The sequence below is a fragment of the Bos javanicus genome, chromosome 8, assembly GCF_032452875.1.
Source record: "Bos javanicus breed banteng chromosome 8, ARS-OSU_banteng_1.0, whole genome shotgun sequence".
Taxonomy (NCBI): domain Eukaryota; kingdom Metazoa; phylum Chordata; class Mammalia; order Artiodactyla; family Bovidae; genus Bos; species Bos javanicus.
The window spans coordinates 73,802,543-74,075,776 of record NC_083875.1 but is presented as its reverse complement, the minus strand read 5'-3'; the positions used below and the strand labels follow the sequence as shown (position 1 = coordinate 74,075,776).

Sequence of the window (273,234 nt, the reverse complement as noted above, 5' to 3'; positions counted from 1 at the left end):
CCCCCCCCCCCGCACCTGCTCCCCTGGCTGGGACTTATTCTGTAGATCAGTGCATCAGGCACTTAAAGGAGCACCCTGGGTGGGGTCCTGCTTTGTAGTTCAGTGTATCAGGTGTTTGATGGGCCAGCGTCTCTATTGTTCAGCTGCCTGATGCTGGCTTGTGGGGAGAGAGAGGCTATGGTGATGGCTCCACCCCCTCCATGTGACTCAGCAATATTGCCTTGCTTCCAGAGCTGCCTGGCTTTCCCCCACAGGCATCTCCCACCATGACTTCAGATTTTGATAGTGGATTTTGGGTGACAATTTTTTCAAAAAGTAGCCTTATTTTCTGATTAGTGCAAGTTCAGAGAGAGATATCTTGGGACTTCCCTAGTGGTCCAGTGGTTCAGATTTCACCTTGCAATGAAGGGGGTTTGGGTTCCGTCCCTGGTTGGGGAGCTAAGATCTCTCCTCTGGGCCAAAACACCAAAACATTGAACAGAAGCAATATTGTAACAAATTCAATAAAGACTTTAAAAATGGTCCATATCAAAAATATTTAAAAAAAATACCTGTATCTACAGAGACACAGAAAAAAATCAAAACTTGCTAATCATCATAAACCAGTGCAATCAACCCAATGTCTGCATTTGGAAGAAGCATCTAATAAGATCAGGGGCAAGGGAATCAGGTTGAAAGTAAATGAATGTGCAGGCTGCTCCGCCTACTGCCAGCTTCAGTGAGATTAGGGCATGTGCCTCTTTATTCCTCAACCTGGATCAGAAACTCAAGATTTAACCCAGCCAGTGAAAGGTGAAGTCATTTCTGTAAGGCTGTTTTTGGAGGCAGCTACAACATGAGGACCATTCCATTCTCTCAGGCTTTGCTGGGTATCACTGTAGTTCAGAGCACATCCATACTGTGCCTGCAGCTTCCAGAGATGAACAGGAAGAGAGAGGGACAGAGAGATAGAGAGATGATGCTGAGAACCTACCTTGCATTCTGATGCATCATGGAAAGAACAATCGATCAGTTCCTTCAAGGAAATACCATTAGCAAAGTCAGAGACAGGAAGTCCTGCAGGCAGGTCTCCATGATTACATCTTTTCATGAATTTCAATGGGTAATTAAATCAAAGAAATAGGCATTGGAGGTGGGAGAGGATTCGAGTTAAGTCCAACAGAGACAGAGTAGATGATGACTTCTAAGATGAGGAAGGTAATCAGAGCAACACTGGAACCATCATCTGAAGCTGCAAAGAATAGAGCTGACATACTGAATAAGCTAAATCAATAACATGAGAAACAAACCTGAAAAGATGTAGGGAAACAGAAAAAAAAATACAGGTGTGGGGGATTATTAAAATAATAGATATGTTGCACTGCATGGTATCTGCATTCAGCAGTTTGTTCCTGCTGGCTATTCAAAAGACAGTGCGATATAAATTCAGTATCTGGCATCGTTGGTTTTTTTGCTTTGTGCATGTTAGACCTGGTATTTCTACTGATACAAGTATCCTTTTAGTTTCTTATACTGGTCAGTTTGACAGAATCTTCAAAAGTAACTAATACTTTTTTTTCTTATGGTTGTCATTAAGAACTAGACAGATCCCATCTCCTGACCCTAAACAGGATCCTATAGTAAACTGCTTGAGGAAATTGGGTCTTTGAAGATTACAGGTGGCAAACTTAGAAGTGAACTCCACTGAAGATCTAAGAGGCCCAACTAAAACAACGTGGCAGGCATCACAGCTGTGGATTGAGCAGAACTTCTTGAACGGGCTACCTTGAAGATGACAACCTCGGAGGAGCTATGGTGATTGGCAGTGGAAAGAATCAGGACGTGTGAAAAATCCTTAAAAATTTATTGACTTAAATAACTTTGCCTATGTTAATGAATAAAAAGAAACCTTTTGTGCAGAAAGTCAGCATATAAAAAAAAATAATAAAATAATAGATATGGATGAGAGAATTTGATACAGCTCAAGGTTGACAAGGGCTCTTTAAGAAACAGAACCAAAGATCAAGGATGACACTGAGAAAATATTTTCTGAAAAAAAAGCGCTGTTTGTAAATAGAAAAGAATCACCGTGTTTCAAATTGACGCTCTGAAAACAGCATCTCACTTCCTGGAAAAACTGAACGAGAAGGGTAAAAGGGTAAAGAAGAATATATTCTATAATAATTTGGGCTTCAAAACTGGTGTCCTCAGGTACACCTATGGCTGATTCATGTGAATGTATGGCAGAAACCACTACAATATTGTAAAGTAATTAGCTTCCAATTAAAATAAATAATTTATTTTAAAAATAGAAAAATTAAATTGGTGTTCTGGAAAAGAACAAAACCAGACTTTTCTTTTGCAAAACTGTCAGAAAAATACAGTGTCAGCAATTACATTAATAGTATTCTTCTGAGAATTTTTAATGTAGTAAAGTTCATTTCAAGTGAGAAAGTCACACTAGATATTCTTTGCTATGTAGAGCTCATACAATATATCTATGCATTCTTCTTGAGAAAAATCGCTTCATATTGTCAATTTAAAGGTAAATCAAAATTAAGAATTCAAGCACAGGTGAATCATCATAAAAAGAACTCCAGGTGAAGAAACTTCTTGGTTTGGGCCCAAACTCAGAAATCCTTAGAGACTGCAAGCTTTCAGGGCAACGTGCAGCCTGAGGATAAAACTCAATATGCCGCATCTTCACTCAGCTACTCTTCCTTCACTTCAAAAATTCCTTCCCAGACCCAGGAAATGGGGTTGTTGCTTCCTGTTCTCCTACCCATGGTTAATCTGTTTTATTTTGTTATTGCTGGTATGGAGATAAAACCAGTCGATCCTAAAGGAAATCGACCTGGAATATTTATTGGAAGGTCTGATGCTGAAGCTGAAGCTCTAATACTTTGGCCACCTGATGCGAAGAGCCAACTCATTGGAAAAGACCCTGATGCTGGGAAAGACTGAGAGCTGGAGGAGAAGGGGATCATGGAGGATGAGATGGTTAGATAGCATCATTGACTCAATGGACATGAATGTGAGCAAACTCTGGGAGATAGTGAAGGACAGGAAACCTTGGTGTGCTGTAGTCCATGGGTCTGCAACTTAGCAACTGAATAACAACAATTGTTATGATCACTTAATAACCAATACTGATACATTGTAGCTAAAATAGGCTTTATTTTACATGTTTGGAACTCTGAGCTAAGGTAATTAGGGAAAAAAAGCATTTTTTCTATATCCTCTAGGGCATGCATGCATGCTAAGTTGCTTCAGTCATGTCCAACTCTTTGCTACCCAATGGGCTATACGCCTCCAGGCTCCTCTGTTCATGGGATTCTCTGGGCAAGAATACTGGAGTGGGTTGCCATGCCCTCCTCCAGGGGATCTTCTGGACCTAGGGATCGAACCTGTGTCTCTTTCATTAGCAGGTGGGTTCTTTACCACTAGGGCCACCTGAGAAGCCCATCCTCTAGGGCAGCAGTCCCCAACCTTTTGGGTCAGGGGGAAAGGTTTCGTGCAAGACAGTTTTTCCACTAATCAGGAGGGAGATGGTTTCAGGATGATTCATGTACATTACACTCATTATGCACTTTATTTCTATTATTATTTCATCAGTTCCACTTCAGATCATCAGGCATTAGATCCTAGAAGGTGGGGACCCTGCTCTAGGGAGAGGTGCATAGTCCAAGAAAATAGACATTTTCATAGTTTTGGAACCCCAGTCGTGATTTCTACATCTAAAAGGTTTGCATTATGGGAGTTATTCATCTTTATTTTAATTAGTTTATTATGTTTAAAGGCTTGATTTTTATTTTATCTTATTGAAGTGTAGTTGATTTATACTACTGTGCTGATCTCTGCTGTACAACAAAGTGATTCAGTTATACACATGTATACATTCTTTTTTTATATTCTTTTAAAGAATCTGCCTGCAATATAGGAGACCTTGGTTAAATCCCTGGGTCAGGAAGATCCCCTTTAGAAGGGAATGGCTACCCACTCCAGTATTCTTGCCTGGAACCAGTCAATCCTTAAGGAAATCAATCCTGAGTATTAATTGGAAGCATTGATACTGAAGCTGAAGAGCAAATTCATTGAAAAAGACCCTGATGCTGGGAAAGATTGATGGTAAAAGGAAAAGAGGGTGACAGAGGATGAGATGCTTGGATGGCATCACCAACTCAATGGACATGAGTTTGAGCAAACTCTGGCAGCTAGTGAAGGACAGGGGAGGCTGGCGCGCTGTAGCCCATGGGGTTGCAAACACTGGGACGTGACAGAGTGACTGAACAACAACAAGATAGCAGGCGAGTAGCAAGTCTTCCTGTGTCTCTGTTTCCCAGTGGGGTATTGAATCTAGAACCTTATTTCTGACACCCAGGGTGAGTTACCAGCCTCTCAGTGGGCTCAGGCCTTGAATTGTTTGTATCACCAGGTATGATGACTGCCGAGAGCTATTACATGTGACTCATCTGGGGTTACTAGCTTTTGAAGCATTAAGATGACATTTGAATATACATAATTTCATTATTCATTAATGATTCAGAAGGGAGGGTGGCATCTTACAGTGTCATAAATTATGTCTCTGGACCTGTTAAGACACCATGTGGATTAGGATCACTTAGTTAAAAATGCAGATTTAGGTGCCCCAATCCAGACCAGTGAATCAGTCACTGGCATTTACAAACCAGAAGTTTAGACTTTTTGTCCGCACTGCACAGCATGTGGGATCTTAGATTCCTGACCAGGGATTTAATCTGTGCCCTCTGCATTGGAAGTGTGGAATTTTAACTGCTGGATCGCCAGGGAAGTTGTCCCAGAAATTTGGATTTTAAAACAAAATCCCCCTGTAAGAAATAAAAACTTAAAGTGGTCCATTTTCAAGGACAACTAGCCTAGAATCTGCTGGTGTAATAGCTGTTAGGATACTTGCAAGGGAAAGGGAGAGAAATCCAGGTGACTTTTTGGGGAGATTGTTAACCCCATAGTGCTTAGCCAATGGGGAAATGGGGTAAAAACCCCATTGTAATGACTCTGGGTGTGTCTGCCCACCAGACACCCGTTCTTGTGAGACTGTCATTACAGCCTGGCTTCTAGTTGGACCTTGTGTCTTCAAGTCCATTCCTTGGGTTTCGGCCGGTGGGCTTTATTCCCCACAACCCCATGCTAAAAAATGTGGCTTTTATATATGTTACTTGAGAACCACTGCTTTAGTGCCATCAGTATGAACATTAACACTTACTGTTCGGAAGGTTTAGAAAGTAGGAGGTTGAGTCTAAATTGTTCTGATTCTCTGATATATTGGACATAACTTCTTTCAGTAAAAAGCTATTATAAACTTTAACTTGTTTGCATATCTGCCTAAAAATAGAAAAATATAAAGTTCAATTATATAATATCCTAAAAATGTATACAGTTTTCCACCTGAAAATATATTCATATATTCATTCTGAAAAGGTACCAAAATAGCTTTACTGGAATGATTTTGTATCTTTAAGAGATTTTCCTTCTTTCCTGTTTTGAACCGAGTGATTTGTCCTTATGGGGTTCCAAACATCTCCAACGTCAATCATTTGCTGTTGTTCAGTCGCTAAGTTGTGTCCCACTCTTTGTGATCCCATGTACTGTAACCCCTCAGGCTCCTCTATCCATGGGATCTTCTAGGCAAGAATACTCGAGTGGGTTGCCATTTCCCTCTCCAGGGGATCTTCCTGACCCGAGGATCAAACTCGAGTCTCCTACGTTGTTGGCAGGCGAATTCTTTACCGCTGAGCCACCTGGGAAGCCCAGTGTCAATCATAGGTTATCATTTTATTTTAGCTCCATTTTTTGGCACCTTCATGAGAGGCAGCTTATTTCCCCACCAGGTGGCGCTCTCTAGCTAATGCACTGGGCTTAGTTGCCTTTAAGAGTGCATCCATCTTAAAAAAACAACCTCACAGCTCTATCAATTGCATTTATTACTCTAAGGGTAATTTTTATCCTCAGAAATGACTACAAAACTGGAAAGAATATACATTTTTTGTTTGTTTTCAGGAAGACCATTTATCTGAGTATAATCCTTGTACTATCATAAGTTGAATGAGGTCCAGAACAAAGGTTCTAGAACGTGGAGGCCAGAGGGCAGAGGTGGAGGTGAGCTTGTACTGATGATGCTCCATTTCCTCAGGTATAGGTTATCATTCGGGTAGGAGCACCAGCCCAATTGTAGAGGTCATTGCATCAAGCACAGACACACGGTATAAGGTAGAACGTCCCAGATGCATGGGTAGCTCAGGCTTGATTCTGCTAAGAATCAAAGCTTGGATGTCCAATTCGGCGAGTGTTGTATGACAGCTAGAGATTCTAGACGTTAGGCAACCACGTAGCTTCAGCTAGAGAAATACATGTGCATTTATGACAATACTCCACCCTTTCCCACTCCCGCCCCCAAGCACTGAAAAGGCTGGGGAGGGGAAGAAATAGGCTGTGGACTTTGGCACCCAGGGGAATTCGTGAGAGCTGACAGAAGCGATGGGAACACAGCCATGCAGGCTAGGTTCAGTGCAGGACGTGGGCCCTGGAGCAAATGAGTTAAAAGGCATGGGAACTTAGAATTGAGGCAGAAACCCAAGCAAATGGGCCAGGCAGACATCCTCTTTCAGGACCGCTGTGGGTCAGAGTACCTACTATCATACTTTTTAAAAAATTAATAAATTTTTTGGCTGCATTGCATCTTCGTTGCTGCGTGTGGGCTTTCTCTAGTTGCAGTGAGCCGGGGGCTGCTCTTCACTGTGGTGCGTGGGCTTCTCATCGCTGTGGCTTCTCTTGCTGTGGAGCATGGGCTCTAGGCTCACAGGCTTCAGGAGTTGCTGCGCAGAGGCTCCACTGTTCTCTGGCATGTGAGATCTTTATGGATCAGGGATTGAACCCATGGTCCCCTGCACTGGCAGACGGATTCTTAATCACTGGACCACCAGGGAAGTCCCTATCACACTTTTCTTGACCAGATCTCCTAGCCAGAAACCTGGGAACACATTGCACTCAGTACCTGGGTACACACCTTACAAGTAGTAGTGCTAGGTGCTTAGGAAGGAATTATTTTGAAAGAGAAGAACATCAACAAATCACAGCTTCATAATACTATGAAATGCCATGTTGAATTGTGCCCAAACCAATATGGCCCCAGGAAAGGGAGATGTTTAGAGTCTAAGAGAGCTCCTTGGTCTTGCTCAGTGTATACACATACACATGTGTGTGTGTGTGTGTGTATATATATATATATATATATATATATATATATATATGCCAAGTCATTGGAAAAGACCCTGATGCTGGGAAAGACTGAAGGCAGGAGAAGGGGATGACAAAGGATGAAATGGTTGGATGGCATCATTGACTCAGTGGACATGAGTTTGAGCAAACTCCAAGAGATAGTGAAGTTCAGGGAAGCCTGGCGTGCTGCAGTTCATGTGGTAGCAAAGAGCTGGACACAATTTAGAGACTGAACAATGACAATATGTCTGAAACGAACACCCTCAGGCAAGGGAGTCAGAGAGATGTAGTTTTCACCCTTCTGGTCTCTGTAATGCAGGAGGACACAGAGGAGGTGGTGTTCATGCTGGGTGAGTGAAGATTCCATGTCTGCTTCACATGGACATCTTTGCTTGATTGTCTATTCTACATATACATGCTTTGATATATTATTTGATATAATATGCTTTTATATAAAAAACAAGAATTTTTTTCGTATTTTTATGCAGAAAGTCCCTTCCCACTTAAAAATCAGGGATACAGACAGATCCTGACTGGCTTCCCTGGTGGCTTAGAAGTTAAAGCATCTGCCTCCAATGTGAGAGACCTGGGCTCGATCCCTGGGTTGGGAAGAACCCCTGGAGAAGGAAATGGCAACTCACTCCAGTACTCTTGCCTAGGGAATCCCATGGACAGAGGAGCCTGGTAGTCCACGCGGTCGCCAAGAGTCAGACACGACTGAGCGACTTCACTTTCACTTTCATGATGGTTCTATTTAAGATTTTTCAGCTTCACAATGGTACAAAAGTGATATACACTTGGTAGAAACTACACTTCAGATTTTTAATTTTGATCTTTTTTTCAGGCTAGTTTTATATGGCACAATCCTCTCTTCTGGTGTGCGGCAGCAGCAGTAGGCTGGGGCTCCCACTCAGCCACGTGATAAGAAAGGTAAACAGCTAATTCACTTACTACTGTTCTGCACCCAGACAACCACTTGGTTTTTCACTTTCAGTGTAATAGTCAGTCTATTACATGAGATTTTCAGCACATTATTATAAAGTAGGCTTTGTGTAATGTCATTTGCCCAACTGTCAGATCAGATCAGATCAGATCAGTCGCTCAGTTGTGTCCGACTCTTTGTGACCCCATGAATCACAGCATGCCAGGCCTCCCTGTCCAACACCAACTCCCAGAGTTCACTGAGACTCATGTCCATCGAGTCAGTGATGCCCAACTGTAAGCTCATGTAAATGTTCTAAGTGCGTTTAAGTGAGGCTGGGCTAAGCTAGGATGTTTGATGTGTATACATGCTTAAGTCGCTTCAGTCGTGTCCGACTGTTTTCTATCCCACGGACTGCAGCCCACCAGGCTCCTCTGTCCATGGAATTCTCCAGGCAAGAATACTGGAGCAGGTTGTCATTCCCTCCTCCAGGGTTTCTTCCTGACCCAGGGATTGAACCTGCATCTCTTGTGTCTCCTGCATTGGTAAGCAGGTTCTTTATCACTAGCACTGCCTGGGAAGCCCAGGATGTTTGGTAGGTTAGGTGTATTAAATACATTTCTTAAATTGAAGTATAGTTGATTTACGATGTGCCAATCACCACTGTACAACAAAGTGACTCAGTTATACACAGATATACATTCTTTTAAATACTCTTTTCCATTATGGCTTATCACAGGGTATTAAATATAGTTACCTATTCTGTACATTAGGACCTTGTGGTTTATCCATCCTAAACGTAACAATTTTTTTGAAAAATTTGTTTTATAAATGTGATAGCTTGCATCTACCAACCCCAAACTCTGTCTAATCCTCTTCCTGCCCCCACCTCCACCCTGCCCAGTGGATCCACTGGTAAAGAATCTGCCAGTAATGTAGGAGACCTGGATTTGATCCCTGGGTTGGGAAGATCCCCTGGAGAAGGGAACGGCTACCCACTCCAATATTCTACCTGGAGAATTCCATGGACAGTCCATGGGGTCGCAAAGAGTTGGACAAGACGGAGTGACTTCACTTTCACTTTTTCTCTGGATATATGCCCAGGAGTGGGATTTCAGGATCATATGGTAGCTTTCTTTTTAGTGTTTTTAAGGATCCTCCATACTCTTCTCCATAGTGACTGGATGAATTTATTAATACAGTCCCATAAACAGTATAGGAGGGCTGCTGAGCATTCTTTAATATGTGTACTGGCCATCTGTATGTTTTCTTTGGAGAAACTGTCTATTAAGGTCTTCTGCCCATCTTTCAATTGGGTTGTTTGCTTTTTTGTTGTTGATAAATGCGTTTTTGCCTTATGATATTTTTAGTCGACAAAGGATTTATCAGGACACAACTCCATTGTAAGCTGAGGAGGATCTGTATTCATTTCTATCTTTTTTTTTTAACTCCTTCCCTTCCTTCCATCTTCCCACCCTTTTTTAAAACATTTAACTCTTGAATTCTTCTAGAATTGGTTTTGACTCATGATATGAAAAAAGAATTGATGTTTACATTCCTTTTGTTAACCAAACATCTCCGGGACTTCTATTGAACAACTGAAATTCTTAAAACAGGAAGAGTTTTTTCAAAGACAGCAGATTCTGAGGTTTTAGCCTGTGGCTCTTGGCAATTGATGTCCTCAGGTTAAACAGAGAGTTCAGAGATTAGTTTTAGTATTTCAAAAGGCCTATCAGAAATCAGTTTATCCTTTAGTTTATCCTTGATAAAACTCTAACCATGTTTACACTTTTCTTTGGCCTTGCTGAGTAACTTGTGGGATCTCAGTTCCCCAACCACGGACTGAACTCAGGCCATGATAGTGAGGAAATGTTCTATTTCTTAAAAAGTCCTGGCTTGTGTGCATTGTCAGAATACTCAGCACCCAGACCCAGTGCCTGGCAACCTGGCAAGCCCTCTAGTGATCGACTGAATTAAGTTGAATCCAAAAGATACTCTGGATGCTGAAAAGGCCATGAACCGCTGCATTATATAATCCCTTTCTCTAATGATGGAATTGTTTCTGTTTTGTTTTAGCAGTGAAGCAGCATGTGAGATCTTAGTTCCCAACCAGGGATCGAACCTGTGCTGGTTGCATTGGAAGGGCAGAGTCTTAACCACTGGACTGCCAGGGAAGTCCCTCTACAGATGAAGTTTTAAGGCCTTTTTGGAGGCAGTGAATCACAATGTTGTATATGGGAGTATATTTTTCTAGAGAGGGAGGATTCATATTTTTTTTAATCAGAAAATAAAAGGAAGATTCTGAGACTATTATAACTGCCTTACCTATGCAATTAAGAAACTTCGTCCTTACCAAGATATACTCCTGTGAATAGGATTTTGGAGAAAAAAAAATCCTTATTTTATTTATGCAATCACTCCTTAAGATCTAGATTTTTTTTAAAAGAGGAAAATAAATGATCACTCGGTTCCTTGAGGACTTTAAAAAAGTGCTTCTCCCTTCCCAAGGTTATAGGTACAAAAAGAAGCCCAGATGGAGGATACTACTACTACTAAGTCGCTTCAATCGTGTCCAACTCTGTGTGACCCCACAGACCGCAGCCCACCAGGCTCCGCCGTCCCTGGGATTCTCCAGGCAAGAACACTGGAGTGGGTTGCCATTTCCTTCTCCAATGCAGGAAAGTGAAAAGTGAAAGTGAAGTCGCTCAGTCGTGTCTGACTCTTAGCGACCCCAGGGACTGCAGCCTTAGCAGGCTCCTCCATCCAGGGGATTTTCCAGGCAAGAGTACTGGAGTAGGGTGTCACTGCCTTCTCCAATATATACAGTGCTGCTGCTGCTAAGTCACTTCAGTCGTGTCCGACTCTGTGTGACCCCATAGACGGCAGCCCACCAGGCTCCTCCGTCCCAGGGATTTTCCAGGCAAGAACCCTGGAGTGGGTTGCCATTTCCTTCTCCAATGCATGAAAGTGAAAAGTGAAAGTGAAGTCTCAAAGTCTCTAGTTAGTACTATGTCTTGTGCGCCTGCTCAGTCTTGTCTGACTCTTTGCGACCCCATGGACTATAGCCTACCAGGCTCCTCTGTCCATGGGATTTTCCAGGCAAGAGTACTGGAGTGGGTTCCCATTGCCTTCTCCCAGATGGATAAGAGCTAATAAAATTCGCCAAAGTGATGGACGAGCTGGAAGCATCATCTATCCTCCCTGTTCCTAGTGACAGGAAAGTAGGTCCTATTAAGCAGCCGCCGTAGGCTGGAGGTGTCCAGGAAACCTCCCTCCCAGATCACACATCTCTGGGGTAACAGTCCCGGAAGTGATCCAGGCGCCGCGGGGGATGCTGAACCTCTGGAAAAGATCAAGCTGGGTAAGTATGCGTTGGGCTTGGCTTGAAAAGTCTTCTTCATCACAGCATCACAGCCCACATGCTCCGTGTGCTCACCTGCCTCCTGGGGGGCCGTCTCGGGGTGGTCCGCTTTGCACTAGCAGCCCTGGGTGTGTAAACTCCCCATCACACTGCATCACTAATCTGTGTGTGTGTGTGCGCGCGCGCGGACACACACACACACACACACACACACACACAGAGGCTTGCCTGGCGACTGTTGTACCAGGGATTTTGTATGAAAAAACAGAAAACGCAAGAATCAGAACTTACAATCGAAATTTTGAGAAAAGACAAGACAAATAGTCAATGATATGCAGATGCATCTTCGAAATAGAGAAAAGAAGTACTGGAATAGGTTTTTCCTTTTAAAATCCGTTTTTCACCCCAAAGGCCCTGCGCAGGGAAACTTGGCGAGACCGAGCAGGCCATCTTGCGTTCAGTGTGGGACTAGACTCAGTACCAAGGCGGATGTGGAAACGTCCACTAGATGGCGCCCCAGGCCTGGTAAATGGTCCCCAGATTTTTGGGAAGGAGTCAGATTCTGGTATTAATGATGATATCCTGGAGGCAAAATAACACAATGCCTATTGATTCTTCACCTAGACAATTCCATTTCCACTCGAATAATTCCGTTCTGTCTGCCACCCCATACTCAGCCTTTTTTTTTTTTTTTAAACAGGAAGCAAAAAAGAAATACTGACGTTCCCTTGCTTGTTTAACAAGTGTTAAACACTTGTTTAACTTGTGTTCCTGACAAGACGTGTACAAACTCATTCATTGCATTACACACTTAAGGAAATGATTCTTAAATTATTGGCAGTGATTCCCACTATTGGCAGTACATCAGCTGTGTGCTAGAAAAGCCTGGATGGGGAGTTGGAAGAGGCAGTTTGGTGACCTGGTTCGTTCAGAGATGTGACATTTGCCAGGGCTTGAGCTCTTAGTGTCTTCACTGAGGATAACAATACTTACTTTACTGGTCATTTAAAAGACAAAAACAAGAGTGACAACCAAGAACTTCTTTATTCGCTGGTGATGCAGGTGAATATTTGCTGGTGAAGTCAGATGCGGAATTCATTTTCAATTATTCCAGGGGAGGGACTTCCCTGGTGGTCCAGTGGTTAAGACTTGGAGCTCCCAATGCAGGAGACCCAGGTTTGATCCCTGGTTGGGGAACTAGATGTCACATGCTGCAAACTACGACCTGGTGTGGCTAAATGAATAAATAAATAATTAAAATATTTAAAAAATACAATCCAGGTGGAATAGGGGGGGATGGATGAAAGACGACCTACGCAACAGTTTTGAAGAAGAGTGAGCGTTCATTATGCTATTGTGCCTAGTTTTGTGTATGTTGAAACTGTTTTGTAGTACATGATTGGAGCTAAGTCTTCTAGTACAAGGCCGGCATAAGGATAGTGTGAGAGGCTATAAGTGCTAAACACTGATGTTTATCTTTTCTAGACTTCAATTGTCTATAAAATGAGGGGTTTGGAGCAGCTGAACCTTAAGATCCTTTCACCGTCCATTCACTGCCTTTCTTCATCACCCCATCTAAACCCCAGCCCCATGACTGCATTCTCATTCTTTTTATTTTAGTTTTTGGCTGTGCCACCTGGCATGCAAGATCTTAGTTCCCTGATCAGGGATCGAACCCGTGTCCCTTGCAGTGGAAGTGAGGAGTCCTAACCACTAGACTGCTAGGGAATCCCCACTCTCATTCTTACATTTATTTTTCTCGTGTTTATCACCACTAGTGTTTTGGACTGACTGTCGCCCCCACCCCACACATACAGGTGGGGAGGGGAGAGAGGGTGGGTCTGTGTTAGACCATCTGCAACACGAGTATCGGGTTTCTGCGTTATCACTGGATGGTGTTCTCTTTCCCAGGCTCTGACATGGTGAAGGGATGTGGGACGCCAGCCCGTGTGACCCTCAGACCTTGGCCATGGCAGTGGCAGTGTGGTCATGGGGGTGGAGTTATATGTGCTAGTCACTCAGTCGTGTCTGACTCTTTGTGACCCCATGGACTATAGCCTGCCAGGCTCCTCTGTCTATGGAGTTCTTCGGGCAAGAATACCAGAGTGGGTTGCCATGCCCTTCTCCAGGGTATCTTCCCAACCCAGGGATTGAACCTGGGTCTCCAGCACTGTGGGCAGAGTCTTTACCATCTGAGCCACTTGGGAAGCCCAGAAGTTGGGGGAAGGGTGAAAGGTGGATGGAGGGGTGAGCCAAAAGGATGGTCTATAGAGTCCAGGTGAGCCACACTTTTAGGGAAATATCAGAATAATTTGACTCTCAAATAGTCTAGAATTCCCAGTAAGGTTGAATCCAGAGAAAATGGTCTTTAAAGATTCCATTTGCAGCTATTTTTCCCTCTATGCTTGTGGGCCTGAGAAATACAGCTGTAACTACCTAGTCGGACTGTTATGGTGGTCCACTGGTTAAGAATCCGCCCTGCAATGCAGGGGACTTGGGTTCAATCCCTAATCAGGGAACTAAGATCCCACATGCTGCAGAGCAACTCACCACAACTACGGAAACCTGCGAGCTCTGGACATGTCTATTGTCATTATCATTCGTATTATCATCACTCTGACTATTAAATATTAACACACTCAAGATACACTGAAATCAATTCTATCTTGACCCATTCTATTAATATTTTTCTAGCCACAACTGAGTCCACATGCTGCAACTACTGAGCCCACTTGCATCATAACAAAAGATCCCATAGGCTGCAACTCAGACCCGATGCAACCAAATAAATACATAAATAGGGTTTCGTTTTTTTTTAAAAAGTTCAATGCGGTAATGCAGGTAAAGCATTCTCAGGGTATCTGGTGGAGTCTCTGATGAATATCAGCTCTCCTCACTGAAGCACTCAGCATCATGCAAGCTCTTGTAGAGAAACAAAACACCTGGGCTGTACTTGCAGGAAACTTACATTCTAGTTGGGAAGAGAAAGCAAAGCTTTGACACGCAGGCCTGCCCTCCATAGTGGGGAAGACTGTGTTGTATCCAACTGTCCAACTGTATAAACAGCCCCTGTTGACACAATTACATCACAGTTATACATGACAACGAGCTTCCCAGGTGGCACAGTGGTAAAGAATTGACCTGCTAATACAGGAGACACAGGAGATGTGAGTTCGATCCCTGGGTCTGGAAGATCCCCTGGAGGAGGGCATGGCAACCCACTCCAGTATTCTTGCCTGGAGAATCCCATGGACAGAGGAGCCTGGCGGGCTATAGTTCGTGGGGTCACAAAGAGTCAGGCATGACTGAGCCACTGAGTACAGGACAGTAAGCACATATACCAAATCAGGAAAGATGAAGGCATGTAAATATATATGATGGGAATTCAGTGAAGAGGCTGGGAAATACTCTAATTAAGGGCTTCCGAAGAGATTCCTTTTGAGAAGAACCTTGAAATAGGAAGGTGGGAAAAAAAAAAAGGAATGGGAAGGGGGGATTTAGAAAACTAAAGCACACAGTAGTGTGTGTTCACGGCTGGAAAAATAGAATGGGTCAAGATAGAGTTGGTTTGAGTGCATCTGGAATGTATTTAATAATCAGAGTGATAGAATATGAATGATAATGACGATAGACATATTCTGAGTGCTTCCAGGGTATCAGACATTGTGTGTAATCTCACCTCATAGCAATCCTAGGAGGTAAATTATCAGGATTCTTTTGGCTGCAGGTCACAGAAAACTTACTTAAATCAGCTGGAAAATAAGGCATTTTCTTGGCTCATGGAACTGGATATTTGGAAGTAGGGTGGGTTGTGTAGAGTTTCGTCACTGGCTCCATTTCTCATCTCTCAGTGCACCTCCCAGGACTGCCCTGGCCATGTATCAGCTTCAGCCTCCCTCCTGACTGCATCTTATTCCTCTACAGTCCTGGGGAAGAGGAAGAAGGGGGATCCTGGTTTTCTCCTAAGACTCAAGAAGCTTGTTTTCGCGTAGCTGCAGCAACTATTTCCAGTCTTGTTGGCATTAGTCTTGGCTTTTTTTTTTTTTTCTAATTGATTCTATTTTTGGCTGTGCTGGGTCTTCATTGCTGCACGCAGGCTTCCTCTAGATATGGTGGCAAGCAGGGGCTACTCTCTAATTGTGGAGAATGGGCTTCTCATTGCAGTGGCTTCTATTGTTTCAGAGCGTGGACTCTAGAGCACAGGCTCAGTAGTTGCGGTGCATGGGCTTAGTTGCCCTGCAACATCTGGGATCTTCCTAGACCAGGGATCAAACCCGCATCCCCTGCACTGGCAGGCAGATTTTTAATCACTGAACCACCAGGGAAGTCCAGTCTTGGCTCTTCTTAAAGATCTGATGGCACTGAGGCTGGAACCAGTAGTAGCTGAGAGCAGTGGTGCTTACACAAGCTACATCAGAACCCCCAAGATGGCTTGTTAAACAGAATACTGGGCTCTGCCCCCAGAGCGTCTGATGCTGCAGGTCTGGGATGGCATTTCTGTTATAACAAAATCCCAGGTGATGCTGTTGCTGCTGGTCCTTGAGACTTGCTTGAGTCAGAGTCATCTCCTGGCTTAGAGTTGGTAAGAGGCCAATCAAAATGCCTTCCATGGACCATCACCATCTCTGCTGTACACACAAGGAAACAGAGCCTAAGAGATTTCAAATATCCATGTTCACATTTCCAGAAGGCGGCCCCGGGGTGGATTCAAACTCAAGCAGTCTGATGAGAAAACCTGTGTCCTTCCCCACTAAGCAGGAGGCTGTTCTGACTGCAGAAGACCTCAGCAGTAGGGCATAGGAGGGGCCAGACAGGCTGTAATTATGTTATGGGGTTTCTTAAAAGCCAGACAAAGGAGCTCAACTTGAAACTGTTGACGCTAGGGAGCCATCATCAGTTCTTGAGGGAGAGTGTTTTATGGGATTGGTCTGGAGGTAAAACTTCTATTGTTTTATGTAATTCAACGAATAGTTATGTCGAAAGTCTTTTTTCGTTTTTTATTATTCCTGAATTGCATGAAAGTTGATTCTCTTGTTTATTTGAAGTCAGATGGAGATCTGACTCAAAAGTGAAAAGTTTTTCCTCTATAGGAGTTGCTAAGTCGCTTCAGTTGTGTCCTACTCTCTGCGACCCTATGGACTGCAGCCCTCCAGGCTCCACTATCCATGGGATTCTCTAGGCAAGAACACTGGAGTGGGTTGCCATTTCCTTCTCCAGGGGATCTTCCAGACCCAGGGATCAAACCTGGGTCTCTTAACGTCTACCTGCATTGACAGGCGGGTTCTTTACCACTAGCGCCACCTGGGAAGGCTCTATAGGAGTTAGGATTCTACATCACAAGCAACAGAATCCGGTTGCTAGTTGCTTTAAGCATAAAGGAAACTTACTAGAAAGCATATTAGGCAGCTCACAGAATCACAGAGAAACCTGGAGGACCAGAGTTTGAAGCTAAGCAGTCAGGAACCGTGCCCTAAACAATTCTGCGGAAACTGGAAACCTGCTTTGCCGAGTCGAGCTCCGGGTACCGCTGTGCCCTCCAGGGCTGTGTTCTGGGCCAGAAGCACAGACTGTTCTTCGGCTCCAGGAACACGGTCTGTGCTGCTCCTGCGCCAAAGGGAGACAGCGCCCTCTATGTTCCTGCGCCTGCCTCACCTTCTCCAGATCCAGTGCCCAGGGTCCGGACATCCTTCCACTGAGTCTCACGCTTGGCCCAACAGCAGGGAGAGTGGCAAACCCGGCGAGGGGGACCTCTGCGGCTTCCATTGGGGAAATCAGACTGTCTCCCATTCAGACTCCTAGGAAGTTGCTATGGACTGAGATGTGCCCCACCCTTTCAATTCTTAGGGCTTCCCTGGTGGCTCAGTGGTAAAGAATCTACCTGCCGATGTAGGAGATGTGGGTTTGATCCCTGGGTCGGGAAGATGCCCTGGAGGAGGGCATGGCAACCCACTCCGTATCCTTGCCTGGAGAATTCCATGGATAGAGGAGCCTGGCGGGCTACAGTCCATGGGGTTGCAAAGAGTCGGACAAGAGGATGCAACACAAGGGAAAAGAATCTGAAGAAGTATATATATATATATGACTGAATCACCTTGCTGCACACCTGAAACTAACACAACATTGTAAATCAACTGTACCTCAATTTAAAAAAGAGTGGGTGAAGCTTTGCTGATGCAGGATCTTCAGGAAGAAAGCCTGGAGGATGAGGAAGAACAAGGGCTCCCTGTGGAGGGTCTCTCCATCCACAATGAGAAGCCAGGGTGTGCAGGGTCTGAATAGTCTCAGGAACCTCCAATCCCGACTGGCAGGGCCAAGCTGGATCTAGCAAATGTGTGGGCTTCTGGCAGCTGGAATTCACAAGCTCAGCAGCGCACTCCGAGGGTCTGGGCTCTGTCCCAGGACTCACCCGCTACCAGCACGCTGGCTGCCTTGCCAGTAGGAAAGCTCCCAGGGTGAGCCAGGCATAAACAAAGGCTTTGGCTGAGGGCACCTGCTTTCTGTGCTGAGGTTTGTAGCCTTTGGTTTTTGTGTTTTTCCAGTTTGCACTTCTGTCATTCTCCACCTTGCCTTCTTCATTTCCTTTTCACAAGTAGGTACCCAGCTCTTGTTTATGTCCAGCCACGTGCTAAGTGCTGGGGGATTAGGGGGCAGAGGGCGGGCAAGGCTACCCCCCCACCCCTTGCTGTAAGGACCAGGGATGCGGCTGGCGGGAGTGAGCATTTCAGTATCAGTGAGAAGATCCAACCAGTCCATCCTAAAGGAAATCAGTCCTGAGTATTCATTGGAAGGACTGATGCTGAAGCTGAAACTCCAATACTTTGGCCACCTGATGCGAAGAACTGATTAATTTGAAAAGACCCTGATGCTGGGAAAGATTGAAGGTGGGAGGAGAAGGGGACAACAGAGGATGAGATGGTTGGATGGCATCACCGACTCAATGGACATGAGGTTGAGTAAACTCCAGGAGTTGGTGTTGGAAAGGGAGGCCTGGCGTGCTGCAGTCCATGGGGTCTCAAAGAGTCAGACTCAACTGAGCCACTGAACTGAACTGAGAAGAGAAATCAAGGCAATCTATAATCCAGTGTCTTTCTGTTCTCCCTTGGGATCTGCCTGATGATGCCACAAGGTCCTGTAGCTATTGAAGTTCTTTAAAAGCCATTACCTAGCTATGTCTGGGCAAGTGGAACATTTTATCCAGCTAGAGAAACAAAAGGAAGGTGGGAGCTGGTGGTGGGAGGTGGGGCAGATGGGGAGTGGGGGTGGGGCAGCGTTACCCAGAAGTGAAGATTTTGGAGGTTGCCCCTGTGTCCGTCTCTGGCCTCCTGAGGTCTGAGTTCCAGGACCTTCAGTGTGAAGTCCCTAGAACCTGCATCATGAATCCTTGTGTCTTGGCCCAATAGACAGTCTGCAGCTAATTGTCCCACTGCTGCCTCACACAGTATGTGGGTGACCTTGAGAGAAGAATTTGCCCTCTCTGGATCTATTTCCCGTCCCTGTAAAACGAGGTTAATAGCAGTGACTTATCCCAGAGAGTGTGCACAGGAGGTATCATTAATAAAACTTGTCATAAAAGTCTTTGCTTCCTCAAGGTTTAGGGGTTCAGGAAAGAGAGGGTTTGGGGGTTGTGGATGGAGCCCAGGGAAGGAGGGGGCTGCTTACAGAGTGGAGGCAGGCTCTAGGGGCAGGGTAGCAGAGAACAGAGTCCTCGGCACGGGCTCTGGCCTCTGAGGTCTGGCCCTTTCTGTTGACCTGCTCAGGCCGCCTGCAGCAACTCATAGAAGTGACATCAGCTTCTTCCGCTTTGCCTGTCAGGTTCAAGAGTCTTTCCAACAGAGCTCAGATGGAAGTTGCATGCAAGTCACAAAAGAAAGTCAAACTTGGCTGGGAGTTTGTTTTTGTACAGAGAACAACAGTCAATGAAAGAGTGCTGTGTTCTGCCTGGGTCAGGCTGAGCAGACTGCAGGAAAGACTGCCTGTCCCAGATCTGTGTGTGCCTGTGTATATACAAGGGCATAGGTGTACTGTGTACATGTGTCTCTGTATACAGGTGTGTGAATGGAAACATGCACGTGAGGACTGTATACATGTGCACGTGTGTCTCTGTGTACACACATGTGTATGTGTGGATGCATGTGCATGTGTTCATTGTAGTGCACGTGCGTGTACATGGATGTGGACATGCATGTGTGCACAGCTTACAGCACACATGAACTCACATGCACATGAGCATATAGGGATGTATGACGTGTACCCATGTGTATGTGTACACACCTGTGTATACATGGATAAGTGTGTGTGTACACGTGTATACATACATGGACACACATGCATACAGGTGTGTTAGTCACTCACCCATGTCTGATTGTTTGTGATCCCATGGAGTGTAGCCTGCCAGGTTCCTCTGTCCATGGGATTCTCCAGGCAAGAATACTAGAGCGAGTTGCCATCCCTTCTCCAGGGGATCTTCCTGACCTAGAGATCAAACCTGGGTCTCCTGCATTGCAGGCAGATTCTTTGCCATCTGAGCACCCAGGGAAGCCTGTACACAAGGCGTGTGTGTGCACACTCACATAGTCATGGCTGGAGGGCAGGTTCATGTCCACATGCCTTGTGCCTTGAAAGGGTTTTGGCCAAGTCAATCAAGCCACCAAGCTTGTGTCTGGCAGACCTATGCCAGTGCTGAGGGCTGGCGGTGGGTGACAGCGTGTGTGCCCTGGGTTAGATGTGAAGGGGGGTTGCCCTATGTGGGTCAGAGACCTGCAGTCACTTCCTTGGAAGGTTACCGAGCCAGCATTTCCATGCTCATAAACCTAAAATTGTCCAAGTTACTCATTATTTTTACGGTTGAAAATCTCAGAGATACTTGAATGTGTCAGACCCAATCCTAGTTTTGTATTTTATATTTGTGACAATTGGGAAAGTCTTTTTGAGTTTCATCCTATCAAGGTGGCTTTTAAAAATATACTTGTCAGAGCAGCCCCCTGAATCTTTTCTTCCACTGTTCTCTTTGGTGCTTTTTTTGACTATTAATAGTTGAGATTCAATGGATGAAGCCCAGGACTAAAAATTGGCAGACTCAGAGATTCAGTCTCTGAGCCAGACAGTTGTATGTGGATAGAGCTGTTCCCTGGAGCTGCCTGGCCTTTGAGCGGTCACTTAGCCATCTTAAATCTTAATTTTCTCATCTCTAAAATGGGGATGCTAGGCGGTCCAGTGGTTAGGACTTGGTGCTTTCACTGCCATGGGACTGGGTTCAATCCCTGGCCAGGGAACAAAGATCCCTCAAGCTATGTGGCTCAGCCATAAAAATAAGTGGGGATGCTAATAGTAATGGCCTCATTGTTGTTGTTCTGTTGCTAAGTCATGTCCGACTCCTTGTGACCCCATGGACTGCAGCACATTTGGCTTCCCCGTCCTTCACTACCTCCCAGAGTTTGCTCAGACTCATGTTCATTGAGTCAGTGATGCCATCCAACCATCTCATCCTCTGTCATCCCCTTCTTCTCTTGCCCTCAACCCTTCCCAGCATCAGGGTCTTTTCCAATGAGTTGGCTCTTCGCATCAGGTGGGCCAAAGTAGGATTGCTGTAAAAATTAAATTAGATATTGCCAAACTTTCCAATTGTGCCTGTGTACACTTTCCTGTGAGATTCTGAAGTCCTCCAAGGAGCAGGGGGTCTCCTGCTGGGTCATGAGCAGTGCCAGAGCTCTGGTAGTATGATGATGGGTTCCAGCGTGAAAAGAAAATGCAGGATCTCCTGTTAAAAAATTATTACGTCCCCGGCATCTCCACCAAAAAAAGATTAGTAAGAATTTCAAAGCGCTGACAGCAGAGCATTAAACCAAGTGTGAAGTCCTTCAAGCAAGTGGTCCTGAGTGCCGGCACTGGCTACATGGACGTGAAGCTGGTCCTGCCTGTAGGTACTGAGCACGGTGAGTGACATTAAGTTTAAGTGACATCGGCACCTGTCCCACTGCAAGGTACTGAGGATGGTGTTTTGCAGAAAGTTTTCACTTTCGTCTCAGGTTCAAAGGATTTGTTAACAAAACAAGCCACTCGTTCTATCCAAATAAATAATACCAATATTTATTAGAGAATTATCTAGCTTACTTTCAATATACTAACATTAAAAGAAAAGAGAAATAGGAAAAAGCAGAGGCTACATCACCAAATTGGGTTTTGACCAACAACTAGACTCAAACAGCGCTGGGAAGTTCCATGTCACAGCACATCTGGTGTCCCAGTTGGGAAAAGGTACCAGGCAGCACGTCCACTCCGTGGATGAGACTTCAGAGAGTGCAGTTCGGTTCCACTTACAATCCCAGGATACAAAAGGATAGCATCATCAATCTGTGAGCAAATACTAGCTCTGGTTTCATGTTAATGCTGTTTGCTTTGTTGTGTAAAACTTGGAATGTTGTTAAGCCTGGGGCTTAGTTGGCCAGGGCCCCTCCTGGGGCTCAACAATTTCAAGATTCATCCCTCATCTACCTACGGTGCCACAAGGCTTGCACTCACAGCAGGCGGTCAGGGCATTCACAGGACAGGGCAGCGTCCAGGCAAGTTAGAAGCAAGGTCAGAGGCCTGCTCTGCTTTGTCTCGGAAGCCTAAGCAAGACAAAGTACTGAATTTTCCTAACAGATGGTCACGTGCTCAGAACCCCTGAGATCCAAATTCATGGTAGCAGCGGGTCACTGAATGTTCCTCTGGCAAGGGGCCCCCAGGGCCATGGTGGTGTCCACTGTGCTGGTGGGAGGTGTCTTGGGAGGGGACACAGGTGCTCTCGGTGTGCCCAGCTTCAGGTGAGGATCAAAATTTCATCTTTATCAAAGTGAGATGCTTCTATCTCTCTGTGGCTGACGTGTTTGTCCCTCCCTATTCAGAACCATCTAAGCAGAGTGATTGCTCTTAAAAAGCACATGCCTCCTACACACTGAAATTTTATCATGATTTTGAAAAAGTTTGACTGGATTCAAAGTACTGATATTATTATAAGCAATATCAATGTTACATTTGTCATTCAAAAAGTTGGACATGACTGAACGACTGAACTGAACTGAACTGACAGCATGTGGGATCTTAGTTACCCCACCAGAGATTGAACCTGTGCTCCCTGCATTGAGAGCGAAGAGTCTCAACCACTGGATCACCAGGGAAGTTTAAAGATTGAATGTTTTCATGACGTACTTGTGTGAACAAAATGTCTCTTCGTCTCTTCAACGGTGAACATCAAGAATTCAAGAAATCATCTTTAAAAAGTTTGGGTCAGGAATTGAGCATAGCCAGTTCAGTTCAGGTCAGTCGCTCAGTTGTGTCCGACTTTTTGCAACCCCACGAACTGCAGCACGCTAGGCTTCCCTGTCCATCACCAACTTCTGAAGCTTACTCAAACTCTTGTCCATCAAGTCGGTGATGCTATCAAACCATCTCATCCTCTGTTGTCCCCTTCTCCTCCCGCCTTCAGTCTTTCCCAGCATCAGGGTCTTTTCCAGTGAGTCAGTTCTTCGCATCAGGTGGCCAAAGTATTGGAGTTTCAGCTTCAACATCAGTCCTTCCAATGAATATTCAGGACTGATTTCCTTTAGGATTGGCTGGTTGGATCTCCTTGCAGTCCAAGGGACTCTCAAAAGTCTTCTCCATCACCACAGTTCAAAAGCATCAATTCTTCAGCACTCAGCTGTCTTTATAGTCCAACTCTCACACCCGTACATGACTACTGGAAAAACCATAGCTTTGACTAGATAAACCTTTGTCAGCAAAGTAAGGTCTCTGCTTTTTAATATGCTGTCTAGGTTGGTCATACCTTTTCTTCCAAGGAGCAAGCATCTTTTAATTTCATGGCTGCGGTCACCACCATCTGCAGTGATTTTGGAGCACCCCCAAAATAAAGTCTCTCACTGTTTCCATTGTTTCCCCATCTATTTGTCATGATCTTGGTTTTATGAATGTTGAGTTTCAAGCCAACTTTTTCACTCTCCTCTTTCACTTTAATTAGGAGACTCTAGTTCTTCTTTGCTTTCTGCCATAAGGGTGGTGTCATCCACATATCTAAGGTTTTTGATATTTTTCCTGGTAATCTTGATTCCAGCTTGTGCTTCATCCAGCCCAGCATTTCTCATGATGTACTCGGCATAGAAGTTAAATAAGAAGGGTGACAATATACAGCCTTGACATACTCTTTTCCTGATTTTGAACCAGTCTGTTGTTCCATGTCCAGTTCTAACTGTTGCTTCTTGACCTGCATACAGATTTCTCAGGAGGCAGATCAGGTGGTCTGGTATTCCCATCTCTTTAAGAATTTTCCACAGTTTGTTGTGATCCACATAATCAAAGGCTTTTGCATAGTCAATAAAACAGAAGTAGATGTTTTTCTGGAACTCTCTTGCTTTTTTGATGATTCAACAGATGTTGGCAATTTGATCTCTGGTTCCTCTGCCTTTTCTAAATCCAGCTTGAACATCTGAAAGTTTTTGGTTCACGTACTGTTGAAGCCTGACTTGGAGAATTTTGAGCATTACTTTGCTAGTGTGTGAGATGAGTGCAATTGTGTGGTAGTTTGAGCATTCTTTGGCATTGCCTTTCTTTGAGATTGGGATGAAAACTGACCTTTTCCAATCCTGTGGCCACTGCTGAGTTTTGCAAATTTGTTGGCACACTGAGTGCAGCACTTTCACAGCATCATCTGTTAGGATTTGAAATAGCTCAACTGGTATTCCATCACCTCCACTAGCTCTGTTCATAGTGATGCTTCCTAAGGCACACATGCCTTCGCATTCCAGGATGTCTGGCTCTAGATGAGTGATAACAGCATCGTGGTTATCTGGGTCATGAAGATCTTTTTTGTATAGTTCTTCTGTGTATTCTTGCCATCTCTTCTTAATATCTTCTGCTTCTGTTAGGTCCATACCATTTCTGTCCTTTATTGAGCCCATCTTTGCATGAAATGTTCTCTTGGTGTTTACTTTTCTTGAAGAGATCTCTAGTCTTTCCCATTCTATTGTTTTCCTCTATTTCTTTACATTGATCAATGAGGAAGGCTTTCTTATCTCCTTGCTGTTCTTTGGAATTCTGCATTCAAATGGGTATATCTTTCCTTTTCTCCTTTGCCTTTAGCTTCTCTTCTTTTCTCAGCAATTTGAAATGAGCTTAGCCATTTCAAGCCTGAATATTAAAAAGAAATGATCAAGGAGGCAGGCTCAAGTTTCTCATGACATATTTGGAAGTTGGATACAAAATCAACATTTCATGTCTAGCCTTTTACTTTGCATTTTATTTTTAATCTTAATTATAAAATGGAAATTGAGTGTAATGGATTGTTTCAGATAGCACGCTGGAGGGGTATAGTTTATCCTGGTGTACCCCCCCAGAGTGCTATATCTGCATGATCATTTTCTTCGAGTGCTATGTTGTTTAACTGTTGGGAAGCACATGTTAAGAGCTTCCTGGCACACAGCGAGCAGTCCATAATATTAGTTATGTTGTTAATGTATTATTGTCATCATTCTACAGATACCAAGGATAAAGCTCTGGGCTAGTCATTAGAAATTTTAAGAGGCACGCTTCTATTATAAACTACCTGATGACTCTAAATGAGTCCGTTTATCTTTTTTATGTCTGCTTAAAATGCAGATAATATTACCTGCACATCCTGCCCGATGGGCAATGTTATGGGACTCAAATGAGAAACTCAACATCCAAGATTGCTGAGAAATAGGAATTATTTTGCTGGTTCTGTTATTTTTCTTCCTCTAACTCTGTGCTCTCCCCCCACATGTGGCTATTTAAATGTAAATTAATTAAAATGAAATATCATTGAAGATCCAGTTTCTCAGCCATGCTAGCAACACTTCCACATGTGGCTGATGACTGCCGTATTGGACTGCACAGCTTACTCTTTACTCCTTAATACACGTGTTTGCCCTCTCTGTTCTGCTTCTAGTCCCCCTTGTGGATTAGGTAGGGAAGATTTAAAATAGAGTTTTAAAATAGAGACTCTATTGTAAAATAGAGTCTTTATCCATAATAGCTATAAAATATGAAAAACTCTGAGCTTTGCTCTCTTTGGTATGGGATGGTACCATTTCCAATGGGAAATGGACCCTGATGGTTTGTCTTGACCTCTCTGCAGCCTCTTGTCCAGACCCTTGGGCATTTTCAGACAACTGGAAGGGCTGGGGTATTGTAAGAAATAATGAAAGGAAAGAAAGCTAATAGGGGTAACAAAGGTTAAATCCACATGTCTTCATGAGTGTGATATTCTTACCATCCTGGCATTGTGATATTTATTATCATCAAATGTAATCACCCAACTCTAAATTAATTAATTTTTAATGATTATTTTTTGTATTGCTTTTTTCTCCCAGTTTTGAGATATAATTGGCATACATCCCTGAATAAGTTTAAGGTATAAAGATTTGATTTAAATATTTTATGACGTGATTATTGCAATAAATTTAGTGAACAACGTCCATCATCTCATATAAGTACCAAATTAAAGAAACAGAAAAATATTTTTTTTCCCCTGTGATGAGAACTCTTAGGACTCACTCTCTTAACTTTCATGTATAACATACAATAATGTTAGTTATATTTATCATCCAAGTACTAGGGGCTCATTATGCCCCTAGTACTTATTTATCTTGTAACTGGAAGTTTGTACCTTTTGACCATGTTCATCCAATCCTGCTCCCCTGACTCTCTTGAGCTTTTAATTTATATTACTCCCAAGGACCTTCAGATTCTTTCATACTTGTTAAACAAATTTTGAGTGGCAGCAGCCTGAAATTATTACCACCCCCTTATCCACACCAATAATTGGGCATCTGTTACCCTTACCATAGGTGAGGAAGGGTTTGCTGAAGGTTCTGAACATAGTGTCGCTGACTAGTGAATATCAGTAGTCTGCTGGAGTCATTACTATAGCTACCAGGACACTTTGGTGAAAAAATACATGACTAGTACTGTGTAGCGGAGAAGGCGATGCACCCAACTCCAGTATTCTTGCCTGGAAAATCCCATGGACAGAGGAGCCTGGTGGGCTGCAGTCCATGGGGTCGCGAAGAGTCAGACACGACTGAGCGACTTCCCTTTGACTTTTCACTTTCATGCATTGGAGAAGGAAATGGCAATTGACTTTTCACTTTCATACATTGGAGAAGGAAATGGCAACCCACTCCAGTGTTCTTGCCAGGAGAATCCCAGGGACGGGGGAGCCTGGTGGGCTTCCGTCTATGGGGTCGCACAGATTTGGACACGACTGAAGCGACTTAGCAGCAGCAGCAGCAGCAGCACTGTCTAGTGTTTCAATTGTGGTTAAACTACATCCATGCCACTTCTTGATTTCATCCAGCACATAAAATTGTGTGCTAGGGTTTATTTGTGTGGTTGCCATGAGGGGAATCATCTCTGTGATTCCTTCTGGATCGAAGGAGTATTTCTCTTGTTGTTCAGTCGCTCAGTCGTGTCTGACTCTTTGTGACTTCAAGGACTCCCTGTCCTTCATCAACTCCCAGAGCTTGCTCAAATTCATGTCCATCGAGTCAGTGATGCCATCCAGCCATCTCATCCTCTGTCGTCCCCTTCTCCTCCTGCCTTCAATCTTTCCCAGCATCAGGATCTTTTCCAATAACTCAGCTCTTTGCATCAGGAAGGCAAAGTATTGGAGCTTCAGCTTCAACATCAGTTCATATTCCTCTTGGCTGTTTGTTATTATTTAGTCAAGTCAGCTGGGGCAGTTTGAGGAAATGCTGGTTTTCTTCATTACCTTTGGAAAAGGCTCAAAATAGATTTGTATACTCTGTGAAGTCCCAATGACCACATTTTTCTTTTATTTACAGGAAGGAGTTGCAAGGAAAAAGCTAACACAGTTCAGTTAACCACATGACCAACATCATGGTGTAAGCAAAATTTGTTATAGACATAAATCTTATGCATAAGGTTATTAAAGGCTTATTAATATTTAGGAATTAAAAACTGACTTGGGTATACCTTTTCTTTTCCATTGATGGTTTTCCCAAGATATTGAGTATGATTCCCTGTGCTAGACAGTACGAACTTTTTGTTTATTCATTCTATGCTCAACAGTCTGCGTCTGCTAGTTCCAAATTCCCAATCCCAAGTACTTGGGATATATCTTTGCCAATATATATAGCCAATACTTGGCTATATCTTTTATTTTTAAAATTTATTTATTTTTGGCTGCACTGGGTCTTTGTTGCTACATGCAGTCTTTCTCTGGTTGCAGCAGCGGGGGCCACTCTTTGTTGCGATGCATGGGCTTCTCAATGTGGTGGCTTTTCTTGTTGCAGCACAAAGGCTCAGTAGTTGTGCTGCACAGGCTTAGTTGCTCCATGACATGTGGGATCTTCCTGGACCAGGGATTGAACCTGTGTCCTCTGCATTTTCAGATAGATTCTTATCCACTGGACCAGCAGGGAAGTCCCAAGTATGTTTTTTAGACAGCAAATACACTTTTGGTGAATAACTGATTTAGAAAAACTACCAGCTGTCCTCTTACTTTCCTATCTGACATTTATTAGGAAAGGACAGACATTTTAACATAATTCCTGGCAGCCTCTGCTTCCTAAAACAACATTTCTGACCCACTGTTGGTCTATAGTATCCTTGATCTTAAAAAACTCCAACTTTTTAAGCCTTGTTTTTGCTAGTTGTTTGGCTTTGACATAACCATACTCATTATAACCCAGTTTTTCATTTGCTAGAAGGGAATAATCCTCCTTCCTGTTCTTACACGGATGTTGTAAGGTCAAATATGCGATAATATTGGGTTGGCCAAAAAGTTAATTTGGGGTTTTGGTAACATCTGACAGAAAAGCCTGAACAAACGTTTGGGCCAACCCTATAGATGAGAAAGCACTTTGAAAACATTAAAAGATGCAACACAAATATCAATGCAACTTGAGAGAACTTCCCTGGTGGTCCAATGGCCAAGCCTCTAAGCTCCCAATGGCCTAGGCCTGGGTTCGATCCTTGGTTGGGGAACTATATTCTACATGTCACAACGAAAAGATCCTGCATGCTGCAACTAAGACCCGCTGCAGCCAAATAAATAAGTCAGTTCAGTTCAGTCGCTCAGTCGTGTCCCACCCTTTGCGACCCCATGAATCACAGCATGCCAGGCCTCCCTGTCCATCACCAACTCCCGGAGTTCAGTCAGACTCACGTCCATCGAGTCAGTGATGCCATCCAGCCATCTCATCCTCTGTCGTCCCCTTCTCCTCCTGCCCCCAATCCCTCCCAGCATCAGTCTTTTCCAATGAGTCAACTCTTCGCATGAGGTGGCCAAAGTACTGGAGTTTCAGCTTCAGCATCATTCCCTCCAAAGAAATCCCAGGGTTGATCTCCTTCAGAATGGACTGGTTGGATCTCCTTGGAGTCCAAGGGACTCTCAAGAGTCTTCTCCAACACCACAGTTCAAAAGCATCAATTCTTCAGTACTCAGCCTTCTTCACAGTCCAACTCTCACATCCATACAAGACCACAGGAAAAACCATAGCCTTGACTAGACGGACCTTTGTTGGCAAAGTGATGTCTCTGCTTTTCAATATGCTATCTAGGTTGGTCATAACTTTCCTTCCAAGGAGTAAGCGTCTTTTAATTTCATGACTGCAGTCACCATCTGCAGTGATTTTGGAGCCCAAAAAAATAAAGTCTGACACTGTTTCCACTGTTTCCCCATCTATTTCCCATCAAGTGATGGGACCGGATGCCATGATCTTCGTTTTCTGAATGTTGAGCTTTAAGCCAACTTTTTCACTCTCCTCTTTCACTTTCATCAAGAGGCTTTTGAGTTCCTCTTCACTTTCTGCCATAAGGGTGGTGTCATTTGCATATCTGAGGTTATCGATATTTCTCCTGGCAATCTTGATTCCAGCTTGTGCTTCTTCCAGTCCAGCGTTTCTCATGATGTCCTCTGCATATAAGTTAAATAAGCAGGGTGACAATATACAGCCTTGACATACTCCTTTTCCTATTTGGAACCAGTCTTTTGTTCCATATCCAGTTCTAACTGCTACTTCCTGACCTGCATACAGGTTTCTCAAGAGGCAGGTCAGGTGGTCTGGTATTCCCATCTCTTTCAGAATTTTCCACAGTTTATTGTGATCCACACAGTCAAAGGCTTTGGCATAGTCAATAAAGCAGAAATAGATGTTTTTCTGGAACTCTCTTGCTTAACACATTAAAAAAGAAAAAAACAAAAAACAAAAACCCCATAGCTCCAGAAGTCAAGGGTTCTTTTCAGGGAGAATAGCACTCTGAGAGGTTGGATAGTGCCATCTACACTTGACCATCTTGAATTCCAGAGGCCCTTGAACATCCTGGGCCAATAGAAGTGGCCACTCCTCCTTGTTAAGGGCTGGTACTTTGCATTTGCTTAAGACAATGCACAGGTCTGAGTCCTTCGAGGCAGCAGTCACACCCCTCTCAGGACGGAGCCCCACTTCCAGTTCTGGCCAGCAGGCAAATAAGTAAGGTCAGGTCCCAACAGAATTTGGTCAGGGAAGAGCTGGGTCTGCTAAGAGAGGAAAAGGACTGTGCCTGGAAGGAGCGGCAAGACCCAGATACTGTGTACTAGGAAGAGCCCGACAGTTTATATGAGGACGGAGTCTGAGGACACTGGATCAAGGTGGGGAGAACATGAAGTAGGGTAAAGGAGAGTGTCTGAATTGGGAGGCACACTGCAATATTAATACCTTGGCAAAGACCCAGGAATCCTGGGACTTGGGGATCATCAGAGATACCGCTAACACACTTAGGGTGGTTTGGGGGAAGTTTGCATAAGACAATGGAAGACAGAATCAAAAGCTTCAGTGAAGGCCTTCCCTGGTAGTCCAGTGGTTGAGAATCTGCCTGCCAATGTAGGGACACAGATTTGATCCCTGGTGCAGGAAGATCTCACATGCCTCTGCACCCTGGAACCTGTGTTCTGTGACAAGAGAAGCTACCACAATGAGAAGCCCATGCGCTGCAACTAGAGAGTAGCCCCCACTCATGGCAACTAGAGAAAGCCTGCAGGCAGCAATGAAGACCCAGTGCAGCCAAAAGTTAATATATAAATAACTAAATTTAATAAATGTTTATAAAAAGCTTCAGTGAAGAGGGCATGCTACATAAGACTGGAAGACTCCCCAACCCATCATGTGCCCTGGGAGGACCTGGAAGGCATGCTGTTTAACCAAGGCAATGAGAAATGAGCTGGCTGAGCTGGTGCGAGGGCTGCCAACATCACTGAGACATTCAGGAGGACTTTTGTCTATTGGTCAGGGCAAATGGCAGGAGATGCTGTTAGGTGACTGGGCTTCCATAGCAACCGGGATGCAAAGATCCTTCAAGGGTAGGGGCCAAATGGAGATAGGCAGCCATCAGAGGCATCATCAGCGATGCTGGAGGTGAGATCACCCAGGGGGCCAGACCCAGGGGAGCAACAGAGATAATGAAGAGAGCGTTTTTTGGGCTCTCTTCAGTGAGCAGAGGGCCCCCGCATATTGTCACAAAGTTGTTCACGTCTTCATAACACGCTGAGACCATTAGCTCCAAAGCCCATCAAACTCAAAATTCTAAATTGAAAGCATCCAATTGCTTTCAATAGAGCCCCAGTAGATTTTTAGCTACATAGAGCCTGCTCACTTGGCATACCCTGCAAAATATCCCAAGTCCACATCTGCCAGCCACAGACAAGACGAATCCTGGAACTGCAACACTCCAGCACAGTTGCCCTTTGGAGCTCTGCTGACCCAGAGACCCCCTGCCGTGCTGCCGAGTGACATCTTCCACACATCTAAGCCCCCTCTGGGTCCCCTCTTCCCTGCGAGTTCTCTTGCCTTTCTCCCCTCTCCCTGGCTCCGGGAGGTCTGTGCGAGACACCCCCGACTCCCTGCCTATCAAAGCACTGCCCAAAGCAAGCGCGTTGTGTGCTACCGCCCCCTGGTGGCCACATATTTTCCTGTGTTAGTCGCTTCAGGCCTGTTGACTGCGACCCCATGGACTGTAGCCCACCAGGCTCCTCTGTCCATGGGGTTTTCCATCTGAAGTGGGTTGCCATGCCCTCCTCCAAGGTATCTTCCTGACCCGGGGATCGAACCAGAGTGTCCTGCATTGCAGGCAGATTCTTTATTGTCTGAGCCATTATGGAAGCCTTTTTTCTTGCTTAGCCCTCCCATCCTTCAACTGGGTACAGGCATCCAGAGGGACAAGACAGATGAGCAGCCAGCAGGGGTATCACTCAGTCTGTGGAATAACTAGGAAGCAAGGAGCGGTGGTCAGGAGGCTGAGGGCAGCCCTCTGGATAAAGGTCATGATCCTGTGCCCTTCCAGACCTGAGCAGCTTTCAGACCTGGAACCCACTGAATAAAGCAGAGGAAGAGTCCTCAGAAGAATGGGCCCTATGATGCTGCGGCAAGTCTGTGATCATTGCCAGTGTCCTTCTCAAAAGAGATCTAGGGCCATTTATTTCAGTAGTTATTCCCAGGGGAATGGTGACAATTCGGACATTTGAAGGACTATTGGATACATATTCTAAGTTGATACCTGGGAACCCAAAGAGTCATCATGCCCCCATCCTGATAGAGGGGGGCATAGGGGAGCCTGGTAATGTGTGGAGTTCTGTCCTGGGTCACTGGACCCATTGGAATGGGTTTGAAGAGTGAAGATCTCTGTTACATGTTAACACACACCAGAGAGCATCTACCAGGGAAGAGGTGTTTAATAACCAAGTGAACACAATGACTCAGCCAGTTGTCATCAGCCAACTTCTGACACTACAGTGCTGACCCAAGCATAGCCATGGTGACAGAGAGGCAGAGGCCCAAAGCATGAGTGTCTATTCATAAAGACCGACCACTGCTACTGCCCAGGGTCCAGCCTGCCAGCCGTAGATCAATGCTGAGTCTCTAGACACACACACATACTGAAAGTAGATCAACATACCCCTTGGTGTAAAGTGACCAGTGACTCATCCTGACTAGGATGGACTCATCACTGGGATATATGTTTGCCTTTCCTGTTTGGAATACTGAAGCCAACACAACTCTGTTTACACAGTATTACCCTGGCAACATGGGATCCTGCAAAACATCATATGAGACCACAGGACTGACCAGGGCACATGGGTACATGAGCAGGGCACCCATTGGCACAATCATATATTCCACCACCCAGAAACTGCTGCCCTGCAAGAATGATTGAGGTGCCGGCTCCCAGATGATCTCGTATGAGGCTGGGGTACCATCTCCAGGATTCAGCAAAGCTATTCTGTGGCACGGTGCTCCCAATGGACAGAACACAGAAGGTTGCGAAACATGGTATGGAAGTTGAAGTGGCTCCGTGTGTGTTTTTTTTTTATTACCAGCGACCCACTTAGTGAACTAAGGTTTCTTTTCCTTGACACTCTAAGTGCCTAGAGGTCCTTGTTTCCAGAAAGGGAATGCTTTCACAACAGAACTCTATTTTAAATTAATTTATTTTTGGCTGCACCGAGTCTTCATCGCTGCCCATGGGCTTTCTCTAGTTGCAGTGAGCAGGGGCTACTCTCTCCAGTTGCAGTGTGTGGGTTTCTCATTGTGGTGTCTTCTCTTGTTGCAGAGGACAAGCTCTAGAGCTTGAGCTCAGAAGTTGTGGTGCACCAGCCCAGTGGCTTCACAGCATGTGGGATCTTCTCAGACCAGGGCTGTAACCTGTGTCTCCTGCATTGGCAGGCAGACTCGTAACCACTGGACCACCAGGGAAGTCCTCACTATGGAACTTTAAACTTTAAGCTGAGGCTACTGCTTGGCCATTTGGAGATCCCTGTGCTAAGAGACTAGCCAACCAAAGAAAGGGGTCACCATCCTGCCTAGTGGGTAATTGACCCTGATCACTGGGAGAAGGGAGGCTGCTGTTACTTAAGGGGAGCAGAGGGGAATGGATCTTTCTCACAAGTGATCCAGTAGCAGAATCTCTTGGTACCCTAACCCTAACCCTAATTCTGATGGCAAATGGAAACATCCAACAGCCATAGCCTGAGAGGGGTATGGTTGCCAGAGACTCGAAGTTCTCATGGATGAGGTTCACCCTGACCAGAGGAAGTGCTACTTGAGGGTGAGGGGAATCTTGAATGGGTAGTAGAGGAAGATGATGAGTATCAGCTATGGCCTTGAGTCCAGCTGCAGTGTGTCCCAATGAGTCCCCTCAGAACTTTCCAGATGGGATTGAACTTACTCTATGAAGGAGGGGATGGAGCAGCACCATGGGTAGACAGCAGCAGCCACTGTGGCAAGCCACCGGGACCCCACCCTAGGCACACCCTAACTATTGGCCTTGCTGGCTGGTGAAGATCCACAGCGACATCTCTGGGAGGAATTCGACCTTTATGGAAGGAAGTCGCCTCATCCAAGGTCATACTATCTTCACATGGCCAGCATACATTCTGTGAGCAGAGTATGCTGCAGTGAAAAGGCACAAGCTCCTTTCTTTGTTCTGGGACATCTTTGCAGGGCCATCCCAGCTTCAAAGTTCCCTGTGGCCCATCAACTTTTCCCTCTGCCCAATCTTACTTCTCCCACTCAACCCCATCTACTATTTTTTAAAAAATATTTATTCATTTATTTGGCTGCGTCAGGTCTCAGTTGCATCATATGGGATCTTTTGTTGCAGTGTGCAGGCTCAGTAGCAGTGGCATGTGGGCTTAGTTGCTCCAAGGCATGTGGGATCTTAGTTCCCAGATCAAGGATCGAACCCATGTCCCCTGCGTTGCAAGGGAGACTCTTAAACACTGGACCAACTCATCTGAAGTCCCGCTCATTTACTGTTGACAAGATTCTTAAATCAGTTTCCTGCATCCCACTCTCCATCTGTGCGAATCCAAGCACAATATTTTTTCTCTCATTCTTTAATCCTACTTTTTCCTCTTTCTTCCCCATTTCCCTTATGCATAGAGTGGCCATATCTCCTTGTTTGCTGGGAAGAGTCCCATTTCACTCCTACTGATCTGGTGTCTCACCTGCTCAGTGTCTCCTTTAATTCTCAAAAGGGTCCTGATTTAGACTGTACATGATGTGATCAAAATTCACTGAATTCATCTCTTATTCATCACACACACATTCTTTACGCTTATTATATTTTACTAGGTGCTGGGAATACAGACCTGAGTAAGAGATTCCAGTCGTCTGAGCACCAGACTCCAAATTCCTATTGAAATTGCCAAAAGAATATTATAATAAAAAGACACATTATAGCTGGAAACCAGAAAAAGGTGCCATTCTCATACAATAAACTTCAAGGAATTTCTCCAAGATACATTACAGGTGAGACTGGATTGAGGGGAGGGGCTGCCTAGACAGGTGTTTCCTCTGCATTCGTCTCACACATTTTCTTCAGATGAAGAACTACCCAGGGACCAGTGGAAGTCACCCCACTGGCGTGTCCTAATTCAGAGCAGTGGGAGACTGGAGATGATGTGGGGGAACTCCCAGTTCTACCTGCGTGCCAGCACCATGCACTGGGCACAGCAAGATTTTCAGGGGCACCACTCCAGCGCTCATCTGTTTGGGGTTGTATCCTAAACACGGTGTGGGCATCTGAGAATGGGAGAGGAGACTCTATATTAAAGGTCGCCGCCCCAGTTAACATGAATTGTCATAAGAAACATGAAAAAACTCTCAGACGTAAGGATGAAGCTCTTTAGTATAGCAGCCTCTAGACGCAGCTGCCTGCCTATTCTCCATAGACCCCTGGAGCTTAAATCTAGAAAAGTTAAACGTACAATTGTTCTCAGTGTTTCACTCCTTTCATCACTGAGTCCTGGAGGAGCTGAGGTCCAGACAGGACTCCACTTTGGACTTCCTTAGCGGTACAGTGGATAAGGATCCATCTGCCAGTGCAAAGGACACGGGTTCAATCCCTGGTCCAGAAAGATCCCGCATGCCATGAGCAACTAAGCCCCTGAGCCACAACTACTGAGTCCAAGTGCTGCAACTACTGAAGCCCATGTGCCTAGAGCCTGTGCTCCCCAGAAAGAGAAGCCATTGCCATGAGAAATCCGTGCACCACACTGAAGAGTAGCTCACCACAATTAGAGAAAGACCAGCACAGCAATGAAGACCCAGTGCAGCCAAAATAATAATAAATAAATTATAAACGCCTATTACCTGAACACATACCAAAAATGGCTGAAATGTATCACTATCACATCTAAAAGATGGAGAAACTAAAGCACAGAAACCTGAAGAGGCTTGTCCAGAATCCTTGAATCTACTGCCCTTTGTCAGAAGAGTGATTACTGGCTATGCAAGTCTTTAGACATTTAAAGAGAACTTGTAGTTAAAGAGAAAGAGAGAAATTGGATGAACCAGTGTAAAGACACTGGGAAAATGACACTCTTAAACAACTGTCATCACAATGGGAGTAGAGAATGTACTGGAAGTCAACACTTAATATCAACATTGTGTGAAAGGATTCTAAACAACACTTGGGATTATTATCAAACTGAACTGTAATGGTGCCAGTGATATTACTACAAAAATGATAAAATCCACATATCATTTCTCCCCCAAAAAATTGCTCAAAGATATAGGTTGGTCAACTGAGAAATGTATCTAAATGAAGATCTGAAGATGGTATCAACTGTTTTCCTTGAGCGGGGACCATGTTAATTTTCTTTGTATCATTCCAATTTTAGTGCATGTGCTACTGAAGTGAGTACTGTATCAACTATTGCCAAAGAAACTTTACTGGTAAAAAATTATTACCAGCCTATGTCGAAGTTGTATTTCAAATCTGCCATGAGGGAATAGTGTCCTGAGCCAGTCACTTCAAAAGCTTGTCTCTTGGCAGAGAAATGGATAGAAAATGGTGGGTACTGTAATAAAGGGGTGCCAGTTAATATTACCAGATTCCTCTCAAGGTCCACAAGTTAGAAGGTGCTCCTGACCTCCAGTAAAAGTTCTCCAAAAATTGCTCAAGAGTGCTAATTATTTCCTGGAAGGAATTGTAAATTACATCACATACAAAAAGGAAGCTCTGTCCCAAATAATTTGGGACACTTTTCTTTCTTACCATGTTACAATATAACCGTCACATTTTCATGGCTCACTTAAACAGAGAGAACAAAATCTAGACTGTGTTCAGTTCAGCTCAGTTCAGTTGCTCAGTGGTGTCTGGCTCTTTGCAACCCCACGGACTGCAGCATGCCAAGCTTCCCTGTCCATCACCAACTCCCGGCGCTTGCTCAAACTCATGTCCATCAAGCTGGAGATGCCATCCAACAATCTTATCCTCATCATCCCCTTCTCCTCCTGCCTTCAATCTTTCCCAGCATCAGGGACTTTTCCAGTGAGTCAGTTCTTCACATCAGGTGGCCAAAGTGTTGGAACTTCAGCTTCAGTAATAGTCCTTCCAATGAATATTCAGTGACCCCACAAGAGACTGAGCCAAAAAAAAAAAAAAAAAAAAAGAGACTGAGCCAGACTTGCCTGTGAATGTCCAGGAGTCTCTGGCGGAGGTGTGGATAGACAGTGGCCTCCCGCAGAGTCAGGGGCACTGAATACAACAGTTCTGGGAGCCGTGGTGTGCTGGCATAAGTCCTTTTGAAGAAGGTCATCATTACCACCATTACCCCTACCATAGTTTGGCCTCAGGCCAAACTTCAGGGAGGGGACACAGCCCCACCCACCAACAGAAAATTGGATTAAAGGTTTATTGAGCATGGCTCTGCCTATCAAAGCAAGACCCAGATTCCCCCATGGCTAGTCCCTCTCATCAGGAAGCTTCCACAAGCCACTTATCCTTACCCACAGAGGGCAGACAGAATGAAAACCACAATCACAGAAAACTAACCAAACTGATCACATGGATCACTACCTTACATAACTCAATGAAACGATGACCGTGCCATGTAGGCATGACGGACCCACTCAAGACGGATGGGTCATGGTGGAGAGTTCTGACAAAACGTGGTCCACTGGAGAAGGGAATGGTAAATCACTTCAGCATTCTTGCCTTGAGAACCCCATGAACAGTATGAAAAGGCAAAAAGACCCTATTAAAGCATGTAAATAGGAAAGCAAAAGCTCTAATCAAAATGTAGGAGTATGTCTTTGTGAACTTAAGGGCCAGAAAGAGCTCTTGAATAAGACCCTAAAACACAAAATGGACACATTCCTATTTAAAACAGGACAACAGTGACAATAATGACCAGTGACAGATTCAGAGTTAATATTTGTTGACATCTAAAACTGACGATGGATAACATCTTGGCAGACAAGGTATTCCTGCAAATCATCCACAGCAACAATAGCAGCAGCAAGAAGTATTAGCAACGACAATCAACAAGGCTGAGAATCCAGTGGGAAAATGAGCCACTGGAGCAGACCCAGATGGTTAAAAAGTATCTGAAAAGATGCTCGCCACAGGAGCAATCAAAGAAATGCATATTACAACAACAGTGAGGTGAAACTTCATAGCCAACATTAGAGAATTAGATAATACCAAGTTTTTGGTGCACTGCTGACGTAAGCTGAAATAGTTGTGAGGAATAAAAACAAACTGGAACACAAAATTCAACTATGCAAAGAGAACTGAGAAAGTAAAATATGCATTCCTAGTTTCTAGATATATCAATCTACATTTCCATTCCAATTTAAAAGTCTCAATATTTATTTAAAAATATAGTGACGTTTCACATTTTGGGAAAAATACGGATTATGTAATAAATGCTACTGGTACACCTAACCATTTGGTTACACAAGTTTAACTTCCCCCTCATAATGTACACCAAAATAAATTCCAGATGGCATATAGTTGATATATAAATAGCAAATATGTTTTGAATAAAATGAGTGAATTAAAATTTAAATATATCTACAACTAAACTTATATTCAAATTCATCTTCTAAGATTTTGGTCCTTATTGTTGAAAGTGGAACCAAGACCACAACAAACACATCTACTTATTTAGGGAAATTTTTAATGGGAAAAGAAATTATATAAAAATATAGGTCAATATTTAAATTATCTTAGAATGGGAAAGATTACCTGGCAATGAGAAAAGGAGGATATTATAATGGAAAAAAAAGGATGGATGTAACTACATGCAATTTATTTACTTAGGCCATGGCCTGGGGTAGGCAGAGCAGATTGAACCTGTGCCCCTGGCAGTGGAAGCTCAGAGTCTTAACCACTGGGCCACCACGTAAGTCCCAAACTACATATAATCTAAAGACACTTTTATTTGTAGTGGGCTCAACTGATTGCCTAATCCGACTGCCATTTTCAACTCCCATCTCTGAGGCCTGTCACATAGAGGATGGAAAAGTGGATACTTGCTTTCTCAGCTACCTATCTGACCATGGATATCATTTAACTTAATTCTAATACAGGAGACATAAAGGGTGTTTCTGGAAAAGCTTTTAAGGGGACAGAAACTTGTGGTACCTCTGTTCCTCTTGCTTCCTGCCTTGAATTTTTGCTATGGAAGTCTGCTACTGTATGAACCATCTCATTACCAAAAAGCAGTAAACATGAGACTGAAAACTCAACATGCAAACGACAGCGAGATAAGGAGCAAAAACATCAGGTAGTTAATGGCGTTAGTGAGTGGTACCCCAGGTGGCTCAGTGGTAAAGAATACACTTGCAATGCAGGGGACATGGCTTTCATCCCTGGGTCAGAAAGATTCTCTGGAGAAGGAAATGGCAACCCACTCCAGTATTCTTGCCTGGGAAATTCCATGGACAGAGGAGCCTGGTGGGCTACAGTCCATGGAGTCGCAGAGGGTTGGACACGATTTAGTGACTAAGCAACACTACCCCCTAACTTTGGGGCCATCTACCCTCAGATTTCTTGTTATGTCAGATATTTAAGTGTCTTTATAACTTAGGTTACTGCTATTTTATTACTTGCACATTAAAAAATTTTAACTACATCTGTATCTGCCACCAAAAAATTACCATAAACACAATGAAGGGCAAACAAAGACTGGGGGAAATATTTGCAACATACATGATGAATTAGAATGCAACATCCTAATAAAATAGGAAATTGCAACACCCCAAAATGCAGTGGCCAAAAAAAATGAATGAAATTTAATTTCTCCTTATTGGAAATTCATGAAATATAAATAAATCTCAAATAAAAGAACCAAAAGACATTTGCAATCTATCAAATTAACAAATTTTTAAAATAAGAAAATAACTTCCAGGATTGAGCAAGACTGAATGTGGGGGCAGGGAGAGAGTAAATATTGTCTTTCAAGAAGACAATTTATCACTCTGTATCAAGGTTTAAGAAAAATGCATAACCCTTGATCTTGCAGTTTTACTTCTAGGACTTTATCTCACATAGTATGTGAAAAGCAAAATCTACAAAGATGTTCATCACAGTGTTATTTATAATGGTGAAAAATCAGAAATAACAAATGTTCAACAATAGCAATTGGTTGAACAATTAATAGTGTAACTTTTCTGGAAAATGAAATAGTACGACAATATTACTAGGAAAATATTACTGTAGGAAAATATTTAGTTGTATGGAAAATATACTATATTAAATGAGCAGAAAAGTTACAAATCAGTATATAGAAATCAGAAAGAAAGGTGAGAGAAAACCCACCCAAATATGAACAACCAGTCTTTGTTAGTTTGATTAGGCGAGGTTTTGAATTTCTTTTGTTGTTTTTGTTTCTATGCATATTTTTTTCTGCATTAAACATGCATTGCTTTTGCATAAAAGGTGCAGTTAATAAGGAGCTTCTAGGAGGCTTTAGTACTATGGGATATAAAATTTCCAGAACCTCTTTCCTCCCCCGGACCCCCTCCTTTTCTGCTCTCTGCGTCTGGTTTCTTTAGCCTCTTGTCTTCCCTGGTCAGCTTCGCTGAACGCGGATTATAGGAAGCGCTATTCGGGAGTTCAGTTCCACGGAGACCGAGACCAGCACACAGCGTTTGGAGAGCCGCGTCCCCTGCGGAGCGCGCAGCGCGCGGAGGGGCTCCCGGCTCCCCATCAATCAGCTGGTGATGGCCACCCCGACGGAAGGACCTTTCCAGAACTCCTTGCATTTTCCTTCAATTCTCTGGAGGTTTTCGCGATTCCAGCACGCCTGCCCTCTTGCAATGGCCCCATAGCCAACCGCGCTCGCGTTAGGGGTGCGACCTGCCCACTGCTGCGGAAATGGCAGCGCTGGGTCTCCATCGCAGACTCCTAGGAAGTCCCAGCCCCTCCCCCGGGAAAGGCCCCATCGAGCCTTCCAGGCCCTCTGACACCCGGAGGCACCAGATAGGTTCCAAAGCACTTTGCTAGAGATAATTCCGTGTTAAACAAACAAACGAACAGCAACAAAAATAGTGCCCACTGTAGGGAACAGCCGGCGCGAGCCAAGGAACTAAGAAAAGCAAGTCCGAAATCCTGCTCAAGGAGCTCACAGGAAGGGTGGGGTCAGGAGGGGTGGTGGGTGAAAACCACGCTCACAGGAGACTCACAGGCCCTAGTGACGTACAATGAGCCAATATCATCCTGCGCATTTTACCGATGAAGTTGGCAAAGGGAAAAAGGCATTTATTGAACACCTACTACGAGCCAGCTACTTTCACCTAAGCTACCTTTTAGTCCATAAGGCAAGTGAAGCCCTGGGGAAAGAAATAGGTCCATTTTACCAATAAAGAAATTGAGGGTCAAAGGAATAACACTCCCATTTTACGGATTAGGAAACTGAGGCCCCTAGGAGAAGGATCAAATGCCCAAGACCTCACTAGCAAATGCGAGGCTCTAATCTGGGTCTGAGGACACCAAAGCCAGAAGGGTTTCTCCTTTTTCATCCTGCTTCCCCCATAGGGACCACTTTGAGACCCCATAGGCTGTAGCTCGCTAGGCTCCTCTGTCCATGGAATTCTCCAGGTCGGAATACTGGAGTGGGTAGCCATTCCCTTCTCCAGGGGATCTTCCCAACCCAGGGGTCGAACCCAGGTCTCCCGCAATGCAGGCAAGTTCTTTACCAGCTGAGCCACCAGGGAAGCCATAGAAAACACTGCTGCTGCTGCTGCTCAGTCGCTTCAGTCGTGTTCGACTCTGTGCGACCCCATAGAGGGCAGCCTACCAGGCTCCCCGGTCCCTGGGAGCGCCCCAACTAGCCCCGCGTCAGAGCTGCAGAAAGTGCGGCACTCGAGAGGGTTTTACTGCCTTTAGTCCAGCGCCCCCTATCGGGCGCAGCTGCCATTGCTCATAATACTGTTCAGGCGCTTCCCGGCCCTCGAGACAGTCCCCGCTGCTCACCCTCTAAGCAACTTGACCCCTGCTCGATTTCCTCCGTGAAACCAGAGTAAGTGGAAATTCTGTCGCCCTTTCGAGGGTGGGACGAGCCGCCCGGCCCGGTCTGCTCGCTGTTTTCCCAGCCTGTTCTGAAGTTTCCTAACCCTGAACCCCGCCGCCCTGAAATGCGTGGGAGATGCGGAGGGGTTCGCATTAGCCAGAAATGGGAATTTCTAGCCCTCGGACAGCATTTGAGGAGATCCTAGAGCTAGAAGTCCTATTTACACCGTTAAAGACAACGTGAAAGCATGCCTTGTACCCAACTGCCTTTTCCCGATTTTGTCTCTTGCCACGGAGGTGTGTGGTGTGGGTGGAGGTGACGCTGAGGTATGTGTGTGAGAGGAGATCGCCTGGTGCCGACTGGAATGATATTCTGACTGGTGACATGTTTGTAGCTGTACCCACTCCCCCTCTCCTCACACGCAATCCGGGGCGGGGGTAGGGATGGGGAGTTGGGAAGACAAGCGTATTATGGCGAAGAAAGTTGGATCCGGAAGCCAAGTGTGCGTTTCGGAGGTTGGAGGAAGAGGTGACTTGCGCAGAGTGGGGAGTGGGAGCCTTTTGCTCACCCCTCCCCTTCCCAGGTGGCTCTGACCCCAATGCGGGAGACTCCGGTTCGATCCCTGGGTCGGGAAGGTGCCCTGGAGAAGAAAATGGTTACCCATTCCACAGCTCTTGCCGGGAGAATCCCATGGACAGAGGAGCCTGGTGGGTTACTGTCCATGGGATCGCAAAGAGTAGGACACGACTGAGCGACTAACACACACACACACACACACACACACCAGATCGAGGAGGGGGTCCCTGGAGTGGGGGTCGCGATGCCCGCGGGCGCAGAGCACAGGGCGAGGTCAGGGCCGCGGAGCGCGTGTGTACAAGTGTGTACGTGAGTGTACGTGTGAAAAGCGGCCCGGCGGCCGCGGTGGAGGGTAAGCTCGGCAAAAATATGAATAATCAACACATCGCTCACACCTCCGCGGCGAGCGGAGAGGGAGCTGGCGGGTCTCGAGGGCTTTACCCTGCCGGCTGGCAGAGGGGGGCGGTGCTGGGACCATTAGGAAAAGACGCGGGTGGGGGGTGGGGAGCGAGGGTCGCTTCGGAGGAGCACATGTTATCTTTCTCCCTCAACTAAATCGAGAAGCCGAAAAAAAAGGGCCGGAAAGAGTCCCACTGAACTTTTTCTGTGTTAAGGCCTTAAGTTGCTCACCATTGTGTTGCCTTAGAAGTGGGACATCAGTAGGGGTCTTTGTTCCCTACTTATCAGCTGAGATGTCACTTGTCACCTCCCATCCTCATTTCATTCAACTGTAAAGTGGGGGCAAATAGGTCCGTCTTAAAGTGTGGCTGTCAAGTTTAAAGGTGAGAAAGTGCCTGGCTTCGCAGAAGTGCTGGGTAAACGTCCCCCTTGCGTTCGTTTGTATCTTCCTTTCAGCCCTATTCTGCGGGAGACTTGCTCGATTGGGTCTCTTAATGCGGGTCAATTCGCCTTAATTCCGAGGTGACGGAGACGCCACCGCCTTGGTGCGCAGCTTCCTCCTAAAGGGGTTGCAAACGGCTGGCTTACCCCAGCACAGCCTCAAACCCGGGCTTGACGCAAACGCCACCCTATCCACCCAGGAAATCGGGTCCCCAGGTGCGCGTGGAGGCCGCAACAGGCACTTCTTTCTCTGTGGATCACCTGTTCCCCAACACACACACACACCGTGGACCCTGCTCCGACGCCTGCGCTCCAAACGTCCAAACGCGTCTTCTGCTTCGAAAATTTGTTCTGCTGACCTTTCCGCGTCTCTGACTCCGCTCCATCGCTCGCTCGGCACGGCCGGAACAAGAGAACGAGAGGGAAGGGTATTTCTGAGAGGGTGAAAGAGCAGGAGAGAAAAGAAGAGGAAGAAAAAGAAGAGGAGAGAATGAGGAAGTGACTTTCTGGAGTTGTCGAATGTTAGGATAAAGCCCTCTGACTCCTTCAGTCCGTTTTCACTGGCCTGGGTGTCACATCGTGTGTCTAAAAAGTGTTTTTCGTCGCCTCAGTATTTCTGCAGCTGTTCCCGCTGGAATCCCTTTCACTCTGAAAAAATAAATCAAGAAGAGAATCTAAATTTTTACCAAATTGTCTTTAAAGGGCTCTGTTTGGTATTATGATGGAGTCCTGAAATATTTGTAGCACATTCGTGAATACAGTAGTTCCTGCCCCTCCCCCCACCCCGGGGAATTCTCATTTACGAAGCGTTCAAGTCCAATTTCAAAAAGAAATTTGGAGTGGAGTTGGTGGATTTGGATATTTAACTGATGCAGAGTTGAAATCTGAACTGGGGAGGGGGAAGTGGAGTTGGGTATTTAAAAAAATTATTTTACGAAGCATTGTGAGCTAAATATTGTCAGGGTTCAGAGTGAGCCAATCTATTTCTACTGAGACAAATAAAAATCAAAGGTGTTAACTAAAGCAAACAAATTGGAAAATTCACGTCCGAAGAGAGGTTTTCGGAGAGTGCTGCTTTTTTACATTTATAAAACCCAGACTGACCCTGCTGATCGAATTCCCTGGGAACTAGTCAGGCTCAGTTCGTCCGGTTGCTAGACCTAAGCGCCCCGTGTGTGTCTAGGGGTGGGGGTGAAGATCGGGCTCTGTGTGTGTGTGTGGGGTGGGGATGGCGGGGGTGGGGATGGCGGGGGGGGGGGCGGGGGGGTGTTCTCACACCTTCAATTTCATCTTTGGGCCATGCTGGACTAGAACTAGGCCCAGAGAGCAATTTTCTAAGAAAAATCTCGGAACCTCTGACCCGGAGGAGAGACGCGGCGCCCAGGAGACTGGACCGAGAAAGAGACGGGGGAAACCGGCCTTAAAACCAATCGGGAGGAAATTGAACGTATCGCACCAAGATGCAGATGTGAAATTTGAACGCGGGGGAGGGAAACACCCGGGGGTTTCTTGGGAAGAGTAAACAAAGGAGGGGACAAGGGGAAAGACGGAATACCACGACCCCGACCTTGGTTTTGTGTAACTAGATGGTCAGGAAGAATTTTAATAATGTTCATCTTGGATTTTTCTCGACCCCGGCAAGGGGCGGAACGAAGCTGGCTGGCCCAAGCCCCGGAGGCGCGCGTGGGCTCCGCACCCCCGCCGGGCCGGGCTTCCCCGGGCCGCAGCTGCGCCTGTCGGGCCTCCGTGCGGCTCAGGGCGGATTTTTTGTGGCGTGTTCGAAAAGGTGGTTTGTTCGGGGGTAGCCGGAGGCCATCGAGATGCGAGAGACCCTCCGGGCGCAGCCACCGCGCGGCTCACTCCATCGTTAACCAGCGCTCCTCCTCGGCGCGGGTGGCCGACTCTGCGCCAACCCCTTCCCCAAACCCACACAGACCTAATTAAACGGCAACTCGGGTGGCAGAAATGCTCCTTGCTTCCCGAAGGCTGAAGCGCCGCCTTTCTGGGCCCAAGGCTGCTCTCCCAGTTCCGTGCCCCCTCTACCACTCTCCTTGCGCTAGCCAGGGAACTCGGTCCCAGCCTAGAGGGAACTTGGTTGTCCGTGGCTCGAAGCCCACAGGGCCGGCAGCATCGTGACTACCGTTCGCCCCGAAAGTCCCGCGCCGCGGTGACGGGGAGGGCACCTCTAACGCAGCCGGAGAGGAGCGGAGCGGCTCCCCGCTACACCCAGGTCAGGGTTCCGGGGCCACGATTTTAAAAACTGCCTCCTGGCTGGGGACTGAGGCCCCTGAACTTGTCTCTGGGAGGTGAGGTGGGGGCGCCCGCCTTGCAGGGTCGTCTGGTTTGGGGCGGGCAGCAGGGACCTGGGAGAATGAACCAATTCATTCGCTTCCTGAGGGGCATAATCTGGGTAGCAGCTGGTGCGGGAGAGAAGAGCCAGTGTCCTCGACCCTGGGTCTGCCCTTTAACCCCAGCCAACACGGGCCTCAGGGGCAGACGGTCCGGGCCAGGTCCGGGCCAGGTCCGGGCCCTCTGCTGCCTCGGGGTCCCTAGAGGCTGCGCTCCGTACCTTTTCTGGTACTCTGCAGGTCAGAGACCCCCTGGGGATAAAAAAAAAAAAAAAATCGCCGGCCTCCTCCAAAAGTCTTGAGGGCCTCACGTTCTGTTCAACAGTCTCTGCCAAGGAGCTCGTTGGCTCCTCTGGGCACGAACCGAGGATGAAGATGGGGGGGGGTGGGTGGTTACTTGAGGTTCTGAGAAATTTACAAAGAGAGTGGGGCCGGGGTAGAAGATTCCAGGTGTTTAGTTTTTGCAGGGATGAAATCACCCATAAAATCTGCATAAAACAGCTGAAACAAGAAGTAAGTTTCATCCTACAAAATTTTCCGCCCACCCTCCTTTCTTCTTTGGACATCTTACTTGGCTTTTACAACAGTCCAGTTCCATAGTTCCATATTTTTATGCCCAATCGCCCTTCACCCCTGCCCTTCTCGTCCAAGGACACCAATCCAGAGCCCTGGGGTGGAGGTGCCACAGTCGACAAAAACCAGAGGTGGGGATTTCACAAGCTTTATGGTCCCCCTACCCACACCATCAACCACCCCAATCCCGGGATCCGGGTTTGTGTAATGAGGTTCCGCGCACCCTCTCCCCCTCCGCGTCGGTTTTCAAGCGAATCTTCGCAGTAGAGTCCCTTGCGCTTCCAGAGTGCGTTCGGTCCACTCAGTCAGGTCGCTGTTTGCTCTGGGCGTAGCGTGGAGGCGCAGATCCATAGCTTTCTCAGGAGAGCGGCTTTTCTGAAAAGTGCGAGCTTCCTGTCCTCCCAGGCAAACGAGTTGCAAAGGTGCTGTGTCCTCTAGCGGCAAACTCTCGCAGTTCAACTGTGAGCGATCAGCTACACCTAAGGGATCTCGTCGGGAGTCAAGGCGCACTCAGATTTGCGTCCTAAGTGTGTGTTGAGGGGTGGGGTGGGGAAGTCTCCAGAATGAAACCCAGGCTTTAGCCCGGGCCCTCTCGGTAATGAGGCTGGGAGGCCCGGGCACAGCCGCTCGAACTGTGCGGAACAGCTGATTTGTCTCCTCCACGGCAGATGGTCTTTGAGCACAGATTTGCATTCATTGTCTTCAAATCTGTTTTCGCGCTGGTGTTCTAGATTTCAGCAGCAGATCTATGCACAGATCAGAATACAAAAGGAGAAGCCAGAAAATAACACCCAGCCAGGAAGATTTTTTTTTTTTTAATAGGCACCGCGAGCTGCCCGGCGTAGTTAAAAAGCCTTCTACGGTTTCAGCTGTTTGGCGGAGCTTGCCGCCGCCTCCCGGCCCTCAGCCCGCGCGGCCAGCACCGTGGCGACCGCGAGCTTTGGGCAAAGTTTCCGCAACTGCCCCGCTGCCTCCCCGCAGCTCCTCTGCTGGCCCCCGGGGGCTTCGGGAACTGGGGGTGGGGGTGGCGGCGGGAGGGAATGGGGACTGGAGGGAGCTCCCGGGACAAACGCCGGGCAGCTCTCGCACTCAGCCTGCCACGATCTGTCAGCAATCTCTCATCTGCACCGGGTGCAACTCCGGCTCGCGTCCGCCGGGGGGTATTTTCCTTAGCGCTCAGACCATTTCCCCCGACATCCTATTTATTTGAATAGCACTTGAGCCTTGTTCGTCCCCCTCCCACCACCCCCGACCCCGCTCCGCTTTCATTCATATATCCTTGTCTTTTAACGTGTAAACCGCTCACAAAATGAGTGTCACCAAGTAACTCCAGGAGACTCGAGAGAGCCCGTCCGGGGAACTGGGTTGCTCTCGGGAACGTTTGCACAAAACATTAAGTACATGTGGTCACATTCCGCTTCTTCATAGACCTGCACACAGAACCCAAGCAGCCCTGGGAATGAATACGCCTCCCGCAGGCTACGAAAGTCCGCATTTAGAGGCAGGCTCGCTGAAGCTTCCAGCTGCCGTGACCAGACTTATCCGGCGCGCACCAGCCGGCAGGGCCAGGCTACCCGACTTCAGGGCAAGACTTGCGGGCCCCCATCTCATGCACACACACACACACACGGGGTTCGGTCTAAGACTCAGCGCCCGCAGCTTTCTGTCCCCTTTCACCTCCCGGACTACAGGCAACGCCGAGCGCGGCGCGCGCCGCCTAAGGACGTCGACCAGGCCTGCCCAGCGCCGGCCAATCCCGAGCGTCCATGCAAATGAGGCTCCTAATCGGGCCTCGGCTCCGCCTCCCGCGGCCTGGGGCCGTAGTAACCCATTCATGGGGCAGGCGCGCGGTTGTAACCCGGCTCCGCAGTGTTCGCAGCCACCGCCTCCTCTCGACTCCGGGTCTTCCCCTTTCTTATACTACTGATCCTGTTGGGGATTTTTTTTTTAATTTTTTTAAATTGGAGCGGTGGGGAGGAGCTGGGAGGGGGGGTGGGGGACCAGGAGGAAGGGGAGAGATTAGGCAGCCATCAATCTCCTCCTGTTTCTCCCAGAACAGGTGATGCTTCAAAATTGTGATCACTTTCTGGAGGCAGCGCTGCCACTGGAAGGATGCGAGCGACCTAAGGCGGAGGGCCTGAGGCGGCAGATCTGAACTTGCGAAGGATATAACTCAAACTTTAGCTACATCAGCCCGCACCTCACGCGTGGAAGCAAAGGACAGGTTATCTTTTTTTATTTTCCCCCAAGAGAGACTCAAACTTGAGCACTTGATCCCGTTTCTTGGATTGCTTTTGGAGGAGACGGCTTGGTGGCAACGTTGGGAAAAAGCAAGGACAGCGTTGTAACTCATTTTTTTAAAGCGACAGTAGATAAGACTTTTTAAATGTTTGGGATCCAAGATACTTTAGGAAGAGGACCAGCTCTAAAAGAGAAATCGCTGGGCGCCGAGATGGATTCGGTCAGGTCCTGGGTCCGAAACGTCGGCGTGGTGGACGCCAATGTCGCGGCGCAGAGGTAATGGGACGGCCGCAGAGTGATTCTGCTCGCGATCTCTCGCCTGTTCCCTCTCTCGCTCTCACTGTCTGTCTCCGTGTGTCATCCCCATCGCTGGTCTCGCTCTCGCTCGTTCTCTCTCCTCCTCATCTGTCGCCCTGGCCCCGCGCGCTAGGGCTCACCCTCCGGCCGGCAGGTCGCTGCTGTTAGGGGAACACTTACCCCTCCGCCAACACTCGAGTTTCTGAACTGCCTGGGTTCCCCCACTCCTTCTCCGCAGACTACTCTTTGGGAGGAAAAATAACAAAGTAGTATCTGATACTTCTCAGCTTGGTCCCCAGTCCTGGCAGGCGGGCCGGGCCAGGAAAGGAGAGTAAGGAACCAGACCGGCGGCCGCCGGAGGAGAGCCGGCTTCCCGGCTACTCTCGGGTTTCGTCTCGCTCCTTGAGAGCGCCTCTCCTCCCGCATCTTGTCGGGCGATTCCTGGAGGCCCGGAGCCCACGGCCAGATGGCGGCGGCGGCTGGAGGAGCCGGAGAAGCCGGAGCGCGCCTGCCGGGGAAGGCAGATCCCCCGGGCGCCCAGGGAGGGGGCAGGCTGGAGGGTCAGGGCGCAGAAATAAAAGAGTGGACCATACGCACAGAGGCGGGGGTGAGGAGGGGAGAAGAGACTAAGCAGAAAAGACCGGGAGTAACAGTAGAAGGAACCACAGAGGGAAGAAAGGAGGAAAGGAGACGTGAGGCAAGCTCAGGGATCACAAGCCTCTAGTTATACGACTCCCTGAAGTTGACTTTGTTTTGAGCATCCTTGTGCAGGGGTAGGAAACGCCTTGTCTAGGCTGCCACCCCGTGAAGACATTCTGGTTCCCCTCCTGCATCACCACTATGGAGCTGAGATGTGTGGTCTCCACGACCTTGTCTGCGGGAGACAGCTCTTTAACGCCCTGGAGTCCACGAACTTCTTCCCATGACTGCAGCCTCTCTGTCGGCTCTCCTGGCCAACCCTCTCTAAGTCCCGACACCGCGCGGAGAAATGACTCCTGTCCAGGCCAGGACTCCAGGTGTCCCGGTTAGAGCGAAGCGGGCCGCCACCCTTGGAGGAGAGGAAGCCAAAGTCGCTTCGCTCGGGAGACCCGGACGGGAGGCAGCTCCCTCCCTTCTGCTTCAGCCCGGGGGCGCCAGTGTCCTGGAGCAGATGGCTCGCCACCGCAGCGGCGGCTTTCTTAGCCGTCTGGGGGACTCGCTGGGCTGCGGGCCGAGGGAAAACAGGCAGGACCGCAGAGCGGGTGCCTCGGCGCAGTCCCTTAGCCGACCTCTCAAAAGACACCTCCTCTACTTTCCTCCTTTCCCCGATCCAGTAATTGTTAAAGTTGAAGCAGGCAGTCCGATGGGGGATTCTAGTCAAAATCCTACACTCTTCAAAAGAGTGAAAGTACTCTCGCGCCCTAGGGACAGACGCCCGGCGACCCCAGCGCCCCGAGCAGCTACATCCATCTGCTTGCTCTCCTGGGCGCCGGGTCTCCCGTTAAATGTGATCTGGCGGCCAGTTTGTCTCCGGCCGCGACAGGTCGGCGGGGAGGCGTGTGCACAGACTCAATAGGCTCCAGGGTATCTCCCGGTTCCGCCAACGCGGCTTTCGCGGTCAGCGGGTTTGGCCGGCGACGCCCAGAGATGCGGCTTGAGCCGGGAGACTGTCGGCTCCAGGCGAGGACGCGCTCTGACTCTTAATAACATTTCGGCTTCTCGCAAGTTCAGCAGTTCCAGGGGCGGGGTCCTCAGGATCACGTCGTCCGTGGTGGGCCTCGATCCCTAGTACTGGTCAAAGGGGCTTGCGCCCTGCCCCTAGCCCGCGCGCAACTTTTCGGAAGAGCGAGGGAAGCAGGAGGTGAGGCCTCCCCGCAGGACTTGGCCTTGGCCTCTGCGCTTCCCGTCCGGCCCCCTCAGGGTTCTCGCCCACCGCCTTTCTGAGTGGTTTGGGAGGCATTGTGGGCAATAGTGCCAGGACAGGTAACTCCAATGAAGATGAAGGAAAAGGGTCACTTCTTTCAAAGTGATGAGGCTCTTAGCCCTTATGCTCCGGGCCCAGCTCCGAATACTGACCCAGTCAGGGTAACTACTTGAGGAACAAGATGGGGGCGGCCCGAGGGGACAAGACTTGGGCCGCTGGGGGTGGGGAGGACCCTCCGGGCTTTGGTCTGCAGTCGGGGTTCCTTGGTCTGTACTAAAGGCTGGAGATTGAGCTCCCGGGAGTGAGATGCCCGCAGGCTGGAACAGCTGTGACTCCTCTAAGGAGTCCCTGCTTCTTAATCGTAATAGAAGAAAAAGGCCAGAAGGGTCCAGAAATCTGGACCGGGGCCACGGACCCTTAACTCTCTGCTATGTTGCCTGGGCCTGTTTGGTAACTTCGTGTCTTTCTCTCTTTCCTCGTGTCCTGTGTCCCCACCGTATATCTTCATGCACAGCGGCGTAGCCCTGTCCCGGGCCCACTTTGAGAAACAGCCTCCTTCCAACTTGAGGAAATCCAACTTCTTTCACTTCGTCCTGGCGCTCTACGACAGGCAGGGGCAGCCGGTGGAGATCGAGCGCACCGCCTTCGTAGACTTTGTGGAGAACGACAAAGTAAGCGCAGGTCCTCTCTTCCCCTCGCGGGTCTCATAACTACCTCCTTGCAAAGCACTAAAGATCCCATCTGTCACTCCGGAGACTTTTCCGCTCCCATCAGGAAGGATGATAAATCGAGGCTTCTCACCCCCAGCCTCCTAAATCAGTAGGATTTCCCCGCACCTTCTCCCGCCTGCACCTCCCGCAGGGGCGCTGGTGGCTGCTTACCCGACTCCTGGATCATTAGCAGAGCCTGGTCACGGACTGACCGCGGAGCAGATATCCTTCCGACAAGAGCATACATAATTTAAACATATAGCCAAGGCTGCCGCTGCCCTTCTCCGGGTTATTTATTATTATTATTTTGCACCTGCGATCGCGTCAGGGTGGGTAAGATAGATACAAGGTAGAAACGCACAAAAACCAGTCTTGGCTTGCCGGACTACCCGCCCCAACCCTAGCCTTCTCTTCTACTCTGGTTCCCACAGCAGTGCCAGCCCCCAACCCAGGCCAAGGTGTGGGCGCTGAATTGGAGCTCAGATGAATAGAATGTGGGAGGAAGGGAACATCTCTTGCCTTCTCTGGGCCTCAGTCCTCAGCTTCCTCAGCTGTACAATTCAAGTTTGGGAGCAGGCTCCTCCTAGGGTTCTTCTTGAACCTGGGCCTGGGTCCCTGAGTTCATTGCCCCAAGCCTCCGGTCCTGGTGGGACATGGCCAAATGCTGCTCTCCCAAGTGACAGGTCCTTTCCTTTCTGCAGCATCCGATGGGTTAGGTGGGGTCTGTTTAAACGCAGCATGGATATGGTGTCTGGTGGTCCCCAGTCTGGGGGTCGCCTTTCTGAGGACATTTTTAAGGGGCAGGGACAGACTGTTGGAGAGGATCAAATGCCTGGGAGCCTTGGAAAGTTTTGGAGCGTGGCCAGTGTCCAATGTTCCTGCCCTTTGACCCGGGCCTGGGCAGGGGTCTGTTCAAAGCTGCTGAGTGACCAAGAGAAAGGCTGTGGGAGTTGGGCTAGGGAAGTCCCTTTGCTCTTTTTATAATTTTGAGGGGATGGAAAGCAAGGGTCTCTGTCTTTTCAGGAACAAGGCAACGAGAAGACCAATAACGGCACCCACTACAAGTTACAGCTTCTCTACAGCAACGGTGAGCTCCTTGCACCCCCTGAGGCGCCCTCGCCGGCCTCTTTTAAGGAAGGCAGTTGACTTTGTCCTGGTCTTTGGCAGGCATCCTCCAGGACCAGGGAGAGCAGGGCTTTGGGAAGCTGTCTCCGAGCCAGGGGCAAGGGCTGGTGGTCTCTGACCCCAGGACGGCTCAGCTTGCACTCCGCCCTGGTCCCCCGGCGTCGGGACAGGTTTGGGGTGCTCGGGAGGGGCTCCCCAGCGCTCACCTCATGCCCGCCCCATCTCCCTGGCAGGTGTCCGCACGGAGCAGGACCTGTACGTCAGACTCATTGACTCAGTCACCAAGCAGGTGAGCCTGGCAGTTCACTCCCCTCCTCCCCGCTCCTCGGCTTGTGGGCCCTCTATTCTCCTTCCTCCCCACCGTCCCTGTCTGTCTTTGAGATTTCCTGGGTCACTCTTCACAGCCCCTCCACATCAACTGATACTTTGTCTTCTCTGGAAAAAGATTTTTCCCCCTCTCTCTCCCTAATTGTCCAGTTTCTTTCTGGTTGGGGAGGCTCTGGGGATGGGAGTAGGCAAACAGAGGGATGAAGAGGGGAAGGACTTATTGGGAGATTCAGCACCCCCCACCCCCACCACACACAAACATTCCCTTTTGCAACAATTATGTCCTCACTAGGGCAAACTTTTCTCTTGGTATATTGCTGGAGTTAACCAGGCACAACTCAGGTTCAGTGCGAGCAGCGGGGACTCCTGAAGAAGTGGTGGTTAGAGAGAAGAAACCCGATTCTGTTCTCGCTCTAACGTCCCCTTTTCTTTGTCCCTCCCTGCCGGCGCCTCCTTCTCAGCCCATAGCTTACGAGGGACAAAATAAGAATCCGGAAATGTGCCGAGTTCTCCTGACACACGAAGTGATGTGCAGGTAAGGGCCGTGTTTTCCCGCGGGCTTGGCTGGAACGCGGGGCAGGTGAGCAGCTCCGGGCGCGCTGACTTGCCTGCGTCCCCGGTGATGACCTTGGCGAGTGGTGGCGTGCTTGGGCGGGCGGCCTCGCTGGGACTTGCTCTTAGGGCCGGTTGGCTGGATTTCCTCCTTAAAACTCAGATTCTAGGAAAAAATTGATCAGGAGTCGAAAAGGCAGCCCAGAAGCACCCAGGATTCCACCCCTATGCATGGCACGAGTTTGCTCCGTGGAAGACCTGCCGTCCAGCGGTCCGCAGAACGCGGGGAGGGGCTGGGCAGGCGCGGGTCGAGTTTGGGATGGGGACTTTCCCTGAGCCTGTCGCCGTCCAAGGTCCGCAGGGCTCGGTTCCCGCCGGTCCCGCGCATTCTAGGGGTAGATGTCCATGAGGGGCCACTTGTAGAGTTACCGAGTCAAGGTTTTGGAACGACTCAGTCTGGACAGGCGAGAGAATCGAGCGGCCCATTTTGGGGGTGCTACCCCCTTGTCCCCCAGATGAGGCACCTGCCTGTGATGCAGGAGCGTTTTCTTCTTCCGGGGACGTTTCTTTCCCTAGATTTCCTGCGCCAGGGGAGTTTCTTAGGTCAGGATGAACTACCGGGCAATGGATGGGAGGAACTAGGAGAGAACCTCACCGGGTAGATCCGGGGTCTGGAGCAACAGCTGGATTTTGACGACCGAGTTGTAAAAGGTGCAATCTACCCGGATTCCTATACCATTTCCCATTTTCTTTTCTGAGATCAATTCATTTCATTTTGGGTCCTTTCTTCTCCTGGACCAGAAGAAAAAAAAATTTTTAATAGAAGAAATTCATCTGTACATTTATTCATTCTTTCAACAAATGTATATTGAGTGTCTAATATGTGCTAGTTATGGGGGATCCCACAGCAAAGGAGAAAGGATATAGAAAGAAAACTCTGGGAAGAAGTGGTTATTTTACTATAAACATTTCAATGTTTATATCCACACAGGGTTTTCTTCCTCCAAAATCTCTGATTGGAGAGAAAGCCTCAATTCTTTCATACTCTGCTACTGCTTCAGTGAATGTCTTCCAACATCAGCCTTGCTAGCTTTGGGTAATTGCAAGCCATCTGATTTAGTTTGAATTGTTTTATGGGCAGCTCCTGGCGGTCTCGTCTCCCTCCTCACCCAGTCAGGAAGAAACCATTACAATCAGACGTGTTTGTTTTGGTTTTGACCAAGTATTAGGAAAACAAACTTTGCCAACTGCAAAGTTCAGCTCTGTCAGTGGCCTCAGCTGAGGGATTGAGGGTTCCCTGCCTGAGTAGTTGGGTGAGGTGTGGGTAAGCAGATCGGTACTCCGTTATCCCAGGGTTCCTTGATAGGTACATTCAGAAAGAAAATACAATTCCAAGGTGAACTTGCATGTGATACCTAGGTTAAATAGTCAGAACGTTTTGATTTGGTTGGCTAATTGAAGGGTGGGTTTTTCTCTTTTAAATTCTTTTTTCTACTTTCAAACATCTTTGTCAGGAGAGATTATCTTCTTACAAAAAAAGAAAACAAAACCCAAGTCTGGCCCATTGTCTGACGAATTATACCTATCACTTTAAATAATACTTGCACACCCCATCCAGCTGTAGTTCAGGCTGACATTTTTATTTTTAAGCCCAATCAAATCCACCTCATTTTATGCTGTTTAAGTAGCAGCATCAATTTTTAAAGCCTCTAGTTTAGTCTGCATTAGTAACACAATATAAAAATTTAATGTACTGTAACTTCTCTTCATTTGAGACCTGGGAAGATGCTCTGCTATTTTCTTCCCAAACTAGAATTTAAAACACATATTAATTATGGGTAAATAAATGATCCATGGAATGGGTATTGTGTCTGTATTTGTGTGTGTGTATGTGTGTATATGTGCGAGCGTGCGTGCGCGCTGGGAGATGAGCTGGAGTGATAGATTTGGATATATCTGAAAGGGAGGATCCCATTCAATCTGTCAGTCAGAGCTGGTTGACTCTGCAACCAGAAAAAAAAGTTCCCTCTCCCATGTTTTGAGTCAGTTATCACAGTCAGTGATTAAGGAAGGAGTCAGATGAGCCCCATTTCTCAGTGGGTACTCCACATACAGAGTTTCGTTTGCATGGTATTTGTGGCATACCTGCAAATCTTCCTGAATGCTTTTGTTCTGTCACCTTTGCTTAACAACAAAAACAAACAAACAAACAAACAAAAACTCATGAAGCAATGTTTTGCTTTTGGGGGGGGCAATAAAATAAATCTCTTTTAGGTATAACTTTTCTCTCCCTTCCCCAGTTGTCTCCACTCCTCTCTTCCCTGCTTCAGTTCATTTTGCCAATTATTAGCAAGGAGAAATCTAGTTGTTATGTCGCTGCCAGCCACCCCTGTGCCCTCAATGCTCAGAGGGTTAAAAGATATTATAATTTGAACAGAAGTCGTCTCAAGGCCTACAGCTGGCTAATAACAGAGTTGTATTGAGCCGGAGCAAACCCCACAGCTGTGACTTTTCGCCACAAGGCGCAGGCTAGACGGGGCCCTAATCAGATGGGCCAGCCGGGCAGTGGGGCCAGTGTCTTTATCGGCCAGATGGTGTGAATTTAGACACTTTTGTTATGCAATCGCAGGGAGGAGTTGGGGAGAAGAAAACAAAACAAAAGCTACCATGCTGTGCGCTTATTTGAGTTTGAAATTAGAGACAGATTTTTGAAAGTTGAGGGTTGAATTTTAAAAACGATTTTGGAGGGGAAAGGGCACACTGGCTAAGAGTTTGGCTGGCTGGACACTCTATGCCCAAGACTGGCGCTTTTTCCCCTTTGCTTATCCCCTATCTTGATCCCTTTCTGAAAAATGCAGGTAAGATTCAGCCTTGGGATAAAATTTTTCCTATTCCCCACCTCTCATCCCCAACTGGTTTGATTTTTTTTTCCTCTTTCCTTCTCCAAAGGTCCCACAAGGAGATAGGGAAGGTAGACGAGGCCTGTGAGCAGGCTGAGAGTATTTCAGGTAAAAGGTTCTCCAAATAAGGACTAGAGTAAAATAAGCCAAACCATGCCGAGTGAGGAGCGGAGGAAGAGCTTTCATTTTCATTCATTAGGGGAAAAAAAGTACTTTAGAGCTTCCCCGTGGAGTTTAGAGACACAGCCTTAACCTAGTGCAAGTTCAGTTTCCTCTTTGTTTCCCATCTTTTCTTATTTTTCAGTCTTGTTCAGTTTTTTAATAATACTTTTGGACTTACAGTGACTGGCTTGTTAGAAAATATCCCTAAGAAACCTTTTAATAACAGTAAGTGAACCTGAAGTTGGTCACACAGGCTTTGTGTCTACACCGAAAAGAAAGGAGATTTGAGCTGGTTATCTGAGTAATTCAGGGACCTGGTCCTTCATGTCAACGCCCCATGTCCCTGATCTCAGAGTGATTGTTTGGGGAATGTGAGTTCATGGAAGTCTTATATTCTCTACTTCCCTTTGCTTATGTTACTGTTGCTGGTTTGAGGACTGAATGTCATTTAAGAAACCAAATAAAGAAAAACCAGGACATCTTGATGAGCCGTTTTCTTTAAAAAAAAAAAAAAAAGACTTAGCTTTGGCTAACCCAGAGAAATTTGATGAAGGTCTCAGATGGGGTGAATATAGTCCACTCCTATAATTTTTTTACCTTCACTATTATAGTCCAACAGCTGAGTGCTTGTTGCATCTTTTCTGAGTGTTAACATTAGAGATTGTCCTTAAATATGTTACTGTTGGAAAGTGGAAGATTGGACCGTAAAGTTTCTCTGCATTTTTCTTGGAATATCATTTCCTTCCCTGAGTGGATTCCCCACATTGTATTTCGCTGGCACCAGGCTTACATTTTTATCTATTTTTCTTTTCCTCCAGAGAAAGTCCCCACGGAGAGCAGCTGAATTCAGCTGAGCAATTTTGCAAACTTACTTGGCTTCCTCAGAATCACTCCTTCTCAAACTAAATAGATTGGCACATTCTGAATGTGTTCTCTTGTAATTAGATTGTACTTAGACTCACACACAGATTCAGGTTGGGTTGACCTGCTGGTGATGTCAAAGAAGAGTCTCGTTAGAAGGTCTTCAGATACCTAGCGTGGATAGGATTTTTGAAATTGTCTTGCTAAGAAAAAAGGGTTTGTTTAGGCCGCAAAGGTATTATTCTGATGATGTAAGCAATAGAAATAATAGAGGTGGGGGATAGGAATTGGGAGGGAGGTGGGGAACAATGATGGGATGGGTAAGGAGTTGGGAAAAGAGACAAGGGTTTTGGGAAATGGGAGAGCAGCTGGCCAGCATTTTTATTGGTGTTAATCTTGGGATGGGCTTCCCTTGTGGCTCAGCTGGTAAAGAATCCGCCTGCAATGCAGGAGACCTGGGTTCGATCTCTGGGTTGGGAAGATCCCCTGGAGAAGGGAAAGGCTACTGGGTTGGAATTTTCAAAGTTAATACTTAATATAATTTCAAAGGCAAAATATTATTTCAGAAAGTTTCAGCGGCAAATGCTAGCATCTAAGAAAGTTGAAACAAGCTTTCTTTTACTTCCTACTAATTTGATTAAATTTCTCCAAGCCTTATCATGCCCATTGGGTGAAAGTTTTTTAAAGCATATCTCACGTATTTTTAACTTTTGGAGAATGGTAGAATTGTTCACTGAAGAATCCACACATCCCTACATATGACATATGAACTTGAAATGTCTTTTTAAAAGTATCTGTTTGTTTATTGATAGTTCTTTAGAGGATCAGAGAGTGCACTGTGGAGAATCAGAAAGCAAATCTAAGACTGGGCTGGTGTTGGGCCTTTGGGTCTTTGCTACCACATGGCTTCATCCTTTTCCTTAATCTGTTGCCACTTTTGAATTGAAGGAATTTCATAGCCTCGTGGACTTCTTAAACCTAGAAGGGACTGTAGATAATCTAGTCCAACACTTTAATTTCATGTATCAGGAAGGCCAAGCCCAGAAGGGTTAAAGAGATTTGACTACACTCATGCAGCTGACTAATGACAAAGTTGGGTTAGATGTCAGAGCTCCAGTTCCCACTTAGCCAATCCTTCTATTGTGCTGCATCATCTTAAACCATAGAGAGGCTATCACAAGAAGGGCAACACTTACACAAATTTGGTTATTGCTGGTGTTTATGAGATGTATTCTCCAAGTGGTATGGATGATAGTGCTGCTTTTATAAGCCACGTCAAGACTATGTCCTTTACCAACTACTGTGATGGTGGACCATGTGCTTGGATGAGCTGAGAGAGGTATTTACAAGTCTGTGGTCCTCTAGAGTCTGTCATACAGAGTGAAGTCAGAAAGAGAAAAACAAATATCGTAGATTAACGGATATGTGGAATCCAGGAAAATGGTTCAGGTGAGCCTATTTCTAAGGCACGAATAGAGACACAGACGTAGAGAATGGGCATGTGGACGCAGCGGGGAAGGGGAGGGTGGGATGGACTCGGAAAGTAGCGTTGACATATGCACACTCCATGTGTAAAATAGATAGCTGGTGGGAAGCTGCCGTGCAGCGCAGGGAGCTCAGCTAGGCACTTTGTGAAGACCTAGAGGGGTGGGATGAGGAAGTGGGGTGGGAGGGAGGGCCAAGAAGGAGGGGATATATGTATACCTATGACTGATTCACATTGTTGTACAGCAGAAACTAACACAACATTATAAAGTTATTATATTCCAATACAAATGATTTAAGAAAAGATTTAAAAAATTGAAGTCTGTGGTCCTGACAAGGAGCAGACAGGCAGTATGGGGATGTGATTTTCCTGTGCTTCTGGCCACCCAGCCTCCCTTGCTCTTTTCATATTTGTTTAGGTCTTCCATGCCTTTTGGAGGGGAGTGTTTTGTTCTCTTTAGGTCCTACTGAGTCCTTCCCATCTCCATCTGTTGTATTTGCTTAGGGCCCCTTCTTTCTCTTTTCATCTCAGATGATCCCACAAGCATTTCTCCAGTGGTACCCAGTACTTTGCCAGATGGTAGAAAGGAAGTCTCGGGAGGCAGAATTTTCAGGATGGGACCTACCACATGCTAAGTTCCATTTCTGTTCCAGACCTGGTGAAAATGATTAGAGATATCTTTTTACAGTTCCCTGCTTAATTTTTTCCCCCCATTTGACAATGCACACCATAGTTCTGATAATCTTCCTTCACCTTTAGAAAATGATGAAAATGAATGAATAAATGGATGAATGAATGATTATAAAGTACAGTGAGTTCTGTGAAGAAAGTTGTTATGTAATTAAGGTTTATAATAATTCAGGCAGCTACTTGGGGTCTTTTTTTTTTTTTTTAATAGCTCTTCCTTTCCCTTATTCCTTCAAGTATTTATTAAGACACAAAGATCTAAAATATATATATAATAATAAAATCATTCAACATGGAGCTGGAGGTGACCTTCTAGATCTTAAAGTCCAAGTATCCATCATTCAGGTTACAAATAAAGCTCTGGGGAAAGTTGTGATTTGCTGAGAATTACCAGTTTATAAGTCATAAATGGAGAATTTGGATGAATAGTCTTGGGCTTCATGTTTAGTGTTTTTGAACATAGCCATACATTCATGCTCAAGCAGCTGATAGTTAAGCAGCTACCAAGAATGTACTCAATTTTGTGAATGTTCTTAACATTGTATGCTCACCGTACTTTCTGGATTTTAACACGTTTCATTTACTCTTTTCATTCCTTCCCAACCTACAGTCGGTGTTGCGAAAAGAAAAGTTGTGGCAACCGAAATGAGACTCCTTCAGACCCTGTCATCATCGACAGGTAGGGGGAAAAAGTGATTTTTTTATTTTAAGCATTTCTGGTTTTTCTCTTTTAGAATCTCAGCTCTGAGTACTGATCACTGGGCTTTGCCATAAGGTTGGTTACATGTTACCTTCAAGGCATGGAGCTAGTCTGACATGTGTTTTCTTGTTTTGGTTGGCGTTTCTTGGAAGAAACCAGAACCTTCCTTTTTGAACAGATGTCTCTATCTTTTCCAGGTTCTCTGACTTCAGCCTAATGGGAAACGGTGGTGAAGAATGCCATTTCTCCCACTGGGCAGAAATAGGGTCTCATTTAGTTTTCTAGAAGAGGCAGTGCAGTTTCCTAGAAGAGGCAGTGCACCCGAAGTTACTCGGTCACTTCCTCATCACTCTCTGTGATTGCTGTTGGGCTTGAAGACTGTCAAATTAAATTATAGTTTGGGGATGATGACAAGCTTTCCATTGCACAGGGGGAGGTTCCTTTCTACCACAGAGGGTTGCATTCCAGGTCCTATGTTATGTTCAGAGTGGAAAAGATTCTTTGGGACAAGATGCTAATTCATTGAAATGTGATTTCGGCCTCCTCGGCTGTATGTTTTTGTGATTGGAACCAGAACTTACAAACCAGTAAAGAAATACCAAATTAACTTCCAGCAATCATGTAATTTTTAAGAAATCCCATATTCCCACCCCTAATTTTTTCTCTTTCGTTAAAAAACGGAAGAATTCCCTCTTGCTTCTTTCTTTGGGTTTTTGTGTTTCTAGACAGGTCCTGAAATGGATTGGAGCGGCCGCAGTCTCTAAAGTTGTTATTCCAATATTCCAACAAATTCTCAGTTGGGAGAATGGAACCTCTGGCATTCTTCCCAGAAAGCCAGCTTGCTTTCTTTGTGGAAAGTATAGCATAGCCCTAGGAATGAGGAGGCTGGAATTCTGATCCTATCCTAGCTTCTGACCTTGGACACAGCACTCAACATCTCTGCTCAATGATGTCACAGAGGGTATAGAGTTGGAGGGTATGGCTTGCTGTTGGATGTTGCAGAAGGTTGCTAAAATATACATGGCAGTTTTGCAATATTCCCTGAGATGCTTGGAGGAAGAAGACAGTCAAGTAGGAAATGTTTGCTGGATGTATAGAGCGCCTTCACCATCTTAGGAGGTTTAAGTGAGACCCATTTGAGGGAGTTCTTTGGAATTCCTTTAGTTTTTCTGAAAGCAAATAGAAGCTTAAAATTAATAAGTTGTAGGAACTCTGTGGGACCAGCTGTCTTCCTCGTTTGATCGGTGAAAAGGCTGAACTCAGGAATGGTGATATGACTTGCCCACGGTTACACATCTGGTTGGAGTGAAGCTGGTGCTGGGACACAGCTGTCCTCACTTCTGGCCTGTGATGCTCTTATTGCCACAATCCTTTCCTCCCAGCACTCTCTGTCCCAGTTTATACGATCACACGTAATATAATTTCCCAGGCTTCCCTGGTGGCTCAGTGATAAAGAACCCACCTGCTAATGCAGAAGACTCAGGTTTGATCCCTGGGTTGGGAAGATTCTCTGGAGAAGGAAATGGAAACCTATGCAACCTGCTTCAGTATTCTTGGAATCTTCATTAGAATCTTGTCTAATTGCTCTTGACTGTCTTCTGGGCTTCCCTTTGCCTTCTTCTCTTCATTTGTGGAAGGGAGAAGGTATGAAGGCAGAAATCCCATGGAAAGAGGAGCCTGGGGGGCTACAGTCCATAGAGTTGAATAAGAGTCAGACACGACTTAGTGACTAACAACACAACATTTCCCAGCTTCCTAGTATACCCTGGGGTGCTCTGGAGGATATGAAGCCTATGAGAGCAGTGTAGACAAGGATCTAGTCCTTTCCAGCATGTTCACTGAGTTCACTTACCTTTGTCTAGTCCTTTTTTTAAAACCAACTTTAGCTCCTCTTTCAGGAGGTATTCTAACCTCATGGTTGTGATATCTTTTCTTCTAATAAACACCCCATAAACCAGCTTTAGAAATGTTTGCAAACCCATAAATGCCTACCTGCACCTTACATCTCATAAGCACACATTCTAAAGACTCTGCATTTAGTAGCAGTCCTTTCTCTAAGAAACTATGTATAGCCCGAATGCAAGGAGAAAGAAATACGCTATGTTTTCTTCCCATGTAATACACATGTTAATGTACATAGGCTTTTGACATCTATGGAGAGAAAAAATTTTCAGGTTATGTGCCTTCACTGTTTGTGCTAGAACACTTTAAATTCTTCTGAGAAGGTGGAAATTGTATTTTAGCTGTGTCTTAAGGAGCTTTATGTGACGCTGGCATTTATTTTTATTAGCTGGTGCACAATTAAACAGCCTGACAATGTCTCTGCGTCGCTTGTAATATGTGTTACTCCTGAAATGTTGTGCATCTGCATGGGGAAACATGCATACCAAAGGGTGCTATAAATTGACCAGGGATCAGGTTTTTTTTAAAGAACTCATCTTGTTATAAACAGATGCATTTGTTCGGCTTCCTCATCAGAGAGCTTTTGTTTGAAGATACTGCTTGTTCCTCTATTGGAATCTTGTCTTTTTGTTCCTGACTGTCTTTGGGGCTTGCCTCTGCCTCCTTCCTTTCATTTGTGGACGGGGGAAGAGGATTGAAGGCAGGCTTCCCTTTGCCAGAGGTGGGATGGGTGGCTTGTGTTACCAAGCAGTGCCTCTGGTCTCTGGGTTCAACACCTGCCACCTTAGAGATGTTTAGATAACCCAGGAGCTAAGGGGTTGAGATAACCCAACAGGTGCTAAGTAGTCTATTTTGGATTTCCTCTGAGTAAATATAGAACTCTCTTCTTTGCCCTCGTTCCTATACACTGACTAATTATCTCTTCCTCCTTCTCACTCCATCTAACCAGACGCAGTTAATTTACACTATCTTTGAATTTCTCACACAACAGCCACGTTCCACTCTGACTCTAGGGAAGCTGGTTTATTCCCTTGAAATTGTGCAAGTTGGCGAGGGGGAAGGGACCCTTCAAGACTGGTTCCCAAACTTTTCACCGCCAGGGACCCCTTTTATTGTTTTCTTTGCAGAACCAGGTTCTGCAAGATTTTGCCTGTCAAGCTGCAATGAACAAGTCATAATCCAGCTGTAATTTAATTTTTATTACTTGAAGATGTACAACAGAATGGGAAGGAAAAATCTCATCCCAGAAATGCCCTTGATCTTGGGACTTTCCTGGCAGTTCAGTGGTTAAGACTCCATGCTTCCACTGCAGTGGGTAGGCGTTTGATCTGTGGTCAGAGACTAAGATCCTGCAAGCCTAGTGATACAGCCAAAAGTAAAGAAATAATTTTTTTAAATGTCCTTAATCTCATCAATGGAGAAGGCGATGGCACCCCACTCCAGTACTCTTGCCTGGAAAATCCCATGGACAGAGGAGCCTGGTAGGTGGCAGTCCATGGAGTCGAGAAGAGTCGGACATGACTGAGCGACTTCACTTTCACTTTTCACTTTCATACATTGGAGAAGGAAATGGCAACCCGCTCCAGTGTTCTTGCCTGGAGAATCCCAGGAATAGGGGAGCCTGGTGGGCTGCCGTCTATGGGGTCACACTGAGTTGGACACGACTGAAGCGACTTAGCAGCAGCAGCAGCAGCAGCAGCAATCTCATCAATAGCCAATCAGAGTTTCTGATTGGGACGAGAACTGCTAATATTACCACGCTAACTTGATAGACTGCCAGCTCAAACATGAAACAACCTGACTTTTCACTTAGCCCCACTTGACCACGTCCTGGGCATTTCTAATAGGCTATTTGAAATACGACAGATAGCTTCCTCAACCTCATGGCTCCTTAACTGAAAATTGTTGGATTTTTACAATGGGGCATCCCCATCAGAGACTGTGTTCTCCGTTTCCTAAGACCTGGGAATTTTTTTTCCCCTGCCTATGTGACTGCCATCCTTTATCTCTCTAGAAACATAAATTTAGTTCTTATTTTCAGTTGTCTTTGAAGCATGCTTTTGTGAATTCTTGGGCAGCCACACCCCTTTTCAAAAAGCCAGGCCAACACACAGCCTAGTAGGACTTGCTGCTAAATCACAGGTCCCCAGCAGAGCCTTCCTTCTGTGTTGAAACATGTGCACAGCGTGGCAGTAGCGTTTATTCATTTTGAATATAAAAATCTAAAGTTTCTATCTGAAAGAAAAAAAAAAAAAAACCTCAACAGAACAAAACAAAACAAAGTCAACAATGAAAACATATTCCCTACTGAGGTCTTCAGGGTACACCTTGTCCATAAAGATCTCTGTGTGGTAAATAAAAATAAAAAGACTCACACTGATTTACATTTTGGGGTTTCAGATGGTGGAGGTGGTTTAGTTGCTAAGTCATGTTTGACTCTTGTGACCCCATGGACTGTAGCCCATGAGGCTCCTCTGTCCATGGAATTCTCCAGGCAAGAATACTGGAGTGGGTAGCCATTCCCTTCTCCAGGGGATCTTCCCGACCCATGGATCGAACCCGGATCTCTGGTGTTGTAGGTGGATTCTTTACTGTCTGAGCCACAGGGAAGATCGAACCCTGGTCTCCTGTGTTGTAGGCGGATTCTTTACTGTCTGAGCCATGGGGAAGCCCTTGGTGGTCCATGGAAAGAGGATTTTAGGCACGTTCTCACTGACTTGGGAGAAGGATAAAGAGTGTTTACTGTTCTTGTTCTTGTAGCCTCATGAAAAGTCAGATGAGAGGAGAGGACAAGCGTTCTTTTTGGATATTTGTCGGCTGCCTCTGCCCATGATATTTTCTGTTAAAAGTGCAGCTCCAACCTATTTCTCACATGATAAATATCCCAATGTTTTGTCTTTGTATCTTGGTCTTCTATATTTATGAACTCTGCTTCTGCTTCCAGAAGGACCATTGTAAATTTTGATGGTTTTTGTTTATTTTATTTTTCAAGAAGCCAAGCAAACATCAGAATAACCTTCATTCAAAACGTTTATGCAAAAGGATCTGGTATTTATTTGCTCATGAGCGGTTTTTCTGATATTATCTCCCTTTAAAAATTAAAAAAAATTATGGTAAAATATATATAACATAAAATTGACTATCTTAACCATTTAAAAATGTATAGTCTAGAGGTATTAAGTGCATTCACCTTGCTGTGTAACCATCACCACCATACATTTACAGAATTCTTTTCATCTTCCCAAATGGAAACTCTGTACTGATTAAATCCTGATTCTGCCTCTCCCCTCTCCCACTGACTCCCATAGGTACTTCATATAATATTTTATTTATCCTTTTCTGACTGGCTTATTTCACAGAATCGTATCCTCCTTAGGCTTCCTTCATGTTGTGACTTATGTCAAAATTTCTTTCTTTTTAAAGACTGAGTAATATTCCATTGTGTGCTGATGCTACATTTTATTTATCTGTCCGTGGACACATGGCTTGCTTAAGCCTTTTGGCTCTTGTGAGTAATATTGCCATGAACATGCTTGTACAAATATCTCTGTGAGTCTCTGTTTTTAATTCTTTTGGAAACATATCCAAAAGTTCAACTGGTACATCATGTGATAAAGAACTGTCATGCCAGGTCCATATTGGTTACTTCATTTTACATTCCCAGACGCAATGCACAAAGGTTTCCATTTCTGCCACATCCCCACATCACTTGTTATTTGCTCCTTTAGTTTTGTTTTGTGTTTTGATAGTTGCCATCCTAATGGCTATTAATTTTGTTTTCTTTTTCTTTCTAAGTGATCCTTTCTCCTGCCACCATCTTGGTAGCCACCTTCATCTGCTGCTCTCCCTATGGTCCAGGCTTCTCGTTTGCCTTTTCCTTGCCAACTGGTACATGCTCTTCCTGCTTCTCTATGCCTCACCGACTACCTCATTCACTGGAGAAGTGTCTGGATCCTCTTTCCTCTGGGCTGTATTTGTTATTCCTCTATCCACGTATCACTGAACTCTGCAAAGTGTTATTGGTGGAAGGGGAGCTCTCAGAGCATACCTTTTGGAAGTAAAGCCCTTATTGACTCTCCATGCATGCTAGAGGGTGTTGCCTTAATTCTGAACACTGGAGTTTTTCTTTCAGTTAATTTATCAAATGAAACTCCATACTCATCTATTCTTGATTTGTGATATAGATTCTACTTTTAACCTCACTGTCCCTTTCAGCATAGCAACAGTACTTTAAAAAAAATTATTAAAAAATTAATAGTTGCTCTACAATGTTGTGTTAGTTTCTATTGTTAGTTTCTACTTCCTGGCAGGCTCCTCTGTCCATGGAATTCTCCAGGCAAGAATACTGGAGTGGGTAGCCATTCCCTTCTCCAGGGGATCTTCCTGACCCAGGGATTGAACCCACGTCTCCTGCATTAGCAGGCAGATTCTTTACTGCTGAGCCACCAGAGAAGCCCAGATCACTGGCCTCTGAAGTATCATTGAACTTTGAGACTGTACAAGTCACATTGAATGGTGTGACAGGTTTGATGGACTATCGGTCCTCAGAGAGACAGCATGGTTTAGCAGGAATGGTCCAGGACTAGGATCAGAACACCTGCTCTGACCCCAGATCATTTAGTAACTTAGCTGTCTAATGTCACAGAGGTCATGAGCTGCCTCCCGAAGCCTCAGTTTCCCTATCTGTAAAATGAAGTGCTATGGATTAATGGATGACCTTTACATTACCTTCCAGCTCTAAACCCTCTGCTTCTAGCCAAGGCCCAGATTTGGGTGTCAGACATGCTAATTCGTCCTCCTCACTCATCAGTAATTTACAGGAGCTCTTCACATGTGCCATCTCTGCACAGACTCCTCATTGCCAGGGTAGTGGAGTCCAGTGCTGTGAAGAGTCTACGAAATCGTGGCCCTTAGCTCTTTTTTTTAACAGTGAAAATTCCATTCTCTCCGAGAGGTTTAGATTTTCTCACTAAAAAACACAGATTATTTAACCAAAGTGAAACATCATTCTCTTATATTCTTCCTTTGTTTTCTAGTAAAACCTTTGCTAGTTTCTTGGCCGTTTTGGGGAGATGCAGGTAGGAGAAGGACTCCCTTACTTTCTGGTGTAGAAAAATGTCCCTTTGGGTTGAAACACTTAACTAGATGACAACCTGAGCCAAGTGGTAAACAAGAAACAGGGTTTCCTTTGAGAAAGTCATTCTCCTCCTCCTGATTAAAGAGCTGAAAAGTTATGATATTCATTTCTGTAGTTGGGTTAGTGTTTTGTTTTTTTTTTTAATTAATTTTATTTAAAATTTTCCTCCCTAAACTCCCCTCTCCTCGAGGCTGCCACATAACACTAAGCAGAGTTCCCTGTGCTGTTCAGTAGGACCATGTTGGTTATCCACTTTAAATATAGCAGTGTGTATATGTCCATCCAAAACTCCCTATCCCTTCCCCTCATCCTTCCCCACTAGTAACCATGAGCTCATTCTTCAAGTCCATGAGTCTGTTTCTGCTTTGTAAGTAAAGTCATTTGTATCATTTCTTTTTATATTCTACATATAAAGAATGTCATACAGTATTTCTCTTTCTCTGTCTGACTTACTTCACTCAGTATGACAGTCTCCAAGTTCATCCATGTTGCTGCAAATGGCATCGGTTCATTCTTTTTAATGGCTGAGTACTGTTCCACTGTTTATCTGTACCACATCCTTTTTTATTCATTCCTCTGGGTTTTTAAGAATTATACTGACTCCACTTGACTGACCAGTCTTCCTAGACTTCAGAACTTCAGCATTTGACACAAACTAGGCTAGACGTCTATACGCTGATTCACTCCCTTGTTCATTCATTTACTGACTTTTTTTCTGTAGTTCAGTTATTAAGCAAATATTTGTGAATCCCTGGCTCTAAGACACCATCAGGGAATACGACAGGCATGATTCTACTCTAATGGAGCTGACAGTTTAAATAATCACACAGAGAGAAATATATTTACAAACTGTAAAACTGCTCTAAACACTAGGTGAGTGGGTGCAGGAGAGGTTTCAACTTTTCAGTCCCATCATTTATTTCTCCAAAAATCAACGTGAAATCAAGATCTTTGTTCCATCACACAGGCTTGAATATGCCCCATCGTCTCCCTTTGCACACATCTGTCCTGGCTGGAACCCCCACCCCCAACTTTCTCCCAATATAAATCTGATCCCCTTTTTAAGACCTCGTTCAGATTCTACATTTCCAAAGATATCAATTCTTGTAGTCAAAGTCTTTTCCCTTGATATGTGTCACATAACCTCGCTCTTGTTAGGATGTATGATATTGTTCTCTCTTTCCCTGTGTGGGCTTGCCTTACATTTCCAACTATATTGTAATTCTTGGATGTCAGACACCATACGTCTCTTAAGCCTTGACTCTAATATCATTAGCTCTGTGATAGTGTTAATAGTATTACCTCTCTCGTTGAGTTGTTTGTTGTGTTAAATCATGAATGTGTGTATGGTGCCCATATAGTGCATGATGGAAGAGAATCTTTTAAAAAAAGTCAAAATAATTATTAGCCTTGGTCTCTCAGTGTTTGACCAGTGGTTCAGATACTATAGACACTCAGTAAATATTCGTTGGCAGATTAATCTCTGACTGCCGGACATCAGAGAGTTGAATCACTGAGTCTTTTGCCAGTTTCTATAGGACCTTTCGTGTAAGCACTTGTATTTGACAATCACTTAGCAATCTCCCCCTTCAATGACCGAGTGGTACAAAACAATGCCAAGAACAGATCACTCAGGTTGTAAGGCAGAATGAATCATTCAGTAAATATTTATCGAGGGCCTGTCATGCCATGGACTTTGCAGGGTGCTCTTAGGGAATACTCAGATTGAATAGACACACAGCTTTACTGTCAGGAGCTTACAGTTCAGAATGAAAAATAAAAGATGTACAGAAATAACCATGATACAATGTGAGATGTGAAAAGTGCCATGGAAGAGGGAGAGATAAAACTCTAGAAGATCCAAAGTGGGGAAATGAATTTCATCTAGGCAGTGGTAGAGGGGCTAAGAGTTGTAACTTGGACATATGCAGTTGAGGTCAAAAGGGATTCTAGGAGAAGGAAAGTACATAGGAAAAGGCATGTAGAAAGGAAAGAATTTCTTAAATCTGCTTATAGTTTTAGAGGTGCATAGATATGAGTAGAAGGAGGTAGGAGGGGCAGTTGGAAATATTATTTGGGTCCAGATCGCCGAAGACCTTACATGCCTTTACACAAGCACTTTGACATTGTTGTGTTGGTAGCAGGAGGATAGCAAAGGATTCTGACTAGTGCAGTGTCATGGTCAGGTGGGTATTTTGGAGAGAGAACTTAGAGGATTCATTGAGAGTGCATGGAGAGTGAATGTAGAGGAAACTGTGAGAAAGACGTTAACAGTAGTTTACAAATGCGTTTCTTCTTGTGGCTCTTTGGGAATTTATATGTTTACCTGCTAAAGCCTGGGCAATATTTCCATCACCCTAACTCAGGGATGGAGGTCCTGGGACTTGCAAGTTCAATGCTCTAGGCCTGGCATGAGGAACTAGCCAAGTTGGAAGAGTATGCATGTTTTTAGTCCCAGGAATAAAGATGTGTTTGCCTCTCTGCTCCCCAAAAGATTTCCATCAGGAATTGGGAAGATGGGCACAAGCTTCAGATTTTGTGAAATAAAACATCCCGGTTCCTGCTTTGTTTCTTTCAACTTCTTCTGGGCATGTATTCCTTCTTCCACCCGCAGCAGCAGTTGGGAGTCAGTTTTTCTCTACCAGATACCAGGCACGGAGGCGAAAGGCCCATTTTTCTCACCTCCCTACAACCCGCTTCCCCCCCCAGTACACCCACCACTGCAGAGCTTTTGCTGATGTTGCCACTTGTCCCCATGAGTACGCGTCCTTTGTTCACTGGGAAGCTCAGAGCCTTTGCAAAGAACTGCTGTTGTACCATCTGGCAATCTGTGAATTTTTTAGTAGTCTGGATGCTTGTAAGAAAGCAGAATTTCGGAAGGCCAGACTTGAACCATTTATAAGTAACGCAGAGGCCCAGCTGGGTGTATGGCGTTATTCAGAACAGATAGTGGTATATTTCAGCTTCCAGCTTCTTCTTCAGAAAATCATGTGAGGTGATTAAATAGCAGATTTGGCAGGAAGGAGGTGAGTCCGGGAATGGAAAAATAGTACTCTGAAATTGTGCTATGTTGGAAATAAGAAATAGACGTTTGTTTGTAAGAAAGATATCTTTCCCCAAAGTTGTCTGGCTGGCTTTGAGGAGAACAAAGGACCCGGAATTTAGGAAAGATGGAGAGGACTACATGTTCACTTAGAGAGAACTCTCTAGAACTTCTAGTTATTTGCTTTCTCTTCGAGCAAACAGGTCTGGGTAAGCTTTTCTGGGTCTCTTTTTTGACCCAGCCAAGGGGTTACCAGACCCAGTGTCTGGAAAATAAGACACATATCCCAAGGAGATGAAAAGGTTATTGTCCACAGATGATTTTAAGATTTAAATCTTGTATGTGTGTGCTTAGTTGTGTCTGACTAAGCAACCCCATGGACCTGCCAGACTTCTCTGTCTGTGGGATTTCCCAGGTAAGAATACTGGAGTGGGTTGCCATTTCCTTCTCCAGGGGATCTTCCTGACTCAGGGATCAAACCCAGGTCTCCTGCATTTCAGGAGGTTGTTTACCATGTTAGGGTTCTACTTACTAGGGCTTGACCAGATTCTTTGTTGATTGAAATCTTGTAAGATTTTTTTCTTTGTGGCTCTGTTCTGTTCTGTGCAGTGACCTAGAGTTGCTCTGGAGGAGCCACTTGATCTAAAAGGAAAGTGGTTGAGTGACGAGATGCCCCAAACCCATTAGGCAGCCTAGACTCAAGTCTATAGGGAGTCAGCCTCTTATCAGTCTGGACCAGGTAATTAATGGAGTGATTGTTCTCCAGAAAGTTTCTCCTCTAAACTTAACTTGTCCTAGCCCCTCAAGACTACCAGGGAACCAGAGCTGGTGAGAAACATGGCAGCTGCTTCCATCTAAGAGGAGCTTTCTAGAAGGAAGTAAGGGAGAAATTCCTACTCTCACTGAAATCGTGGCAGGAATGGAGGAATTTGGAAGGATGGAACCATTGGATTCAGGCCAGGACTGTGGGGTTAACACCTCCTTTTTCCCCCCAACGCTGTACAGCATGTGAGCAGCTTCCCTGGTGGCTCAGATGGTAAAGAATCTGCCTGCAATGTGGGATACCCAGGTTCGATCCCTGGGTTAGGAAGATCCCCTGGAGAAGGGCGTGGCTACTCACTCCAGTATTCTTGCCTGGAGAATCCCATGGACAGAAGAGCCTGGCAGGCTACAGTCCATGGGGTGGCAAAGAATTGGACAGGACTGAGTGACTCTCACTGCTACTGTCATTGTGCACTACATGGGATCTTAGTTCCCTGACCAGGGATGGAAACTTCTCCCCCTGCTCAGAAAGCACAGAATCTTAACCACTGGACCACCAGGGAAGTCCCAACACCTCCATTTTTTAAGGCCCATAAGATGCTGGGATATTTTAAAAAGAGAACTCACAAAATGACAGGACGCTTAGGGTCACTGTTCCGCTGTTATGCACACATACCTCCAATAAAGCCCTCGAGGTGGGTCTCTATGGAGGCCAAGGATAAGCCTTTTGCTTTTTATTTTTGGCTTTGGGTCCAATTTGCACAGGTTATTTTCATGATTGATTTAAAGGTATGCACATGACTCATTATAGCTACATTAGGAAGATATCTTGGAGAAGGGAATGGCTATCCACTCCAGTATTCTTGCCTGGAGAATCCCATGAACAGAAGAGCCTGGCCGGCTATAGGTCTGTGGGGTCACAAAGAGTCAGACAGAACTGAGCAACTAAAACTTTCACTGGCTCTGTCATCCCACATTTCGGATGAGAAGACCCAATTGAAGAGCAACTGTTCCAGGGGCTGTGTAACAAGCGGGTCAGAGACTCAGCTGGGATTAGAGACAAGATCTCTAGCTCCCAAGACAAAGCAGGAATGGTCTGTGAATGCTGAGGGAAGGAAAAGAAGAAACTGTGGTGTTCAGGTTGATAAATTTCTGCTGTATTGCAGAGCTTCTCACCCGCCTGAGCTTTGAAGGACTCATCACCTTCTAAACCAGAGACCAGATTGATGGCATTAAAAAAAAAACAAAACTTAAACTGCATAAAACATATATATTTTTTTAACTTTCATTTTTGTTTATTTAAAAAACTATTTTTGGGGGGCCATGCTGAGAGAGACATGGGAATCTTAGTTCCCTGACCAGGGATCGAACTCAAGCTCCCTGCATTGGAAGCACAGAGTCTCAACCGCTGGGACCACCAGGGAACCCTAGACTGCTGGCATTTTACTTGACTAGATAGTTTATCTGTAGCCAGTTTCTTCTGTGCAAAAAGGCTTTTTCTTATTGCAGAAGAGGTAAGGTTGTATGTAGGACATAGATTTATAACCTGTGGGTGGAGTGCTTGAAGTGACTGTTATTCCTGCCATATGACGACTGTGCTATAATAATCTCAGATTTGGGTTTTCTACTTCTCTGCCATTCAGGCATTCACCCATTCACTCATTTCTCCCTCTTATTGTAGCTGCAGTTGCCAGATTTAGCGCATAAAACTGTAAGATGCCTAGTTAAATTTAAATATCAGATAAACACGAATGATTTTTTTTTTTTTTTAGTATAAATGTGTGTTAGTTGCTCAGTTGTGTCCATGGACTGTAGCACACCAGGCTCCTCTGTCCATCAAATTCTCCAGGCAAGAATGCTGGAGTGGGTTGCCATTTCCTTCTCCAGGGGATCTTCCCCACCCCCCAAGGATCAAACCCGGGTCACTTGCATTGCAGGCAGATTCTTTACTGTCTGAGCCACCGGGGAAGCCCTTTGTATAAATACGTCCCACTTAAATTTGAATTTCAGATAAACAACAAATACATTTGTAGTAGGAGTCTTTCCCATGCAATATACTTTATGAAGTGAAGTGGCAGTGTTAGTCACTCAGTTGTATCCCACTCTTTGCGACCCTATGGTCTATAGCCTGCCAGGCTTCTCAGTCCATGGGATTTTCCAGGCAGAATACTGGAGTGGGTTGCCATGCCCTTCTCTAGGGAGTTAAACCCGGGTCTCCTGCATTATGGGCAGATTCTTTACTGTTTGAGCCACCAGGGAAGCCTGAAAAAGTATTCATTGTTTGGCTGAAATTCAGAATCAACTGGCATCATGTACTTTATCTGGCAACCCTACCTGAATCCCAATTTCTTTTTTTTTTTTTAATTTAAAAAAATTGCAATATAATTGCTTTACAATGTTGGGTTAGTTTCTTCATTGTAATGAAGTGAAATCATATACACGAATATCCCAGGTGGCATAGCAGTAAAGAATCTGCCTGGCAGTGCAGGAGATGCAGGAAGACATGGATTTGATCCCTGGGTGGGGAAGATCCTTTGTGGTAGGAAACTGCAACCCACTCCAGTATTCTTGCCTGGAAAATTGCACGGGCAGAGTAGCCTGGCAGGCTACAGTACATGGGGTCACAAAGAGTCAGGCAATACTGAGCACACCCTCCACCCCATCCTCTCTTGGACCTTCCTCCCACCACCACCCGATCCCACCCCTCCAGGTCACCACAGCACCAAGCTGAGATCCCTGTGCTTTATAGCAGCTTCCCACTAGTGATCTGTTTTACACATGGTAGTGTCTATATGTCAGTGCTGCTGCTGCTGCTAAGTCACTTCAGTCGTGTCCGACTCTGTGCGACCCCATAGACGGAAGCCCACCAGGCTCCCCTGTCCCTGGGATTCTCCAGGCAAGAACACTGGAGTGGGTTGCCATTTCCTTCTCCAATGCATGAAAGTGAAAAGTGAAAGTGAAGTCGCTCAGCTACTGTCTCAATTCGTCCCCCGCACCTTCCCCGCCGTGTGCACAAGTCCATTCTCTGTGTCTGCATCTTGATCCTGTCCTGCAAATAGTTTCATCAGTACCATTTTTCTAGATTCCACATGTATGCATTAATCTACGATATTTGTTTTCCTCTTTCTGACTCACTTCACTGTATCTGAATCCCAGTTTGTCATCTGAAAAAGAGGGAAGTCAGGGCTGCCTTACAGCCTGGGGTAAGCGGGGAGAGATGCCTGAAGGACCTCTGAGCGCTGACTGGTCCCAGAGCCCATCAGCATATGTGCAGTCCTTCCTTGTCGTGCTTTTTCTGTCTTCTCGTGGGGTTCATCATCTTTGTCCTCATGTCTGTGTGGAAGTTGATTCACACTTAGGCTGAAAGGTGAGCAGGAAACTTTGGTGGCATTACTGATTCAATGGACAAGAGTTTGAGCAAACTCGAGCAGATAGTGACGGACAGGGAAGCCGGGTGTGCTGCAGTCCATGGGGTCACAGAGTCGGACACCACCGAGAGACTGAACAACAATTGGCATTTGGGGGGCTCATCTTTTCCAGTTTCTACACCCACTGTGCGTCCCTCCCCCTCACCATCCCGTCTCTTCTTTCTCTTTTGTCACCTCTGGGGGCCTTGGGCTCCTGCTGTCTAGACCCTGTTTTATGGACTTGTCGCCTCCTAGGCATTGCTTTTACTCCAAGTCCACTGTCTGTCTCCTGTTCACTCTCTGCCTTTCCTGAAAGTCTTTGTTTGGGCTTCCCCGAGTCTCTGACTCCAGTGCTTCACACATGTGGGATTATTTAGGCTCAAGTGATAAATTGCATGAAGTTAAAGGTAAAGGGGAAGCTCCTCTCTCCCCACTTGGTCTTGGCTGACGTTTGAACAAGAGCCAGACTTTCCTTCGAGTGAGTGCGAGCAGTCCACTTGGTGCTTGCTCAAGTCAGTTGAGAGTGGCGTATGAATTTTATCATCCAGATGTTGAATCACAAGATGAAGGATAACAGCATGTAGACATCTATCTGAGTAATTTAGTGAACTTCAGAAAAAAAAAAAAAAAAACGAACAAACTACACTTCGTTGTGCAGTGGAAGCTAATACAACATTGTAAAGCAATTACATTCCAATTAAAAAAAAATCTAGCTTCAAAAATTTGATGTCATGTCGAGTCAGCCTGTGTGAAAAAAGGGGCAGCAGATTTAAAAATTCCCCTTCTACTTCTCTCATGCTCCACTGTTGTCCCCATCTCTTTCTTTCATCTTTGTTCATCATTGTTTTCCTTCCTGCCTTCACCTTTAGGGTCTCCCTACTTTCCTTCCCACTGCCTTGCACCCTCTTTTTTTTTTGCTGAGCCTTGAAGCTTGTAGGATCTTAGTTCCCCAACCAAGGATTGAACCCAAGTCCTTGGCAATGAAAGCTCAGAGTCCTAATCTCCAGACCACCAGGGAAGTCCCTGCCTTGTGTTTCTAGTGATGAATCTGACCTTGAACAATGCAGGTGGTCAGAGCCATTGCCATGAGCCGCTTGCCCCTAAAGCCTTACCCCCCAGTCCTTCCTTTCACCTTTTCCTTCCCTGATGAGGAGTGAGATGGTGGTTTCACTGTAGGTGTTCCGTTTACAACTGCAGCTTGGCGGTTTTCACTTCAAGTGGAGTCCATTGAGCTTGTAAATTGTATTGGATCAGTGAGCCTGTAATGAGACCTCCAAACCCAAACAGTGCAAGTCTGCTGGGATTTTATTGTTCATAAAGTTCCTCCCCTGGGGAGGCATAGAGTCATTAGGTGTGCACTGTGTTTAATATTTGGTCATGAAAGGAAGCAATAATTTTCTATTTTTACGGTGCCTTCTGAGTTTTTAAAGCAATTGTCTAATTCCCGTCACCGAGACTGGAAGCAAATGAAGCAGGCATTAACGTGAGCCTCTCCTGTGTATGGTTTGGGTTGGGACAGCTCGTTTAGCATCTTTCTCTTCCCTGTGCCTGACCTTGCCTTCTTTGATGGCGGGGACCTGCCTGCACATGAGTGTGCTTTATGTGGAGGTCCCTGAACTCTTCCTTGTCAGGTAGAAACAGTCCTTAGCTAAAGGGGACAAGGAGCTGTGGGTTGCTCTTTGAGAAACCCTCTCACTGTCCTTTAAAACACTCCCCTCTTTAGATGAGAAATGTGCTTGACGTTTTTCAAAATTGACTTGTCCCTGAAAACTTTCACCTCCTTTTTTTTTTTGCTTTTTAAAACTTTGTTTCAATGTAATGATGCTTACAGAAATACACTCATATGGGTTAATAGGATGCAATTTAATTTATCCTACACAATTGGGACCAAAACCCTGGTACATGGTTTGCTTCAAAAGAAGAAAAAAAAGGATTTGCAATCTGGTTTCTCATCTGTCTCCTCCTTTCTTAACCCCTGATTGGGTAGGTGGTTTTGAGTGTCCTTGCTTTGTGAGGAGGGGAATGGTGTAGCTTAGAAACTTCTGGAACAGACCTCAGGTTCTGCAGTAAACCTAAGTACTGGCAGAGCTAATAGAGCGATTTGCTAAGTTTGCATAGATTTTTTTTTTCTCTCTTTTTAATTACAAAAGTATGATAGCACGTTTGTAGGAGACTTGGAAAATACAGAACAAAGTTACATATAGTTCCACTATATATTACAATTATATTTTTAAGTAGATAAATTAAGAATTTGTAGTTGGAGCTTCAATATCAAACTCTCAAAAATTAATAGAATGAATAGACAGGAAGTAGAAGGATAGAGTAGACCTGAAAAGCACCGTGAACCAATTCAACATAATTAAGATTTATACAATTCTCACACAGCAGTGGGATACAAATTCTATTCAAGTTTCCGTAGACTAGAAACTGGGAGACACTGGAACATACCCAGGGACATAAAACAAGTGAGTTTGCACAAGTTTTATCAGTTGGGGAAGGCTAACATGTAATGCTGGAATACTAGGTGGGAATTTCCAAGTGCATGCGCTCAGCTGCTCCCTACCCACATCTCTAGGGGCCATCACTTGTCGATTACCCTAGAGGTCATGGGGCCAATGGTCCACTGACTTCTGGATGCTAACCTTTCTGATAGCAGGATTTATGGGTCCATGGAACTGGGTTTCTGTGATGTCATTCTGAGGATAAGGAAGAATGAGCAGAAGGCAAGTTGTTTTTGAGACCCATTCCATTTGTAGAATCTCTTTAGCAGTTTTTTTCTCTAGTAGGAAACTAAAAATGAGGCGTCAGTGACATACTTCTTTGGGAGGTCACAGCCTATCATTTTTTTCAAGTTTTACAGAGCTTAGTGGGGACCAGCTGGGCAAAATTGTGTCAGAAAAAAAAAAACCTGTCATGTTGGACCTTACCTGCAAAAACTATGGAACTCACTCTCAGCTGTTACTCAGATCGGGTGACCTTGAGAAGAACTTTCTGAAAGCTCCCTGGCATCTGAAACCTAAACTTGTTGCACATTAGAGAATTCCAGAGAAGGTTAGCAGACCTTGGCCTAAAGGCAGAAAAAGCCAGACCCAGGGTGGTAAATGAAACAATCTCCTTTCCAAACTGAAAATTACATGTACTTCTCTGAAATATGCCTGCAAATGGGGAATATGCCTTATACCTGCCTAGGATTCTGGAGTTCTGTAACCCCCACTTTTTTTTTTTTTTTTTTACCGTGGGCCACACTGATAATCCAGGGAATTCTGTGAATCTCTAATACTACTGGGGCTTATTGTCTACATTTTAAATGGGAGGAAATGCTAAATTGAGGTTGAGGGCAGTGAAAATGAAGATCTAATGTTTATTACCCCAAGTTCATGCATCTTTTTCATCTCCAAACACATGGGAAGTGCCGCCCATGGCATAGTCTGTCCTTTCTTTTTTAATTTTAATTAATTATTAAAAAAAATTTTTTGCATACCGCACAGATTTCAAGATCTTAATTCCCTGACCAGGGATCAAACCCATGCCCTCTGCAGTGGAAGCTCAGAGCCTTAATCACTGGACTGCTGGGGAAGTCCCAATTTCTCTTTTCTCTCATCTCATCGCCACCCTCTCTGATCTCTTTTCTGCCTCTTCACTTTCAGCTTGCTCTTATTCTTTCCTCCTTTTCTCTTTTTCCTTTCCTTTCATTTTGTGTCTTTTTTCCATCCCTCCTTCCTTTCACCAACTGTCTCCCTCCCTAAGTTACTTCCTTGGGTGCTGGCTGCCAGTGTGTTTGTCAGTAACTTCGTCTTAGCAGGTCTGTTGCTCTCAATGGCCATTTGTTTGCTCCTGCGAAGGAAAAAAAAAAAAAAAACTTTTCCAACCTACGAGTTCCGTTGTCTCCCTAGGGATCCTTGTTTGAATCTTTGCTGTAAGATTTTTTTTTCCCCCTATGAAGTACCAAAGAAATAATTGCCTTATCGTTAACAAACAGAACCTGGCTCTTATCACCCCATACCCCAGAGCCTTTGGTGCAAAAGTTGGGCCGTGCCAAGTGCATGCATTAACCTGATACGCAAAACCCCTTTTCAAAGCTGGTCCTTGGAGGATGCTCATTGAGGGCGTTTTTGTCGGGAGGTGGCACAGTGAAGCACTTCTTACAGTATTGGGTGCCAAAAGAGATTGGCTGGCGTTTACACCCCTGTTATAACAAAAAAGAGTGTATTTTTCTGGGAGGAACATTTTCAGATTGTTCTAATTGTCACTGGCAACGAGCAAACCCTTGGAACTTACATCTTGTGGGGGGCCTCGCTGGAGTTTTAAAGCATCCCTTGGCACAGAGACGTTTTGGTTCCGACAGTGAGCCTGTAGTCTGTAAAAAGAAATGGATCATAAAAAGCCTGGCTGCCCGGTTCGCCCAGTGAGAGGACGTAACATAGCCGGGAATCCCGGCTGCACTAGCGGTGTGGATTCTGAGTTTGTTTTCGGAGCCGCGGAGGTCTCCCATGAGAGCTCGTCTGCATCTCCTAACAGTCTCTTAGCTTCGACCTGCTCCTGCTCTGCTTTATAAAGAGCAGAGATCTTCCTTTGGAACCTGGATAAATGTGGTATCTTCTCCTCCCTTCAATCGATGGTATCATTTTCAGAAAAGCTGAGTGTGTAGCTGGCCTCTTTCTATTCCAATCCAGTATCGGATTAATATAACTTCAGTGTCTTTCGGATCTTTAGACTAGGCGGATACGCAAGGGACCTTGGGAGATGCTTGCTTTGGGGTCAACTTGAATTGCCATCCTTTAAAAAAAAAGTTTTCCCTATTGTGTCTTCTCTGTTCGAATAAAATAAATAAATAAGAAAACCCCACAGCAAAACACCAAAAAGATATACGATGTTGCACCGACATCAGATACTGACAGCAAGTCTCAAAAGATCCTTAGGGAAGCTTTTGTTTGGGGTGGGAGAAATTTTTCTCTTAAGCGTTTCCCAGCATTCCTTCAGGACATCTGGTTCTCTCATTTTCTCTGCCTTCTGTGCCTTTTTTTTTTTTTTTAAAGATAACTCCACTACTGTCATTATTTTTATTATTTTTAACCATTTAACTAAATGTGCTGAATGGTGATCACACATGACATCTTGTCTCAAACTCGTTTGACCTGTAGAAGTGATGACCTTAACCAATTTTTACTGGCGAGTGTCTTGACTTTATTACTCAGGAGACAGTTTATTTTTGTTCCTTAAAGAGAGAGTGAACAAGAGAGAGAGAGAGCTTTTCTTTATATCAAAGACAAGGAGCAAGTAAGGAGGCTATACCCACCCGTCTCTATGCTGGAGCAAAATTTTTCTCTTTCCCATCCTGTTTTATTATTATTCTCAGTGTTCTTATAAAAGCATAAATAAACAAGGAAAAATCTCACTCATGCCTCCTGTAGCCACATTTCCTTCTTAAAGCATTTGGGAATCTCCTCTGCATTGGAAATTGGGTTGCTGAAGTCGAAGCATTGTCTGATGTAACCGCCATATTATTTTCTTTTGCCCAATATAAGTAGAGGTCAAATCAGTTAAACACACACACACAGGAAGCAAAATGAGTTAATTGGCTCTATGTCCTACCTTTAGTAGTCATAGGTCTTACTTAAAAGAACTAACTTTGTCGCCATCTGTCCCCTGCTACTCTTAGCCTGTGAGGGCTTCCCAGGTGGCTCAGTGGTAAAGAACCCACCTGCCAATACAGGAGATGCAGGTTTGGTCCCTGGGTCAGGAAGATCCCCTGGAGAAAGAAACGGGTAACCCACCCAGTATTCTTGCCTAGAAAATTCCATGGACAGAGATGCCTAGCGGGCTTTAGTCCACGCGGTCGCAAAGAGTCTGACATGTTTGAGTGCACACATAGTCACCTTTAACTTGTATCATTAAAACCAAATTTATGGAGGCAGAATGGTAAAAGGGCCCCTAAGTGGAAGGGGCACAGTAAATGAATTGCTCTTCTCCTGGGGACAGGGTGGAGTGAGAAATATCAGGCTAGAGTGAGACCAGCTGCTTCACCCGCCCAGCACCAAAGAGCCCATGTAGGTTTCAGGGATCATACATCTCAAAGCCCAACAAAATATTTGGAGAAAGGAATATTTAAGCTGTGGCATGTTACCTGGAAGCGGAACAATTCCCTTCTAGATTATTTATGGCAGTCAATTGGAAAAAATATTAGGTCCTTGAAGTAGAGCATTCCTTTGGTGGGAAGAAAAGGGCTTCTTTGAGGTGGTGGGGCCGTGGAGACCATGATGGTTTGGGAAAGGGGTCTTATCAAGTTGGAGCTTAGGGGCTGCTATCTGCTGTCACCAGCACCCACCTATAGTCACTGCCTCAAGGATCTCTTCTCTCTCGAAGGACTCAGCATGAGGTGCCCTTGGTCCAGGCTTTACCACATATCAGAAAATTTCACGACAGTTGTCCAAGAGCTTTGACCGCACTGGGAGTTTGTCCAGAAAACATCTTCACTGATACACTGGGCTAGGGAAGAAATCGACTTTACAGATGTAGTTTGAAAACTAGGATTTCTAAAGCATCGTGAATACCATTGACAATAAGAACAAATGGTTTCGGGCATTCCCCAGCTGTCTATTGGTTATTACTCTGCTTTCATATGTTGCATCCCTGGTTAGGAAACTAAGGTCCCACAAGCTATGCAGTACCCCCCACTTTTTTGGAGAGGTAGATCTCAGGTTAAGTGTTCTTACCATAATAAAAAAAAGTTTTTTTAAAAGAATGAATGACTTCTAGCAGTTGGAACCTCTGATGTGTTATCCACATCAAGTCACCCCACCCCAAAGCCATGGCTCTCAAACTGTCTTAACGTATGGAAGGCAAGCAGTGCTATTGATTTAGCCAATTAATCAAGCACTTGGTCAACCCACACATGTGTAGTGAGTCCCTCATAACACTCAGCACTGTGATTATGCTATGGGGGAGTAAGGGGATTTCTGGTTCAAGGGAGAAGGGCATGAGCCTGTAGCCGGGGAAAGGTAAGTATTTATACATTCCTGATTCTCTCAGCTTTTGCTTGTACCTAAGAACTTCTGAAATACACTGTGTCTCCAGGGCTCAAACTTAAGCAGTGGATTCTAGAAATCATGTTGATATTGTTGCTATATTGTTTTTTTTTTTTCTTTTCCTTCTGTGGTTACTCTTATTTTCTTGGTCCACCCATCACAGAATAGAGGTCACCACATCGTGACCTTTTCCTGGTGGAATGGATCGCTGGAAAAGTCACATGGCCAAGTTTGTATCGAGGGTCCACATTTGCTTCCTCTACTCTTTTAATCAGAATGCTCATTTAATTCTATTCCAGCACCTGTTCAGCAATTAACACCCTACGATTTGCATCTTACCCTGACATTTGCTATCTTTCCAATTAGTTTTTATATCAGTATAATTAGGTAGGGTTATTACAGTGCATCAAGCAGGGTCATGGTTATTCCCAAGCCTTTAAGCGCTTTCCCAGATTTGTTTAGGGAAGCCACTAAGGGCAAATGGTTGATTAGGATCACTGTTTTTCTTCTTCATTCAGATCAGGAGAAAACTATTTCCCCATGTGGCTCGTGAAAGATCAGCGAAATATGTCAACCTATAAGAATTAGTATTATGTAGTTCATGACTTTTGGGTGAATTTACAGAGGATTATAAATAAGATCCATAAGGTGGATGTATTGTGGGCGTTTTCTGTGTAGGGGCCGAGGGGAGATAGTCACTTTACATGCTTGGGTTATCAGTTGCAGGGACAAAGGGGAGCCGTTAAGGGAAACCCAAACCCTTTCAAAGTCAACTTTTTAGTCTGAGTTTGGAGAGACGAGAGGGGGGCGTGTAAAGAAAAGGCAGTTTTAAAGTTTAGCCAGTTTCTATACTAAAGCTTAAGCTTGGTGTTGTAATTTTTACCCCTGTTGAGAGTTATCCAATGAACCAAAACTCCAAAAATTTCTCCTGAAAAAAATAGTCCATTTAGAAGGCAAGGCTTTGTTGGATCCATTAGTATAACTATCTGTTATATCCTTGACACTTGGAATGCTGCCCAGATACTAGCTATAGGTGATCCATAATAAGGGCTGGAGGGAATTATTGCCTGTAGTTAAATGGAATGTCCAGAATAGGACATCTCATTTAATTTAATTTAACTAATCTTTGATAAGGCGTGCACGCATGCTCAGTCAATTCAGCCGTGTCCAACTCTTTGCGACCCCATGGACTGTAGCCCCCCACCATGAGATTCTCCAGGCAAGAATACTAGAGTGAGTTGCCATACCCTCTTCCAGGGGATCTTCCGACCTGGGAATTGAACCCCAGTCTCCTGCATTGCAGGTGAATTCTTTATCCACTGAGCCAATCTTTAATAAGTTAAGATTTAAAGTGTATGTCATCTAATAATAGGTTACCATATTATATTATAATGTGTATATAGCATTTCTTCATACATGCCTAGGTCAGATTCATAGTTTTTCATAAATGTAGATGTATAGATCATACATTAATGTTTAGGTCAAATTCCATTACACCCAGTGCTAAAGTCCTAGAATTTGGAGAGTTGATCATGGTTGGAAACCAACGAGGACTTTGAAATCTCCTGCAAGTGTTTCGATTTTGGTGGGCCTAGAATTGTTTGTAATGGTATTTGACTTCCAGGCTGAATTGGTCGGATGACATAGCAATATCCGGATGCCGAGTCTGATACAGTTGTTGGAGAAACAATACCATGATTGATGGGGGATGTAATAATGCCGGGTTCCTCTGGGAGAGAATTTTACACTGTCTGATTTCATATCGACAAGGCTTTCTTTTACCTGTGATACAAAATTGCATGGAGTCATCTTGTTGTAGCTTCCCTTTTTTAATAGTGAGTAGAAATGCGATTTAAGGGAGTATGTATCAGGAAACCAGGGAATCTGAATTGTTATCACCGAAGCTCATCTATTTCTAGAATTAATTTAATTCTATGTTTAGAATTAAAAATCCCAAGTACTGATAGTGCTATAGTTAAAATAGATAACCAACAAGGACCTACTGTACAGCACAAGGAACTCTGCTCAACATTATGTGACAGGCTAAATGGGAAGGGAGTTTAGGGGACAATGGATACATGTATATGGATGGCTGAGTCCCTTCACTGTTCACCTGAAAATGTTCACAACATTGTTAATTGGCTAAACTCCAATAAAAAAGAAAAAGTTAAAAAATTATATTAAAAATCCCAAGTACTGAATGAGGATCCCTGAATTTTTCTTCCTTAAGAAGGAAAAGGGTCAGTAGCATGGGTGGGAGCTGGTGGGGAGAGAGAGGATTAAGGGATTAGAGTCAGGGAGGGAGTTGTGGGTGATGTCATAGACACTACCTCTCACCATCGTGATATTTCTTCCTCAAAACGTTGACACAGAGTAGACACTCAGCAAATATCACTTAAAGGAATGAGGGAACCTACTGTTAAAACAGCAGGAACCAAATGGTACAAGTTTAGTGGGGAAAAGCAGCAGAAAAGAGTGCGGGAAATCACAGTCTGGTCCTTGGAAGGACAGTGGGGAGGAATACAGCTGTTTACCATTGACTGTGATTGGAATGATAAAAACGTATGGTGAAATCACTGTCATCAGATAATTCACGTCTACTTTTTAACTGGGACTCTAGGTTTCAGCGTGAAGTTTTTGCTCAGGTGTCCTTTGGGTCTTTGTTTAAATGTCATCTCACGGGACACCTCCTTTTCAATCCCACAGTTCCAAACCCTCTTCCTGTTTGATTTTTCTTGCTGTCCTGTTTATCAATTAACATACTGTGTACGTTGCTCATTTATTTGTCAATTGTCCGTATTGCCCTGTCTGACTTCAACAGCTAAGCTATAGAAAGGCAGAGATTTTTGTTTTTCTGTTTAGTGGGTTTTCCCTAACATCTAGAATAATACCTAACACATAGTTGGTATCATGAATGTTTGTTTACAGAGTAAATAACAGAAGACTGCCTCTTAGAAGACTTTGTTTAATCTTTCAGAGAAAAATCAGAGGTATTGGGATTGCTTTGAGTATACATACCACATACTAAGCAAGAGACAAGGCCATGTCCTTTTACTTAGATGGTTCACTAATAATACCTGTTTGAAATCTGCAAATACCACAAATAGGAATAATGTCTCAAAGGCAGAATATATGCATCCAAGTCCAGAAGAAAGCATGTCACTATGTTCATAGGATGGAACTATTCAGAGCCTTATCTGCCCATCCTGGCTCACACTTCATCTTTGTCCTAATAGATTTCATCTCTGAAGGCAAGCACAGAAATGAAAGGGCCTGTTTAACCTACTAGATATATACTTCCCACTCTCAGAAGAGAACAAGAGGGAGAATGAGAGAGAGGGAACAGGCTTGGTACAGAGAGGGGACAAGCTTAGTACATATCAGGCATCATGTAGGTGATTCTCAGTTTGGGGTTAAGGCACATTTCTGTATGTAAAGTTATTTTTTTATTGCATTTTTCTTTGTGTGGTCTTCCCATTAAGCATTCAGTTCAGTTCAGTTCAGTTGCTCAGGTATGTCCGACTTTTTGTGACCCCATGAACTGTAGCACACCAGGCCTCCCTGTCCATTACCAACTCCCGGAATTCACCCAAACCCACATCCATTGAGTAGGTGATGCCACCCAACCATCACATCCTCTGTTGTCCCCTTCTCCTCCTGTCTTCAATCTTTCCCAGCATTAGGGTCTTTTCAAATGAGTCAGCTTTTCGCATCAGGTGGCCAAAGTATTGGAGTTTCAGCTTCAACATCAGTCCTTCCAATGAACACCCAGGACTGATCTCGTTTAGGATGGACTGGTTGGATATCCTTGCAGTCTAAGGGACTCTCAAGAGTCTTCTCCAACACCACAGTTCAAAAGCATCAATTCTTTGGCACTCAGCTTTCTTCACAGTCTAACTCTCACATCCATACATGACCGCTGGAAAAACCATAGCCTTGACTAGATGGACCTTTGTTGGCAAAGTAATGTCTCTGCTTTTGAATATACCGTCTAGGTTGGTCATAACTTTCCTTCCAAGGAGTAAGCGTCTTTGAATTTCATGGCTGCAATCACCATCTATAGTGATTTTGGAGTCCAGAAAAATAAAGTCAGCCACTGTTTCCACTGTTTGCCCATCTATTTGCCATGAAGTGATGGGACCAAATGCCATGATCTTCGTTTTCTGAATGTTGAGCTTTAAGCCAACTTTTTCACTCTTCTTTTTCACTTTCATTGAGAGGCTTTTTAGTTCTTCTTCACTTTCTGCCATAAGGGTTGTGTCTTCTGCATATCTGAGGTTATTGATATTTCTCCCAGCAATCTTGATTCCAGCTTGTGCTTGCTCCAGCCCAGCGTTTCTCATGATGTACTCTGCATATAAGTTAAATAAGCAGGGTGACAATATACAGCCTTGACGTACTCCTTTTCCTATTTGGAACCAGTCTGTTGTTCCATGTCCAGTTCTAACTGTTGCTTCCTGACCTGTATACAGGTTTCTCAAGAGACTGGTCAGGTGGTCTGGTATTCCCATCTCTTTCAGAATTTTCCACAGTTTATTGTGATCCACACAGTCAAAGGCTTTGGCATAATCAATAAAGCAGAAATAGATGTTTTTCTGGAACTCTCTTGCTTTTTCGATGATCCAACGGATGTTGGCAATTTGATCTCTGGTTCCTCTGCCTTTTCTAGAACCAGCTTGAACATTTGGAAGTTCATGGTTCACATATTGCTGAAGCCTGGCTTGGAGAATTTTGAGCATTACTTTACTAGTGTGTGAGACAAGTGCAATTGTGTGGTAGTTTGAGCATTCTTTGGCATTGCCTTTCTTTGGGATTGGGATGAAAACTGACCTTTTCCAGTCCTGTGGTCACTGCTGAGTTTTCCAAACTTGCTGGCATATTGAGTGCAGCACTTTCCCAGCATCATCCTTTAGGATTTGAAATAGCTCAACTGGTATTCCATCACCTCCACTAGCTTTGTTCATAGTGATACTTCCTAAGGCCCACTTGACTTCACATTCCAGGATGTCTGGCTCTAGATGAGTGATCACATCAGCATGGTTATCTGGGTCATAAAGATCTTTTTTGTATAGTTCGTCTGTGTATTCTTGCCACCTCTTCTTATTTTCATATACATGAAAATCTACTCATCTTAATGTGTCCTATGTAAGTATGGTATGAAATTCACACCCACGGCTTTATATCTCCTGGCAGAGGCCACCTTCCCCAGGGAGTCCATCCAACACATCTTCCCTAATCCCTGTGACTTCCTTGCCTCCTTCCATACACCCCCTTTGACTATAAAAACACAAATAAAAATCTTGTTCCTCTAACTAAAACCTATGATACAAGATCTCTAGGAAAACGATACACCTGCAAAGAAATGGGAGAAGTAGAGAAATAAACAGGGCATCATTTTTTCTTCCCTGTCTTGGGATGGGAGTCAACGCATATGGCTCCCCAAGATGATTAGGTTTCGTTCCTCAGTTCAGTTTTCTGAGCCTCAGCTTCTTTCAAGGCTCCCTTTGTAAGTTACCACAGTGAGGTGAAAAAAGATTACCTGCTCCAGAGAAGGAGCTCCAAGAGGGGGCATTTGCCTAGGGATCAGTTGTTTTTTGTTTTTTAATTAAGACCACACGCCCTTTGACTATGCATGTTCCCAGAAATTTGATAACATGTTGGTTTAAAAACAAAGTCCAAATAATTCTGCTCTAAGAATGCTGCTTGCTTGCTAAGTTGCTTCAGTCATGTCTGACTCTTTGTGACCCTATGGACCATAGCCTGCCTGTATCTATGGGATTCTCTAGGCAAGACTGCTGGAGTGGGTTGCCATACAGGATGGTAAAACACACCTGGGACGTTGCCACTGAGTAGTAGCTGTGATACAGACATGGACTTGATTCTGCAAAAATGCAGTGAAGCTTCTTGGGCAGCAGAGCCCTTTCAGTTGATGGTGCCATCCCATGGCTAAACTTCTGTGTCATTGATTGAAGATCTTCTGGCTTGTGGACTGCTCTTTGAACTGATGTGTGTCTGCCTTTGGCATTGTGTGTGCTGTGCTCAGTTGAGTCTGACTCTTTGCAACCCCAAATGGACTGTAGCCCACCAGGTTCCCCTGTCCATGGAATTCTCCAGGCAAGAATACTGGAGTGAGTTGCCATTTCCTCCTCTAGGGGCTCTTTCCAATTCAGGGATCATGCATGGGAACAAAATCAGACTGAGGGAATATCTGGTTATTATTTATCCATTGGCAAACTTTAGGTGGGGAGAGAGAGAAGTGAAGACCTGAAGAGACCTGAAGACGGAGGTTTATTGGGAATATAATGGTGGGGGACAGCATTTAAAGCCACTGAAAATGGAATTTAAAATACGAGAACTAGGAACTTGTTTGCAGCACAGAAAATAAGCAAGGAAAATATTTCTCCTCCTATTCCTCCTTCTTTTTCTCTCTCCTTCTTTTACCAGAACAAGTGGGTTGTTTCAGAAACACAACCTAAAAAGAAGAAAACCAGAGTGTGTGAGCGAGAGTGAGATTAGCAAAATAATATTAACAATACCACCAATGGTACGCAATTTCCTTAGGAACAACCCATGGCTACCAGGGTGCAATTTCAGTTGCTTTAATAAATGTAGTTTGCCTTCATCCCTAAATAGCTCAGCTGATCAACTGCTAAGTACTTGTTTAGTGTGGGCAGTGATGGGGAGAGAGTTGGTAACTTTTGTTACAAATTTGAAGGTGACAGTGACCTTGGAGACATATATGCATGTGCATATGTATATCTCTTAGAGTGTATATATTCATCAGATTGTATATGTGTATGCATGTGTGTATATATATGTATGTATGTGTGTGTGTATGTACATATATATATAGTTGTTTAGTTGCTGTGTTGTGTCTGACTCTTTTGCAACCCCATGGATGGTAGCCCACCAGGCTCCTCTGTCCATGGAATTTCCCAGGCAAGAATATTGGAGTGGGTTGCCATTTCCTTCTCTAGGGAGTCTTCCTGACTCAAGGATTGAACCTGTGTCTTCTGCATTGGCAGGCAGATTCTTCACCACTGAGCCACCTGGGGAACCCTATATATATATTTTTTTTTTTTTTCACACACACACCCAAATACATATATATGCACACACATAGACGCATAAAACAAAGTCAGTGTGCTTATTTTATGCAGGCAGCACTATGTTATGGACTTGCTGAGTGCAGGGAGGTAAACGTCTATGTATGAATGCCTCTGAGCCCCGTATCCCTGGAAAGTGTGTTAAAGAGGGCTGGTGAGAACCAGCACCCTCGGGGTCTGATGCCTTGGCAAGCCTCAGGGAGTTGAGCAGGCATTCTGAGATGTCATAAATAAATAAATAACATTTGCCGTTGTTTAGAAATCAATTAATTTGTAAGTTGAAAGGTCAGGCAAAATATTTCGCGATTTCCGAGGCAGCGCTCAAGCTGTGGCGGGCACTGGAGCAGCAGCTGTCAAGATGGGGCGCCCAGCTCAGTGCTCAGCCGCTCCGCGCCCAGAATTTTCTGCTGGGGAGACGGGTGACCGCTTGATTAGTCGCTACTGGGTTTTGTTCAAGGGAGAGCTCTGCATGGTTGCATTTTAACACCTTCTCCACGAAGCAGGAGGCCAGCACAGGGTGCTAAATTCCTGTCTGTGGCTGTCTGTGAAATAAATCTGTGTGTTGTGCCGTTCCAAGCTGTCAGCAGTGGTTCACCCTGATGGGCCTCTGAAAGGAGTTTCCTTTCTGTCTGTGGAACAGTGAGCAGCCACTAGGGAGCTGTCTTTAGCTCAGATTTCAGAGTTAGCTCATTAGACCAATAACAGCAGACACTCTCTTCAACATATTCACCAAGTTATATTATGAGAAGGGGGAAAAATCGCCTGGGCCAGACAATGCTAAGATTTGGTTTCCCCTGCCTCCTGGACCAGCTGAGATGGGAGACGAGAAGGCTCCATCACTTCGTGCCCCTCCTCCACCCCCACTGTCCAGGTTCCCACTCCCCACCCCCATCATCTTTTCTTTCTAATGTGTGGCCTATCTCCATGAGAAGTTTATTTATCAAAGTTTCTTCCCTTTCTGGCCCTGCAGCATCTCTCATCCATTTTCTTGCTCCTTCTTACCAGGAGTCTCAGGCAGTAGTATCTGAAGTGGAGGGCAGCCAGTGAAATGATTATTCCATGTTCTGGCTCCGCTGGCTCCTCTGGCTCGTTCCCTCAATGCATGTTTTTCTTCTTGGCTCTGGGATGTCGGCAATCTCCTCAGATATTTATGTGAGATTCATGACATGAAGCCAGAAACGACATTTCTGAGTGGGGTGTTTCCCTGCAGAATGGTTTTGGCCCTGGTCCTCCCCTGAGCTGTTCATCTCTTCTCCAAGAAACATCGCAGGATGGCTGTACCCCTCTGGCGCACGATTGCTAGGCTCCACGAGATACCACAACGGAGGCCGTTTGCAGAGATTCTCGGAAGCTTTCAATTTGGGGGCAGTATTTCTTAGAGTCACTGCTAGAAGACGAAAAACCCCATCAATATCCAGCTGCCAGAGGCTTTTGACCGTGTTTGCCTTTCAGTCAATGGTTGCCTCCTTGTCGGTGATGATTTCTGTATTAGGCGCTTTAAAATAATTTTAAAAGTTGAATGCGTTTGGGGATGATGGATCCCAAGTCCATGCTGGCTTTACTATTCCTGCAGTTATTTATCATTATGATGTGTGATCTGATTTGTGTCTGGTAATGCTCGTTTTACGGTTACATGTAGATCTGCCTTGAGAATTCCCTGGTGCGCGCTGGTGGAGAATGCGCAGAATATGTTCATACTTGGCTTCGACACAAAGGCGATTTTCTTCTTTCTAAAAAACAAAAAAAGCTCAGGCAAAGTATTGTCAGGGAACTCAAAGGAAGGGAAAGAAAGAACAAAATAACTTTTTTCTTCCTTTAGGACAAATTCAAATTCCCACTCCATGTACTGTTTTTTTTTTCCCCCCTTTTCACTCATGGATAACTTAAAAATGGCTCAACTTGAAATTTTCCATGTGTCCAGAAAATCTCCTGGGATTTCTGAGGATATGTAGGCAGGAAACACTTCGGAGTATATAAGCAATCAAAAATTTGTTTTTAGTTTGAGCGTGCTGAATAAAATGTCACAAACTCTCTGGCTTAATTACATTTGCCACAGTTTTACACACACGGAGTGTGTTGTTTTTGTTTTTGTTTTAGTTTAGATTATTTTTTTAAATGAGAGATTGATAAATAGGGTTGAAAGTAGTTTGTTGATTCTGAGATGGACAGTTCACTATGTATTTCTATATAGAGTAGCTTCCCCCCTCCCCCGTTTAGTTTCTAAGGGAATAAATTACTGGCGTATGAAAAGCAAAAGTGATAAAATGCTGCTAATTTAATATGAATATTAGAATTTCAGGCAAAAGAAAAAAGTAAAACATGAAGTGGTAATTTTTATGCTAATTGCAGTCCCCTCCCCGTTTTTTTCTTTTTTGTCTGTGGCATGTGGCTTGTGGGATCTCAGTTCCCCAAACGGGTCAAAGCTGGACCCTCAGCAGTGAAATCTCAGAGTCCTGATCAATGGACCGCCAGGGAATTCCCCTCACTGCATTTTTTAATAGAGGATTCCCCTCCCCCTAAACTCCCCATTAATTACAGTTATCTCAGTGAGTATTTTAGGAAAGCCCAGGTGGCTCAGTGGTAAAGAATCTGCCTGCCAATGCAGGAGACTTGGTTTCCATCTCTGGGTCGGAAAGATCCCCTGGAGAAGGAAATGGCAATCCACTCCAGTATTCTTGCCTGGGAAATCCCATAGACAGAGAAGCCTGGCGGGCTACAGTCCATGGGGTCCCAAAGAGTTGGACACGACTGAGCAACTAAAATAGTAACAATAGTGAGTATTTGGGTGGTTAACTGAGGAGGGTGAGCACTGAATATCTTGTCTGCCACAGTCTGTCTTTCTGTGGCACCAGAAGGCTGCCTCTTGAACAGTGGCTTAGACATCAATTTAACAGGCCTAGAACATGACCTCACTGGGTCCTTCTCAACTGAGGCTTCTCAGGGTGATAAAGGAAGACTGTGTTTTGTGATGTTATTAGTCACATGCCAAATAGGAAGGGTGTGCAGAGAAGTGTAAGAAACGAAGGAGAAAATGTATGAATGCAGCCATCATAAATATTGTTATTTTCTGTATTTTTCTGGAGAATGGGGCATTAGAAAACATTCCTGCCTCTCACCACATGCTGTAAATACCACTTTGTACAAAGAGACCCTGGGCTTCCCAAGTGGCTCAGTGGTAAAGAATCTGCCGGCCAATGCAGGAGACTCCAGTTTGATCCCTGGGTGGGGAAGATCCCTTGGAGTAGGAAATGGCAACCCATTCTAGTATTCTTGCTTGAAAAATCCCATGGACAGAGGAGCCTAGTGGGCTATAATCTGTGGGGTCGCAAAGAGTTGAACATAACTGAGAGACTGCGTACACACATACACACAGACCCACATCCGTGTTTCACTCAAGTTTGTCTTGTACACAATTTGTGAAAACGCAATATTGACCTCGAAGATGTCCCAGGCCCTGCTGGTCATGATGATTGCATTGGAATTGGGGACACAGTCTCCCAAGTGAATTCAAATATTAGCCTCTGCGAATAGCCCAAATGTAGGACATTTAAAACTATTTCACTTGGAAACTATGCAGCGATATCTTCTTTTTTTCAGGGAAAAATGCTGAGATATCTAGTGAAATTATTTTTAAGGGAAACCTGTGTGCAATATTTTTAAGTTATGATAGGCTAGGCTGAGGTGTAGAATTGGGAGCTGCTTTCTCTGTGGTGTATGTGTGCATGTGCAAAAAGTTGTAAGCATATGGGAAAGTCATGGTTCTTTTTAAAAATTTTTAAAATTATATTATTGAAATATAGTTGCTTTACAACATTGTGTTAATCCTGCTGTACAACAGTGTGAATCAGCTATGAAAGTGAAAGTGAAGTCACTTAGTCGAGTCCGACTCTGCGACCCCATGGACGGTAGCCTACCAGGCTCCTCGGTCCATGGAATTTTCCAGGCAAGAATATCCCATATTCTTGGATATTGGAGTGGGCTATAAAAAAAAAAAAAAAACACAGTCACTCAGTCATGTCTGACTCTTTGCGACCCCATGAATCACAGCACACCAGGCCTCCCTGTCCATCACCAACTCCTGGAGTTCACCCAGACTCACGTCCATCGAGTCAGTGGTGCCATCCAGCCATCTCATTCTCTGTCGTCCCCTTCTCCTCCTGCCCCCAATCCCTCCCGGCATCAGAGTCTTTTCCAATGAGTCAACTTTTTGCATGAGGTGGCCAAAGTACTGGAGTTTCAGCTTTAGCATCATTCCTTCCAAAGATATCCCAGGGCTGATCTTCAGAATGGACTGGTTGGATCTCCTTGCAGTCCAAGGGACTCTCAAGAGTCTTCTCCAACACCACAGTTCAAAAGCATCAATTCTTCGGCATATGTATAATATATCCCCTCTCTCTTGAGCCTCCCTCCCACCTACCCCATCCACGCATCCCACCATCCCACCCCTTTAGGTCAACACAGAGGACCAAGCTGAACTCCCTGTGCTATACATCACCTTCCCACTAGCTATCTGTTTTACACATTGTATATATATCAATGTTACTGCCCCAATTTGTCCCATCCTCTCTGTCCCCCCACCCCACCCTGCGTCCACATGTCTGTCTCTATGTCTGCGACTCTAATCCTATCCTGAAAATCAGTACCATTTTTCCAGATTCCACATATATGCATTAACACATGATATTGTTTTTCTCTTACTGACTCATTTCACTTTCTACAACAGACTTTAAGTCCATCCACATCAAAGTGATGGTTCTTCAGGGGGTCAAGATCTGAGTCTGACCCAGGAATCCAAGACCATCCCAATCTTGCAGCTCAGCCTCTGTTCTATTATTTGGAAGCCCAGGGTGAGCCTGGGTCCTCCATGCAGGATTTAAAAGTCTCAGTGCCTTTTAGACTTCTCCATATTCTCAGCATGACCCATCCTGGCAAGCCTCCACTTGTGCTCTTGTTTTCTAAAAGGAACTAATTTGGTATTTATTTCTCTGCATATCTGTCTTGGTGTCTGTGTTTACACATTGACCCCAGATTAAATAATCTTTGGAAACAGGACTCAAGTGAAATACAGGAGAACAAATAGTAAATGACAATATTGGCAGGAAAACACGATGGGGCAAACTGCATCTCTACTTTCCCAAAGGAAACTGATACCCAAAAGGAATCACCAGAGTGATTCACATTTTGTGAATGGAGAATGTCAGAGGCCACAAGGACTGCTCAGGGACTCATTCAAGGTCATGGAGTGAATCAGTGAGGAAGGCGTGTCTCAAAGCTTGGCATCCTGACAGTTCACCCAAAGGCCACCCTTTCTCCCTGTTGACCCAGCCATTTAAAACATGGTAATGTGAAATGATCAGATTAGTGAAATGATCACATCACAGAAGCCATCTCTGCAGAGAGCAAGGATAAACCACTGTTTTCTTTAGATTATGCTTCATGTCTCATTGAGAATATTTCTTAAGGCTTCTGTATATTAACTTGAATTTCTTTGCTTCTACTATGGCTTTCTTGAAAGGCCTGCTCCTTCAATAACAGAAAAAAATTATTTAGCTCTTCTGGTAAGAAAGACCTCTCATCTTGAGCCACAAGAAGGTGACAATGTGAAGATGGCCAAAGGAGAACTTTCTGATGGTAATTACATTGGATTGTGGGCTGCAAAGTGTGTACTGAGTGGGTATCGCTGTGTTCGTATTGCCAAGTCCCATGACCTCTAAAGGGAAAAAGGAATTACTCTGGTTCTAAAGAGACACAACTCAGAAGTTAACAGACTATTTCCAGTCTCTTAGGAATAGAGGGATGAGGCCTTGGTGGGATACCATGTCCCACTAAAGCCAACTTCAGCCTTGCTAGGGGGCTTCTGAGTTTTGTTTTGAGAATATCCCTCCTAGGTACTGGCAAAGAGATGGTGTCAAGAAAATGTAAGTAACTGGACAATGTGGTTTTCTCACCAGGAAGTATATTTGAGATTGTTTATTTAAAAACAGACTCACTGGGGGACTTCCCTGGAGGTCCAGAGGTTAAGACTTTACCTACTAATGCAGGTGGTGTAGTTCGATCCCTGGTCAGAGAGCCAGAATCCTGCATGCCTCGGGGCCAAAAAACCAAAACATAAGACAGGAATGATATTGTAACGAATTCAATAAAGACTTTAAAAGTGATCTACGTCAAAAATTAAAAAAAAAATAGACTCATTGGGGATCATATAACAGGACAGTTCAGTTCAGTTCAGTTGCTCAGTCATGTCCGACTCTTTGCGACCCCATGAACTGCAACACGCCAGGCCTCCCAGTCCATCACCAACTCCTGGAGTCCACCCAAACCCATGTCCATTGAGTTGGTGATGCCATCCAACCATCTCATCCTCTGTAGTCCCCTTCTCCGCCTGCCCTCAATCTTTCCCAGCATCAGTAACAGGACGAGAACCCCTCTATCCACAAGGATGTTCATTACATCGTTTGTTATCTACAATCACAAAGACCTGAGAAACCTGAACTGTTTCACAAAAGAGGAGAATGACTCGGCAGAGGATGACACAGCAGTTTGATGCCCTAGACATAGCCCAGAATCATCTGTCTAGTAGTGTGGGAAAACGTGTAGTAAAATATAGAATATGTACTGTAGGTGCACCGACTCTCTGTAAAATGTGCCTATAGAAAGCAGAGACAGTGGTTAGAGTGGTATAATGATGACTCTGGATCTAGTTTTTTTTTTTTTTCTCCTTCAATTCTCCTTCCTAATATAATGTCAATGTTCCTAAGAAGGGTCGCCTGGACCAGCCCTTTGATGATTTGATTCAGAGTATGTTTTAACTTTTTGTTTCCACTCGGGATTCATTTAGGTTTAATGATGCTTATTCATTTGTAGAAATGAGTCTTTATCCTGCAGGAAGCACTTTTTGTGCTGAAGAGGAAGCAGGGTGCCAACAGAGACACAATAAATGGATACCCCGACCATTCTAAAGTGGCAAATTAAGTTGTAGGTACTTAAGGGAAGACTCATGCTTTGATGTCAGTGTTTATCAGATGGTCGTGTTCCTAGTAACTTTTAAACTCTTCGTATTAAAAACACACAAAGGATGCTCTGTCTCATAATAGACTTGTTGCTGTGGATGTCAATATAGAAAATGCCTCTTAGAAAAAAATAGCCCAGCTGTTTTCTAAGTAACTTCTTAGCAACAGTCTGTAAGCTTTTCGTGACCAGGTAGAAAGCATAAGGGCTTCCCTGATGGCTCAGTGATAAAGAATCTGCCTGCAATGCAGGAGTCCTGGGTTCGATCCCTGAGTGGGGAAGATCCCCTGGAGAAGGAAATGGCAACCCACTCCAGTATTCTAGGCTGGAAAATCCTGTGGACAGAGGAGCCTGGTGGGCTACAGTCCTTGGGGTCACAAAAGAGTTGGATACAACCTAGCAGCTAAACAACAATAACAGAAAGCATGATAGATAAGGAAACCCTGTACTTTAATTTGATTTTTGCCATTAAAGTTGTGTTTCTGGGCAGATGGTTCTTCCTCTCTGTGCCTAAATTATCTTTCTTGTGTCTCCTGTCTGCCTCAGAGGAATACCAGTGGCCCTATGGGATGGTTGTGTATGATCTTGTTGTTCAAGGTAAATGAGGAAATTAAAGACAATTCCATTTTCGTCTTTATAACCAGGTTCTATTTTACGGGGTGTGGTGGGCTCAGTCATCTCTCAGCCTTGGTTATAAAGATCCTATTTGGAAAGTTGAGAGGCTCAAATGCCTTTTAGGGGATGGTTATGCGGAGAAGGCAATGGCACCCCACTCCAGTACTCTTGCCTGGAAAATCCCATGGACAGAGGAGCCTGGTAGGCTGCAGTCCATGGGGTCGCTAAGAGTCGGACACAATTGATCGACTTCACTTTCACTTTTCACTTTCATGCATTGGAGAAGGAAATGGCAACCCGCTCCAGTGTTCTTGCCTGGAGAATCCCAGGGACGGGGAGCCTGGTAGGCTGCCGTCTATGGGGTCACACAGAGTTGGACACGACTGAATCGACTTAGCAGCAGCAGCAGCAGCAGCAGCATGCTTAAAAAAAGGATGATTTTTATTTTGGTGAAATCATTTTTATGGGTAGCATTATATAAGGGATCACTTTGATTTTAGCCTTATGTTGAGAGTTGAAGTGATTTGCACTTGAAGTACAATTTGGAAGTTAGATATCAATACAAATCGTGAAAAAATTCTACCTCATTCATTTTTCTCGCAAGTGTTGTAAGTGAAAATGTTAGTCACTCAGCTGTGTCTGACTCTTTGTGATGCCATGGACTGTAGCCTACCAGGCTCCTCTGTCCTTGGGATTCTCCAGGCAAGAATACTGGAGTGGGTTGCCATGGCCTGCTCCAGGGGATCTTCCCCACCCAGGGATCAAACCTGAATCTCCTGCATTGCAGGTGTTCTCTGTACTGTCTGAGCCACCAGGGAAGCCCCTTTCTTGCAATAATTTTTATCAAATATACACCAGTTTACAGACACTGTTTTTTTTTTTTTAAGCCAATGTGTAAAGGATTTATAAATATCAAAACCAATAGTAACAATAAACTCCACATGTTGATTTTATCTTGAGTAGCTAATCCCCTCCTCTCACTATTGTCCTAATGGCTTTGGACATGGCAAAAACACTCATTCAGCAATTAAATGCCACCTAGAAGCAAAAGTCTTCTTGTAGGGGAAGGAAAACGCCTCTCTAACGAGATGGAAAACAAAGAGGAGGGAGTTGCAGAGACAAAGAGCTTCAGAATGAACTGCCCCTGGTCCCCGGAGAGGCCAAACTCTTGCTGGCAAGAGAGAACACTTTGGTTAATCCCTAATTGTTCTCTTGGTGTTTTGCCAGGGAGATGATTTTTTTTTTTCAGGAGAAGATGTAAAGGTTCAGATCAGAGGTTGCAAGAATTCGGTGGTGGGGAGGGTCAGTGTTAGCCTTCTCAGGACAGGGCTGGAAACAAACCATCTATCACCTTTTCCTGGGGGTCATGTCCACAGTAGAGGCTGGAATATCACTTACCAACCTATACTAATGGCCCAGGATCCTAAGACCTGCTCGTTCTCCACCTGTAGGCTCCTTGCAGGAAGAGTTGCGTGTCTAAACACGCAACTATTATTATTATTGCTGTTATTATTGCTTCTAAGAGTGCTTCAGATTTCAGCCTGAGCTTTCCCAGGACCAGGAAGAGATCCCCACCTTGATCTCTTTTGCCAACAGGCTCAGTGCCCGAGGATAAGCTTCCCCACTTAAGGATCCATCGCTTAGCACTCCAACCCTCCCAGCCCCATTTTTATTCAAAGTTCTGAGACACTCCCAGAGTGGGCGTAAAAAGCAGCAACCCAGTAGAGTCTTTTGAGTACACACGAGGACCAGATTCCTTCCCTCCAAACAATCAGGGGCTTCCTTTGTCCTCTGGGCAAAATGAGGCCGGAAACAGGGAAGATGCTCCCCAGATGAAAGCTGCCTGGGGCCTGTCCTGGGCATGGCTTCTACTAGCCACTCTCTCTCTGGGCCAAGGGTGGCCGTTCCTTCTGGCATCAAGATGGAATCTGCTGGAGTCACCAGCAGCCACACCCGAACTTTAGAAGATGCTCCGCACCCAGGGGGAGAGGCGCAGCCGGGAAGAACTGGGCCCATTATTACCCTCATTATTTATTTCTCACCCAGCACTCCACAGTCTGCGAGGGGAAGAAGGATAATTCCCTGCACATTTCAATCCTGCAATATTTACTTCAAGCTGGAGCCTCGGCCTGTTAATGTTTTCTCTGAGGAGCTCCGCTGGCTTTGAGGCAAGAGCCGTGGGGACGGAGAACACAGGAGGGAGACAGAGGCAGAGATGTCCTCAGTCCTGGGCCTTCGCCCGAGAATTTAGTCCGTCATAATTTACACACCTTGCCTAATGCTCTGCACGTGTCTCGGCTACAAAAGGCATTGGGTAGACGGGCGCTGTCTGCCTCGCAGTGGGCCTGCTGGGAGTGTGTCAGTGATATTCTTAACGATGACAAAGTAGTTCATCAATATTTTTCTCCCTAACACCCTTCTCTAGGAACCAAATGACAAAATAAAATGCATCTCACCTGAAGCCCACTGTTGTGCACTATCTTAACCACCCCTGTCCCCAGCAGACTTCTCGATGTGGTCTCAGGTTCGAAGGCCCCAGGCTTGGATGTGGGCTCCCAGAGTTGGCGGGGACCCTGTTAGTTGCTCAGTCCTGTTCAACTCTTTGTGACCCCATGGACTGTAGCCCAGCAGACTCCTCTGTCCATGGAATTCTCCAGGCAAGAATACTGGAGTTGGTTGCCATTCTTTTCTCCAAGGGATCTTCCTGACCCAGGGATCGAACCCAAGTCTCTTGCACCTCCTGCATTGGCAGATGGAATCTTTACCACTGAGCCACCTGGGAAGCCTAACCCCAATAATGGGTAAATATCCTTCTGGGCTTCCCTGGTGGCTCAGTGGTAGAGAATCCTGCCCTTGCAGCAGACATGGGGTTTGATCTCTGGGTCAGGAAGATTCTCTGGAGGAGGGCGTGGCAATGCCCTACAGTATTCTTGCCTGGAGAATACCATGAACAGGGGAGTCCGGCAGGCGACAGTCCATGGGGTCGAAAAGAGTTGGACACGACTAAATGACTGAACAACAATAACAGATATCCTTCCAGATATCTATTATGCAATGACTGAACAACATTTTTTGATCACCCTATTTTCCTTTTTCCCTGTATTCCTTCCTCCCTCTTTTCTTCTCAATACATGTACATTTAAAAAAATTAAAATACTTATTTATATTTATTTGACTGCTCCAAGTCTTAGTTGTGGCACGTGGGATCTTTATTTGTGGCAGGTGGGATCCAGCTCCCTAATCAGGTATTGAAACTGGGCCCCCTGCATTGGGAGCATGGAGTCTGAGCCACTGGACCACAGGGGAAATCCCAATATATGTACATTTAAAAAATTGTTTATTTTTAATTGGAGAACAATTGCTTTACAATATCATGTGGGAATGCATGTACATTTTTTTTAAGGATGTGTGTGTTAGTCGCTCAGTTGTATCTGACTCTTTGTGACTCCATGGACTGTAGTCCACCAGGCTTCTCTATTCATGGGATTCTCCAGGCAAGAATACTGGAGTGGGGTGCTATAGGATCCAATATTAGAAGACCTCAACCTATGTCTCCCTTTGCTTCTGGTTTTGGGTGGACAGCTTGGCGGGATTTGACTCTCTGAGGAACCAGCAAGTCTTTGTCAGGCACAGTGCCTGACACTTGCTATGCACTTAGTGCCCATTGAGTTGTGCTTTATTACAATTTGTTAGGGACCCAAGTTGCCATATGGTTGTTTTGCATGCCAGAAATCGGGTGCTTAATAAAAGCATTAAATCTGAACTTCATGTGTGTGGTCAGGGCCCCTCCCTGAGGTGGGTCTCACCTTGCCTCCCACTCTTATTCAAATTCACTGCTCACTTTTCACGCACTGCGTGACCACTGGCCGCCTCGCCAGAATACAAGGATTTTTCTTTATTTATTGGATTAGCTCCTCCGCTGGCATTTTTATGGTTATGTTGCGCCTGTTGATTGTTGTTGGCTAAAGAACAAACGCCTGGCTAATGTCCACTGGGACGAACAATTTGCACATTTTTTTTATCCTTTTGTTGATATTTCAGTTCCAAAAGCTCAAGGTTAGTTTGCTTAACTAATGCGTTATCCCTTGATCCCAGGTGCTTCCACATGACAGTGTTGTCTGGGCTTGACTCCCTGGTGTGACATTCAAGACTGCTAGAATGTACACATCCTGATGAAATACTAACAATTCCACTTATTCAGGGTTACAGAACCAAGGTACAACCAGTTGATTAAAGGAGCAAATGAATAGTGCATTTATTTATGTGTCAACAGGGGCTAGCTATTGAATTTGACTCTGTGATTTGTCTCATGCAGTATGGCCTCAGCACTAGTGAGCATTGCTGGTAGTATTGGTTTCCAGGCTGGAACTACTGACACAATGTGGACCACATCTTTCCATCTCTCCCAGAGCTTGGCACGCAATGCAAAATTTATTTGTGCTGCATAAATGTGACTTGATGTTGAGGATGGTGGCATAGGTAGCGTGTGTGTTGCTTTGTCAACTGGGCACACCAAAACGGTGGTTGTTGTGGTGTAGTTGTTCAGTCGTGTCTGACTCTTTAGGACTCCATGGAATGTAGCCTGCCAGGCTCCTTTGTCCATGGGATTTCCCAAGCACGAGTACTGGAGTGGGTTGCCATTTCCTTCTCCAGGGGATCTTTCCAACCCAGGGATCAAACCCACGTTTCCTGCATTGACAAGCAGATTCTTTACCATTGAGTCACCTGGGAAGCCCGAAGTTGGGGTGCCTGATGGCGAACTATACACATCACTCCTTGTTTCTTTCCCTTGATGATGTAAAGCCAAACGAAAAAAGGACTCATCTTCATGCCCTAGTGGTAGCATGATTTGGGAATAAGGAATTAAAAAAACCACAAAAAACTAGGCTCTCCCTTGACTATAATTTAGGAGGTTCCGGGACTGTAAAAATATGCCAGGACAATGACATCGTGATTTCTGCAGTTTTATTGGTCCGGCTTTGAGTTTCCAGCTACTCAGGAATTTTTGGTCATGGTGAACAGACCCATTGTTTTTGGGTTGCTGCTGCTATTAGTTCTGAAGTCAAGAGGGTGGGGGAATGTCTGACTTTGAAGACTTTGTGTAGATATCTTGGTCCAAATGAAGAAGGGTTCGAGCCATGTAGCTGGGGATAGAAAAGTTTGGTGGGAGGTGGGAAGTGATGAAAAAGGTGAGGAAATTGAGAACTGCTGAAGAATGAGGTGGTAGAGAAAATAGAGAACTTGGTGAAAAGACTGAACATGACAGGTAGGAGGAGGGGACAGACAGCAGGAACCCTCACCAAAGAGAAAATCCAATCTCATGGGAGAAGGTTTGAGAAATGAGAGGCCAAGAATCAGAAAGGAAAGATGAGGTCCAGAGTGAGAATATGAGAGAAAGCTGAAGATGTGGAGAGACATGAAAGAGGAAATTAAAAACCCAGATGGGGAGAAATCAAGACTGCAGAGGAAAGAGAAAGCAAAGGATGGAAAATGAATCTAGGGGAAAAAAAATGGATGTCCTCTCTGAGGGATATAAATAGGGCATTAGGCAGATGAGGCATGCTGCATTTGTTAGCTGACTCCAGAAGGATAGGACTGAGAAACACAGATACATCTCTATCTGATGAGTTTTTAAATCTAATATTTCATTATATTTTTATTGGCACCCGAACCTGGGGACTGGAGACCAAGTCAACATGGAAAGGTGTTTTGGGGAGAAGGAGAGAGACAAAAATGCTTGTTGGAATAGATTGTTTTTCATTTTCCATTTCAGAGACAATTTAATAACGATTTGGCTTTGACGTTTTATTTATTTTGCTTCCTCTTCTTAAGGGCCTATTGGATGCCTGTCTATTTTGCTTGCTCGTTAGCATCATTTGTTTACAACTCAGAGGGAACCTAATCTTTTGCTTGAGTAACATCAACCTCATTTTCTCCAGGAGACCAGGTTTCTTTCTTTCTCCTCCAGCTCTTCTACAAGAAATTGGCTGCAATTTCTTCTACAAGAAATTGACATCTTCCCTTTTCTTGAAAAGTGTTTTCTTCCCCTCCTGGTTACTCAGTGGTGCTGAGCAGGACGCGCTATTTGTTTATGCAAAGAGAGCTGGCAGTGAGGAGTGTAATTCCCGTATTGTGAAATCGGAACTCATCTGTACTCTTGTAACGAGATATCAATCTTTTGTGTAATGCCAGGTACTGTGTTTAATTGCCCCCTTGTAATGCCTTATCCCTGAGATGATCATTTGAGTTATTTCTTTGTTAACCTTTACACAGCCAATAACAAATTAAACATCATTATCTGAGTTTAAAATAGGCTGTAAATCTCGAAGCCCTGGTAATACGCAGACACTTACAACCAGGGAGTCATAAAATGACATTAAATGACACTTGGAAACACAACCCAGAAAGTACTCTGAATGAATGGGAAGGAAGGAGAACGTCACTGAAAGGAGAGTAGGTGGGCTCATCCCTCTGTGTGTGATGCAAGGATTCTTCAAGTCACAGCATTTTGCTCTAACATGGCCACTTAAAATGCACTTTCTTCATCTCTCTTCACGTTGCCTGTGTCTCCTTCAAGACTAGACAATTCCTTCTTTGAGTATTGCTTGAAATACTGCAAGGAAGCTCGAGTTCTGCCTCTGCTGTGGACTTAGCCTCACTCACTTCTCTGAACCTCCCGTTTGATCACCTAGTTCTCTCTCTCTCTTTTTTCTGCTCCTGTTTGACACTGGCAGTCATCTCTCCCTCCTGACACTGTGAACCTCTGGGGAAGCAGAGTTAGAGCTTGCCTTATTTTGCACGGAAAGTGTCCCATGATTTTCCACATGGAAGTTTCTAGGTTCTGCCCAGTATTTCTGGTGATGGTGGTGGAGGATGAGGAGCGTGAGGAGGGGTTGGGGAGGAAGGTATAAATCTGTGTACTTCCAGCCTTAGGCTTCTGGCCTCCTGTTTGAATGCTCTTTACACTACACTCTTAAGTCCCACGGAGATGGAAACAGTTGGCCTGATAAATTAAAATAATTAAAAATGTTTTTATTGAAGTATAGTTGATTGACAATGTTGTGTTAATTCCTACTGTACAGCAAAGTCGGAGAAGGCAGTGGCACCCTACTCCAGTACTCCTGCCTGGAAAATCCCATGGACGGAGGAGCCTGGTAGCCTGTAGTCCATGGGGTCGCCAAGAGTAGGACACGACTGAGTGACTTCACTTTCACTTTTCACTTTCATGCATTGGAGAAGGAAATGGCAACCCGCTCCAGTGTTCTTGCCTGGAGAATCCCAGGGACGGGGAGCCTGGTGGGCTTCCGTCTATGGGGTCACACAGAGTTGGACATGACTGAAGTGACTTAGCAGTACAGCAAAGTGACTCAGTTATATATATGTGTGTGTGTGTATACATATTCTTTTTCATATTCTTTCTCATTGTGGTTTATCAGAGAATATTGAATATAGTTCCCTGTGCTATAGAGTAGGACCTTGTTGTTTATCCAACTATATATACTGGTTTGCATCTGCTAATCCCAAACTCCCAATCCTTCCCTCCGGTATCCTACTCCCCCTTGGCAGTCACAAGTCTGCTCTCTATGACTATGAATATGTTTCTGTTTCATAAGTTTCATTTGTGTCATATTTTAGATTCCACACATAAGGGATAGCATATGGTATTTGTCTTTCTCTTTCTGACTTACTTCACTTAGTGTGATAATCTTTAGATCCACCCACAGTTGGTGTAAATGGCATTATTTCATCCTATTTTATGGCTGAATAATATTCCATTGTATATATGTACCACCTCTTCTTTATCCATTCACATGTCAATGAATATCTAGGTGTTTCCATATCCTGGCTATTATAAATAGTGCTTTTAAGAACACTGGGGTGCATGTATCCTTTTGAATTGGAGTGTTGTCTGGATATATGCCCAGGAATGGGATTGTTGGATCCTATGACAACTCTATTTTTAGTTTTTTTGAGGAACCTCCATACTGTTTTTCCTAATGGCTGCACTAATTTACATTCCCACCATCAGTATGAGAGGGTTCCCTTTTTCTCCACACCCTCTCCATCATTTGCCATTTGTAGACTTTTTAATCATGGCCATTTTGAGTGGTATGAGGTGGTACCTCATGGTAGTTTTGATTTGCATTTCTCTAATAATTAGCAGTGATGAACATCTTTTCATGTGCCTATTGGCAGTGGCCATCTGCATGTCTTCTTTGGATAAATGTCTGTTTAGGTCTTCTGCACATTTTCTGATTGGGTTGTTTTTTTATTATTGAGTTGTATGAGCTGTTTTACATTTTGGAAACAAAGCCAAGTAGTTCTCATAGTGTTCTACAGTCTTAAAAATCTTCACGTTATCTGTGTTTAAATCCCCAACATCCTATTTCTGATGAAGTGGGTGCATTTGTGTCTTTTTCTGTCTCACTCCCTCACCCTCTCTTTTTCTTAGTCTCCTTGGAAGAAGTTTTTCTAAATTATACTGAAATTATTTATTTAAATTTGTCTGTTCTACTTGCTGGAGTCTACTTTCATCTCTGTTAAGTCCATCTTTAGTCTTTATGGGGTTATTTCACTTTCAAGTTTCCTTAACTGAATTTTTAGCTTATTTATTTTTTAGTGTTTCTTTTCTTTTTCACCAAAAGAAAGTATTTGGGGCCATGTATTTTTCTCTGTGTACAGTTTGGACATCAGGTTACATATTTTTTTCAGTCATTTATTTATAAGTACTCAAACTGCAATTTTGATTTCTAAGTAAATTATTTTTGTTAACATTAAAGAGATTACCTTGAATTACTGTATTTTGATTAGACAATGTGTTTGGACTGTTTCTATTTTTCAAAATGTTATTCATGTCTTCTCCAACCTTGTTTATTTTTTTAGACTGTTTTATATGCCAGAGCAAGAGGGTTATGTTAAAACCTTTAGCTATAGTGATATTTCTGCAAAGTTATCCTTGGACTTCTAATATTTAAAGATTTATCTATTTTTGGTATAGTGTATTTATTGTTTTATTATTTGTTGTTGTTGCTTCCCAGATGGCTCAGTGGTAAAGAATCCACCTGCCAGTTCAGGAGACTTGAGTTCAGTCCCTGAGTTGGGAAGATCCTCTGGAGAAGGGGATGGCTACCCACTCCAGTATTCTTGCCTGAAGAATTCCATGGACAGAGGAGCCAGGCAAGCTACAGTCCATGAGGTTGCAAAGAGTCAGACACGACTGATTGACTAACACTTTCATTTTTACTTTTTATGTTGCACAAATATCCTTGTAGCTTATTTTATACAAAATAGTTTGTACCTCCTAATCCCCTACCCCTATAATGCCTATTCCCTGCCCACGCCAATGATAACCACTAGTTTGTTCTCTATAATTGTGAGTTTGTTTCTTTTTTGTTATATTCATTAGCTTATTGTATTTTTTAGTTGCCACATATAAGTGATATTATACAGTATTTGTCTTTTTCTGGCTTATTTCACTTAGCATAATATCCTCTAAGTCCATCCATGTTGTGGCAAACAGTAAAATTTCACTTTTTTTTTTTTATGACTGAGTAGTATATTGTATACATACCATATCTTCTTTATCCATTCATCTGCTGATGGATCCTTAGGTTACTTCTATGCTTTGACAATTGAAAATAGTGTTGCTATAGACATAGGGGTGCATGTATCTTTTCATCATTCAAACCCACTTTAATAATAAATTTTAAATTATTCACATTTATTATTATAGCTGATAATTTTGGCCATTATCAGTCATCTTGTTCCTTTTTAAATTTCCTTACTCTTTCCAATGTCTATCTCTTTTTGTGCACAGAACTTGTCCTCTTTGCTTTTAATCTTGACTATTTTTGAATAAGCATATCTTTTAAAATTTTACTATTGATTAAATTCTTTTCAAAAGCTTTTTTAGTTTATATTTTTCTTACTGTCATCCATGAGTAAAATGCATCTTTCTATTTAATACAAGTAATTTAGCACAATTTTTTCTTTACATTATCCCTTTAATCCTTTTCATGCTATTTCTTAGCCTTTTAAAATAATAAATTTGGCCTTTATAACCAGATTAGTGTGAATTATTTCAAAATTTAAAATTTTCCTTTGAATAACTATTTTTGGCATCTGTATTTAAGTTTCGTAGCAATATTGGTTATCAGGCTCACCTCTATTTTAATTGGTCCCAGTATTTCCAGCAATTTCTTCATATTATAATATCTATCCTTTTGAACTTTTTATTTTGATTTGATTTTCAGAAGCTGGATTGGATCTTCAATAATCTTCTTAGGAAGGGTGCATAGGTGCTTTATATTTTTTAAACTTTGCACTTCTAAGAGTCTTTTTCTGAGGACTTCACTCTTAAAATATTGGCTGTGAAACTCTTAGGTCATACCCTTTTCCACTTAAAACTACTTAGTCTTTGCCTAGTGTATTCTAGCATTTAATGTTGAAATGGGGAAGTCTCGTGATGCCTTGATTTTCATTGATTATTCCTGGAATATAATGTGCTTTAAAAATCTACATACATTTCTTCAATTTAGAAAAACATGCCTCTATTATGTTTTTTATGTGTCTTCCATTGCATTTCTTTGTCCTTTCCCTCTGTTTTTGGAGAGAGGGTCTTGTGGGTCTCAGACTTGTGCTCTACATAGTCATTTCCATTTTCTCCTTGGCTACATTCTCCATGAAGAATGGATTGGAAGGTAGTTGGGAAAGGAAGAACCTGGGAGAGCAGTTCAGGTGACTCTTTAAACTCAGACCAAGATGGTGGCAGTAGATTTAGAAAGAAGCAACTGAATTTGAGATACATTTTAGAAGAAACTTTCCATGTTTTGTGTGCTTTCTTCTGCTGTGTTGTCTCTCTGGTTCTTACAGTAAGAAGATAGAGATGACCCTTAGCTGGAGAACATTTAGAACCAGAGGCTGGCTCACAGACTCTCGATGTGTGTATGCAGCAAATTTATAGGGAAGAGGAGTCCTAATTGTTGAGCATCCATGAGAGGCTTTAAAATTTATATAGTAGTGTCTTAATTGAGCCTCTTGCCCTGGAGTAGTTGGCAGTGAAGATGGAAACAATAAAACTAAGATGCTGGGTCATTCAATGACTTGCTTGAAGTCACCACTTGTGACAGAATCATGACATCTTCTGTTTTAATGCCATGGGCTTTCTTCTTAGCTAGTATATTCAGGGCCTTGGGGATCTGAAGAGACTCTGGGGTTGTCACTGGGGTGGGATGAGGGGCAGTGAAGATGGTGGGTCAACTGAGCACACAGGGTTTAGCCCCCATGCCTCCACGCTGACCAGAGCATTGCCCCTTTTGCCTATCATATTCTTACAATTTATAAACATGAAATTTTTATCTAAAGGCTTTCTTGCATGGGCTTCTCATTGCACTGGCTTCTCTTGTTGCAGAGCTTGGGCTCTAGAGTGTGGGCTCAGTAGTTGTGACGCTCAGGCTTAGCCACTCTGAGGCATGTGGAATCTCCCTGGAGAAGGGATCAAACTAATGTCTCTTACATTGGCAGGCAAATTCTTAACCACTGGACCACCAGGGTAGCTTTTTTTTCTTTTTTTTTTACTGGTTTATAATTGATTTCCAGTGTTGTGTTAGTTTCACGTGGATAGCAAAGTGAATCTATTATGTCTTTCTCTGTTCTTGCCTGGTTCTTTCACCTTGTTTGCCCTTCGTTTCTTATTATTGCTACATACATGGTCCCCTTTCTTCTTATTTATTTTTCCCTTTCTTGTATATTTTCCTCACATGATTTCTGTTGGTATTTTCTGGTGTCTTTCAACTTGACTTCTTTCACTTTTCCTTTCCCATCCTTCTCTTTTCTAATCCTTTCCTTCATTTTCCTTCCTAGTCTTTTATCCCTATCCTTGTGCTGTTTTCCATTTTATTATGAAAATTTTAAAATACACAGTATTGAAAGAATTTTACATCCAGAGTTCATTATTAAACATTTTATGAAGCTTGCCTTATCACATATCTATTTATCTCTCTACCCAACCAGCAATCTCTATATTTTCTGGATGATCTCAAAGTAAATTTGAGTTGTCAGTCATCAGTAGATCCTCCCTAAGTACTTTAGTTGGCATATCATTAAGTGGAATTCAGTATTTGTTTACTGTTCCTGTTTTTCTCTAATGGGGAAAATGTACACACCATAAGCAGCACAGATCCTAAGTATACCATTGGATGAGTTGTGACAGATGAATACACTTGAGTAACCCAAAGCCCTGTCAAGACAGGGAAACTTCCAATCACCTAAGACAGTTCCTGTTTTTTTTTTTTAATTAATTTTTTTGTTTGACTGCATGAGGTCTTAATTGCAGTATTTGGGATCTTTAGTTATGGCATGTGGGATCTAGTTCCCCAGCCAGGGATCACACCTGGGCCCCCTGCATTGAGAGTCTGAGTCTTAGCCACTGGACCCAGGTAAGTCCCAGAGACAGTTCCTTGATGTCTCTTCTCAGTCAATTTCTGTCCCTACTCATCCCTTGAGAGACAACTAGCGTTGTGAGAATTTACCACTATGGGTCAGCCTGTTCTAGAACTTCCTAAAAAAAAAAAGGAACTCACCAGTGTGTACTATTTTTTAGAAGGCTTCTTTCAGGGCAGCAAAATATTTCTAAGATTTGCCCAGCTGTCAATAGTTGTTCCTTCTTTATTGCCAAGTAGTACTCTGTTGTGAAGGAAATGGCAACCCACTGCAGTGTTCTTGCCTGGAGAATCTGAGGGACGGGGGAACCTGGTGGGCTGTCGTCTCTGGGGTCGCACAGAGTCGGACACGACTGAAGCGACTTAGCAGCAGCAGCAGTACTCTGTTGTAGGAAGAATCAGCTCTTCTCTTGCTTGCCATCGTGAATGAAGTTGTTACGAAATCTCCCTTTTGTTTTTGCTACCCTTCCATTTTCTGGCCTGTTACTCCTGCCCTCTTTTTGGGCTCCAGAGTTCAGTGAGGATGCATGAGCAAAATGAAGAAAATAATTCCTGTCTCTAGGTTTACCCCAGGCACACAGTAGATACTCACTAATTGCTTTCTTCTTTCACAATGCAGGGAGTGCGGGTTCAATCCTTGGTCAGGAAGCTGAGATCCCACATGCCTTGTGGCCAAAAACACCAAAACACAAACAATCTTGTAACAAATTCAGTAAAGTCTTTAAAAATGGTCCACATTAAAAAAATTCTTTTTAAAAGAAATGCTGATTATGATTAAACAAGGTAGCAACACAGGCTTCTCTTTGGAAGACTTTTTATGATCAGATTTTTGCCTCGTTTTCTAGCTCTCCAATTTTGCCAACTTACATACATCACCTTGATCTGCTTTCATTTATTTCTCTAAAATCTTTTCCTTTCCCCATGAGTTACATAACGATAAAAATATAAACCTTCGCAGTATTATAGAAAGGGGATGATGAAGAAAAATGATGGCAAAGGAGTTTGCAAGAGAAATCGTATCTACTTTTTTTTTTTTTTCACACTACACAAGTTTTGCAAGAAATTGCCTCGAGATCCTTGGATGAGAAAACCTAATTCAAAAGCCAAGAGCTACAGTTTGAGGGCTCTCCTTTTCCCAGACCCATTAGCTGCCATTCAGTTAAGACTTAGCAGTTTCCACTGGAGCATAAAGAAGTTTATTTTACCGTTTTAATTTGGTGCTGCTTTATTTACCCTGTTTGTGCTAACCCAAATTTGGCACCCACTCTGTACTCCAAGTGCTAATTTAAGTGACATATTTCCGTTCTGCCTGGGAAGAATACACAGAAGAGCTGAAAGACGTGTGTTTATAATTATAAGGTACCCAGTTGGCTCAAACAACCTCTCATAGCATATGGGAACTATGTGGGCTAGTTAGCAAAAGTTTATGCTGAAGCCTGATGCTGTTTGGCTGAGTTTTGTAAACTCAGAGTTGTTAAGCTGTGTCTAATAAAACATGGGTTGAGTCAATTTAATATTTCCAGGCTAGTGTGTTGTTGTGGTGACAGCCCTTTCCCTTTTCTTGGCCTGAAAATTTAGAAGATTTGAATTCAGTTCTGGGGATGGCAGATTTTGTTGGAATAAGAAGGACCGGCTATTTTTTCCCAACACTGTCTGCAAGAATCTGAACAGGAGGGCTTGTTCCCAAGCTGACTGAATCAAACTTTTTCTTTTTCATTACAGGTTGACATGGGGAAGGTTCTTAGATTATTCTCAGCATTGTGTATCTTAAGCTTTCTGTTTAATACAGTATGCTATTGGACGTCCCTCGTGGTCCAGTGGTTAAGACTCCATGTTTCCACTGCTGGGGGCACAGGTTCGATTGCCAGGCACAGCCAAAAAGCCAAAATAAAAACAAAAAAGAAACCCTGTGCTAAAGACAGTTTGCTCTCTGATCTTGTGAAGTTTCTATTTCTAGACCTTTTTATTATTGATATCATGATGCATATTTATTTTATTTTCCCTTGATTTTGTTAATTTATTTTTCTTTATTTTTGCAGTACAGTTGATTTGAAATGTGGTGTTAGTTTCTGGTGTGCAGCAAAGTGATTCAACGCATATTTAAATATGGGTCTTTTAAACTCAGCAGAAAGATGTGCCGTTGTAGCAATGGATCTAACGAGTAGGTGTGTGTGGACATCCAGAGCACTGTGTTATATGCACGTTTGTGTATCTTGTTTGTTGTTTAGTAGCTAAGTCATGTCTGACTCTTTTGCCACCCCATGGACTGTAGCCTTTGAGGCTCCTCTGTCCATGGGATTTTCTAGGCAAGAATACTGGAGTGGGTTGCCATTCCCATCTCCTGAGGATCTTCCTGATTCAGGGATCAAACTTGTGTCTCCTGCATTGCAGGAAGATTCTTTACCACCAAGCCACCAGGGAAGCCCAAACAAAGATTGTGTGTATGTGTGTGTATGTGTGTGTGTGTGTGTGTGTGTGTGTGTAGGAATGAATGGATAACATGGTTTTCATTTATTTATTTCTTTGGCTGCATCAGTTCTTAATTGTGGGACATGGGATCTTCATTGCGGAGCATGGGCTTAGTTGTTTTGTGGCATGTGGGATCCTAGTTCCCCGACCAAGGATCCAACACCATCCCCTGTAATGCAAGGCAGATTCTTACCCACTGGACCACCAGGGAAGTCCCTGGATAACATGTTAATGTTATGGCAGAATCTAGGTGATGAGCGTTTGGACACTGACTTTTAAATTCTTGAAACTGTGTTATGTCTTAAATAAATTTCCAAAATGAAATATTGGGAAAGATGTAAATGGATAAGCATCGTGAGAAGTCATAGCTGAGGGCATCAGCTGCCATGGGTCTTCAAACGTAGGAATCTCTCAGGAGGACAGACTCACACGTATGTATAGAGATGCTTATTTCCATAATAGGACTGATTATGTAAAGCCGTGGTTTAGATGAGATATGATTGTGCACTTACTGTGTACAGACAAATGCAGACCTTCCTTCTTGACCTGGGGCTTCCTTTTCTATCTGCAACTGGGGCTGGGAAGAGGAGGTGACAGGACAGAGGCCCTTGCGGCTGAATTTCCTAAGAGTAATATAGCTCAAGGCTCTAACAGTTGACCCCGAGGCCAAGGGCACCGGCAGAGAGGGAAACCATTAACCCTCAGTGGAAGGCTTCCTGGCAAGTGCGTGCCTGCGGATCACGTGGACTTACTGGTAAGCGAAGGAATAGGGCAGCCCACCAGCCCTTTAATCCAGAAACCAAGTCAACCAGACATGTGAAAAGGAGCCCTTCTGGCCCTTCTCATTATTCATAAGGACACGTTGGTTCTTTCTATTGCAGGAGTAGTGTAAAAAGACTGACTCAGACATGTAGGGAGAGTTCTCTGCAAAAATCTGCATTGTCATATGTCAGAATCATTTTTACTCCCAAGTGCTTCCGACATACGAGGCTGAGCGGTACAATGCCTATGCTCTCTGAAGCCCCTGGTTAGATGGTTATTTCTTTAAAGAATCTTAGTTTCCTATGCCAAATAATGTGCTTTGCAAATTGTGTTATATTTTCATCTTCTAGAGTGATTCAGAAGAGGTCTTGCTCTTCCACAAGTTTGCTACAACGTAGATCTTTAGAACCCAGATTTGAATGCACTGGGAGCCATGCACCTGGCCCGGGGATGTGAACTGGGAGAGACCTGCTTGAAGGTGGCACTGGCCCAGGCATCGTTATCTGCCAGCCTCCGCAGCTGAGGGGACCCTTCCTGCTACGCCATCACCCATACCTAACAAGTTATACTCCTTTGGTCCTCTTCTGTCTGTAGAGCATCTTCACACATATTATTTCTCTTATTCCTGACAACAGCCCTCTGGAATGGCTGCTGTTATCACCATTCTAGAGAAAACTGGGACTCAGATTGGCTAAAGAGTTTGCACGATGCCGTCATATTGGGTTGGCCAAAAAGTTTGCTCGTGTTTTTCCATATGATGTTAGATGTGTTAGGTTTCACCAGCAAGTGACGGAGGCTCAGTGGTCTGCCTCTAAGTCCAGTGTTGCTTCCTCTTTATCAGCCCCTGTCTCTCATAGTCAGATCTCATTCATTAATATAATTAGATCATGCTGCTGCTGCTGCTGCTAAGTCGATTCAGTCGTGTCCAACTCTGTGTGACCCCATAGATGGCAGCCCACCAGCCTCCGCTGTCCCTGGGATTCTCCAGGCAAGAACGCTGGAGTGGGTTGCCATTTCCTTCTTCAATGCATGAAAGTGAAAAGTGAAAGTGAAGTCGCTCAGTTGTGTCTGACCCTCAGTGACCCCATGGACTGCAGCCTTCCAGGCTCCTCTGTCCATGGGATTTTCCAGGCAAGAGTACTGGAGTGGGCTGCCATTGCCTTCTCCGGTGCTGCTACGTCAGTTTTCGTGGATTCATCTTGCTTTGCAAAGCCAGCATGTTTCTTTGGATAGAGACATGGATTTGGAGTTTGAAGAACTGAGTCAAAGTTCTTGCTCTTTCATACTTTAGTTACACAATTTGGGGCAAATGAGTTTTGAGCCTGTTTTCTCATCGGCAAAATGGGGCTGGTAGTAGATGTGAAGCATGGGGGACAGTGTTTGAAAAAGCATTTTGTAAAACAGAAATGACTATGCAAAAGACAAAGGTTATTATTACAGTTCTTTCTCCAACTAAACCATACATTCCTTGCTGGACTACATCACATTACTTTTCTATTTCTAGAATGTAGCATAGGGACAGCTACATAGAAGTTACTCAATAGATATAAACTGATTGATTTGTTGATTGATTGAAGCTGAGATCATGCCTTCCTGTTCTTTTCTTTTCTCCAGTGCATCATATGTCTCCGTTCAAATAGTGACACCCAAGAGATAATTTTTGGCAGATTGAAAAATGATCCCTGATACATATATGTATGTCAACATTCCTATGTGTGTACAGGCGCTTATAAAATTCATTTAAATGTGTGTGTGTATGATCATGTAGACTTCCCTGGTGGCTCAGATAGTAAAGAATCTACCTGCAATGTGGGAGACCCGAGTTTAATCCCTGGGTCAGGAAGATCCCTTGGAGAAGGGAATGGCAACTCACTCTAGTGTTCTTGCCTGGAGAATCCCATGGACAGAGGAGCCTGGTGGGCTACAGTCCATGGGATCGAAAAGAGTCAGACATGACTGAGTGACTAACAAGCAAATAAAATAAACAATGATCATGTAGAACATATTTGCATGTGTGGGGAGTTCACCATTAGCCGAGGGTCACTAACAGCTGATGCATAGGGGCTAATGGAGCCTTTGCTGGATCAAAGGTTGTCTGATGGTCTCTGCTTATTGCAGCTCCGAGTGCACCTCTCTGATGTGTCCAGGGCCCCCAGAGCATGTCAGGGGACCTCAGGGTGGGAGTATATGCTCCAGCCTCCTATTTTCCCACCTACCTGCACTCCCAGCCTTCCATCCAATGGCTGGCCAAATGGATCTACAGATAAGAAATGCCAGGCTGGGAGGGGCAGGCAGTGCTGGGTTAAGAGCAATTACATACCCTAATTTGGCAGTTCATGGGGTGTACCTGTGAAGGAAGCCAGTGAATTGTAAGATTCTCTGAAAAAGGAAAAGCCCTGGCAAATTAGCAAATGTCCTCAAATTTTTTTTAAGTATTATTTTTTGTGTATTATTATAGCAAATACTTGAGAGGTTGGTGATGTGTGAGTAGACACCAGCCCATGTTAGTAGGTGGAACCCCTGGGAAGAGGGGCTTCTGGGGAAAGTTTTAGAGGCTTTTAGAGGGGCATTGGGCTTCCCAGGTGGTGCTAGTGGTAAAGGATCCACCTGCGAATGCAGGAAACGTGAGTTTGATCCCTGGGTTGAGAAGATCCCCCGGAGTAGGAAATGGCATCCCACTCCAGTATCCTGGCCTGGGAAATTCCATGCACAGAGGAGCTACAGACCATGGGGTTGAAAAGAGTTGGACACGACAGAGTGACTGAGCATGTATGCAGGGCCATTAACTGGGTGTGGGATCCTGGTGAAGTTTAATTTAGGGAAGAGTCATCTGATGTAGATGCACTGAACTTAGGGGTCAGGAGACCTGGGCCTTGGTTTGGCTGTGTTATCTGGATCAAACTGAACCTTTGTGAGCCTCAGTGCGCCCAGCTAAAGAATTGAAGCGATTATCCTCATAAATAACAGTTGAATGGCTCAGACTAGATACCATGCCTAGAAGTTCTTAGAAAACTCTAACGTGTAGAGCAAATAAAAGGTGGTTTGATGGTTGGTTTTTGAAGAATTGAATGACCTGTGGAGACAACTGCAGTGGAGTGATTAAGAGGGCTCTTGGGACTATGTGGGATCAACTCCCAGCTTTACTGACTGCCTATTGTATGACCTTGGGCAAGTTACTGAACCCCTCTGTGCCTCAGTCTCCTCATCTGTAAAGTGGGGGCAAATGATACACACAGTTGAAGACACAATTAAAGTCTCAATCTATGTTGTATTTCATATGAAACACACACATGATGTACTTATACATGTCATATTATGATATATATCATTTAGATTGTTACCAATGAATATGAACCTTTAGTAAATCAGATGCTCACATCATTTCTATATCCTTGCCCCCTCAGACCACTTTCACCTTATTCTCCTCTTCTGCTTTAATGAGAAAGATGAAAATTATTATGGATTTTTAAAAATTGGGGGTAAAGTCTAGAGTTGGGGTTTTGGGGTCCCACTTAGTAGAACATCAAGAGTCCAAGAGAAGTGCCACAGAGCTGATGGGGATGAGCACAGGCTGGCCAGGCAAGGACGTGGGCTTCCCATTTTGGCTTCGGCAGAGCCATAAATATGTATACGTATATATACTATATCTTCTTTAACCATTCCTCTGCTGATGGACATTTAAGTGGCTTGCATGTCCTGGCTCCTGTAAATAGTGCTGCGGCGAACATTTGGGTGCATGAGTCTTTTTGAATTATGGTTTTCTCTGACCCACACTTTGTTTTTTGATAGCAAGATTCCCATGACTTCCTGCCCTCCTTAACTGCTCTCCTTCTGGACCTTTCCCTGAACATCAGGGACTTGAAAATGACCTTTAGCATGTACCTTTACAGAGGAGGAAACCAAAGCCCAGAGCAGTTATGTGACTTACCCAGGGTCACACAGCTAGTTAGGGGTAGCCCTAGAGTATTGTTTTCTGTTCAGAAGTCTGGCGTCTCAAGTGAGTGCCTGGCTTTCTCATTAGGGCCACGTTGACTCCAGGAAACTTCTCCAGTCCCCTGGACCCTGTATCCTGCCTTGCCCTCCAGAGGCCCACCACCTGGGTTTACTGATGGAGTAGGCTGGAATTTTATGTGCATGTCAAGTGTGAAGAAACCTGCTGGGGCACCATGTATTTTATATACAGCCACTGCGTATTCCAGAGAAGACAGCAACTAAGTCCCAGCCAATTTAAAGGGTATGTCTTTTTACGGTGTTGGCAGAAAAGAGGGGGCCTGCCGCACAGAGCCCTGGAGCACTCATCGGTGGCTTGAATGGTACTGGTGAATTCCCATCTTGGTAATTTTCCTCCCAATGGCAGCCCATGCTTTGCTTAGTTCTGTTTCATTGCTTTTCAAATATTAAACAGTTCTCTCCCTTAAGAGGAGAATTGACTGTTCCTGAGATCTGGAGGCAGAAGAAAGATACCTTTTCCTTTGCCTTTTGTTGAGGCGTGGGCTTTTTGGCAGAAGTCTCATTTCTTGAGACGTTTCTCAGTTTTAGGGAGTGGGCGGATAATCTTTGAGAACACCCAGGATGGATAGCTCCAGATCTGAGCTTTGCACACCTCATTCTATAAACATCTAACAGCCTCTACCCGAAGAGAGAACCCTGGGCTGCTCCCAAAAATCTAGGCATCAAGGAACATTGGGCGGATGTCATCGCCTGGAAGCTGGGGATGTTCTGAGGTGCGAGCAGTCTTGGTGGAGCCCACTGAGTTTTCCCAGGCTCTGTGCCTTCCTTGCTTGTAAATGTCGGCAAACCTGGATTTTGGAGTCTATTTACATACGCTTTTAATTATATGGTTAATGCAACTGTGTGTGAATCTGACACTCAAATTTAGTCGGCCAAGATTGTTCCATCAAAACAGACTTAAAAAAAAACAGACTTTTTTTGGTACTGTTCTGTGAAATGCTCAAGCTCTTATAGTCTTCAAAAATTTGAAGACCTAGCTCCTTGGTTTCACATTTCAGAAACAGATCTTTTTTGGGGGGATTCCAGTTTGCATCCAAGTACTTAAATAATCCCACAAAGTAACCCCACACCTCTCCTTGACCTTGGTACCCATCACCATGTGCTACTGGAGGAGAGAGCCCAGCATATGGCAGCGTGGCAGAGGTGGAGGTAAAAAAGGAATTCACATTGAAAAATTGCTTGGATTTTATTCTATATTTTTAAAGCAATCATTGGACAGTTATCCTTAAGTATCTTTTAAACAACACTCCACCAACGGGGAAGGATAAAGTTCACAAAGCCAAGTTTTTGGTTTTTAAATTGACATTGATACCAAGCAGGGGAGAATCCTTTGTTATGTCTCCAGCCCTGGGGTCTCAGCTGATCCATATGCACCAGTGGGCACACCCAGAGAGCTTTCATAATTCATAAGCCCAGAGGCCCCTGATGAACAGCTTATACATAGCCAGAGCTGAGCACAGGACTGGGGAAGCAGGGGCAGAGGGGGTGACCCTGGAAACTGGAACTTCAGAGTCCTGGCTGTTCCTTGCTTTCAGCTTCTCGGATAGTGTTCGGAGCCCAAAGCCCAGTTCCCCAATGGGGTGCCTCTGGGCAGCTAGGGGAGAAGATAGAGGAGTGAAAGACATCTTTCCATTGGAGGCAGCACCAAGCTTGGATAAGTCTTCTTTTCAATTAGCAAATCAAAATAGAAGTCTGGAAAAGAAAAAGAAAAGGAAGTCACTTTAACTCTCTGTTACTTGAGCATAATGATTTTACTTTTGTGTGTTCCCGTCAGTCTTTTTTTAGGGGTGTACTGGACTTCCCTGGGGCTCAGATGGTAAAGAATCTGCCTGCAGTACAGGAGACCTGGGTCAACTCTTGGGTTGGAAAGGTTTCCTGAGAAAGGGAGTGGCTTTCCACTCCAGTATTCTTGCCTGGAGAGAATTCCATGAACAGAATTCCTGCCAGGTTACAGTTACAGTTCCTAACACTTTCTTGATGCCTGCTAGAATGCACATAATTTTGTATTCTGTTATTACAACTTTCACATTAAGTGAAATGTTTTCCAACCTTGGACATAGTCTCTGTGCTTTTTCTAGTGAGTATATATTCTTCCATTGAATGGATGAATATGACATGACATACTTAACCCTTTCAGTGTTATTTTTGAGATCTAGAAGTTCTAAATTTTTTACTTCTAAAAAGTCTGGCATGAATATATTCATGCATATGGAGGAGATGAGGGCATGAATCCTTGTTCTGCTACGTATTAGCTGGGTGATTTATAAGGAGCCATTGGACTACTTTGAGTCTCAATTTTTTTTTTTTACCATAGAATCAAGATTATTAGATCTATCTTATAGAAATGTATAAATATAACATTTGGATAGCATCACCGACTAAATGGACATGAGTTGGAGCAAACTCCAAGGAGATAGTAAAGGACAGGGAAGGCTGGTGTGCTGCAGTCCATTGGTGCAAAGAGCTGGACACAACTTAGTGACTGAACAACAACAAATATAACATTAATAATATATAAATGCAATGTATGGATATATAATGATACATTTGTTTATATATATAATATATATATTATATATATATAAAAAATATATATTTTTATGTTTTTTATGTGTTTTTTATGTTTTTTATGTGTTTTATATATATAATAACATGATATACAGTAACGAATATTTTGGTGCATATGTCACCCTTGTATGTTTCTGTCTAATTTAATCACTGGTTCCATATTCTGAAAACCAAAATAATTTAAACCAACATTAACTTAAAAATTCCTGTAAGAACAGAACACTGTTTCCCTCCATAGAAGTGGAGGTGAAAGGAGAGTGACTGGTAAAATCTGACAACACTAGGGGGTTACCATTCTCAAGAGATTAGGAGCCACCAAGCGGACTCTTAATGGTCTTTGAGGGCAGTGTGAACAGAGATCAGTGAAATCCATACACACGTCTCCAGCCTCCGTTTAGATGCTAGTCTCAGGCTCCTCCCCCACGGTTGTTGTTCAGTCAGTCGTTTCTGACTCTTTGTGACCCCATGAACTGCAGCCTGCCAGGCTTCCCTGTCCTTCCCTATCTCCTGGAGTTTGCTCAAACTCAAGTCCATTGAGTCGATGATGCCATCCAACCATCTCATCCTCTGCCACTCCTTCTTCTCCTGCCCTCAATCTTTCCCAGCATCAGAGTCTTTTCCACTGAGTTGGCTCTTTGTATCAGGTGGCCAAATTATTGGTGCTTCAGCTTCAGCATCAATCCTTGCAATGAATATTTAGGGTTGATTTCCTTTAGGATTGACTGGTTTGATCTCCTTGTAGTCCAGGGGACTCTCAAGAGTCTTCTCCAGGACCGCAGTTCAAAAACATCAATTCTTCAGCGCTCAGCCCTCTTTATGGAGCCTGGCACTAAAACCCTTCCCCAGGTACTGATCTGAGTTTCACTTTGTACTACTCATATCCACTTTTGTGGAGCATTAGATGCATGGAGGGCTTCCCGGATGGTTCAGTGGATAAAGACTCTTCCTGCAATGCAGTAGACTTAGGTTTGATCTCTGGGCTGGGAAGATCTCCTGGAGGAGGAAATGGCAACCCACTTGTTTTCTTGCCTGGAGAATCCATGGACAGAGGAGCCTGGCGGGCTACAGTCCAAAGGGTTGCAAAGAATTGGATACAACTGACTAAGCACACCCAGGTGCACTGGGGAAGGGGCCAGGAGCGAGGATGAGGATAAAGATGGGGACTCACCAGCTAACTGGGTGGGGACTTTTGCTATGGAGTCCAGCTGAAGATGGCTTAGGCTCTGTGCCACCCAGCCTGTGTTCTGGGAACAGGGAGAAAGAACAGTTGTGTGTGGGTGTTCCGTGCAGTTTTCTCACCACTGACCATTTAGCAGATGTCTGCAGCACTAGCTCACGGAACTGGCTGTTGAGTTCAGAAAGCATAGGATTTGAAGAAGAGCTTTAACTGTTTTTGAAGCATAAATGGGAACTTCAGCTCAGGTCTCTGAGAGCAGGAGCTAAAATTGCCCATCCGACTCCCAGCTCTAATTGGGTCAGCTTGATATATTAATATGAGGGGTTGGAGCTGCTGAGAATGCCCTCTGGGACTGGTGCAGCCAAGTGCTTTTTATTTATTTAGTTGAGTTTGTGAGCTTGAGTCAAGTGTTAGACTACTTGAAAGTGTCCTGGTTCATGCTGCTGCTAAGTCGCTTCAGTCGTGTCCGACTCTGTGCGACCCCATAGACAGCGGCCCACCAGGCTCTGCCGTCCCTGGGATTCTCCAGGCAAGAACACTGGAGTGGGTTGCCATTTCCTTCTCCATTGCATGAAAGTGAAAAGTGAAAGTGAAGTTGCTCAGTCGAGACCAATCCCATGGAATGCAGCCCACCAGGCTCCTCCATCCATGGGATTTTCCAGGCAAGAGTACTGGAGTGGCTTGCCATTGCCTTCTCCGGTCCTGGTTCATAGAAACTTGTATTAACCAGTCGTGCGACTCCTAACTTGCATTTAGTTGTGAGATTATCTTGAAAATCTAGATCTTTTAATTTAAGGCAGGGAGGACTGGTTACCTGTTCTGTATGTGTGCACGCATGTGTGTGTGCTCAGTCATGTCTGGCTCTTTGAGACCCCATGGACTGTAGCCCACCAGGCTCCTCTGTCCAAGGGATTTTCCAGGCAAGAGTACTGAAGTGGGTTGCCATTTCCTACTTGAGGTGATCTTCCTGACCCAGGGATTGAGTCTCTTGCATCTCCTGCATTGGCAGATGGGGTCTCTACCAGCCGATCCACTGGGGAAGCACCCTCCCTGTTCCATGTATGGGTACCTGTTCCATATACTGTTTATTGAATGGATAACTGCTCACATTTTTAAACTGGGAAGATGCAGAAAGGTACTCTCTGCACACTCTTGTTTATGCTTCTCCTCCAACCCCAATTTCGTTGCCCTGTACATTTCACTGTGGAACCTAGACTCTTGCTTTTGCTTTGCAGCAATCGACATGGGTGACAGGGCATCAACTGGGCATCCATGATGGTGTGAGGTGGAGGGGTTGGGGTGGGTGGCTGATGACTTGGGGGCTGGAATCTCCTGCTGGTTGGGAGACAGAAATAGGGAGATGATGCACATGCAGAGGGACCTGTGCTGGACCACTGAGCACTGAGGCCGTGTGTGTGCCTGCACACAGGAAGGTGGCAGCTGGAAGCCAGGGTCAACAGGGCGGGCTGAGAAAACAAGCTCTGAGAGCATCATAAGCAGAGGGGAGGGCTCTGCTGCGGGCAAGGCCTGGAAGTGGAACGAACGAGGAATGTTCTTGAAGTTTCAGGCAGAAGACGAGCCATTCCTGGCTCTGGGAACCCCAAGTAGTTGGGACCTAAATGAAATTCTCCGCTCTGAACGTGCTACCACTCAGCTAGACGAATCCTCCCAAAGACAAATCATAGTTAACAAGGGGGCCCGGGGATCACACCCTCCAATGCAATGCTGTTGTTGCAGTGTTCTTATGGCCCCCAATGCACCCCTCCCCCAACATCTTTCCTCCGAGGCATTTGCCATCTTTTTCTTCTTTATTTTTTAGTAGTGGCCTCCCAGTGTCATTAAGCAGGTCAGAGGTCACTGGTCTAGAAATTGACACACTTGACCCATTTCCTTTCTGCCCTGGACCTTGAGTCTGGACCCTGCTCCCCCAGGGACCATGTGGAGGGCTTGAAGCCGAGTCTTCAGTCCTTTCTTCCCATGAGGTATATAATTCGATATTTATTGCCTCTCTCCCCAACAAGGTCTATGGTGCCACTGGGATCCATTCGGTAAAGAATGCTGATCCCCTTTATGAATTTTTGATGGTGGAGGAGGAGCGTTTGAGGCCACTGGGGGACCTTGTGAAATGGAAATGTTTTTTCTTTTTGATCTCTCTCTCCCTTACTTACTCTCTTTCTTTTCTTAATTTAAAGACACACATACCACGGTGGCAGGGCCTGAACTTCCCTGAATGTAATAAGTGTGTAGGATCTTTGTAAGAAAGCAGAATCACAGCGCTTTAAAGCCACAGCCCCAGACACCCCCTCTTCTATATCTATCTAACTCTGTTTATGAAACTTCATTCAAGAAAAGTGTGAGCCAAAAACACAAAAAATTAAAAATAAAACAAAGCAACAAACGAGAGTCACTCTGGAGTGGGAGGGGATAAATGATGCCCCCCAAGCCTGCCCCCAAGCCCAGTTGTTCCTTTTTTGGTGGTCTGAGGGGGTAGGGCTCCAGGGACAGGGAGAGTCAGGGTCTGTATTTCATTGCTGAGAATTTGACAGCTACAGTGCAAAGCGATACAGTCCTGCTTTTTATTAGCCTGTGTGAGTCCAACACAGAACGAAGTTTTTTTTTTTTTTTTCTTTTTCATTTTTTTAGAGGTAGAAGTTTTTGCCAAACTATGAGATGATTTAACCACAATTTCCTTCCTGGATTTTTTTTTTTCCAGAGGGGGAGGGAATGCTTGGGTGGGTGTTATTGTTTAATAAGATTTACACAGGGTCTCTGTTTTGTGGCCGGAACAGCCTTTCATGCCCTTTATCTGTACTGGGATTTCAGCTGGGTTTTTATTTTGGTGGCATATGGCCCATCGTATCATAAAAAGAGACGAACCATTCAGATTTAATTTAAGCGGCTAAGGACGTCAGAAGGGCTTCGAGGGGAGCCTGTACCTGAGCTTTCATTTATTTAAAAAAAAAAAAATTGTGCAGAGAAGTTGAGAAGGTGACTTTTGGAATTAGTTTGGTTTGGAGGCATTAAGTCCCAGATCAAGGGAGAAGGTCAATTTGAAAGTTTGGGATATATGCCAGCTTTGCTCGCTCTTTTATTGGAGAATTGCCTGTGGGGCCTTTCAAAGTATCTGCCCTTCAGGGGTTCTGCTTTCCACCTGCTTCCCCCTTGAACAGGGAGACGGGGCTTTTAGAAATATGACGCAGCACGCCACGGCCATCTCCTGATCCAGGCACCACGTGGCAGGACACAGTGTGGCTTGGGGGCTAAGGGAGAGGCTGGGTCTGCAGCTGGCACCCGGAGCCTGTCCGGCCCGGGGACTGCTCCTTAGTCTAGCACGCCTTTCCCTCCTAGGACATGGCCCACCTGGCCTCCAACCCCCGCCACCAGCAGCTTTCCCAAATCATTTACTCTCATTTTACTCTGAATCGCTGTCATGGAGAAGATGACTTGTGCCTCTGAGGGATAGAGGCAGACAGTGGCTGGTCAGGGTTTTGTGGGATGTGGGTGTGAAACTCACAGGACGAGCAGAGAGAGGTTTGTGCCACGACCCAGGGAACTCACCATCACTCTCTCGGTGGATCCTTGGTGGTGGCACTTATGTATCCACACAAAGACAGGTTCAGAACAGATACTCCAAGAATCATTCACGGCACAAAATCAAAGGTGCTGTAGGGTTTGAGCAGCCTGTTTCCCAGCCGGAAGCTACCGCAAGTGTTAGAGTGAAATCCGCCTCCTGGCCTCAGACCTGGTATCTACCTTCTAAGTGTCTAAGTGTCTAAGAAGCATCCTCAGCATCGTCTTCTAAAAGCTTTCGTTACTACATGAATTGTGTCCACTGTGCACTGGATCGCCCCCTTGGTATTGCTGCTAATTAACTGTAATGACAGCATTCGCTGCTACACCATGTGTAGAAGGGAGGTGCCCTGGCTGTGTGTCCTTGGGCAAAGCCTTGCCATGGGAAGGGGTGGGGTTCAAGTTCACCGGTTCTGAACTTCCAGTGTACGTTTCTCTTTGACCCACTTGGGCCTCAGGAGGCTGCTGCCCTCTTTTCTTTAGCTACAAGATACGGCTCAGCTCCTACCATGGCTGTGTTGCCCCTCACCTCCATCATGGAGTGACCAGGAGGATCCCGGCCACTCTCGGTGACAGCTGCCAATAGCGTTCTTGATTTATTTGCAGCAACTTGAAGATCCGCTTGCTGCTAACAGCCATCTTGATGGGAAACAGCGCTGTAATTGCTTGGGGAGAAAGGCAGGCGTTTAGCAGTCATAAAAGAAAAGCTGCCTTTCACAAAGACCAAATGCCGCCGCTCGCCTTCCATGTGGCCGTCTCATTTTCCTCTTGCGAGGCCTCCCCGCCAACCACCAAGGTGGGTTGGAGGGTGTCCCCCAACTTTTTAATCCTCTCCATGCTTAAACTGGGGGTTTGAGTGCTTTTCTTCCCCTCCTCTTGAGGGAGGCTGAGCGCGTGGGCTGGAGGCTGCAGCATTCAGTGCGTGTTTTCTGGGGCTTCCAATGTGACGAGAGTCCGGTGACAGGAGCTCCTGATGGGCTCGGGGGCTGCCCAGTGGCCTGTGACCACAGTTGATCAGCTGGGGGCTCCCAGTACTCTCTCTCTACCTCTTCAAAGTGACAAAGCAACCCAAGACAGGAAAGGCCAAACCAAACCAAAAACCTAGCTGGAGGGGAAATTTAAAAAAAAATTATCTTTAATTTCATTCCCTCCTGTGAGTATCACAGAGGTAGCATCCTCCCCACATGGTCTCCATTATCTTCCATCTCTGTCCACCATCCCCATCTCACCTTATATTTCTGGAGCCCCGAAACATGTGTCTTTGACATGTGTCATGAAGGAAGCTGTCGGCCAATAGCGTTTGCAGTTCTGCACTTTGGGTAAAGAAGGGAAAAATGGACTCAAATCGAAGGACCCTGTCTGTGCCAGAGGTGGGGAAGGGCTGTGACTCCCTTGTGCATGAACAAAGGCATAACCAGCGAGGTGGAGTTAGGTGCTTTCTCCAGGCCCCTGACCTCCTTTCTGTTTCCTTCTTTCCCCTTTTCTGTTGTGGTCCAAACATAGCTGGTGGCCAGAGAGAGAACTGAAGGCTTGGAGACCTGGCAAATCCATCATCACTCATTCTGCATTGACTGAGTGCCCTTCTGCATGTGGGTGCTACCCCAGACAATGTACAGAATCACACGCCCTGCCCTTTTATTGGGGGGAGGAAGCTTGTGTTGGAGTGAGAAATTAGCCAGGCTGAGATGTCGGTGCTCTGTCCAGGATTAAGTAAGATAGCCTCGTGGAAGGCCTTGGCATGGGCCACGTGTCTAAGAATGTTAGACCTGAGTGTGCACCCTCTCCCGAGCCATCACCTCGGGTGCTTTCTGCCTTGTGCAGAGGGGCCTGATGGTCAGAGATTCGTGCCAGCGAGCCAGGGCAGGCTCTGGGTTTGGAAATGCCTCTTTGCTGTATTCCCTAATCAGATCTCAGTCAGATAACAGCTCAGACCTGGGAACATGAGATTTTAATGTGAAATGAATAAGTACCCTGAGACTGAAGCTTGTCACTGCAGCGCATCTGGAATCACTTACAGCTGGGTAAATTCACTGGGAGCTGCAACTCAAGTGAACATGGGGTTTAAAAGGAGGCACACAGCGCGTTCCTTTTAATGTCTAAACAATCTGATGTTGACAAGCCTTTCACATTAACCCCAAAGTGGCAAAGTTTAAACCCTTTATTATCCGATTCAGTCTGGCAAATCATTTAGAGGCTTAAGAGTCCATATTTACAGGGAAAAGGCCAATCTTCTTTTTTTTTTTTTGGTCTTTTCTCTCTTTTTTTTTTTTCAAAGCAAGCACCACTAATGTATGCACAGTTATGTTTACTTGAAAGGTTTAAAAGACCTTCAGCATGAAGTGAGACTCAGGCTAAAAGTTGACTTTCTTTCCTTTTTTTTTGTCCAGGAAGCCCCTAATCTCTTTTTAGCACACAAAAGGCATGAACATTCCAAACCCTGGAAACTGTATCAGATTAACAAATAAGTAGAGAAGAAATAGAGGAAATCGTTTCCAAATATTATTAGTCTTCAGTAGAAATATATTGTATCTTGGCAGCTAACTCTAACTCTGTGTCATTTTCCTAAGGTTTTGCCCAGAACATTACAAATTATTCTAAAGATGGTGAATGGTAGTTTGCGTTCTATAGGGGACTCACAAAATATTATGAAAGTTAGAAAGCTTAACAGTTGAGCACTGCTTAATAACCATCTATGGGACCTCGTGCCAAATTGGCAAAATTGCAGGAATCTCCATTATAACATGAAAAAGAACATGGGAAAAAAGTTGCAAGTGGTTTTTGAGAACTAGATTTTAATAATAATTTAATAATTTTAACCACATCCTTTAAAAGCACTGAAGACATTTTAATTCATTTTCATAAAAATCATGATGCAACAGGGTTGCAGTTTTAATTTTCATCTGAGGAGAGTTTTCATGTAATTGAATTTACTATTGTTTTATTTGCAAGAAGACCCAAACCTAAGAACATGGTAACTCTGACTCATTCTGTGGAAGGAATTCTCTGGATAATTTTGGCATTGGTTTCAATCCTATCGAAGGAGCTCATAAAGATTAACACTGCAGCATAATTTTGACCACAGCTGTTCATCCTTTAGATGTAATTTTTAACTTTCCTTTGGCAGCTGTGCAAATTCAGGACTGAAATCACCAGTCACCAGCTCCTCTCAAACAGAATTTTCAGATTCTGTGATTACTTTCTGCCTATTAACCCTCTTCGATCATTGTGTATACAATGACAGTTTTCACGAATCAAGAGAAGTCTGAATTACTGTGGAAATGAAAAGAAAACTTTTTTTTTTCTTTAAATGATGCTTGGAAATGTAAACGCTCTACTCGCTGAACCTAATCCTGTAATTTTGGCTTAGGTAAGAAAAAAATGAAGGCATCTTAGAATCTTGCTGATATAAAAAATATATACAAATATATAACACATACAAAATATATGTCTTGTTTACATAAAAATATAGAGCACAATTTTAAAAAATGAAATAAAAACCAGACTGTGTATTTCAAATATTTCATTTAATAAAGCCAGTGTGTATGATTGCCTATTAATACTCTGTAGGGCATATTACTTAACTTATGAATGCTTGGGTGTCTATTATAACCCTGTCACATTATTGAACCAGTAAAATATTTGCATCTGAATTTTATCATAAAGAAGCAGTGGGAAAGCCATCTGATATTGCTTCCATGTTTGCCTACATAACCTTATACGCCCGTGGAGTGTTTTCTGGGACCTAACTGAGTCTGTACCAACTCTACTTCAGTGAGAAGGAAACCTCTAAGGCCCTTTCAGTTTTGCATGATGTAAACTGCTGTAAAATTTGAAACATGTATCGTTTCTTTCATTTTCCCCTGTAGTCCCTGCTTGCGGAGTTGAGCAGAAGATGTAAATTTCAGTTCAGCCCAGTAGTTCCTGTGTTAACAGAAGCTTCCGAGACCATGATGTAAAGTTTCATTTTTATGTTTTCTAACCTGGGCACGTGGTGTTTAAGGCAGAGAGGACTTAGAGCAGAGTTTAGGACTGCTGTCACTTGGTCGTGTCTCTGATTAATCTTCGGGCTTTGTGTGTCTGATAGAAAACAACAACAGAAAGGTATCGCTTCCTTGAGAAATGGATGTCGGCTAGTAACGAGCAGGGCAGAGCGCCCGGTAGCATGATTGCTCAGAGATCTTTGGGGAATACTGGTGCCGTGACCCTGCTGGCCCTCAGAGTGCTGAGTGTGGAAAATGGGAAGTCTCCCTGGACCTCAAAATGCACAAGATGTCAGAAAAATGTAGCTCTTGGAAAACTGTAGTTTTTGGCTGGGGTGGGAGCGGAGAGTGGAGGGGTGGAGAGAGAGACGCAGGGGCTTATAATATTTTACAGCTCAGGTCCTGCTTACTTTACTGTTCAGATACATGTGTGTTGTTAGATATGTATTTCTAAAATATTAATTAGAATGCATATTTAAAGGTGTTCCATTGCATAGCAGATTTCTAAGCCAGTTGTTTGTTTAGTTCACACAACCTTCAGAGGTCAAACTAAGACCTCACTCCGTTTTTGGCTCTAGCCACTAGCTATTCTCCAAATCAGAGATCTTCCCCAACAGGGATAAGGGTGGAGGTGTTCACTTTGATAACCAGGGTATTTTTCCTAGTTATCTCAGCTTGAAGCAAGTACAAGGGGATGCACCGGGCTTTGATCACATTTCTTATGTACTCTTGTTTTCTGGGGATGGTCAGGCTTGCAAAATGAAGTCTCTGGTTGCTCAGACCACAAGTGGGGTGATGGACAATGAGTGGGAGGTGCTGGCAAGAGCACTCGATGAGGAATTCAGGTAACGGGTCTTGCCCATTCCATCTGGGGCCTGTGCCAGTTTACCTGGGCATTCAGTGAGCTTATCTGCAAAATCGGAGTCGAACAACATGATCTCACCTGCCTTTTCCTTCTCTGAAGTTCTCATCTCTAGCAAGAATTTAGAATCTCTCATTTCTCTTTGGAACTCTCATAAAGAGACAGAGATAAGGTACTCAGACCTTTACCTTCCTGGGAAAGGAATAGAGCTCTGTCCATCTCCTAATGCAAGTGAGAAACTTCTGTGAGCTTCTAGGAGGTAAAACGATCTAACCACACAGACAGATATGAAGATGGAAATGGAGAGATTTGAGAGTTTTTTTTTTTTTTTTTTAATCTGCTTGAATGGAAATAGAGCTCCCACTTTTTTTTTTAAGTTAAACTTGTTTCCTCAGTGATTTTACATACCGTTGGAAATATCACCTTCTCCTAAGTAAATTTTCAAAGGGAAGTCAAAACACTGCTTAACAGAAACAGGATCTGCTATGCAGTCAAGCCCGCCGAATGTGGAAGGAAACAAGATTCAGCCGGTAAATATGGTCTAAATTAGAACACCGTCAAAAAGCACTGAAATGGCATAAATAATATTCTGTTTGGAGGACCCAAGTGGGGTAGGGGAGAGAAAAGTACTTAACCAAAAAGAATGGAATCAGCATTTAAAACTCCTTAAATACCTATTTTAGTGTTTACTTTTTTTTTTTTTCCAAGTCTGCCCAGGTTCATATTTACCTGAGAGACCAACTGGCACCAAAGCATGGCCTCAGTCTCCCAGGTAAATAACAAACACTTTGCAAATTGCCCGCCTAATTGTGTTTCATATTCTGGAAACGGCAGGCCTCTGGGTAGAAGCTCACAGAAGAAAGGAGCATGAAGACGTGCCTCCAAGTTAGAGCGCAGGGTGGAGCGTGCAGAGGAGAGGGTACCAGAAACCCCTACTCTTGGAGCTGCGGGCACAGGGGGCAGATTTTGAAGTGTAAGGCAAGCTCAGACATGATTTATGAAAAAGGTGATGTGAAAAACAAGACTCAAACTGCATTCTATTACGTACTGTATATGTTTATTTTTTATAAGACGGTGTGTGTGTGTGTGCTCAGTCATGTTGGACTCTTTGCAACTCCATGGACTGTAGCCCACCAGGCTCCTCTGTCCATGGGATTTTCCAGGCAAGAGTATTGGAGTGGGTTGCCATTTCCTTCTCCAGGGGATCTTCTGGACCCAGGGATTGAACCTATGTCTCCTGCATTGGCGGGCAGATTCTTTACCTCTGAGTCACCCGGGAATAGCCTCTCCTAATCATTGTTTAAAACTCGAACACCTTGTGGATTCTGTGATTTTGCACATCCCTTGCACCCTTGGCCCCCTCCCCTGCCACATATCCTGTTGGTGGTAGCCCAAGAGGTGCCAAAGAAGGCTGGACCCTGGTGCCGGATCCACCCCCTCCCTTGTGTGACCTTGAGCCTCGAGTGCATCTCTTTTCCTCTCTGGCCTTTTTTTGTCCATATGTAAAGTGAGAGGTGGGTTGTATGGAGGAAGTTTCCGTAGTTTCTTAAATCTTTTCTAGCTCTGATATCCTATGAAGTAATCCATGAATTCTGTGTCCAGGTTGAAAATCTTATGCACTCATCAGCTGCTCGCCTGGATTCCAAAGTTTTATTCCACTCATGACAGATGTGGGTATCTGACCCTCCCAGACTGTGCTCCCCCAACTCCACAGATACCACCCCATCACCTCACAAAGGAATGCACTGCTTATTGGGGAAAGTCAAGTTGGAGTGGGATGTTGGGGGAGCTCTTTTGACCTCAGACTGATGGAGAGCGATTGCCCCTCCCTCTGACTGTGGTCGTGGGTGGATCAAGTTTATATTTTTCAGCTCATCCTCAGGCCCCAAGAAGGAAGGGACTCGAGACCCATGACTCTCCCCTCTTTATTGTGCAGCCAAATTTTTCCCTTTGCATTCCCTTTCGAGGGAACAACCTCTGCCTCCTCACTACTCAGCATCCTTGGCCCTTGTCAGCTGCAGCCAGCTCGGCCACTCTCTTGCAGAGCACTAACCTTTTGATTTAACTTTATTTGCCACAGCAGGACGATCACCAAAAAGGGAACAATACGCACTCGCCATCTGGCCTGGCCGCCCGAGGCGCCTCAAATAGCCAAGGGTCCTCTGAGGGGCCGCTGTGAGCGGCGACTGCCTTCCCACCAGCTTCCCTAGATGGGTGCCCTGTTTTTGTTTTTTTGCAAATCAACCTTTTAAAATCCAGATACAGGCTACAGTCAGTGACTCAGAAAACCATAAATAATACAGCAGGCTTTGCTCAAGAAAAAAAAAAAAACAACAAAAACAAACCGCAAAACCAGAAAAAGGTGTATCTACATTATACTTAGCTGGTAACAAGTCGAAGATAAGTTTTTTTTTTTCTTTTTTTCTGGTGACCCTTAAGCAAGTGTGACAGGCATTAACCTATCAATATTAGTGAGTGATTTAAAATACCAACCAACATTTGCCTGCAATAATTTCTGTTGTAAACGACTCCTTCTGGGCCCTCCTACCAATAATTCAGTGCTCATAAATCAGAACCCAGAGTGCGTTGCTTCTCTCTCTCTTGCCCTGGGCTATTCTTGACGTCTTTTTTTCTAGGGGGGAATCTGGAATCCATTCACATCGCATTTCCCTCCTTCTCTGCGGCCGTCTTCGTATGGGGCATTAAGAGGGAGCTCACGTCTGCAAAATGAGACGAACCTCACGCCCCACACTGCCTTGTTCTGGTGACAGGAGGCTCCGGTTTTCTTTTTCATCGCGCTTTCTGGACTCATGATCCAAGAGTCAGACTAGCTCCTAGTGGAAAGGATTCTTTCCAGATCCTTCCACATTAGATGGCAGCAGGGAAGGTCCACACCAAGATGGAGATTTTACTTATGTTAAGAACAGTGGAAGGTAAAGGTTTTTAATTTTAGGAGAGGTATGAGGTGGGGGGACCCCTGACGGTGGTCAGGAAACACAGGGAAGTGATCAGTAATAGAAAGTTCTGGATGAAAATACCAACCCAAGTACCAACCCAGCCTGAACCCCCAGGCTTCAGTTTTGCAGCCTGCTTGGGTAACTCCTGACCCACATTTCGGCCCACAGAGGCAGCTTGGGTCCACACAGGCAACCAAATAAAATACCCGCTTCCAGCAAGGTAATTTCTTCAGAGTTAAAAGATTTATTAGGGGAGCCTGAAGAGTAGGGAGGGGGGTGTTGGGGAGGGACCAAGACCCATCTGGTTTGTTGTGGGTCTTTTTTTATTAGAAGGGAGAAAAAAAAACCCTGCTCTGTGGGTTCATATGTCTAAGGAGAGCTCAATTAAAGTTATTTGCTGGAGCTTAAAATATGCCCGCACCTGCTTCAGCGCCAGGCTGGGAGAGCCACACTCGCTCCCAGAGGCGGAGCAGATGAAGGCTCCTGTGTTGGGTGGGGGGAGGATGGAAGAGCTGGGTACTGCATTTCACTTATGCGTTGGCTCCACTTCAGGATGGGAGAGTCAGAGACCAACCTGGAGGCAGCTTCCTGCTTTACCTGGAAACCTGGGCCTCTGGCCTGGTCTGACCAGGGACCCAAAGGGATCTTCTCTTTGGAAAGCTGGCCAGAAAGGATGGAACCAGAAGAGAGAGTGATCTGGAAGGGATGTCTTACCCATGTCACTTGCCTCTGTGTGGCCACTTCCTTCTTGATAATGGGAAGAGAATAAAGTCTGTTTCAAAGGCTTGTTGTGAGGATAATAAATAATAATCGCCCACATTCATTGAGCATTTGCTACATATTAGGCACCAGACTAAGCCTGTTTTACACATCACCCTGTTGGATTTTTACCGCAACCCTAAGTAAGAGGTAATGTCGTCATGCACGTTTTATAGATGAGCGAAGTGGTGCCAGGAGAGATGAAATTCCTTGCCCATGGTTACTCAGCAACCCAGATTTGTCTGACTCTGAAGCCTGAGCTTTTAAGTGTGTGCTGTGCTCAGTCATGTCCGACTCTTTGCGACCCTACTGACTATAGCTCTCCAGGCTTCCCTGTCCATGGGATTTCTCAGGCAAGAACACTGGAGTGGGTTGCCATGCCCTCCTCCAAAATATTTTCCCCACCCAGGGATCAAACCTGCGTCTCTTGCATCTCCTGCACTGGCAGGCAGGTTCTTTACAACTCACGCCACCTGGGAAGCCCCCATACTACACTTGATCTTAGCCAAAAGGCCAAGAAGTGATGAGATTCGTGGGTAAAAACGATCTTCCAAATAACATGGCAGTGACACACATTTGCTGTGTCCTGAGACGTTCTCTGGTTCTCATTTAAGGTGTCCTCTTCTCCTGACAGTCTCTGTTTAGAAACTGTCTTCCCAGAATGGGGGCTCCACACAATTGATACCATATTTCCTGCCAGTCATAAATGAGCTCCAGGCCTGGTGGGATTGAGAGGGGTCCATAGCCCCTCACCTGCCTTCAGAAGCACAGGTGATTGGTTTCAGAGTCTCCTTCCTAGCTCACATGGTTGATGTTTTCTGTTTTTTTAAAGATCATTTCTGATTCCTAGGATGCCCAGCAGAAACAGAGCTACTTTTAGACACCAAGGAAGCCATTCATATATGAGACAGAGAAGAATTTGTTAACTTTCAGTGACAAATTTTGTTGTTAATCAGACTTGAACCTACATCTTTTTAGACAATTCTTTATTGTTGAAGGTTTGATTTTAGGATAACCTCAGGCAGAATCCAGGGGCCAGTGACCATAATCTCTATTGAAAGGGGACATTTGGGATCATGTGACTTACTGAGATTCATAAGTAGCTCTCAGGCACCCTTTCACTAAATAGCCCACCAGTGTCCAGAAGAATTACCATCTGTAGCCTACATATTGTGTTGGCCAAAAAATTCATTTGAGTTTTTCCTCTAAGGGTGGTACACGAAAACCTGAATTAACTTTTTGGCCAAACCATATATATATTTATCCCAGGTGATGCTAGTGCTAGAGAACCCACCTGCCAATGCTGGTAGACGTGAGACTGGAGTTCGAGTCCTGGGTCGGGAAGGTCCCCTGGAGGAGGGCATGGCAACCCACCAGTATTCTTGTCTGGAGAATCCCCATGCAGTCCCTAGGGTTACACAGAGTCTGACACAACTGAGCGACTAAGCACACACCCATCTATGTAGCTATCCATTGCAGCTTGTCCATGATCACTTCTCCCATCCGCTGTTGATATTGACTTAAGAAACTGTATATATGCAGGGGTGGTATCTGGGAAGGTTATCTATTGACAGATCACAGGAAAACATCTCTGGCCAACCACGTGCCGGGAATGGCCTCAGGCTCCTGGTAGCTTCACTGTCTTCTCCTGGAAAACTCCTCTTTGTCTTCTTGTGCACTGCAGCATGCTGACTGTCTGGGTTGGCCTTGCTTTATCAACTTTCTCATCACTCAAGAGTCAAGAAGGGTGAAGCCACAGGAAGGAGGGGAATAGGATAGGTCTTTTCTCATGCACAGAGGGAGGAGATGGGCCAAGGCAATTTCTCATCCAAATGTGGAGAAAGGAGACTTGCCTGGTGATTCAGTGGTTAAGAATCTGCCTTCCAATGCAGGGGACACAAGTTTGATCCTTGGTCAGGAAAGTAAATCCCACATGCCTCGGGCAATGAAGCCCACACACTGCAACTAAAGAAAGCCTGAATGCTGCAGTGAAGACCTAGCTCTGCCTAAAAAAAAGATGATGAGAAAGAATTCTGTTTGTTCACAAGGACAGCTCGGAAATCTCCACATAACGGAATATAGCCCTCATGTAGTTTGCAGCAAAACTCTCAGACTGCAGTTACTCTCTTGAAGTCCCTGTTCTCTTTCTTTTTACCTAGATTGATGTTTTGTTGTTTGGTAAATGGGTGGGTGGGGACAAAGTCCAGGAAGTGCTTCCCTCAGGGTCCCAGGGTCTCCTGGAAACAGGCTTGGGCTGGGAAGAGAGTGGAGGGAAAACAGTGCCTACACCACAGTGCTACACTTGGCTTTCTCCATTTGTTTTCAGTTTATTTGAATGGGAAAAAAATGGCAGTTTTCAGTCCCTTATGTCAGATATACCCGTTCTCATCTTGCCAGGCTATGCATAAAACCCTCCAGAATCCTCATTGCAAAGATGTTGCTGCCCCTCAGGCCTCAGTCTTTGAGCAAAAGCCCTCTTTCCCTTTGAGAAGGAGCCAGCCCAACTTGGAGTGGGGTAGAATGGGTACCCATGTCTGGGTTGTAGGAGTTCCCCACCCTTATTTCCCTTTGGCTTCTTTCGCCTTGCACAGTTTCAACCTCCTCCCCAAATGGTCAGTTAGGGAGGTGGCAGGGCTCCTCCACAATTAGTCATTCATTTCTTTGGCCACACCTCGTGGCTTGTGGGATCTTAGTTCCCTGACCAGAGATCAAACCTGAGTCCCCTGTATTGGAAGCTCAGAGTCTGTTTTTTTGAGTCTTGTTTGTCCTGGGTCTTATTTGCTGCATGGGCTTTTCTCCAGTTGTGGTAAGCAGGGGCTACTCTCTAGCTGTGGTGCGCGGGCTTCTCATTTCTGTGCTTTCCCTCGTTGCAGAGCATGGGCTTAATAGTTGTGGCTCCCAGGCTTAGTTGCTCTGTGGCATGTGGGATCTTCCCGGACCAGGGATCGCACCTGTGTCTCCTGCATTGGCAGGCGGGTTCTTCACCAGTGAGCCACTGGGGAAGTCCCTGGGAAGCTCAGAGTCTTAACCACTGGACCGCCAGGGAAGTCCCCACAATTAGTCACTTTCGAATGAGTCTTGCTGTGTCCGTTGCAGTCAGTGTAGCTAAGGACAGGGGACCCTTCGCTAAAGCCTGTCAGAGGGCATCACAGCCATGCCGCTGTCCATCTGGGATAGACCTCTGGGGTTCCCTCTGCTTTGTCTGATCTGATTCGTCTGTTTGCCATTCAGATAAATTTCAAGTAAATGCCCTCCCATCCCCACCTGCTGAGGTGGGATGGTGGACAGAAGAAGTGACTTTTAAGCCCTACAGTGAGTTTATGGATGGGATGGGGAGGGAAGTGTATCCCTTTCAGCAGAGGACTCTAATGTCCTCTGGTGGCCTTAATAGCAGTTCTCTGTCCTGTGTTTTTAGTTAGAATGGTAAGAATCAAACTACCGACACTTTTTGAGTTGGTACACTCGCTGATGTCTGTCCTCTTGTGACAAATAGGATTTCTCCCCCAGTGTAGGCTCAGCTTTGAGGCATTTTCTTTTCACTCCATATATTACTTTTGGCAACTGAGGAAAATAAATAGAACTCTCAGTCTCCAAAGACGTACACCTTTCCACATACCCTGGAGCTGTTTTCAGTGTTGTCCTTGCTGGGTGGAGAGAGAGGCAAGATGAGATGGAAACTATGCAGAATCTTCATCGACACAAAGCCATTGAAGATGGGGTCTATCGGTGTGTGCTTTTAATGTTGCTGAACCAAATATGTTACACTGGGTCTTTATAGACTGAGTAAGTACTCCGACTTCCAACAAAGTAAACCAAAGTAAACGTCACTCTTATCGGAAATAAAATTCCATGTGGTTAGGGGCAGGGCTGTGATTAATTCAGTGGCAATGAAAAGACCATGAAAATAGAGTAAGATTTTTGACTCTGTCTGCAAAACAATGTGATATCTGCCATAGATACACACATGTATATAATGTGTGTGTGTGTATAGATTTATATATAGTGAAAGTGAAAGCGTTAGTCATTTGGTTGTGTCCAACTCTTTGCAACCCCATGGACTATAGCCCGCCAGGCTTCTCTGTCCTTGAGTTTTCCCAGGCAACGATACTAGAATGGTTGCCATTTCCTCCTCCAGGGGATCTTTCCAACCCAGGAATCAAACACAGGTCTCCTGCATTGCAGAAGGATTCTTTACCATCTGAGCTACCAGGGAAGCCCATATAATTTAATTCCAAATGATGGGTGGTGGGAAAGGAATTAGTGCTTCTCATATTTAATTATAAATTAATGTACTGATGCTCTAGGTATCATTTCTCCATCAATTATTAATACTGACCTCACTACAGAAATCAGTAAGGAAAAGAGAGTGAGAAAAATCAGCATTGCAGAGCTAAGGACCAAGCTTCTGTGTGTGTGTGTGTGTACAACTCAGTTTACCTTTACAACCATTATCTACTGAACTGGAGATTTCTCAGAGCTCTCTTGGACTGCAGCCTTGCCCAGAGTGCATGCTTTCCTAATGTGCATTTTAACGTTAAATGATTTTTAATATTCTACATATGGTTTCATGGTTTCCAGTCTCTTCTCTGGGAATGAACAGGACTGTGGTATTATGATGAATAGTGGACTGTGTCCAGGACACCCACTTACTTCCCTGCATATCAAACATGTGCTGCTCCCATTAAACACAGGGCTGTCTCTTGAGATTACAGTTGTCCTATCTAATCCAGTCCTGTTTTGTTCCCTCGACCCGATTGAGAAGGATACATTGTTCTCATACATTCTCCCTTTAATTAAATGCAGTAGATATGTCACGTCTATGAAATAATCCAGGTCTGTTTTCACATCTGCGGACATTTTCTCCTCCTCTCCTTCCATTTGGCTTCTTGGAAAGAAAACCAAATTTAAATGTATACTTGGATTAATTGATGGGTGCTATGCAATTTTCCAGGACAGTTTAGATAGGATCTTAATTTTTTTTTTTGGTTTCTAATTGCAACAGAATGTTCTCTGTCACTGCTCTTTGCAGACACTCACCAAAGCCTTCATCACCCATGTCCAGCGATTGGTTTGAACACAGCAATATTCTCATTCAGGTTGGTTCATCCAAGTTCACCTCTACCTCTGTGGGTGCTGGGGTTTACAAGAGAACTTTTGAGTGTGGAGGTCTGCTGGTCTGTGCTCTAAGTTTTAATTGCTGGGGGAGTGATTTGTTAATTGATCCTCTTGATATAAAGTACTGGCAGGACTTTTCTAGGTATGTAGCACTTGCTTTCTTCATCATCAGCAAGGAAACCTGATATCTGGGAAAATTCTCCATTCAATTATAATTTTAAAATACTGGAGTAAACTCCTAGCAATTCACAAGAGGCTAAACTAGAGCCCCATTAGAAGGGTACTACAAGTAAACATTATTAATTATAAAAAATTGCCTAAATTAGATTTTTTTCACACCTGCTTCTTGCTTAATTAGCTAGCAATCCACATATTCCATTCAGTTGAACTCTTACTATTTATTCAAGCATACTTGACATTAACATACTGTTTGATGTTTGATATACTCAGTTTTAATTTAACCACATGACAACAAATGGTGTTTATGAAACACCAGTGAGCTGGAAAAATACCCTGTATTGGAGATGCACATGGGACTGAATAGAGGATTTTTCTCTAGGAAGATCTGGAAGGCAGTAAGAAAATGAGAGTCTCATTTTAAAAAATTTTCCTTTTTTTGTTCCTATTTTCTATTATACCCCTCTGTGGAGCTTTGGAAGAACCTAAAAGACACTACCAGTCTGTGTATGATGCAATATATCCTTGATAACATTGATGATAGAAGAAGTATTGTCCACATATTGGTACTTGGGGATGATCTTACAGACCTGCTCTCATATTAAATGGCCACACCCTGGCCATTCTTTAGGGATTTAGGAAGACAGCAGGAACATGAAGATCTTACAGGTAAATGGGGCTATCTAGTGTCAAGGAGGAGAAAGTCTTGACCTTCAGTAGCGAGTCATTTTCCTAGGTCTTGGTTAAGCCAAGGTGACCATGTGATTTCTCCCAGGGGAACCTGGAACTGAGCATCTCCCCCCATACTGATCTTACACTGGAGAGTCCAAAGTCATGCCCTTTAAAGTTGTATAAACAACAGGAATGGGTTAGACAAGTTTAACATCGACCTGCCAACAAAGACCTTGAATTAGTCTGTTTCCCACATATAATTGGGTTTAATCCTTCAACTTTCCCCCTGCTCCTCCCACGAGCCCCAAACAGTGACGGAGTCCTGGTTGTGATTCCTATCAGCCACTTTGTAACACGAGTGCCTTGCAATCTAGTGATGAAATGCAACTCAGAAAACCCCTGGGGGCCGAGAGACAAAAGAGAAAATCGTCTCCATAATGTATCGATTCTGACTAATGACATCACTTGTTGTAGGGGATTCAGATTGATAGCCCCTGGCCTGTCTCCAGTGAGACACCATTTTACATCTGACTCTGATCAAACCGTCTGTAAATCATTTTGAACTTGGGTTCTGTAGATTTTGTGTTCACACCATGGAACGAGGGCTTGGGTTTGACATCATTATTCTTCGTGGGGCTGTCTTTGTTTAAGAGTCACTTAAAGTTTTTGGCTCCTGGAGAATAGAGAAGCTTGTTAGCTGAGGAAAACATGTTGATGTCACACACTTGCAGATGTTTCTTTTTTTTTGGTCAGGCTGTGTGGATCCAGGAAAGTGCATGGCGTTCCCTGTGATAGATGGATGGCTTTGGGTTCAGAGGCCAGCTTCAGATATGTCAGGAGAATAGAAGCAGTCCAAAGGGGTTGCCATCTCTTGGGACTTGGCATATTTACATGAGGGTCAATGCTTCTTGCTTCTGAAGGGGCCTGTAATCTTGAGACTGACTTGATATCTGAGGCAACTGGGTACCTGGATACTGGCTGCATCAGAGGCCACCACCCCCAGCACCCTGTACTCATATTGCTCCCAACCGTCAAAGAGAGTGGATCTTGGGTAGGATTTGGAATAAAAAATTCACCCCTCCTCTCATTTTTCTGTTTTACCTTCATGTGTGGGGATACACTAATTCACAATATGGTTTGAATGGAGCAAGAAACAAATAGGATTTGTATTTGACATTCAAAAATGTGCATCCTTTCCCACCTTTGTTAATTATTTGTATTTAAATGTTGACTATTCCTTATGTCCAAACCATTTAGGCAGTGGATGGAAGGACTTTTTTTGTGTGGGGGAGGGGGCAGCATAGCCTGTGAGTTCTTAGTTCCCTGACCAGGAATTGAACTTGTGCCCCCTGCAGTTTAAGTGCAGAGTCTTAACCACTGGACCACCAGGGCGGTCCCTGGAAGGACATTTTAGAATTACACAAAACGTGGTTGGCTTATACATTTTCTGAAGACAGTTTGGAGAAAGCAATGGCACCCCACTCCAGTACTCTTGCCTGGAAAATCCTATGGACGGAGGAACCCGGTAGGCTGTAGTCCATGGGGTCGCTAAGAGTCGGACACGACTGAGTGACTTCACTTTCACTTTTCACTTTCATGCATTGGAGAAGGAAATGGCAACCCACTCTAGTGTTCTTGCCTGGAGAATCCCAGGGATGGGGGAGACTGGTGGGCTGCCGTCTATGGGGTCGCACAGAGTCGGACACGACTGAAGTGACTTAGCAGCAGCAAAGACAGTTTGGATAGATTGTAATCTATAGAAAGTTAACAAAACGAGAGCTTTCAACTCGATAGGGGTAATGGTGAGTGTATTATCCATCTCAGGGAGCACATACGCTACCATTTGGTTTACCTTCAACCCATTCCCAACTGTGGGCTCCCCTGGTGCATGGAGCCCTTCTGAAAGGACTCATTATTATTTTCTGTTCAGAGTTTAGAGCAATTTAGGAAAGCCAGAGAAATGAGAAAGAGTGTCCATGTTGTTGATGACTCAAAATGTCTGATAAATAACAAATTATAAAATTCATTTAAATTGCTGCAGGGAAGTCGAATTCCTAACTTTTGATAACTTTGCATTGTAAACTTTCTCTTATAGAAAATTTCAAACACACCTAAAAGTGGGGAGAATAATATAATGAATCTTCATATATCCTGTCACCCAAGCTTATTTCATATATAGTCTAATGTTCTTTTTGAATTTTAGTTGTAACTTTCTGCTGTTTCTCTTTTTTCATCTGTACAACACAACACAGTATTCATCTTTTGCCTCTTTTCCCACCACATGCAGAGAAGGCCATGCACCCCACTCCAGTACTCTGGCCTGAAAATCCCATGGATGGAGGAGCCTGCTGGGCTGCAGTCCATGAGGTCGCTAAGAGTCGGACACGACTGAGCGACTTCACTTTCACTTTTCACTTTCATGTGTTGGAGAAGGAAATGGCAACCCACTCCAGTGTTCTTGCCTGGAGAATCCCAGGGACTGAGGAGCCTGGTGGGCTGCCGTCTATGGGGTCACACAGAGTCGGACATGACTGAAGTGACTTAGCAGTAGCAGCAGCAGTAAAAGATACCTTTTTGTTTTTGTTGTTTAGTTGCTAAGTTGTGTCCCACTTTTTGTGACCTCATGAACTGTTGCCCTGCAGGCTCCTCTGTCCGTAGGATTTCCCAGGCAACAATACTGGAGTGGGTTGGCATTTCCTTCTCCAGAGGATCTTCCTGACCCAGGGATCGAACCCACGTCCCCTGCTGGGCAGGTGGATTCCTTACCACTGAGCTACCTGAGAAGCCAAAGATATCTTTAAGTGGATTTAATTAATTGTATATTATATTCTGGCCTTCTGAAGAGTCTACCAGTGATTCTTTACTGGTATAAAGAATCCTGACCAACCCAACAACACCAGCTCTCAGGAGATCTTTAAATGATGCTTTAGAGAATGGACAATGTCAAAGAGCAAACGCTCTTGACTATGTAGAGTATTTCAGAGGACCATTTCTTCTTTTATGGAGTCATCTCATGTGAGAAAGATCTATAGATATCCCTAACAAAGCAGAAAACTTGAAGTAAATTGAACCTTTCCAGTGGGGTTCATCCTGATTGTTGATAACCCCATAATTTTAACCCCTCATTCATTGATGACACTGGTGAAATCTGATGACTGTTTATTCTGACCATCAGTTTGTATATTTGTATGTGAAGTTAGTTTTCAGAGGCAGTGGTTTTGCTCTGTCTTTCATTGTTGGAACAACTGGCATCACTGCCTATTGTACAAGCTGGTTTTAGGGCCCCTCTGCCAAGCTGTGTGCAGAGAGCCCTAGCTGGCCATGCGGTATGGACCTACTCCTTTCAGCGGGACTCCCACTTCTTTATTTGTGTTTGGCTGCACTGGGTCTTCATTGCTATGCATGGGTTTTCTCTAGTTGTGGCCATCAGGGGCTACTTTCCAGTTGTGGTGGACTGGCTTAGCCACCCCATGGCATGTGGGATCTTCCCAGACCAGGGACTGAACTGGTGTCCCCTGCGTAGCAAGGCAGATTCTTAACTACTGGACTGCCAGTGAAGCACTCCCACTTCTTTTACTTATTTTTTGTTTGTTTCAAATACTTTTAAATATAAATTTATTTATTTTAATTGGAGGCTAATTACTTTACAATATTGTATTGGTTTTGCCATACATCAACATGAATCCACCACAGGTGTATATGTGTTCCCCATCCTGAACCTCTTCCCACCTCCCTCCCATACCATCCCTCTGGGTCATCCCAGTGCACCAGCCCCGAGCATCCTGTATCATGCATTGAACCTGGACTGGTGATTCGTTCATGTTTCAATGCCATTCTCCCAAATCTCCTTGCCCTCTCCCACAGAGTCCAAAAGACTGTTCTATACATCTGTGTCTCTTTTGCTGTCTCGCATACAGGGTTATCGTTACCATCTTTCTAAATTCTATATATATGTGTTATACATACTGTATTGGCATACTTCTGGCTTACTTCACTCTGTATAATAGGCTCCAGCTTCATCCACCTCATTGGAACTGATTCAAATGTATTCTTTTTAATGGCTGAGTAATACTCCATTGTGTATATGTACCACAGCTTTCTTATCCATTCATCTGCTGATGGACATCTAGGTTCCTTCCATGTCCTGGCTATTGTAAACAGTGTTGTGATGAACATTGGGGTACACGTGTCTCTTTCAATTCTGGTTTCCTCGGTGTGCATGCCCAGAAGTCCCACTTCTTTTAGATAGGCTATCTAGGGACTTCCCTGGCGGTCCAGTGGTCAAGACTCCATGCTTCTGCAGGGGGCTCAGGTTCAATCCTTGCTTGGGGGAACTAGCATCCCATGTGGCACAGCCAAAAACACAGTGATAAAGTAAAATCATTAAAAAAAATAGGCTATCCATCTGAGACTTTCCTTCACTCAGAAACTCAAATGAGGTCATGATACTGAGTATTCTTACATCACTGAGCAAGGGCTGAATCTGCCCTCATGGTGCTGAGACCTCCAGGGTAGAGGAACAAAGTAAGGGTGGGGTGTTCATACTCTTGAGTTGGCAGTGAAGTTCTCCTTGATCCTCCCACCTTAAATGCTTGAAGATCATTGCTTCAGGGTAACAGATGAGTTGTGTATGTGCTCAGTCACTTAAGTCATGTCTGACTCTTTGTGACCGCATGGACTGTAGCACGCCAGTGTCCTCTGTCCATCGAATTTTCCAGGCAAGAATGCTGGAATGGGTTTCCATTTCCATCTCCAGGGGATCTTCCTGAACCCAGGATTGAACCTGGGTTTCTTGTGTCTTCTATATTGGCAGGCAGATTCTTTACCACTAGTGCCACCTGGGAAGCCCTTTTGGAGACACATTTGCATCATAAAACCATGCAAGAAGGCCCCTTCCCTTTGCTCTCCTGAGAAGGGATATTATTACTATGCAAGTGGGAGAAAGAAAGTGTCCGAGAACAGTTGAGACTCTGTCAGATGAAAGTTTCCTCTTGGACACAACATGTTTTAAGTACAGCTTCAGAGAAGGAACACAGAGGAGGAGAATCTGATATCAGGAGACCAGATAGCAGATGGACAAAGAAACCTGGATGCAACAAGATTTTAGGAGGAGCTGCTCTGGAGTTTAGGGACTGCCTCTGGAACAGATGGGAGGAGAGATGACCAAGAACATTTGTGATGATGCATGGTCTTCTTTCCTCACTCCCTGATGACATTTGCTTCTGAGGCATCCCCACTCCTGACTTTCAACCCTTCTATTTTGGATACCATGTTTTAGATGGGACTGCAGAGATGGACTGCAGAGGATGAGTTGGTTGGTTAGCATCACCAATTCAATGAACATGAGTTTGAGCAAATTCCAAGAGATAGGGAGGGACAGGGAGGCCTGGTGCTACAGTCCATGGTGTTGCAAAGAGTCGGACATTACTGAGTGACTGAACAATTGACAAGCAGAGATGGAATTCTTGGTGATGAAAGCCAGAGGGAAAGGAAGAGGGGCAGAACTTGGAGGTAGAGGTATTTGGAGGGATGGTGAATGGCTGTGGTGTGAAGGACCGAGATGGCAGCAAGCTGTGGCTTTTTAGGAAGAACAAAATAAAAAAACAAAACAAACTTCCCCAAACAACAGACTAGAATCTGTCCCACTGTGGGAAGAAAAATCTTGGTTAACTTTTCATACCACAACTCATTTGCTTGTAAAAACACATTTAAAACATGGGTTGTTCCCCTCCCCACCACCCTCCACCCTGCCCTGGAAGCCAAAAAACCAACCCTATGTTACTCCAATCTTTGCAGGACATTCTTACCAAATCTAAGACATCTTTTAACTTTTTATTTTGCAGTGGGGTAGAAGGCAATGGCACCCCACTCCAGTACTCTTGCCTGGAAAAGCCCATGGATGGAGGAGCCTGGTAGGCTGCAGTCCATGGGGTCGCTAAGAGTCGGACATGACTGAGCGACTTCACTTTCACTTTTCACTTTCATGCATTGGAGAAGGAAATGGCAACCCACTCCAGTGTTCTTACTTGGAGAATCCCAGGGACAGGGGAGCCTGATGGGCTGCCGTCTATGGGGTCGCACAGAGTCGGACACGACTGAAGCGACTTAGCATAGGCAGTTAATAAATTATGTTGTGATAGTTTCAGGTGAACAGTGAAGGGACTCAGCCATACATATACATGTATCCATTCTCCCACAAACTCCCCTCCCATCCAGGCTGCCACATAACATGGAGCAGAGTTCCCTATGCTAGACAGCAGGTCCTTGTTGGTTAGCCATTTAAAATATAGCAGTGTATACATGTCCATCCCAAATTCCCTAACTATCCCTTCCCCCCATCCTTTCTCCCCTGGTAAAGTTTGTTCTCTATGTCTGTGAGTTTTTTTCTGTTTTAAAAATGAGTTTAACCCATCTAAGACATCCTTGAGCCCAAGAACTCCTGAGTGGTCATTCCCCTACCTCTCTATAAGCTTGGCCTCAATTTATCCTCCCCCAGTGCCTTTCTCCTTGTCCTTTCACTGTGCTAACTTGATGAAGTGCCCAGTCCTTAGAGCAGTTGAGCAAGGGCTGAGGCTGACTGTGGGCTTCCAAGGTGGCTCCATGGTAAAGAACCCACACATCTGTCAATGCAGGAGACATGGGTCTGATCCCTGAGTCAGGAAGATGCCCTGGAGAAGGAAATGGCAACCCACTCCAGTATTCTAGCCTGGGAAATCCCATGGACAGAGGTGCCTGGTGGGTTATGGTCCATGGGATTGCAAAGAGTTGGATACGACTGAGCACATATGTGACTCGGGATGCATGTATACATGAGGCTGATCTTGCCACTAAGAGCAAGGTTAGGATAAACAAAGCATCCAGTCTCAATTTTCTTTTCTTTTTTCTCTGGAAAAAGAGATGGAAAGAGGCTACTTCAGATTCTACTGAAGTCATAATAAAACCAAGCCCAGTGGGTCACCATATGCTGGAGGGGGGAGTTAGTTCTCTGGAGCCTTAGTGTACACACTCAGGGAGAGAAACAAAGAGAAGGAAAGGAGCAGTCCTATTGGCAACTGTTGTTAGGTAGTATAAACAATGGCCAGTCACTGGCATGGAGCGAAGGCTCAGATTCCAATAGCACTCGATGGGGAGCCTTCCTTAAAAAATTAGAAGAAGCTGGGTTGGAGCTGGTCCATGCTGGGAATGGCAGAAGAAGCAAAAACAAGAGTAAATGAATGGAAATTAAGCAGCAGGAAATGGGGATTTGGCACAAAGTTGGAATTTGAAACTGCAGAGAGGTGTCAGTGATAAGGTTGTATAGAGTTTCTGGCCAAAAAAAAAAAAAAAAAGAGAGAGAGAGAGAGAGAGAAGGAATGCAGATGTGTTCATTGAATAAAGTACAGATGGGGAAAGGGGTAGGAAGGGGAAAAAAAAAATGCCCGGGAAATCGTAATGAGTGGAAGTGCATTTCTGTTTTGCAAAGCTCTAAAAATTATTCTCCCCGTGTGTCTGGATGAAATTACAGGTTGGTTCAGATTGTTCCAATCTACGAGAGAGATTAAGGCAGCGTTTATTTACTTTTACCTTTTCCTGCTCTGGGCTGACTGGGCTGTTTCTGTCAGGAGGCTCCCAGTGGGGCTGGGCAGGCTGGATCCAGGTGTGAGTGGCTGTTTGGGGTCGGCTCAGAAACTCTATCCATCAGCATCTTTTTAGTTAGAAATGGGAGGGACATCTCTGCAGAGCTTGCATCATTGTGCGGGTTCCTTGTCTGTGTGGGGGAGCTCACAGGGGTCTGACCTTCTCTAAGCAGGCACCCACTCGGTTGGTTGTGGAGGGGAGCACGATTGTTTTGGTTCTGCCCCTCCCCACTCCTCCATCTCACCCCCATCTGGAGGTGCCAGGTTGAACTCTCTGGCAGAGTTACAGATCAGTCCTTGAGTTTAAACATTGTCTTATTTGGCTTAATGAACAGGAGGACTGATGTTGGCCTCTGTATTGTACTCTGGTCCTTTCTCTTTCTTGACTGTTACTGGGCAGAATTAAATAATGTAAAGCAAACTGAAAATCTCTCAGTCGTGTCCAACTCTGTGACCCCATGGCCTGTCCTTGGATTTCTCTAGACAGGAATACTGGAGTGGGTAGCCATTCCCTTCTCCAGGGGATCAGGAGATCTTCCCAATCCAGGGATCGAACCAGGATCTCCTGCATTGCAGGCAGATTCTTTTACTGTCTGAGCTACCAGAGAAGCCCCAAAATTGTAAAGGATCTTGCTAAATACTAGTGCTGCTCAGGCAGTGGGGCTGGAAGGCAATGCGTGTGGTGGAGGCAGCCCATGGAGTGGGGGCGGGCAGGTAGAAACATCTCAGGTTCTGAACTAGGAGGGTGATACGGGATGAAATCATTTTGCCATCCTTTTTATTTTTTGATTTACTAATTTTTAGTTGAAGGATGATTACTGTACAATATTGAGTTGATTTCTGCCATACATCAACATAAATCAGCCATAGGTATACCTATGTCCCTCCCTCTTGAACCTCCCTCTCACCTCCCACTCCACTTTGCCATCCATAGGTATCCATTTCTCAATTTCCCAACAGGACTAACTGTAACTACCCAATGTATTTTAGAGCATTTGTTTGTTCAGTGAGATACTTGTGAGCATGTCTGTATGAAAGAGTCCTGAAGAATATCCTATATTTTCTTATGCAAGGTGCCATCATCTTCATCATCTGTGGGCGGAATGGTCTGCTGGCAGTTTTAGCCAAGAGGTGAGGTGTCACGAGGCAGAGGTCAGTCTGGACACATGGATCCCATAGCCATCTTTCTTCCAAAGAGTGAAAACAAGTGCTTTGGGGTATACCCAGTGGCCTCTCTGGCTCGTGTTTTTAAGAGCAGTGGAAGATGTAGCAATAAATGTGGTCCTGGCCAAGATTTCCAATCTATCAATATGGATACTGGCAAAGACACAGTGGTGGGTAATATATCAATCTGGACTTCCTGCTTTCCTCCACTTGATGAGCAGCGTTTCCTTGGGGATAAGCACAAATGTCATGTGTTCTATATCAGTCCTGCTGACACAATCGTCTGGATCACATTCAATTCGGATTGTGTATCAAGTTGGGAAAGCATACTGTTTAAATTTTAGCATTTAAAAATGAAAATTGGACAAAAAGTGAAGGGTGGGTGACCATGAAGACTTTGCTGTCTCAGCAGTGCCACCTGCCCCCCTGGAGGGCTCCATCCTTGACTTTCCACTTTCTCTGATATTCCGGGAGCAGAAGTCATGGTCTCCCTTCCCCACTCATCTGCAGACCTACCTGTATATCCTACCATGCTTTTTTGAGGGATTAGAAAATGTATATTAAAACTTTGCTTTCTTATCTATTCTCACTTATCTGTTCAGAAGGTAGCACATAGCCAAAATGAGAGCCTTCAAAGGTTTGCAACCTGGATGGGAGCGGTTGGTGAAAGTGCCCTTGAAGGTGGTGTATGAATACAAGGTATAAGAGTATAAACAGTAGACTCTCCAAAGGCACTCTCCCTTCTTCCTTCCTTCATGCCCTTTATTTCTTCTCCTTTAAAAAACATCTATAGCCTACCTAAAAATATAGAAAAGTTGTCAAAAAACAATATTTAAAATATGCCTCTAAAAACCTTGTTTTTGTTTTTATATATGTTCTTAAACACAGGAGTGTATATATTGTACAGGTTGGCAAGTATTTATTAAATCTCTATTATGCCTTTAACTTTTTAAGCCCTCCAAATGTGTAAGAGTCTCATAATATAAATAATAATCCTACCCATAAAATATCTCTGGAGCTTTTCCCTCCTCTCTGTTCCCATGGCCCCCACCTTAATTTAGCCCCTTATCTTTCACCATGGCAAACATAATGGCCTCACAGCTGATTTCCTGTCTCCAGGCACTTCTTCTAGCCCAGAATGAACTTCCTAGAGCACAAGCTTGATAGCATTTGCACCTCTGCGTGAGGACCTGGTGGCATTCTAGCGCCTGCAAGAGAAGCCCACACACCAGTCCTTGGTGTCCGGCTCGGCCAGGCTAGGACCGAGTGGAGGCTCTCTGATCACAGTGATGTACGTGGTTGCTGGACTCTGCTGCATCCCCAAGCTGTTTTCAGGGATATGCACTCTTCTCTGATCCTCCCAGCATAGGGCAGTTCTTGGGGCGCCTTGTTTACAGCTGTGTCCCAAGCTGGAACGCGGCATCTACATCCTCAGAGCGAAGACCCTAGACCCCAGAGCCCGCACAGAAATCACCATGGTGCACAAATTAGGCACAGCTTCCACTTTTGCAGGGGTAGCAATCCATATGGGGAAGACAGACACGGCATAATTAAAAGTGCAATGAATATAAGTATCATCCAGAACTGCAGGGTGCTATAGCAGCAAATAACCAGGGGACCCAAACTGTAGGGAGCGGGAAAGGCTTCCTGTGGGGAGGGATATGGGGACAGGAGGCCCGAAGAAGCGTGGGAGTTCCCCAGGGCGGGGCGGGTGAAACTGGCAGTGTGTCCGGGCGAAGTTGGCAGTGGGTCTGGGAGAGAAGGGAGATCTGAGTAGGGCCTTGAACCGTGTGGGTAACATTTAAATGAGCAGAGACAAAGGGACAGCTGAAACTATGTATGTAAACTATATATATATATTTGTTGTTGTTTAGTCACTAGGTTGTATCTGATTCGTTTGTGACCTTGTGTACTTGGGCTTCCCAGCTGCCACAGTGGTAAAGAATCTGGCTGCCAACTCAGGAGACATACGAGAGGCGCCAGGTTTGATCACTGGGTCTGGAGGAGGGCATGGGAACCCACTCCAGTGTTCTTGCCTGGAGAATCCCATGGACAGAGGAGCCTGGAGGGCTGGTGTCCATGGGATTGCAAAGAGTCGGACAAGACTGAAGCGATTTAGCATGCACACAGGGACTGTAGCCCACCAGGCTTCTCTCTCCATGGGATTTCCCAAGCAAGACTGCTGGAGTGGGTTGCCATTTCCTTCTCCATGGGATCTTCCTAACCTAGGGATCTAACCTACGTCCCCTGCATTAGCAGGCAGACTCTTTACCACTGAGCCACCAGGGAAGCCTATAAGTATACATACACACACACACACACACACACATATATACACCACACACATATAAACACACACACGTATACACAAATATGTACACACACATCCACATATACACATTCACACACATATAAATACACACACACAGACATATATATATACACACACACACACACATATATATACACACACACATATAAACACACATACATATACACAAATATGTACACACACATACACATATACACATGCACACACATATAAATACACACATACATATATATATATATATATACACACACACACACACACACACACACACACACATACATATAGACCCAATTGGCTCCCTTGATGAAGACTGTTCAAATATTTGGATATTTCTTCTTTAGTGCCTGGTAGCATACAGTGTGTGGGAGAATCAAGTCCCGTTATTTGCCCTTGTCTCTTGGAACTCTGTCTCCCTGAACTTGTGATGTCTCTACACCTGGCAGAGAGTGACTGGGTGAAACAGAATACTGCCTTCTTAGCCAGTGCACTTGGGTGGGGTCATCGAGCAGCAAGATGCCAGCTGTAGTTCCAGACCCGGGTGACTGCCTTTCACAGCTGGCAGCCACCTAGGGCCGTCCTTTGGGCCCTAGGGGATGCGGGGGCTGCAGCACCCCTGGGGATGCTGGCATGGAGGCTCCGGGAGAGTGGTGTGGACTCCCCTGCAGCCCAGTCTCACTCTTCCTCTGTGGGAACTATTTTGAGACTCTCCTGCCATCCTTCTCTCTCCCCCACACACCCTTAATATGACTAGAATATAGCTGGTTCGAGCTAACATATGTTCTTATAATTATGTTGCTAGCATGATAGATTATTTATTCCACTGATTTTTTTTTTTTTGAGTCCCAGCTCTGTGTACCAAGACTAAGGAAGCTGTTTAAATAAAGAGATATGAATACACCTTGACAGCAGCTTATGGAAAAAGAAAAAAAAAAGAAAAACCCCAACCTTTAAGAGATCTGAAATCTGTGTCCCATCTGTTTAATATGTAACCTAATGTGCTACCGTGAAGCTCACTTTCCCACCGGGAAGCAGCTGAAGGGAGAATCAGAGGCTCTGCCTGTTAAACTGTCAACCCCTGACTGCCGAGAGCAGGAGCCCTAGTACATCCAGCCCCGAGGGGGTGTGTCGCCTGGACCAGAGACCCTCATTCACCTGCAGGAGTGTTCTGTGAGTTGAGGTTTAGTGCAGTAAGCACTGGCATTGAAAGGGCCTCTCCGGTCCTTGGGACCAGGGTTCCTCTATTTCTGATGGAAAATCTGAAGCCCAAAGCAGCGTCTGTGCTTCCCTGGTGGCTCAGTCAGTAAAGAATCTGCCTACAATGCAGGTGATCTGGGTTTGATCCCAGGAAGATCCCTGGGAGAAGGAAATGGCAACCCACTCCAGTGTTCTTGCCTGGAGAATCCCATGGACAGAGGAGCCTGGCAGGCTAAGGTGCGTGGGGTCGCCAGAGTTGGACACGTCTGAGCGAGGAAACCATTAAAGCAGTGTCTTGCTGGTGGTTGTATAAACCCAGTGGAGGTCAAGCCCTAGGGCACTTGCTCTGACTTTGAATTCAGTGTGTTTTCTGCTACATGGCAGGGAGCTGGAAGTCAGTGCCAATGGAAAGTCAGTGCCAGCCAGTCTAGAAAGCAAGCAGAAGCCTGAAATCAGCTTCCTCAGGCTGCTTTCTGTGACTTGTCTAGGGAAGAGAAGATTCCTTCTTACCTCTCCTGCCTAAATTTTAGTAACTGGATTAACTCCAGTTAGTGCCTGTATTATTGTGCTAAGTTGCTCGGTTGTGTCCCACTCTTTGCCACCCCATAGACTGTAGCCTGCCAGGATCCAGAGGAGGCAAGACTTTCCAGGCAGGACTATTGGAGTGGGTTGCCATTTCTTTCTCCAGGGGATCTTCCCAACCCAGGGATTAAACCAACATCTCCTGAATGTCCTGCTTGTAGGCAGATTCTTTACCACTGAAACATCAGGGAAGCCTGTGCCTGTATTATTACCTTAAGGAAAACTAAGTGTTCATTCATTCCTTCAATCAGTCATTCAACCAAATTTACCAAAGGTCTATTATGTATATGTATTTTGAGGATGTAATAACCAATCCAATAGAATTCCTGCCCTCCAGAGCTTTCCAAAAGTAAACAAGTGATGGTGGTGGTTTAGTTGCTAAGTCACGTCCAATTCATGCAACCCCATGGACTATATAGCCCGGCAGGCTCCACTGTCCATACAATTGTTCAGGCAAGAATACAGGAGTGGGTTGCCATTTCCTTCTCCAGGAGATCTTCCCAACCCAGGGATCAAACCCAGGTCTCCTGCATTGCACATAGATTCTATACCATCTGAGCCATCAGGGAAGCCAAACAAGTCATTATGGTTCACTTATTATGGTAAAGAACTCCTGCAGTGGTATGTGCCATTCAGTGAAGTACACAAGCCCCCTGGAGGCATGGAGCAAGGAACCCAGGCTGTTTTAGAGCTGGGGGGTCTTGGGGAAGGCTGCTTTTCTCTGGCCTCAAGTTCTTGATCTGCAGCTCGACTAGGTGGTCTCTGTGAGGTTGGTGTGCTTGTTTGTTTTCCTATCTGAACATCTTGAATAAGGTGTGAGGTTGTCCTGTGAAGGATGCAAGAGAAGCATAAGACAGATCCCAGGCCTCCAGGGGCTTACAACCTAATTGGGAAAAGAACTTCATACTCACACAACAAATAGGAAAAATTCCAAAGCATTCTGTAGGTCAGGGCTGTGCTATATGATACACATAATAAATACTAAGAGAAAAAAATCCGAAAGGGGAAAGAATAGAATGAGTTGGAGGAGGCAAAAAGAGCGGCGGGGGACGAGACGGACATTCATTTGGGTTTTAGCTAAACTGTAGGATTTGCCTAGATGAAGGGCAAGGTTTAGGAAGGGTGCTTTGGTGTGAGGGTTGTGAGAAATTAACAAAGTCTTCAAGGAGTGAACATGACATGTTGGGGACGAGCCAGAAGGCTGAAATGATTTGTAATAGGTCTTCACCTAATGATTGCCCAGGTGGTTTGTAAATTCTAACATACACAGGGTGAGCATATGCCCCAGGTAGCCCCAGACGGTCCTGGTTTACATGCCTGTTTTCCTGGAATAATTATTAACAGAGCCTCCTTTGATCACTCCTCGAAGTGTTCGTATTAAAAATGATTAGACAAAGTATCATTGTTAACAAAGCCTGAATGTTCATCTTGACCTTGCCTTTTTGTCTTAGGGTGCATGCTTGAAGCCATTCCTCCTTCTTTCTGTGCCTTTGTTCATGCAGGAAACACTTGGTACTTTCATTTCTTCCTAGGAACCTATGGAGGCCAAAGAAATCTCCAACCTCGTTCTCCCCGTAGTAGAACATAGCAGTATATCCTTAGAAGCTGCAGAGAGGCAAAAACTCCGTAATCTCTGCTCCAGCAAAGTGTGTGTGTCCTCTCTCCTCCCAAGTGAATTTGCAGGCTTTCAAAGATCCGTCTTTGTCTAAAAGGTTTGGAGAACTGAGTTGGATGACTTGGAAAGTGTTTAAAAATTCTTTGGACAGAGGCATCATAGAAATACCAGGTGGCCATTGAGAAGTGAGGGGGTGGACTCCATCCAGTGGTGGCGCCATTTATCATGTTCAATTGGATGGATTCTGGAGCGGAGAATAAAGAGCTGTACGATGTGGGATTTGATCTTGTTCTCACAGCTGGTAAACCCAGCCTGCATGGGCCTGGGCTCCAGTTATTGTAACTGCAGCTCAGGCTTGCTCCCAGCCAGCACGGAAGAGTCTAGCTGCTGGCACTGTCAATCCAACACCTTTTTATGAGTACTAAATTTGTAAAAATAATAAATGAAAATGAGGTTGTGTGCCATTTCAGCATGTGTTCTATATAATGAAATAAGATGGTGATATCAAATTACTGGCTAATTTAATTGACTGGAAAAATCAATTTCTAAAAATGCCAAATAATTTCCAAATCAGATAGATTAGAGAAGCAGCATCTATTTTTGGTTTTCATTTGGGGAGAGAGACATACAGCATTTTTTTCCTTTGAAAATCTATGAAAACTACTTTGTCCCAGGCTGGGGTATCAGCTCAGGGAAAGGATGGTGGCAGAAAAGAAAACAAAACAAAACACCATTTTACTTTCATTTCTAAGTTGCAGTTATTTTTAGTCTGGATTCTTTATATCTATTCGTGTTAAAATTGTGGAGGATTAGCCTCATTTGTTAACTGGCCTGTGATTTATGCATTTCTGCTATAATTTGGAGCACTGAGGCATGAAAAAATATTTGCTCAAAAGTGGCCCAGATCTGAAGACTGTGGTTCTATGCCTGAGGCAGATGATGAACAATTCTGGTGACACCTTTGACCCTGGGTTAATGGTTTAAGAGACTAACGCATTCCTCCCCAAAGAAGGCCCAATCTTTTTGTTCTTCATTGAGCTGTAATAAGTTTAACTCTCGAGCATCAATACTCAAATGCAGCAATGGATAAGGTGAGGGTTTTTTTCCCCCTTTTTGGCTGCATCCTGTGGCATGCACAACTTCCCCAACCAGGAATCGAACCCCTGCCCTCTGCAGTGGAAGTGTGGAGTCTTAACAATTGGACTCTCAGGGAAATCCAATAAGGTGTTTTTTTAAATTTATTTTTTATTGGAATATAATTGCTTTACAGTCCTGTGTTAGTTTCTGCCGTACAACAGTGTGAATCAGCCAGAAGTATACATGTATCTCCTCCCTCTTGAGCCTCCCTCACCCCCATCCCACCCCTCCAGATCATCACAGAGCACCGAGCTGAGCTCCCTGTGCTGTACAGCAGCTTCCACCAGCCATCTATTTCACACACGGTAGAGTATATGTGTCAGTGCTACTCTCTCAATTCACCTCTCCCTCCCCTATTGTCTCTCTTTGACCAAATGGAATGAGATATTCAGAGCAGTGGCCAAAGGTGGTTTGACTACCTGCCTCAGCCCTCAGGAGCCTTCTGGAACACAGGAGCATGTAGATTCTGAGGACCTGTGTGTTGCAAATACATCTGTATGCAGAGGCTCTGCCTGAGTTTTCCAGCCTTTTATAGTAATTAAAAAACGAGATCAAGTTTACTACTGTTGTTGTTTTTCAGCCCCCAAGTCTTGTCTGACGCTTTGTGACCCCATGGACTGCAGCACGCCAGGCCTCTCTGTCCCTACCATCTCCCGGAGTTTGCCCAAGTTCATATCCATTGAATCATTTCTATTATTCTCTTTATTATAAGTGTGCAAATCTGTTATGCGGTGGGCATTGATGGTGGCAGCCATCTTGTTTCAGCAAGCTATGGAATTTGAGAGGCCATTGTCTGAGCTTAATGGAAAAGGGTTCTTTGCAAAAGTAAAGGAACCTGACTTTCCATGATTCATTGGTGATAAAAGGGGAAAACAGCCAGCTGAGCGGGACAGCATGTTTCAGCTGCTCTGATTAAGGAGGCTGTCCTTTATCAAAGTTGTTCATCAGACGATGTACATTAATCCATTTCTAGACTGAGAAGTTAGGCCCTGTTGTCTTCCTCAAGTAACAGCTCAGATCTGTTTTACCTTCTGCATATTGCTTCACTTTTTATTTCAGAAGGTGATGAGGTTAATAGTTCTAGAAATAATGATTTTAGCCCTTCACTGATTTTAAAACATGTCACCAAAAATGTCATCCTGTGTGGTACTGATGAATACCCTGAGGCCACCTCTAGGCAAAACTGTGAAGTAGGCTGAGTTTATTCTAGACTTTCCTGGCTGCTTCTGCTTTCAGGACCATTTCCCTTTTTTCCTTTTCCCCTACTCCCAAGCTCCCCTTCCTCAACTTCCCATAATATCCTTCCAATGTCCTGGATTTTTTTTCTCTTTCCTGCTAATGAAGAAATGATCCAGAAACCTCACTCAGGCTAAGGTACTAGTGACTTCTCTTATCACTCTTGTTAAGGTGCTTGTGTCTTGTAAGGACATGAAGAGGGTCCCCTTAAACCCCAAGGAAGGGATCTCTGATGGCCAATTTCAGGTGTTAGGAGGAATATTTTATCAGGGGCTTCCTTGGTGGCTCAGTGGTAAAGAATCTGCCTGCAAATGCAGGAGACTCGGGTTCAATCCCAGGTTCAGGAAGATCCCCTGGAGAAGGAAACGGCAACCCACTCCAGTATTCTTGCCTAGGAAATCCCATAGAAAAGAGAAGCCTGGTGGGCTACAGTCCATGGGGTTGCGGAGAGTCGGACTCAACTTAGTGACTAAACAGCAGCAACAACAAAGCTTTTACAATATTTTAATGTAGCCCACTCAGTGGTTCCAAATTATGTGAGGACCCTTGTTAAACATAAAAAATATAAATGCATCATCAGATTCCCAACATGCTTATAAGCATAGTTTTAATAACCATTAGTTGAGAAATAGAGGAGGTAGCATAGTATAGTAATAGTATAGTAATTATAAGGCATGCTGGAACCAGCTTATCTGGCTTGAATTGCATCTCCACTTTTTAGCTGTGTGACCATGGGGAAGTTACTTGACCTCTCTGTACTTCCATTTTCTCATCTGTGAAAGAGGAACAATAATGCTAATGAATCTCACTGGGTGGTTGTATCCCTTGGAGTAGGAAACCAAGTCCAGAATTCCTGCCTGGAAAATTCCGTGCACAGAGGAGCCTCGTAGGCTACAGTCCAGGGAGTCGAAAAGTCGGATGCAACTGTGCAACTGAGCACGCATGAGGATTCAGTTAACGTTCAGAGAGTATTGGAAGGTATTGGGCATGTCGTAAGCCCTCAATAAATGGTAACAATGATGACGATAATGAGGGTGACTGAAAACACTTGAAAATAGAAACATATATCTGTACAAGACCTATTTTTTATTTAGTTGTGATGTCTGACACCCGTTTGGATTCCGAGAACACTTGCAGTAACCCCCAGATGCCCAGAAGTTTGTACCCATAGTCAGAGTCTGTATTAAAGGCACACCCTGGCTTGCCTCCTCTAAAGAGATAAGAAGAGGCCGAGGCAGTGAATACAGATGCAAGTTTAGACTTTGAAACTCCCCTAGTTCCCAGACTCAGGAGTTCAATGAGATGTGCTCATCTTTCACTTAAGGCTCTCTTTATTTCCCTTGTGTTCAGGGCTCCAGGTGGGAACTACTATTTCCTCTGCTTTATGAGTCATGGTTCTGTTCTGTGATTTTGGGAAGGTCCTCCGGCCCCTATTGAGGGTTACCTCGGTACAATTATCTCGAATGAAGGCACACTGCATAGAGCATTTCCTTTTTAATGTAGTTATAAATGTCGCGTCAGTCTGAGATTTAGAAGTGTGATCAGGAGCTTCGTCTCCTAGTCAAACAGGGTATAATTAGAGTGGGACTCTGGGCCCATCCCTCACAAGACACTGCAACTGGGGAAGGGAAAGCAGTGAGCTGGTTTGCTTCCTCTGGAAGAAAGCAGATGGGTATCTGGAACAGGAGTGACTTTCATCCATCTTCTTCTAGGCTGATCATGTAGATCATCTACATGATTGCTTGCTCACAGTCTTAGAATTGGTTTGTTTCCCCAGAGTAGCATGCCTGCTCTCTAGAGAAATGACATGTTGCGAGTTTTCTTTCGTCCACAGAACCCCTGAGCTGGGGCAAACGTGTATAGCAGGGGAGACGCTGCACATTGTCGTTTTGGTCTTTTCAAGACAGGGGCAGGGAGAAGTCAAATCTCTGAGAAAACCAGTTCCCTTAGGATTAACCTCCAATCAGATTCTACCTCCATAGTAGAGGAGGCTTGAGGAATGACTCTATGAAAGAAAGAAATAAGGAAAGGAAGGAAGGAAAGAAAGAAGCAAGCAAGGAAGAAAGAGGGAGGGAAGAAGGATGGAAGGAAAAAAAAGAATGCTTGACCAACTAAGCTTTTTGGAAGAACTTTCTGGCATGATTCATGCCCTTAAGAAACATTTATTACGCATCTTTCATGAAACAGACTTTCTGCTCTGTGGGTTGAGTTGAGTGTCATAGTTCCTGTTCTCCAGAGGGACTCAGTGCAGCTAGGGAAACAGATGAGGAAGCCAAGAATGACAGAAGAGCATGTAAGTGTTTGGGTCTGTGCCAAATTGATAGGAAGGGTACCTACTACCTCTGCCTTGGAAAAGAGTAGAATCATGGATAATTTCCCAAGTGGGTGATGCTCAGATTGGGTGAGGAAAGATGAAGGGTTACTAGGGCAGGGAAGGAGGGAAAAGCATCCAGGGAGAAGGGACAGCTGCATGTGCAGAACAGGCTGGGCGGTGTGTACACTGCACAACTTCCAGTAGGGCTCATGGTAAAGCTGGGCAGGAAGGGAAGGGTCAGTTATCAAAGGACTCTTAGGCCAAGGGTGGACTCTGATCTAAATGCAGGGGGCGGGTGTGGGGCACAGCTGGAAAAGAATTAAAAAATTTTGAAGGGGGGAGGTGAGAGGTATGACCTGATTGAATTTGCCTTTGACTGGAGGTGGAGTGTGGAGCCAGGATTGTGTATGGGGGGAAGAGAGTCCTGAAAACAAGACAACCAACTAGGGGACTACTGGCTAATTCAGTTAGGAAGTGACGGAGGCTTGAATGAAGGCATAGCCATGGGTACGGAGAGTGGGGGACACGCTTGAAAGCTATTACTGGAAGCAGAAGCAGCAGGATTTGATCAGATGTGAAAGTGAGTCAGACAGGAAGTCTGGGCTGCTTTGGGTTTGTCCCTTTTGTTGACAGGCTGGGTAAAGAGGAAACTGTCATCCTGAGGATTGTCTGGGAGTAGGTGCTGATTTAGGTGGTGGAGATGGAGTGGCTGGAGGCCACAGAAGGGTGAAAATGATGCTATCTCTGTAGAATCCAGAAGAAGAAATCTTTCCCATTAGTGGCAGTGGCCCCTCACCACTAGCTCAGATGACTGGAGAACTGGGAGGTCTTTGGTACTTTTCCATTTTCTTTTCACTCACTTCTCTCTCAGCAGGCATATTTATATATGACATAAGATACTGTGTTAGGCCTTGGAGATACAGTCATGAATAAGGCACCAGTCCTTTTCCCAAGGTGTTTACACATTGGTCTCTTTTGTATCCATTCTCCTTGGCCTGCCCTCCAGTTGATGCTTGAATGCACTGTGTCCCATTCCCAGTGGGAATTTGTTCTCAGTTAGCTATTGTGCATGCATGCTAAGTCATTTCAGTTGTGTCTGACTCTTTTGCCACCCCATGGACTGCAGCCCACCAGGCTCTTCTGTCCATGGGATTCTCCAGGTAAGAATACTGGAGTGGCTTGCCATGCCCTCCTCCAGAGGATCTTCTTGACCCAGGGATCGAACTCATGTCTCTTATATCTCCTGCGTTGGCAGGCAGGTTCTTTACCACTATCACAACCATTCCAAATACACTGCTGAAAAAGGCTTAGGAGGAGATTTGGCTGTTCTAAAGGGTGCACTTTGATACGAGATTCTGGAAATGGAAGAACTCCTTATCAGAAATGGTTCACTCTCTTGGTAGCATTTAGACAGTGGGAGAGATGCTTTTGGTCTGGGAGGACTTCCTGGTGCTTTGGCAGGCAAACCACAAAGATGGTGGCTTCTCTGGTGTCACCTTGGACCGACCTTCCAGTTCTATCCCCTTGCTCATTCTGAGACCACACAACAATATTCTTTACTAATAGTAAAAAGCTCTCCTGCCTTTGGTATAAAAGAAAGACCATTTTAGAAGGTTTAGGAGTCCTGAATTCTTATATAACACCAGGATTATAAATTCCCTTTCCCCCAATCAATTTAGTTACCCTCCATCACCATTAAAAATTTAACAGAGCTGGAATCAGAACCACCTTCCTTCCAACTCTCTGTATTTTTCCCCCATAATCTGAGTTATAGACCCATTATTCAGGGGCTCTCAAAGGATTGCATTATCAGAAACAAACTCCACAAGCTTTCATTATACCCCAGAAGCCAAACATAGCTTAAGTTGGAAAAGACATAATGCAGGAGAAGAAAAAAAATTATTGATTCTCTGTAAATGACACCACTCTCCCTATATCTTGATTTTTGGGACAACAGACCCTGAGTTGTGTGAACCTGGGCAGATTCTTTCTGCTCCTCTAACCAAGGGATGCAAGAAGATTCATTCAGAGCAGAAGCTTGAATAAAATGAGAATAAAATGCAGAAAAGTCACGTGTACCAGGGTTCCCTTGGCATACCTGCCCCTGAAGTTAGCAACACACAGGATTATAGAGGGGAAGTCTCTGTCCTTGTGTGTGTGCTCATTCGTGTCCGACTCTTTGTGACCCCAGGCTCCTCTGTCCATGAGATTTCCCAGGCAAGACAAGAGGCCTAAAGAGAGATGGGGTTGTAGGTGTTCTTAGGAGTTCAGAGATGAGAAACAGGACTTCATCCGGGTTACAGAGTTATCTATAAATGCTAAGTTGTAAGCTTCTTGCTAGCTCTTTCAATCTGCGTCTTCCTCACATTAGCTTGTGGCTGCTTGAAGAGCTGGAACCCTGCTTATGTTTTCCTCTTATCCCCATAGGGCATTTGATATGAGCTGAGCAAATAAAAAGTGGAATTTTAAGGAGATGAATTTTTTTATGCAGAGGTCTTCTTTTTTTTTTGAAGCCCTGTGTGCATCTTCTTTTGAAAAAATTAATTTATTTTTAATTGGAGGATAATTATTTTACCATTTTGTGTTGGTTTCTTCTGTATATCACATGAATCAGCCATAAGTATACATATGTCCCTGCCCTCTAGAACCTCTCTCCCACCTCTCTCCCCATCCCACCCCTCTAGGTTGTCACAGAGCACCTGGCTTGAGCTCATTGCATCAGACAGCAAATTCCCACTGGCTATCTGTTTTGCACATGGTAATGCATATGTTTCAGTGCTACTGTCTCCATTCATCCCACCCTCCCCTTCCCCACTGTGTCCATAAGTCTGTTCTTTATGTCTGCATTTCCATTGCTGTCCTAATAATAGGTTCATCGGTACCATCTTTCTAGATTCCATATCTGTGCCTTAATATATGATATTTCTCTTTCTGATTTCACTCTGTATAATAGGCTCTAGGTTCATCCACCTCATTAGAATTGACTCAAATGCATTCCTTTTTATGGCTGAGTAGTATTCCATTGTATATATGTACCACAACTTCCTTATCCATTCATCTGTTTATGATGAGATGTCCTCTTTTTTAAGCTCATGTGTTTAGGCAGGCACTTTCCAAGGGCAAACATGAGTGTGTTTGGGATGTGGCTGGGGGGTCACGAGTCTGGACCACACCAGGGCCCCATTCTCCTCTAGGGTGTCTTTCTCTGGCTGAAAGCTGATAAGCGCATTGGTGATCCTTCAGGATATCAAAGACAGTTGGGGTAATTCTCTGGCCTCTTACTCTACTCTAGGAATGGGAGAGGAGGAGAAGAATGTTCCAGATCAAAAGAGGCCTTTTTCACAGTGTTTTGGTATTTTGGTTGGGAATTATACTAGGAAGACTGGGAATTATACTGGGAAGAATTTTTCATGGGGTTGCAAACAGTCAAACACAACTGAGCGACTTTCACTTTCTACCAGGTGGCTTCTGGAGTCTAGTTTAACAATTTTATTCCATGGAAGAAACACATATTTGCTTATTAGTCCAATTCAGCCCCTATATAGTGGAGACTAGGAGATCAGGCTTGAAGAGTAAGCCCTATGAAGTTCCTCATGAGGGTCAACTCTAGGACTTCCCTGGTGGTCCAGTGGTGAAGACTGCACTTCCACTGCAGGGAGTGCGGGTTTGATCCTTGGTTTTGGGGAAGTTCCACCCCAAAAAGAAAGATCAACTCTAATTTTCAGACAAGTTTCATGGAGAAAAATCCTGTGCTCAAGGAACTTACTCCCTCACTGATGTCAAATGTGTACAAATACCACATACACATTTACAAAATCTCCTCCAACCCATTTATGCCAAGTCCACAAAGCAACCTTGACCAGTAGAAGAGCGTATCCAGTAGTCATTGGGCTTCCCTGGTGGCTCAGACAGTAAAGAAACTGCCTGCAATGCAGGAGACCCACGTTCGATCTCTAGGTTGGGAAGATCCCCTGGAGAAGGGAATGGCTACCTACTCTAGGATTCTTGCCTGGAGAGTTCCATGAACAGAGGAGCCTGGTGGGCTACAGTCCATGGGATCACAGAGTCAGACTTGACTGAGCGACTAACACACACACACACACATCCAGTAGTTTATTAAATTCTGTGGCTCCAAGGGGAGCAGGCCCTAGGCTGGTTGGGGGGCAGGGATAGGGGGCCGATTCAGCTTTCACAGTTGCTCTGGGCCTCTAAGCCCCAAGCTCCTCACTTAATTAGCAAGGAAAGGAGATATGTGTAGAATCTCCAATTTAGGCTTAGGTCAAGTTAGAAAAGGCTTTTGGTTTCTAGCTCCAGAGCGATTTTACCATATATGTATGTCTGCAGGCGCCTGGGGAGGGGGCTCGGGCTTCCACTCTGCTCTGGGTGACCCTAGACAGCTCTTAATCTCTGTGGAGTCTCTCTAAAAGGGGGCTAAGCCCCACAGGGATGCTGTGTCAGTTTCCTAATGACTGTAAAAGGCTTCAGAAACCCCCAAGAACTGGAGGAATGCTGCTCCCAGCAAAGCAAAACAGTGTATTTCCAGGACGCTGCAGCCTAAAAGATTTTCTGTTTGCCGGGTGGAGGAACTTGCAGTTTTTCACACTCCTTGACCAGACTTAGGTACACGGGTTTTCAGACCGTTTAAGGATCCAGGAACTTCTGGTTGACAAAGTGCTCAGCTCTGGAAGGAGGAGAAGAATTTAGAACAGGGTTTTGGGGAGCATTGAGAATACAAGAAAGAAAGCAAAGCGGGGTGTGGGGGGGTAGATTTTAAATCCACCTACCAATGGGAAGGAAATCTTAAAAAGAGGGGATACATGTATATGCATAGCTGATTCATTTTGCTGTATGGCAGAAAGCAACATGACATTGTAAATCAGCTATTACTCCAATGAAAATTAATTAAAAAAATAACCCTACCATGTCAGAGCTGCTGCCCAAATCCAAAGACTGCTGTAATTAATGAACATATTGGTAAATGTATTAATCCAACAGACATTTATGGAGTTTAATATACTATACATCTTACATATTATTCATTACATGTGACATACATCATATATAATATATATTTATATAGATAATATATCTACATTTTTTTCTCACCTCAAGTACCAGGACATGGTAAATCCCTCAGACAAATCCTTCACCATTTCCCATGATTGAAGTGAGTGCACACCGACAGACCCACACGTAGTGTCAGATTGCATCATGTACCTACACCTGAGTGATGGCCCAGAGTGATCGCAAAGCAGTGAATCCACAAACAAACACTCTGCCAGGACCTAGTGGTCAGCCCCCAGGTCCATGCAGAAGGCTTTTTAGTTATCTGTTTTCCAAAATGAAGATTTTTTTTTTTTACCAGTTTTCAATCATAATTGTCAATTATGAACCTCTCCAAAAGAGTACCCTACAAATGAACCAAACATAAATTACACATCTTAAAAAGGTTAAAGAAATCAAATGCTTCACAACATAGTGGGATTTATGTTCAATCAGTTATTTCCAGTTGAGCTGGAAATACTCCCTTTTTTGGGGGGGCCTCATTTATTCCACAGATTGAGAACTGACATGGACCAATATCATACCAAGGGCAACTGAATTGTATATTCTTCCAAAAAAAAAAGTTGCCTGATTTTAGCTTACGATCTAACCATTCTTCCATCCTCTAAAACACACACCAACGTCAACTGGGGAAAGGTTATATTAGAACACAGGTGGCTGAAGGTGGACTTGACATATTTTCAAACTGGCAGCTATGCTTGAGACTCATTCTTTGTCCCCTGATGGGGTTCATTGTTCTTCCTGAGTTTCCATCCTGGGCTCACCTCTGTCCTGGGTCTCATCACTGCATCTCATAGTTTTATCTCTAGCATCCATCTCCTGTACCGGATCATGAGTTCCCTGAGGGCTGCTGCTGCTGCTAAGTCACTTCAGTCGTGTCCAACTCTGTGTGACCCCATAGACGGCAGCCCACCAGGCTCCCCCGTCCCTGGGATTCTCTGAGGGCAGGAACATACTTTTCTCTTTCCAGCCTCTAGCACAGTGCTTAGCAAGTAATCAACACTTGATAAATATTTGTTGAATGAACTTGTGATCCATAATTTAGCCATATGTGTGGGTTCAGTTGCTCAGTTGTGCCTGACTCTTTGTGGCCCCATGGACTGTAGCCCACTAGGCTTCTCTGTCCATGAGATTTCCCAGGCAAGAATACTGGAGTGGGTTGCTATTCCCTTCTGCAGGCGATCTTCCCAACCCAGAGATCAAACTTATGTCTCTTGCATCTCCTGTATTGACAGGCAGGTTCTTTACCACTAGCACTACCCAGGAAGTCATAATTTAGCCATGATGTGGCCTAAAGTGGACTAAAACCCCAGGCCAGCTTGTGAATGGACACGGTTTGCTTTGAAGATCTCTATGACATTTTATATATTTTTGAGTTTTAAAAAAATACAAATTTTAATTAATTATTATTATTATTTTTTTGGCCATACTACCTGGCACTCAGGATCTTAGTTCCCTGACCAGGGATTGAACCCATGCCCTCTGTAGTGGAAGCATAGGGTTTTAACCACTGGACCACCAGGGAAGTCCCCTTGTGAGATTTTAACATGTTTATTGCAATGTTGCAAAAATTAGTTTGGTGATGGTGGGAATTTCTGTAAAGAAGGAAAGGAAGAGGTCAGGGTCAGTGGGTGATGTGGACATGAATCTGGCCTTCTGATAGCAGCTCATAGTCCAGAGCTGTAATTGCATCCTTCTGGTCAACTTGGGTGTCTTTAATGCTTCTCTGTGGCATGAAGCATGGACTAGGGCATTAGATGGTGGAGAAGTCATAGCTTTTTTTGTCCCTTCCTTTCCCAGGATCCTTTGTTTCTTCTGTAGTGCTATTGTCCCATGCCCCCACCCAAAAATGTCAGATGGGAAAGATGAACGTAAAGGATGGGGAGCAACAATGACCTGAGAGACACGTGTTGTTGTCCAGCTCAACAGCAGTGGAAGCATGGGGGTGGGAGGCCCAGGGACCAGAGAGGAGTGGCCTCTACCCCTCCCACTCCTCTACCCCACTCTTCACACCCTTGAGGTTTGATGTCTCACTGTATCAACTAACCAATGAAATAATGCTTGGAAAGAATATTTTCAAACCAGAGTGCTGTATAAGGTATCATTATAATTGTTATTAAATCTTTCCAGAGTAAAATATTTCCTTTAGGATGAAGTTGTTTGGCACATGGGAAAAATAATCCCCACTGTCAGCCTTACAAATAGCTGGCAAACAGTTACCAGTCTGCCACGTGTGAGAGAAAGGGGAGGTGAGGGTGATTGGGGGTCTCTCTCTACATGTACATGTTCCACATGCCTTTCCTCAAGAGGCACATGGAAAACGCAGTGAATGAAGTCATTCTTGTGCTCACCTGGTTTAAATCATCACTTGCGTGGTCGAGGGGTGGGTGCCTATTTTAAGGTCTTAGAGGAACCCAGCAGAAATCCAGGTTTTCGTTTCAGGGGGCTCACTATAACGATGACTTCTGCAAGCCTCAGTTTCCTTTTTCTGGAAAATGAAAGAATGGAGGGGAATGATCTTAGAGGTTCGTCCCCATCTCTGGTAATTGATGAGTGTCTGCAACTGGTAATACCCACTCATATCTCTGGGATGCTGAAGGAATAAGCAGACTCAGAGAGAAGTGCTTGGAGATCTTGGAAAGAAAAGTGCCCAGGAGACAAGGGAGCAGCTTAGGGATGGTCCCTGTCTGAGTCCCAGCCCTGACTCTCCCACTCACTAACTTCCCAGACTTAGGCAAGTCACAGAACCTCCCTGGCCTTGGCTTCTATGTCAGTGAGATGTATGGCTGGTAGATCCCACCTCAGAAGGCTGCTGTGAGGCTCAATGTGTTGCTGTTGTTGTTTAGTCACTAAGTCGTGTCCGACTTTTTTGTGATCCCCTGGACTGTAGCCTTCCAGGATCTTCTGTCCATGGGATTTCCCAGGCAGAATATTGGAGTGGGTTGCCAGTTTCTTCTCTAGGGGATCTTCCCAACCCAGGGATCAAACTCATGTCTCCTGCATTGCAGGCAGATTCTTTACCACTGAAATGAGGCTCAGTAGAGGTATATAGAAAACTATTTGATAAAATACTGTTTAGATATAAGTCACTGTTAACCATGGCTCTGCCACCAGTTTCAGAGGAATGTAGGGGCTATTCAGAGCTTTTTCCTTCCAAGGTTTTCCCCAGTTCTAATATTCTATTCTTCTGTGATGATATTTCCAACTATTTTGTAAACACACTCTTGACTCACATTGTATCTTAGAAACATCAAATATGCATATATTTTCAATTTAAAGGGGCTTAGATGTCATCTAGTCCAACCAGATAGGTCACACAACAATTCTCGTTATAGCATTCTTGGACAATGGATTAGTTATTGTGACAGGGAAATTTTGCCCAATTAGGGAACTAATTTTGATTCTGAGCAATGTTATACTTTAGCAGGGTTTCCCCAGTGGCTCAGCAGTAAATAATCCACCTGCAATGCAAAAGACACAGGAGGCCCGACTTCGATCCCTGGGTTGGGAGGATCCCCTGGAGGAGGAAATGGCAACTCACTCCACTATTCTTGCCTGGAGAATCCATGGACAGGGGAGCCTAGCATGCTGTGGTTCATGGGGTCATAAAGAGTTGGACACGACCGTAGCTACTTAGCACTCACGCAGTACCTACATAAATTGTAAAAGGTTTTTCTGATTGACCAAGACAAACTCACTAACATACAGGCATGCACACACACACACACACACACACACACACACACATATACAGGGAACCAACCTATAACCAAGGTGGTGCATCAGGAAACTGGGGAGTGCTGTCTTATATTAATATTTTTATATTAAACTTGAAAGAAATTAGGGAAATAGATAATATACAGACACAGAAGAAAGATCTCTGAGTTTTAAAGTACCACTCTCAATTGAGTGGATACAGTGATATAAAATAAAGGGACTTGGGGAGATATTTGTCTTATGAGTGAGGTCACCACAACAGAAGAACATGAAGTAGTTATGTTTTATGTGGAACAGTAGAAAGAAGACTGAGAATAAAGGTGGGGTTCCGATCCATTACCTAAGCTGCTGTGGAGGGGTTACCTAGGTCTCTGAGGAGCTCAGTGGTGAGATGAGGAAGAGAGCAGTTGTGACTTCTTGTTTTAGATTTTTTTTTTATATGGACCATCTTTAAAGTCTTTATTGAATATGTTGCAATATTGTTTCTGTTTTATGTTTTCCTATTTTGGCCATGAGGCAAGTGGGATCTTACCTCCCTGACCCGAGCTCGAATTCACATCCCCTGCATTGGAAGGCGAAGTCTTAACCACTGGGCAACCGGGGAAGTCCCACAGTTGGGACTTCTTGATAGGAACAGTCAGCTTTTCTTTTAGTTTCATGGTACCCTGAAGAGAGCCATGAAGATCTCTGGGGACTCATTGCCTCCTTGTGATACCAACCATAATTTATAAATAAAGAAACTGAGGCCAGGAAATGGTAGGGACTTGTGTAACATCACGCAGAAAACTAGGCGGAGCCAACACCAGAGGTCTGACCCTGAGTCTGAGCCCAGGGTTTTCCCCAGTGCATCACTGAGCAGAGTACATGACTTAATTCTCACTGTCCAGAAGATGGACACCCTGAAAATAATCACCCCTCCATCCTCCGGAAAGCATGAAGAGTTATGCCTTTCATTCAGCCACAAAGACAATCTTATTGTTAGTACCCTTACCATAGCTCTAAGTCACAATTGCTTTGGATGAATTTCTCAAATTTAGAGTTAGGATCTTACAAGCGTACTATATTTATCTTTCTGTGTTAGGGAAATGAAGGGAAAATGTTAATAGCTGTACAACTGGAGGAGAAAAGGAAAGAAAGGAAGAAAGAAACAGAAAGAAAAAAGAAGAAAGGAAAGGAGAGAGAAAGAAAGAAAAGGGAAGGAAGAAATAAAAAGGAAGAAGGAAGGAAAAAAGAAAGAAAGGAAGAAAGAAGGAAAAGAGGGAAGAAAAGGAAGAAAGGGAAAGAACAAACTAAGCTTTTTTTTTTTTTTTTCCCAAAGTAAGGGAGGAAACATAACATTAACACAAAGGAACACTCTTACTAAGAGTAGGTGGAGAAAGGCATCTGAAAAATAATACCTCAAGATGCATTGAAACATTTTAGGGAATTAGGGAATTCTGATCTCCTGAAAAAAAAAGAAAATTAATATTAAAGACAAGCTGTGAGTTTCCATCTGGCCTTGCCGCTTTCGACTAACGCTTCCATGACGGAATTCATCTGTCCATCAACTGTCAAAAATTCTCCTGTCAGTAAATCCCACGATACCGCAGCAAGCCCACCCCGCTCAAAATATTCCATGCCACAAACTATTCCGAATTCTGAATTCTTTTTTTCAGATCTCTGTTCTATAAGACATAAAAGTTGTTGCTTCCTGGCTGCTCTCTTTTTTTCTCTGCTTTTCCCCCAAATCTCTCTCACCCTCAACCTCTAGAATGGAGGGGGGTGGTTGGAGAATGAAGGAACTTGTGTGGAAAATTTGGGGAGCCCTCCATCATTTGCAGAGTCTGTTCCCACCCAGATCCTTCTGAGCTTTTGCACTAGAGTCTGACAACAGACAGCCCACATCTGTTTTAAAACACTGAGTGGTTGTGAAGTGTGAACTCCCCACTGTTTAATGTAACTACATGACTATTTAATGTACACTGTGGTAGAGCCGCTCAGAATGCCAAACTGTTGTGACATGCCTGAAGGACATATATAAACACAATATACTGCGGGTTATTGTGACAAAGAACATCTATGCCACAAACAGGGGGATCTGTTTGTTCACCAGGACCATCGGCATGAGAAAGGAAAAACATCCCCCAGACCCTTGCCTCCCACTCCTCCACATCAACTGTGAAATTGATACAGGCCTAGTGAATTGATAAATTCAATGGGCATAATGTGCCCGATTTTAATAATTTCAGAATCTCAAAACCACGTATCTTTTAAATGAATCTGAATCTCTAATACAGAAGGAATGGAGAGAAAGGACCGAAAGGAACCGCTGAAGATTTTGGCCTCTTCCTAGAGACTTTGTGAACTTTTATGGGTGTTTGGGGACATTGTGTAACATTTTTGTGTTACTTTTGGTGGATTTGGGGGCTGTCATTTTCTGCAGATTGTCATAGATGGAAAAACCATCTACAGCTGCTGCTCGCGTTAATGAACTAAATAAGAGGGAAGACATGATGGCTTTGCAAATATATTTCATTTTTAATATGTTTCTCTCAAAGGTGAGTTCTTTTACCTTCTGACATCTCATTAATCAATTGATCAGAATCAGTTATTTTACATCGCATTGCTATAATTCTAATTAACCTTTGCTAGTTAAATACTCACCAAAAATCAACTCCAATTGTAACCTCCTTTCCTTTAATCTGAGCATTTCAATAAAAGCTTTTCTTTTTTTCTCAGTCTTTAATTAGGAATTAAGTGGAAAAGAGTTAGACTGTGTGGTATCTACTGCTCTTTAGGGGATTTTTTAAAACCTAGAATAAAATCTTTAGGTATGAAAAACATATGAAGGTTCTGCTGTGAGCAGACTTACAGAGCGTGGACTCGGCTATTCTTGGGTGTCCTTTTAGGAAGGTATTATTCTCTTTTTAATTTAAAGTTGCTGTTTCTCAGAAAATAGCTATTTCCATGGAAAACAAAACAAACCATCCTGAAACAACCACCAAAAAAAAAAAAATCTCTTTGTAAATGATATTAAGAAAGAGAAAGGGAGATTTGTTTTGAAAATAAATTTCAAACTGCTATGATTGTTGGTATTTAAGTTATGCTATTTTAATACAGACCCAGATTCAGCTTCATCTATTATTTCTAGATTGAAAACATGGAGGCCAAGGTTCCACAATTAGGAAAACTTACTCCAGCCTCTGACTGGTCATTTTGGGGGTTCCCATGATTTGTATATTACTGCATCCCCTGGTTCGCATTTTTTTTTCCTGATAACTTAGCAGTCACCCAGGGAATAAATTTGAGAAGGCCTTTAAAACAAAATTGTGAACATTTTCCTGTTTGCCTTAGTACAGGCTGCACATGGACCATCCCAGGCACGAGGACTTTTCTTATAATGAGGATTTTAAAGGGACGGTGTAGGAAAAGGGCCGAGGATGGAGAAATTCAGCAACACGGCAGGAACAACCACTTCTGCAGAGCAGGCAAATGGGGAGTTTGGGCATAAGGTCTTCTGACGCCAATCGCCCCTTAGAAATACGGTGAATTAGTTGTGTTTTGCTTCGACACGCTCCTCTCTCGTATTCTCCCCCACTCATCTGCCGCCTTTCATCACTGTGAACATCCCCATTACCAAGTAACACCTCACATTAGCTCTTAATGCGCGTAAGTTTCTGGTTCCACGGCTGCAGATGCCGTGTCACGTTACCAGCCTTCCACCGCCGGCGGACTCTAACGGGCTTTTATTTTAATTTCCTTTCTCCCGCTGCTTGCAACTTCGGAGACTCACACCGCTCTCGCCCCGCAAACGGGGTTAGTGCCTCTTTAAGGATATTTCCATCGCATTTCCTACCGTCAGTTAAGTCTCATCAATCATGTTTTTAATTAAAAAGAAGGACATCTCCATCCCACTTTCGACTCAAAAGTGCATAATGAAATCCTAGATTGGGGCAGCATTGGAGAGTTTTCTGCGCATCGACGCTCAATGCTTTCGGTTGGGAGATGCGGGCTGAGGAGGTCAGGAACACCGGTGCATATGCAAGTGGCAAGCAAATAACACTTCTGATAGGGTCGGGTGACATGTGTCAACCCTTGTCATCGAGAAACAAGAAAGGCAATGTGCCCGGACAAAGGGTAGGGTGGAATCTCTACACACTGGCAGAACCTGACCCACGCGCGAGGCTTTGTGTACCAGCTGTCTCTCTCATTGTTCTGTGCCTTCCTCCCCAGTACCCCTGACAACAGCCACTGCCGCTGGCATTCCACCCTGACATCTGTTCAGCTTTATTGATGCGGCCCTGGAGGAATTCCCAGTGTAAACAGGGAATTCTCTAAGGGAACCCCATGTTGTAAAGGGATGAGCTGCATAATGCAAAGATTTAACCACTATTTAAAGGTGTGACACTTGATTGAAAGTGACTTGATTTTTACCCCCTTTCCAATCCTACCTCCCTCTCTACCCTTAACTGTATTTGGCACATGCTGGCTGCAGCAGGGCCGCCCCCACCCCCCACCCCCCCCACGCCTCTCCCTCCCCATTGCTTTGTTTTCCTGATGCAGAACTGTTAGAAAGGATGAAGGATGGGGGCCTGGGTACCATCGTCCAAAAATGCCACTTAAAAAAAATTCTGGGTTACAGTCAATTGAGCCTAGTCGTCGCGTTGGGAGCCTGCCTGCTGCCCACCCACACTCCTGGCGAGAAACAGCTTGAGAGGCACTTGGTCCTGTGACTGAAACTAACGGGGTGGGCTTTGTGCTCCTTGCTAGAAGCAACTGTGGCCATTTACGGTCCCCTGGCGGAACCTCGTCAGCCCAGTCCTGGCAGGGCTGGAACTGAGGGGATTTGCCTTTGGAATTTTATGTTTTTGGCAATGGTGCTGTAGGATGTTAATACACAGCTTTTTAAAAGCAGACCTGTGAAGAAACGCCATGCATCCATCTTCGCCCCAGTGAACGTACACGCTATCTAAGGCCAGCTCTGCAACGCTGCAGCCTGGCTCGACTTCCTGGCTGATGTTCAACTACAGAGGGTGACTTGAGAGCTCAAGGACTAACATTTTGAGGCTGAGGTTAAATATGCAGAGATCTGTCAGTTGGGCCCAGGCACATGATTGCATCTCGTTAGAAGTGAACTTTACTCATGAAAATATATGGACAGGGTGTATTCTGTGAGGTCATGGGTTGGATCTACATTTGTCTGGGTGCAACCCTCACCCCACACCCTTTCAGTCGACTAGGGGATTGACAAACTCTGAAAATGGCAATGACCCCCTCTTGCACAGATTCAGAATCAACGAGGGTCTGTGTTATCATAATAAGGTCAAAAGAAAATGACAAAATTACCAGAGTATATGAGGTCCAAAGTTAGAAAAGGAAATCCTTTTCTATAAGACCCTAAAGTGGTTGCTGACCTGTATTTTCAGAGAACAGATGTCAAAAGGAGGGTTCGTGTGTGTGTGTGTGTGTGTGTTAACCATAATCCATGGGCTGGTTCTTTACCCAGAGTTTTGGAATTTGCTTTAAGCTGATTCTTTTCCTTCCCCGAACAGAAGGTGGACTTTAAGTCAAGGAACCAACTTGCTTTTGGGGAAGTGGTTGTGCCCACTGCTATAGACTGAATTTTCATTTGCAACAACAATAGGAACCCTCTAGAGACTTTTTAATTCTAAAAATAATTTGTGTATTCTCTTCTGACTGAAACAGTACAGGCTCACTTGAGAAAATTTAGAAAATGTGGACCAGCAAAAGAAAATAAAAAGAAAATACCCATTTATTAGACCACCACTCAGGAAGAACCATTGATCTCCTTGGATACCCTTCTTCCAGTCTTGTCTCTGTCAGTATAGTTGAAAAGAGTGAATAGCCTATGTTTATTCTTTGGTAGTCTGTTTTTTCCACTTACTAGACTATCTTCCTATATCATTTAAATATTCTACAGTAAATTTTACATAATTATGTGGTATTCTTTGGCCTATCACAGTCAGTTATTCATTTCTGGACAAATGTGGTTTCTGCTCTTATATGTATTATAAACAGTGCTGCAAGGAATACTTTTGTAGGTAAAGCTAGGTACCTTTTAGGCATTTTCATGACTTTCTTTTGGCCAAACCCTTAAAATAGAATTGCTGGGTCAAAGGCTATATGCGTTAAAAATTTTTTTTTTGATCCATTTTACTATACAGCTAGAAAGATTGGATTAACTTACACTCCCACCAGTAGTGAATCAGGTGAGATTCACTCCCAAATGCAAGTCTCCTGGGCATGTTTGTGTGTGTGTGCATAATGTAAAACTATGGATAACGAAGTGACAGTCCCTTTTCCATAGATTCATGGCAGTATTTCTAATTAATATGTCCATTCCCAAATCTCTTCCCATCTGGCTGAAAAATAATAAGTACAAACAGCTAAGTGTTGATAGAAACCTCAGAATCTGGCAAGGGCCAACTTTCCTTCCTGTCCACTTTAAAGTGAAGAATAAGTTAACATTGACATTTTTACCAGTCACAGATTTAAAGTGAACTGGAAATAGAATTCAGGCCCTGTTCCGAAAAGGAGCCCTTAAACACCCAGCACCTCCACGCAGGCCTGTTGGAAGGTGGCCGGTGAGAACAAGACAACTCAAAGCTTTGTGGTGACCATACTTTCGTTAGAACGTGACTATTGATGGCCTGCCCCTTTAAGCACCGTTTTCCTTCACTGACTCTGAATATACCTTTTGGGATTCAAAATAATTTTGCAACAGTGGATACAGACCTTCTTTATGTGTTATTGGTCTGGGAACAGCAACAGATTAAAAAAAATATTACCGGGTCAAATAACAGCTGTTATTATTAAGTTCAGCTTTTATTATCAATTTGCCAGCAGAATCCGGCAGTAAAAAAAAAAAAGTCTGCATCTGAGCTTTTTACTAATCAGTACTCTCATTTTGTTAATATTCTAACGACTGTCAATTTACTTCAGTGCTGCCATTTGCAGAATTTTCCAATTAGCAGCAAACCTGTTCCACCTTCTCCTGTAATTATGGGGGACTCAGTTCAGATCAGCTGTGGCCAGACAGCATATGATGTAGTTGCCAAAATCTGTGCAATGTTGTTTTTAACCTTTGCATGTGCTGGCACAGTTTTAACATCTCTGTTTGTAGGCAGGAGGCTCCCACAGTAGTGGCATGTGTCAAAATATCAAAATTATTTTTAATAAACACAACGAGGATGAAAACACAAATATGGGCATATTTGGTTTTCGGATCAATCGAACGTCTGTTTCAGATTTGGTAGCATTTCCCCTGCTCTACTCACTTCTTTTTTTTTTTTTTTTAAATCAGGAGTCTTTTGTAAAGAACAATTGAGGGTTGCTGAACTGAACTGATTTCTCCCTGTTTCTGTGGCTAGTAAAACAACAGTGATTAGAAAAATCTCACATTTTAGAAGGGAGGGAACCCCCGAATCCTGTGGGGCTAACCCTCTCAGTTTTAGAAATGAGGCTCAGAATGGAGAAGGGACTTACCCAAGGTCACACAGCTAGTTAAGTGCAGAGCTGGGTCTTCTGCCTCCAGTCCAAGGATCCTTTCTCTACAGCCTTCATTTCCCCCCTTCACTTGATGGCTTCTAGATGTGGCAGGAGACAGAAGAGGAAAGTCTCACCGGGATGCCTCGTTTCATAGACTGCCTTGCTAGCAACATCAAAACCTATCAAACTCTCTGAAAAGCTGCCTAAACAGCTGACAGTGCAGTAATAACAATAGTACGGCAATAACTATTATTGCTACATGAAAAAAATATATTTAATAATAAGCTCATTGATTTTTAACAACATCTCTGTGTTGCCTAATTGATGGGAAGTTGTATGTTTGTGTAGCCGATGGGGGTTATGAATTAAATATGGCCGTCTTTCCTTGAGGGATGCTTGTCAATGCAAGAAAGACGGAAGATCTACATTCCCCCCAAGCAAAATAGTGCCCTTGTAACAGAAGCAGGGAAGACTGAAATGCGAACAAAAATAAAAACCATCCATCACTGTTTATTAAGTGCTGCTACTTGAAGGTAAAAAGGATATTGAACTGTTTTTAAATTGGAAGGAATGTAGCTGGACAAAATATTGATGGTAATATTAGCTGGGTGACAAATTTTATTCTTTTGTCCACATTCATCAAAGGAGCAATTTGGAGTGAGTTATTCTCTCTATGCCCATAAACCGATTTTTCTTCCCTTTTTATTTCTTAAGCACACATGTTTATTAAGGAACATGGTGTAGGAGGGATGATACCTTCTCGTTCCAGTCGTTCAAACCTTGTGTGTGAGTCAAAGGTTCCACGATTGCTTTCGACCAGGCCATGCATGGATCTCCAAGGTGCTTATATAAAATTTAATATGGGCTTAAAAATTGAGGCAGACTGAGTCTGTTCCCACAATTTAAAAGAAAAGGGGTGGGTCAGATTTGATTTCATTTTTAGCTGTGGTTTTCAAGTGGAAGTTCTGAAGCATTTATTTATTTTTCCAAATTTATAGTGTGCCCCTTCAGTCCAATGTTCACTGGCTGCTGTTCAATGAAAACATCCAAGTTTCTATGGCGAAATGGGCTGAGGCAGGGAAATGAAAATTGAAAATGTCGGCTGACAATGGGGAGAATTTCAATAAAAATTTAGTTTGAAGTTTCCTTTGCTTAAACTCTATTCAGCTTCACGTCGTTTTTGTTTGCATGAGGTCACAGAAGTGCTGAGGTGTTTCACAAAAAACCTTACCAGGCAGGCTAGCATACTCAGATACAGATGGATCCAGTCCAACCCCCATGGACAGAGGAGCGTGGTCGGCTACAGTCCATAGGGTCACAAAGGGTCAGATGCGACTGAAGCGACTTAGCATAGTCCAACCCCCCAGTGTTTTTAGAAAGGCCTACTATGTGTCCAGAGCTGGTCCCAGGGGTTGGGGGTCTCCATGTTCTCCACTTCAATTTTGGAAATCCGGGTCCTTTCAACTTCAACTGTGCATTTAGCCAAAATGATATTCTTGTTTCTTTTGACAAATCTCATCATCCCAACCAAAGTGAAATTTGTTGAACAACAGAAAGTGGTTTGTTTGCAAGTAAATTCATAAATTTCAAAATCCGTTGGACTAGGCCACTCTAAAGCCAAATGGATTTTCTTGGATGTTGCTTGTCTTCCTGAACTGTCTCACTTCTCAGTTAAATGAGGAAAGTTTTAAGGAGGCTGGCCAGAGCTGATCAATTACTCAATCAGTCAACAAGAATTTAATGAGTCCCTGCTCGGCACTGAGCCATGGTAATATTTATGTAGCATTTTGTGGTTCCCAGCACTCTTTCGCATAGGTTGTCTTACTTGCTTTTTAGAGGCAGATATTAGTGAGGCTCAGAGTGGTTCAGTGACTTCCTTGAAGTCACACAGGTCATGGCCTCTAAACTAGCTCTCCCAGAACTTGGTATACACTTGGACTAAGGACCAAGTCAGTAGTACATCAAGAAGTATTCACAATCTTGGATGAGCCTTGGGGATGTGAGCTGAATAAAACCTGAAGACTGTGTGTGCTCATCTCAGTATCACATCCAAGCCTTTTAGAAGGAATTGAAAGTAATTCTGGTTTTCTTCTTAGACATCTTTCAAGAAGTAATGTAAGTGACGGGAACGCAGTTTGTTAAGATTTTTGTGCCATGATTTTGTCCTTAATTCTTCTCCCATCCTCAGCTGCCGTGAAGGCTGTATCCCACTCTTCATTCTCCATCCTTAAGTTCTCACCCTCTCACTCTTTCTCCTTTTCTCTCCCCGTCTGTCTCCTGTAAACCTTCAGTTCAGTTCAGTTCAGTCACTCAGTCATGTCCGACTCTTTGCCACCCCATGAATCGCAGCATGCCAGGCCTCCCTGTCCATCACCAACTCCCGGAGTTTACCCAAACTCATGTCCATCGAGTCAGTGATGCCATCCAACCATCTCATCCTCTGTCGTCCCCTTCTCCTCCTGTCCCCAATCCCTCCCAGCATCAGGGTCTTTTCCAATGAGTCAACTCTTCGCATGAGGTGGCCAAAGTATTGGAGTTTCAGCTTCAGCATCAGTCCTTCAAATGAACACCCAGGACCGATCTCCTTTAGGATGGACTGGTTGGATCTCCTTGTAGTCCAAGGGACTCTCAAGGGTCTTCTCCAACACCACAGTTCAAAAGCATCAATTCTTTGGTGCTCAGCTTTCTTCACAGTCCAACTCTCACATTCATACATGACCACTGGAAAAACCATAGCCTTTATTAGACGGACCTTTGTTGGCAAAGTAATGTCTCTGCTTTTTAATATGCTATCTAGGTTGGTCATAACTTTCCTTCTAAGGAGTAAGCGTCTTTTAATTTCATGGCTGCAGTCACCATCTGTAGTGATTTTGGAGCCCCCAAAAATAAAGTCTGACACTGTTTCCACTGTTTCTCCATCTATTTCCTATGAAGTGATGGGACCAGATGCCATGATCTTCATTTTCTGAATGTTGAGCTTTAAGCCAACTTTTTCACTCTCCTCTTTCACTTTCATCAAGAGGCCTTATAGTTCCTCTTCATTTTCTGCCATAGGGTGGTGTCATCTGCATATCTGAGGTTATTGATATTTCTTGCAGCATTCTTGATTCCAGCTTGTGTTTCTTCCAGCCCAGTGTTTCTCATGATGTACTCTGCATAGAAGTTAAATAAGCAGGGTGACAATATACAGCCTTGACGTACTCCTTTTCCTATTTGGAACCAGTCTGTTGTTCCATGTCCAGTTCTAACTGTTGCTTCCCGACCTGCATATAGGTTTCTCAAGAGGGAGGTCAGGTGGTCTGGTATTCCCATCTCTTTCATAATTTTCCACAGTTTATTGTGATCCACACAGTCAAAGGCTTTGGCATAATCAATAAAGCAGAAATAGATGTTTTTCTGGAACTCTCTTGCTTTTTCCATAATCCAACAGATGTTGGCAATTTGATCTCTGGTTCCTCTGCATTTTCTAAAACCAGCTTGAACATCTGGAAGTTCATGGTTCATGTATTGCTGAAGCCTGGCTTGGAGAATTTTGAGCATTACTTTACTAGCGTGTGAGATGAGTGCAATTGTGCGGTAGTTTGAGCATTCTTTGGCATTGCCTTTCTTTGGGATTGGAATGAAAACTGACCTTTTCCAGTCCTGTGGCCACAGCTCAGGTTTCCAAATTTGCTGGAATATTGAGTGCAGCACTTTCACAGCATGATCTTTCAGGATTTAAACCTTAGCTCTTTCTAATACAATTCCTTACCACTCCTCTTACCACTAGTTATCTGCATCTGGGTAGATATGTTGCACTGAGTTGCAGGCCTTAGTGCAACTTAGTGATGGGGTGGGAAGTGGAGGTGGAGAAAGGAGTCATAAGGGCTCCCCCAGGACCAGTGCATCCTTCCTCACACATGTGTGCAGATATGCCAAAGAGGGAGCAACCCCGCGGACCGAAGGATCAAGATTTACAAAGGAGATGACTTTCGTGTGTGTCCCAAAACATGGGTAGAACTTAGGTTTCCAAAGCAGAAAAGGAAAAAGTACCCAATAGAAGGGGGCTTCCCTGGTGGCTCAGTGGTAAAGAATCTGCCTCTAATGCAGGAGACTCAGGTTCAATCCCTGCCTAGGGAAGATCCCCTGGAGAAGGAAATGGCAACCCACTCTAGTATTCTTGGCTGGAGAATCCTATGGACAGAGGAATGTGGTGGGCTACAGTCCATGCAGTCATATGCCTCTCTCTGCACAGTCCTTTCTGAACTCATAACAGTAATGTCAGTAACCAGCATATATGGAGTGTTGACATGGAGACATCTCACTAAGTGTCTCTGTAGGGTAGGGACCTCCCATGTAGAAGGTTCTTGTTGAAAAATAGGGAATATATCCTGGTCAGTTTGTAGCTTCGCCAAGTCTGACCCAGTTCCCGGTGGAAAAGGGAGGGGGAGGTCCTCGGGCTCATATCCACCCTCTGTCGCCATGGTGGAATGGGTCACCTCTCTGCAGATAAGAACAAATGAAAGGTGTGTGGGCTTCTTAGTCTTTCACAATCAACAAGGGTAAGACTCAAGCTCTTAAAGACCAGGTTTCTAAGAGATTCTTCTCTTCAGGAAGCATGTGGAAGTTCAGCTTGTTCCTTGTAGATTCCAAACAGCCCCAAGAAAGCCGAGTAAATGTTTCAGGAATTCATGCTAGCTATACCTTTTCCCCCTGAATGAATTTATCCTATAGGAAAACATTAACTTTACCAAATTTGCAACCATTTCTTTCCCCTCCTCATTAGGGGAAACCCATTTCTGACCGTTTCTGAAAGTTTGCCCACAGTCGTGTGGAGGAAAGGGGACAAGCCTTGTATCTTTACACTATGGGCCTGCCTCCTTGTATGTCTGTTTTCACTGAATGGAGTAAGTACATTCTGGGCTTTTCCTCAGGCCATGCAGGCCAGGTTTTATTCCTGACAAGATTTTCTTATTAGTTATGTAACCCTTCTGGAGAAGGAGAGGATTTCTCAGAGAAGAAAAAAAAAAAAACACACACACACAATACTTGACACACTTTAGTTATAAGCTGGACCACAATAATAACAAGATCATGTAAACTCTCTGTTTCAGAGTGAAGTTCCAACTGAGTACTTTTCGGTCTGGTGTGTAGAAATAAAGTGTTGTAAAGCAGCACAAATCACAGTGATGGTCCCTCTTCCCCTCTCACACCCCATCTTCTAGGCTCAGAAGGAAGGTTTCATGTGCACCAAGAACTGGACAGCTCACCCAGGAGTTATCCACCCAGGTGAAAAAGTGCCCACTATTTGGTACTGTCAGGGTTTTTTTATGTTTCTATTAATATGATGCAAGTTCTCTCTGGAGAGGAACCAGTAGGAGATAACATGGATAGATAGATATGGCTTTCTAGGTGGCACCGGTGGTAAAGAACCACCTGCCAGTGCAGGAGATTTCAGAGATTCAGGTTCCATTTCTGGTCAGGAAGGTCCCCTGGAGGAGGGCATGGCAACCCACTCCAGTGTTTTTGTCTGGAGACTCACTTGGACAGAGGAGCCTGGCCGGCTACAGTCCATGGGGTTGCAAAGAGTCAGATACAACTGAATCAACTGAGCACAACATATAAATATATATAATATAAACATATATAAATATATAGTGTATGAAATATACATATTTCTAAATAAATGTGTGTTACAATATATATATTACATATGTAATTAAATAAATTACATATGTAATGCCTTAAATAAATTTAAGTATACATCTATGTATTAATTTATTTTAAGGGATTGATTTATGCAGTTGCATTGGCAAGTCCAAAATCCATAGTGCAGTCTGGCAGCCCAGAAACTTAAGCTAGAGTTGCTGCTGTAATTTTGAGGCAGGATTTCTGGGAAATGTCAGTTTTTGCTCTCTAGATGCCTTCAACCAATCAGATGAGGCCCACCTACATTATGAGGATCATCTCCTTTACTGAAATCCACTGATGATAGATGTGAACTGCATTCACAAAATGCCCTCCTCATAATACCTAGATCTGTGTTTAATTGAATAATTGGGTCCTCTAGCCGAGTCAAGTTGGCATTCAAAACTGATCATCCCAGGAACTTCCCTGACAGTCCAGTTGCTAAGATTTCTTGCTCCCAATGCAGCAGGTCCAGGTTTGATACCTTGTCAGGAAACTAGATCATACATGACACAACCAAGACCCAGTGTAGCCAAATAAGTAAATGTTAAAAAACAAAAATCTAACCATCACAGTCCTGAAACTATCTTCTGTTTCCTGAATCTTGGGACTTCTAAATCCTCTTACTGGCCCCCAGAGGTCAGAGGGACTTCCTTCTTAAGCCCAAGAGATTATCTCACCTGTTGGAGATCTTCTTCTCATACCTTACACGTAGTTTAGTGAAGTTCGATTGCTTCAAAGGTGATGCATAGAGCTTTTTAGTGGATGTCTCAAGTCTTGCTCTGAAATAATAAACTGTTGTCTGGTTTCAATGGTGATGAAATCTTGTAGGAAATAGCTTGGAAATGTGGAAAGGACTTGGGCCTCTGGGAACTGGCCTTCACTCCTTTACAAAGTAAAACACATGGGAGGGATCCATGAGCCTCATGGAAACTGGGACCCATGCAGATTCTCTGACAAGATGAAAACCCTCAATAGGGTGCCCTCTGAATCAGAGAGGGTGATGCCTGGAGAAAAAGATGGATCCACTGTGTCCAAGTGGAAGTATAAAGACTGAGGCTCATCTCATAGAGGAGTCCTCTCCACCTCTCCAGCCTGTTTCCTAAGGGACTTGATCACCATACAATCTAAGCAGTTGTGTATTATTTCTGAGAAAGACTTGGGAAAAGCATTAGAAAGACAGGAAAGCTATGGATGGGAGGGAGAGTCATGGGCCAGACATGATGTTTCCTAAGCACCTTCCTTCATCTTCAGTGGGTGAGCCTTCGATTCAGTCCCAGAGAATTCACAGAAACCCTTCATTTCTCAACCAGGCACCCACAGGGAGGGGACAAAGAGGTCTTCCTCTCACATCCTGGTGTGGCCTCTCAGTACCTGGGGACGGGGAGCCCTCACCTAGTGGTCCTGCCTCACAGCAGAGGGACTGACACCTCTTGATTCCTCTGAGCTGACTGCACATCTGAGTCCTTAGGATACCTGCTGGGTTAGGGAGGGCTGAGGAACAGTTTGCTGGCATGTAAATAGGAAAGTAAGGGAACCATTATGATCCACAACACACAGACAGACAGACAGACACACACACACACACACACACACACACACACACTCACACTCAACAGAAGAGAGTAGAGCCTGCAAGAAACTGACTGATCCCTGCAGAAATCAGTTATACTTCAGAAACATTTTCAATCAGTGTCTGTGAACTACAGTCCAAAATATAGAGATAACCATGCTTGACTTTAAAATGCATTCCCTGGACTTTCTGGTGGTCCAGTGGTTAAGAATCTGCCTGCCAATGCGGGGGACATGGGTTCCATCCCTGGTCTGGGAAGATTCCACATGCCACAGGGCAGCTAAGCCAGTGAGCTGCAACTACTGATCCCATACTCTAGAGCCTGGGAGCCGCAACTACTGAGCCCACATGCCCTAGAGCCAGTATTCCACAACAAGAGAAGCTACTGCAGTGAGAAGCCTGCACACCCCAGTAGAGTGTAGCCCCCTTCCTCAGTGCAACTAGAGAAAGCCGAGTACAGCAACGAAGACCCATCACAGCCAAAAAACAAAACAACAAAATGCAAAAAATAAAAATTGCACATCTTTTTAAAAATTTAAAAAATAAATAAAATGCATTCCTTAAGTCAGTTATAAGGGTTTTGGAAAAAAAAAACTTTCCTATCATGGAAATGAAAAGTTGAGTATTCTCTGCCTTTCCCCAGATGGCCCATGAAGGGGTTCAGGGCCCCAAAGCCCATTGTGACTCAGAGGCAGCTGCTCTGACCCAAGGCTCCCACAGACCTCCGAAGGAGACTGTCCAGAGGTTTGGCCGCCCCGTGATTAGGCCCTAAAGAGCCATTCTGTGTTTCTGGCAGTTCACACACACACCAAAAGGCAACTGATGAAGTGTAGTCACAAGGACTCGCCAGAGTGATGTCATGGCGGTCAGGGGTGGGGGTGGATTTGGGGATGAGAGACAAATGACAACGTGCAGAGGGCCCTTCTACAAGGTCCCCCCATGCTCAGCCAACACTACATGTACACAGGACACTCTGTACCAGGGCCCCCAGTCTGAGGTGGGGCCCAGGGCCTGACCATTCCCCTGTTTCCATCATCACTAATCACAGTACTCACCTTCCCTGGGTTCTTTTTGTCTGCTTTCCTGCAAAGTCTATTCTTTTCCAGTTAAAAAAGCCTGGGAGAGCTTCTGAAATTCACAAGGTGGTTTAGGGATAAGATTTATCATAACTTTTCAAAATTGAGAGCATTACCAGGAAAAGAGATGTATCAGGATTTCAAAAAAAAAAAAAAAAAGGAAATATTCTCAGGGCTTGAGGTGAAAATACTAGCAACTCTCCACGTGGTAGGGCCCTGTTTGGTCCAGTAATCACAACAGGAAGGTGCCTGGCATTACGAGGCTGCTGGAGGGTTATGAAAAAAGAGGCCTGGTTTTTGAAACCACTGTTGAGATTGTCCCCCAAAGGCCAAAGCAGGTGTTTTCAAAGCACCCCAGAAACAGGTCTGGGGAAAGCCTCAGTCCCCCATTGAAGGGAAAGTCGCATGTTTTCCATGCATCTGGTATTTTTCCGAGCTCCAGTGGGCACCGAGGTAGCTGCTATGGGTGCTTCAAATGTCACCTTGATTTTCTGATCTCCTGCATGTATGCTGAACGTGTGGGATTGCTGCATTTAGAATGTCTCTTGCCAAACTCTGTCTTGCAAGAGTCAGAATTCAGGCTCAGACGTCTGATGATCGAACCACACAACTTCGGAATTAGTCATGCTAATGAAAGCCATTTGGTTCTGTTTTCTCTGTGAACAAAGCTGTCTGCGTTGGTTCATTTAATCGAGCATCTATCTGGCAATTATTGATATTAAATTGATTTAGTGTTTCGAAAGATGTTTCAGACACCAGACACAGAACTCCCAGTTTATTTTACAGCTGAGTACAGAACATGAATTCCGTCCCGAAGTCATCGGCTCTGGGTTTAACCCCTAAAGTGTAAGCATTGATCCCTTCTTTACCTGGTGACTTACTTACTAGCCGTTGTGCTCTTCCTTCCATGTAATTTATTTTTGGGAAATCAGTGGAACCCTTTGAGGGGAGGGTCACCTGCCTGAGATTGTTTTTCCTGAGCAGAAGGATAGTTTGCTCAGTGTGTCATGGTTCTTCACCAGAAGGCTGATGCTATGGTAGAGACGGGAAAAATATGTTACTTCACAGAAAAGTTTTAAGTTGTTTCCCAAAGCATCTGACTAATTCTCCAGCAGCTCTCAGACGTATTGCCCAATTTTACAGAAAAGCTATGTGAGGGAACACGTATAAAAGGTGAAAATATTGTTGGCGATACAGACAGTAATTGAACATGATCTCCTCCCACTTACATTTTATCCTGTAGGTCACACTGCCTCCTACATTACCTGATTGGTATTAACATAAGCATGGAAGATTAATTTTATAGATCACAGGGAATGGAGATGACATTTATCTTCACTTTTCAGTGAATCATCTCACTGGGGAAGGGTGAACATTCAACCCAGGTTAAAAGAGTTAAGAACAAAGTTAGTCCATGAACAATGTTATCTCTTGTTTTTTTTTGTTGTTGTTGTTACTGTTTTTCTAAATTATGATATGAAAGTCTATCTGCCTAATTTTGTTTGCCAAAAAAAGGCAGTATTATAATCTTGGCCAGCCCAGAGATAGAATATATTACTAACAAAATCATAAAGATTAGGAGAATGTATTATTAACAACATAATAAAGATTAGGACAAACTGAAAGACTGCAACTTAAACTGCACTGAGCTTTTCCTTCTGTATTATATCACACTTGAAGTAAAAATGCCCCCCTCACCTCCAACTCAAGACCTTGGATAACGAAGTAGAGAGACAGGAATACATTTTGATCAGCTTAGAACTTGTATTGTTTAATAAAAAAAAAACAAAACTGCAGGCATATTACCAGGAATGGTGAAATCTCTCTTTTCTTTTTTCTTAAAAAATAAAGAAATTTAGATACAGACTAGATGCCTAGCCCTTCGCTCAGTGTGGTTTTTTGTAATCACCTTGGCAAGCTGAGGGCTGGTGAAAGAAATGGGCCTGCTTTTTTGGGCTCTGCTGTATTTCAAGGCACGATTCTTTCAGGAGGAATAGAGGAATTTTGTAGCTTCAGTTCAGGTCAAATGAACAGCCAATACTTTCTGACTCACGCATGAGATAAGACGACTTCCCTGGGATGGTGTTGGGCCAGAGGCTTGTCTGGGCCATTTCTAGGGGTGGCTATCCTGCCCATGGGTTTGTGAGGGAGAAGCTGGCATCGGATCACTGATGTCCAAGTCAGCAGAGAACCCTAGGCTGAGAGAGTCGCCTTTCTCCCAGCCCGGCCGCACGACCTTCTGTGCGTCTTCCCCAGGGAGCTTTGGCCATCGTTTTCCCATGCTCCAGACCCAGTCCTGCTTCTCGCTGAGAATGCTGAACAGGCTTTGTGGCCTGAGTGAAGGGCTGAGATGTTTTACTTCCAGGTCAGCTGTTTGTCTCCCTAGGGAAAGTCATTTTTTTTTGTTATTGTTAATGGCTGTGTTCAGTTATCCATCGGGTGAGGAAAGATTATGAACCCAACTCCAAACTCCAGGGCAGGGGAAGCCTCCTTTGCGGAAAACCCAGTCTCAGGCTTTTGTAGATTATTTGATATTGAGCATGTAGGTTATCCAGGCTTCCCAGGTGGTGCTAGTGGTAAAGAACCCATTTGCCAATGTGGGAGACAAAAGAGGTATGGGTTCAATTCCTGGGTTGGGAAGATACCCGGGAGGAGGACACAGCAGCCCATTCTGGTATTCTTGCCTGGAGACTCCCATGGACAGAGGCACCTGGTGGGCTACAGTCCATGGGGTTGTAAAGAGTTGAATGTGACTGAAGTAACTTAGCACGCATGCACGCATGTAGGTTATCCAGGACTTCCTTTCTTCTTCACAATGATAAAATTGTAGTAGTTTAATTCTCTGCCTCATCCTAAAAAGAATTTGCATTGGTTCTTTTGACTTATCAGGACTTCTTTCAAAGGCATTTTGGAGGGTGAGGAAGCCAGTGGCACTGAGAGTCACCCTGAGTGAGGCCCTGAGGTTTGGGGACTAGATGAAACATATATTTTTCTACCCTGTCTCATGTGTGTGTGTGATGATGCAATAATGCTGTCTGTTCTGGCAGGGGAAGTGAGTAGTTGAAACCATTTGAAAGTGTAAGATCTTTGTAGATATCAAATACCCCCACCATCAATTTCTCCAGAACAGTTTTATTTATTTGAGTCACCCTGATTATATGGTCTCAAGTGAATACGCCATGTACTGCAGCAGGCTTTGACAACAGATCTCATTTAATGAAGGGTAGAAATAAGCACTGAAAATCAGCTTCAATCTTTAGAAAAGGTCTGGATTTGTACAACATAGTGTAACATAAAACCAGGTTAGAAAAAGATAAAATCTCATCAGTTGGGACATTATTTGGAAAGCTGGAGTTTGGTGGGACTCAGTCAAGGACTTTTGAACCCTGAAAATGAACTCAGGGTCTTATTTTAAGCAAACTGGGGCTGAATGATGGGCAACATGTGAATCTGCCCACTTTGCATCTAACCTCCCTGTGAACCTGGAGTGAGAAATCCCAGTAGGTCAAATGGACTGAAGGGCTATTTGCCTAGCCCCCATTTTTGAAATAAGGTGGCTTAGTTTTGGTAATCCAGTGTATTGATCCTATGGTATAGGAGAGAAAGGTTGGAAATGTGGGATGATCCAGGAAAAGTATCCAGGGACTACTTCTGCATCCTGTGGAGAGGTTGGGGTCTAGATGGGTTCTGGTTTCATCATTAGACTTTTCACCAGAGCCTTAGTTTTTAAAAATTACTTTTTATTAGAGTATAGTTGCTTTACAGTGTTGTGTTAGTCTGTACTATAAAGCAAAATGAATTAGCCATGCGTATACATATATCTCGGAGAAGGCAATGGCAAGCCACTCCAGTACTCTTGCCTAGAAAATCCCATGGATGGAGGGGCCCAGTGGGCTACAGTCCATGGGGTTGCTATGAGTCGGTCGCGACTGAGTGACTTCACTTTCACTTTTCACTTTCACACAATGGAGAAGGAAATGGCAACCCACTCCAGTGTTCTTGCCTGGAGAATCCCAGAGATGGCAGAGCCTGATGGGCTGTTGTCTATGGGGTCGCATAGAGTCGGACACGACTGAAGCGATTTAGCAGCAGTAGCATACATATATCTCCTCCTTTTTGGATTTCCTTCCCATTGGGTCATTTGCAGATGGACCTAGAGGTAGTCATACAAAGTAAAGTAAGAAAGAGAGAAACAAATATCGTATATTAATGCATGTATGTGCAATCTAGAAAAATGTATAGACAATCTTATTTGCAAAGCAGAAATAGAGACACAGAACAAATGTATGGATACCAAGGAGGGTAGAGAGGGTAGGAGGTATTGGGAGATTGGGATTGACATATATACACTACTGATACTGTGTATAAAATGGATAATTAATGACATATGGGCTTCCATGGTGGCTCAGGGGTAGAGAATTCACCTCTAATGCAGGGGACATGGTTCGATCCCTGGGTCTGGAAGATCCCCTGGAGAAGGAAATGGCAACCCACTCCAGTATTTTTGCCCGGGGAATCCTATGGACAGAAGAGTCTGGGGGGCTACAGTCCATGGGGTCTCAAAAGAGCTGGACACAGCTTAGTGGCTAAACAACAACAATGAGGACGCACTGTAGAGAGAAAGCCTTAGTTTTTTTTTTAAAGAGCAAGTAAAATAAGAGATTCTTGTTCTTTACTCACAGGCAACATGAAAACTGACTAGTGAAGAACCACTCACTGACTAGTGACTGGTCTTTCTGAGATGATCAGAGTTAATAGAAAATGCGATGGTATTCCAAACAATGAAGGCAAGGGGAACACATAGAACTCTCCAATAACATTTAAAAGCAAGGTTTCATTTTTGGTGCTAAGATTTAGAAATCTCCAAAAAGTTAGTGATATCCCACAAAGTGCATAGAGCACTTAGAATCAATAAAGCTTCAATGAAAAAAAAAATGAAAATAATATCTGATACCTGGAACCTTGTGTAGATTACATAGGGGTCAGGTTGAGATTAGATTAATATAATCATAGTCTGTTTAACTGAAAACACTCTGGAATATTATTAGCTTTATCTGAATGCCTTTTGTATCAAATTCTTGACCTGATTTTTGTCCCAGTTTCTCTTTTCTATCAACTAGGTTTAGTTCTTTCTTTAAGAAAAAGAAAAGTTTAAAAAGATTCTAATGAAAGCCGGCTGACTCCACTATGAGTAATATAAGAAAATCTGTTTTGCTAAGAGAGTGACGGAATATTGAAATACCTGGTTTTATATTTTTATGTGGGTTTGGCAAATGCAGTCTGAAAGTGGCTAATATGATACCTGACCTGGTGTTAATAGCCAATGATAATTCCATATGTACCACCTGCTACCTGTCAGGTTACACATTCTTTCTTTTTCCCTCTTTTGGCATGAAGGTTACATTAACTGTGAATACGGGTCTTCAAGGCTGGAGTGGAGGTGAGCCGTCATACTTTTCAGATGAAATCAAACTTTGAAATAATTATCATCTTGGTTTCTTTTCTGAGTCACCCCTTCTTCCCAACACCCCCACCCCCCATCGACTTCGATAATGCACTTAAAAGTTACAACCTACCATCTCAAATTTGGAAATCATTAAGAGCGAGAAGAGAAAGGGAAGGAGAGAGAATGAATCACAGGCATAAACTAAAATGATGTTCGTGGAGGAAAATCCTCCTGCCAAAAAGTAAAATTAGAGAAATTTCCTAGAATGTATCTATGAGGGGAAAAGTCACCCACCAGAGACGTGGATTTGTTCACTAATTGCTTTACACCTTCGTGGTTAAATGCCCCTAAGTCATTTCTCTTTTCTCCCATGAAAGAATTTTAGAAAAGCTAACTCTACATGGATCAAAATTGCTTCTCTTTTGCTCTCTCCCACTGATACCTATTTAGAAATGGGCGGGACAAAGCTGAAGAAAATATCCTCCAAACAGCAAAGCCAAGCTACTTGCTTGTCCATACAGGAGTCTGGTCTGGGCAACCTGTCTGACTCTTTCCATCTCTAAGATCTGCCCCCAGAAAGGTGGTACAATATTTGGTCCAACATGTTACGGAAGGAAGTAGGGAGAGACCCCCCCCCCCGCCCCCGCCCTTTCACCCTGAGTTTAACCATTAAACACTTTTTTGCTTTAGAAAAATAGACCCACACACATTCCTGACTACTGAGCAACCAGATTTCCTCTTATAACCACTCAAAATGGTGTATGGGGAGTCTGAAAGACAAGCACAAGACATTAAAAATGATTTTTCTTGAAAGGTGAAGACATTATTAAAGATTTCCACTACCATGCCTTTATTTTTTTGAAAGGAAATAATTTTAGCCTCTTATTAATATTATTATTCCAGCTGTTGTTATGTTCCTTCTGAGTAATTCAGAAAAAGCACAGAAAGCTCCCTTTCTTTTGGGCTTTTAAATATCTTCCTGGACCATTTAATCTCTTCAGATGGGAACCAACAGCAAAGGCTATGGTTTGGCTCAGAGAAACTGTCCAAATGTCTTATGTGTCCTCATGATTCAAGCAATAATGTTGCTTTGCTCAGAAAAATTGCAGCAGCTTTTTCCAGGTGCTTTCAAAATATTTTTCTCACTTTGGTTAGCCATCACATTAGCCCCTGAAGGTAGCTGTTCTGGGTTCCCCTTCCAGATGAGGGGATAAGAACTTAATTGTCTAATAAATGCCTCTCAGGACAGAAGCAGAAACCCCTCAATTCCGACACCTGGTATCTGCTCCTGGCTGTGGCCACAGGCTGCTGGGAGATTAGTGCACTGTTTGACTCTCTTCTCAAAGTCCCAAGCTAGCTTATGTCTTTGTTGTTGTTTAGTGGCTCAGTCGTGTCTGAATCTTTTGCAAGCCCATGGACTGTAGCCCTCGGGGCTCCTCTGTCCATGGTATTTCCCAGGCAAGAATACTGGAATGGGTTGCCATTTCCTATGCCAGGGGAACTTCCTGACCCAGGGATCGAACTGGCATGTCCTAGATTGGTAGGCAGATGCTTTACCACTGAGCCACAAGGGAAGCTTTGTCCAAAAAAAAAAAAAAGTGTTGGCTGGCTAGTAAGGGAGAAGATATATTTGGTTTGGTAATAAACCTGGGAAAACTGTTTCCCACTTTTCAGAAGTTTGTATTGTGTATGCTGCTGCTGCTAAGTCACTTCAGTTGTGTCCGATTCTGTGTGACCCCATAGACGGCAGCCCACCAGGCTCCCCCGTCCCTGGGATTCTCCAGGCAAGAACACTGGAGTGGGTTGCCATTTTCTTCTCCAATTCATAAAAGTGAAAAGTGAAAAGTGAAAGTGAAGTCGCTCAGTCATGTCCGACTCATAGTGACCCCATGGACTATAGCCTACCAAGCTCCTCCATCCATGGGATTTTCCAGGCAAGAGTACTGGAGTGGGTTGCCATTGCCTTCTCTGGTATTGTGTATAGAGTCACTATGAAAAATGAAATTGCAATGATAGAAAGCCAAGCTCATTTCATTCCATCCTTTTGGCCTAACAATCTTTTTCTTCCTTTTTTTTTTTTTTTTTTGGTGTGGACCATTTTAAAGTCTTTATTGAATGTTTTTACAATATTGTTCCTGTGTTATGTTTTGATTTTTGGGCCACAAGGCATGTGGGATCTTAGCTCCCCAATCAGGATCAAACTAGCACTCTCTGCATTGGAAAGTGAAGTCTTAACCACTGGACCACAGGGAAGTCCCTGGCTTAAAAATCTTTTGGCTGGTTGATATTAGTGATTTCACTGAGTGGAAGGACCAAGGAGCTCTCTATTTTCTCTGAAATTACATTTCCTCCCTCTTTGAAGGTTTAATATCTTCCCTGCCAGAAAACATGTTTCCCACTTTGTCTTTTTAGAATCTCAATTTGCATGGCTATTGGTAGAGAATCCGCCTGGAAACACAGGAGATGTAACAGACTCAAGTTCAATCCCTGGGTCGGGAAGATCTCTTAAGGAGGAATAGTAACCCACTCCAGTATCTTGCCTGGAGAATCCCATGGGCAGAGGAGCCTGGTGGACTCCAGTCCATGGGGTCACAAAGAGTTGGACATGACTGAGAACACACACACATCTATTAAGCTTACCTTGACCTTCTAGATTCCAATCTTGCTTCAAATTTTCTACCCTGGTCATTGGCCCATACCTTGCGCTCTCCGGATCCTGGTTTATTTGGGGAGAATTAAGCTTCACAGTTGGTTATAATACTGTCTAGTTTCACATTGTCGAGCACACAGATGCATACGTTTCTTTGAGACTCTACTCTTCAGCATGAAAGAGGGGCCCTTCATTGTAATCATTACCGAATGGATACAGTACTAATGGAACTTAATTGTTTCCACTAGATGGATCTCGGGTGTTTTTGGCAGCCAAAATGAAAATGACTCCAAATACCATCAAAGGGGCTTATAAGCACCCAGCATGCACAGAGTGTTTTGATATACAGTGGAGTGTTAATATCATTATCTCTTCTAATACAACATACGGTTACTTTAATCCTCTCCCGCCTCTGTGATCTTGGAAGATCCGACGGATAGAAGGCAAAGAATAAAACACTATATATGAGGAGACAAAGGGAGAATTAGTCCCCATCCTCTGAATGCGACTTTTTTTGATTGTTTGAATGTTGGCTTCAAATATGTACCTTTATCAATACTGACTTCTGTATCCTCCACGCTAGTTTGAGTTTGTATGCGACATCAAACATACCTTTTCGCACATGTTCTTTCCAGATTTTTTTTAACACTTACTTAGCAGTTTATAGAAGGAAGTGAATGATCTCCTCAAGCTGCTTACAAATTAAAAAAAAATCTGTGCTTATTAATTATGCAGGATTAGTCTAATTATAATTCAGCAAATTAATTAGCGACAGAAGGTGTTCTGAAACATTGGAGTACATTTGCATGTTAAATGGAGAGGCTAGTCTGTAATATATGTAAATTTATGCATGGCTTCATAGTTTAATTTAAAAATTTGCAGCTGCATAGGGTATGGGAGCAGGTGAAAAGTCAGTTTTAGTTTAATGATGCTAACAAACATTGGATGGTGTCCTGTCTTAGCAAGAGAATGCATTCATATCTGCTAATCTACAATTCTGTCATCAGAATATAACATTACATAGATGCTCAAACTCAAGGTCATTAGCGAATGGACCCATAGGTGCAATAGGTAGCAAACTGCAGAGAGAAGCAGTGATCAGAGAGATGCAAACTCTCTGAGCTTTTTGCTACATAATCAAACACTGTGTATGGAGTCTGTCGGTATTCTTTTTGGGAAAGTTTACACTCCATCCTGTGTAAAAAGGGGCATCTTTTTGGTATCTATTCTGTTGGGTGTAAATAGTGGTCCAACCTTGATTCCCTTTCCAAATATTCACATTTGCACTTCGTTTCAATTTCCTGGAGCCGTGGGAAAGTTATTACCGAGTTATGAATTAATGGTATGGTAGAGTTTTACACATTGGCCTCAACCATCTGGCAAAACAGTAAAACCAGCGGACCAGGCAGCAGCAAAGGGCTCTTGGTGTAATTGGTGTTCACTGCTCAGCCTAGCATAGACAAGCTTCATGGGGAGGGCAGAAAGGTGCGAGGGGGAGGGGAAGGCTGCAGACTGGGAGAATGCGCCGCTCAGGAAATAGGATGGTAAAGACCCACTAAGCTGATGGCTGGCTAATAACTTCATTTCTTTCACCCAAGTCATCCTGGCATTGGAATGGGAAATAGATTTGTATTCTAGTTCTGAAGTCTCACTGAAAGATATTTTCTGAAGTCAGTCCTTAGCATGTCCAGTGTTGCTCAGATTTCTTTTTTCTTTCTTGATGAGAAAAGAGAGGAAGGGACAGGGTGAAGAAGAGGATACAGGTTAAAAACAACAACAAAAAAGGAAAAGATGGAACCGTGAGCATTGCAAAGAGCCCTCCAAAGACAGTTTATGAGAACAATTGGAATTACAAACATGCTCTTAGTGTTGTGTTTCATTCCAATTCAAGCCCAGAGAGTTCAATTATTATTTTCATTAATGGTGTCAGATTTTCATCCGAGTGCAAAAACAAGCTCTTCTCCTTGGAGATTTTTCTCCCTACAAGCCTCCTGGTGCCAAGTAATGGAATTCAGGAGAGTGAAGACATGTCTGAATACAGAAGGAAAAAAAAATCCCTACATGTAACCTCAGGTTCTCAAGACACTATAGCATGTCGCTGGTCAGAAATAAGTGGCGAATCAAAGAAACCCCTGTTTTTTGCACCTTGGCAGCTGTTTACAGTCGATTGCTTGCCACTTGAGCTATGGGAGACATTCACTTCCAGAGAAATCATGAGATGGCTTTGAAATTAAGCCTGTAGATATGGTGTCGGAATCACATAAGCAGGGGAGTGCTCCCTTCTGGTGCCTAAGTGAACACAGTGGATTCCGCTCAGGAGGCAGTGTGTTTGGTTTAACGAAGGGTCCATTTCCAAACCAAAATGCCACTTCCAGGAGCTTATAATTGGGAGTGAATGCCGAATAGAAAATGATTTGATGGGGCACGCTGCCAGTCAGCAGGTGTAGGCAGCTCTGAATTCTTCTGCCTGCCACGGGTTATTGGAAACCACCATGAGAATTTTGACCTACCATCTTTTTTGTTGTTGTTGTGCTTTTCCTGCAATCTGTTGTCATGGATTAATTACATGTTCTTCTTCTTTTTTTTTTCTTTTTAAAGTACTCCTCCCTAAAGATTAAGGGAAGTTCTCCAAGCAGAGTATATACCAATATTAAGAGAGAAACAGTGCAGAGAGAAGCAGGTTTGAATTTGTGGCAACTCCCCTCTGGTAAAGGTTTGTTTGGAAAATGGGCCATTTTCAAGTGTGGCTGGTGAGAAGGGGCAATTCAGAGGAGGGGGGCGTATCAAATAGTAAATGTACCAGTTGACGTCTGGTTTCTCTGTCCATGGGATTTCCCAGCAAGAATACTGGAGTGGGTTGCCATTTCCTCCTCCAGGACTATTCCTGACCCAGGGATTGAACTTGAGTCTCCTGCATTGGCAGGCAGATTCTTTATCACCACGTCACCAGGTACCAGGCATTTACCTAAACACTTCACATGGATAACTAATCCTCACTACTGGCCTGGGAGGTCATGTTACAGAGGATGAAACTAAAGGTCCCTACTTTTTTTTTTTTTTCCAGATATAAATTTTATTTTATTTTTAAACTTTACATAATTGTATTAGTTTTGCCAAGCCTACTTTTTTTTTCTTTTTTACAATAAATATTAAGCAAGCAAGCAACAACAACAGCAACAATAATAATAACTGCAAAAGCCTTGACATCATCTGGAAATGGCTTCATAGGGACACCTGGTGAGCTGCCACATATAGGACTGAAACTATCTGTCACCAAAGGAGTTTGCTTGCTGGTCTATTTAAAAATCTCCAGTGGAGAAGACTCTCCTCTGTCCCCTGGGTAATGATTTTCAAAATTTAGCTTTGGTGACTTATTCACAAAAAATTTTTCCAAGATTTATTTCAACTTCTTACATGTTTGACTTCCGGCTTTTTTTTTCCTCCCTCCATAGTCCTGATGGATGAATGACTTTGTATTTTCCTCGTCCACTTGAGCAACATTTCACATCCTTTTTGCAGGTGCTGCAGCTATTTGGGCCATGTCTTCTTTGGATCATGTGGGTTCTTGAGATGTCTTGTTTCCCAAATATCTGATAGACTTGCTTATCTTCCTCTGCAGCTTCTAGTACTGCTACAGAATTTCTAGAGAACACAGTCCCTGATAGGAATGATCGACATTGTTGTTGGCTTTCTTGTCTTGTTTTATAACATGTAGAGTGACTCCATTCTTATTTACAAAGATGAAGGAAGTGATGTGATCTCCTGTGTAGATCAATGAGGTACTGATCACCTACAAAAAAAGAACTGCTTGGCTATGTGTTCCATCTTTTCCTCCCAAAGAAACTTGGCCAAGCTCCCTCCAAAAGGTTTTCTGAGTCAGACAAACCTGAGGTCCACTCCTGGCTCTTCCACTCACTAGCTGCTTGCCTTCGGGCAAGTAACCTAACCTGAGTCTTGATTATCTCCTCTGTAAAATGTGGATGTTAATTCTCCTCCTCTCAGAGTTGAGGGGATTAAACAAAATGATGCATCGTGAATAGTATGAAGTCAATGATTAGGGGCTATTTATTTATTATTATTATAATTATTATAAAAATTATACTTTTAGCCAAGGGGAGTTAGAGTAAATGTAAACAGAAGTAGGGACTTCCCTGGCCGTCCAGTGGTTAAGACTCTGTGCTTCCACTGCAGGGAGCACAGGTTCAATTGCTGGTCAGGGAACTAAGATCCCACATGCCACATGGTGTGGCCAAGAAGTAAAAAGAAAAAATGTAATCAGATGTAAAAAAAATATATATTCCTTAAAATATTTCTTTAAACTTAAATCTTTCAGATCTGAATTTTTTCAATTTCATTGAAATCATGTAGGTGATTAAGCCTTAATGGTAATACAAAAGCCTTAATGGTAATACAACCCTTTAGGAATGTCTGTGGAGATTAAAGGTTCTATACCTACTCTATTTGTGTATTTATGTTTATATTTTTAAGGAGCCATTTAAATAAACAGATTGCATAGAAAATCAGCTTATAAAAAGGAGTATTTGAACTTAAATAAGCCAGTCAAATATTTTAAATTGTCTCCTCTTTCCGTGGATCTTCTTGGGTCTTTGTACCAGCCACCATCTTACCAAGCAGATCTCAAGCATCAACGAGCCGTCCTCAGATGTCCCATTGCCACTTTTGTTAGGGTATAGCAAGAGTCAACTGGAAGTTTGACTTCCCAGTGCTTAGTGCTTAGTGGTTCAGTCATGTCTGACTCTTTGTGACTTTTTGGCCTGTAGCCCACCAGACTCCTCTGTCCATGGGATTTTTCAGGCAAGAATACTGGAGTAGGTTGCCATTTCCTTCTCCAGGGGATGTTCCCGACCTAGGGATGGAACCCCCATCTCCTGCATTGGCAGGTGGATTCTTTACCACTGAGCCATTGGAGACTTCCCAAAGTCTCCTCACTTTTATAGACTTGTGTGAGTCTTCACAAGGCCTTTAGAGCTCCAGATCCCTTTCTCATCTTTAGCTGACACCTCAACAATCAATAGGTTGATGAAGGTCACATCATTGTCAGGCCAAGGAAGGGGCCCACTGCTATCATTCTCCTTGTTTGGGCTGCCTGAGTTTGTATTCTGTTGGAGGCTTTCAAGGGAGGAAAATGTATTTTCTCTACTGTCAGAAGGTTCAAAGAGGACATTACAGTTAAGACCTAAATCAAAGCTAGAACATTATCACTGTGTTTTACACTGGTCTTAAGCAGAAACCAATCACTTAGGGATTTTCCTACCAGATAAAGCAGAGTGAGCTGCCAAATGGACAGTTCTTAGAGCAAAAAAATAGCCCCATGGATACATCCATCCATCATGGCTTCTCCCTCTGCCTGGTCCTGTAAAGAATGTAAGCTTGAAAGAATCCTGGCAGGAGAAAGGCGACTGCCCATTTCTTTCAAATATGCTTCTATGATTCAGTGCATCCCAACATAGTTCTCAAAAGTGATATAAAGGTATTCTAAGGTCAGAATTATTTTCTTTTCAGAAGTATGTGCAAACAGAGGAGGCCAATTATATTTTAACTTATTGGACCCTGGAAAACAAAGTTCAGCAGTTAATCCAGATGAAATGTGTCTTCCTCAAAAATCAATACATATAGACCTTTAAGCACCTACATAGTTTATCAACCTTAAATGTGGCTCAGACTTTAGTGATCCAACCTGTATATGTGGCCATTGTGGCTGAGACAGAACCAGATACAGCATCCCAGCTCTTGAACTTTGGAGAGGGTAGGAGTTCCCCATCTTCACAGCATGTAAGATGTGGCCATGTCATCACAGACGATGTTTCCAGGTTGGATGGAATTAGAATTTTTTAAGGGAATAAGGAATGAAATTTCAAAGTGAAAGGCATTTTACATATTATTTTGCGTAGACAAAGGCTCTGCATAATGGTAGCTATTACTAGTGCCAAATTCACTTTCTTTGGCTATATACCCCTGTCTAATCTTTTTCCTGGGGGCTTCCCCAGTGGCTCAGTGGTAAAGAATCCACTTGCAGTGCAGGAGACACAGGAGACTCGAGTTCGATCCCTGGGACAGGAAAATCCCCTGGAGGCAGGCATGACAACCCACTCCAGTATTCTTGGCTGGAGAATCCCATGGACAGGGGAGCCTGGAGGGCTACAGTCCATTCAGTCACAAAGAGTCGGACACGACTGAAGCGACTGAGCACACAGTCAATCTTTTTCTTGAAAGAAGCCTCTGTGCCTTCCTCAGTGCTTTCTGAAAGTTTTTTTTTATTTTATTTTTTTAATTAGAGGTAAATCGAATGGCCCCTTCCACAAATCTGGGGAAATAGTATGCTGGATTTTGCACTGTTGTTTAGTTGCTCAGTCATGTCCAACTCTTTGCAACCCCATGGACTGTACCCAACCCCATGCAACCTGCCAGGCTCCTCTGTCCACGGGATTTTCCAGGCAAGAATACAGGAGTGGGTTACCATTTCCTTCTCCAGGGGATCTTCCAGACCCAGTGATCAAACCCGGATCTCTTGCATTGGCAGGCAGATTCTTTACCACTGAGCCACCAGGGAAGACCTGGGTTTTGCATCAGTCAGATCATTGGCTATAATCTCAGGTCGGGCATGAATATTAAGTAGTTACTCTTCCTGTAATTTAGAGATTTCCCACTGCCCCCACCACCATACCTAAACTTTATACCTTATTTGTACATCTAGTTTGAATCTCAGTTTTTACTTGGGATGGGTTCAGGACATGTCTAGAGCCACCTAGGAGACTTTATTATGTTCTTGAACAGTACTTTGTGCTTTAATATTCCAGAGATTGGGAGAAGAGATTTCTTGGGTACTAGGTAATCTTTGGATTTTGCGTGTGTGCTGTCACTTTAGTCATATCCAACTCTTTGCAACACTATGGACTGTAGCCCGCCAGACTCCTCTGTTCATGGGGTTGCTCCAGGCAAGAATACTGGAGTGGGTTGCCATGCCCTCCTCCAGAAGATCTTCCCAACCCAGGGATCGAACCTGTGTCTCCTGTGGCTGTTGCATTTCAGGTAGATCCTTTACCACTGAACCACTGGGGAAGCGTCTTAGGATGTTTTTCAGACCCGTATTCAGAGGTCTCCAGGCTCATCTCAGAAACCGAAGAAGCACATTTTGCATAGTTTGTGTGTGCCATGGAGGCAAGGATTTTGTCTGTCTTGTTTGGCACTCTGCTGAACCTTCATGGCACACACTCCACACTTAATAATTGGCCAGATGAGTAAAGGAATGAATTCAGCAGGGCTTTTAGTCATAAGCATTTACTTCCGTGGAACTATCATTGACCTAATATTTCCTTTTGGAGTGCTATAATCTCTCTCTCACTCTCCAAGAAACCAGAATCCTTCACAAGTTTTTTGTTGTTGTTGTTTTAAAATTTTTTTCAGACTATGTTTTCTGAAATTTCTTTTTAAACAGTTATATATACGTATATTTGGGCTTCCCAGGTGGCTTAAGTGGTAAAGAATCCGCCTGCCAATGCAAGAGACACAGGTTTGATCCCTGCCTTGGAAAGATCCCCTGGAGTAGGAAATGGCAACCCACTCCAGTATTCTTACCTGGAGAATCTCGTGGACAGAGGAGTCATGTGGGCTGCAGTCCATGGAGTTGCAAAGAGTTAGAGATGAATGAGCACACACAAGTACACTCATATATATTTTAACTTTTAAAAAACTCTTTACAGTTTGCTTTCGGAGGATACTAGAGAACCAATTCATTATTATAAAAACCGGTAAATAAGGAGGAATTATCTAGCATTTCTTTTGAGTTACCTATACAAAGTTAAGCAGTGATATTGATATATAGTTTACATACTGTAAAGTTCACCCATCCAAAGTGTACAATTCAATGGTTTTTTGTATATTGACTGAGTTGTGTAACCATCACCATGATCTAATTGGTGCAGGAAGCATAGAACTCCAGATGGGGCTTGCAGCCAGAAAAATCCACCAGTTCAAATCCTTGTTTCTGTTGCTGACAAGCAGTGTGATCTTGGGGCAAATTTCATAAGTTCTTGGCACCTTTGTTTTTCCTAGCTGTGAGGTGATTCGTCACTCATATAGTTGTTGTGGGAAATAAATGAGGCGATGGATATCAAGCACATAGCTTGGAGTATGGCACAGAGCTGACATCTGGCAAACTTTCCTCCCCCCTCCCTGTGAATCTGTACCTTTAAGCTACTGGGCCACACAAGATGGTAGGCAGGGGTAGCGATGGCTGTTATCTGTGATATTCCTTGCTACTTTCTCCTTCTGCCAAAGCACAGAGAAAGGATCCTAAGAGAATAGCCTCTTATTCAATAACCAGCCCATCAACATCTGGCCAAGGTATCAACCAAGATGCCTCAATTTCTACCCATCAGCTTATCTTGGTGATTTTTCTTTCATAGTCTCTGTTCAGGAGGGTTGTCCTCTCTCAGAAAACCCCTGCACACACCCCCTCTTGGACTTCAATAAGTCATAGACTTTTATCTTCAGAAGTTTCTTCTAATGTTTCTTCTCCTAATATTCAGGAGGGTTGTCAACTTTATGCATTTTTCTTTGCATTCACAGAATGTTAATGTTGGAAGAAACACTGGAGATAATCCAGTTAAACCCTCCTAACAGTCCATGGGGTCATTAAGAGTCGGACACGACTGAGCAACTTCCCTTTCACTTTTCACTTTGATGCATTGGAGGAGGAAATGGCAACCCACTCCAGTGTTCTTGCCTGGAGAATCCCAGGGATGGGGGAGCCTGGTGGGCTTCCGTCTATGGGGTCGCACAGAATCGGACACGACTGACACAACTTAGCAGTTGTTAGTAGGACACAGCTTAGCAGCAGCAGCAACAGTCAAAGAAACTGAGGCCCAGAGGAGTGAAGTGACCTGCTTCCATAATTGGTAGGAACTCAAGACTCGTACACTGTCAGCATTTAATAGTGTAGTGAAGGAATGAATGCCTTAGAGTCTGTTCTCATGCCTCACTGGACTCAGGAATCAGATTGAAAGCTGAGGGCTTGAGTTCAGGTTTGGATCCCACTCTCTATTCCCCTTTCTTTAATAAAACAAGGATAAACCTGTCGCCATTAGCCTGCACTCATAAGCAATGAGATCAGAAGCCTAGCCGGAAGTACTGCGATAAGTGGTTAGAATATTTCTGAAGTCAACATTGTTTGGAGAAAGTGAAAATTACAACTTCCAGCCTGATGAGTCTCTGCGTGTTTGGTCTGAATCCTGTGGTTCACTTTGGTTTCCCATTTCTGAGTGGAAAGAGCTGATGTTTTCCAGGCTTCACAGGGATCTAGAGGCAGGGGATTTGTTCTCTGCAAGTTACCCTATGGTTAGTGGCTGAGATGGTGAATAGGGGGTTCTGTACCAAGCCCCCTGAGCATGGCGGGTGCAGGGGGTGGAGGGGAGGAAGGTGGGAGACATCAGTAAAAGGAAGGGAAGAAAACTGGAGAGGTCAATAAGCTCCATGTGTATGTGTGTTGCACACTCAGTCGTGTCTGACATTTTGTGATCCCCTGGATTCTCTGTCCATGCCAGGCTCTCTGTCCATGGGATTCTTCAGTCAAGAAGACTGAAGCAGGTTGCCATGCCTTCCTCTAGGGGATCTTCCTAACCCAGGGGTTGAACCTGTGTCTCTTGCATTGGCAGGCAGATTCTTTACTGCTGAGCCACCTGGGAAGTCCCAGAACTCATTTAAATTGATTTCTAGGTCCACATCTGAAATTCACAGGCCATAATTTCTGGTGCTAGCCATTTAGAAGTAGTTATATTTTCTTTTAGAAAGTACTATACAATGTAAGAGAATTTTTGTTCCCTCTCTCTCTCACCTCCTCCCTCCCTCCTCTGCCCTTCACTTCCCTTTTGTGAACAGGATGTTATATCCTTAGTGTGCTGGGTGCTGGGTAGGTTACAAACTCAGACCCTAGGCAGGCAAAAGAGTCAAAATGGGGAGGGGTTTTCTAACCAAAGAACTGTTAAGGGTCCTAATTTAAAATGAATAAAGTCTTTCAGCAGGCCCCCTCTTTCCCTAAATCAATTTGATTTTATGTAAACATTTATCTCCTTTGCACTTCCATACCATGCATCTAATAATGCCTTGGTGAACATTAATGTTTTCAGTAGGTACATTTTGGAGAAAGAGGGGATTGGGTAGATGAGGGGAAGTATAACAAAGTGAAAGCGTTATAAGGAGCCCAGTGGTGGTGAAACTTTCCAAAAACCAAGGAATTTGTGAGAAAGAGAAATTTTGGTTTTAGTAGGGGAAAAGATATAAATTACTGATCAGTTGAGGGGGGGTGTGAGTGACAGTGCTCAGTTGCTAAGTCGTGTCCAACTCTTTTCAACCCTATCTATGGACTGTTGCTTACAAGGTTCCTTTCTCCATGAGATTGTCCAAGGAAGAATACTGGAGTGGGTTGTCATTTCCTTCTCCAGGGGATCTTCCTGACCCAGGGATCGAACTTGCATCTCCTGCATTGGCAGGAGAATTATTTACCATTGAGCCACTTGGGAGTGAGTGGGTGTTGGAGAGCAAATTCCATGTGAGGTCAGGGGTTGTTGGTTGGAAAGAGACTCAAGTGAGAAAATGGCTGATTTTAAGTCTTTTGTGACAGCATTTTAAGTGGCTGTTGGTGACCCTTCTAGGAAGACACAAGTGAAAATATACTCCCCTTTAAAAAAGAAAATGTTTGAATTCTGATTAACCTGTTGTTAAATACAAGACCGCTTTCTTTTCTAACATGCTCCAGCTGCTCTAGACAAACACCCCATTGCACTTTTGAAAGCAGAGGCAGGTTGCGAGCTTGAACACTACAGAAAGCATCAAGGGGCATCTCTTCTGCCTTGTCATTCTCTGCCTGGTACCTCAGATAACAGCCCTGGACACCTCCATGGCCCAGGAAGTGATGCCTAACCTCCCACCCCAGAAAAGATTCAAAAAGAGAAATGAAAAGCAGATGCTATAAAATTTGAAAATAATATTTAGCTATTCTTTCCAAATTCACACCCAACCTTATTCATACATAGGGGTCAGGAGCACTTGGTCAAATATTTTTAGTAAATCTAGAGAAAATGCTCTAAAGAGTGCAATTCCTCTTCTCTCCTCTTTCATCATTTACTGTTTATCCTCCCATCAGTGTTTTCTTTTTTTTTTAAAGTGGTAAATACAATTAATTGGAGCACTCTCTAATTCTTTTGTGCGATTGTGAAAAAAATAAAAATAAACAGAAGGGCACCATGGGAGCATCTCACCAACCGTTGCTTTAAAAAATATAATTTTTGGAAGCATTGTTGATTTCTACTTATTTTTGTTGGTAAATCCTGGGGAAAATGTATATCTTTTCCTTTAAAGTTCTAATTCAAGGCATGGATGTGAGAGTTCTGAAGGGACTTTGGGACTGCGGTAAAATTTCGTTGTCATAGTAACAGAAAGGGAAATAGGCCTTGCTCACCTGGGACTTTAACACTGCAAAAGCTGAATTTTTTTTTTTTTTTAAGGAAAAGGACTCTGCAAGTGAAATAAATGAAAAACTTATGTATTTCAAAACAAAATTCCAAACATTAAACAGGTAAATGGCTGAAAAGACCAACTTCTGCCATTTTTCTTGGTTTCTGTCCTCATCTGATCAAAGAAGCCCAATTCTAAAAGTGCACAGAAGGGTTATCTAGAATATTACTGGCTTAAAAATATGTCTTACGAATGGTAACCTCAGACGGGTATTCTGCACCTTTGTATTTTTCTGGATAATCTATTGAAGGTCTGAAAGGACATTCACACTTGTTAATAGTCATAAAAACCCCAGCATATACCTGCACAGACTGTCTTAGGAGAGTAACATGGTTTTCTGATTTCATATCTATCGGTTGAAAATATCAGACCCCCTTTGTGTACGAGGGTTTACGTGTGAGGTGTGTGCATGTGCAAATGTGTGTGGCCAGCAGAAAGCGACATATGTGAGGAACCCTGGGATTCTGAGCTAAGTCATGTCATTTTTAACCCTCTGGAGAGAGATATTTTTGTACAGCAGGAGTTACTCCTGTTTGTGAAGCCTTTCTTCTTCTTCTCTCTCTCTTTTTTTATTTGAGAGAGAGCACACCCTAGCCACTCGGGGCCAGTGTACAAACCAGAACCCAGTTTGTGAACCACTCCACAACTCTCAACAGTGACGGAGCTGACTTGGGACCCAAAACATCCAAATTTGCAAACTGCAGACGGTCAGCTAGCATTCCTTCCCAGGCAGGGCTGGCTGAAATTCCCCAGACCTGAAATCCAATCACTTTCCAATCAAATCTAATATAATGCAGATATAGTCTCTCTTAAAAAATGTTTACTTAAAAAGGTAACACATTGCTTTCTCTTCACAGATTCTTTTTAAAATTTTTCCTCAAGTGCAATCAGAATTGTTTGAAAACAGCAGGAAACCCAAGGGACATGAGAAGGTTTCAGGTAAGGGACCTGCAGTTCTTGCCTGGTAAATAAGTCATCCTATTTCTTCTCTCCTTAGCTCTCTCTTTTTTCCTTTTCCTTTTTTTTTTTATTCCCCCCTAGAAAATATTATTCACAGATGCTGCTAACAATAAAAAAAGATTACTCTAAATGATCACCCTCTTCAGATAGTACTGAAGGTTTTTTCATTTTGTAATGTTTAGGACTTCTGTGTCCACTGCCAGAGCCCCAGGGGAAGGGCACCAACCCAGGCTGGAGATTTGATTTTAAGCCCTGAGGCTGCCCTGTGCACACACAGCTGCCCACAGCAGGAACCATGATCTTGATATTCAGCCACCTTGGGATTTTTCAAAGCAGCTTCTCTGTGCTTTCTGCAAGCAACAGCCTCTTCCTTTCCTTTGCCACCGATTAACTATTCAGTGGTCTCTCTCGGAGTGTCTGGGAGAGCAGCCGCCTAAGCAGCCGTGGTCACTTTAAGATCTCAGCATGACAACAAGACCCACGGGACAGTAACCCAGCTGCCTGGCAGTTAAATCTGCCACCAGTTTCATCACCCCTGCCACTGATGTACCGGGGATACAAGCTAATAAAAACACAGAGCGAGGCAAAGTGTGTCAGGTTGGAGATGTGAGGCAGGGCAGCCCGCTTGGCCCCCTTCCTTCATCTTTGATGGACCCACATTTCATCCACCAAATGGCTTTCCTGCCGTTCGTGGCCAGTCGAAATACCTCCCACCCCATTCCCCATAGAAAAATGGGAAACGTGTTAAACAATAGTATTCTAGCTTGAGACTTTAAAATCCTGGCAGCAACGTGGGAGATGGGGACGCTTAGCCTCACGTTTCAGGTGGGGAAAGCAAGATTCTGGGAGTTTAAATAACTCAACTGTTACCCCAGGAAGGAGATGGTAGAGCTCGGAGCCAGCGTCTGATCAAACTCCTTGCACTGGACCCTGAGTTCACAGCATGTGCATCTGTTAGGCTTATGCTTGCTATTGCCTTTATGGAGAGTCTTGATAATTTCTGAACAAGGGGCCCATATTCTTATTACACTGGACCCTACAAAGGATGCGGCTGCTCCTGTCTGGCATTCGGAGCACTTCTGTGATTTAGCTGTGGCGTTATTAAAGAGTTAACAGGGGAGATGGGTACGGGCAAGGCCACTGAGCACAACCTTGAAAACCAAAAGTTCCTCTAATTTTTTTTTTCACTGAATCGTGAGTATCGAACAATCTTCTGGTGACCAGGATGTTTTCTGATTCCTTGTTTAACACTAATACCAGCCTCTCCTAAAAAGTTAAACCTTGTTTCTTCATCCTATCGACTCTTTTCCTTGCTGTATGATATGAAGACAAATAGAAACAAGAGGATTTTCCTGGGGGTCAAGCAGGAACATTGTGCATAGTGGAAGCTTATGGCACTCAGTTTCCAAATGGAAACATAAATAATTTCTGTCCAAAAAAACAGTGGAATTCCAAAGTGCCCAGATGATCTAAGCTTAGCTTTCATGTCCAGAAGAAGGAGAGGCAGGGAAAGAAGCTGGCAGCTTAGATTTGTATCCACCCTTATTCTCTATCATCCCTTCCAAAGAGCTTTAAATTTGAGAAGACACTTCTAAGAAGCTTTTAATAGAATGCATTGTCATTTTATTATTTTACCTTTATTTATCCCTGATTTTAGAAATATACTCACTAAACAAATGCACCTAATATTTCCTTTACTTCTCGAAAACTTCTCTAAATGAAGTTTATAATGAGCCTGAATTAAAAAAAAATTTTTAAAGTGGATTTTTGAGTCATTATTTGGACACAAAAACTTTCTTGGTAATTTAGGTACAAATACAGTCAATGAGCCTGAATTTTTAACAGGGTTAGAATAGATATTGTTCATCTCAAAATATGAGAAGTTCTTATCCTATGAGAATGTACTTGACTTTTGCAAAGACAATGAAAAAGTTTTTTATAAGCTTGTGGATTCTATGATTGTCTCATTTCCAGGGTACAGGTAAAGTCAACAGGAAAAAAGTCTTTTGCATTTTTTTACTGAGATATAACTCATATAACATACTCACAATGTGCAAGACAGTAGGTTTTGGTATATTCACAATGTTGTGTAACCATCACCACCATATCATTCCTGAACATTTCCGTCATCACAGGAGGAAACCCCATACTTCTCAATTCCTTTTTCTCTCCGCCCACTGACAACCACACATCTGCTTTCTGTCTCTACAGATTTGTCTGTTCTGGACGTTTCCTATAAAGAGAATCATACAATATGTGGCCTGTAGTCTCTGGTTTCTTTCACTTAGCATGATGCTTTCAAGGTCCATCCATGTTGCAGCATGTATATTTCATTCCTTTTGTATGGCTGAATAATAGTCTATTGTAAAATATACCACATTTTAAAAATCTGTACATCAGTTGATGGACACTTGGGTTGTTTCTGTTTCTTGGCTTTTACAAATAACGCTGTTGTGAACATTCATGTATAAGTGTTTTTTTTTGTGGACATGGTTTTGATATCTTGAGTATATACCGAAGAGTAGAATTTCTGGGTCATATGATAACAACAGTTTAAGTTTTTGAGGAACTGACCAGCTGCTTTCCACAGTGGCTGCACCATTTTATGTTCCCACCAGTAATATATAAAGGTCTCAATTTCTTGATATAGTTGCCACTACTTGTTTTCTGTTTAAAAAGAAAAAATCCTGACCATCCTATAAGTGTGAAGTGGTATCTTATTATGGTTTTGATTTGCTTTCCCTAATGACTAATGCAGAGAAGGCAATGGCACCCCACTCCAGTACTCTTGCCTGGAAAATCCCATGGATGGAGGAGCCTGGTGGGCTATAGTCCATGGGGTTGCTAAGAGTCGGACACGACTGAGCGGCTTCACTTTCACTTTTCACTTTCATGCATTGGAGAAGGAAAATGGCAACCCACTCCAGTGTTCTTGCCTGGAGAATCCCAGGGACGGGGCAGCCTGGTGGGCTGCCGTCTATGGGGTCGCACAGAGCTGGACACGACTGAAGCAACTTAGCAGCAGCAGCAGCAATGACTAATGATTTGAGCGTCTTTTCATGTACTTTTTGGCTATTTGCATATCTTCTTTAATGAGAAGCCTAAAACTGAGTGATTTCACTTCCTTTGTAAATGTGTTAGTCGTTCAGTCGTGGTCGACTCTTTGTGACCCCAGGGACTGTAGCCTGCCAGGCTCCTTTGTCCGTGGAATTCTACAGGCAAGAATACTGGGATGGGTTGCCATTTCTTTCTCCAGGAGATTTCCCACCCCAGGGATTGAACCTCGGTCTCCTGCATTGCAGGCAGATTCTTTACCATCTGAGCCACCAGGGAAGCCCAAATGTCTAATTCAAATCCTTTAAGTGAAGTGAAGTAAAAGTCACTCAGTCGTGTCTGACTCTTTGTGACCCCATGGACTATACAGTCCATAGAATTCTCCAGGCCAGAATACTGGAGTGGGTAGCCTTTCCCTTCTCCAGGGGATCTTCCCAACCCAGGGATCGAACCAGAGTCTTCTGCATTGCAGGCAGATTTTTTACCAACTGAGCTATTGCCCATTTTCAAATTAGGTTACCTTTTTATTGTTGAGTTTTAGGAGTTCTTGATGGGCTTCCAAGGTGGTGCTACTGGTAAAGAATCCCCCTGCCAGTACAGGAGATGTAAGAAACACAAGTTCAATCCCTGGGTGGGGAAGATCCCCTGAGGAGGGCATGGCAACCCACTCCTGTGTTCTTGCCTGGAGAATCTCATGGACCCGGAGCTTGGCAGGCTGCAGTCCGTAGGGTCAAATAGAGTCAGACATGACTGAGGCAACTTAGCAAGTGTTCTTTATATATTCAGAATACTAGGCCCTCAGATAGATGATTTGCAAATATTTTTCTCATTTTATCACTGGCTTTTCACATTCTTGACAGTATCCTTTGATTCACCAAATTGGAAAGTTTTATACTGTACTCAGATTCTCTTGGGCTTCCCTTGTGGCTCAGCTGGTAAAGAATCTGCTTGCAATGCAGAAGACCTGGATTCAGTCCCTGGGTTGGGAAGATCCCCTGGAGAAGGGAAAGGCTACCCACTCCAGTATTCTGGTCTGGAGAATTCCATGGACTATAGTCCTTGGGGTCACAAAGAGTCGGACACGACTGAGCGACTTTCACTTCACTTCACTTCACTTCAGATTCTCTTATGAATATAGCCTTCTATGAAAGATCTTTAAAGTGGAGAAAGGCTTGCTTATGTGCTCTGAAGGTCAAGTAAGAAACTTGGATCAAGTTTAGTATATGAAACAAAACCAGAGATAGTAGGTAGTTATGAGAATGAGCTGAAGGAATGGTAGCTTAGGAATTCCTAGAATATATACATATATATATATAGTCTGAATTTTATAAATATATATAAATATAATCTATGTATTATAAATTTATACTTATATGTATAATTCAGAATGACAAATATAATAATTTTAAAACATATGGACAAATAACTTCAATTCTCTACCTTTGGTATAGAATCAAACATAGATTTAATCTGAAGTATTTTTTTTTTTTTGGGTGGAAATTTTGATCTGAGCAGAATAAAAATACAAAATATTTCTAACCAAATCATGGATCCAAGCAAACTCTCTCTCCTCTCTCCTCTTCCCACTCTTCTCCAAACACTGGTAGAACCTAGGTTCCTTTTCCAAAAACCATAAAATAACAAAATCATTATATCACACATTTTCCAGCCTGAACCAAACCTCTCTTTCATTCAATTCAAGTTCTAACTATCGTGGGTATATAAAATATTTATTGAAACATAAGAGTTTTAATTCTTTTTTGGGCTCAGACCCCTTTGAGAATTTCATATAAGCTATAGTTTTGTCCCAATAAAAAGCTATGTTTCAACAAAGTTACATTTAAAATTACAAGGGTTCCCAGACCTCTTAAAACATCTCTGAGAAGTACATGGACCCCTGATCTAAGTAAATGAAATTTATCTGATACCCAGTGGACATCCTCTATGTAATTTAACCCTTACAATAGGGACCTGTCCATTCTTGGCTTTAAAGACCACCTGTTCCCAGATGCCTCCTGGATCCATATCATCAGACTTTTCTCCCTTCTCTGGAGCTGCAGAAACCCAGCTTTACCTCCCTCCTGGGCCTCTTCTCTTAGATGACTAATGAACTCATGCTCAAGGCAGAACTCAGTCCCACCTCCCTGATCCATGCCTTCCTCAATTATTATTAAAGCGTCACTCCCTCCTGCTAAGTATCTATAAAATCCACCTCCCTCTCCCGAAAAACTGCCACAGACCCTTGTCTCTCCTCCTTTGTCTAATCTATCCTCAACACGGCTGCCAAAGTGATCTTTTAAAACATGTCTGCTGCTGCTGCTGCTAAGTCGCTTCAGTCGTGTCTGACTCTGTGCGACCCCATAGACGGCAGCCCACCAGGCTCCCCCGTCCCTGGGATTCTCCAGGCAAGAACACTGGAGTGGGAGTAAAACATGTCACTCCTCTGCTTAAGTATGTTATAACTATCTCCTGTCTGTGGACAAAAGCTTGGATATGAAAGGGCATGGCTGAGAAATAGCTTCATAACAGGCAGGCTTCTGCCATGCACCCCACCTAATGCTTCCATATGCCCCCCACCCATCAGGCACACCTCACTGATTTCTGTTCCACGTGGAACAGACTGCTTGGAGACTTCCCATGTGTTCACCCTTCTGCCTGGGAAGCCTTAACTCCTCTCCAGTCTGTGACTTCTGCTTATTTTTCAAGATATACCTGTCACCTCTTCATTGAGGCACTTTTTAAAAGAAATTTATTTTATTGAAATATAGTTGATTATAATGTTGTTAGTTTTTGCTATACAGCAAAGTGTTTCAGATGTGTGTGTGTGTGTGTGTGTGTGTGTGTGTTAGTTGTTCAGTTGTGTTCGACTCTTTGAAATCCCAGGGACTGTAGCCACCAGGTTCCTCTGTCCATGGAATTCACCAGGCAAGATACTGGAGTGAAGAACAACAACAAAAAAAAGAATACTGCAGTGGGTAGCCATGCCCTTCTCCAGGGAATTTTCCCAGCCCCAGAACTGAACCTGCATCTCTTGCATTGCAGGAGGATTCTTTACCATTGAGCCACAAGGGAGGTCCCCGCTCAATATATATATATATATATATATATATATAAATATATACACACATATATATGTATATATATATGTATATGTATATATACATATATGAATACATATATGTATATAGTTTCATATTCTTTTCCATCGCAAATTTTTTTTTTGGTTGCACTGGGTTTTTTGTTGTGGCTAGCACTAGGGCTTAGTTGCTCTGAGGCACATGGGATTGTGGTTCCCTGACCAGGGCTCCAACCTGAGGCCTCTGCATTGGAAGGTGAATTCTTAATCACTGGACCACCGGGGAAGTTCCTCCATTTCAATTTATCACAGGATATTGAATATAGTTCCCTGTGCTATACAGTTGGATCTTGTTTTTGATCCATCCTAGTTGTAATAGTTTGCATCTGCTAAGCCCAAACTCCCAATTCATCCGCCTCCCCCACAGTGAGGCACTTTTGGACTTTTCCTGGCGGACTTATTGGTTCTTGCTTCTGTGCCAACATACTTCTCTACAAGCTTCTACTAATGCCATTGATCACATTGCCTTGCAATTATGATTTGTCTAAGAGGCTATGTGCTGCTTGAGGGTAATCGGCATGTTTTATTTATATTTTTATTTTTCCCCAATGCCAGTCATTCTTTGGAGCTCCAAAAATGGTCATTAAATGAATTAAGAGAAGAAAGAAAGAAAAGGAAGGAAGGAGCAGAGGAAGGAAAAAAAAGAAAAGGGCCCCCAAAGTATATCTAAATCCATGGACCATGAAGGCAGAAAATCACTTCCGCCCTCCTTGAAATGGAACAATTAGGTAACACGCAGATTAACAGCTTGGTAAAGGAAAGGTAAAGAAATTTATGTCTAGTTTAAGCTGACAGGCCTGTTAAGACATAATGAACCCCATTCTTTATTTCTCCGAATGGTGGGTGGAGAGCGGGCAGCTGGAAAACCCAGAGAAAAATCAAGCCATTTTCTTGGAAGACTCAGGCACATTGTCATTTCCCACATTCAAGTCCTAAAACATAGTAGAAGTTGACAACAATCAGGACTTTTGTTGCCAATTCACTCTCATAGACAGGCTGCCTGGTTCTGCTCCAAGTTATAGTGAAAACACAGATGCCCTCTTTCATTGATTCATTCACCCAACCAATGCTGTTGAGGAAATTCTATGTGCCTGGCACTATCCTAGGTGCTGGAAGGATATGTGTGTGTGTTTGGTCAATAAGTCATGTCTATTTCTTTTGCAAGCCCGTGGACTGTAGCTCTCCAGGCTCTTCTGTCCATGGGATTTCCCAGGCAGGAATACAGAAGTGGGTTGCCATTTCCTTCTCCAGGGGAGGTTCCCAACCCAGAGATCAAACTCACATCTCTTATATCTCCTGCATTGGCAAGTGGGTTCTTTACCACTAGTGCCACTTGGGAAGCCCTTCCCATCATATGGGCAGCACCAACTGGTACATTACTCATTCTGGAGTTGGTGGCAGGTTCCTTGGATCTCCAACTCCAGAATCATTTAAAATGAATCCCTTCCCACTTGTAGCTTTATTACTGGGATAAATATTCTTACTGTCATTTGCTGAATTTTTCTGGGTGACTCTCAGATGTCTCAAGTTCACCCTTACATAGTGCTTAGCTGCTCAGTCATGTCCAACTCTTTGCGACCCCGTGGATTGTAGCCCGCCAGGCTCCTCTGTCCATAGGATTCTCCAGGCAAGAATACTGGAGTTGGTTGCCATTTTCTTCTCCAGGGGATCTTCCCAACCCAGGGATCAAACCCAGGTCTCCCACACTACAGGCGGATTCTTTACCATCTGAGCCACCAGGGAAGCCCCTACCCCTACGTTATTCCCTTTTTAATAATACAAGAGGCCCACCAAAGCAATCATTTTCTTATATAGCTCTACCAGTGAGAGAAAAGAGATACATATACAGGTCTTGCCATCCCTTGCTTCAAGAGATAAGAGGTCAAAAGTTGTGGATGGGGGCATACATTTCAGGTGAAAGAAAAGTCATGGGCTTCCCTGATGGCTCAGTGGTAAAGAATCTGCCTGCCAACTCAGGAGATGGGGGTTTGATCCCTCAGCCAGAAAGATCCCACATGCTGCGGAGCAACTAAGCCTGTGCACCACATCTGCTGAGCCTGGGCTCTAGAGCTTGGGAACCACAACTACTGAAGTCCACTTGCCCCAGAGCCCATACTCCCATACTCCACAACAAGAGAAGCCATGGCAGTGAGAAGTCCGAATAGCAAAACCCCGCTCACCACAAGCAGAGAAAAGCCTGCATAGCAACAAAGACCCAGCAAAGTAAAAAATAAATAAAATTATTAAAAAAAAAAAAAGGCAAGAAGTCATGTCCGGACCCAAATTGGCTGAATTGATGTCTGTCTGGTTATGGGAATCTGTACACAACCCTGGGCCTGTTGGAAGGACCCTCATTGGAGGGTTCCTGGAGGAGCTGGGGAAGGGTTGGTGCTTTGTCAGGACATACTGAGCAGGTCTGGTAGACCTCTGAGAAAGAGAGCAGGAATGCACGGTGGTCAGAAGACACTACAATCTTCTCCATCAGCATGGAGAATGGAAGTGAGGCGTGTGAGGGCGGACTGACATCATTGGAATCGCTGGATAATCTGGGAAGCCTAGAGCCTATGAGTGCAACATGCTGGATGCACCCACCACATAGAAACAATGGGGCAGTTCGCATGGATAGATGGCAGAGACCCTTAGTCTGCACAGCTGGGCAGCGGTCATTCGTCTATTTGACTGATCGACATGAGAGCAAAGGGCAGGGCTGCTCATGTCTTGGAACAGGGCCAGGCTCCATCCAACAAACCCGTATGATTTCCTAAACCCCAGTTCTTATATAAAACCTTTTCATGGCACCACCATCTATTTTCCTTAAGTAAAAAAATGGTGAATGTTTCTCTCACACCGTGGAAGAGGGAAACGAGAGTTTAAATTAACTCCAAATGCTAAAAATTTAATACAGCGCCAGCTGCCTGCAGGTTTCTTCAGTTCAAAATCTCTGAGAGCAGGAGCCACCCCAGCTGCTCTGTGATCTCACCCACCATGGGAAGGCTGCGGGGCTACTGAGCCACACTTTTCAAGCACGTAATGAAAACCACTTGACTTACGGCCTCTCTGATCAACAGGTGAGTCCATTATCTGGTGGGAGAACAAACCAGAGAGTCCAAGTTAAGAAAGAATAATTATCTATTAGGAGTCAGGGAAAAAAAAAGAAAAACCACCACCACCTCTGAGGGTTCAGGGATCTTTTGCTCAGCCTAATGTTTTAAGCTTAGGGAAAGCTTGCTGTGGGTTACTTCAAGCTTTTGTCTGTGGGATGAATCTGTCCACCCCTCATCCCCTGCTTTTGATATCTCAAATGGGGACAGGAATTAGGGTTTAAGAATTTTGACCAGTTCACATAAGAAATGGGTTTTGAATTATTTGTGGGAGAAAATGGAGAGAAATAAAAGCAGGTTGTTGCCTCTATAACTCTTGGGAAATTCCATGTCAGACTTGAGCTGTGCGGTGCTTAGTTGCTTTGTCGTGTCTGACTCTACGACCCTATGGGCTGTAGCCTGCCAGGCTCCTCTGTCCATGGGATTTTGCAGGCAAGAATACTGGAGTGGGTTGCCATTTCCTCCTCTGGGGGATCTTCCCAACATTTTAAGAGACTCAAATCTGGGCACTAAAACCAACCCTTGAACATATTCCAGGACCATCAGATGCAGAACTTCCTGGAAAGGAAAGTTTTCTTAGTTTTGCAGTAAGAGTGCATAGATTCTTAAGCTTCTCATGGAGCCTACGTGTTCCTGGATTTTGATGGATACCAGGTGATTCACAAGGTCCCTGAGGACAGCATTTGGGGAAAAAGACTGGCCCAGCCAAATCAAGAACTGCATCGAATGTGTTAAGGCTCCTCTGTGGCTCTCAAAATGTTTGCCAGTAAAACACTGCCCTTGACCACAACCATCCCACTTGGTATACCTTTCCGATGGGAAAAGCAATGACCTCGATGGAATACAATGAGGTGAGGTGGATGTTGCAAGTATCAATATCTCTGGCCTTTGGGATGAAGGGAAATTTGGTTGTAAAGCAGGTTAACGACCTTTGGGCTTCCTGATGACCTAACAGGCAGGTTGAGGACTTCCTTAGTGGTGTAGTGGATAAGAATCTACTGCCAAAGCAGGGACACGGGTTTGATCCCTGTTCTGGAAAGATCCCACATGCTGCAGAGCAACTAAGCCTGTGTGTCACCACTACTGAGTCTGCACACCCTAGAGCCCACGAGCCGCAACTATTGAGCCTTTGTGCTGCAACTTCTGAAGCCCACCTGCCAAGATCCTGTGCTTCACCAAGAGAAGCCCAAGCACCACAGCTAGAAAGTCGCCCCTGATTTCCACAACTAGAGAAAGCCCGAGTGCAGCAATGAAGACTCAGTACAGCCTAAAGTAAATAAATAAAGCAGTGTGTAGATGTCGAAAAAAAAAGAAATAAAAAATGTTTAAAAAGCTGCCACTTGATGTCTGTACATATTCAACTGGGTTTTGTTTTGTTTTTTTTTTACAAGCAAGCTCTAAAAGGTGTCCATCCTAAGCCAAATTTGCCAAAATATGCCAGCAGAAATGTTCTTTGGCATATTGCCCCACTTAACGCCAATTAGAATTTTTTTTTGCCAGAATAATCTTTTCAGCAACCTTGAATTGCATAACAAGTTTTGCAACCCTTCAAGGCCCATCTCAGCTCTCATTTCCTTGATGAAAATGTTGGTTACTGCCCTCAGTGCTGGTTAATTTTCTTACCTTTGGACTCCTAGAGGATGCAGTGGCCACATAATTCAGTCCTCAATTATGTATTACCATATAGTAATACTTCCTGATTATGTGTAGTGTTTGCTCTTTTTTTTTTTTTTTAAAATATTTATTTATTTGGCTAGGCTGAGTCTTAAGTGCAGCCTGTGGGATCTTTGTTTCCCAACCAAGGATCAAACCTAGGCTCCTTGCTTTGGGAACTTGGAGTCTCAGCCACTGAACCATGGGGAAGTCCCAGTGTGGCATTTGTTCTGCTTTATTGATTGCATGCTTCCCTGGTGGCCGAGATGGTAAAGAATCCGCCTGCAATGCGGGAGATCTGGGTTCAACCTCTGGGTCGGGAAGATCTTCTGGGAAGGGAATGGCTACCCACTCCAGTATTCTTGCCTGGAGAATTCCATGGAGAGTGGAGCCTGGCAGGCTCCATGGGGTCACAAAGAGCTGGACATGACTGAGTGACTGACTCACATGGATCAGTTGCATAGTAAGCACTGTGAGGCAGTGACAGTGTTCTGTAGGCCTGCATTGCATGTGGCACAGTGCCTGGAAGGTCACAAAATGCCTCTGACTCACTGAAACACAGAGCTGTCTGGTGACTTCAGAACGTATCTTCTCAGTACTTAGGTCATGAATGCCATGGCCCCCCTCCCTGGCTGTGAGCAACTCCAGAACGCCCCACATCTGTCTCAACAGCAATCAACTTGGCGTTCTCTCGATTGCTACTTGATACTCAACTGAACAGAAAATGTAGCCTCGGGGAATATGAAACAACAGCAATTGCTAAGAATTCTGGGAATTCCTTTAAAAAAAAAAAAGATGACAGAATCCATACTTACGGGGTATGTAGGTGTTTAAAGGTAATTTTGGAGACTCTGGAGTCTAGTAACAAAGAAGAATCCGGGCTTTAAATCTGGCTTGAAAATATGATGTGTGCCAAGAATAAAAGGTAGAGGGAAACAACTTGCAGTAGCCAATTTGTTTGTTCTTTGCCTGGGTTGAATTATGGAGGCTTAGACAAAATTGTTTCATCAGATTCCCCTGGTCGAATGTGAGAATTCGCCAGGGTATAAAAACATCAATGGAGTATTTCTTCTCACAGTGTGGACTCCCAAATCTGATCGCCCACCACAGCCAGAAGCCTGTCTTGATTTTCTCTGTCCCTTTAATGGTCTCTGTGTCTCTTTCCTCCTTCCACAGGTGGAAAATAAAATCCCACATAATAGTTATGCTTTGGGAAAGCTGAAATAACATATAGAGCAACTGAACAGTTATAAGGGAAAAGCACATCATGAATTTAATTCCATTTCCAGATGTAAAATGTCATAAAGAATTTTTTTCCATGCTTGGCAAAATAACAGGAATTTTTGAGGCCATTTTATTTAGCTTGGTGGGTGCATGTTTATAAGTAGGTATCAGAGCCTTCCACTTCGAGTGGGCTATCAATGCTACATACTGTAACTTTACATAGATTAAACTACCATAGGCCCCCACCTTCAGCTAGAAGCTGCATGTTGTTATTATTGTTCGTTGCTAAGTCATGTCTGACTCTCTGAGACCCCATGAACTGTAGCCCACCAGGCTCCTCTGTCCATACCCTTGTTGAAATGGAGGGGAAATGTATCTGACTAATGGTAGAATCGGGTGTATTTTCAAAGCCAGAGCTCTGATCCATTCAGGGAGGTTTCCAGCCAACGTGATGATTCTCCAGCGACTTACAGAGATAGACACTGGGTTTCTCGTCTGTTTCAAAGAGCAGACCAGTTAATCATTCCACACATTTTTCATTTTGACTTCTCTTTTTCTTTTACCCTCTTGTGTGAGACTTAGGGTCTTTGTAGGAACACCTGGGTATGAGCTGAGAAAGCTTGGCTGGGAATAGGATTCAAGCTGATCTCTGACTCAACTCAATCATACAGTTACAGAGTTTTGAGAAGCATAGATTTTTTTTTTTTTTCAGTGTGATGTTCCAAAAATCCATAGACATTTCAGAGTGAGGTGTAAAAATAACTCTCTTTGTGACCCCATGGACTGCAGCCCGCCACTCTGTCCATGGGATTTTTTTCAGGCAGGAATACTGGAGTGGGTTGCCATTTCCTCCTCCAGGGGATCTTCCTTACCCAGGGATCAAACTGAGTCTTTTGAGTCTCCTGCATTGCCAGGCAGGTTCTGCACTGCCTGGGAGTGCCCAGAATAACCCAAGGGTGGGAGCAAATCAGGGTGGTAAAAATCCTGCTGTTACGTGATATCATTTCTGATACCAAAGGAACAGCTCCTCTATTGGAAAACTGGTTGTACAGGCAGATTAACAGATGGGCCCACCAAAAGGGTAACTCCCACCATGGCCTGTTTTAGGCAGGAAGGAGCTCTTTACAACTCAGCTCCTTTGCATAAATTATTAGAGTAGGGGTCACAGGATTGCTCTTGGATGATGAGAAGAAAAATATAATGTGAGAAAGCCATCCATTTTCTTGAGAACTTTGAGTGGTCTGCTAACACAGTTATAGCTTTTGTTCTTACATTACCTTTTTTTTTTTTTTAAGGGGAGACACAAACGTTTTACTGATGTTTCCATTTCTGTATATTCAGCTAAAACTCCCATTTAATTGGATGATTCAAAATGGAATCTGTACTGTCACTGTGCCAACTGCTCCAGTTGGTTCCTATTTATTGATCTGGTCTCACTAAAAATGAGAGATGGCGCTAAGCAAAAATAAGGAATGGCAAAATGTGGAAAGTTACTCTCGCTGTAAAAAAATGAAAGTGATTTCTGTTGATCCCTATTTCTCCTTCTCGGCACCTTGACTGAAAGCAACCGAGTCTTAAATGATATTTGTGTGAATGTTGCTATTTAGTCGCTAAGTCGTGTCTGACACTTTTGCAACCTCATGGACCGTAGGCCAACCGGCCCCTCTGTCCATGGGATTTCCCAGGCAAGAATACTGGAGTGAGTTGCCGTTTTCTTCTCCAGGGGATCTTCCCAATCCAGGGATTGAATCCAAGTCTCCTGCATTGGCAGGCAGGTTCTTTACCACCGAGCCACCCAGGAAACCCGTTTGCATGAACATCATTAGTTATTGTTTATGTGTTGAGTTGAAGCGTGCCAGTGGAGGACAGCCAGCACCTACAATGCTTAGTTTTCAGATCTGCAGGCCTTCCTACTGGAGCTTTGAGTTGAAATACAGATACACTGACTCTGAGAAACAAATGAAAGCTGTCACTGGTGTCAACAGCAAAAGCCGGAGGTCCATCCCATACAAATTATGGACATCTGTATTCCTAATTGTCATCCTTTTGGACCGTGCCAGTGAAACAGCAATGCCAAGAGAGTCTGAGAGCTTTAGAAAAACCAGGTATAAGGTTTAGGTGATAGGAGACATTGATGAGACCGAGAAGACCTTTTGGAAGGAATTCTATCCATGTGTTTGTTAAAATACTCGAGATTTTCTAGTTTCAGGTACCTCCTAATGGCACGCTTTGTCAATACTCCACTTGCTACTTCTAAGACAGATCAGTTTATGATCTTAGAAGAACAAGTGGTATGGATGATTCTAGGATCAGAAGATCGTTGGCAAAGATGCCTACAAATAGTTAACAAGGTAATGGTAAGAAATGTTGACCTTGATTTGTTTGGCTAAGATGTAAAGATTTTTGAAGGTCAAAGGTGTCCTTGTGTAGTGTTTTGGAGTCTAACTGTGTCTGACCCTCTAACATTAAGCTGCTGTGGCCTGCAGTTTTGAAGAGTGAAGCAAACCAGGGGGAAAGGGAGAAGGGGGAGAGAACAGGAAATGGAGTGAGGTGTTTCAGGAAGTTGTCAGGGGTTGACTGATTGATTCCAGATGGGAAAGGTCAGCCTTCATGACCCAGGAAATACTCACTGGGGGAAAGAAGTTGGCTTGTGGAAGGGGAAGGCCTGGGAGGGAGACGATGCTGGAATGCACAGTCCACTTCCTTCAGTCTTCAAACATTTAGAAACTTTAACTTCTCTGAATAGAATAATATCGGTGTTGTCATCATTCATCAGAAAACAGTGAAGGAAGTTAAATTGGAAGCTTTGAGTGTACCAAATGTATCTTTGCCTCCCTCATGTATTTCGTTCTTTCAGAAGGAGAAGGAATGCATGGAAAAGTCAGTATTTGTGTGTGTCTCCACGTACAAGAACAACAACCATTCCTTAAAAGAAAAAAAAAGAACAACAACCAAATATGTCTGGTTTCACATGATGGAGTTTGTGTATCAAATCCTTTACATTTTGCAAATTCAGTTAAATTGGCAGCCCTTCCTAGATACCTCACTGTCTTAAGATATTTAGAATATTAAAAACGGGGACTCGCCTCATATCGATATATATACAGCCACACGCACATACATTTGGACATAATTTAAAATCTTGTAATAAATTTTGCAGACACTGAAATAATTCAGGTTAATTCCCTTGCTGTCAGGAGAGGCCAGCGCTAGCCAGCAAGAGATTAAAATTTATTTCCATTGTTAATAGAAAATAATGAAGTGCATCTGAACCATCAGGGTATGTCATTCGGGAAATGTTCTCTTTGGAACTGAGTCTCACTCCACCCAAATGGACAATGATGAAATCAGCTGGCTCAAAAAAGCCCCATATTTTGTGGCAGGAATGCACAAGGAGCATGAACGTACAGTATAACAAGGAGCCTGTGGAATGAATTAAAGCGGTCTTGGGGAGAATGCTCTTCATGTCCACATAATCCTCACCTGGGCGGGCATTCCCCTCCTTGTGCCCAGCACAGCTCATTAGCAGTGAAAGCCTGAAGTACCCTCTGTTTTTTTTTCTCCCCCAACAGATGAGAGCAATGTCCATTCACACACACAATTTATAAAATTGATCCGATTCCTCATTTTTTCCCTCCATCTTCTCCTATTATTTTCAGAGGGTAAACAGAGACAGAGGTGGTTGCTTTCAGCCTTCGTGCTCATCTTAACTCAGGGAACCAGGAGACCCTCGGCTCCTCCCTCCCTTTGACTGCGACGCCACCCTCTGCTCTGCTGAAAGGCCCTGTAAGAGTATGTGCCTTATGTCCTGGCAGAAAGTGATGCAGGTCTCTGCCTTATGGTGGCCACTGCATGATAGGAACTTTCTGGAAGGCCTTTCCCCAGACTCTTAATATGTTAACAAGGACACAATTGAAAACAGATTTGGAGGTAGACGGCTGCATCCCTGAATTGTGAGCAATTACACTGATAGTAATTTTCTGAATGACTATGGAGGCTCCTTTAAGTTCTGATTTCACAGTGAGCAGGGCCATGAAACAGGTAGTGAATTCACTAGTGGAGAAGCTAAGTGTGGGAGACACACTCGTCGACTAGGAACACATCGTTCTGTGGTCTTACAGTCTCCAAGGCCTGATGTAATAATACCCGATATATAGCAGACAGTGACCACTGCGTCTAAGTTAATAAATGCAGCCCACTGTGTCCATGTAAAAACTTCTGAATGCCACTGTCATGCTCGTGGCACCAGGCTAGGTGACATACTTTGTGGGCTCATAGTTTTAAGGGTTCTTCCAAATCCTTATTATATTACAATATATATAAAAAATTTTTACTTCATTGTACATCAGAAACTAACACAGTATTGTAAGCAACTATACCTCAATTGAAAAAAAAAAAGATGCCATCTGAAATCCTATTTGAGGTTAAAAAAAAATCAGGAGAGTATTGCTTGGAAAAGTGTATTGGGTAGGACGGACTGAAAGGAGGCCCAAATAACTTTCTGGGGAGACAGAAATGTTTTATATTGTGATATGGTGTGGATTACCTGGGTATATCCATTTATCAAAATTGTACAGTAATTGCATGTAAATTTCACTTAAAAAAAGACTCATTATGTTTATTTTGTTCGTTTCAAATAATTCATGGTAAAGAGATGTGACATGCCATTGAGTGAATCTTGTTTTGTATTAATATAAAATATTACCTCTTAAGAAGTAAGGCAAGGTCCAGGTTTGTCCCCTCTCTATTTAATAAGTAAGGAAGTGTGTGCTAAGTTGCTTCAGTCGTGTCCAACTCTTTGTGACCATGTGAACTGTAGCCCACCAGGCTCCTCTGTCCATGGGATTCTCCAGGCAAGAATATTGGAGTGGGTTGCCATACCCTTCTCCAGGGGATCTTCCCGACCCAGGGGTTGAACCTGGGTCTCCTGCGTCTCCTGCATTGCAGGCAAACTCTTCAAGGGTGGGCAAAAAATTCCAAGTAGAGTATCAGCGAGTTTAATTTGGGAGTGGACATATCTATTTAATCTCTTTCCTCAGATATATATATATATATATATATACTTGAGTATGTATATAAGAAGTTCCTTTCTCAAACACAAAGAATTGCCACATGTAACTAACAAGTGACTCACCTTCCTGGGTCAGTAAGTAGGTGGTGGATATGCCCAAGTCCATGCATTTCTGCTGTGTTTTCCCACTGCTCCAGCCTTGACTGATCACCACCTCTTTGAATTTCCCTTGCACCCTGATCTGCAGCACGCACAGAGAACTCAGTCCGACCTCATTCTATGTGCTGCTTGTTTTACTTGTTCGCCATGCTCCTCCAGCATGAAAGTAAGCTCTGAGGGTAGGGACCATGCCTTGTGGGGGTTAATTCCCCCTCCTGGAACCTTCTCTTGCCCCAGAGCTTAGACTATTGGAGGGGCTCCATGAGTAAAGTTCTGTGTCCTGTTGACTGGTCAAACAAGGCGGGAGTAAGGCCACGAGGATAGGAACTCATCCATGAATGTTTCACATGTATTTTCTCATTTTATTCTTCTTTTATCTCATTCAGCCCTCAAGATAGGCAATGTTGTATATGTTTTACAGACTGGGAAGTGGAGATCCAAAAAGGTTAAATAATCCATCTATATAGTCCGTGGAATTCTCCAGGCCAGGATACTAGAGTGGGTTGCCATGCCCTTCTCCAGGGGATCTTCCCAACCCAGGGATTGAACCCAGGTCTCACACATTGCAGACAGATTCTTTACTGTCTGAGCCACCAGGGAAGCCCAAGTAATCCATCAGAGGTTCTCAATTGGAAGGAGCAGGCATGGGATTTGGATTCAGTTCTCTTTGACTGCAAATCCACACCCTTCCACTATGCCACACCCATCTCTTCCCTTTCATCTGGTTAGATACTAAATGTCCTACATTTTCAACACTGAATTCCGCAACTTTACTTTCTCACCCAAAGTCTGAGCATCTTAGTCGCTGCTGTCTGGTGTGGGAGAAACCAGATATAGCTCATCAGGCAGTACATGCATGATGAGTACTGCCCAGCACTACTTGAGCACATGTCAGATGTTCAAGAACCCACTACTGAGAGATGACCTCCCAGCTGGTGTTTCCATCTTAGCTTCCCAATCAGACACAATCAGCTCCTTGTTGTGACTGCAGCCCGAGGGTCACCTGGGAATGATGGTCCAAGTCCTTTGATTGGGATGAAGTTTCTAGAAGCTATGGGCAGATTGCCAACTTCCCCACTTCCTCACCTGGGCATAGTTTGAGCACAAATAGGTGACAACACATGGGTGAAGGGTGGCCTCTTTTTCCATAATGCTTTGCCATTGTTACAGGAGGAGGAGAACCCATTCAGATGCCAAGAGCAGGGCTTGTCCCTAAATTCTGGTCCATCTCTCATTAGCCACATGGAAGTGTGACGAAACAGTTTTGTGACTTTTATGACTTACTGAGAAATTAACTCAACCCCTTCCCCCCCCATCCTTTTTCCTTGAAATCTGCAGGTCGTATTGTCAACAACAGTGAATGTGGATGGACATGTGCTGGCTGTTTCTGACAACATGTTTGTTCACAACAATTCGAAGCATGGACGGAGAGCCAGAAGGCTGGACCCATCGGAAGGTAGGGCTGTGCTTTCCGGAGGGACTGAGCCTGGCAGACAAATGACGCTCTTCACAAATTTTTCCTGGTTTGAATGTGAAATTGATGTCTCTGAGTAGGAGTGGAGAATGTCCGCAAGACTGAGTGGATTTTAAAATTTAAAATGAAGCTGTAAACATTGACTTCTTCCTGCTCTGTTATGACCCCCCCACATCTCACAGCCAGTATTCAGGCCCTTGCCACTCTCTGGCTCTCTCATTCAGTTCTGTCAGTTTTTCTTTCTCTCTCTCTCTTTATTTTTTTGCTAGATGGGCATTTCAGGCAAATGTAGTGCTATGACATCTTAGTTAAACAGGAACATTACCATGCCAGACATGTATGAATAAGTGTCAGATGTGCGCTTAAACAGATTGTGGGCAAAACAAAACAATGTGCAGAATGAAACTGACACTAATTGATTTTTGTTTGCTTGGACAAGAAAAAATCATGGTCTGCTCTGGGTAATTTTTCCAAGTGCATTAAAGTAATTAGGAATACCGGTAACAGTTAAACTTCAAGTTGTCCGAAAAATTAAAGTATATCAAGGAAGATAACTGACAAACCTAAGCAAATCCCATCCAAGTTCTTTTTTGTGTACGCTCCCCAACTCATTGGTGTAAGAAGCTCTTGTAATACAGAATGAATGGCTAAGTGAGGCTCCTATTTTTGTGTATTGTCTTGCTGTATACTGCCCACCAGCCCCCACCCCAACTCAGCCCTTAAAATGTGTCTTGTATCATTTCAAATAGGAATTAATGAACTGAAAGAAAATGATTGAATCAGTAAAGAATTTGGAGTGGTGTTAATTCTCCCGCAGCGGGCACTGAAAGGGGAGAAGAAAATCCCAGGGTTCAGAACTAGGAACCCATCCAGTTTCTTTTGACTGATTGGATGTGATTGACTGGCTGTTCAAAGGGGGCTCATGTTTTTGGAGTCCTGCCAAAGTTCTCCTCCACCTCTGACCCTGTCAGCTCTGGAAATGGAGTGATGGATTGACTTTAGTTATGGCCTGAAAACCATATTGGGTTCCTGTTGGGATGTAAAGTCCAGAGGCCTCGAACATATGGAAGAAGGGAGGGAAAATCCTTCCTACAAAGTTAGGAAAGTGATTAGAAATTGTCTCTTGATAGCGCCAGAGAAAAAAAAGAGTCTTCAACTATGGTAGATTTTACTTTTTCCTTCTTTCTCTAGCACATTAACAGACCTTGTAAATCTTAACATCTTGAGGCAGAGGAGGTGGGGAGAGAAAAGGGATTTACACATTTCCAGTGTGATCAACTTATAAAATATGGGGAAAAACAACAGAGTTTTAAAAACACCCTTTGCACAATTAGCTAAGTGTTTTCATATATAGTGGTCAACTCATTAGGCTTTAATGACCTGGTGAAAACCAACAACCAATTAGGGAATGACGGCAAGTCAGCAAAGCTCAACTTGAACTTCTTAGATAACCAAGAGCTTTCAAGAGCAGTCAGTCCCCGAACTCCAAACTTCAACCACCAAAAGACAGACTTGACTTTTTCTTTCCTATCTTTTTAGCAACTCCATGCATCAAAGCCATTAGCCCAAGTGAAGGCTGGACCACTGGAGGAGCCATGGTCATCATTATTGGGGACAACTTCTTTGATGGCCTCCAAGTGGTGTTTGGGACCATGCTTGTATGGAGTGAGGTAGGCAAAGGCAACTCACTTCCCTGATTTCCTTTGTTTTGATCTGGGGAAATTAGTAATTCTGCAATGTCAGCAACACGAACACACACACACACACACACACACACACACACACTACTGAGTACCTATTATAAGTGGGGTACTGGGATTAAAAGACATGTAAGCCACAATTTCCTGCAGGCATGGATCCCTTAAAAAGAAATATTCACTGTAATAAGTATTGTTTATAATTGTGAAAAATTAGAAATTGGCTAGACATTGGGTACTAGGAGAATGGTTAAATAAATAAAGTATCATCATTTACTTTAAAATTATATTTGAAAGATTTCTAATTACACAGGAAAAGGGAACATGCTTACAATATAATGCTAAATGAAAAAAATCAGGACAACAGTATCTATGGATGTAAAATGTGATTATATAACACATCCTTAGATAAGTACTGGAAATGTGCCAAAGATGAATAATGGCTATCTCTGGGTTATGCAATGGTAACATTTTTTTATTTTTCTCTAGTTTCCAATTTTTCTACTGTGATGAGAAAGAAACAAGACAAGTTACAAAAAGATATATAACAGTGCTAAGTTGGATATGGAAATTGCCAAATCCATCTGTGAGGTCATGGCAGTGTAGGAATTGGGGGAGGGAATGACTACACGGATGGGGGTTAGGTGGACACAGGAGGTTGGGGGCGGGTACTTGAGCTGGGCTAATAGGAAGGGAAGGATAAACAGGTTGGATTGAAAGGTAATTCCAGGGTAGGAGGCAGAAGCACTTGAGACACAGGGACAGGGTGTTCATGGCACAAGGGGTGCCGTGAGTGCACCAGGTTGCCCTGGGAGACAGCAGTGCACGAGGCTTCTGTGTTCAGTATATCCGTGGTAATGTATACTAAATACTTTATTTCCCTGCCTATTCATTCCTCAGCTAATAACTCCTCATGCCATCAGAGTTCAGACTCCTCCTCGGCACATCCCTGGGGTCGTAGAAGTGACATTGTCTTACAAATCCAAACAGTTCTGCAAAGGAGCTCCAGGGAGGTTCATTTACACAGGTGGGTAAGAAAATTATTCCAAGGGAGAGTGGTTCCTGGTTCACTTTTGCTCTGGTTCCCAGCCTATCCACTTTATAATCATTCTAAGGTTTATAGGTCTTTCTACTGGAGTGGCAAGAGTGGGCTGGGTCATAGGCATTGAAAGGGGATGTGTTGATCTAATGCTGTGTTTTATGTAAGCAGTTTCTGCACAGTCTGGGAAATGGTCATGGCAGCTCATTTCAGGATTCCATCCTTATGAATTTAACTCAGCTGGAACCATGCTAGAATAGACTTTTGTCCAAACAAATCAGATAAAATATTTGACAGAGTTGCTGGCTATAACGAAATTTTCTTGAAAAGGATTCAGGAAAGTTGCCTAATGATGCTGCAGAGGGATTCAAATTATATTAAAACTTTATGAAAGTAGAAATGATCTAATTGGTTCAATATTTATTGAACGCCTACATTGTATCTACTACTTTTTTCCAGGTGGAAGGTACAATAACATAGAAGACATGGTCCCTATTTGGAAATTTAGAAACTATTGGAGAAGGCAACAGAGCAGCTGGCGAATTAAGAGTGTTCAAATTGTTTAGTATTTCCAAAGAATGGAATATGAATTTCACAAAAAGGGAGTTTACTATGAACTAGAGTAGAGGGATGGGGTTCAAGGAGGAGATGATACTGAAGACCATTTTTAAGGATGGGAGGATTTGGATAGGCAAAGAGAAAAAGGAAGCGTGTTCCTCCTATGGGAGTCTTAAGTGCAAAGACGCAGAGGATGAGGTGAGTTGATGTCTGGAGGAAAGAAAAAGCTGGTTCAACAGCTGTGGGGATCCATGCAATGGAACTTAGACTAGAACTTAGCTAGGCAGAGCAGGAAAGGAAACCTGAGTTAGTTGGGGAACAGCTGAAGGCAGGGAGACCCGCTAGAATATTGCTGTTTAGTCCCTAAGTCGTGTCTGACTCTTTTGCGACCCCATCGACTGTAGCCCGTCAGGCTCCTCTGTCTATGGATTCTCCAGGCAAAGAATACTGGAGTGGGTTGCCATTTCCTCCTCCAGGGGATCTTCCTGACCCTGGAATTCAACCTGCTTTTTGTGCATTGGCAGACAGATTCTTTACCACTGAGCCACCAGGGAAGTCAGAATATTGTTACTCTGAACAAAAAAATAAGAGGTATAGGGAAAGAAGTATAGAAATCATCAAGAAAATATACCTGACCTGTTATAAATTTCTAATAATATTATTTTATAGTGTTTTCTTCCTCATTTGGACTTAGCCTCCTATTATTATTTAAGTGTAAATTGTTTGATTAGCAATCAATTAGGAGTAGAAGGAAAAGGATGATTTTAGGTATATGTTTAACATTTTGTTATTGAGTTTTCTCTCCTGAGATAGGCATGTCTTGGTTGGGTTACTTGCAATAAAATATTTATAAAATATTTACTATTCTAGCTCCCAAAGGGATACAGCTTTTTCAGTCATTCAAATGGACATTTACTACATGCCTACCGTGGGCTAGCACAGTTCTAGGCTCTGGGATATAAAAGTGGGCAAGATAAAGCCCTCCATCTTAATAAACCTTGCCTACTATAGACAGAGACAGTCAACATAGAACATACATGATATAATTTCAGACAATGATAAGGAAGGGATAGAGAATGAGGGAGGGTCTCTCTGAGAAAGGAACATTGAGCAGAGACGTGTTTTGAAGTGAAGTGAAGTCTCTCAGTCGTGTCTAACTCTTTGTGACCCCATGGACTGTAGCCTGCCAGACACCTCCTGGGATTTTTCAGGCAAGAATACTGGAATGGGTTGCCATTTCCTTCCCCAGGGGATCTTCCCGACCCAGGGATCGAACCCAGGTCTCCTGCATTGCAGGCAGACTCTTTTACCATTTGAGCCATCAGGGAATCCCAAGATACGTGTCGCAGGTGTGGAAATCTGTCCCCACCCCCCTTATCTCTTTGACCTCCTCTCCTGTCCATTCACATTTCCTCTGTCCCTAGGCCTCCTCAGGGCTGTGTTTTCTGTGTGGTTCACCATTGTTAGCTAGAATAGCACCTGGCAGTCAATGGGTTGGGGGCAAATGTCCTAGACAGAGAAAAGATGACAGTCTGAGAGGCAGGGATAAGCCTGGCATCATTGGGGAAGAGCAAGAATGCCAGTGTGGCTGGAGTGGAGTCAATGGGAGATGAGGTGGGAAAGGCAGGTAGGACAAGGGGTTTGCATGGGAAAACTCTGAGGATGCCAAACAAGGGAGTAGTCAGCGTTTAGATGGGATTTAAAGCCACTGGGCTGGATGAGAGGCCGTGGAAAGGAGTATAGCTACAAGATGGAAGAGGTCTAAAGATGGCAGGTGCATCAGAAGCGCTAAGTGTAGGGCTCAGGAAAACAAGGAGGAGCCTGTGAAGGACACAGAAATGGAGTGGTCAGTGGGTAGGATGAAACAGGAGCTTGGACTGTCCCTGGAGTCAGGTGAGGAATGGATTTCATTTCACACATAGAGTTTTGCTTTCTCAAATGCACCCACTGTAATATGGATGACAGGTCTGCCCTGTAAAGTGATAGGCAGGATGAATAAAAACTGCATTGCAATTAATCCTCAATTCTCTTCCGAAGTAACAAACAAGCAATACTCAGTGGGGCTATAGATGTTTGGGGCCATATGTGTTTACATGTGCATATGTGTGTGTCTGTGTAAATGTATAACATTCCTTCAAAAGCAGAGGTTGTCATCCTTGGTCGCACTTTAATGCATCAGTGCTCAGTCTGGATCCCAGACTAATTAAATCTGAAGTTCTGAAGATAGGACCCAGGTAACCATGTAATCTATATATTCAATAAACAAACATCAGCTCTAAATTATCACTCAAGGCACAAAGTCAGTAATATCAGTGTTCCTCTAGCAGCTTACAGTTCTAGATAGAGAGAGAGAGAGACACCTGTAGATTATAATAGTCATGCTGAGTCCTAAAAGAGATATAAATCCAAAAGGGGCTATAGGAGCACTGAGCAGGGGTGGCCCACTTTGGGAAACCAAGGAAGGCTTTCTGGAGGAGCTGACCATAGAGTGACATTTCAAAAGTAAAGAAGGAACTTGCCAGACAGAATAGAGGAGCCTAAATGATTCACAGAAAACACAGTGCTTGGTTTAAAAAAAAGAAAAGGAGCCCACACAGTAGTAAAGATAATAGATTTTATGTTACCTGTAAATCTAATTTTAAAGATAATAAGACATCAAAGAACACTGGATCAAACTCCATCTGTTGCAGATGAGAAAGCTAAGACCCAGGGAGAAATGACTTGCCTGTTCAATTCAAGGTGGAGTCAGAACAAGGACTCAGGTCTCTGGCTATCCTGCCTGCTGACCTATGTTTAGCAATGCAGTGTTGGCACATCATAGGGTAGCAAGGAGTAGGACATGACTGAAGTGACTTAACATGCATGCACATCAGCAAAGAGTTCTGTTTTCCTTATGTGCTGAGACATGGTTGACTTATTCCTAAAGCAAGCATCAATTGAACATGCCCCGCGTTGGTCTGTTGTATTTGCTGATTTCCATGGTGCAGGTACTGTCACCAGGGCTGATTTCAAACTACCAATATGACATCAGCTGGCTCACAGCATTCCTGAAAAGTCAACAACCTGCTCTCACAAAATGGTACAAGCCAGGTATAGAACACCTGTGCATGGAAAGCGTTTGACATAGAGAGTAGCTATAGCTTATTATTGGAAAGGTGTGTATTATTAGTATTATTAGTGTTATCATCATGGAGGCTGACTTGAACAAGCAATTACAAATGTGATGAGTGATAGAGGATGCTGGGGATATATATCAGAGGAATCTTAAGCCAATGGAGAAGGTTAAGGACAGTTCAAACACAGGAAACAGTACGTGCAAAGGCCCTGGGGTGGGAAAGAATGTGGGATGTATTTGACGGTAACTAGGAACGGGGAAGAAAGAATGTGAAAGAGAGGTTGGGTTCAAACTGGAAGAGAGGTTGAACCTGCTTGTTTGGCTGCATCCCAAGTGCCATGGGGAGCTATTGGAATAGTTTAAAGCTGGGAGTGCCATGGTCAGATTTGCCTTTTCAAGGAGCCTTTTAGCTGCAGCAGAGAGAATGGTTTGGAACCTAGGATGGATTCAGGGAGGTCAGTTTGAGGCCAGTGTGGTGGCCCCAGCCAGAAACGATGGCAGCTTGGACTGGAGTGCCGGTGGTGGGGACAGGCAGAAGTGGATGAAATTTAGGAGGTAGCACTGACGGGACTTGATGATTGATTGGATGGGGTGAAGGTTGGGGAAGGAAAGGGAGGGAGTGACTCAGGTTTCAGGTTTGAAAAATTGGGTGGGTATAGCTTAGAAAGTGATTTTTTAAAAAGGTATAAAGTGCTGAGGGAGTTCAGAGGAAGGACAAAATACTTCCAGCTGGTGGAGAGGTGGGAAGATTTAATATTGTAAAGATGTCAATTAATGAATAAATTTAACACAATGCCAATCAAAGGACCAACAAAATGTTTGGGGAAAACTTTACAAAAGTTCACCTGCAAAAATAAAGGTGCTAAAATAGGACCCCTCATTTTGAAAAATGAGAGGGCTTTGCCCTACCAGACTTTAAAACCTATGTTAAGTTTCGGTAATTAGAAGAATATGGGGTTTTGCAGGAACACACAGAAATGTCATGCAACAGAAGAAAACACTTAAAAATAAACAGTTTTTGTGCACACAACTAGTACAAATACAGAAGTATTTGTATGGGTGAGGAGACATCTCAAGTCAAAATGGAAAATATGGAATTTTTAACAAATGGTGTGGGGCCAACTAATTAAGCATTTTAAAAAGTTATATATCTAATTTCATATCACAAAATGAAGCATACTTGAATTAAATATTTTAATTAAATGTAGGCATTAATTAAATTTTTTTAATGTAGGCATTTAAAAAAATTATTATACTTGAGCCTTGCTAAAAGCTTGATCCCAAAGACAGAAACCACTGAGCATAAATATGTGATTACATGAAAAGAAAATGTTTGCATGTCTAAGTTTCAATTATTAAATCAAAAAGATAAGGACAAACTGAAACCATATTTGTTATCTATGACATATTATCCTACACATAAAAAATTCATTTACTTGTTGAGCAAAGTTCATTTTATGCCTACTCTTTGTCAGCCACTACATTATACATTATGGATAAACAAGTGAATGTTAGAGGTCTTATAAATTAAGGGGGAAAAACTCTCTAAAAGCTAGTAAGGAACATCAGGAGTTAATTCAGGAAGGAATATAATCAAGCAATAAACATGTTTGTAAAAATCCTAACCACATTAATAATCAAATAAAAGCAAATTAAGGCAACTACAGGATAACATTTTTTTTTCCTATCAAGGTGGCAAAGATTTTTTTTTAAACAAATGAAAATACCTACGTTGACAAAATTAGAAGAAAGTGGGGGTTTTCTAACACACAGTTCTCCACTCTCAGGAGAGTACCTGATGGTACTAGCCTTAAAAAAAGAAAATGTATGTACCCTTTAACCCAACAATTCTACTTTTAGGAATATATACTTGGGAAACAATTGAGTTTGCCTGAAGGTTGTTTATTCTGAAGCACTGTTAATAAGCACTGTTGAAGCACTGTTAACAGGACTGAAAAACTGTAAACAATCATAAATAACAAAACATCCTTATACTGAAAAACAACTTAGATATTAAAGTAATGCTGTGGGTGCTCAGTTGCTCAGTTGTGTCCAACTCTTTGCAACCCCATGGACTGTAGCCCACCAGTATCTTCTGTCCATGGGATTTCCCAAACAAGAATACTGGAGTGGGTTGCTATTTCCTTCTCCAAAAGCAATGCTGTGGATGTATATTTAATTACATGAAAGACATTGGTGATATATTAAAAAAAAAAAAAAAAGCTTAAAAACTGTATGTACAATATGGTCTCTGGAGATGCAAGAGAGTCGAATTGGATTGCTCGGTTGGGAAGATTCCCTGGAGAAGGAAATGGCAACCCACTCCAGTATTCTTGCCTGGAGAACCCCATGGACAAAGGAGCCTGGTGAGCTACAGTCCATGGGGTCACAATGAGTCAGACACAACTGGGCGCACGTATGCACGCACGCACACACACACCAATCATGCTGGACCCTGTTACAGGCATGTTGCACTCTAATCGTTTGGGAGGGTCTGAGAATCTGTATTTTAAACAAAGAAATGAGTTTGGGAATGCTGAGTCCTGCTCATCAGGCTGCTGCAGTGACTTCCTGGCTTGTAAAGTATTTGACAACACGGGGCAGTTCTTTTCAGACTGAGTCATTACCCCACAAACACAATAGTATTTACTCATATGTGGAACTTTCTAGAAAGAGACTCCAAAAGCAGGAGGTGGGCAGGAAATTTCCAGCAAACCTCCCCTCCCTCAGCCCTCACCCCACCACTCACATCTTATGGATTGTGGTCCAACTGTTGATGGTTTCCGTATCCAAGGACACACCACCACAATAAACCCAAGCCTATCAGATGGGACTTACCTGGTATAATTAGGCAAAAATGCAGTAATCAGCTCCCCATGGTTGTTGCTGCCAAGTACCGCATAAACAACATCAGGGCTCTGAAAAACAACACGTTTTCTTCGCACATGTAGGAAGGTCTATTTTCCTCCAACCACCACGATTTACTGAAGTGCAGCTTGCTGCTTCAGAGTCAAGAGCTCCACGCGAGCATCCAGCTCATCAGGAAACGTCCCGCTGCCTCTGTCTGCTTTGAGACCTAGAGGTGGTACCAGCCAAGGCTTGTGAGCGGGGAGAGGTCCCCTACTCCACGGGCCGACTTTGCTGCAGAAACTAGCAGTGGAGAAAAATAATCCTGGTAGGGGGTACCCAGTGAGACCACGGTTACTTGTTTTTTCAGGTAACCATGGTTACTGCATCTTAAGGATGCAGAGAGAGGAGGTCTGTAGCAAGGCATTTGAGAATGGAACTCCACTTTGTCATTAAACTTGAGAGAACTTAGCCCTGGAGTGGAAGACCGTCAGTGACAGAGTTTAGAGATCTGGATTTGAGTCCAAATTTTATGACAAATCCCCTAACCATTCTTTGCCTTCATTTTCTTTTTAAAATTTATTTATTGATTTATTTATTTTTGGTTGTGCTGGGTCTTTGCTAGTTGTGGCGTGTGGGCTTCTTGTCGTGGAGCCTGGGCTCTAGCAGCACAGGCTCAGTAGTTGGCGGCGCATGGGCTTTAGTTTCCTGTAGCGTGTGGAATCTTCCTGGACCAGGGATCAAACCCATGTCCCCTGCATTGACAGGTGGATTCTAATCCACTGGGCTACCAGGGAAGTCCCTCACGTTAGTTTTCTAACCTAAAAATTGGAAGATATTTATCTCACTGGGAATATGAAATGTAGATATGCAAGTATATTTTGTATAGAAATACACAGATATGAACAAAATTTACTATTGTAAGTGTTTGGCTGTGGGATACATAATTTCTATGATGAGTTCTCTTTGGCTTCCTTCCTCACTGCTGTTTGATCAAGGGTGGACTTTTTTGCTGGCTTCCCAGGTGGCTCAGTGGTAAAGAATCTGTCTGTCAACGCAGGAGACACGGGTTCGATCCCTGGGTTGGGAAGATCCTCTGGCGAAGGAAATGGCAACCCACTCCAGTATTCTTGTCTGGAGAATCCCATGGACAGAGAGCCTGGTGGGCTCCAGTCCACAGGATCACAAAGAGTCGGACACGACTTAAGGAGTAAACAACAGTAGACTTTTTTGCATGTGTTCTCTACTGTAGAAGGTGAACTCTTGAAAGACCCACCTTATCATGCCTTTAATATCTGAGTCTGGATTAGAAGTCAGGGTTTTTAGGTGACAGAGAAGGCCAGGGCAGCCAGAGAGCATGTGTGCTCTCTGCAAGTGGTTTGAAGGGAAATGAGTTTTCAAAGGAAGAGCCGATTGGGCCCAGCTGGCTCACGTGCAGGCCAAAGAACTGCTTCCCAAGGTGTGTGGTTGAATATGGAAGCTTCTGGCTATGGAGACACCTATAGAAACCAAACAATTCACATCAACTCACCTCCTCCCCAAAACAATCCTTATCTTTTATTGGTTTGCCAAAAAGTTCTTCTGGGTTTTTCCATAAGATATCATGAAAAAATAGCTTGTGGAAAAACCTGAATGGACTTTTGGCCAACCCAATACTGTAGCACAAACAAAGTATTTGATTACTCTGTTCATTATTTGGGAGCAGGTGTTACTCAACGAGAAAGTAGACAAGATCAGGAAGCAGTTGGGTGGAGAAACAAAAAGCCTAGGTTATTCCATGGCCCCCCCCAAATCATACCCTGCACAGTCCCCTCCCTGGGGCTGGGCATGGGGTTCCACTGAGCCACACTGCACAGATGTGCACACTGGATTCAGATGTTAATAGCTCACCCACATCACATTTCTTTTTTTTCCCTATAGCATTATCCTGAAAAAAAAAATTCTCATTTAAGAAATGAATCTGATTTTTAGTTAAAAATACCCAATTCGGATATCAAAAACTGGCCTGAGTACAATTGTTCCCTGTTTGCACTAGAAACAGGTTGGATGAATAGCCCTCCTGGTAGCCTGCAGTTTTACTGAAGTTGCCTCCACCCCCATCGCCTATAAAATTTGGATCCATCATTTGGCTGAGCCTGAGGAATGATGTCTCCGTTGGAAGCCCCAGAATAGGGGGCCGTTGTTTTGCTAGAGACGTCCCAGCCTCTTAATGGCCTGGTGCTCTCAGCTATAATATTCTAAATACATATTACAGAGAGCAGAGCATATTCATAACTGCTCCGTGGTGGCATTTAGATTTACCCTTGAAATTTATCTTTAATTTTTACAGTTGTCTCCTTAACCATGTATATTACTCCCTTCTTCAAACAATCTGTCTTGCTGCTGCAGTTTTTCTTGAAACCAAAGCGTAATTAAATATTAAATTAATATTTCATTTAAAATTAAATATCAGAGGCTTCCATCTAATCTTTCACTTGTGCACTGCTGGTTCTCACCTCGTGTTCTTGTTCCTATATCCACAAAGGCAGGTACCACTTCTTAATAATGTGTTCCTATATTATCTTTGTTCTTTTTTTTAACAATTGGTGACACTGAACCTTTGCTACATTGAAACAGATGGATATAGGGAGAGATTTCAGTGTAGCAAAAGTTAAAGACAATTCAACAGCCCATGGCTTCAACTCCACCCATCTCCACTTCTCGAAGAATTTCACTTTCACCAAATAAATAAATAATGGGCTTCCCAGGTGGGTCAGTGGTAAAGAATCTGCGTGCCAATGCAGGAGATGTAAGAGTTTGATCCCTGGGTCAGGAAGATCCCCTGGAGAAGCAAATGGCAACCTACTCAGGTATTCTTACCTGGGAAGTCCTAAGGACAAAGGAGCCTGGTGGGGCTACCGGCTATGGGGTCGCAAAGATTCAGACATGACTTAATGACTGAAGAACAGCAACACATAAGTAATAGTCTTAGAATCATAATGCAAGAACTTACAAGGGGTCTGAGAAAACATTTAATCCAACTTTTTGTTTTTGCAGAGAGATAAACCAAAGTCCACCTGCCTTTGAAGGTGGTAGAGTTGGTCAAGGTTAGGAATTAAGGCAGATCCCAGACAAGGGACAGATTTTTCTCTATCACACCATCAAATGCTATGAAAAATTGACCTTGGGAGCAGATAGCCTTGAATGTTGGACACCTGAGGAGTAAGGTAGATGATAGATGAATAGTCGAGAAAATTGGGAGGATTGGGAGCAAGAGAGAGAAACCAAAATCATAGCACAAACAAGGCAGACCTCACAGAAATAAATACATGTGTGCATGCGTGGGTAATCGCTTCAGCTGTGTCCATCTCTTTTTGACCCCATGGCCTGTAGCCCACCAGGCTCCTCTGTCCATGGGATTCTCCAGGTGAGAGTACTGGAGTGGGTTGCCATGCCCTCCTCCAGAGGATCTTCCTGACCCAGGAATCGAACTTGATTCTCTTATGTCTCCTGCACTGGCAGGCAGGTTCTTTACCACTAGCGCCACTTGGGAAGCCTCACAGGAATTAATGCATAAGATCAAAGCACTTTGAAGATATAGTCACTGGGGGAAGACCAGAACAGACTTCCTAAAGGGGGCTTGAAGGCAGGGGCTAGTTTGCATGCATGTAAATTTCCTCCCCAAGCAAGGGTTTTATGCCTTCCTGTCCTGTCAAAGGAGAGTTACTGTCTTAGATGAGCACCATATGGAGAGGTATTCTTTTTATTTTTTTTTTTAACTTTTAATTTTGTATTGGGGTATAGCTGATTCACAGTGTTGTAACAGTTTCAGGTGAACAGTAAAGGGACATAGTGATACATAATCATGAATCCATTCTCTCCCAAACCCCCCTCCCATCCAGGCTGCCCCATAACAGTGAACAGAGTTCCATGTGGTATCCAGTAGGTCCTTGTTGGTTATCCATGGAGAGAAGTTCCTCAAGCAGGTTTTATCTTGTGCATGCATCTCAAAGTCCATTTTCTGATCTGGTACTTGCCTGGCAGCCACATTACATAGATTTGAGGTTTATTGAGCAAGATTCTTTTTCCATTGCTTTATTGAATTATTGGAGAAGGTTGAGATTTAGAGTCAGGGCTGGAAGAATCCTTTAATTCTATGGCCTGGACCCCTCAGGGGCCTGTGGGCTCTGTGATGAAAGTGAAGACCCTCTGCTGCAGATGGATACACACAGATGCAGACAGACAACTAGGCTCAGACTTTCTAGACTTTTGTCAGCCTCTTATTGGCCATCTGTAGGCTCCATGATGATCCTAGGTGCCAACTGAAGACTTACTAATGAAGAAAGCTGTAACTGAGATCAACATCCCAGAGTCGCAGCCTGACAGAGTACTCAGATCTCCTTGCCCCCTCATTTTACTTGTCTCCTCTCAAATTTCTGCAAGGGAACTTGATCAGCCCTTGCTATTGCCATCTTGGTGGTCAGTACTTTTACTGGTCAAAGGCAGAAATGACTACTTGCCTGTGAAGTCAATGCTGTCTTTGTTGAGGGTAGACCAGAATTCTAACCAGGAGTCCCCTTTCCATGTTGGCCATGGGAAGAACCTCTATTTCTGGGAAACTTAAGTAGAGGCAAAAACTGGGGTAAGTATTATCTGCTCTCCATGCCTCCTGTTAAGGAAAAAAACCAATCATATAGAATTTATCCATCTCACTAACCCTTTGGGAAAATTAATATTGAGCAACAGCCAGTTTTTTTTTTTTTAAATGAGTGGTTCCCAGTAGATATTTTTAGTTAAATACTATTTACTTTATAAAGAAACCCTTCACACATTGCTTATGGTTTATATCTATTCATTGGGTCAAAGATATGTAAGCAACCTCATATATTATACCCGCAATCAAAATGAGAAATGACACATAAGATCCAGGCTCTCAGGAGAAACATTATGAAATCTCAAGGTATTGATGAAAGTTTTTCCAAGGCTGATCCAAATGGGATTTAGATTCTGTGGCAGTTGAAACGTGTATTATTAAACTCCTTAAGCAAACCCGGATGACTCCCAGTGGAGGATTAAGACATTCTATGTATAGCAAAGACGAAATTCTCATGTCTGAGTTTTCTCTATTGAATTCCCCCTTGATTAGCTTCTGTAATATTTAACTTCATGCCATGCCATAATTATTTAATAAAAGGTAAATATAAATTATATTTCAGTGGGGATTTGACCTTTTACCTTAATGTTAATGTTACCAAAGAAAGACATAGATAAATAGAGCCTATAGATCGAAGCCTATTTTTAATTTACTCTGTTTTTGCCTTGCCAGCTTTTCTCTGTGTCCCTCTCAGCCAAGAGGTTGGCAGGACTTCACACCACCCCCGCACTCCATGTGGTAGCAGAGGCTGTAAATTCACACTGATGATGGCGGTTAATGATCTGTTGGCCCTTAGAGACAATCTTGGGGCTGGTCTTGGGCACCTCATTAGTTAATTGAGGTTTACTTGGCTCGCAACAGGACTGAAAAGTCAGAGAACACCGAGGGAGGTGGGGAGCGGGAAAAGCTGGGACTCAAGGTGAGGCTGAAGTGATAGGATGCAAAACAGCTGGTCCAATGGGAAGTGAGTTTGGACCCAGAATAAAAACTGTTCATTGCAACCCTGATTTTTTTTTTTTTTTAAGATGTGGACCATTTTTAAAGTCTTTATTGAATTTGTTACAATATTGTTTCTGGCTTTTTGGCCCAGAGGCATGTGGGATCTTAGTTCCCTGACCAGGGGTCGAACCCACACACCCTGCATTGGAAGGCATGGTCTTAACCACTGGACCACGAGGGAGGTTCCCAACCCTGAGGTTTTGAAGGCTGAACTCTTGAGGGATTGACTGATTTTTCTTCTTACACTTCGGTATTGACTAAACAGTTTGGGCTTCATGATTTTTACTTCAAAATTTCACTAAAGTGGCATGCTGTGTGTGTGCTCACACACACATCCGTGTGATTATTCCCTGTCCATATAGATATACACGACAGTGTATTTCACCATCTTTCTCATCTTGGATACACACAGAACCCATCCATAGCATATGCCTAGGAAGTCTGGCAGGGGCCTCCAGAAAACACTCAACATGAGAAAGAGATGAGTATGTCTATTTTGCTTCATCAGCTTAAAATGTGAATTGCTAATTCCATGTGGTCAGGAGCACCTGCTGTTTCTGATGTAGATGAGGAGCCTGGACAAGTGGGCAGATGAGATAAACCAGACATCACCCTGGTGTCCTGGTAGTTTTCATCTAAGAGGGACAACAGTGGGTACAACTGTGTGATAAAGTTTACAAAAGAGAGGGCTTCCCTGGTGGCTCAGTGGTAAAGACCTTGCCTGCCAATGCAGGAGATGCAGGTTCAATTCCTGGTCCAGGAGGATCCCACACACCTCGGGGTAACTAAGCCTGTGTGCCACAGCTACTGAGCTTGTGCTCTAGAGCCCGGGAGCCACAACTACCGAAGCCCTCGTGCCCTCCAGCCTGTGCTCTGAAACAAGAGAAGTCACCACAATGAGAAGCCTGAGTACCACAACTGGAGAGTAGCCCCTGCTCGCCACAACTAGAGAAAAGCCCATGCAGCAACGAAGACCTAGCACAGCCAAAAATAAATAAATAAAGTTATATAAAAATAGAGTCTATGAAAGAGAAAGCATTCTGTGTGCTAATTAGAGCCCAGCTTTAGCAGATTACTCTGTGAGCAGCAGGAAGGACCTAGGAATAAGGATATTAGTGGCAGGCTAAGGATAGACCTCTAGGGCTTCTCTGAGAGGGGGCGAGAATTTGGTAACAATGAAGATGGGAGGGAAGGGACAAGGACAGTCATGGAGACAGTGGGGACCTTGGTTGGGGGTGGCTAGATTCTCTATCTTATGGGTTGTTCCCTTACTTTATGGTCAGCGTGGTGTAAGCATGCTGTTGTTAGCTGCTCAGTCATGTCTGACTCTTTGCGACCCCATGGACTGTAGCTCACCAGGTTACTCTGTCCTTGGAATTCTCCAGGCAAGAACACTGGAGAGGGTTGCCATTCCCTTCTCTAGGGGATCTTCCCAAGCCAGGGATTGAACCCGTGTCTCCTGTATCGGCAGGTGGATTCTTTACCACTAGCACCACCTTGGAGCTGCATTTAAAATAGGGATAAAATGCATGTTATAGGGTTGTAATGAGGATTAAATGAGCTAATATATGTAAAATGCATTAACATAATGCCTGTAACATAGTAAGCCTTCAGTACATTCTAACAGCTATCATAACAATTTTCATTGTTGAATATTATAGCCACTAAAAATCCTCTTATTAAAGAAAAAGTCTTCAGAAATTGCTGACATTATAGTGTTAAGCAGGGAAAAAACAGTTTATGGAATAATTCAATTACACCCACAGCTATTCTTACATGTGTTTCTGGGTGAGATGGTAATATGAGTGCGTATGTCTGTGCTCAGTTGCTTCGGTCGTGTCTGACTCTTTTGCAACCCTATGGACTGTAGCTCGCCAGGCTCCTCTGTTCATGGGATTCTCCAGGCACGAAAACTGGAGTGGGTTGCCATGCCCTCCTCCAGGGGGTCTTCTGGACCCAGGGATCAACCTGTGTCTCTTGTGTCTCCTGCATTGGCAGGCAGGTTCTTAACCACTAGTGCCACCTGGGAAGCCCCGGTAATATGAGTACGTGTTTAATTGGCCCCCATCCACAATTTATTGAAGGATATTTTCAAGAAAGCATAAAACTAAGGGAGACCTGGTATTTGTGTGTGAAGCTAAACTGGTCTCATCACAATGCTAGAGATTCTGTGTCCCTCTGCATGCAGGCAGGGTTGTGTTGGAGGATGTGACATTCTGCTCATGGGAACAGATGAGGCGAGCCAGGAAATCAGGGAGAACCCTGACAAAACCTCCCAGGTGCCCCCCTCAGAGTGAGGACAAGGGACACAGCACAAACTTGATCTAGAATTCAAAAAGAATACTCAAAAATTCTGTGTCCAGAGAAAGTGTCATTAATGTGTGAGGAAGACAGAAAGATATTCTCTTATTTCAAGGGCCCTGACAGAATTCGATTCTTATTCCTACTAAAATAACCTGACTTCTGGAGAACTGGATCAGTCAAGAATGGAAAAGTTATGGTTCCACAGGACCACTGGTTAGCAGAAAAAGTGGTTAAACATACAGTATCTGAATTATTGTTAATATGAGGACATGGTTTAACAGAAATATGGAAATTAATGTCTAAAAGAGACAGATCATAGAAAATCTAGTAATAGGAATATTAGCTGAGGAGGATAAACCATTAACAAAAATGTAAAGGTAGGCAGAATGAGGTGGAGGAATTAAAGGTAAGCAACATTTTGTATATGTGGAGGGGCTCCATAGACTCAAGCAATTAGGAAAAGCAAAATATTTTCAGAGAAAGTCAGAGGTACTATTCTAAATTAAAATAGAGTGTTCATCTTCCTAGTCACTAGAGAAAATATATATACATTAAAAACCTATTAGACATACAAGGAGCATGTGGAAGGGTAAATTTATAGCAGCAATTATGTAGAAAATATGTTAAATAATATGATCAAAAAGATATATTAAATAATACATTTAAAGCATTTCCCATGGAACACAAACAAGACTAATATGAATCCACAAAAAAACTTAATAAATTCCAAAAGGCAGATATTCTATACACCACCTTTTTTAATCCAGTGCAATTAATTAGAATAAATAATTAACAATTTAATACTCAATCACCTAGAAATCTTAGGATATTCTCTTTGGAACTAAAGGAAGACAAAATTAGAAATAGGACTGTTCAGAAAGTGTAACAAAGTTGGTGTCGGTGGTGGGGTTACTGTGTGGAGAGTCATAAATAGGAGATTAGAAATTTTAAGCAAATACTATAATAAAATCTATGCTAAAACATTTAAAACCTTAATGAAATGCATGATTTCTTTTTAAAAAATAATTTTATGTATTATATTTTGTTTTTGGCTGTGCTGGGTCTTCATTGCTGCACGGGCTTTTCTCTAGTTGCAGTGAGTGGGGGCTACTCTCTAGCTGAAGTGCGTGAACTTCTCATTGCAGTGGCTTCTCTTGTTGCAGAGGGTGGGCTCTAGGGCGTACAGGCTTCAGTACCTGTGGCACAGGGGCTCAGTAGTTGCAGCTCCCAGGCTCCAGAGCACAGGCTCAATAGTTGTGGTGCACAGGCTTAGTTGTTCTGCAGCATGTGGGATCTTCCCAGATGAGGGATTGAACCTGTGCCTCTTGCATTGGCAGGTGGATTCTTTACCACTGAGCCACCAGGGAAGCCTGAAATGCATGACCTTTTGATGGCTGATGGCTATGTGGTGTCAGTAGCATGAGACTGTAGTATCTTGAATGGGAGGAGTCTATGAGCCATCCATGTGGACATTTCCAGCCAATACTTGGAAAAATAAGGCTGACTCTTGGGCAAGTTACCTGAACTGCAGATAAAGATTTGTGACAGGATGTAGCTTGACATGGGAATCATGTAGGCACTCATGAGGTTGCTGAGGAAGAAGGTATAGGCAAGCAGAAGACTGCCTTGGCCACAAGAAACATCAGCATTTCTTGTTGCCTTGGCAACAAGAAGCATCAGATGGACAGAGGAAGAGCAGTCCTCAAGGTAGGCTGAGATGGCATGACTAGAGTGGTAGGGTGAAACAGGGCAATGTGCATTCAGGAAAGTCAGTGAGTGGACATATTGCCAGCAGGAGAGTGGTGTCAAATGCTAACTTGAGTTTAAGGTAAGAATGGAAAAGTTCCCTTGGTTTGGCTGCGATGTTATTGGTGACTTTGAAAAGAACAATTTCACTGGGGTTCTTTCTAACTTTTAGTCAAGAGATACTACCCATGCTATATAAATTTTATAGTACATAGGATAAAATATAGAAAGCTTCTCAATTTATTTTTCAAAGTGGGTATAAAATAAAAATCAATCAGAAGCCAAATACACCATGCACAGTATCCCAGTTATTAATATGGGCACACAAATACCAGCAATAATAACAGTAACAGATGCTTGTTGAGGGCTCAGAATGTGCCAGGTGCCATTCTCAGTGATGTAATTGATTTCATCCCCACACCAGCAATCATAAGAAAATATTAATGAATTGCATTCAGAAATATACTAAGCAAATTATATACTGCATCCATGAGTTGCCATTTAATTGTGAAATATTGAGAAATATATTCTAAGGGGGGCTTCCCTGGTGGCTCAGAGGTTAAAGCGTCTGCCTGCAATGTGGGAAACCCAGGTTCGATCCCTGGGTTGGGAAGATCCCCTAGAGAAGGAAATGGCAACCCACTCCAGTATTCTTGCCTGGAGAATCCCATGGAGGGAGGAGCCTGGAGATTTCATATGATTGTAATTTTCTAAAATTCTAAGAATTTCTGATAAAAGCCCTTATCAAAGCATGATAACTAAAGTGAAAATGTTAGTCACTTGGTCGTGTCCAACTCTTTGCAACTTCATGGACTATAGCTTGTCAAGCTCCTCTTGTCTGTGGAATTCTCTAGGCAAGAATACTGGAGTGGGTATCCATTCCCTTCTCCAGGAGATCTTCCCAACTCAGGGACTGAACCCAGTTCTCCTGCATTGCAGGCAGATTCTTTACTGTCTGAGCCACCAGGGAAGCCCATGATATATAATATTTATAAATAAATTTAAAAAATGATAACTAATATTTATCTCAAATATCCAATATCACATTTGGTATGGAAGTGTGTCATTCCCGTTTAAAGGGGGATAAAAAGCAAGAATATCCACTATCATCCTTTTTTCAGATACTTTTTGGGAAGTTTCAGCCAATACAAGGATGACATTAAGAGAACTAAATGGAATTAATATACTTATCAAAAGAAGACAAGCTGATCATGAAGTGTAGATGCTCTGAATGTTCAAGCCTAAGAATAAACTGGAAAAAAACACATTTGTCAGGGGTTATCATTGGTTACAATCTTTTATTGCAAAGAACTGTACTGGGAACATGATATACACTGTTTCATTTAATTTTGACAGCAAACCCATGAACTAGATTTTAAACAGAAGCTCACAGAAATTAATGGTAGAGCTGGATTCAAACCCAAGATCCACTTGATTCTAAAGCTGATTCTCTTAATGACCATACCATATACTGCCACACACTACCCTTCGCACACTGCCTGTGCAGACACATAAAAACCAAAGTTTTTCTAGGTGCTAGTAAAACTCGTAGAAAATGTGATGAGGGAGTAATCATATTCACAATAAAATCAACAGACAATGAAATACATAGCAAAAAAAAAAAAAAAAAAACTTGCTACCTAAATAGTGAGCAGTACACATTTTACTGGTAGACCTAAAGATTTCGTATATTTATAGTTATGTATACACAAATACCCCCTGACCCACGTGTGTGTGTATTTGCCAGAGCTTGGAGCTGGGATGGTCTTTCTACCTATAATACCTAAGAACAAATTTGGATATGTTATTGTAACATGGTGATAGAATGTTAAAAATATTAACATGTAAAGTGTTTTTACAAGTTAAAAAAGGCCTATTTCTCAAAAGAAATGAGTACAGAAAGTATTAATAAGCAGCTCATAAAAGAAGAAATCAAAATGTTCAGCAAGTATAAGAAAAAACTCTTCAATCTCACTGATGAATAAAGAAATGAGTTTAAATGACCACATGCCCTGCTGAAGGGAGTATAAATTTATATATTCTTCTAAGGAGTGACCTGACAGTATGTGTAAGTGAAAGTGAAGTCGCTCAGTCGTGTCCGACTCTTTGCGACCCCATGGACCGTGTAGCCTACCAGGCTCCTCTGTCCATGGGATTTTCCAGGCAATAGTACTGAAGTGGATTGCCAAGGCCTTAAATCTGAATCATAATTTTTGGTCTAGTAATTCTAGTTCTTGGAATTTTCCAATTGAAATAATCAAAGTTATGCACAAAGGATAATTATTGCTCTGATTTTTATAATAGTGAGAAATTAGGACCATGTTAAATACCAAACATTAGGAAGCCATTTAAATAAATTACAGACCATGTCATGGAAAAAATATGCACGAATTTTAAATAATGTTATAAAAGAATATTTAATAACCTAGGGAAAAGTTTGATATATTGTTAAATGAATAAAAAGTAGGTTATGTAACAGTGTGAATAGTATGTCTCTGAATAATTTTTAGTATGTGTGTGTGTTTAAATCTTGGAGGATATATACAAAAATGTTAACCCAGATCATCTCTAAAATTATGAGATTATGGATGATGTTATTTTTCCTTCTATATTTAAAAATTTTAATAATTTCTTTAAAGAAAAAGTGTTGCTTTGAGAATTCAAATGATAGCAACAAATATTCATAGAACATATATGCAAAAAGGAAGATTAAAAAGAAAATACACCCTCTTGTGTTTACTGCTGCCTAATGGAGTGGAGGTGATTATTATTTTATCCTTTCTATCTTTTTCCTTTACTTTGATCACGTATTAATTTTAAAACCATAAAATTTAAGCAACCAAACTTTTAAAAAGTAAAGAAAGAGAGGAAGAAAGACAAAGGATAAAGGAATCAGTCCCCCAAAACTCTTTAGCATAGTAGAAGTGCTGAAATAAGTCCTTCATTCATTCACTCACTGTCTTACTCATTTCACAATTGCTGACAGTAAGTGCCAGCTATGTGCCAGGCACTGTCTCTAACAATGAGAACACAGGAGCAAAGTACGTGTGAGTTCTGCTCTTATGGAACTTGCAGTATCTGATGGAGCCTGACATGAAGTGAATGTACGTGTAACAAAATGTAATTGAAAATTCTGGAATCATATTATGCATAAGAACAGAGTTTTGTAAACTCACAAAAGATTTATAGATGTATAAATATAAATATTTAAGAACATAATTAAGAAAAAGTGATATTTAGGGGAAGAATTACTAGATGATGAGACATTGGGGAAAAGGCAAGGAGGGAAGAAAGGAAAGGCATGCTGCTGCTGCTAAGTCGCTTCAGTCGTGTCCGACTCTGTGCGACCCCATAGACGGCAGCCCACCAGGCTCCCCCATCCCTGGGATTCTCCAGGCAAGAACACTGGAGTGGGTTGTCATTTCCTTCTCCAATGTATGAAAGTGAAAAGTGAAAGTGAAGTCGCTCAGTCGTGTCCGACTCTAGCAACCCCATGGACTGCAGCCTACCAGGCTCCTCTGTCCATGGGATTTTTCCAGGCAAAAGTACTGGAGTGGGGTGCCATTGCATGGAGAGGTATTAATACTTTATTATCTTCAGAAGAAACTGGGATGGGATATGATTGATTGTGTAATGTTTCTGAGTAGTTGAGAGTGAGCAAAGAATGATAAGTGTGTGCACTGAAGGCAGAAATGATAAAGTAATTATAATAATCTTGACATTTGAGACATCATTCTAATGACTAAATTACTATTAATTCTAAACTTATAAATGTGAATTAACCAATGTCAATAGCAAAAATCCTTAGTTGATTGAAACAACTGTGTCAATTCTTAGAAAGATAATATCAGAACCTTTCTATTATCCATAGCAGACTTAACCAGATACCTTGCTCTATGGCCAGTTTACATCCTCAAGAAGAGGACTTTTGTTTTTCAGCATTAAATGAACCCACCATAGACTATGGCTTTCAGAGACTGCAGAAGGTCATCCCAAGACATCCTGGAGATCCTGAGAGATTAGCTAAGGTAATACACTTTGGAAAATGACATGTGAAAACCTTCTTGTAAAATTTCAGTAAACTTAGATAAACCTAGAGACTTAGGTCTCTTTAAAATTAAGTTAGGCATCCCTTGTCCGACATACAAACTTTCAGTTCTAAGATGAGTGATTTCTGGGGATCTAATGTACATCATGGTAACTATAGTTAATAATCCTATATTGTATACTTGAATAGGTCTTAACAATTATCACCACAAAATGAAAACAAAAAAGGTAATTACTATGAAGGGGATGGAGGTGGTAACTAACATTATTGTAGTAATCATTTCACAGTATACATGTGGCTCAAATCATCATGCTTTGTAGTATCAACTTACACATGTTGTATGTCAATAATATCTCAAAAAAAGCTGGGGGGAACCAGTAAATAAAGGAGCATATAATTTCTGGAGGTGTATACTCTATAAATATTATAATATTACTATATAATGTTTTTTACAAGAGAAACTACACTTTCAACGTCCAATATAGTAACTCCCAGCTTGCTGGGCTGTTGGGCCTATAAGATGAAGCTAGTCCAAACTGAGATGTACTATAAAACATGCACCAGATTGAAATGACTTAGTATGAAAAAAAAAGAATACAATCTGTCTCATTAATTACATGTTGAAATGATAATATTTTGCATGTATTGTGTTAAATAAAATATAATAAAAATTAAATTAGGCCTTGAAATTGGGCTAAGCTTGAGGTACAAGATGCTCATAAAATATCTACTAACTATGGAATATGTTATGATGAATCTCTGAGCAAATACAAAATCTGAAAATTTGGACCTGTGCGTATTCAACTTATAAAACACTGCCAACTTCATGAAAAATAAATAATTGAAAAATTGTCTGAAAGTGTAAGTTCCAATTCATTTTTATTTAAATGTAATTTTATTTACCCATTATTACAGGGACATATTAATCCACAATCAAGTATTCACTGAGGGCCCAGTACATACACAGATATTCATGGAAATGAAAAACACCCATATATTAACAAATTTCTATAAAATGAAAATATCATGTATGAAACGAGATGCCAGTCCAGGTTCAATGCACGATACTGGATGCTTGGGGCTAGTGCACTGGGACGACCCAGAGGGATGGTATGGGGAGGGAGGAGGGAGGAGGGTTCAGGATGGGGAGCACATGTATATACCTGTGATGGATTCATTTTGATATTTGGCAAAACTAATACAATTATGTAAAGTTTAACAATAAAATAAAATTAAAAAATAATAATAAAATAAAATAAAATTGAAAAAAAAAAGTATCCCTTTTAAATGAACTTGCTCACAAAAATTCTATTGTATATCTGGCCCATTATTTTCACTTTCTTTATTTAAAATCACATCAGTTTATTAGGTATTGATTAATGAGAAATTATGAAGTTTCAACATTTACATTTGCCCTTAAAGCACAAACATTACAAAATTCCATCTTCTCTTTTCTGTAGTGAGTGAAATTCAAGTACTGCAGTTGCTGCTCCATTGCACCTTTATTTTCCTCTCAGAAAAATCCCCAGCCCCCCCATTAAATTAGATGATATCTGGAAAGTAGGTTAATAGCAATTTAAAAGGCTGTTAAAAACAGGAGGTGGAAAAGACACAATGAGAGGAAAGGGATTACTGATTACTAATTCTCTCTGGTTAAAGTGAACAGGGGGAAATATTATTGAAAGAATTCATCTTTATTAGAGTAAAATTTTGCAGAAGGCATTGCCAAGATCATTTCAGGACTCTGGACAACTCCTTGGCAAGCGGTTTGACTCAGGCCAGTCAATCAATTTGAGAATATTTGGTTAATTAGAGTACCAGATTTTTTTTAATGGAATAGTCTGAAAGTAGTTTTTAATGGAACTCCCATGACATTACTAATGTTAACCGACTCCACCCTTAATCTGGTTGCTTTTTGTCTTGGTAGCCCAGCTCTTTATGGAGCCTTTTCAGTGAGATGAATTTCATGCAGATACATATTTATAGAGGAGTTTATATGTGTTATTATTTATTTTCTACCTGTCAAAGTGAATAGAAGACATCATGGCTAGTGACTTACATTTTAGGGGAATGCCTGGACTTTTGATTTTTGTAGGTAATTTTCCTTTGTGTTGGCCAGTTGAGGTTTTACCTTTGCTGATACCCAGCTTTCTTTTCTTTTTCCAGGAAATGCTATTGAAAAGAGCGGCAGATCTGGTGGAGGCGCTCTATGGAACACCACACAATAACCAGGTTAGAAGTTCACATCTCACACTCTCTTGAGATTGATTCTTTTCTTTTCTTTTTTTTTTTTTTAATTCAAGTATACTGATCCTGGGCTGGGAAGATCCCCTGGAAAAGGGAAGGGCTACCCACTCCAGTATTCTCGCCTAGAGAATTCCATGGACAGAAGAGCCTGGCGGGTTGCAAAGAGTTGTAAAGAGTCAGACGCAACTGAGCAACTCGCTTTTTTCACATAGTTTATGTAGTTGATTAAGCCCAATTCCTCACTTGATAGTTCAAATGGGAAAGAATCCACCTGCCGGTGCAGGAGACACGGGAGACATGGGTTCGATCCCTGGGTGGTGAAGATCCCCTGGAGGAGAATATGGCAACCCACTCCAGTATTCTTGACTGGGAAATCCCTTGACAGAGGAGCCTGGTGGGCTACAGTCCATGGGGTCAGAAAGAGCTGGGCACAACTGAACACACACCTGCCAGCACAGCTGATTTACAATGTTGTGTTAGTTTTAGGTGTGCAGAAAAGTGATTCAGGTATACACACACATATATATCTTTTTTCAGATTATTTTTCCTTCCAGATTATTATAAAATATTGAGTATAGTTTGACTCCTGTTGCTCAATACAAACACTCACCTCCACCTGCCATTTTGTAGGACATCATTTTGAAGCGAGCCGCGGACATCGCTGAAGCCCTCTACAGTGTCCCCAGGAATCCCAGCCAGATCCCAGCTCTCTCCAGCTCCCCGGCTCACAGTGGCATGATGGGCATCAATTCCTATGGCAGCCAGCTTGGGGTCAGCATCTCAGAGTCAACACAGGGAAACAATCAAGGTACTGCCTTTCTCAGACTCAAAATACAAACATCTTATGCATTTAAAAGATTGGCTCTGCTGGAGTTGAAAGAAGTGAATGTTTGATTCTTATGTCATGAAAAGAGTGTGTCCTACTCACAACCAGACAAATCAAAATGATTGCCTGAGGAAACCCAGAAAAAATGCTCCATCAAAGTGATCCAAAGTACCAGAGAGGGTGCAACTCTCTCTCTGAGCCCGCCTGTGTGTCTATCCATACTTGTTTTCCTCCTAATAAACACTTTACTTGTCTCACGACTCAAAAAAAAAGAAAATGTGTCCCAGATAAGCAATGCAGTAATTGGATTATCTCAACATTAGATGTATTGTTAGAGTTTCAGCTTTTTAAGTACCAGGTAGAATACTTCAATGGAAATATTTAAAGATACGATGAAGTATTATGAATTTAGAAGAGTTTAGGCTTACTGCAGCCAGATATACAGGTATTATTTGAATAAAATGTACACTTCTGTTATTGTAATCATCAAAATGAATAATGGAAAGAAGCAGAGTTATTGCCATTATTGTTACCTGCACCCAAATTACTAGTACCAAGGGTGGGTGGCTTATATTTGTTTGGTAACCTCTGTTTGTATATTATCTCATATATGAATATATACAAATGTATGCAAATAAATGGGAAACTCAGGTGGCTCAGTGGTAAAGAATCCGCCTGCCAATGTAGGAGATGTAGGAGATGCAGGTTCGACCCCTGGGTTGGGAAAGATCCCCTGGAGGAGGAAATGGCAACCAACTCCAGTATTTTTGCCTGGGAAATTCCATGGAAAAAGGAGCCTGGAAGCTTCAGTCCACGGGGTCACAAAGAGTCAGACACAACTTAGTGGCTGAGCGCGCACATACATAGATACAAATATATATAGACAGCAACACAGCTAACTGTGCTTTCATATGTAAAACATATTGTGTAAAGATTTTAGTCACTGAGATTGATTTCATTAAGGTGCTACATTTATCATAAGTCATTTTTTAAAAGGAGTAAATGTTTCTGCTGATATCCCTAACTTTGGGATCATTTTACTTCTAATTTTATTCATCCATTACAAGGGAATTCCTCACTCTCATGCCCAGGGCAAGTTCTTCTTACAGAAATGTGGGTGGGACATTATTACCTTTTGTCCCCCCAAATTTGTGTCATTTCTTTAATACCTTTAGAGGCAGTTATCCAACATGGGTTAGTTCAGGCTAGATTAGGTGATGTCTCTGCTAGGGTTTCAGAAATATGGGGAGAAGCAATTCCGCTTATGGACTGGCTCTCCCTTGCATTCCATTGCTGATGCTTCCAAGTCTTTGGACAGCCCATTTAGATGAACTTGTCAATGCATTTTGAAAACACACCCCACCTCACCCAACAGGGCACAGTCACAACTTCAAACTTCTATAGCTGTGATCAGTAGAATGCTAGTGGCCCTTGCAATGTTACTAGAACTCCTTTCCTTACCACACCCAGAAAAGATGCTCTGGTGCGTGAAATTTGGGAAACACTAGGTTAGCAAAGTTAAACCAGTTTATTTATTCTCTGTTGTTGCTCAGTCCCTAAGTCATAGCCAACTCTTTGTAACCCCATGGACTGCAGCACAACAGGCTCTCTATTCTTCACTGTCTCCTGGAGTTTGCTCAAATTCATGTCCATTGAGTTGGTGATGCTATCTAACCGTCTCATCTCTCCCACCCCCATCTCCTTTTGCCTTCAATCTTTCCAAGCATCAGAGTCTTTTCCAATGACTCAGTTCTTTGCATCAGGTGGCCTAATTATTGGAGCTTCAGTACCATATATGAATCTTCAATGAATGGCCACCGTATGCACCATCTTCCAAGCTTCATTTGACCAGAGAATGCTTTTCTCAGTGACACCCATCAAGTATCTCAGGGGGCTTTAGTGTTACATGAGATATGATTTGGGAGATGTCACTGCACACTGCCCCTTAGTCAACCACTCCTTAGTGTGAGTTGGAGATGTTGACTGCAAATGGGAAAGAGGAGGAAGGTTTTGTGCAGAATGGGGAAGAGATAGGAAGGTATGACAAGTCTGAAGACAAACTGCAGACTTCCCCCTCCAGCCCACAGTCAGCCTGGTGGAATTCTACAGACTGGGAGCTTTGTGCACCTACGCTGTCATATTTGGTCTCTGCTGTGTGTGTGAGTGCGCCTGCGCGTCCAGGCTCATTTATCTGGGCTTTTCTTTGTTGTCCAGGATACATCCGCAACACGAGCAGCATCTCTCCACGGGGCTATTCTTCCAGCTCCACCCCCCAGCAGTCTAACTACAGCACCTCCAGTAACAGCATGAATGGCTACAGCAACGTCCCCATGGCCAACCTGGGTGTTCCAGGGTCACCGGGATTTCTCAACGGCTCCCCCACCGGCTCCCCTTATGGAAGTAAGTGCCTTGTTCCTCAGGCCAGCTCTCCCTGCCTCTCTGTCCCTGGGTTTTACTGTCTAGCCTTTTAAGAGACAGTAGCGTATCTGCATTTTAGACTCACGGAGGCGTGGTCCAATTTCCTGATGAAACATCCTTCCTGCCATTTGTACGTCTCCTTTAGTGGACTTGGGCTTATTGGTTTGTGCTGTGCTATGTCGCTAAGTCGCTTCAGTCATATCTCTTTGTGATCCCATGGACTGTAGCCCACCAGGCTCCTCTGTCCATGGGATTCTCTAGGCAAGAATACTAGAGTGGGTTGCCATGCTCTCTTCCAGAGGATCTTCCCAACCCAAGGATTGAACCTGTGTCTCCTGCTTTGGCAGAGGGTTCTCTACCACTAGCACCACTTACTCAAAGCCTTTCAAGAGAAAGAAAAGGAGTGAAACTATTTATTCCCTTTTTACAGAGGAGCAATAGATGTGATTTGTGTGGATGGGAATGAGGAATTAAGACTCCATTTCAGTTAACATGCTGTATGCTTTTTTAAAAAATTTTATATATATATATATATATTTTTTTTTTTAATTTAAATTTATTTAATTGGAGGCTAGTTACTTTACAATATTGTATTGGTTTTGCCACACATCAACATGAATCCACCACGGGTATACATGTGTTCCCCATCCTGAACCCCTTCCCCGCTCCCTCCCTGTACCATCCCTCCGGGTCATCCCAGTGCACCAGCCCCAAGGATCCTGTATCGAACCTGTATACTTTTAAAAAATTTATTTGGCCATGCTAGGTCTTAGCTGTGGCACACAAGATCTTCAGTTCCTTGACCAGGGGTCATTGAACCTGGGCCCCCTCCCCTGGGGCCGTGGAGTCTTAGCCACTGGACCACCAGGGAAGTCCTTCTTCCTTAGGCACTTTCAGATATAGTGTTTTATTTAATCTTCACAAGAACTCTCTGAGGTCAGTATTACCTTCTTGTCATCGGCAAGGAAGTTTAGGTACCCAACAGTTAACTGACTTACCCAAGATCACATAGCTAGGATATAGCAGGGCAAGAATCTGGACAGAGCAGATAGCTTCAGTTTTTCTGTGTAACACATCATCTCCCTTCTCACTTTGCTACATGGCTCTTACCTCCCTTATGTACCTCCAGAGAGATGGAACTTGACTGCTGGTGACTGTGAAATATATGGAGGCAGAAGCTCTTAGTCCTAATCTGTGAATTAACTGCAAGCTAGATGTACTGTGTGCATGCTAAGTTGCTTCAGTCGTGTCCAACTCTTGGTGACCCCATGGACTGGAGCCCACCAGGCTTCTCTGTCTGTGGGATTCTCCAGGCAAGAACACTGGAGTGGGTTGCCATGCTCTCCCTCTAGGGGATCTTCCTGACCCAGGGATCGAACTTGTGGTTTTTACATCTCTTGCATTGGCAGGCAGGTTCTTTACCACTAGTGCCACCTGGGAAGCCTAAGATGTTCTAGGAAGTTATGAAAACTCATTTGCATGGCACCAGGGGCCAAACTGGGGCCTTGTAGAATCGTCCCAGGAGGCTGAGAGAAGATGCTTTTCATACCCCAGATAGGGACCACTTCAGGGCAGAGGATAAGCCGTCCTGTAGAGTCTGAAGATTGAGTGGCGTGTCCATGAAATGCCACAGCTGATTGCAAGGCTCTGCTGAGAGTCCTCTGTGCAGCTCTCTCTGCTGAGAGTTCTAGTGCAGCTCAGGACATAACGTGCTCAGGTCTGGAGGCCACCGCTCTTAGTTTTAAGGCCTCTGGTTCCCTGCAGACACCCGCCTAGGAGGTATTTCTGGATTATCTGTTTGATTCATTACACTCAGCACTCTGCTCTGTGTGGTGAAGATACAGTAACAAGTCGCAGAGGTAGCAGAGGTTGGTTCTTCCAGGACAACGAAACTCTTGTTATTGCAGATGTTACTGAAAGACTGTGTGGGGGAGTCTGGCTGCTCACCTCTCAGAAGCCAATAAACAGCCCAGGTTGGTGGAAAGGAAAATTTGCTTTATTTCAGATGCCGGCAACCGGATGGGGTTGGGGGAGGGTGGCACACGTCTGTCCAAAGGCTGACTCCACCACCCCTCCTCCCACTGGGAAGCATTGGGTCAAGAGCATTTATAGACAGAAGGTGGGCAGGGTCGGGGGACAAGACTAAACCTAGAAACAGTAGTCAGCTCTGACAAGTCAGCTTCAGATTGGTCCATGGTGGTCTGACCAGCATCATCTTGGTTGTTTGAGGTACAGTTAATCTTTACTTCTAGGGTCCATTTGTTCCCATTTCTCTGTGGCCAGTTATCAGAATTGTGGCAGTGCATGTCCTGGGTACAGTCCAGTCATCACATAGTAAACTTCTCCACCTGGTGTTTCAGTATCTTTAAGACAGTTCACAGGATAGGGCTCAGAATATTATCTATGGCCCTTGAGAAAGAACTGAAAGTCCTCGACTATGCTTAATGACTACATTATTATTATTTAGTGTTCTCTATTTTCCTTTGTTTCCACATTTCTCTGATTAAACTTATTCTTTGATTAAAGTTTTCCACAGTCAAAAAGGCAGGCAGAGGACATGGAGTGGAAGGGCCGTTTCACAGACATGCGTTCTGCGTTGTGACCTGTCAGATGGTCCAGGTCAGTTAGATCAGAGGGACTGAGGAAAACAAATGGTTGTTTGCTTCATTTATTTCCTTGCTTGTTTTTACCTTCTCTTGTTCCAAAAATGTATGGGGGGAATATTAATAGTCATATGAGCAGTATGAAAGTATAAAATGGAAACTAGAAGAAACGGATAGAAGAAAAAAAACATGGATAGGAAAATTAGATGAATCCAAGGGTTAGTGTGGATGCCTTTGGGTCTGTTCAAGGGAGTCATTAACTTGGTTCAGAGGCTTACAACAGCGGTCCCCAACTTTTTTGGCACGAGGGACCAGTTTCTTGGAAGACAATTTTTCCATGGACTGGGGGGGGGGGCAGGGAATGGTTTCAGGTTGATCCAAGCACATTATACTTATCGTGGACTTTATTTCTATCTTGCAGCAATCTCAGGATATTCCACTTTGATTTTAGGGTTAGGGTTCACACTCCTATGAGAGTCTAATGCTGCCACTGCTCTGACAGGAGGCAGAGCTCAGGTGGTAAGGCAAGCGATGGGGAGCGGTTGTAAATACAGAGAAGCTTTGCTCCCTTGCTGTTGCTCATCTCCTGCTGTGCGGCCCAGTTCCTAACAGGCCATGGACGAGTACTGGTCCTGGGGATTAGGGACCCCTGGCTAACAAGATGGTAAGGCAAAGAGAGAAACACTATTTGTTATAAAATTCTATGTCCACACATTAGTAGTAATAGTAGTAGTCAAAGCTCAGGAGAAACTTGATTTTTCAGTGGCTGAGACCTTGGAGAGATTCTCCCATGCATCCATGTGGAGAGTGGACCCCATGTGCAGAAGGGACCACATCTTAATAGCCCCTACGAGGGATGCAAGGGCAGAAGAACCACTGTGTAAATAACGTCCCATGATAACGGTCACAACAATACAAGTAATTTACAATTACATTCAACCTTACAGCCTAACAAGCATGCTCACACATGAGTCCAGTCAGATCTTCACAATAACCTTATGAAAGGGGCTTCCCAAGTGGTGCTAGTGGTAAAGAATCCACCTGCAATGCAGGAGATGCAAGAGACATGGGTTTGATCCCTGGGTTGGGAAGATCCCCTGGCAGAGGACATGGCAACCCACTCCAGTATTCTTACCTGGAGAATCCCATGGACAGTGGAACCTAGTGGGCTACAGTCCATAGGGTTGCAAAGAATCAGACACAATTGAAGTGACTGAGCATTCACACATGGATATAATAATTTATTATGTGTATATAATTAACATATTTATATAATTATATTCATTAATATAATTTACTTTACTAGTATCATCATCATTTTCCCTTCTAAGATATGAAGGGTTATTAACTGACTTACTCAAGGGCTCATGGCCAATAAACAGTAAAAAATGGGGCTAGAACATGTGTCATCAGATCCAGGATATCATGTTTTTAAATTATTCAATCATATTAAAGATATTTCATGTATTTATAGCATACTATTGAGCTGAGCCATAGGAAACTATCTCTTTTTGATGTCCCAAAATGTGCAATTTCATTATGGTCATACATTTATGAATAAAATGTGTATGTTAGGTTGAACTATGTGAAACTGTCATTTTTGTAGATCAAAAATAGTTAATATAGGGACTTTCCTGGTGGCCCAGTGGTTAAGACTGTGTGCTCCCAATGCAGGGATCATGGGTTCAATCCATGGTAAGGGAACTAAGATCCCACATGCACATGGCATGGCCCCCCCCCCAAAAAAAGGTTAATATAACAATGTAGGGTTAAGTGTGGTAATGAGGGAGGGAGAAAGAGGAAAGTAAGACAGGAAGGGGTGGGTGGGGTGTGGATGGACAGAGAGACAGTGAATGGATGAATAAAATTGCCCATCAGATGTTGATGGTATGATGTTTCTTACCAGATAATTCATTCAATAGGAAGGGACCCTTCCCATCCCAGCCAGTGACCACTTCGTCCACTGTCCTTTCTTGATCACTCAATCCCACTGCTACAAGAAAACAGTAACACCCCAAGTCTTCAAATCACCCATTAAAACAAGAGAGCATCCACAAATAGGAAGGCTCCCTGCCCAGAGGAAGGGAAACACATTAGATAAGGTCCTCTTGTATTTCCTGCTGGGTCTGTGAGACCCCTTTCACCTTCCTTTTTTGAGGGAAGGTCTGAAGGAATTGCAGACGTGGAATGGGATTCCAAACAATGCATTCTATTACAATAAAATTCCATTCTGTGAAAAAACCGAATACCCCATGGAGTCCATTACAATAGCACATGACCTGTATTTCTACCCACCTAAGTCTCAAATTCTCTGGGAAATACAAAAAAGAAAATAAAAGGCTCAGGGGATACCATTTCATCAGTTCAGTTGCTTGTGTCTGAAAACACCCTTCTCTGATTTTTCATTTTATTTTTTAAACTAGTCTGATGTGGCCAGGGTGTGCCATGGAGCAATCACTTGCCAGAGACGTTAAAAAAGAAATAAAGTCAAGCCTCTTGGTCAAGTTGACTTGCTTTTGTGGCCAATGCAGCGTATCAAAACCCTGCATCTTCACTGCTTTTGCTCTCACACCACTTCAAAAATGGCCAAACAGATGTTTTTTCAATTTCACATACAAACTTCACTTCCTGGCGGTAGTGGTGTGTGCCAAGTTCCAGCTCAGTGCAAGTTTTTATGGCTGAATTCTAAACCCCTGACAATAGGGGGTTATAATGAAATGCTGACAGACCCCTTCACGCCAACAAATGCAATGGCTCGATGCAAAGAAGGATGTGTGCCCAGTGAGTTCCAGCTGGAACCGTGTGAGCCAATCAATCCTAAGAAGCAGAAAAGTGGTTTTTCCTGAACTCCCCATGTTCACAAGAGATTTCTGGGCCAGAAGCACTGGCCTTTCCTTTGGTCTCTATCCGCAGAGAGAGGTGTCCAGAGAAATTTTCAAGTATGCATGATCAACTTTCCTAAAACGGTACATACTGGTGTCCCCAAAGATGTTCTACTCAGCAAGCTTGCAACTCCCAAGGGAACCACTTCTTCCAAAGTTGAATAGTTACCAAGTGGTGCCAAGTTTGAAACAGGATCCATACAGACAGAATCCAACCTGTCCACAGGGATTCTTTTTTTAAAAAAAATTATTTATTTTTAATTGGAGGATAAATTGTTTTACAATTTCGTGTTGGTTTCTGCCATACATCAACATGAATCAGCCATCAGTATATACATGTCCCCTTCCCTCTTGAAACTCCTTCCCAAGTCTCACCCCATCCCACTCCTCTAGGTCATCACAGAGCACCCAGTTTGAGCTTTGCAGGGACTCTTACTTCACTTACATACATAGTCTTGGACTGTGCCTCAGGCCTCAGGGTTTTCATATTTTCAAAAATAAATATCAAGACGTTTTTTCCATTGTAGAGTATTAAATGATTATGTAGAACATTTAGAACACAGATGATGATAGGTTTTATTGTGTTATTATTTAAAAATATTTATTCATTTATTTTGCTGCATTGGGTCTGTGTTGCTGCTTGGGCTTCCTCTAGTTGTGATGAGCAGGGGCTACTCTCTAGCTTTGGTGCACAGGCTTCTCATTTCAGTGACTTCTCTTGCTGTGGACCACGGGCTCTAGAGTGCAGGCTTTAGTAACGGTGGCTCACGGGGCTTAGCTACGTCAAGGCGTGTGGGATCATAGCTCCTGGATCAGGGATCCAACCTATGTCCCAAGCATTGGCTAGTGCTTTCTTAACCACTTGACCACCAGGAAAGTCCTGACAATAGCTTTTAAAAGAAAGCATTACTCCTGCCATTAAAACAAAACAAAACAAACAAACAACAAAAACACCTTGTTAATACTTTGGTGTGTTTCTATTGTCTTTTTGTTCAGAAAGGGGGGAAAAATCATAGGACAAGGAGTTGAACATGACTTGGCAACTGAACAAAATGACAATTGTAACCTCATTATAGGGGCTTTGAAAAGCATTTCTAGATAAAAAGGAAACAAAATGATACACTTTATTTCTTTGCAGAGGTAACCAGTGGTAACTTTCAAAGTAAGCCTTGCAGTCATGGATACATATATTTTGAAAACTGCAGCATCTGCTCTGATGCACAGCTAATGGGCTTCTGTCATAAGATGAATGAAAAAGAAAGTAGAAGAAAAATGACAAAATTCTCAAAGTCACAGATATGAAGCTAGGCTCCATAAAATTCATCAGTGATATAGACCTGTGTTCTAAGAATGGAAAACAGATATTAGGAGTGACGTTTACATTGCAGAGTTACCTACAATCAACAAGGTTTTCCCAGGAATTTGTAAATTTATTGGTGCTTTGCTTTTTTTTGTAGCAGAAAGGTTAACAGGTAACCTTGTTTACAGGCAATTAAGCCTTAGATTGAAGAGAAATGTTAATGTCAGGAAAGCTATTATGTCTATTGCTAAGGATTGTATTATTTTTTACCAAAGAAATAAGAGATTTTTCCATTTGTTTCTTTTAACAGCTTTTACTGTTTTCTGCTACATCAAAAGTCATACATATTCATTATAGAAAATTTTGAAAATATAGATGAGTAAAAGGAAGAAATTCAAAATTTTCACAATCCTGTCTGCTAGATAATGTCATTAAAAATTTGGGTGTGGGAATTCCCTGGCAGTCCAGTGGTTAGGACTCCGATCTCTCACTGCAGAGGCCCAGGTTCAGTCCCTGATCATGGAACTAAGATCCAACAAGCCACATGATACAGCCAAAAAAAAAAAAAAATTAGATGCCTATCACATCCTATTACACTTTTGTTTTGTATGTTTTTTTTAAAAGTAAAAGTGGGTTCATTGTCTGTATTATTATGTGTTCTGCTTTACTCATCTGAGGATGCATATCTTTCCATGCCATTAAACACTCTTCTTTAATCTTAGTTTTAACGTTTGCCTAGTGTTCCATTTCATGGATTTAATATAGTTTATCCTATTGATAGTCATTTCACTTATTTCCCAGTTTTTCATGATTATAAAAATGTCCTTGGATTTTTTTTTTTTTGGCACATTTATGATTACCTCCTTGGAATTAATTTCTGGAAATTAAATTACTGGGTTAAAAGACATGGACGTTTTCAAATACTTTGATACATATTACCAAAGTTCCTCCAGAGAGGTTAGCACTCCCCTTAGAAAAGGAGAGTATCTGTTTCCCTGCCCTCTTAATTTTTTCTTAATCTTTATCAATTTGGCAAGTGGAAAATAACATCTCATTACTGTTTTAATTTGCATCTGATTACTAATTGGTCTGACCATTTATAGGTCTATAAAGGCCTTTGGTTATTTTCATTTTTCCTTCTGTGACATTTCTTTTCATGTCCTTTGCCTATTTTTCTATTGGGACGTTTCCTGATTAGTTTATAAAAACCTATTAGGTACTGAGGATCTGAATATATCTAAATAAATTATGAAAAATAGTTTTCCTAATTTGTCATTTGCCTTTTCTGTATGTGTCATAGAAATTTTTTGTTACATGACAAATCTATCTTATGATGTTCTGTTTAGGCTTTGGGGTGGAAAGGATGAGGTAAATTATATAACTTCCTCATTTTTCTACTAGCTCCTTTATAATTTTGTTTTTAAAAATAACCCTTTAATCTATTTAGATTTATTTTTGGGTTTAATATGAGGATGCACTCTAAATTTTGTCTCCAAATGGCTAGTGTATTGTTCCTATGTGTTTATTTCCCCACTAATTTGAAATGTCACCTTTATTAAGTTTTAATTCTCCTATATATCCAGATCTACTTCTGTACTCTATTTTCTCCAAGGATTTGTCTGTCTATGTCTATGCTGGTATAACACTGATTTCATTGGTATAGATCTATAATAAGTTTTAATATCTGTTAAGATATTAAGGCTTCTTTAAAAAAATTTAAATGAAACTTCTGGCTCTTACAGCATTTTTTAAAATAAACATAGAAATTATGTTTGCTAACATAGGCATATTAAAATTCCTTTTAGGATTTTTATTATAAACATATTAAATTTTAAATTTGTATATAATCTGACATTTTGCAAAAATTTTGTTTAAAATATTTTAAATGGGCACTTTGCAGCTCTGTGTTTATCCAACTCTGCAGCAATTTTATGTCACTTGGTGAAGTCTGAGATGACTCCTTTCCCACTGAGAGGTGGCCACGCTAATAAGCATGCTTTAGGATCTGTTACTAGAAATGACTCATATGCTGAATATAAATGGAATTAAGTATATGTATGCATGTGTGTGTGTGCCTAATTCACATTATAAAAACTCTCCTCTCTCATGCTGTATGAGGGGAGATTCTGCTATTGCAGACCCAGAAACCAAGGCGCCATTTTGGTACCCGCATGGATCACACGGTATGGCAGAGACTGGATGGTGGTCAGAATCAGGGGTTTCCGCATAGCAGCTTTCCTTTGGCCTCTAATTCTGTGCCTTACAGAAAGAGGAGAGGTCCCAGCCACTCACCCTGTGCACACACACACATTTCATTGATGCTAAAACCAAGGCTAGAGAGGAGACTGACTTGAACCTGAGAATAAAATTCATTCTCCAGGCTTAACCCTGTATCCTCTTCCATGTGCATGCATGCTAAGGTGCTTCAGTCGTATCTGACTCTTTGCCACCCTGTGGACTGTGACCCCACTAGGCTCCTCTGTCCATGGGATTCTCTAGCCAAGAATACTGGAGTGAGTTACCATGCCCTCCTCCAGGGGATCTTCCTGACCCAGGGATCAAAGTCCTGTCTCTTATGTCTTGTGTATTGGCAGGCGGATTCTTTACCACTAGCGCTACAAATACCACCAATTTTTTTCTTTTGAAGACTGGGATGTATTCCAGTGCTTCCTTTTGCATTGCCCTTTAAACCAGGACCATTTCAGGATGAGCAGTTTTTTTTTTAAGATAAAGCTTTTTTTTTTTTTTTTTTTTAAGTCTTTGGTTTGTAGATCGGCTGTAAAAGACATTGCATGGGAGGCATGCCATATTATTGCTTTGTATACTCCATTGTGTGAACACAGCCGAATGTCTATGTTTATAGGGAGAGGGGAAAAATGAGGATGGAGTCTTGCAAAGGCCATCAGAACACTGGACCTCCAAAATTCACCTTATACTTGAAACATTAACTCGCATTCATGTCCTCAGTTTCAGATTTACTTGTGGACTACCTGGACTACTGATGACATGCAGTAGAAGTCAGCACTCTTAGCCTTTATTATGGCCTTTGCCATTATGTTTCAGCAATTCTACGTCATATGACTTGGGACAGTTCAGAATTCTGGACACTAGAATGAGTCCCTGAAACTTGACCATATACTATAAAATGCTATCTCTAACAATTTTATGTGTGTGAACTCAAGTTTACCTCTTTTTCGAGCAAATTGAACCTGGAAGAAAATTATCTTCTTGTATGATGTAAGTTGGTGGAGTATCTGACATTAAAGAGGTGGGGCGCTTTGTTGTGTAAGTTGCCTTTATTTTTCTTGGAAATCACAACAGTTAGCTTTTGGCTTCCTTGAAGTCATTTTAATATTAATACTGGTGTGTTTTTTTCCTACACATTACATCAGAGGAGGCTGCCTTGCAGCTTTATTTCCCAGGAGCTCTGAAAGTAGAGGGAGAAGGGAGGTAATCTCTTCAATGTTAATAAACTTTTACATTTAATGAGGAAGTGGCCCATAGAGATGGCACGCTCCGAGAAGATGCCTACCCTACAGAGCAAATCTCTGGTGCCCTGAGAACTGCCAGGGAGGCACATGGCTCCCAGACAGGATTACATTTTAGGATTAAAAAAAAAAAAGAGGTTTCTGTTTTTTAGTAGACTTGATCATTTTTCAGAGGTTGGTCTTAGCCTTCTCGTGTTGAGCTTCTATTGGGTTGGCCAAAAAGTTTGTTTGGGTTTTTCTACAATACCTTTCAGAGAAATCTGAACAAACGTTTTGGCCAACCCAGTACTTGTGGATTAAGACCTATAACAATATGACCTCCTGCTGATGCCTTCCTGACTCTTCCAGGAAGAAAAGCACCCAGCCCGGATGTATCTCCTTAGCATCGTGTTCACTCCTCCAATAGGATGATGACCCTAATCATTGTTTCATTTGTCTATTCCTTCCAAGGGACAGGGCAGGGTCATTGTCACATTCAACTTCTTCTCAAATCCTTGGAATCTGGAACAATGCCTGGAACAAACACGTAATTTTGCAATCAGTATGTTCTGGTTGTATGTACTGAAGAAAGAACTTAACTCCTAGATCTTTCTCTTTCTAAAGAAGGACTGTCCTTTGCTTTCCAGTCATGTCATCAAGTCCCACTGTTGGATCTTCCAGCACATCCTCCATCCTCCCGTTTTCCTCTTCAGTTTTTCCTGCTGTCAAACAGAAGAGTGCCTTTGCCCCTGTCATCAGGCCCCAAGGCTCCCCTTCGCCTGCCTGCTCCAGTGGCAATGGAAACGGATTCAGAGGTAAGCAAGCTGTAGCACCTTGGGAGTCAGCGTGGTTCATGTGCCACAGAGTCCACAAAGTGAGAGCAAACAGCCCTGTAGCCTTCTGTGTCTCTAGCCATTTCCCTACAAGGAGCTGCTTTGGTGTTTTCATCGTGGGACCAGCATGGCTTGTAGAACTGGGCTAGTTCTCTATCCTAGGGCAAGATCGGGGAATAACAGAGGAGTCAGACAACTCTGCAAGGACACAGAATAGGTAGGGTGGTGGCTCAGGCAGTAAAGAATTCACCTGCAGTGTGGGAGACATGGATTCAGTCCCTGGGTTGGGAAAATCCCCTGGAAGAGGGCATGGCAACCCACGCCAGTAGTCTTGCCTGGAAAATCCCCAGGGACAGAGAAGCTTAGTGGGCTACAGTCCACAGGGTTGCAAAGAGTCAGACATGACTGAGCAACTAAGAACAGAGCCATGTGGACCCTCCAGGAGTGTCTGGACTCTCCAGATGTTGCTTTTTTTTTTTTTTTTTTAAAGCTCTACTGGGTCGTCATTGCTGTGCAAACTTTTCTCTAGTTGCAGCAAGTGAGGGCTGCTCTCTAGTTGTGGTGTGAGGGCTTTTCTTGTTGCTGAGCACAAGCTCTAGAGCACCAGGCTTCAGTAGTTGTGGCTCCCAGTTTCTGGAGCACAGGCTCAGTAGTTGTGGTGCATGGGCTTAGTTCCTCCACAGTACATGGGATCTTCCTGGATCAGGGATCAAACCTGTGTCTGCTGCATTGGCAAGTGCATTCTTCACCACTGAGCTGCCAGGGAAGCCCTCCAGACCTCCAGACCATGGTCCACAAGACCATGTCACTATTTCCCTTAAGGTACCTGACCACCACAGCAGGTGCCACATGAATCGGCTTGCCACCCACACTGCATTCCCAGTCCCATGGACAAGATCCTTCAGAAGCAACCAGCGAGTTCTGAGAATTCTGGTTTCATGCTGGTGAAATTGATAGCAGGTGCCCGATCAGGGGTGGGGTAGAAAAGAAAGGAAGAAAGATATACTGTGTCTAAGAACAAGCATTAATATCACCCATCAGACCTGTTCTTCAGTGATGTCCTAAAATATAATATGACATGATGTAGCACGCATATGATGAGCACATGAGAATTTAATCACCTCACTGTGAATGGGAGCAGCTGATGGCATGAGAGCAAATTGGAAACTGCTGAGCGCTGGGGGAGCCTGACGCCCCACATTATTTTTAGGCTGCTCCTTGCGTCTTGACATGCAAAACATTCACGACAGGTGGTGTTGGATAAAACCAAAAAGGGCAGAAGTTTGGGTAACCCTTCGTGGATCAAAGCCTCTGAGGTCAGCACAGCCTTGATGGACTGTGTTGACCTTGGAACTGCCTCTGCCTGGTGGCTTTATGATTGCACGGGGGATCCTGAGCCTTGTGTGTGTGGGGGTACTTGTGAGGGTGTCTTCGCTAGCTGGCGCTGAGCACGGCTCTGGGAGGTATGGTCTGTTCCTGCCACATCTCTACCATTTGAGTGATGGTGCCTCCTCGAAGTCAAGTGACTTGACAGACAAACTGTGAAATAAGATTTGAAAATCCAGCCCTCAGAAGAGCCCCTGAAAATTCTTTTGCTTCTAATGAGACAAAGCAGCTGGGTCTACATGCCACCCAGCATGGGAATAGTTGGAAACATCTGTATATTTGAAGGGAAAAAAATATATATATATATTTTGCTTTTCATCCAGATGTCAGATTCAGTGAGAAGCAGGCTGAGCCTGTAGCTAAGCATCTCCACTGCCCTGTCTCTCATCAAGGGCCAGTGGTTTCTAGCTTAGCATGAGGGGACATGCCCAGAACTTTCCCCATGATGGCCTTACCTCCAGACTGGAATAGGAGAACAGTTGCTGAATTTTAAAAAATTTATTTATTTATTTATTTTTCTTTTTTAATATAAATTTATTTATTTTAATTGGAGGCTAATTACTGTACAATATTGTATTGGTTTTGCCATACATCAACATGCATCTGCCACGGGTGTACACGTGTTCCCCATCCTGAACCTCCTCCCACCTCCCTCCCCATTTATTTTTAATTGAAGGATAATTGCTTTACAATATTATGTTGGTTTCTGCCATACATGAACATGAATCAGCCATAGCTCTACATATGTCCCCTCCTACCTGCCCCTCTAAGTTGTCACAGAGCTCCAGTTTGAGTTCCCTGAGTCATACAGCAAATTCCCACTGGCTGTCTATCTTATATATGGTAGTATATATATTTCCATATTTTGTATTGGAGTATAGGGGATGACTCAGTGGTAAAGAATCTGCCTGCCAATGCAAGAGTTGTGGGTTCAATCCCTGGGTAGGGAAGATCCCCTGAAGTGGGGCATGGCAACCCACTCCAGTATTCTTGCCTGGGAAATCACATGGACAGAGAAGCCTGGCAGACTACAGTCCATGGGGTCGCAAAGAGTCAGATGGGACTTAGCAACTAAACAACAACATAGCTGATTAACAGTTTTAGGTGAACAGCAAAGGAACTCAGCCATACATATACATGTATCCATTCTCCCCCAAACTCCCCTCCCATCCAGGCTGCCACATTACATTGAGCAGAGTTCCCTGTGCTATACAGTAGGTCCCTGTTGGTTATCCATTTTAAGTATAACAATTGCTGAGTTTTTGCCACATCTTCTCCTTCCCCACCACCTCTTCAGCAGTGATGTCTCTGCTTTCCAAGTCTTATGGTTTTAGTCATGTCCCTTAAGTCTGGTGGGGGCCACACAGGTCTCATCAGGGAAATGCAGAGTGAGAGGCCCAAGAAGGACTAAGGGTGAGTGCAAGTGTCAGAGGAGGAAAGGGAGGGTACAGCTTTTCCCTCCTTCCAGGCAACTCTTGCCAGTATTTTCAGCTTCACTTGGAGGAAGAAAAGTATAACTTGACTGCCACCTGCCACCCCTCTCTCATGCAGGGACTGAGTTGGGGAGCAGAGCTAGTTGACTCAGATTTTTTGGGTCTTTGGTATCCAGGGTGACCCACCTAGGAGTCCTACCTGGCTCTTGGCCCTCAGAGAGGCCAGGACAAATATTTTACTGGCTGCCATGGCCTGGAATCCCCACTGTGCTGGTGGCTGCATGCCCAAGGCCCTCTGTGGTCCACTGGTCAGAATGGAGTTGTGTGACCCTATGGACTGTAGCCTATCAGGCTTCTCTGTCCATGGGGTTCTCCAGGCAAGAAAACTGGAGTGGGTCGCCCTTCCCTCCTCCAGGTTGGAGTCTTAAAACTCCCTCCAAATTCCCTTGGTGATTTGAACCTTAAGATGGAGGAGGAGGATGGGGAGGGGCTGGAGAAGGAAAAGGTGGAAGAGAAGGAGAAAAGAACAAAAAGGACACTTAAATTAGGAATTGGAGACTAAAAAACTTAGAAAGAGTTATGAAAATATAAAGTTGTGCATGGAGAAATAATTCTTCGGAGAACCTCAAAGACTACCCACGGTGGGAAGAATGCTGGAACAATGGGACATGACATTAATCAGAGTTCCCTGTGCTACACAGTATGTCCTTGTATATGAACTTGACTTCATCAGATGTTGCTGGAATTGGAGCTCAGCCTCCCTCATGCTGGGGCATCTATACTAGTCACTGTCATCCAAGAACCTTGGGTTCCTAGACTGTTAAACAGGAGAACTGATTGCTCTCTCTCAAGGTTGTTGAGAAGTTATGTGTGTGAAGAACCAGGAAAAGCAAAGGACGTGCCTGGCAGAGAGAGGCTGGGGCTGACAAAGGATGCCTTCCAGAAGCCTTCACTCCTGTTCTTCCTCATTTGGACCAGGTGACCAGCAGCTCAAGGTCCAGCAACACCAGGTGTCCCGTTGGTGCAGAGACAGAGAAAGCCAAGCTGACCTTGAATGTGCTGCCCACAGCCACTGAATGAAGGGATCCTGGAGTGGTGGTGGCTGAATGGCAGGATGCTCCATCTCTTGAGGGACAGACAGTGGGAGAGTGAAAAGATGGTCTGAGGTGGAGCCTGAAAATCACAGGCTGGGAGGGAGGTTCTTCTCTTCTCCTGCTGTAAGGTGAGGTGGTCTCAGTTGCCCGCAGGAAGATTGCACAGCCAACACTCTTCAAGACTCGTGGACCGTGCCTGGACCCCACATGTAAGATGCTGGACCGAGCACTTGACACGAATTATCTTGTTCCAGCATCCTGTGAGCCAAAGGCAAAGGTCATCCAGTTATCACCATGTCTAGTTAAGGAGCTCATCCAGGACCACACAGCCAGTGACTGAAGAACTTGAACTCAGACATTTTGACCCCAGAGCCTGAGTTCTGGCAGCCCTTAGTCTCTCTGGGGACAGAAATATTATAGTAGTTCCTCTGTTCAGCATTCATCCGTACCTACTTTCTACCTGAACCGAAGAGTAACTGTTACAATTCCCATAAAATGCCAAAGGTAAAAAGAAATTGGACAACGTGCAGTTACGCATTTTCCCAATTATCTTTTGCTTTGTGTCTGTTGGTGACAGTTTCTTTTTTTAAAAAACTTTTTATTTTGCATTGGGGTGTAGCCGATTAACAATGTTGTGATACTTTCAGGCGAACATCAAAGGGCCTCGGCCATACATATACAGGTGTCTGTTTCCCCGCAAGCTCCCCTCCCATCCAGGCTGCCACATGACATTGAGCAGAGTTCTCTGTGCTGTACAATAGGCCCTTATTGGTTATCCATTTTAAATATAGCGGTGTGGTGGACATGTACACACTGGCAACGGTTTCTACAAGCAAGAAGTCAGGGTCACCACGGAGCAGAGTCTCGCCCACCCAAGTGCCCAACGTGACACCAGGAAGAAGCAAAATCCGTGAAATATGTTTTTCTCCAGACATGCAGTGGATCTTGTTCTCAGAGAGGCTCTGCCCTTTTAATAAGCCCTTTAGATAACTCTCTTGAGGATGCAGGAAAAGGAAGGGGCTGATGAGGCTGAAGTGTAATAGACAAGTTAAAGTTGAAAACGTGAGCCCCGGACCTACTGCCGGGGAGCTCAATGTGCCCTATTCATTTCCCTCACCTTCCACCTCATTTATCAGGCATTCACAGTTGATGAGTATAGATTGTCAAGATAATATTATGCGCTATGTGCCAGATTCATTTTCCAGCTCCCTCCAGGAGGAAAAAAAAAATAGAATAATAAAAAAAACCAAAACCCTCCTACACTCTGGGATAATTACCAGAGTTCCTATATCTCCAAATCATTGGGGAGTGTCCAGAATTGAACTGCCTTTATTGAAAAGTTACATCGATTCAATATATAGTAATACAGGCAAAAATAATTAAGGCTTTGCTAGCTGTGTAAGACCTTAATCCGGATCTCACAAACATTCAATAAAGGCTGTATGGGCAGGAAAATAGACGGCTGACAATCTTGTCTGAGAAGACGAGCTGGCATAGAGAGAAGGGGTAGAGATAGAGGGAGGAGGAGCAAGGAGGGGAGGGGGTAGGAAAGAAGAAGAAGGAAGGAAGTGGGTGGAGAGAGATGTTGGAAGAAGCAGGAAGAAATTTGGCCATTTGCTTATAAGCCTAGTGAGCACCATTTGGCCAAACACTTCTGTGATGTTTGATAAGCCCTCTAGATGAGGCTTTGACAATAAACCTCAAAGGATCAAATTCTAGATACAGTGTGACATTTGGACACAAGGAAACTACTCTGCCAGGTTCTAAGACTGTGCAAGTTTGGTAGGTTCACCCCCTGAAAGCCAAGGCCAGAGGGATGCATTTTTTTTTTTTTGGGGTTGCATTTTGGTGTGTGATTTTTCTACATTGTGCTGACGCTGCTTTACTTCTCCTATCAAGGGGACACCTTGAACCTGATACCACCCAGGCAAGCCTTTTCCACTTGACCAGACAGATACTGCACTAGGGACTAGGATGGATAGATGGACTAGGGCCCTGGACTTGGACTGGGGGTGAAGAGTAGAGATTGGGGTGACTCCTAAATTAGGGCTAAATTAAGTTAGCCCTTCTGTTCCAGTGAATCAGCATCCCTTAGTGAATGGCCATCACAGATATGAAAGTTGCTCAGTTGTGTGTCTGACTCTTTGCGACCCCATGGACTATACAGTCCATGGAATTCTCCAGGCCAGAGTACTGGAGTGGGTAGCCTTTCCCTTCTCCAGTGGATCTTTCCAACCCAAGAATAGAACCGGGGTCTCCTGCATTGCAGGCAGATTCTTTACCAACTGAACTATGAGGGAAGCCCAGATAGTGGTGCACCCCAAAGGAAGATGAACCAGTTAGAAAACTCATCAAATTTCAGCTCTGATTTATTATAAATTATGCCTTGTAAGTAACTCAATAGGCTTGGCACCTGGAATTTATTTTCCTCTTCCAGCTAAGTGATTTGAAACTGTGTAATCTAGAAATTATTTTAGTCTAATAATGAAAACTATTTTACACATATATCCATATTACAATTTAGTACATGTTTATATGTCAAGTATACAACCCATTAATATGAAATGCAACATGATTCTTAGCCTCTGAAGCAAAATTTCAGCAAGCTTTGTGTTAGGTTCAGTGATTCAGTAAGGCAGCAAGCTTTATGTTACATTCAGTGATTAAGGCTTCAGTGCCTCTCACGCATTGTCTGCTAAACCAGTGCGGTACTCAGGCACTTCACTTGTGTCCCTGACTCTTTGTGACCTCTTGGACCACAGCCCACCAGGCAAGAATACTGGAGTGGGTTGCCATTTACTTCTCCAGGGGCTCTTCTTGACCCAGGGATCGAACTGAGTCTCTTGCATCTCCTGCATTGGCAAGCAGGTTCTTTACCACTGCACCACCTGGGACCTGAGGACAGTGGGTTCCCATATCAGCTGAAGGTACCATCACCCTGGATTGTTCGAGACTGTCCATCCCATCCCCTACCCCTCTCTCTGGGTTCTAGACTTTAATGTAAAGAGTCTCTAAGCCTCATGCTTGTGTCCACTCTTTCCTTACAGCCATGACTGGACTTGTCGTGCCCCCGATGTAAAGAAGAGGAAGAACAGCTTTCTTATAGCACAAAACTACTTACTCTGATGGACCGATAACAAAGAAAGTGCTAGGAGCTCTCTGGGGAGAGCTGTGCCCCCGGGTGAACATGATGGACTGATCTGGCTTTGCAAGGAGCCACCTCTTAACCTGGTCTCCTGTTTCTCATGTAGCTCTGATGGTAGCTACACAAACTGACCCTCTTGGGAACAAGGACAAAAGATGTCATTGACGTAGTCAGTGCTAAGAGCAGAAATGCAATTCTTTGTTACGAACATTATGAGAACCACCTTCCTATGTTTGTAAAATATTTAAGAAAAAAAATTGGCAAACAATTCATGCTTAATATTTTGGATACTATTTGTTTTTCTTTGTAGGAAAAAAAAAAGTTGAAAGTTTCTATTTTCTATGAAGCCTTTCAGATACCAATTTAGTTTATGCAGAAAAAAAAAATTGAACAAAACAGGGTACCAGCATGAAAGACTTTGTTAAAACGAAACCTGAATCGAATGATGAAATGTGCTTGTATGTGTGTTTGCTTATAGTTTAATCTCCTTAAAAAACAAACAAACAAACAAAAAAAAAACAAAAAAAGGGAAAAATTTTTAAATGTTTTACAATTATTTAAATAAATAAATGTGTAACTTATTGTAAGTAGAGGTAGAAATTCAGACCTTTTTGGAAGAGAGAGGAATTTCTCTTCCTGATGTAAAATGGAAGTGATGCAAACAGGTAGTAACAAGTTTAAAAGGTGTGTGATTATTACTGCAGTTACTTACTAGACTCTTATCCCCTGCCCTGCATCCCCCTCTTTTTCCATCATTTTATTGACCCACATATTAGTACCTACATAAGGTACTAATATGTACCTTATGTAGAACAACCCGGTGCAGAGACAAAGATGCACGTCCTTGCACTTACACAAATACTCAAACCCGTCCATCCATTCCCAGCTCCGTCCGCTTTCTAATAGCCTCCATGTCCCTTTTGGTATTCACTCTTTGTGAATATATAATTTTTAAGAATTCACATTAGCTCCCGACCTTCTCCCCTGAGAAGTGCAGAGAATTCCCCTGTCTCAGTGCACCCCTGGCCTTGCGACCCCCAGGAAAAGGCAGGGCTCACTTTAAAGACAGCCAAAGTCACGTGACTTCCCCAACCAACTGGCCCCTGTGGAATCTTCCCGTTCAGAGCCCCACGTTCCCTCCTCTTTGGTGGCCTGCTTCAGCATAGAGATGTAAGCCCCGTAGAACTTCAGAAGCAGGTTTGAAGAAGTTGACTCTGTCTCTCAGACTCCTCCTTATCAATATTAGGATGTCCACATCTTTCCTTATCACTGCAGATTTCCCCTTTCATGGCATTAAACTCACCTGAAAAAAACTCTGTATCCTGCTTGACACAGTTTCTAGGCAAGAATGTGATAGGATGAGGAAGAGGCAGGTTATAAGCCCTCTTTCCTCTGATAGTTGAAGAAATGGAAACCTAGATTCTTAGCAAAGTCAGAGGGTAGGGGCAGCCGTGTTCCAAATAGCATAATTCCCTAGGCCTGTGACGGACTCTCATAAGTTCTGGGACTAGGTCTTAGCGGGAGAAATCTTGAAGGAGCTGCTAAGATGGGGCTAAGTCTTGAAAGTCTGTGTGGTCTTGGAGATATATCCAGATTTATCTCAATGGCCAATAAGGATGTCATTTTTTTCCAGGCCAGGGTTCTCCTTGTTGACTAAGTGATACCACAGTACAGGCTATACACAGACTTCAGTTTGGGGTATCAGGTTAGGATTCCAATTAGAAATTGATGCAACTCTCTTGGACAAACATCTTCAGCGCATTGAGCCAAGTTCAGATGACGTCATAAATTCTCCCTCCCTTCCATTTGCCCACATCTATTCAACCCTCAATGGTCTTATCTGCCTTTATTCCAGAACTACCCAATATGATCCAAATATTATTTCTACGCACATGATAATCCAAGTTTGGAAACTTGGCATGCTTGTAATCCTGCTGACTGTCTCTCACAGTCAGGGCCTAAAGCACCAAAAAAAACAAAAAAAAACAAAACAGGGAAACACACAAGAGAACGTTCCCCAGTGAAAAATGTGATGGAAGAGGAAGAGTGTGGATGACATACACCACCCTCCAAAAGTGAAGGCAGAATGAAATCAAGCATGTTTAGACCTGGATTCCAGCCAATCCAACATAAGGAAATGTTTTTTTAAGTAGCATTGCTTTTAGAATCTGTGAATTTTGCTCTTGCATGAAGATGAGTGCAGTACTGTCTTCAAAATGATTGTAGAATTTCTCGGTAGCTTTACACCGAAAAATGTGTGTAACTAAATACCAGACATCTTTGACCATTCAGCTAGAACCTCAGCAGCGACAGATCTATTTAAGTGTACAAATGTGTGTAAGGATAATGTTTAGTGTACTAATAAATTAAAAACAAAGCTACTCTGTCCTCTTTAGTCATTGCTGTTAAATCATTCTGGTTCCAGGTTATTTTTGTGCCACTTGAAATAAGTATTTCTATAGGTAACTACAAATTCTATCCTATCTTTGTAAAAGGAGCTGTGTTAAGATTTTTCATTTAAAGGGACACTTTACTGCATTATTTATCTCTCTCTCTCTCTCTCTTTTTTTGTTACAGCATCGTATTCTTCCCCAGTTTTTCTTTGCACATTCCAATATGCATGGTTTAAAAACCATCCCCTTCTCTAACTTTTGTACAGTAAGGTCTCATTTTCAAACTGTATAGTTTCATTTGATCATTTCTGCTTTGTCAGTTATATACAGTATAAAGTTGCTATGCACAGAGCTTTTTGTAAAGACAGCTTTTTTGTTTACTGTTTTTAATGGTCTTACTTATGAAAGAATATCTTGTTTGTAAAATGAATATGTCTACTTCAGTTTTAAACTTTAAATTATCCTAACAAAAAATAAAATTTTTGTACTGTAAAAATAATTTGGAACTTGTCTCTCTCTTTTTTTTAAGTGGGAAAAAATCAAGTTTGGGGTTTATTCTTTCTTTGGGAGGGGGGCAGAATTTATACTTAAGTTTGGGGATTTTCTCATGGCTGCTAGTCCCTGAACTCTTCTTGGGAAATTTTACTACAGCTTTTGCTTGGTAAGTGTTCTGTGGTGCTGACTTGGAGGAGAGAATACATATGACTCAAGTATTTTTCTGTATATATTTATGTATCCATCTAATCAAATCCCTTCATAAAAACCCAAATGATCCTACTTCCAATGTTGGACTTTGGTTATACAGAATTCTTAGGGTAGGTGAGTAGTCTATTTAGATTCGAAACTGCAAAACTGAACAAATGTTGTAGCTGATCCATCAGGTACAGGGTGAAGAACTGGAGGCTGGACAGAGACATGATGTTTAGTTTTAGATCACGGGAAGAGAGCAAGTCTCATGCCTCTAGGAGGAAATAATTCATGGAAAATAGCTTGTCTAAGAAGACAGAAGCACTAATAGAGCCCAGAGAAAACAGTGATCACAGAGAGGTGGAGTGGTCAGGGAAGTTCCCATGGCGGGGATAGAGCTGGATGGTCCTTCAAAGGATGGTAGAAATGTTGCAGAAGGGGTTGTCAGTGGGCACTGCAGAGGGGAAGGCTGTCAGGGACAAAGATGAGTAAAGGGAAATTGACATAGCACATTTAGGAGAATGGGATTCTGAATGTGCTTTTTCTGCCAAACTATTCACAAGCCTACTCATAATAGGATGGTTTGATTTCTTTCCACAAGGATTAGAGATCTGCAAACCATAGAAACTGTGTTCCTTGCATAAGTGAATAAGATGCTATTTTTTTTTGTTGTTTTTTAAAGATTCTTTTCAAACGCAGACCATTTATTAAGGTCTTTAATTGATTTGTTACAATAGTGCTTATGTTTTGGCTTTTGGCCATGAAGCACGTGGAGTCTTAGCTCCCTGATGCGGGATCTAACCCACAACCACTGCATTGGAAGGCAAAGCCTTAACCACTGGACCGCCAGGGAAGTCCCGGGTGAGATGCTGTTTCTAAGCACTATTCAAAGAAAGCGACTGTGCTTTTGCTTTTCTCCTCAAAGACTAGCTCTCTGCCTACACTGTGCTTGTGTGTGTGTGTGTGTGTGTGTGTGCTCAGTTGCTCAGTTGTGTCCAAGTCTTTGCGATCCCATGGACTGCAGCCTACCAGGCTCCTTTGTTCATATAATTTCCCATGCAAGAATACTAAAGCAGGTTGCCATTTCCTTCTCCACGGGATCTTCCCTACCCAGGGATCAAACCTGCGTTTCTTCTGTCTCCTGCATTGGCAGGCAGATTCTTCACCATTGTGCCTCTTTGCCAGGTGCCTTCTCAGCCCTCAGGTCATAGTTTAAGTAGCATCTCCTCAGGGAGTTCTTTGCTAATCTCTGACCATGGGTATTTCCCATCTAGTCTCTTTAGCTGGACTCTGTGTCTTGTTGTAATTTGTGGTCATTTGTGGGCCACTTTAGACTGAAGGCTCATAACAGAGCCCATATCTGTCTCAATCCTGGATGTGGAACATTCAGCCATGTCTGAGATGCCCAACAAATACCCAGCATTTGAGATGCCCAATGAATACTTGTTAAATCAGCAAATGAGAGACAGAATTCAGACCCCTAGAGGCAGTCCTGCTTTGGTGTGTGGGACAGGTGGCTGATGTGTCACAAATGATAGGAAACAGCATCACTTTGAGAATTCACTCCTTAGGGACTGTCAGTCAACTAATCCAAAAAAGTGATGAAATGTGTCTATAATATAAAGTGACTGGCTATTTAATAAGCATAGGAAACTCAAAATGAGAGGGAAGTGAGGAATGAGAGATCCCTTGCTCGTGTCCTGTTGAGTAAGTCATTTTGCCCCTTGGCCCTGGAACACTGTAGATTCTGCTGATGCTCAGATGTCATTCCAGAACTAGAATCAGGGCCTTTTAGAGGAACGTACATCTCATTCCTATTCCAGATAGTCCACTCGACTTGTTGACTGCACACATGAATCTCAAAGAGCTTATAGGTTCAGCATGGCTGAGGGCACTGAATGTGAGACGGGGATAAGATTTGAAACTTAAAGAACCAGGTGGGGATCAGGTTCCAAAAGAACTTCATCATATCAGAGAGTTTAGTCTTCGTCCATAGGACTACCAGGTATGTAATGGAAAACTATTAAAAGAACTTGAGTCAAGGAATTGACATGATCCACTTGATGCTGTAGAAAATCATCATAACTGCAATGTAGATGATGGATTGGAGCAAGTGGATGGTTGGAGGCAAGGAGACCAATTAAGCAAGGGATAAAAGACAGCTGACAAGGACCAGTGTGCTGGACCATCACTGTGACTCGTATCCTTTTGGTTGGTCAGTGTCTGTGCCATGAGCGACTGAGTGAAATTGCTCAGTTGTGTTGACTCTTTGCGACCCCATGGACTATACAGTCCATGGAGTACTCCAGGCCAGAATACTAGAGTGGGTAGCCGTTCCCTTCTCCAGAGGATCTTCCCAACCCGGGGATCGAACACAGGTCTCCCACATTGCAGGCAGATTCTTTACCAGCTGAGCCACCAGCGAAGCCCTTGTAGCTTCTGTCTGTGCCATGCCAATTAATAAATGTTTTAAAATTACTCTTGCAACCTAGGAGAATATGGCAATAATCCAGATGAGAGTGAGTCATACTTGAACTAACGCTTGGCAATAGAGATGGAAAGTAGTGGAGAGATTTGAAAGAAAGCTTTGCAGTTTGATATGACTTAATGATTGATTCGATGCGAGAATGAGGGGACTAGGGTGACTAGGATAACTCCCAATTTGCTAGTTAGACTACTGAGTTTTGTGATAACATTAGCTGAAGTAGGGAAAAAGAAACATATTGCACAGAACGG

At 43.6% G+C, this 273,234-nt stretch overlaps 1 protein-coding gene, 1 long non-coding RNA gene and 2 other non-coding genes across 4 annotated transcripts; 3 read left to right on the top strand and 1 right to left on the bottom strand.

Moving 5' to 3' along the window:
- The first annotated feature begins 1,356 nt into the window (after positions 1-1,356).
- Positions 1,357-1,493, top strand: LOC133253540 (small nucleolar RNA SNORA8). The gene has a single exon (XR_009738329.1). It is a non-coding gene; the product is annotated as a small nucleolar RNA SNORA8 (small nucleolar RNA).
- A 30,590-nt stretch (positions 1,494-32,083) lies between these two features.
- LOC133253436 (uncharacterized) lies at positions 32,084-34,808 on the top strand. Its single transcript, XR_009738301.1, has 2 exons — positions 32,084-32,836; positions 34,640-34,808. It is a non-coding gene; the product is annotated as an uncharacterized LOC133253436 (long non-coding RNA).
- A 1,298-nt stretch (positions 34,809-36,106) lies between these two features.
- On the bottom strand, positions 36,107-36,213 carry LOC133253531 (U6 spliceosomal RNA). The gene has a single exon (XR_009738321.1). It is a non-coding gene; the product is annotated as a U6 spliceosomal RNA (small nuclear RNA).
- An 11,621-nt stretch (positions 36,214-47,834) lies between these two features.
- Positions 47,835-270,302, top strand: EBF2 (EBF transcription factor 2). The gene is made up of 16 exons (XM_061425880.1): positions 47,835-48,665; positions 51,104-51,260; positions 52,323-52,386; positions 52,658-52,713; positions 53,213-53,286; positions 60,010-60,078; positions 201,884-201,965; positions 220,663-220,780; positions 222,338-222,468; positions 223,396-223,522; positions 243,676-243,764; positions 245,951-246,016; positions 246,662-246,839; positions 249,072-249,257; positions 260,175-260,342; positions 267,321-270,302. Exons 1-16 carry the CDS (start codon positions 48,535-48,537, stop codon positions 267,350-267,352), a joined length of 1,728 nt encoding a protein of 575 aa, XP_061281864.1. The 5' UTR covers positions 47,835-48,534; the 3' UTR covers positions 267,353-270,302.
- The last annotated feature ends 2,932 nt before the right edge of the window (positions 270,303-273,234 follow it).

What these genes read in the sequence shown, in the direction of transcription:
- EBF2 (XM_061425880.1), top strand. Translation starts at nt 48,535, where the DNA reads ATGTTTGGGATCCAAGATACTTTAGGAAGAGGACCAGCTCTAAAAGAG. An exon ending in ACACACGAAGTGATGTGCAG is followed by an intron (nt 53,287 to 60,009) that starts GTAAGGGCCGTG and finishes CCCAACCTACAG; the next exon opens with TCGGTGTTGCGAAAAGAAAA. An exon ending in CACCGGCTCCCCTTATGGAA is followed by an intron (nt 249,258 to 260,174) that starts GTAAGTGCCTTG and finishes TTTGCTTTCCAG; the next exon opens with TCATGTCATCAAGTCCCACT.